Raw genomic sequence first — 254092 nt, 5'->3', positions numbered from 1 at the left:
ATCTGCGGGTCAGCGCGCCCCAACAGCAGCTCCAAGCTGGAGGATCCCAGGATTTTCTGCGCATTTATTCATGGGCACATATTAACCTCACCATTCGAAGATCGGTGGTGATATTTGCAACGGCCGTAACATAGCGCACAGTGAAATATTACATTTTGAAATGCTTACCATAATATATTAATATGAATTTCATTGCTGTTGTTCCCATTGTTGCTCTATAATAGAAAACAGGAAAGTTAAAATTTTAAATTGTACCTGATGCACACCATTGCCGAAAAAGCAGTCCCCCGTTGAAGCCTTAAGAAGGTCAATGACAATTTGGACAGATTCGCCGCTTTCCCAACCGTGTGTTTCTCGGTGACGCGCCATTCATAAGAAGATAAGAACATAAGAACTAGGAGCAGGAGTAGGCCACCTGGCCCTTCGAGCTTGCTCCGCCATTCAATGAGATCATAGTTGATCTTTTGTGGACTCAGCTCCACTTTCCGGCCCGAACACCATAACCCTTAATCTCTTTATTCTTCAAAAAACTATCTATATTTATCTTAAAAATATTTAATGAAGGAGCCTCAACTGCTTCACTGGGCAAGGAATTCCATAGATTCACAACCCTTTGGGTGAAGAAGTTCCTCCTAAACTCAGTCCTAAATCTACTTCCCCTTATTTTGAGACTATGCCCCCTAGTTCTGCTTTCACCCACCAGTGGAAACAACCTGCCTGCATCTATCCTATCTATTCCCTTCATAATTTTATATGTTTCTGTAAGATCCCCCCACATGCTTCTAAATTCCAATGAGCACAGTCCCAGTCTACTCAACCTCTCTTTATAATCCAACCCCTTCAGCTCTGGGATTAACCTAGTGAATCTCCTCTGCACCCCCTCCAGCGCCAGTACGTCCTTTCTCAGGTAAGAAGACCAAAACTGAACACAATACTCCAGGTGTGGCCTCACTAACACCTTATCAATTGCAGCATTACCTCCCTAGTCTTAAACTCCATCCCTCTAGCAATGAAGGACACAATTCCTTTGCCTTCTTAATCAAATGTTGCACATGTAAACCAATGTTTTGCAACTCATACACTAGCACTCCCAGGTCTCTCTGCACAGCAGCATGTTTTAATATTTTATCATTTAAATAATAATCCCTTTTGCTGTTTTTCCTACCAAAATGGATAACATCACATTTGTCAACATTGTATTCCATCTGCCAGGTCCTAGCCCATTCACTTAACCTATCTAAACCCCTCTGCAGATTCCACTATCCTCTGCACTTTTTGCTTTACCACTCATCTTAGTGTCATCTGCAAACTTGGACACATTGCACTTGGTCCCCACTTCCAAATCATCTATGTAAATTGTGAACAATTGTGGGCCCAACACTGATCCCTGAGGGACATCACTAGCTACTGATTGCCAACCAAAGAAACACCCATTAATCCCCACGCTTTGCTTTCTATTAATTAACCCATCCTCTATCCATGCTATTACTTTACCCTTAATGCCATGCATCTTTATCTTATGCAGCAACCTTTTGTGCGGCACCTTGTCAAAGGCTTTCTGGAAATCCAGATATACCACATCCATTGGCTCCCCGTTATCTATCGCACTGGTAATGTCCTCAAAAAATTCCACTAAATTAGTTAGGCACGACCTGCCCTTTATGAACCCATGCTGCGTCTGCACAATGGGACAATTTCCATCCAGATGCCTCGCTATTTCTGATCATAGATCATAGAATTTACAATGCAGAAGGAGGCCATTCAGCCCAACGAGTCTGCACTGGTTCTTGGAAAGAGCACCCTACCCAAGGTCAACACCTCCACCCTATCCCCATAACCCAATAACCCCACCCAACACTAAGGGCAATTTTGGACACTAAGGGCAATTTATCATGGCTAATCCACCTAACCTGCACATAGACCCTAGCATCTTCCCTACTACGGAAGTTAAACTCACTGGCCTATAATTACCCGCTTTCTGCCTACCTCCTTTTTTAAACAGTGGTGTCACATTTGCTAATTTCCAATCCGCCGGGACCACCCCAGAGTCTAGTGAATTTTGGTAAATTATCACTAGTGCATTTGCAATTTCCCTAACCATCTCTTTTAGCACTCTGGGATGCATTCCATCAGGGCCAGGAGACTTGGCTACCTTTAGCCCCATTAGCTTGCCCATCACTACCTCCTTAGTGATAACAATCATCTCAAGGTCCTCACCTGTCAGAGCCTCAATTCTATCAGTCACTGGCATGTTATTTGTGTCTTCCACTGTGAAGACCAACCCAAAAAAACTGTTCAGTTCCTCAGCCATTTCCTTATCTCCCATTATTAAATCTCCATTCTCATCCTCTAAAGGACAAAATATTTACCATAAACTCTTTTTTGTTTGATATATTTGTAGAAACTTTTACTGTCTGTTTTTATATTCTGAGCAAGTTTACTCTCATACTCTATCTTACTCTTCTTTATAGCTTCTTTAGTAGCTTTCTGTTGCCCCCTAAAGATTTCCCAGTCCTCTAGTCTCCCACTAATCTTTGCCACTTTGTATGCTTTTTCCTTCAATTTGATACTCTCCCTTATTTCCTTACATATCCACGGTCGATTTTTCCTCTTTCTACCGTCCTTCATTTTTGTTGGTATAAACCTTTGCTGAGCACTGTGAAAAATCGCTTGGAATGTTCTCCACTGTTCCTCAACTGTTTCACCATAAAGTCTTAGCTCCCAGTCTACCTGAGCTACCTCTTCTCTCATCCCATTGTAATCACCTTTGTTTAAGCACAAAACACTAGTGTTTGATTTTACCTTCTCACCCTCCATCTGTATTTTAAATTCCACCATATTGTGATCGCTCCTTCCGAGAGGGTCCCTAACTATGAGGTCATTAATCAATCCTGTCTCATTACACAGGGCCAGATATAGGACCACTTGTTCGCTCGTAGGTTCCATTACATACTGTTCTAGGAAACTTTTGGGGATACATTCTATAAACTCCTCCTCAAGGCTGCCTTGACCGACCTGGTTAAACCAATCGACATGTAGATTAAAATCCCCCATGATAACTGCTGTACCATTTCTACATGCATCGTTATTTCTTTGTTTATTGCCTGCCCCATCACAATGTTACTATTCACTGGCAGCAGGATTCTCTCTTCCCGCCGTTTGCCAGTAGGATTTCCAGGGGAAACCCGGAGGCAAGGAAACACTGCCAATGGGAAGAGAGATTCCCAACAGCTGGAGAATTCGAGCCTTCAACTCAATTCTTCTTAAAGTCTCTCCCAGAAGAGAATTGATCCTTTTGGCTAAGATAAAAGCAAATTACTGTGGATACTGGAATCTGAAACAAAAACAGAAAAGACTGTACAATCTCAGCAGGTCTGACAGCCTCTGTGGGGAGGGAAACAGAGCTGGCGTTTCAAGTCTGGGTGACTGAATGACTTTGACAAAGAGACATCCAGACTCGAAACCCACCCTGACCTGCCAACCAAACCCTCTCCTCTGACATAAATCCCATCTGAGGTACGACCACACTCCTCCCAACCCGCTAACCCACAATTCCTCATCCCCAATGTCTGGACACCAAACAACCAATCACCAACCTCACAGAGCTAGTCCCCGACCTCTGCCCCACCCACCCCCTCAACCTGCAACCACCCCGGCAATTCCAAACATCTGATAACCCACCCTCCCACTCCCACTCTCCCCATCCTCTAACTCATCCCTGTCCCATGAATCTCCAATTTCCCCCATTCCCTGGATCTCCGACACCACACACCCCCCCCGGACCTCCGACCCCCTACAAACCCCACCACTACGGGGACCTCCAACTCCCCAGACTTCCAATCCTCCCACTCCTCGGAACTCCGATACCCCCCACCCCCCCGTAACTCTGACACCCCTCACTCCCGGGATCTCTGACTCCCAGATTTCTGATAACCCCCACTGCGCGGAGCTCCAACCCCCACACCTCCAATTTCCCCCAGCCCCTGGACCTCCAACTTCCTACTACACGGACCTCTGACTCTCCCATCCTCTGGCCCTTGACTCTCTCTGACCCCCTCCCCTCCTCCCCTTCAGAACCAGTCCCCACCGAGCCCAGCAGCTACCCCCCCCCCCCCCCCCCCCTCCAAACCCTTGAACACCAAGTGCCATCCAGCTGTCTGAGAATCTTACCTTCTACCGGGCCTGTCAATTTCACTGCTTGAAAGCAGCTAGTGCAGTAAAAAGAGGGCGTGGTCACCTTTAATTCTCCGGAGCAGGATTTGTGAGAAAGATGTAAATGAACAAATCTAGAGGGAAATTACACAGGGATACAATCATCTTCCTCAGGCAAATAAACAGCAAAAAGGTGGTAAAAGGAGAAGTAGGGCTGATTAGGGACCTAAAAGAGGATTTATACATGGAGGCAGGGGCACTGCTGAGGTATTGAATAAAAACTTTGCAACATCTTTACCAAGGCGATACAATGCAGGGCATGGAGATAGACAAGGAAATTCTTCTCTTAGAAGCGTTCAAAATTGATAAGGAGGAAGTGTTGGATAGGCAGTCGGTCCTGAAAGTTGACAAGGCTCCGGGACTGGATGAGATACATTGAAGGATATTGAAGGAAGTGAGAATGGAAATTGCAGGGACGCTGGCCATAATCTTTCAGCCTTCTGTCGACTCAGGGGAGGTGCCAGAGGACTGAAGAACTGCATATCTTACGCCCTTGTTCATATAAAATGTTATAAGGATAAATCCAGTAATTGCAGACTCGTCAGTTCAATATCAATGGTAGGGAAGCTTCCAGGAACTATTTTTGGAATACAATTACTAGTCACATGGAAAAATGTGGGCTGATAACGAAGAGCCAGCATAGATTTCTAAAGGGGAGATCTTGTTTATCTAAATTAAGTTTGAAGGGGTAACAGAAAGGGTCGATGGGGGTAATGGTGTTGATGTGGTGCACCTAGACGTTTAGAAAGCATTCGGTGTGAGGCCACACAACAGATTTGTGAGAAACGTTCTAACTCATTGAATAAAATTAAATGCTTATTGTCACGAGTAGGCTTCAATGAAGTTACTGTGAAAAGCCCCTAGTCGCCACATTCCGGCGCCTGTCCGGGGAGGCTGGTACGGGAATCGAACCATGCTGCTGGCCTGCTTGGTCTGCTTTAAAAGCCAGCGATTTAGCCCAGTGAGCTAAACCAGCCCCTGTAGCTGAACCAGCCCCTGTAGCTAAACCAGCCCCTGTAAAGAGGCAGTCGCAACATGTATACAAAATTGACTGAATAATAGGAAACAGGGAGTTTCAATGGATATTTTTCAGGCTGGAAGAGGTTTGGGACTTTTGCGTTTCCTAATGTTTATTAATGATCTAGATCTTGGTGTGTAGAAAGAATTTTCAAATTTTGCAGACAACATGAAACTTTGAAGCATTGTTAACTGTGAAGTAGACAGTGTAGAACTTCAAAAGGACATAGACAGGTTTGTGGAGTGGGCAGATACGTGGCAGATGATGTTCAATGTGGTGAAATGTGAGGTGATGCATATCGGTAGGAAGAACATGGAGAGATAATATAAAATAAGGGCTAAAATTCCAAAAGGGATGTAGAAGCAGAGGGATCAGGGTATGTCAGTGCAAAGATCATTGAAGGTGGCAGATCAGCGGCGGGATTCTCCGACCCCACGCAGGGTCGGAGAATCGGCGGGCAGCGGCGTTATTTCCGCTCCCGCAGGGTTTTTAAATCTCCCACCGGCCAAAAACCGGCGTTGTGCAAATCCCGCCGGCAGCCTCTGAAAACAGCTGGCGCCGGCAGGATTTCATTTTTTTTTTAGTGTCCACAAATCTCCGGCCCGGATGGGCCGAAGTCCCGCCGACGTGGCCATGGGTCACGTCGGCGCAAATCAAAGTTGCTTTAAAACGGCGTCAACCAGCCGTTCAGTGTCGGGGGGGTGGGTTGCAGCATCGGGGGGGGGGGGTGGGTTGCGGCATCGGGGGGGGGTGGGTTGCGGCATCGGGGGGTGGGTGGGTTGCGGCATCGGGGGGGGTGGGTTGCGGCATGGGGGGGTGGGTTGCGGCATCGGGGGGGGTGGGTTGCGGCATGGGGGGGTGGGTTGCGGCATCGGGGGGGGTGGGTTGCGGCATCGCGGGGGGGGTGGGTTGCGGCATCGGGGGGTGGGTTGCGGCATCCGGGGGGTTGCGGCATCGGGGGGTTGCGGCATGGGGGGGGCATCGGGGGAGTTGCGGCATCGGGGGGGGCATCGGGGGGGTGGGTTGCGGCATCGGGGGGTGGGTTGCGGCATTGGGGGGTGGGTTGCGGCATCCGGGGGGTTGCGGCATCCGGGGGGGGGGCATCGGGGTGGGTTGCGGCATCGGGGGATGGGTTGCGGCATCCTGGGGGGGTTGCGGGGGGGGGGTTTGGGGGCAGCGGCGTGCAGAGAGGGGGGGCTACGGATGCCCTGGGCCAACGCACCGTCGCCCCCCCCTCTGTACGCCGCTGCCCCCTACCCCAACCACCCCCCCCTCACCACCCCTACCTCCCTCCAACGCCCCTACCCCCCTCCCCACCACCCCTACCCCCCTCCCCACCACCCCTACCCCCCTCCCCACCACCCCTACCCCCCTCCAACGCCGCCCCCCCATCTCTCGCACCGCCGCAACCCCCCACCCTCAATGCCGCAACCCCCCCTCATCGCCGCAACCCCCCCCCTCTCAACGCCGGGTCCCCCCCCCTCAACGCCGGTACCCACACCCCGTCCCCCTCCCTCTGAAGGTCGGTACCCACACACTCCCCCCCTCTCTCCTCCTCCCCCCCCTCCTTCCTCCTCCCCCCCTCCTTCCTCCTCCCCCCTTCCTTCCTCCGTCCCCCCTCCTTCCTCCTCCCCCCCTTCCTTCCTCCTCCCCCCCTTCCTTCCTCCTCCCCCCCTCCTTCCTCCTCCCCCCTTCCTTCCTCTGTCCCCCCTCCTTCCTCCTCCCCCCTTCCTTCCTCCGTTAGTGGGGGTGGGGGGGGGGGGTGCGGCGATAGTGGGGGGTGGGGGGTGGGGGGGGGCGGCGTTGGAGGGGGGTAGGGGTGGTGAAGGGGGTAGGGGTGGTGAGGGGAGGGGGTTGGGGTAGGGGCAGCTGCGTGCAGAGGGGGGGCGACGGTGCGTTGGCCCCGGGCATCAGTCGCCCCCCTCCTCTGCATGCCGCTGCCCCTACCCCCAACCCCCTCCCCTCACCACCCCTACCCCCTTCACCACCCCTACCCCCCTCCAACGCCGCACCCCCCCCACCCCCCCCCACTAACGCCGCACCCCCCCCACCCCCACTAACGGAGGAAGGAAGGGGGGGAGGAGGAAGGAAGGGGGGGAGGAGGAAGGAGGGGGGACGGAGGAAGGAAGGGGGGGAGGAGGAAGGAGGGGGGGGAGGAGGAAGGAAGGGGGGAGGAGGAAGGAGGGGGGACGGAGGAAGGAAGGGGGGAGGAGGAAGGGGGGGAGGAGGAAGGAGAGGGGAGGAGGAAGGAGGGGGGAGGAGGAAGGAGGGGGGGAGGAGGAAGGAATGGGGGGAGGAAGGAAGGAAGGGGGGGAGGTGGAGAGAGAGGGGGGAGGAGGAGAGAGGGGGGGGTGTGGGTACCGGCCTTCAGAGGGAGGGGGACGGGGTGTGGGTACCGGCATTGAGGGGGGGGGGAGACCCGGCGTTGAGGGGGAGGGGACCCGGCGTTGAGGGGGGGCGACCCGGCGTTGAGGGGGGGGGGGGGGACCCGGCGTTGCGAGAGATGGGGGGCGGCGTTGGAGGGGGGTAGGTGTGGTGGGGAGGGAGGTAGGGGTGGTGAGGGGGGGGGTTGGGGTAGGGGGCAGCGGCGTACAGAGGGGGGGGCGACGGTGCGTTGGCCCCGAGCATCCGTCGCCCCCCCTCTCTGCACGCCGCTGCCCGCAACCCCCCCCCCCCATGCCGGAACCCCCCCCCCCCCAACGCCGGAACCCCCCCAACGCCGGAACCCCCCCCCAACGCCGGAACCCCCCACCCAACGCCGGAACCCCCCCCCCCCGTCAGTCTCTCTCCTCCTCCTCCTCCAAAAAACGCCGGGTCTCACCACTTCCGCAGCTGGTGAAACTGACGCGTATCGCGTCAGTCAGCTGCTGGCCCCTCCGGGAACGGAGAATAGCGGATTAAAAGAAGGCCCCGACGCCGGAGTCATGTGCACCGATTTTTCTCGCCGGAAATCGGCGTTACAACGGTCTGCGGAGAATCCCGCCCCAGGTAGAGAGAATAGTTAATAAAGCAGATACTATTCTGCGATTTATTAATCGGGACACAGAGCACAGGAGTAAGGAGGGTATGCTGAACTTATACAGGACACTAGTTAGACCCCAGCTGGAATATTGTGCACAGTTCTGGGCTCCCCACTCTCGGAAGGATGTGAACACATTGGAGAGAGTTCAGAAGGATGGTTCCAGTGATGAGAAACTTTAATTATGAGGATAGTTTGGAGAGGTTGGGACTGTTCTCCTTGGAGAGAAGAAGGCTAAGAGGAGATTTCATAGAGATTTTCAAAATCATAAGTGGGCTGAGCAGAGTAGATGGAGAGAAACTGTTCCTGCTCGGGAAAGGATCAAGAACGAGAGTGTTCAAATTAAAAGTGATTTGCAAAAGAAGTTAGTGTGATGTGAAAACATTTTATTTCACACAGCGAGTGATTGGGGTTTGGAATGCGTGGCCAGGATGTGTGGTGGAGGCAGATTCAATTGAGGCACTCGAGAGAGCATTACATGATCATCTGAAAAGAAACAATGTGCAGTGGGTACCGGGAAAATCCAGGGGAATGGGTCAAAGTCATGATGCCCGTTTGGAGAGCCGCTGCACACATGACGGCCCGAATGGCCTCCCTCTGCACTGTAATAAGTCTGTGGTTCTGTGACTGTGCTGGGGCCTGCGAGTGCGAGGACCCTTTCGATGCAGACCCGAAGCAGCTTTGGCCATCAGGCGTTTCAGCGCACCATTGAAAAGCAGGTCAGTGCCCATTAAATTCTTCTAATTCCTGTGGTCCATCTCCTTCCGACACTCGTTGGAAGCTATGAGAACAATGCTTCTATTTTCTCATAAATTACTGCAAGAGGCATTTCAAACCAACTCATAGGCTCCATTCTATTAATCATCTTGAGTTTCAGCCACCTCGAAGGAAGCAATGGTACACCTGAGACTCTAACACAACCTTCAGCCTCGACAGATTCATTCCACAAATGGGAAACAGGAGAGATCCCTGGTCAATCTTTATCATTTCCTATTTGTGGAAAGAATCTGTCCAGGACTAGAAGTTTTGCATTTAACTTGCTCTAAGTCCCACGTTCCTGCTGACCCCCTCAATAACCTTTCACCCCCTTGTTAGTCAGAAATCTGTTGAACATTGCCTTAAAATTATTGATTGACGCTATCTTCCCCATTGTCCGGGAAGAGAGAATTCACCACCCTCAGAAAAATAAATTCTCTCCTCTCCGTCTGCAATGGGAGACTCCTTGGGCGGGATTCTCCGACGCCCCGCCGGGTCGGAGAATCCCCTGGAGGTAGCGTGTATCCCGCCCCACCGCCTGCTGCCGTATTCTCCAGCGCCGGTCTACGTGCGGGGCCGGAGTTTACGCCGCGCTGGTCGGGGGCAGTTTGCAGCGGCCCCCCGGCATTTCTCCGGGGCCCGAAGAGCCGAGCGGCCGTGCGTTCCTGGCCAGTCCCACCAGAATAAAATGGACATGGTCCATCTTGGCGGGACCTGGCTTGGAGGATGTCTAGTGGGGTCCTTGGGGGGGACGGAGAGGGATCCGGCCCTGGGGGGGACCCCACGGTGGCCCAGCCCGTGGTCTGGGCCCACCGATCAGGCGGGTACTCTTTCCCTCCGTGCCGGCCTCTGTAAAGCTCCGCCATGGCCGGCGCGGAGAAGAACCCCCCCTGCGCATGCGCAGGAACACGCCAGTGGTTCTGCACGTACGCGGAACCACCGGCGTGTTCCTGCGCATGCAAGTTCTGCACATACGCGGAACAACGCCGGCAGTTTTGCGCGCGAGCCAACCCGCGCCGGTCCTTCGCCACCGGTTGGCGTGGCGCCAACCCCTCCGGCGCCGGCCTAGCCTCCGGAATTGCGGAGGATTCCATAACTTTTGGGCAGCCTGACGCCGGAGTTGTTCGCGCAGCTCTTATCGCCGGCGTCAGGCAGTCCCGCCAATTGCGGGAGAATCCCAGACCTTATTTTTAAATTTGTCCCCAATTCCAGTCTCTCCCACAGGGGGAAACATCTCGGTGGATTCCACCCTGTCAAACCCCTCAGGTCATACAGGTTTCCATAAAATCACCTCTCAATCTGTCAAACTCCACTGGATGAGAAGAAAATTAATTCAAAAAAATACAGGGGGATTACCTCATTACAGAAACTAGAATGAAGAGCTAGAGGGCGAGATTCTCCGCTCGCCCAGCCCCGTGTGTTTATCGGTGGATCACCGTTCACTGCCAGTGGGATTCTCCAGTCCCCCAGCCCCGTGTTTCTCTGTGAATCACCGTTCACTGCCGGCGGGATTCTCCGCTCTCCCAGCCCCGTGTTTCTCTGTGGATCACCGTTCACTGCCGGCGGAATTCTGCGCTCTCCCAGCCGTGCGTTACTCGGTGGATCACCATTCACTGCTGGCGGGATTCTCCGCACTCCCAGCCCCGTGTTTCTCTGTGGATCACCGTTCACTGCCGGTGGGATTATCTGCTCTCCCAGCCCCGTGTTTCTCGGTGGGGGCCGTTCACTGCCGGTGGGATTCTCTGCTCTCCCAGCCCCGTGTTTCTCGGTGGATCACCGTTCACTGCCGGCGGGATTCTCTGCTCTCCCAGCCCCGTGTTTCTCTGTGGATCACCGTTCACTGCCAGTGGGATTCTCTGCTCTCCCAGCCCCGTGTTTCTCGGTGGGGGCCGTTCACTGCCGGTGGGATTCTCTGCTCTCCCAGCCCCGTGTTTCTCGGTGGGGGCCGTTCACTGCAGGCGGGATTCTCCGCTCTCCCAGCCCCGTGTTTCTCGGTGGATTACCGTTCACTGCAGGCGGGATTCTCCGCTCTCCCAGCCCCGTGTTTCTCGGTGGGGGCCGTTCACTGCCGGCGGGATTCTCTGCTCTGCCAGCACCGTGTTTCTCGGTGGATCACCGTTCACTGCCGGCGGGATTCTCTGCTCTCCCAGCACGGTGTTTCTCGGTGGGGGCCGTTCACTGCCGGCGGGATGCTCCGCTCTCCCAACCGCATGTTACTTAGTCGCTCACCGTTCACTTGGGGTGGGATTCTTTGGACCCGCCGCTTATCAATGGGATTTCCCGTTAAAGCCACCCCACAATGCCGGGAAACCCGTGGGGGGGGGGGGTGGGGGGGTGTGCTGCCGGCAGGACCAGAGAATCCCAACAGCCGGAGAACCCGGACCCAAAACTCTGTCTATCCCACAGCCTCAGACGGATTCAAGGATGGGCACCCACAACCCCCTGAGGTAGAGAATTCCAAAGAATCACAACCGTTTGGGTCAGGAAATCTCCCTGCATTGCAATCCTCAAAGATCAACCCCTTTATCCTGAGATTGTGGTCACCCTGCCTCCCAATGTTTTAGATACTCCGACCAGTGGGAACAATCTGGGCAGCACGGTAGCATGGTGGTTAGCATAAATGCTTCACAGCTCCAGGGTCCCAGGTTCGATTCCCGGCTGGGTCACTGTCTGCGCGGAGTCTGCACGTCCTCCCCGTGTGTGCGTGGGTTTCCTCCGGGTGCTCCGGTTTCCTCCCACAGTCCAAAGATGTGCGGGTTAGGTGGATTGGCCATGCTAAATTGCCCGTAGTGTCTTGAAAAGTAAGGTGTGGGGGGGGGGGGGGGGTTGTTGAGTTACGGGTATAGGGTGGATGAGTGGGGTAGTCATGGCTCGGCACAGCATCGAGGGCCGAAGGGCCTGTTCTGTGCTGTACTGTTCTATCTATCTATTAATCTCTCAAGCATCCATGTTCTCAAACCCTGTCACAATGTTATATTTTTCAATGAGATCATCTCTCATTCTTCAAAACTCCAGACAATATACATCCAATTTACCCTCTGGTCATAGGACTGGACCAGTTTAGTGAACCTTTGCTGTACCACCTCCAATGCAAGTATAGCGACACAAAAAATAGGAGAAGGAAGAGGCCATCCGGCCCTTCGAGCTTGCTCCACCATTCATTATGATCATGACCGATCATCCAACTCAAAAGCCTGATCCCACCACCCACCCATTTTCTTTGATCCCCTTCGCCCCAAGTGCTATATTGTGCGCTGCACGGTGGCACACTGGTTTATATATTGGTGAGGTGGTGGCATAATGGTATTATCAGCAGTGGGCAGTGGTATGGGCAGTACAGTGGTTAGTACTGTGGCTTCAGAGAGCCAGGATCCCAGGTTTGATTCCTGGCTTGGGTCACTGTCTGTGCGGAGTCTGCACGTTCTCCCTGTGTCTGTGTGGGTTTCCTCCGGGTGCTCCGGTTTCCTCCCAAAAGTCCCGAAAGAGGTGCTGGTGGGTGAATTGGATTTTCTGAATTCCCCCTCAGTGTAGCCGAATAGACGCTGGAGTGTGGCAACGAGGGGATTTTCACAGTAACTTAATTGCAGTGTTAATGTAAGCCTACTTGTGACAATAAAGATAATAAAGTTATAACTTTCTTGAAAGCATGCAATGTTTTGGCCTCAACTACTTTCTGTGGTAAGAATTCCACAATCTATCCACTCTCTGGGTGACAATATTTCTCCTCATCCATGTCCTAAATGGTCTACACCACATCCCCAGACTGTGACCCCTGGTTCTGGACACCCCCACCATCGGGAACATCCTTCCTGCACCTAATCTGTCCAGTCCTGTTCGAATTTTTTAGGTTTCTATGAGATCCTCATCCTTCTGAACTCCAGCAAGAACAATCCTAACAGACCCAATCTCTCCTCCAGCCATCCCAGGAATCAGTCCGGTGAACCTTCTCTGCACTCGCTCCAGAGCAAGAACATCCTTCCTCAGATGAGGAGACTAGAAGTGCCCACAATATTCCAGAGCTCACCAGTACTTTCTACAATGGACAGGTTTCAACTTCATGCTGGGATCAGCCCCTGGAGTTTTTGGTCGATGTCAGTTCAAATTTCGATTGTCCGTGAATTGTGAATGAAATGGTGAAATTTACAGCGAAACCCCAACATTCCAACACTTCAATATCAAGACAGCTCAAAGATCAGCGAAATGAGTGAACCGAGGCGGCATCAGGAGCGAACATGGACCAAAATTCAATTAAAACCTGAATTGCCAACGGCGCTCAGTTTAACGTCAATTCTGCGGAAACTGAGACGGGGAGACTTTTGAAGTTAGCTCGGGGATCTTATGGAACGAGTTTCAAGAAACCAGTCTGGGTTTTTTTGAGCCTGGTCAGGTTTTGCCCAGATTCGCACAGAATTGGTTAATTCAGGGGGAGGATGAAGCGACTTGAAGAAGCGCCTGGGCGCGTTCCCCTGGTGAAGTCTGACAAGTGTTCCTGGAGCTCAAACATTCTCCACAAAGTGACAGAAAGAAATGTTGCCTTACCTTTGCAGGAATGAGATGCGGATTGTGCTGGGCGTCTGCTGCGGGCTATAGATATACCTGGGCTACTTCCTCCTTTGCACCTAACCGGGATTCCCCAGATCCTGGCGCATTATTCTTTGAATTCCTGCGTTGTGTCGGACCCCCAGTTTTGTGGGTAATCGGGTTGAGCGAGTTCCAGAGAAATGGGCCGAACGCCTGTTGCCAGTTTGAGGTGAGATCAGTTCCCACAGGGTAGACGCCTGTTTGAATCACCGCAACCGCCCCAGGAGTGAGAGCTCATGTCTTCATCAACTTGGATTCAGCATGATGGACATCACACTCTGAACAATCGCTTCAACCAACTGGTCCCCTTGGTATTAATCCCCTCTGCGGCTAGTCCCTTTTTTCATCGTCAACAGATCACCATTGGGACTGGACTGTCTCCTAAATCCCCCCTCTCACTAAACTGCACTTCACCGGGAATGAACACATGGAATAACCGGGACCATGAACCCGGCTGCTGCTTTGAAAGTTCATTCACCAGGTCACCTAGAGCTAAATTGGTGAACAGTTTAAATCTCCACCCTGCACCCAATCAGCCCCTGATAGTGAGGTTTCAATTGTACAGGGCGCTGGTGAGACAACAGCTAGAATATTGTGTCCAGTTTTGGTCTCCTTATTTGAGGAAGGATGTGGTGGCATTGGAAGCGGTTCAGAGGAGGCTCACTAATTGATTCCAGGGATGAAAAGGTTGACATTTGAGGAGAGATTGAACAATTTGAGCTTTTACTGGCTGGAGTTTAGAAGAATGAGAGGGGATCTGAGGTCTGTAAAATACTAAAAGGGATTGATAAAGTAAACGTACACCTGAGGCGGGATTCTCCAACCCCCCGTAGGGTCGGTGAATCGCCGGGGGGTTGGCGTGAATCCCGCACCCACCAGCTGCCGAATTCTCCGGCACCAGGGATTTGGCGGGGGTGGGAATCGTGCTCCGCCAGTCGGGGGCTGTTGGCAGCACCCCCCACCCCCCGCGATTCTCCGGCCCGCGATGGGCCGAGCAGCCGCCCATATTCGGCTAGTCCCGCCAGGGTAAATTGGTGTAGGGCCCTACTGGCGGGACCCAGCTCCAAGGGCGACCTCCAGGATCCTTGGGAAGGCACCGGGAGGTAGCCCCACGGTGGCCTGGCCTGCGATGGGGGCCCACCGATCCACGGGCGGGCCTGTGCCGTGGTGGCACTCTATTCTTCTGCAGCGGCCGCTGTGGGCCTCCGCGATGACCGCTGCGGAGACAAACCCACTGCGCATGCGCTGGGATGGCGCCAGCACATGCTGGCGTTCCTGCGCATGCACCAACTCGCGCGGGCCGGCGGAGGCCCTTTGGCACCGGTTGGCATGGCGCCAAGCCCCTTCCGCGCCGACTGGCGCAGCACAAAACACTCCAGCGCTGGCCTAGCCCCTGAAGGTGCGGCCCAATGCCGGAGTGGTTCCTGCTACTCCTTCACGCCGGAGTGGCCCGCTCCGCTGATTCGCGGAGAATCCCGCCCCAAATGTTGTGCTTGTACCATATTTCAATTAAACCTTGAATTGTCAACGACGCTCAGTTTATTGTCAATTTTGTGATAACAGAGACGGGGAAACCTTTGAAGTTAGCTCAGGGATCTTGTCAAATGAGCTTCAAGAAACCAGCCTGGGTTTTTGCACCTGGTCAGGTATTGCCCAGATTCGCACAGAATTGGTTAATTCAGGTAGAGTAAGAGGATGAAGCGACTTGAAGAATCGCTTGGGCGCGTTCCCCTGGTGAAGTCTGACAAGTGTTCCTGGAGCTCAAACATTCTCCAGAAAGTGACAGAAAGAAATGTTGCAGCATTGAGTTGGCCGCCAGGCTACTCCATGGGTCAGGGGTGTGAGCATGGTCAGCACCACCTCCTGCCCCTGCAGGACTCCTCCAACTGCACCTGCAGGTACTGGATGGTCGGCAACAGCCCCTCATGTAGTCCCTAGCTCTGCGACTGCATCTCCACTATCAATGGGACCACCATTCCAGAAGCCCAAAACCCATCTGACAGCAGCTAGTCCCTGGGGTCGGCCACCCTCCGACCGCCCGCCCCCTTGGGGGTTCCGACCTCCACCTGATGTACTGCACGTGTGTGGTGCACACCAGGTAGTGCCCCAGGAGTCTCTTCACTAAAGTGTCCAAATGAAGTCAGTGTCTCTGGGATGGTGGAAGGTGTTGGAGACAGCTGTGTCGGGAAGTCAGTGTCATCCTCGGACTGGTGCTCCAGGGTCCCTCGGGCTGCCGGTCTGTGTCCTCTTCCATGCTGCTCTCCACTTGGTTTTCGGGTTGTTGTTGGGGTCTGGGGGACACCAGAGAAGCCTGCCTCATCGCCAGGAGATCCTGCAAGACACAACGCATGATTGAATCATGGTTTAGAGTGGCGAATCGTGGTGGAGGGGTTGTGTGGTGGTGGTGGAAATGGGGGGGTGCGGGTGCTGGTGATAACATTCATGCCATGGGGAACCGTAACTCAGCGGTGTCTCACTTGCTCGCCTGATGACACGTCTGCCTCAGTGACTGCCCTCTCTCCGTGTCCACCCATCAGGTTTAGTGCCCACTGCTCTGCAATGGCCCCCAGCGGTTGTGGCCGCCTTCTCCTGGAGGGGTGGGGGGTGCTGGAGAGACAGAAAACACGCAATGTTAGGCAGTAAGGCGCATGCAGCACATGGGGAGAGTCGTTAGTGGCTTTCATGGCTCGGGCACCTGGCCATGGCGGCTGGTATGGGTGCTGGCAGGTGGTTCAGGGTGGGGTTCGATCGCCCTCCGGGTGGAGTGGGGGGGCTGGGTTACGGGTGTGTTAGACGGGCATTGGTGCCAACGGCACCATATTGCCTCCTCATCCTGGCTGCCCTGAGGAGGTCATGCAGTTTTTTATGGCACTGCTGGCTGGTTCTGGCAGTGTTGCTCATGGGCTTATGACCTCTGCCACCTGCGCCGGGCTAGTTGAACGGCGGCGGATGGCAACCTCCTTCCCACTCCAGGGTACAGGGTGGCCCATCTCTTCTCCAAGGCGGCGAACAGGATCTCGAGTTCAATGTCAGTGGACCGGGGTGCCGCTTTCCTTGCTGCCATCTTGATGGCTGGGATGGTGTGCGTGGGAGTGGGGTGCTTAAATGTGGCTGCAGCTTGTTAGCCCCTCGAGTGTCAATCCTGACCCTGGCAAATCGGACACCGTTTCTCATTGGAATCGATCGTGTTCCACATGGCGCTGGTGCCAGCCCATTAGCGATTGATGAATTGTCCTGGAGCAGAGTCAATTTTGCTGTCGTAGAGATGCACCGATTCTGACCCAGCGTCAACACTTAGTCTCGGAATTGGAGAATCCCTCCCATAATGATGGAATTTCTTAATTCCAAAGACAACAACCAAGCCTTCCTTCTCAATTTGTGCTACCACCGCCCACATCCACCAAGGTTCTTGAGCAAACACAATGGGGCATTTGGTGCAGTAACTCCATGCATGGGCCAGCACCGCCCCAATGCCATAAGGGGAAGCATCACACGTTACAATTAGGGGTCTCATCTGGTCATGGTGTGTCAAGAGTTGTTTTGAAGATAGGCGCCTCATTATGACCGTGAGTACCTGGTCCTGGGATGTTACCCGGCATCATTTTTGATTTTCCACAACAACATATGCAACGGTATCAATAGGGAGGCCAGGTGTGCGATAAACTTGCCATAATAATTAACGAGGCACAAAAAGGACCAGAGTTCAATGTCATTCTGTGGGGTGGAGCCCCCTTTATAGCTGGGACTTTATCCTTGACTGGGTGCAGCCCCTCACTATCCAAACAGTATCTTTCACTGCCTTGGCATGGAAAACACATTTACTTCACTTTAGTTGGATGTCCACATGGGCAAAACAGAAGAGTTCCTCCTGGAGATTTGCCATGCACTCCTGCTCTGTGGATCCAGTGATAAGAATGTCATCTAAATAGATGGTCACTTTTGGCAAGCGCTGTAAGGTGTTCGCCATAACCCTCTGAAATATCGTAGGGGACAACAAAAGTCCAAATGGAAGGCGGGTGTATTCAAACAATCCTTGATGTGTATTTATCGTGGCAAATAGAACATAGAACATAGAACATAGAACGATACAGCGCAGTACAGGCCCTTCGGCCCACGATGTTGCACCGACATGGGAAGTCAAAAACTAAAGGCCATCTAACCTACACTATGCCATTATCATCCATATGCTTATCCAATAAACTTTTAAATGCCCTCAATGTTGGCGAGTTCACTACTGTTGCAGGTAGGACATTCCACGGCCTCACCATTCTTTGCGTAAAAAACCTACCTCTGACCTCTGTCCTATATCTATTACCCCTCAATTTAAGGCTATGTCCCCTCGTGCTAGCCACCTCCATCCGCGGGAGAAGGCTCTCACTGTCCACCCTTACCCTATCTAACCCTCTGATCATTTTGTATGCCTCTATTAAGTCACCTCTTAACCTTCTCTCTAACGAAAACAACCTCAAGTCCATCAGCCTTTCCTCATAAGATTTTCCCTCCATACCAGGCAACATCCTGGTAAATCTCCTCTGCACCCGTTCCAAAGCTTCCACGTCCTTCCTATAATGAGGCGACCAGAACTGTACGCAATACTCTAAATGCAGCCGTACCAGAGTTTTGTACAGCTGCAACATGACCTCATGGCTCCAGAACTCAATCCCTCTACCAATAAAGGCCAACACACCATAGGCCTTCTTCACAACCCTATCAACCTGGGTGGCAACTTTCAGGGATCTATGTACATGGACACCGAGATCCCTCTGCTCATCCACACTGCCAAGAATTTTACCATTAGCTAAGTATTCCGCATTCCTGTTTTTCTTTCCAAAGTGAATCACCTCACACTTCTCTACATTGAACTCCATTTGCCACCTCTCAGCCCAGCTCTGCAGCTTATCTATGTCCCTCTGTAACCTGCAACATCCTTCCACACTGTCTACAACTCCACCGACTTTAGTGTCGTCTGCAAATTTACTCACCCAACCTTCTGTGCCCTCCTCTAGGTCATTTATAAAAATGACAAACAGCAATGACCCCAGAACAGATCCTTGTGGTACGCCACTCGTAACTGAACTCCATTCTGAACATTTGCCATCAACCACCACCCTCTGTCTTCTTTCAACTAGCCAATTTCTGATCCACATCTCTAAATCACCCTCAATCCCCAGCCTCCGTATTTTCTGCAATAGCCGACCATGGGGAACCTTATCAAACGCTTTACTGAAATCCATATACACCACATCAACTGCTCTACCCTCGTCTACCTGTTCAGTCACCTTCTCAAAGAACTCGATAAGGTTTGTGAGGCATGACCTACCCTTCACAAAACCATGCTGACTATCCCTAATCATATTATTTCTATCTAGATGATTATAAATCGTATCTCTTATAATCCTCTCCAAGACTTTACCCACAACAGACGTGAGGCTCACCGGCCTATAGTTACCGGGGTTATCTCTACTCCCCTTCTTGAACAAAGGGACCACATTTGCTACCCTCCAGTCATCTGACACTATTCCTGTAGCCAATGATGACATAAAAATCAAAGCCAAAGGCTGAGCAATCTCTTCCCTGGCTTCCCAGAGAATCCTAGGATAAATCCCATCAGGCCCCGGGGACTTATCTATTTTCACCTTGTCCAGAATTGCCAACACTTCTTCCCTACGCACCTCAATACCATCTATTCTAATAGCCTCTAATGTTCTAATAGTGTCTAATGTTTGAGACTCCGGGTCAAGCTCCACTTGTTGGTATGCATGGTTCAAATTGAGCTTTGTAAACGAACAGCCCATGGCCCATGGCCAGCCGAGCATATTGATCCTCGAGCTGGAGCAGTGAGTAGTGGTCCAATCAAGAATCACAGTTTACAGTAAACGTGAAACCCCTACACAGCCAAAAAGTTTAATCAGGGTTCATCCATATGCAGCCCATTCTATTAACTATACCGGGTGGATGGCTCCTAGACCTTGCAACCATTGCATTTCTGCATCCACATATGAAACCGGCTTCACTCAAAAGTACCAGGGCTGAGCAGTAGCATTGACAGAGATGTGGGGCGGGATTCTCCCCTACCCAGCGGGGCGGGCGATCCCGGTGCTGAGGAGAGGCGTGAACCACTCCGGCGCGGACCGCCCTGAAGGTGTGGAATCCTCAGCACTTTCTGGGGCTAGGTCGGCGCTGGCGGGGCTGGCGACGTGCCAACCGCCGCGGAAGGGACTTGGCGCCGCACCAACTCCACCAGCCGGCCCGAGTTGGCGCATGTGCGGGAGCGCCAGCGTGTGCTGGCGTCATCCCAGCACATGCACAGGGCAGTTCGTCTCCGCACTGGCAATGGCGGAGGCCCACAGCAGCCGGTGCAGAGCAAAAGAGTACCCCCATGGCACAGGCCCGCCCGTGGATCAGTGAGCCCCGACCACGGGCCAGGCCATCGTGAGCGCACCCCCACAGGGCCCGATTCCCCCACGCCCCCCCAAGGACCCCGGAGGCCGCCCGCAGAGCCAACTCCAACCGGTAAGTACCAGCTCTAATTTACACTGGCGGGACCGGCCTAAAACGGGCGGCCGCTTGGCCCATCACAGGCTGGAGAATCACCAGGGGAGGCCTCTGCTAGAGGCCGTCGACAGGCGCGGCACGATTCCTGGCCCCGCCAAAACCCTGGCGCAGACAGGCAGAGAGGGGTGTACAGAAACTACAAGGGTCTGTTGATTATGGTGTGCATAGCTAGGGTCACCCTTCCATTTGGATTCCATATCGGTCATGGGATGGTGCAGATCCGGCCAGAATTGCTCCGGAGGAGCGGCCCCAGATGCAGGTTCTTGGTAATTCATGCTGGTCATCTAAAACAGTGTTTTTTAAACTTTTTCTCCAGAGACTCATTTTTACCAACTGGTGGACCTTCAGGACCCACACCCAACCTTCAGGACCTACACTGCCAACCTTCAGGACCCACACTTCCAACCTTCAGGACCTACACTGCCAACCTTCAGGACCCACACTTCCAACCTTCAGGACCCACACTGCCAACCTTCAGGACCCACACTGCCAACCTTCAGGACCCACACTGCCAACCTTCAGGACCCACACTGCCAACCTTCAGGACCCACACTTCCAACCTTCAGGACCCACACTGCCAACCTTCAGGACCCACACTGCCAACCTTCAGAACCCACACCGCCGACCTTCGAGACCGACTCTGCCGACCATTAGGATCCACACCGCCGACCTTGGAGACCCACATGGCCGACCTTTGGGACCACACCGTCCACCTTCGGGACCCACACCGCCCACCTTGGGGGCCATCACTGCCGTCCTTGGGGATCCACACCGCTGACCTTCGAGACCACACCTTCGGGACTCACCTTATTGCATATTCTTCGTGCATTAATATATAAAGCTTTAGGCTTGCCATTTTGCCATTTTTAATCATCCTAACTTTTCTTTGTACTCTGGCCCTATTTGCCTCTCATGCCTGATCACCCTGTCTATCGTTATTGCATTTTACTCTTCTTTCTTTTATTATTGTCCTTGTTCCTCTTTGCCTTGTCACCCCGCTTAGTTTCCCATTCCACTGCCATTTTAGTGGGATGGTGGAAATATTGAACTCCCTCCCACGAACAGTCGTTAACACTGAGGGTGAACAGGAAATTCCCAAACTGAAACTGATAGCTTTTGTTTAGTAAGTGTTTTAAGGATTATAAAACAAGGGTGAGTAGATGAGGTTAAAATACAGACCAGTTAGGATCATAGACTCCCTTCAGTGCAGACGGAGGCCATTCGGTCCATCGGGTCTGCACCGGCCCTTGGATATAGCACCCTACTTATGCCCACACCTCCACCCTATCCCTTCATTAAACCTCATTAAATCTCATTAAATGTCAGAACAGACGTGAGGAAAAATAGTTTATTTCTGCTCCTACATACCAATGCTGAACCTCCTGGCCTCTGTTTCTTACTAGAGGTTAAACAGTTACGTATCAAACAAACACTGAACTTATGATTTGACACAACTTTATTCAATAAACTTCAAACAAATACATAATGTATTTAAATCATATGCTATACAAGTGATTACAATTTGTCTCAAAACTCACACTGTCCATGTGGAGTTTGCGCATTCTCTCTGTGTCTGTGTGGGTCTCACCCCCACAACCCAAAGATGTTGAGGGTTAGGTGGATTGGCCAAGCTAAATTGTCCTTTAATTTTGAAAAAAAGAATTGGGTACTCTAAATTTATATTAAAAAAAAAGAACTGGCCAAATTGTTTTTTTGTTGAAGGTCTCTTCTGTTCGCTGAGTCCTTCACTCAGGATGTTGTATGTGCAATGTTGGTCCTAGGTTATGCTAAAAGAAATTAGTCAAGAGCTGAATATTTATCCCTCCTGCGTGCATTTTCCATGGAAGGGGTTATGTCCACTCTCAGAGCATAGCATCCGAATCACCTCATTCTTCAAACTCCAGATCCATTCTTCAGAAATTGTTTTCCCAGTATTCAGGCATTGTGGTTACAGGTGTTGATTTGTGCCGTTCCAAGTTCCTGTTTTTGCACTTTGCAAACTTTTGATTAGACAGGTCATCTAAAGGTCCCTGGATATGCCTTATTTTAACCAAAAACGGGCAGCACGGTGGCGCAGTGGGTTAGCCCTGCTGCCTCATGGCGCCGAGGTCCCAGGTTCGATCCCGGCTCTGGGTCACTGTCTGTGTGGAGTTTGCACATTCTCTCCCCGTGTTTGCGTGGGTTTCGGCCCCACAACCCAAAGATGTGCAGGCTAGGTGGATTGGCCACGCTAAATTGGCCCTTAATTGGAAAAAATTAATTGGGTACTCTAAAAAAATTTTTTAAATTTGATCAAAAACCTCCCATGATGCCTGTAGGCGGCACGGTAGCATAGTGGTTAGCACTGTTGCTTCACAGCACCAGGGGCCCGGGTTCGATTCCCAGCTTGTGTCACTATCTGTGCAGAGTCTGCACGTTCTCCCCATGCCTGCGTGGGTTTCCTCCGGGTGCTCCGGTTTCCTCCCACAAGTCCCAAAAGACGTGCTTCTCAGGTGGAATGGACATTCTGGATTCTCCCTCAGTGTACCCGAACAGGCGCCGGAGAGTGGCAACTAAGGGATTTTCCCCGTAACTTCATTGCAGTGATAATGTAAGCCTACTTGTGACACTAATAAATATTATTATCATCCTCATTTCCAAGTTCGGAACCATGGGTAAAATTTTTATAATTAGTCATTCTGCATGAGAAAGGCCTTATTTAGACACATATTCACCCAATATGCCCTTATATTTCTGTTCTGACTAGCACCTGGCACTGAGATCACTAGTTTTGATATCTGACCTCTACTTTCTTCCTAACTTCCTATATTCTGATTTTGGTACCTCATCCCTTTTTTTTAACATATGTCATTTGTATCAATATGTGCCATGGCCACTGACTGTTCACCCTCCCCCTCCAGAATGTCCTGTAACTGCTCCGAGACATCCTTGACCCCAGCACAAGGGAGGCAACATACCATCCTGGAGTCTTGTTGCGGCCACAGAGATGCCTATCTAGTCCCCTTTCAATCGAATCCCCTATAACTACTGCATTCCCACACGTTTTACTCCTCCCCTCTGCAGAAGAACCAAATGTGGTGCAAAGAATTTGGCTGCTGCTGCTTTCCCCTGAGAAGTCATTCCCCTCAAAAGTGTCCAAAGCGATATATCTGTTTTTCAGGGAATGTCCACAGGAGATTCCTGCACTGCCTGCTGAGCTCTCTTGCTCTGCCTGGTGGTCACCTATTCTCTGCTTGCCTGTGGAGTCTTAGCATGCGGTGTGACCACCTCTTTATACAAGGTATCTATGACACTCTACAACTCATGGATGCTCCACAGTGTCCCCAGCTCCTGCTCCAGCTCCAAAACCTGAGTTTCCACGAGCTGTAGCTAGAGGCACTTCCTGCACACATGCCTGTCTCGGGCACTGGAAATGTTCCTGGCTTCCCACACGGAGCAAGTTGTAAAAATTTACCGACCTTACCTACTACTTACCAATCAGCTCTTTGCCAAGTGTCCTTTACTGCTGCAGCAACGCAAGACCACTCTGAATATTGAAAAAGCAAAAAGCACCTATTCCTACTCTGCACTGAATTCCCACTCTGTTTCAAATTCCCGACACCTACACTCACTCTGGCTGTGTCTCAGTTGGGTGGGGATCAGACTATTAAAATTAATGTCCTCATGAAGTTTTGTATTGAGATGGATAGAAATCTGGTTGGCCGGCAGGAAACAAAGAGTAGGAATTGATGGGTCTTTTTCAAATTGGCAGTAGTGACTGGTGGGGTACCGTAGGGAACCCAGCTATTCATAATACATTAATGATTTAGATTAGGGACAAATGTAATATCTCCAGATTCACACATGACACCAAGCAGGGTGGGAGGGTGAGCTGTCAGGAGGATGCAGAGATGCTTCAGTGTGATTTGGACAAGTTGAGTGAATGGGCAAATGAATGGTAGATGCAGTATAATTTGGATAAATACGTGGCTATCCACTTTGGTAGCAAAAAGGAGAAGGCAGAATATTATCTGAATGGCCATAAATTTGGAGAGGGGAATGTACAAGACCTGGGTGTTCTCGTACAGCAGTCACTGAAGGTAAGCATGCAGGTACAGCAGGTGGTAACGAAGGCAAATAGTATGATGCGAGAGGATTCGAGTACAAGAGCAGGGATATATTGCTGCAATTATGGAGGGCATTGGTGAGGCTACGCCTGAAATATTGTGTGTCGTTTTGGTCAATTTTCCTGAGAAAGGATGACCTTGCTCGAGAGGGTGTGCAGCGAAGGTTAAACAGACTGATTCCTGGGATGGTGGGACTAACAAATGAGGAGAGATTGAATCGGTTCGGATTGTTTTCATTGGAGGGACTTCCGGTGGCGGCCATGGAGTGAGTTTATGCACATTTGGTGGCTCCCGCTCAAGGTGGATTATTTTCAGTCCTTTGCCACCCGGATGGTGTGGTTTCTAAGGGGAAAATGTGTATGAGTGTCCAGGGAAGGTAGGACTGGTGTATGGATCAGCGGACGAGAAGTACTACGAGAAAGAGCGAGCAGCTGGAGCTGGACCTTTTTCGTGGTGAGACACAGGTGAAGATTGGGGAGGGCAAGGGAGGCAGCACTGCTCGCCTAGTGGTCGACGGAGAAGCTGGTAGAGTTTTTGAATAATAAATTCCAGCAGCAGAGGAAAGAGGCTTTGGAGGATTTGGCCAATGTGGTGGAGCCGCTTAGGGCGGAGATTGAGCATGTGGAGCAGAGGCAGGAGAGGCAGGGCCTGCCGATCTAGAAGGTGGAGGAGTCAGTTGGGGAGCATGAGGATCAGCTGACCTTGCTGGAGGCGGAGATGGGGATGGTGTTGAGCAGCCTGGAGAGGCTAAGCGAGAAATTGGAGGACCTCAAGATCCGTGCCAGGAAGCAAAATTTGAGGATTGCTGGGATGCCCAAAGGTATTGAGGGAGAGAAGACTGCCAAGTATGTGGTGAGCATGCTGGAGAGGTTGATGGGAGAGGGGGCCTTTGACTGCCGCTTGAGGTGGATAGGGCGCATAGGGCCCTGAGGAGGAGGCCATAGCTGGACGAACCGGCAAAGTGGTGAGGCTACATTGAATTTTGGACAAAGACAGAATTCTGAAGTGGGCGATGCAGACCAAGAAGGGAGGGAACTGCAGATTTACTAGAACCTGGCTGTGGAGCTGGCGAAGCGGAGGGCCGGGTACAACCGGATAAAGGCGGCCTCTGGGCTAGCTGGGCGGTGGGCTAATTAACGGGAGCGAGGTGGGGATTTGCCAGAAGGAAGGGGGGGGGATGGGTTTGCTTTTTTGTTTGGTGATGGGGGTGAGGGTCGTTGATATGGGTGTAGTTGGTGTGGCGCAATTGGGAAAGGAGAGTTGGCAGTGAGCATCCGAGGGCGGGCATGGAAGGGTGCGCAACACGAGCCGGGGGCTGGTTTGAAAAGGGGTATGGCTGATTGGCAGGGGAGAGGGGCAGAGAGCCCTATGACCAGGCTGGTCACATGGAATGTGAGAGGGCTGAATTTACCAGTTGAACGGTCACATGTGCATGCATCTGAGGTGACTGAAGGTGGACGTTGTGTCTTTACAGGAGACACATCTGAAGCTGGGGTATCAGACCGGGCTGAGGAACGGATGAGTGGGGCAGCATTTCCACTCAGGGCTGGACATGAAAATGAGGGGGTGATGGTGTTGGTCAATAAGAGGGTGGCCTTTGAGCTGGGGGGGGCATTGTCGCCGAACCGGAGGATTGGTATGTGATGGTCAGCAGGAGGTTGGAGGGGATGCCAGTGGTTCTGATGAATGTTTATGTCCCGAATTGGGATGACATGGACTTTGAGGCAGGTGTTAAGGAAGATCCTGGACCTCGACATGCATCAGCTGATGGTAGGGGGGGATTTCAATACGGTCCTGGACCCAAGTCTCGATCAGTCGAGTCCTAAGTCGTCGAGGGTGTTGGCGGTGGCGAAAGAGTTGAGGGGGCTCATGGAGCACATGGCGGAGGGAGGCCTGTGGAGTTTTGGGAGACCAAGGGCGAAGGAGTTTTTATACTTCTCCATTGTGTACTGGGTGTATTCCCGGATCGATTTCTTTGTGATGGATAAGGCACAGCTGGCGGGGTGGCCTACGTGGAGTACTCGCTGATTGTCCGCTGCATTGGGTGGATTGGTGGGTGGTTCAGGAGGAGGTCCAAGGCCATAGTGGAGGTTGGATGTGCGGCTGTTGGCAGATGAAGGGATGTGCTATCAGGTGAGGGCTGTCATTCGGGGCTATGTGGAGTTGGATGACAAGGGAGGTCACAGCCACTACGCTGGGAACCTGGGATCTTGGAGCTGTGAAGCAATTGTGCTAACCACTATGCTACCATGCTGTCATTCGGGGCTACGTGGAGTTGAATGACAAGGGAGGTCACAGCCACTACGCTGGGAACCTGGGATCCTGGAGCTGTGAAGCAATTGTGCTAACCACTATGCTACCATGCTATCATTCGGGGCTACGTGGAATTGAATGGCAGTTAAGGAAGCAAGCAGCGGGGCGTGAGTTTGGTAGGCTGAGGGACGAGAGGGGTAAGGTGGTGAAGAATTTGGAGGGGATGAATAGGGTATTTGAGGCTTTCTGTAGGAGGATGTATGAGTCAGAGCCCCCGCCGGGGATGTAGGGGATGTGGCAGTTCCTGGAAGGGTTGGACCTCCCCAAGGTGGAGGGGGAAAGGGTGCAGGGTCTCGGGGTCCTGATTGGACTGAGGGAGATGATGGATACATGGAAGTGATGTAGGCAAGGAAGGCCCCGGGCTTGGATAGGCTCCCAGTAGAGTTTTATAAAAGGTGCAGTGCTGAGCTGGGGCCATTGCTGGTGAGGACATACAAGGAGGCGAGAGAGAGAGGGGGAACTCCCCTGCACCACCCCCCCCCCCCCCACATTGTCATAGGCTTCCATCTCCCTGATTTTAAAGAAAGATAAGAACGCGGAGCAGTGTGGGTTGTACCACCCGATATTGCTGCTGAACGTTGATGTGAAGCTGTTGGTGAAGGTTCCAGCATCGTGGATTGAGGACTGGTTGCAGGGGGTGAGAGGGGAGAACCAGACGGGATTTCTGAAGAGAAGGGTGTAATTATGATGCCCTTGGAGAGGCAGGAGCTAGAGGTAGTGGTGGCGATGGACATGGAAAAGATTAATTATCAGGCTGAATGAGCATATTTGCTGGGGAAGTTTGTGTTTGTACAGGGGATTGTGGATTTGATCCGGCTGCTGCACAGGGCGCTGATGGTGAGTGTTTGAATCAACTGGATGTGTTTGTGATACTTTGTGCTTCACTGCGGCATGAGACACGGGTGCCCGCTCTCCCCGTTGCTTTTTGCCTTGGCGATAAAGCCATTGGCAATAGTGCTTAGAGCATCCAGGGATTGGCAGAGCAGGCCCGAAGGGCCGAATGACCTCCTCCTGCTCCTATTTTCTATGTTTCTACGTAACACTGCACTGTCACAGGGTCAGTACTGAGGGAGTGCTGCACTGTCAGAGAGACAATACTGAGGGAGTGCTGCACTGTCAGAGAGACAATACTGAGGGAAGTCTGCACTGTCAGAGGGTCAGTACTGAGGGAGTGCTGTATGTCAGAGGGTCAGTACTGAGGGAGTGCTGCACTGTCAGAGGGTCAGTACTGAGGGAAGTCTGCACTGTCATAGGGACAGTACTGAGGGAAGTCTGCACTGTCAGAGAGTCAGTACTGCGGGAAGTCTGCACTGTCACAGTGACAGTACTGAGGGAAGTCTGCACTGTCATAGGGACAGTACTGAGGGAGTGCTGCACTATCAGAGAGTCAGTACTGAGGGAAGTCTGCACTGTCAGAGGGTCAGTACTGAGGGAACACTGCAATGTCAGGGGGACAGTAATGAGGGAACACTGCACCGTCAGAGGGACAGTACTGAGGGAACACTGCAATGTCAGAGGGACAGTACTGAGTGAACACTGCAATGTCAGAGGGACAGTACTGAGGGAACACTGCAATGTCAGAGGGACAGTACTGAGGGAACACTGCAATGTCAGGGGGCAGTAATGAGGGAACACTGCACCGTCAGAGGGACAGTACTGAGGGAACACTGCAATGTCAGGGGGGCAGTACTGAGGCAGCGCTGCACTGTCAGAGGATGTGGGATCTCTTTGTCTATTTGTATACCTGTAACGCCATGCCATATGCCAAATATCAGAGATTCAAGACTGGCTTCTTGGATTAAAAGCAATTTGCAACTTTTATTTTGTCAGCTAGTAATGTCTATTGGTAAGCTTCAATTTTCAAGTACAAAATTTAGGACGTCCCAACTAGCCCTGTAGCAAGCTAATCAAAATGATTGTCTTTCGCAAATACAGATTGTTGAATTCAAAATGCAATAACAGCTCGTGATAATTTCTTCAATCAAGATATACAGTACAAAAACGACTATGCAGTTTAAAATAGAATAAAATAGTGGTCTTGCAAAGCAAGAAGATAGAATAGGTTTCAGAAGATAGATTGAATTGTTTCTAGAATGGCTTTCCCATACCGATACCTGAACTTTTAAGGAGATTACTATCTTTAAAGTTTCATCCTTTTACAGCTGTGATTGGTTTTAACTAATCTATAATTAATTTAATTTGGCTGAAGTGCCTGTCGGTTAAATTAAGAGATAAAAGATTTCTGTATTTTTCCACTCGAAGAAAACCTTCCCCATCAAAGATTCTTGCTATGGGGTGACTTGTTGTTACCATGGACACAGGACTGGATCTTAGCCCAGCTCTCTAACACAAAGAGTCTTTCTGCAAGTTTTTCCTTCCAAATTCTGGCATTTTGCTTATCTGATCAATTCACAAGCAGCCAGCCTTTTCTTACTGTTATGGTTAATATATGTTGATTTAAAATTTTAGTTAATATGATTTCTTTAAATAATTTTTTTCTTTTAACTCTTTTTACCTATAATAAAAGGTTGGTTTCTATCAGTCCCCCCTTTTGATTCTTCGAAATATTAATAAGATTAATCAAATAACAAATAGTAATTAAGGAAGAAATGCAATATGATAGAAATAAGCGCAAAGAGGAACTCATTCACATTGTCTTTAATGGTTCACTTGTTTGAGAACAGTTTTCAACAATGGAGCGGGCAAAGCTTTGCATTACAAACATTCTAGCATTATTCTTATTCAATAAAGAAATTATTATATAGTACAATAATAATTCATTAATAATTGAAGGTTGAATATGATTAAGTAATAATTGGTTAAGAATGCAATAATAATGCCGTACATAACAGTTCAACAGTAACAACCCAGTGCAATGTCATTGGCTGGTGGTGCGGTTGCATTACTATGAACCACTTGGATTGGTGGGGCATTATGGGTAGCCATATATTGGTCAACACATTTGATCAGCAAGATCATTACATAAATGATTTGTCCAATTATGCAACATAAGAGGAGTCCCTGAATAATGGACAATCCTGTGCCACCCAGCCATCCGGCGAGCCACCCCCAAAGAGTGTTGTCAGAGCGTGGGTCATGTTTCCTGACTTCTTCAAAAATATGTGTTGCCAAGCTTTTGACTTCTTCTGAATGATCTGGGATGTAGATGCAACACTCTGCACCAATCAGGGCGCAGGTTCCACCTTTTTCGGTTGGCAAATAGTCAAGTACCATCCGATTCTACCAAGCCACAGTTCGGGTAGCTAGCATTTTGGCATAAACGTTATCTGGGGCAGTAGCAGTATAATTAGCTACCTTTTCTATGATGGTTGTTATTTTATCCAATTAGTTGGCTACTTTTGCATCCCAATAAAAAGGAATAAGTTTGGCAAGGAATCTATCTCGTGCAGTGAGGGCATGCTTATTTCTTTGAGCTGGTAGTCTTCATAGAGAAGGAAGATGACGGATAGCAGGCATTACATATCCTAAATTACAAGACCCTGACCAAAGTTTTGGAAGCCTTTGTTGTGACAGATAAAATAAGTTCCATTATAAGAAGTAAAATGGGCAATTTCTTCTAAGTACCATCGGTCTGAAAATGTATTGTTACCTGTAGGTTCTGTAGGCTTATTAATAACGAGGAACCAATAACCAGTAACTCTCTCTACCAGGTATTGGGTGCATCTGTAAGCTCTACTTACATTAAAATAATGAGTACAGTTACTACATCTCATCTTCATCCCTTCATGATGATAGCTTGTTAAACATATTGATCCTTCCTGATTAATAGTAGCTGGGAGATTGATATGGGGAGGATTTTGGTTTATGTCAAAGTTACGTTGATACCATACTGAAAAAGTGTTCAATGAGTAACCAGCTGATTTCCATAATTGGATTCTTCTCTTTAAATTAATTTGATACCTGGTTCCCCAACATGTGTCTGCTCCTTTACGGCTCTTTGCAGAGAGGCTGGTGCTCTTAAAAATATACCATTCTGCTGTTTCTGAAGTGTTAAAAGGAATAGATAAGAAAGGGATAGGTTCTCCTGAGTAGATAGGAATTGCAATACATACCTAACATTTGGAGATGTTAACATTTTTAGTATATGCCCCAGACGTATGAAGAAACGTATCGTCATTTAACTTCTTGGCAAGGCCAATCATGTAACTGAAAATCAATATTGTGGCAAACATTTTTACGGATTCTAATACTTATGCGCGTGGTTCACATGCGAAGCATGAATCCAGGTTTTCTTTCCTTGTAGTTTCACGGCCGACTGAGTGGTTAGCAGGATTAGGTAGGGCCCTTCCCACTTGGCTCCTAATGGCTCCTTCTGAATCTTCTCCACGTAGATGTATTCTCCGGGTACCAAATGATGGCCTCCTTCCGGAGGGTCTCCCCAGGACGCCGAAACCTGTTGAGAAGCAGAACTGACAGCATTTGTTAAATTTTGACAATAACTAAGTGAAGCATTACTCATCAAATGACAATCTGCCTTTCTTCAGTCAATAGTTCCTGGCAAGGACATAGGTCTGCCAGTGATGACCTCAAATGGGCTTAGGTCTGTGGTTCTATTTGGGGTTGCTCTGATACTGCACAATACTAGTGGCAAGGCTTGAATCCAATTCATGCCTTCTTGGTGTATTTGGACAGTCGTTCTTTTAAAGTCCGGTTCATGCGTTCCACTTGTCCTGATGATTCTGGATGATAAAGGCAGCGTTTATTCCAATCAATGTTCAGTAACCTGCACACCTCCTGGCAAACAGCACCTGTAAAGTGGGTTCCATTGCCTGAGTTGATGCTAGCTGGTACACCCCATCTGGGAATATAGTCTTTGCATAGGACTTTGGTCGTATAGGTGGCTGTGGCCGTCCTGGCTGGAGCAGCCTCGACCCATCTAGAGAACCTATCCACTATTACAAGGATGTCAGTGTATTTTTGACATGCAGGAAGGGTGATGTAAGCGACCTGTATGTTCGGGAATGGTCCTGCAGGGGCAGGAGCTTTTAGCTGAGGCATTGATGTTATAGGTCCTAAAGTTCTTTTGACAGGTTACACAGCGGTTTGATACCAATTCTGCATGCTTTATTGAATCCTTTGCCACATCAATGTCTCTGGAATCGAGCCATCATTTGTTGAGGGGATAAATGTCCCCATGAATGGGGCCAGAAATGACATCAATGTCTGTGGTGCAACTGGTTTATCAGTCTGAACTTGTCTCCAAATATCATCATCATACAACTCGATACCTGAGTCCAACCATGACCATTTCTCTTCCTTTGTTCAGTCATGTTGCATTTCACGTAGATCTTGTAATAAATTGGTCACTCCCAATTTATAGATGTGTCTGGGTTCTGCTGAAGAATGCCACTGAGAGGCAGCTTCCTTTGCTGCTTGGTCTGTAAAGGCATTTCCTTGTGGTTTTCTTGAGTATTACACTTTAGAATAGATACTTATTTTGGCAAAGCCATGTCTTCTGCGATGTCTTGTACTTCCTTCCCATTTTCGGATCGGTAGCCCTGCTGTGGTGAGGAATCCTCTTTTTCTCCAAAAGTGGCCAAAATCATGGGCTACTCCAAAACCATATCTGGAGTCTGTATAGATGTTAGCTGTTTGATCTTTTGCCACATGACATGCTTCTGCTATTGCTCTCAATTCAGCCTGTTGAGCTGATGTTCCTGGGGACAAGCTTCCTTTTGCCATAACTTCGTACAGACTTGCGACTGCCCATCCACTTTTCTGGTACCTTTGTCAATAAAGGAGGAACCATCTGTAAATAGAAGCAAATCTGGATTTTGTAGTGGTTCTTCTACCAGACGTGCCTCCTCCATTTCCTCTGTTACTTCCACACAGTCGTGTCCTTCTTCTTCCCCCTTTTGCTCCTCGGGAAGCGGGAGCAATGATGATGGATTTACGGGACTTGCTCGGTGGAAGTAAAGATTAGATTCTTCCATTGGTTAGGTTCTTCAAGCTGTCCATCAGGTCCACCTGGCTGATGTAACTTGTGATACTTTGTTCATGGAGAGTAGAGAATGGACTGCATGGGGACATTTAATGGTCAACTGCTGTAGCTATCATGGCCCGACATGTGGCTTCCATGGCTCTGAGGCAGCTGCCATATGCTCGGGCCACGTTGTCCAGTTTGACGGAGTAGTATCCTCCTGGTCTTAGCTGGTCACCATGTTCTTGGGCTAGTACTGCTGTCATACACCCTTCTTTCTCATGAACAAACATGGTGAAAGGCTTTCCATTGTTTGGAATTCTGAGAGCAGGTGCTGAGCACAAAGCCCGTTTCAGGTTCAAGAATGATTCTTTCAGTTCCATTGTGAGGTCAACCATGTCTTTTGATTTTCGGTTGCCTTTTAAGAGATCATTCAATGGTTGAGCCATTTGAGTAAATGATTCAATCCAATTTCTGTTAAAGTTGCATAGTCCCAAAAAGGATCTCACCTCGTGGACAGTTTTAGGCTCTTTGATCGCAGCCGTTCTGTCCTGACTAAGTTCTCTTTTGCCTTTGGATATTTGCTAACCTAAGTAGACAACTTCATCTTGGGAAATATGTGCTTTGGTGAGGCAGGCTTTGTGTCCTTTGTAGCTAACGTGGTCTAAAAGGAAACATAAGTCTATTTCATGATCTTCCTCATTAATGGAGGCCACCAGAATATCATCTACATACTGGATAATGGTGGAGGGCATATCAGGCAATTCCCTCAGGTGGTCCAGTAGAGCCATGTGAAAAAAAGTAGGACTGTTGTGGAACCCTTGTGGTAGTCTAGTCCATGTGTACTGTTGTTGTCTGATGGTGGAGGCAAACCATGCTTATACTTCCTCAGCGAGTGGTACTGACCAAAAGCCATTGGCCATGTCTATAACTGAAAACCATTGAAGGTCTGGTCACAGATAGAACAGTAGAACAGTACAGCACAGAACAGGCTCTTCGGCCCTCAATGTTGTGCCAAGCCATGATCACCCTACTCAAACCCACATATCCACCCTATACCCATAACCCAACAAACCCCCCCTTAACCTTACTTTTATTAGGACACTACGGGCAATTTAGCATGGCCAATCCACCTAACCCGCACATCTTTGGACTGTGGGAGGAAACCGGAGCACCCGGAGGAAACCCACGCACACAGGGGGAGGACGTGCAGACTCCACACAGACAGTGACCCAGCCGGGAATCGAACCTGGGACCCTGGAGCTGTGAAGCATTTATGCTAACCACCATGCTACCCTGCTGCCCCATTAATGGTGTTAAGGCATTAAAGATGGTGGATGGATCGGCTACCAAAGGAGGTTTTCTGACAATGAATTGGTTGGCCCTTCTATAGTCAATAGTGAGGCGTCATGTGCCATTAGCCTTCTTGACAGGCCACACTGGACTGTTTGATGAACTATGAATTCGCACTAATACTCCTCTGTCTTCCAATTGCTTCACTATAGGTAGTATTTCATCAATTGAGGAGGGGTTAATAGGGTACTGTTTAGTACATGGTGGAGCCGATCCAGTGAAGGATGCTGGTTCCATATTTAATAGGCCACAGTCATTTTAATCCTTGGCCAAATTGGGTGTTGCTCCAGTTGGCTCTTTCTGAGGTGTCTGATGGACCAAGTGACTTTTCCATTATCAAAATTAAGAGAAGAATTTAATCGGGCTATTATATCCACGCCAGGAAGGGCCTACCCAGATGGAGGCTATTAGTTAATGTGGGCCAAATTCAAGCAAAATGGGTTCTGTACGTTGAAGGGTTAATGGATCACCTCCTGCTGCATAGGCTTCAATCAGCAACAAAAGCGGTTTTGAATGGTCCTAATGTACTCGTATCCCAATTCTCCTCTCTTGCCTGGAGGTCCATTCCGGAATGCTCCATCCAAACTGTTCTAAATCTTTCCTCATAGTCCTGCAGATCCTCCAAATTTTTTTGAACACAGGATGTTATTTTTCCCCAAACAGTTTTAGGTGGATTGAATCTCAGTAGCCATTTTTTAATTGACTGCCAGCCCCCTTCCAGATTTTGTAAATCGTCGCCAAGAGACAACCGAACCTCCGTCGAGAGTATTTAACTATCGTGGGAACTAACCATCACAGACAAAACCTGCGCACCATCTAACGGATGGAGACTGTAAATATTCTGTAAGCGCTGTAGCCGATCCCAGGTGGCCAAACCCCTCTTTTTAGGGTGCGTGAGTTCTTTGGAACATCTATCGATTTTTTTTTCTGGCGGATCATGAACCCAATGTCAGGCATAATAAGATCTAGTGGTTGCTACCTCATCTTCGGTTGTTTCTGTCGCTTCAGCCTTAACCCGTTTGGTGTGCAATGGGGTGACTTGTAATACTCTAGTTCTGCCACTAGGTGCGTCTTTTGCATCACTACCTTCGTCCGAGCTAACTGGTTTCCTTTGTTCAGTGCCTCGTGTAGTGATAACAATCTGTGAACCTGCTGGAGCTGCTCCGGGAGGCTTTTGAATCGGAATTAGCGGGGTGTTTTGGCCGACTACACTCGCATTGTAGGCGGCTGTGGGGACTAGCTGAGGGTTTAAAAAAGGATTTGTCGGCTTCTGAGCCGCTACTTTTCTGTCAGCACTTTGTAATGACCTTTCATGTTGTCCATTTCATTCTCTAGAGTGGATTGGATTGGATTTGTTTATTGTCACGTGTACCGAGGTACAGTGAAAAGTATTTTTCTGTGAGCAGCTCAACAGATCATTCAGTACATGGGAAGAAAAGGGAATTAAACAAGATTCAAGAAAATACATAATAGGGAAACACAAGATATAGGGCAACACAAGATATACAATGTAACTACATAAACATTGGCATCGGATGAAACATACAGGGTGTAGTGTTAATGAGGTCAGTCAATAAGAGGGTCATTTAGGAGTCTGGTGACAGTGGGGAAGAAGCTGTTTTTGAATCTATTCGTGCGTGTTCTCAGACTTCTGTATCTCCTGCCCGATGGAAGAAGTTGGAAAAGTGAGGAAGCCAGGTGGGAGGGATCCTTGATTATGCTGTCTGCTTTCCCCAGGCAGCGGAAGGTGTAGATGGAGTCCATGGATGGGAGGCAGGTTAAAGTGATGAACTGGGCAGTATTCACGACTCTCTGAAGTTCCTTGCGGTCCTGGGCTGAGCAGTTGCCATACCAGGCTGTGATGCAGCCCGATAGAATGCTTCCTATGGTGCATCTGTAAAAGGTGGTCAGGGTTAATGTTGACATGCTGAATTTCCTTAGTTTCCTGAGGAAATATAGGTGCCGTTGTGCTTTCTTGGTGATAACGTCAATGTGAGTGGACCGGGACAGATTTTTGGTGATGTGCACCCCTAGGAATTTGAAACTGCTCACCATCTCCACCTTGGCCCCGTTGACGCTGACAGGGGTGTGTACAGTACTTTGCTTCCTGAAGTTGATGACCAGCGGAAGGTGTAGATCATGGGTGGGCAAACTTTTCCGTGCAAGGGCCACATTCAGAAATTCACAATTTTAAAGGGCCGCATAGTATATTAAGTAAAATAATTAATATTTGAAATAGCAAAAATAAAAGGTCTTTAAAGAAAAAAAAGCACATTTATTTGAAAAACAAAGTAACTCAGTAAGTAACAGAAAAATGTCAATGAGAATGATGCATCTGACTGCAGTCATTTACCAGTTTGTTGAAATCAGGTGTCAAGTTGCTTGTGCTGATCCTTAACACTGACAGAAGCACAGCCTGGCCGAGTCAACGATGAAAACGTGCGTAGTGGGGTGGATGAGTGGGGCTGCCTTATTGGTCGGTTTAGTTGGGTGTGCGACCAATAGGAGTCCAGGTTACAAACAATAATAAGGCTTATTGTTTGTAACCTGGACTCCTATTGGTCGCACAACCAACTAAACCGACCAATGAGACAGCCCCACTCATCCACCCCACTACGCGCGTTTTTATGCGGCCCGCCAATGAGGTGCCCGGAATCATAACCGGCATTTTTGAAAAGCTGCCGGGGAAAAGCCGCTGAAGTAAATGCGCTTATTGAATAAGCGCATTTACTTCAGCGGCTTTTCCCCAGCGGTTTTTCAAAAATGCCGTTTATGATTCTGGGCAACTCATTGGCGGGCCGCATAAAAACCTTTGTCGGGCCGCATGCGGCCCGCGGGCCGTAGTTTGCCCACCCCTGGTGTAGATGGAGTCCATGGATGGGAGGCAGGTTAAAGTGATGAACTGGGCAGTATTCACGACTCTCTGAAGTTCCTTGCGGTCCTGGGCTGAGCAGTTGCCATACCAGGCTGTGATGCAGCCCGATAGAATGCTTCCTATGGTGCATCTGTAAAAGGTGGTCAGGGTTAATGTTGACATGCTGAATTTCCTTAGTTTCCTGAGGAAATATAAGTGCCGTTGTGCTTTCTTGGTGATAACGTCAATGTGAGTGGACCGGGACAGATTTTTGGTGATGTGCACCCCTAGGAATTTGAAACTGCTCACCATCTCCACCTTGGCCCCGTTGACGCTGACAGGGGTGTGTACAGTACTTTGCTTCCTGAAGTTGATGACCAGCTCTTTAGCTTTGCTGGCACTGAGTGAGAGATTGTTGTCTTTTCTTTAAGTAATTGGGTGTTATCCGTTTGTAGCCCAGTATTTTGGGAATTCAATTCATCATTTTGAGATATTAATTGCCACACTGTGGAGTCCGAGTCGGTATTTTTCCTTTGGAGCTCGCCAATTTGCAATAGTAATTGCTGAACTCTGCAGTTTGCGTCGGCTAATAGGGTTTTAGTTTGATCTAATTTTTTGAGCTTCGATTTTGTTCTCGCAATTGCCCAACGACTGCCTGGAGTTGATCTTTGGCAGATTTAAGTTCACAATCATGGTTTGTGTAGGCGATTGTCTCTTGTCGCTTACGGAGCTGTCCCATTAGTGCAAGAGACCATCTAACACTCCTCTTATTCATCAATCGAGTAGTTTTTTCCCCAAACTCTCTTTATGTCTTCAATGGACCCTTGGCCCTAAGGAATGTTGTATTTTGATTTAATTTTCATAATTGCATTCGATAATTCAAAATGCCGATTAATAGTGGATTTAAAATCCCCGAACATATCGTCAATAGACACGTCTGGTGGAGCTTGTACCCCTTAGAGGTTGTGGGAAGCTCTGCTGCACTGTCGGAGGGTCAGTACTGAGGGAATGCTGCCCTATCAGAGGGTCAGTACTGAGATAGTGCTGCACTGTCAGAGGGTCAGTACTGAGGGAGTGCTGCACTGTCAGAGGGTCAGTACTGAGGGAGTGCTGTACTGTCAGACGGTCAGTACTGAGGGAGTGCTGCACTGTCAGAGGGTCAGTACTGAGGAAGTGCTGCACTGTCAGAGGGTCAATACTGAGGGAGTGCAGTACTGTCAGACGGTCAGTACTGAGGGAGTGCCGCACTGTCAGCAGGTCAGTACTGAGGGAGAGCTGCACTGTCAGAGGGTCAGTACTGAGGTAGTGCTGCACTGTCAGAGGGTCAGTACTGAGGGAGTGCTGCACTGTCAGCAGGTCAGTACTGAGGGAGTGCTGCACTGTCAGGGTTAGCCATGAGGGAGTGCTGCACTGTCAGAGGGTCAGTACTGAGGGAGTGCTGCACTGTCAGAGGGTCAGTACTCAGGGAGTGCTGCACTGTCAGAGGGTCAGTACTGAGGGAGTGCTGCACTGTCAGAGGTTCAGTACTGAGGGAATGCTGCACTGTCAGAGGGTCAGTACTGAGGGAGTGCTGCACTGTCAGAGGGTCAATACTGAGGGAGTGCAGTACTGTCAGACGGTCAGTACTGAGGGAGTGCTGCACTGTCAGCAGGTCAGTACTGAGGGAGTGCTGCACTGTCAGAGGGTCAGTACTGAGGGAGTGCTGTTCTGTCAAAGAGTCAGTACTGAGGGAGTGCTGCACTGTCAGAGGGTCAGTACTGAGGGAGTGCTGCACTGTCAGAGGGTCAGTACTGAGGGAGTGCTTCACTGTTGGAGGGTCAGTACTGAGGGAATGCTGCCCTGTCAGAGGGTCAGTACTGAGAGAGTGCTCACTGTCGGAGGGTCAGTACTGAGGGAGTGCTGCACTGTCAGAGGGTCAGTACTGAGGAAGTGCTGCACTGTCAGAGGGTCAGTACTGAGGGAGTACTGCACTGCCAGAGGGTCAATACTGAGGGAGTGCTGTACTGTCAGACGGTCAGTACTGAGGGAGTGCTGCACTGTCAGAGGGTCAGTACTGAGGAAGTGCTGCACTGTCAGAGAGACAGTACTGAGGGAGTGCTGCACTGTCAGGATTAGCACTGAGGGAGTGCTGCACTGTCAGAGGGTCAGTACTGAGAGAGTGCTGCACTGTCCGAGGATCAGTACTGAGGGAGTGCTGCACTGTCAGAGGGTCAGCACTGAGCGAGTGCTGCACTGTCAGAGGGTCAATACTGAGGGAGTGCTGTACTGTCAGACGGTCAGTACTGAGGGAGTGCTGCACTGTCAGAGGGTCAGTACTGAGGGAGTGCTGCACTGTCAGAGGGTCAGTACTGAGAGAGTGCTGCACTGTCCGAGGATCAGTACTGAGGGAGTGCTGCTCTGTCAGAGGGTCAGTACTGAGGGAATGCTGCCCTATAAGAGGGTCAGTACTGAGAGAGTGCTGCACTGTAAGAGGGTCAGTACTGAGGAAGTGCTGCACTGTCAGAGGGTCAGTACTGAGGGAGTGCTGTTCTGTCAAAGAGTCAGTCCTGAGGGAGTGCTGCACTGTCAGAGGATCAGTACTGAGGGAGTGCTGCACTGTCAGAGGGTCAGCACTGAGGGAGTGCTGCACTGCCAGAGGGTCAGTGCTGAGGGAGTGCTGCACTGTCAGAGGGTCAGTACTGAGAGAGTGCTGCACTGTCAGAGGGTCAGTACTGAGGGAGTGCTGCAATGTCAGAGGGTCAGTACTGAGGAAGTGCTGCACTGTCAGAGGGTCAGTACTGAGGGAGTACTGTTCTGTCAAAGAGTCAGTACTGAGGGAGTGCTGCACTGTCAGCGGGTCAGTACTGAGGGAGTGCTGCACTGTCAGAGGGTCAGTACTGAGGGAATGCTGCCCTATCAGAGGGTCAGTACTGAGAGAGTGCTGCACTGTAAGAGGGTCAGTGCTGAGGAAGTGCTGCACTGTCAGAGGGTCAGTACAGAGGGAGTGCTGCAATGTCAGAGGGTCAGTACTGAGGAAGTGCTGCACTGTCAGAGGGTCAGTACTGAGAGAGTGCTGTTCTGTCAAAGAGTCAGTACTGAGGGAGTGCTGCACTGTCAGAGAGTCAGTACTGAGGGAGTGCTGCACTGTCAGAGGGTCAGTACTGAGAGAGTGCTGCACTGTCAGAGGGTCAGCACTGAGCGAGTGCTGCACTGTCAGAGGGTCAGTACTGAGGGAGTGCTGCACTGTCAGACGGTCAGTACTGAGGGAGTGCAGCACTGTCAGAGGGTCAGTACTGAGGGAATGCTGCCCTGTCAGAGGGTCAGTACTGAGAGAGTGCTGCACTGTCGGAGGGTCAGTCCTGAGGGAGTGCTGCACTGTCAGAGAGTCAGTACTGAGGAAGTGCTGCACTGTCAGAGGGTCAGTACTGAGGGAGTACTGCACTGTCAGAGGGTCAATACTGAGGGAGTGCTGTACTGTCAGACGGTCAGTACTGAGGGAGTGCTGCACTGTCAGAGGGTCAGTACTGAGGAAGTGCTGCACTGTCAGAAGGTCAGTACTGAGGGAGTGCCGCACTGTCAGGATTAGCACTGAGGGAGTGCTGCACTGTCAGAGGGTCAGTACTGAGAGAGTGCTGCACTGTTCGAGGATCAGTACTGAGGGAGTGATGCACTGTCAGAGGGTCAGTACTGAGGGAATGCTGCCCTATCAGAGGGTCAGTACTGAGAGAGTGCTGCACTGTAAGAGGGTCAGTACTGAGGAAGTGCTGCACTGTCAGAGGGTCAGTACTGAGGGAGTGCTGTTCTGTCAAAGAGTCAGTACTGAGGGAGTGCTGCACTGTCAGAGGGTCAGTACTGAGGGAGTGCTGCACTGTCAGAGGTTCAGTACTGAGGGAATGCTGCCCTATCAGAGGGTCAGTACTGAGAGAGTGCTGCACTGTCAGAGGGTCAGTGCTGAGAGAGTGCTGCACTGTCAGAGGGTCAGTACTGAGGGAGTGCTCCACTGTCGGAGGGTCAGTACTGAGGGAATGCTGCCCTGTCAGAGGGTCAGTACTGAGAGAGTGCTGCACTGTCGGAGGGTCAGTACTGAGGGAGTGCTGCACTGTCGGAGGGTCAGTACTGAGGGAATGCTGCCCTCTCAGAGGATCAGTACTGAGAGAGTGCTGCACTGTCAGAGGGTCAGTACTGAGGGAGTGCTGCACTGTCAGGCGGTCAGTACTGAGGGAGTGCAGCACTGTCAGAGGGTCAGTACTGAGGGAATGCTGCCCTGTCAGAGGGTCAGTACTGAGAGAGTGCTGCACTGTCGGAGGGTCAGTCCTGAGGGAGTGCTGCACTGTCAGAGAGTCAGTACTGAGGAAGTGCTGCACTGTCAGAGGGTCAGTACTGAGGGAGTACTGCACTGTCAGAGGGTCAATACTGAGGGAGTGCTGTACTGTCAGACGGTCAGTACTGAGGGAGTGCTGCACTGTCAGAGGGTCAGTACTGAGGAAGTGCTGCACTGTCAGAAGGTCAGTACTGAGGGAGTGCCGCACTGTCAGGATTAGCACTGAGGGAGTGCTGCACTGTCAGAGGGTCAGTACTGAGAGAGTGCTGCACTGTCAGAGGGTCAGTACTGAGGGAGTGCTGCACTGTCGGAGGGTCAGTACTGATGGAGTGCTGCACTGTCAGAGGGTCAGTACTGAGGGAATGCTGCCCTGTCAGAGGGTCAGTACTGAGGGAGTGCTGCACTGTCAGATGAGGAAACACGGCACTGTCAGAGGGACAGTACGAAGGGAGTTATACAGGTGGGAATTATTCAGTAAATAGCAGAACCCTTAGGAGTATTGAGAGGCAGAGAGGTTTGGGAATACAAGGCCAATGATAACTGAAAGTGGCAACGCAGGGGGAGAAAGTGGTCATGCTTGCCTTCATTGGTCAGGGCATTCAGTATAAAAATTGGTAAGTTATTCTGCAGCTGTACAGGACCTTGGTAAGGCCACATTTGATACAATTCTGGTCGCCACACCAGAAGGATATGAGGTTTTGGAGATGGTACAGAAGAGGTTTACCAGGATGTTGCTGGTCTGGGTGTTTTCGCTATGAGGAGAGGTTTGTTAAATTCGGATTGGTTTCATTGGAACTACGGAGGTTGAGGGGCGACCTGATAAAGGTTTACAAAATTATGAGTGGCATGGACAGAGTTGGCAGTCAGAATTTTATTTCCAGGATGGAAAAGTCAATTACTAGAGGACATAGGTTTATAGCACGAGGGACAAAGTTTCGAGGAGATGTGCGAGGCAGTTTTTTATACAGAGGGTGGTGACTGCCTGGAATGCGCTGTCGGGGGAAGTGGTGGAAGTAGATACGATAGCGGGGTTTAAGAGGCATCTTGACGAATATGTAAATAGGATGTGAATAGAGGGATACGGACCCTGGAAATGCAAAAGAGTTTAGTTAGACAGGCATCATGATCGGCGCAGGCTTGGAGGGCGAAAGGATCTCTTCCTGTGTTGAACTGTTGTTTGTTGTTAGTTGGCAAATTATTTTTGGGAACATTATCTCACTTTGCTTTCAGCGTTTCTCAGAAACATAACCTGGAATAGTAATTAATTGTGTCTCAAATTGTGTGAAACAGGATAGGTTGAGCCTTTAATTGCACAGAAGCTGTTCAAGTGCTCACACCCGACTACCGAGGAAACTGGGTGACCAAGTGTAGGAATCACAAAAGGTTCGTGTACAATTACACGCAGCAAATAGTGAAGTGAACAGAATATTATTGTTTATTGTGAGGGGAATTGATTCCAAAAATGGGGAGGTTCTGCTTCAATTATAAAGGGCGTTGGTGAGCCCACACCGGGGCTTTTGTGGACAGTATTGGTCTCCTTATTGAAGGAAAGATGTAACTGTGTCGGAAACAGTTCAGGGAATGTTTACCAGATTAACAGCAGGAATGGCCAGGCTGTCATATGAGGAAAGGGTGGAGAGGTTTAGGTTTGAATCCACGAGAGTTTTGAAGAGTAAAGACCCGACTTGATCGGAGACTTGACGTTCCTGAGGAGTATTGACAGGGTGGATGCAGAGGAATGTTTCCTCTGGCGGGAGAATCTGGAACTAGCGGTCACTGTTTAAAAATTAAGGGGGCACTCATTTCAGACAGAAATGAGGAGAACTTCTTTCTCTCTGCGGGTGGGGTGGCTCTGGAATTCACTTCCTCAAAAGGCAGGGCACGCAGAATCTTTAAATATTTTAAGGCAGAGTTCAATAGATTCTTGATTAATGGGGGGGGTAGCGAAAGGTCATCAGGGGTCAGCAGGAATGTGCCATTGAGGTTAAAATCAGATCAGCCAATGATCTTATTGAATGGGAGAGCATGTTGGAGGGGCCGAGTGGCCTATCCCTGTTCCTAATTCGTATGTTTGTATGTTAATTCTGGGAAAAAAAGTTTATTTCTTTGATCAAACTCAAACTGATGCAGAAACATAGACAATGATTTTTTTTGGCAGAAAATTCAAATTGAAATGTGGGATAATTCTCTCTCTGACTAGTGGATATTGGAAAAGCCGAATGCAGGGGGCCCGATCCAGAAATCAATAACAATCTGGGATTGGATACACTGACCAGCTCATTCTTATCCAACAATACCCTGCTTTCAGCTAATGGACAACCAGGGAGTTTATGTGGCATAGACACAGAACGTTCTTGATAAACTCAGCATCTCTGGCTGTTTCTGTGGGGAGGGAAACAGACGTAATATTTTGAGTCCATTGACCCTTCTAACTTTAGTATGACAGTGCAGATGGAGCACTGCAATGTCAGAGGGGCAGTACTGAGGGAGCACTGCACTGTCAGAGGGGCAGTGCTGAGGGAGCACTGCACTGTCAGAGGGGCAGTGCTGAGGGAGCACTGCACTGTCAGAGGGGCAGTGCTGAGGGAACACTGCACTGTTAGAGGGACAGTGCTGAGGGAACACTGCACTGTCAGAGGGGCAGTGCTGAGGGAGTACTGCACTGTCAGAGGGACAGTGATGAGCGAACACTGCACTATCAAAGGGACAGTACTGAGGAAACACTAAACCTCAAATGAACAGTGTTGAGGGAACACTGCAATGACACAAGGACAGTGTTGAGGGAACACTGCACTGTCGGAGGTTCAGTCCTTAGGAAACACTGTCATGTGTGAGGAGCTATACAAAGAGATGTGCTGATTACCAATTTTTGTGTAAATTGGTTTGGGTGTAAGGGTGAACAGAGGGGTTTCTTTGAATAATATGTTAGCAGTCCAACTAGGGAAGGGGCCGTATTGGATCTGGTATTGGGGAATAAGCCCGGCCAGGTGGTCAAAGTTTCAGGGGGAACATTTCGCAAACAGGAAGGCTCATGACGACAATATTGGGCAGGATCCGAAGAATGTACATTGCGGACGGCTGTTTGAGGGTAAATCAACATCTGGCATGTGGGAGTTGTTCAAACATCAGTTGATTAGAATTCAGCACCGGTATGTTCCTGTGAAGATGAAGGACAAAAATGGCAAGTTTCAGGAACTTTGGATTATGAGGGATATTGTGATTCGAGTCAAAAAGGAAGCAATCGTAAGGTCGAGAAGGCTGAGAACAGTTGGAGCCCTTGAAGAATTTAAAGAAAGTAGGAAGGAACTTAAGCAAGGAGTCAGGAGGGTTAAATGGGGTCATGAAAAGTCCTTGGCAAATAGGGGTAAGGAGAATCCTAAGGCATTTTATGCTTATATAAAGAGCAACAGCGTAGCCAGGAAAAGGTGTGACCCATTCAAGGACAGAGGGAGAATCTATGCGTGGAGCCAGAGGAAATGGGCAAGGTACTTAATGAGTACTTTGCATCAGTATTCACCCAAAATAAGGACTTGGTGAGCCCAGGGAGGGATATGTAGATATTCTGGGTCTTGTAGATATCAAATAGGAGGAGGGATTGGGCATCTTTAAAAGAGTTAAGGTAAATAAGTCTCTACGGCCTGATGGGATCTACCCCAGAGTACTGAGGGAGGCAAGGGAGGAAATGTCTGGAGCCTTGTATTGTCATTGGCTACAGGTGAGGTCCCAGAGGACTGGAGAATAGCCTATGTTGTTCCTTTGTTTAAGGAGGGTAGAAAGAATAATACAGGAAATTACAAGCCGGTGAGCCTTCTGTCAGTGGTCAGGAAATTATTGGAAAAGGTTCTTAGGGACAGAATTTACTCATGTTTGAAAACAAATGAACTTATTAGCGATATGCAGCATGGTTTTGTGAACAGAGGTCGTGTCTCACTGACTTGCTTGAGTTTTTTCAGGAAGTGACGAAGATGATTGATGAGGGTAGGACAGTGGATGCTGTCTACATGGACTTCAGTAAGGCCTTTGATAAGGCGCCTCATGGCAGATTGGTACAAAAGGTGAAGTCACACAGTATAAAAGGTGAGCTGGCAAGATGGATACAGAACTGGCTCGGTCATAGAAGACACAGGTAGTAGTGGAAGGGTACTTTTCAGAATGAAAGGCTGTGACTAGTGCTGTTTAGGGGCTGTTTAGCACAGGGCTAAATCGCTGGCTTTGAAAGCAGACCAAGGCAGGCCAGCAGCACGGTTCAATTCCCGTAACAGGCACCGGAATGTGGCGACTAGGGGCTTTTCACAGTAACTTCATTTGAAGCCTACTTGTGACAATAAGTGATTTTCATTTCATTTCACAGGGATCAGTGCTGCGAGTTTTGTTGTTTGTAGTATATATAAATTATTTGGAGGAAGATGTAGCTGGCCTGAAGTTTGGACGACAAAAATATTGGTGGAGTTGCGGAAAGCGAACAGGATTCTCAGAGGATTAGGATATAGATCGGTTGGAAACATGGGCGGAGAAATGGCAGATGGAGTTTTATCCGGACAAATGTGAAGGTCGAAATACAGGTGGGAATTATACAGTTAATGGCAGAATCTTTTGCAGTATTAGAGGCAGAGAGATCTGGTCGAAGAGGTCCACAGATCATTGAAAGTGGCAACACGGGTGGAAAAGGTGGTCAAGGAGGCATATTGTATGCTTGCCTTCATTGGTCAGGGCGTTGAGTATAAAGATTGGCAAGTTATATTGTAGCTGTACAGAACTTTGGTTAGGCCACATTTGGAATATTGCGTACAAATCTGGTCACCACACTACCAGAAGGATGTGGATGGCTTGTAGAGGGTGCCGAAAAGAGTAACCAGGATGTTGTCTGGTCTGGGGGGATTTTAACTCTGAGGAGAGGTTGGATAAACTTGGATTATTTTCACTGGAATGATGGAGGTTGAGGGGTGACCTGATCACAGAATTATGAGGGACATGGACAGAATGGATAATCAGATGCTTTTTCCCAGGTGGAAAAGTCAATTACTAGAGGACATAGGTTTAAGCTGCGAGAGGGAGGTTTAGAGCAGATGCGCGAGGGACATTTTTTACACAAAGGGTGGTGAGTGCCTGCAATGCGCTGCCGGGAGAGGTTGTGAAGGCAGATACGATAATGACGTTTAAGAGGCATCTTGACGAATACATGAACTGGATGGGATATGGACCCCTGAAGTGCAGAAGGGTTTAGTTGGGACAGGCATCATGATCGGCGGATGCTTGGAGGGGCCGAAGGGCCTGTTGCTGTCCTGTATTGTTCTTTGTTCTTTGGAACTTCATATTTGAAATAGTTGGCAAATTATTTTGGGGAACATTGTTTCACTTTGCTTTCAGCATTTCCCAGAAACATAACCTAGAATAGTCATTAATTGAGTCTCAATTCTGTGAAACAGGAATGTGTTCAGCCTTTAATTCCACAGAAGCCATTCAAATGCTCACACCCGACTGCAGAGGACTCCAGGTGACCCGGTGCAGGAATCACAAAAGGCCCGTGTACAATTACAACAGCAAATAGTGAAGTGAATAGAATGTCATTGTTTATTGTGAGGGGAATTGATTCCAGAAATAGGGAGGTTCTGCGTCAATTGTACAGCGTGTTACTGAGCCCACCGCGGGAGTATTGTGGACAGTATTGTTTCCTTATTTAAGGAAAGATGTAAATGTGTTAGAAACAGTTCAGAGAAGATTTAGAAGACTAATACCTAGAATGGGCGGTCTGCCTTATTGGGAAACTGTGGTGAAGTTTAGGTTTGTAGCCAATGGAGTTTCGAAGAGTAAAGAGGCGACTTGATCGGAGCCTTGTCAATCCTGAGGGGTATTGACAGGGTGGATGTGGAGAGAATGTTTACTCTGGTGGGAGAATCTGGAACTAGCGGTTACTGAAAATAAGGGGTCATCTATCTCATACAAAAATCAGGAGAAATTCATTCTCTCTGAGGATGGTGAGCCTCTGGAACTCTCTTCCGCAAAAGGCAGATCTTTGATCTTTAAGGCAGAGCTCGATAGATTCTTGAATGGGGGGGGGTGAAAGGTCATCAGCGATTGGTGGGAATGTGGAGTTGAGATTATAATCAGATAAACCAATTATTTTATGGAATGGCTGAGGAGGTTTGAGGGGTCGAGCGACCTACCCCATACGTTTGAATGTTCATTCTGGGAAAGAAAGTTTATTTATTCGATCAAACCCAAACTGATGCAGAAACAGAGACAATGATTTATTTTTTTGGCAGAAGATTCAAATTGAGAAGTGGGATAATTCTCTGTCTGACCAGTGGATATTGGAAGAGCCGAATGGAGGGGGCCCGATCCAGAAATTGGGGCCGGGATTCTCCCTTCCGGAGACTAAGTCCCCACGCGGCGGGAAAACCGGCGCCAACGACTCTGGCGTCAACGGGCCCCCAAGGTGACGAATTCTCACCTGTCTAGGGGGCTAGGTGGACAGCGGAGGGGTTGGTGCCGCTCCAGCCGGTGCCGAAGGGACTGCGTAGGTTCGCGCTTGCGCGGAACAGCCATCGTGATCTCACGCATCCGCAGGACAACCGGCGTGATTCCGCGCATGCGCAGACCGCCCGTCGTATTTTGGCGCATGTGCTGGGGTTCTCTTCTCCGCGTCGGCAATGGTGGCGCCTGATAGGTGCACGGCGCGGAAGGAAGAAGTGCCCCCAAGGATCAGGCCCGCCCAAAGATCAGTGGGCCCCGATAGCGGGCCTGGCCACCGTAGGGGCCACCCCTGGGGTCGGATCCGGCCGCGCCTCAATGAGGACCGCCAACGCTGACTCACCTGCCAGGTCCCGCTGTGTGGGACCATACGTAACCCACTGGCCAAAAATGGACAGCCACTCGGCCCTTTGGGGCCCAGAGAAATGCCGGGGGGGGGGGGCGCTGCCAATGGCCCCCGACCGGCGTGGCAGGAATCCTGCCCCGACCCGATAAACGGCGCTGGAGAATACAGCAGCTGGCGGCAGGGTGGGATTAGCACCACCCCCAGGGATTCTCCAACCCAGCAGGGGGTCGGAGAATCTCGCCCCGGATACCCTGACCAGCTCATTCTCACCCAACATTACCCTGCTTTCAGCTAATGGATAACCAGAATGTTCTGGATAAACACAGTAGCTCTGGCAGCTTCTGTGCGGAGGAAAACAGATTTAACGTTTTGAGTCAGTTGACTCTTCTAACCTCAGTACAACAGTACTGAGGGAGCACTGGACGTTAGTGGGACAGTTCTGAGGGAGTGCTGCACTGTCAGAGGGTCAGTACTGAGGGAGTGCTGCCCTGTCAGAGGGTCAGTGCTGAGGGAGCGCTGCACTGTCAAAGGGTCAGTACTGAGGGAGTGCTGCCCTGTCAGAGGGTCAGTGCTGAGGGAGCGCTGCACTGTCAAAGGGTCAGTACTGAGGGAGTGCTGCACTGTCAGAGGGTCAGTACTGAGGGAGTGCTGCCCTGTCAGAGGGTCAGTGCTGAGGGAGCGCTGCACTGTCAAAGGGTCAGTACTGAGGGGGTGCTGCACTGTCAGAGGGTCAGTACTGAGGGGGTGCTGCACTGTCAGAGGGTCAGTACTGAGGGAGTGCTGCACTGTCAGAGGGTCAGTACTGAGAGAGTGCTGCACTGTCAGAGGGTCAGCACTGACCGAGTGCTGCACTGTCAGAGGGTCAGTACTGAGGGAGTGCTGCACTGTCAGAGGGTCAGTACTGAGGGGGTGCTGCACTGTCAGAGGGTCAGTACTGAGGGGGTGCTGCACTGTCAGAGGGTCAGTACTGAGGGAGTGCTGCACTGTAAGAGGGTCAGTACTGAGGGTATACTGCACTGTCTGAGGGTCAGTGCTGAGGGAACACTGCACTGCCAGAGGGACAGTAGGAGGGAGTGCTGCACTGTCAGAGGTCAGTACTGAGGAATACTGCACTGGCACAGGGTTAGTAATGAAGGAGTGCTACATGCCAGATGGTCAGTACTGAGGGAGCGCGGAGGGTTAGTAGGGTGGGAGTGCGGCACTATCAGAGGGACAGTATTGAGGGATACTGAACTGTTGGAGGGACAGTACTGAGGGAGTGCTGCAGTGTCAGAGAGACAGTACTGAGAAAATATGCACTGTCAGAGGGTCAGTACTGAAGGAGCACTGCACTGTCGCTGGGACTGAACCAAGGAAACACTGCACTGTTGCAGGGTCAGTACTGAGGGAGCATTACACTGTCAGAGGAACAGTATCGGAAGCATAGTGGTTAGCACAGTTGCTTCACAGCTCCAGGGTCCCAGGCTTGGGTCACTGTTTGTGTGGAGTCTGCACGTTCTCCCCGTGTCTGTGTGGGTTTCCTTCAGGTGTTCCAGTTTCCTCGCTCAGTCCAAAGATGTGCAGGTTAGGTGGATTGGCTGTGCTAAATTGCCCTTAGTGTCCAAAATTGCCCTTAGTGTTGGGTGGGGTTACTGGGCTACGGAGAAAGGGTGGAGGTGTGGGCTTAAGTAGGGTGCTCTTGTAAAGGGCCGGTGCAGATTCGATGGGCCGAATGGCCTCCTTCTGCACTGTAAATTCTATGAAAGAGCACTGCACTGTCGAAGGGACAGTTGTGAGGAAACACTGCACTGTCAGAGGGACAGTACTGAGGGAACACTACACTGTCAGAGAGACAGTTTTGAAGGATTGCTGCACTCCTGGAGAGTCAGTAATGAGGGAATGCTGCACTGTCAGAGGGACAGTGCTGAGGGAGTGCTGCACTGTCGGAGAGTCAGTAATGAGGGAGTGCTGCACTGTCGGTGAGTCAGTAATGAGGGAATGCTGCACTGTCAGAGGGACAGTGCTGAGGGAGTGCTTCACTGTCGGAGAGTCAGTAATGAGGGAGAGCTGCACTGCCAGAGGGTCAGTACTGAGGGAGTGCTGCACTGCCAGAGGGTCAGTAATGAGGGAATGCTGCACTGTCAGAGGGTCAGTACTGAGGGAGTACTATACTGTTGGAGGGACAGAACTGAGGAAACACTGCACTGTCAGAGGGACAGTGCTGAGGGAGTGCTGCACTGTCGGAGAGTCAGTAATGAGGGAGAGCTGCACTGCCAGAGGGTCAGTACTGGGGGAGTGCTGCACTGCCAGTGGGTCAGTAATGAGGGAATGCTGCACTGTCAGAGGGTCAGTACTGAGGGAGTACTGTACTGTTGGAGGGACAGAACTGAGGAAACTGCACTGTCAGAGGGACAGTACGAAAGAAACACTACTGTTAGGGGGCAGAACTGAGGGAACAATTTGTTGGCAAATTATTTTGGGGAACAGTGTCTCACTTTGATTTCAGCATTTTTCATCAACATAACCTAGAATAGTAATTACTTGAATCTCAAATTGTGTGAAATAGGGATGCATTCAGCCTTTTATTCCACAGAAGCTGTTCAGGTAAGAACATAAGAACTAGGAGTAGGCCATCTGGCCCTTCGAGCCTGCTGCACCCATTCATTAGGATCATGGCTGATCTTTTGTAGACTCAGCTCCACTTTCCTGCCCGAACACCATAACCGTTTATTCTTTTATTCTTCAAAAAACTATCTATCTTTATCTTGAAAACATTTAATGAAGGAGCCTCAACTGCGTCCCTGGGCAGGGAATTCCATATATTCTCAACCCTTTGGGTGAAGATGTTCCTCCTAAGATCAGTCCTAAATCTACTTCCCCTTAGTTTGAGGCTATGCCCCCTAGTTCTGCTTTCACCCACCAGTCGAAACAACCTACCCGCATCTGTCCTATCTATTCCCATCATAATTTTATATGTGATGCACGATCAATTGTACAAAGACTAAGGTTGGATACAACTGTGGCTTTATTGCAGTAAGATGTGTGGCCTCCCACCACAGCTGGCAAAATGGGTGCTGAGTAGAGGACACACATATTTATACTCCTCCTACTGTGTGGAGCCAGCACGCAGGGACTACCGGTGAACCTGTTGTACAGGTCCTACCTTACATCACCTAATACAGGTGTAATAGTGGTTTTTCACAATATGTTTCCATAAGATCCCCCTGTTTCTTTCTTAATTCCAACAAGTACAGTCCCAGTCTGCTCAACCTCTCCTCGTAATCGAACCCCATCAGCTCTGGGATTAACCTAGTGAATCTCCTCTGCACATGCTCCAGCGCCAGTACGTCCTCTCTTAAGTAAGGAGACCAAAACTGAACACAATACTCCAGGTGTGGCCTCACTAATATCTTATACAGTTGCAGCATAACCTCCCTAGTCTTAAACTCCATCCCTCTAGCAATGAAGAACAAAACTTCATTCACCTTCTTAATCACCTGTTGCACATGTAAACCAGCTTTTTGCGACTCATGCACTAGGACACCCAGGTCCCTCTGCACAGCAGCTTCTTTTAATATTTAATCATTTAAATAATAATCCCTTTTGTTGTTATTCCTACCAAAATGGATAAGCTCACATTTGTCAACATTGCATTCTATCTGTCAGACCCTAGCCCATTCACTTAAACTATCCAAATCCCTCTGCAGACTTCCAGTATCCTCTGCACTTTTTGCTTTACCACTTATCTTAGTGTTGTCTGCAAACTTGGACACATTGCACTTGGTCCCCAACTCCAAATCATCTATGTAAATTTAATGCTCATCCGCGACTGCAGAGGAATCTGGGTGACCAGGTGCAGGAATCACAAAAGGCTTGTGTACAATTAAACACAGCAAATAGTGAAGCTAATTGTTATCACCCAACGGGAGGCCATGGCCTCACCTGAATATGATCTCCTCAGATGAGGGGGCGGAGCTACACCCTTAACCCAAGGTCCCCATGGGACAAAAATATCCCGGCTGAGTGTGGGCCAGCCCAGGGGACCGTTTGAGGAGTATAAGTTTTATTATAATAGGTAAAATAAATGTTGAGCTTTCTTACAGTATTGCTTCTGTGTGACTGCTCACCTGGAACTTTACATTAATAGAATCTTTTTGTTTATTGTGAGGGGAATTGATTCCAAAGGTAGGGAGATTCATATGTTCATTCTGGGAAACAAAGTTTCATTTCACCTTTGGAATTCAGCTCTTTTGTCCATGTTTGAACCAAGGCTGAGTGACCCTGGCGGAACCCAAACTGAGAGTCCGTGAGCAGCTTATTGTTGAGTAAGTGCCGTTTGATAGCACTGTTGATTACCCAGTCCATCACTTTACTGATTATGGAGAGACACAGATGGGGCGGTAATTGGTTGGGTTGGATTTATCAGGCTTTTTGTGTACAGCACATACCTGGGCAATTTTCCACATTGGCGTGGAGATGCCAGTATTGTGGCTGTACTGGAACAGCTTGGCTGAGGGTGGGTAAGTTCTGGAGCACAGGTCTCCAGTACAATTGCTGGAATATTGTCAGGGTCCATGGCCTTTTCAGTATCCAGTGCCTTCAGCCGTTTCTTGATGTCAGGTGGTGTGAATCAAATTATTTGAAGACTGTGATGCTGGGGACCTCCGGAGGATATCGAGATAGATCATCCACTTGGCACTTCTGGCTGAAGATTGTTGCGACTGCCTCAACCTTGTCTTTTGCGCATATGTGCTGGGCTCCCCCATCATTGAGGATGCGGATATTTATGGAGTCTCCTCCTCAAGTGAGTTGTTTAATAGTCCACCAACATTCACGACTGGATGTGGCAGGACTGCAGAGCTTTGATCTGATGGTTGTGAGATTGCTCAGCTCTGCCTATTACTTGCTGTTTCTGTTGTTTGGCACTCAAGTAGTCCTGTGTTGTAGCTTTCTCAGGTTGACACCTGATTTTTAGGTATGCTTGGTGCTGTTCCTGGCAAGTCCACCTGCACTCTTCATTGAACCAGGGCTTATCCCCCAGCTTGGTGGTAATCGCAGAGTGGCGCATATTCCTGGCCATGAGTTTGCAGGTTGTGGTTGAGTACAATTCCACTGCTGCTATTGGCCCACATCAACTTCATGGATATCCTGTCTTGAGTTGATAGATATCTATCCTGTCCAGCAGTGCAATGGGGTGTTCACAGGGACCCTGCAGTGATCACTCCTATCGATACTGTCATGGACAGATGCAGGCAGGTTAGTGAAGATGAGGTCAAGATGGTTGTCCCTCTTGTTGGTTCCCTGTCGGCCTCGATCAGTAGTCGTGGTACCGAGGCACTCTTTCTTTTTTTTAAAAAATATTTTATTGGAGGTATTTTCAAATATATACAGAACAGAAACGAGCAAATAAAAACAGTGAATCATACACAATTAACACTATTACCCCCGTACCATCTGCTCCACCCCTCTATTTACATCCAGCCCCCCAACCCAAACAAAACACAAATAATGCCCCACTGACATATTAATGTCTCTTAAAGAAGTCAATAAACAACCTGGAACTTGTAGAGAACCCCTCCTCCACCCCTCTAAGGGCAAACTTGAGTTGTTTAGGTGGAGGAACTCTTCCAAGTCGCTCATCCAGTACCGAGGCACTCTTGATAATGGACATTGAAGTCTCCCACCCAGAGTACATTCTGCACCTTTGTCACCCTCAGTGCTTCCTCCAAGTCATGTTCATCAACATGAGGACATTACAGGGTCGGTAGGGCTGCTGTTGCGGGTTTTGGTGCCTAGAATGATGGCGGGTGGTCTGTAAGAGCGCTTTCAGGACCTGTGTATTGAGTCAGCTTCCACGTGGGGTTATTCCCTGTGGCTCAACTCAGTACAGAGAGGAAAAAAACACAACAACAATCTGGACAAGGTGGCTGTTTAATGAGGCTTGTTACGTGTACACTGAGAACAGACTGGATATCTGCCAAGACCTGTACTGCCGAACAAAGACCAGAACACAGATACAATGTTCAAAAATCAATAGCCCATCCCAGTTGGACGCGATCCAATCCCTGAAGCTGCTAGGTTTAAACTTATCCAATAGAATTGCAAGCAGTGTTTAAACTTCACCCAATAGAATCGCAAGCAACCCATGATTAATCCTCATCCTGACAGCTATGTAAAATCTCAACAGCCCGTGTTGACTGTGAGAAACAGAACAACAGAACCAGCACCCTGGATTGTTTCACAAAGACAGGATGTCAGAAGTAATGACCTTTTGGTCAAGGTAGCTATCCTAAATCCCATTTGGTAACTTATTACTGCTATGTCCTAAAAATACATGTTTAACGGTTAATAATGATTACTCAGTCCTATAATTCATCTCAATCCTTAATAAAATAACTTATGTAAAACTACTCTTGTGGCATGTTAACTATTCAGATTTAAGAGCTATCATCACTGAAACCTCCCCCCACCCCCCCCCCATTCATGGTCCATCTGGCTTCATTCTTTTTTGTAGGCTTCATAGGACATGGCTGATTGACTCACGAGGCTGTGTCTGGGGTCACAGGTGAGTATGGCAATAGCTGGAGGCACAGTGATACAGTGGGTAGCACTGCTGCCTCACAGCGCCAGGGGCTCGAGTTCAATTCCAGCATTGGGTGACTGTCGGTGTGGAGTTTGCACATTCTCCCCATGTCTCCGTGAGTTTCCTCCGGGTGCTCCGGTTTCCTCCCACAGTCCAAAGATGTGCAGGTTTGATGGATTGCACACGCTAAATTGCCCCATAGTGTCCAAAGGTTAGGTGGGATTATGGGGATAGAACAGGGCAATGGGCCTAGGTAGAGTTCTCATTCGGAGGGTCGGTGCATTCTCAATGGGCCAAATGGCCTCCTCCTGCATTGTGGAGATTCTCTGATTCTATTCTGTGATCATCTGATTGAGTTGTGTGTATCAGAAGATTGATGTTGGCCTCTGTACATCGGGGAGATCTTCGCTGTCCCACCTTTTGGCCCTTCCCTTCAAAACAATGCCATGGTATTGTCAGCGCCCACCTTACAGGCCAAATGTGGTCTCAGTTTAAGATCTCATCCAAAAGATGGTGCCTATAACAGTGTACATTGGTGACTTCCGGTAACGACAGTGTGCTGAGCAGTCGCCGTCAGGTGGTCGCCTCCCGTGGACCCGAAAAATAGTCACTTTTCAACGAAAACTCACCAAAAAGACGCAGTAACTCATCCCCCAACCTTAGTAAGTCAGAGGAAGGAAGTAAGAGAGGGGGAGTGTAAGGAAAAAATGCACGGGAAAAGCCAAACTAGGAGGCCGAGCAGAGACTAGGAGTGAAAGGGGCCAGGAACAACCACACTTGGACGAGCCAACCAATGAACGAGGCGGCGGGGCACAAGTTTCACTGCAGCAAAGGGAGCAAGGCAGACCCGAACAAGTTCCTCCGCACAGGGGGGAGGGGGGCTGGAAGGCATCCTTCACCGGGGCACTGAGGGAGCACCAGCAGAAGATGAAGGCCGTGGTGGCTGAGACCCTGGCCCAAATACAGCTCACCCTGAGCAGAGCGGAGAAGAGACTGGAAGCCCAAGAGGTGACCATCAAGGACATGGAAAAGGTCGCAACCGACCAGATTGATCGGATCGTGGTGCTGGAGAAAGAGGGGCACAGGGTTGTCGCAACACAGGGCAGTCTGAGGGGTAAAGCAGAGGATCAGGAGAACTGCTCAAGAAGGCAAAACCTGAGGATTGTGGGCCTACCGGAGGGAATCGAAGGCATGGACCCCACGGTATATGTCGCCGAGATGCTGGACAACCTGCTGGGAAGAGAAACTTTCCCCAACCCACCAGAAATGGACAGGGCACACTGGATGCTGCGCCTGAAACCCAAAGCCGGAGAACAACTGAGGGCAGTACCAGCCAAACTGCATTGGGAAAGAATCCTGCGCTGGGCCAGGCAGTCCAAGAACTGTAGCTGGGAAGGACATAGAATAAGGATGTATCAGGATATTGGGGCTGACCTGGCCAGGAAACGGACAGAGTTCAACAGGGCAAAAGCAGCTCTATACAAGAATGGCGTATTCTTTTCTATGCTGTACCCAGCGAAGCTCTGGGTCACATACCAAGGCAAGGAACACTTTACAGTCCCTGCCGAGGCAGACAAGTTTGTCACGGAAAGCAGGCTGGAACAGCGACAGCAGGGGAAGCGATACGAGGCCCCGGCAAGGAACAATAGCATAGCGACGAGGCCGGGGGGGGGGGGGGGGGGGGGGGTGGGGAATACCTCTTTCCCCACCTCCCCCTCGCCAAACACACCCCGAGCGACATGCGGCAAGCCACCACCTTAGGGACCGCTTCACGTGGGAGACTGTGACCTCATTCGAGAGAACGAGCGCAGCAGTGAAGGGAAAACAAAGTGGCAATGAAAGGAGTGCAGGGTAAGATGGAGAAAGAACGGGTAGGAACTACAGAGTGGACGAGGGAGAAACAAGACATGAAGTCCCGGGAAGGGGGGTCACCACACTAGCGGGAAAGTTAGCGCTAGGAGTGTCCAACAGACAAGAGCGAGAGGGGCAATATGGCTACAAAGGGCCGCAACCAGAGCCTGGAGCAAACAAGCACTGCAAGTAACCACGCAGTACGGTCTCTGGGCGAAAGGAGACCCCGGAGTACAGGCGCCTACCCACGTGGCAGATGCACAGTTGGTGGCCATGTTGGGCACCCCCTCGACAAAGAGAAACTCTGGAGTGCAGGGGCAGATCCACATGGCGGGCGCACTGTTGGTGACCATGCTGGGTGCCCCCTGAACAAAGGGAAAGCCCGGAACACACGGGCCCAACCGCTTGGGGAGAGCAGTGACAGTGGCCATCTTGGACAGCCCCCTAAAAAAGGGAAACCGCGGAGTGTAGGGGCGTGTCCACCAGGTAAATATGGTTAATACCAATGGAGCAGGGGGATGAAAGCCTCTCACCTGGAATGTCAGGGGACTCAACGGCCTGTGAAAAGGTCCAGAGTCTTCACCCACCTAAGAAACATGAAAGCCGACATATTCTTCCTCCAGGAGACACACCTGAGAGAGTAGGACCGATTGCGGGTGAGAAAGGGTTGGGTAGGACAGACCTACCATTCCTGTTATGTGACAAGGGCCAGGGGGTGGCAATACTGATCAATAAGAGGACGATGTTTAAGGTGACGAGGGTGGTTATGGACCCAGGGGGACAGTACGTCATGGTTAGCGGGGCCCTAGACGGAGCATCGACAGTACTTGCTAACGTGTACGCTCCCAACTGGGATGACATGAAATTCATTAAAAAGACCATGACGGAAATCCCCGACATAGCGACACACCGACTGATCAGAGGGGGCCTTTAACTATGTACAGGACCCATAGACAGACGGCAGAATGGGTAAGGGGATGGATTAAGGAGCCAGAAGCCAAGTGAATGCCCGCTGAGATGGCCTTCTGCAGGGGGACCTCGTTCCGGGCCCTTGCCACGGTGGCACTCCCATCCCCACACAAAAAACACTCTCTAGCAGCCCAGTGGTGGTAGCCACCCTCCAGACCTGGAACCAATTACGGCAGCAATTCGGCCTGATCGAAATGTCTGCCATATGCAACAACCATAGGGTTGTGCCAGCGCTCACTGACGCCACCTTTAAAAGGTGGAGACAGGATGGGGGGACATTGACAGTCAGGGACCTATACACCGACGGCAGGGCCACATCATTGGACGACCTGATGGAGAGATTTCAACTAGCTACGGGCAATGAACTCCGATACCTGCAGCTTAAAAACCTCCTATGGAAGGAGACAAGGACGTACCCACGACCACTGCAACAGACACTACTAGAGGAATTACTGGACGCAAACATTCTAGGTAGAGGAAACTGTAGTGACATGTACGAACGACTGATAGAGAGGTCCGACACTGTACTGGACACGACGAGGAAGAAATGGGAGGAAGACCTGGGGCCTGAAATAGGGTGAGGACTCTGGAGCGAAGCACTGCACAGGGTCAACCCCATCTTCACGTGCACAAGACTCAACCTAACACAACTATAGGTAGTACATAGAGCCCACTTAACAAGAACCCGAATGAGTAGGTTCTTCCCGGAGGTGGAGGACAGATGTGAACGGTACCAAGGAGGCCCGGCCAACCATGCCCACATATTCTGGTCTTGCCCCAGACTTGCTGGGTACTGGACAGCCTTTTTTGAGGCGATGTCCAAAGAGGTGGGGATGAGGGTGGAGCCATGCCCGAAAGTGGCGGTCTTCGGGGTGTCCAACCAGCCAGATCTCTTCATGGGGAGGAGGGCGGACGTCCTTGCCTTTGTTTCCCTGATTGGTTGCTGTAGAATCCTGCTCGGTTGGTGGCCAGCAACACCACCTAAAGCTGCAGACTGGCTGTCCGACCTGCCGGAATTCCTCCAAATAGAGAAAATCAAATTTGCCATCCAGGGGTCGAATGATGGCTCCCTCAGACCAACGCAGAATCGGCGAGCAGAAACATATAGCCAAGTTCCGTACACATGAGTACGGCCTCAACCAGGACCTTGGCTTCATGTCACGTTGTACTCACCCCCCACCATCTGGCCTGGGCTTGCAAAATCCTACCAACTGTCCTGGCTTGAGACAATTCACACCTCTTTAACCTGTGATTATCCCTCTCTCCGGTTGCTCCGTCTGGACCTGTAGACTTAATTATCTGCAAAAACTCACATTCAAAGTATCGTCTTGCATCTTTGACTTTGTCTATATATATGTTTCTGGACCCCACCTCTTCATTTGGTGCTCCGAAAGCTAGTGATTCAAAACAAACCTGTTGGACTTTAACCTGGTGTTGTAAGACTTCTTACTGTGCTCACCTCAGTCCAACGCCGGCATCTCCACATCAGATCATGGGTGCCATTCACCCAACTGTTCCGGGACCTGTTTGTGGCCAACAAACAAACAAATTAATAATCAACTAGCCAAGAGCCAGGGGAAAGTAGCCAAGGCGTGAAAAAAGAGAGGGAAGGGGGGAAGACTCGGCGTGGGGGCAGGGTGCCAATGGGTGGGGCGGACAGTACAAGAGGGAGTAGCCAAACACAGCTGAAGAGAAAGGGAAGCCGCAGAGGGATCGGGGGAAGGGGGGACAGGAAAGAAGGAAGGACGGGGGCAAAGAATAATAGAGGGGAGCCAGAGTGGAGGAAAGACGAGGGAATACAAGCTGGAAGGAGAGCACGGGAAATAACTACAACCACAATGAGCACAGCAAGGCAACAGAGAATAAGAAAGTACAGGACGAAGTGTCATGTGGAAGTACCTTTAAGAAATGTGTGTTTTTTTTATAGAATAACTGTAGTGGGTGCACCTTTAAGAAATAGGTGTTTATTACTGCAGTGATGTCAGAGTGTGGATGGAGCTGGGCTGTCTGTCAGCTTTTAGTTTCACTTTGAGAAAAGCTTGGGTGTGTCTTTTGTTTGTGGTTTTGTTTCAGTGTTGGAGCTGCAGTCAGCCACAGAAGGTGTAATGTTGTTCTCTCTGCCATGTAAAGACTATCTCTTCCGCATTTGGTGAATTCAGAGTTATAACTGTTCTCAGTAGTGAATTTAAACCTGATGTGCTTCTGTTAAAAGTTCTTTTTTAAAGTCTTATGGATGTTAAAAGGAAAGTAAGGATTACTTAGTGTTGTATTCTTTGGGGGTTATATTTGAATTAATGGTTTCTAAGATGTTCACTGTATGTTTTAAAAAGTTTAACTTGAGTTCATAGAATAACCATATTAAATCAAATTCTCTTCGAGATCACCTCTTTCGTGAATTCTGCAGAGAAAATGGAGAAGATTGTCTTATTTCTGGCTAACACCCAGCTTGGAGAACAACTGCTTGCAGCTAAATGTGATGTATTTTACTTATCTGATATATTTGAAAAAATCAATTTACTTAATAAACAGCTCCAAGGAAAACATTCTGATCTCATATCCAGTAAAGGTGCTATTACTGCTTTTCTGAAAAAACTGCCGCTGTACAAAATTAATATCAGACGTCGTGCATTTGAACAGTTTCCTTGTTTGACCTCGATTAGCAGCGATTTGCACGATGATGACCTTGCATTGTATGCTGAATATTTGGAAAATTTGCATGAAAATATGCAAGCTCGGTTTAGTGACCTACTCATGATGGATATACCAACTTGGGTGGAAATTCCTTTTGAAGTTAATGCTGCCGATGTAGACATTTCTTTACAGGAGACCCTCATTGAATTACAAAGTGATGAAATATTGCACGCAAAATTCAAAGATGGGAAGCATAATATATGGAAAACAAATGACACTGCTAAAAAGTACCCACTACTCTGGGATAAAGCACAGCTCTACGTTATAGCTTTTCCATCATCTTACCAAAAGCTCGTAATAGACTCGACTTTGTGAAAAAGGGTGATCTTCAACTATCATTGATCGCGATGGAGCCGAATATAAAAAAACTCACTGAGCAGCATCAACCACAGGGATCTCATTGAATAAATCTGCATTTTTTTCTTAATTACTCACTTAGGCCTATCTTAAAATGGTTTATTATGAATTATTTACTAGTGTACATAATGCTCTATAGAATTTAATTGTTAAATGTGTTTATTTGCAATAAATTAGTTTTCCTTCAAAATAAAGCATAATCATTTACTATTTCTTTAATTACATAGAATTTACAGTGCAGAAGGAGGCCATTCGGCCCATCGAGTCTGCACCGGCTCTTGGAAAGAGCACCCTACCCCCTATCCAAGGTCAACACCTCCACCCTATCCCCATTACCCAGTAACCCCACCCAACACTAAGGGCAATTTTGGACACTAAGGGCAATTTATCATGGCCAATCCACCTAACCCGCACATCTTTGGACTGTGGGAGGAAACCGGAGCACCCGGAGGAAACCCACGCACACACGGGGAGGATGTGCAGACTCCGCACAGACAGTGACCCAAGCCGGAATCGAACCTGGGACCCTGGAGCTGTGAAGCGATTGTGCTATCCACAAGGCTACCGTGCTGCCCCAATATTAATATTTGATACAATTCCTTTACTTTTTTGTTAGTGAAAAATATATAGAAAAATATAAGAAGCTTTTTTTTCTGTGGAATGGCTATGGGAGTCCACAAAAAAAAATTAATAGGAAAAGGGGTCCATGGGTTAAAAAAGGTTGAGCACCACTGCTCTATGTGTACATCTGTAAATATACCTTGTATAAAAAACCCAATAAAAACATTTTTTTTTAAAGTGCACATGGGACCTGCTCTGGGTGTCAGCCTATTTACTGTGTTCAGGTTGTTGAGTGGGACCTGAATCCAGAAATCTCTGAATCAAGGTGGAGACTGCCACCCACGAACCAGGGCGGGGACAAGATCACTGCACATTGACCCTTTGACTTTCCCTGTTATCAGCGAGTTCAATCTTTACAGGTATAGCAGTCGCTGTCTTTCACTTCGCATACAATTCAAACCTTCTTGATATGTTTAGTCTCAGGTAACACCATGGTGTGTGAATGCCCCACGATAGTGATGTTTAAGGGGCGTCTTGACAAATACATGATTAGGATGGGAATAGAAGGATATGGACCCCGGAAGTGTAGGTGGTTTTAGGTTAGACGGGCAGCATGGTTGGCGGAGGCTTGGAGGACCAAATGGCCTGTTTCTGTGCTGTTTGTTTAACATTTGCTTTTGTTTAAATTAAACTACTCAACATAACTCTGTTTATTCAACACCAGAAACATTTCATATTCTAGGTCAACAGTTTTCAGGCAGTACTGATCACGAATGGGCCTCAATCATTCATTATTCTCAACTATGGAGACATTCAATGGACAACTGGGACAGAAAGTGGTGGTAACGCTCAGACGGTAATGTGGGGAAACACCGGCACAGGTAAATGCAAGTTAAAAGTCTAAAGGTGACTATTATTGATTGTGGTAACAACATATCTGGTTCACTAATGTCCTTTAGGGAAGGAAATCTGTCCTCACGTGGTCTGGCCTTCATGGGGCTCCAGATCACTCCTTGCAACTTACTCAGTTGAAGAACAATTAGCAATAGGCAGTAAAAAATATCGTACAAGGATATTAGAAGGTTCTTATGAGCATCCTAGCCTTGAGATGTGGGGTGGGATTCTCCAGTCTGCCAGCCAGGTGGAGTCATCACATTGAACCCTTGCAGTCCCTGAGGTATAGGTACGCCCACAGTGCTGTTCGGGAGGCAGTTCCAGAATTTTGACCCAGCGACAGTTAAGGAACGGCCGATATATTTCCTTGTCGGGATGGAGTGCGGCTTGGAGTAAAACTTCCACCATCACCAAAGGTTTATCAGGAGGGTATTAGCTATGAGGAGAGATTGAATAAACTGGGGTTGTTCTCCCTGGAGAACAGAGGCTGAGGGGCAACCTGATAAGAAGTTTATAAAATTATGAGGGGTATCGAGAGGGTGAACAGTTGGAGGCTTTTTTTCCAGGGTGGGAATGACAATTATAAAGGGGCACAAGTTCAAGGTGAGAGGGGATAGGTTCAGTGGAGATGAGCGGGGGAGGTTTTTTTAAACAGAGGGTGGTGGCGACCTGTAATGCACTGCCAAGTGAGGTGTTTGAGGCAGATACGTTAGTGACCTTTAAGACATATCTGATAGACACATGAACAGACGGGGTACAGAAGGATACAGGCGTTTGGTCCAGATAGGACACATGATCAGCGCAGGCTTGGAGGGCGGAAGGGCCTGTTCCTGTGCTGTATTGTTCTTTGTTATTCCTTGACCAATATTTAATGCATATTTTAAAAATTAGACTGATTATAGAATGGTTGGCAGTTGTCATGGTATCTCGTCAACTATAGGTGCAATCTGTCGGCAACAGAGGCACCAAATTTGAAAGTTGCTTTCAAATTCAATGACAACATGGAAATTTAACTATTTTTCAGTCACGTTTAATCATTATCCAGCTCCACAATTTTTCGGTGTCAATTTAAACCTTTAGATTGTGGCTATTCCGACTCCTCCCATGTCAAACAAACCGTGACTTCAATCACATTGTTCCATTCTGTTCAAGATGTTCCTCTCCGTGTGAGATTGGTAATGAATGCTTGTTCCATCCTCCACCATTCACTCTGGTCTGGTCTGCCCTCCGTCTCAGCCAAGGGAAACCCGCCTGCCATGTTGATAGAATTATTACAGATCCCGGCTCCAGTTTGTAATTTGTTGATGGCAATTGTTTTCTGATTACAGACTACAGACTGACGTGTAACGACAATAACAGTGAGATCTCGTTGTCGCGCTGCTTGTTGTTCAATGATGGCTGGCACACCCGTTATTTCCATCTCAATGACCCCAGTTGTATCGGACAAGTCACCAATGGAAGGCTGGTCTTTCACTTTGATTCAAGCAGCCGATTTTGTGGCTCCAACCTCAAGGTATCTTTGTGTGCAGCTGCTCAGAGTGAAAAGTGGAGACTTTGTAAAAACATTTTGTCTATTGCTCGCCTATCGGGAAAAGTGAAAAGAGCTGGAGTCACAGGCAGATGGAGAATGCACATCTGGAATGCTGTGAACACTTTTGGTCACATCTGGAATGCTGTGAACACTTTTGGTCACATCTGGAATGCTGTGAAGTTTTTACACATCGGGAATACTGTGAACAGTTTGGGTCCCATTATCTAAGGAAAGATATACTGACATTGGAGGCAATCCAGAGAAGGTTCACTAGGTTGATCCCAGGTATGGAGAAATCTTCTTATGAGGAGAGGTTGCGTAGGTTGGGCCTGTACTCATTGGAGTTTAGAAGAATGAGAGGTGACCTTATTGAGCCATATCATGTTCTTGGGGGCTTAACAGGATTGTTGCTGAGAGAGTGTCTCATCCCCTTGTGGGGGAAGTCCAGGACCAGAGGGTGTAATCTCAGAGTAATGGATCCCCCATTTAAGGTAGAGATGAAGAGGCATTTCTTCCAGATTAGGAGAAATTTCTTCACCCTGAGAGTGGTCGTCCTGTGGAATTCGTTACCACTGGAAGTAGTTGACTCTAAAACATTGTATATTTTCAAGAAGCAGTTAGATTTAGCTCTTGGGACGAAGGGGATCAAAGGATGTGGCAGGAAAGCGGGATTAGGCTATTGAGATGGATGATCATCCATAATAATCAATGGTGGAGAAGGCTCAAAGGGCCAAATGGCCTCCTCCCACTCCTATTTTCGATATTTCTATGCAGAGTTTGGGTCATTAATTATGTTCAAGGCTGTGATAGACTGATTTTTAATCAGTAAGGGCATCAAGAGTTGTGGAGATAAGGCGGGAAAGTTCAGTTGAGGATTATCACATCAAATCAGTCATGATCTTTTTGAATGATGGAGCACACTTGATGAGCCGAGTGGCATACTTCTGCTGCCACGTCTTATGCTGATGGGGTTACGGGGATGGGGTGGGGAAGTTTCAGTGAGGAGCTGATGGAAATTAGCATCAGTAGAGAAATGGTTTAGTGGAGATTATTGGGATTAAAGGCGGAGTAATCTCCAGGGTCTGATAATCATCATCCCAGACTACTTAAGGAAGTGGCCCTAGAAATAGTAGATCCACTGGTGGTCATTTTCCAAATTTCTTTGGACTCTGGAATGGTTCCTACAGATTAGAAGGTAGGTAATATAACCCCACTATTCAAAAAGCGGTGTAGAGAGAACACAGGGAACTATAGACCAGTGAGCCTAACGTCAGTAGTAGGGAAGTTGCTGGAGACCATTATCGAGGATTTCCTCACGCAAGATTTGGAAAGCAGTGCTATAATCAGACAAAGTTAGCATGGATTTACCAAAGGGAAACCATGTTTGACGAATCTACTGGAATTCTTTGAAGATCAAACAAGTAGAGTTGACCAGGGAGACCCGGTGGATATGGTTTCTTTAGACTTTCAGAAGGCTTTTGACAAGGTCTCACATAACAGGTTACCAAGGAAAGTTAAAATGTGTGGGATTGCGGGTAGTGTCTTGATGTGGATAGAAAGCTAGTTAGACGACAGGAAGCAAAAAGTTGGAAAAAACGGGTCCTTTTCCGCTTGGCAGGCAGTGACAAGTGGGACACTGCATGGATCTGTGCTAGGACCCCAACTGTTCACATTATATATTGATGATTTGATCAAGGGAACTAAATGTATTATCTCCAAATTTGCAGACGATACAAAGTTGGGTGGGTGGGTGGGTGAGCTGTGAGGAGGATGCAGGGATGCCCTACAGTGGGTAAATCTTTTAGAACTGAGATGAGGAGAAATGTCTTCACCCAGAGAGTGGTAAATCTGTGGAATTCAATATCACAAAAAGTAATTGAGGCCAAAATGTTGTGTAATTTCAAGAAGGAATAGGATATAGCTCTTGGGGCTAAAGATATCCAGGGATATGGGGGGAAGGCGGGATCAGGGTATTGAACTTGATAATCAGCCATAATCATAATGATGCCAGAATGGCCTCCTCCTGCTGATATTTTCAGTGTATGTTTCGAAATATGAATGGGGAGGGGTGGAGTGTCCAACAACAGACCATCAATGCTCTATCCACCCAATTTGCACCCCTTGTGAGCCGTATTTCCACAGCCTCCATGTTGTTCCAGGATGGGGCAGTTGTATTGTGCAGCTCACTGTCCTCTCTCTGACCTTGTGGGGTGTGTAATGAAAATGATGCCTTTCCTGGGCTCCCCTTCAGCTTCTTAAACCATCTGAAGAAAATGATGACCGCTGATGTTTTTCTGATGGTCGTTCACCCTGATTGATGAATGTTATTTTTAAAAATATTAAGGTAACCAATACCCACTTTAATCACTCAAATACTATTCTAGCGTTGATTATTGAAGATTATGGGATAGTCTCTCACAATCGGACCATTTCTTTGGAATTCTCATGCGCATTCCCTCTATGAATGTAACCTTTTTCGCCTCGGACAATGTCGTGCAAAGGTAAGGAATTTACCATCTTTAATCCACAAACAAATCACCTGAACATTGATAGGTACCCCATTATGTAAAAGCAGCATGAAATCAGTGGAGTTTCCGCCGTTGGGGTGGATATTATGGACTGGAGGCAGAATCCTATCTAACCAGATGGAGTTATCTTCAGCCAGCTCATGCTAGGCTTGAGCAGTGGAACCCATTACATGCTGCAGGAGTAATATCACTCCGCCAGGTATCAGCTGTAAATGGTGCTTTCCTCCTTGACAATAGAAAACATTAAATCAAATATTCAAGGCTGAGACAGTCAGGGAATTGAGGGTTATGGAGATAAGGCGGGAATGTGGGAGATGAGGATTATCAGACGGGATCGGTCATGATCGCATTAAATGGCGGAGCCGACTTTTGGCATATTGTTGATTCTAAACACCAGAGGATTAAAGAACATGTAAGTAGCACGTGTGAGCATGGCCTCCCTATATCCACGGATAAATTGATCAGGCGCATATTCATCACTTTGATCATTCTGATGCGAATCACTTTTCTGGCTGCACGAGTGATGACTGCATTGATTCACTAGAAACATCGCCCACTAGAAACACACTAAATAGCCATTACACAAAGTGCAATTATATTCACATTTCTCTACATAAGTCATGTTGCTCTCTGAGGTGCTCCAATACAGTCAAAGAAACATTACAGACAATTCAAAATGGTGCAAAGGTATTTAAGTTGTCTTCCCAGATCAAGTTGCACTTTGAGGTGCTTCAATACAATTGTAATATGTATGATATTCACCAGATACATTCAAGGCGAGTCCTCCTGCCCAAGGGTGATTGTACCGTTCCCCTCCCCTCAGTTCACTATGTCTGAAAGGGCTTAGACAGCGACTATCCCCCATTGTGCCTCTGTAGCGGCTGCCCGAAGCTTTAGTGCATCCCTCAGCACGTAGTCCTGGGCTTTGCAATGTGCCAGTCTACCACACTCTGCCGAGGACAATTCTTTGCGTTGGAAAACCAACACTTCAGTAACACCAAATAGCATCCTTCACCGAGTTGATGATCCTCCCAGCAACAGCTGATGTTTATCTCGGTGTGTGTCGCTGGGAACAGCCCGTAGAGCACAGAGTCCCGCGTCACAGAGCTGCTCGGGAGGAACATTAACAAAAATCAACTCCTCTCTCTCCAGACTTTCTTTGCAAAAGCACATTCCACAAGGAAGTGGACAATTATCTCCTCCCCACCACAGCAACCTTGAGGCAACATGCAGATGGGGTGAGACTTTGGGCGTGTAGAAAGTATCTCACGAGGAGGACTTTTCACACCACCAGTGAAGCTATGTCTTGCTGCTTGTTAAGTTCTGGTGAAAAACAGGAGTAATTTAAAAAATATATTATTCCATTCTTAAAGTTACAAAGCCAATGCGCAGAGACGGCAGGACAAATCCTTAATCCTTCTCATTGCTTACTCAAAAAATCAATTCAAATTCAAATTGAATCTAATTCATGGTCTTCACAATGGAGACATACAAGACCCAAGCTGACAAGAAAAGGAATTGCCCCTCATCTTGGGCTTAATCTGACCCTTGACCTCCAGGCAGAAGGCCAAATAACCTGAATGGAAGTAGTTTCTGTGCTGCATGAAGCAGGTGGATTTGGGGAACAGACTCACTGGTCATTAAAGGCAGCACCTTTCGTGTTGAGCTTACTATAAAAATGCTAATTATGTGGGAAACATTTTCAAAGGCCTTCTGAGAGTCAACAACAACCTCTCCCATGCTTCGTAAAATATCTAATCATGTTCATCAGACACGATTTTCCTTTCCCCAAATGTTTGGTAGCTTCAATTTATTAATCCACCGTCTCCCCCTCACCCACCATCCCCAAAACACAAACCACTCTGTCCCATTGTCTCCAGGAAGTGTTCCCACCATCATTTGGCTGGTAGTTGCCGGGATTTAACGCCCACTTTGTCGGAGATTCTTTCTGAACAGGAGCAGGATATTTTCTACCCACCAGCATTTCAGCAGAATTTCCATTTCCCAGGACTATGGGAAGATTAAGACCAGACCCTCCATCACGTCCCACCGTCAGTAACCAGACGACATCTTTACTTTGAGTTCTGGCAACCCCTGCACCACCTTTTTATTCCTTTTTATCTTTTGACACGTATCTGTGCCCTCTTTTATGGTGAGACTGGGAGTATGTTTTTCCGGCAAATCAATTTTCCCCAAAGGTAGTTAATTGGATGAAGAAAAAATGAAAGAAAGCCAGAATTTTCTGGGGGTTGCGATTCAAACTTCCCACTGGCAGTGCACCCCAGTGTCCCGGCAGCGTGGAATGTCTTCAATGGGAAATCCCATTGACACGCGGCAGGAATACAGAATCCCACCATCGAGAAATAGACGGCTGGGTGATCGGAAACTGACCTGGACCCAGCCATATAAATATTGTGTCTACCGGCGCAGGTAAGAGGGTTTAAACTGATAAGGCAGGGGGATGAGAACTGATGTAAGGATTCAGAATGGGGAGAATCAAGAACAAGAGAAAAAGACAGAATGGAAAATAAGAAAAGTGATCGGCAGAGAAATCAAGGGTCTGTTTGGGATAATAACACTGTAAAATGTAAAGGGAAAGGGTACATTAAAAAGACTAGCCTTAAAGTTTTGTACCTGAACGCATGGAGTATTCAAAATAAAATGGATGAATTAGTTGTGCAGATCGATGTAAAGGGATATGATTATGGTTGGGATTATGGAGACATGGCTTCAAGGTGACCAAGGATGGGAACTAAACATTGAGGGCTATTCAGATTTTAGAAAGTACAGATAGAAAGGAAAAGGTGGTGGAGTTGCATTGTTGATTAAATAAGATATTGATACAATATTGAGGAAAGATATTAGCACATATGATGTGGAATCTGTCTGGGTGGAGTTCAGAAACATCATGGGGCAAAAAACATAAAGAGGAGTGCTATACAGACCACCAAACTGCAGTGGTAATGTTGGGAATAGCATTAGACAGGAAATCAGAGATGCATGCGATAAAGGAACATCTGTGATTACGGGTGACTTTAATCTGCATATAGATTGGGTGTCTGAAATTAGTCACAGTACAATAGAGGAGAAATTTCTGGAGTGCATACTGGATGGTTTTCTGGACCAGTATGTTGAGGAACCAACAAGGGAACTGGCCATCTTGGACTGGGTGTTGTGCAATGAGAAAAGATTAGTTGGCAGTCTAATCTGAGAGAACCCTTGGGGATGAGTGACCATTATAAGATAGAATTTTTTATCAACGTGAAGAGTGAGGTAATTGATTCTGAGACCAAGGTCCTGAACCTCAATAAACGTAACTATGATGTTATGAGGCATGAGATGGCTATGACTGACTGGGAAACATTAGTGAAAGGAAGGACAGTGGACAGGCAATGGCAGGCATTCAAGGAATGAATAGGTGAACTCCAAAAGTTGTTTATTTCTATTTGGCACAAGATTAGAAAGGGAACTGTGGTCAAACCATGGCTTACAAGGGAAATTAGAGATAGTATTAGAATTATATAGAATTTACAGTGCAGAAGGAGGCCATTCAGCCCATCGAGTCTGCACCGGCTCTTGGAAAGAGCACCCTACCCAAGATCAACAACTCCACCCTATCCCCATAACCCAGTAACCCCACCCAACACTAAGGGCAATTTATCATGGCCAATCCACCTAACCTGCACATCTTTGGACTGTGGGAGGAAACTGGAGTATCCGGAGGAAACCCACGCACACGGGGAGGATGTGCAGACTCCGCACAGACAGTGACCCAAGCCGGAATCGAACCTGGGACCCTGGAGCTGTGAAGCGATTGTGCTATCCACAATGCTACCATGCTGCCCTTAATTCAAAGAAGAGGCATACAAATTAGCAAGAAAAAAAAATGAAAAAAAAGCAACAGATCTGAAGATTGGGAACTGTTTAAAATTCAGCAAAGGCTGAACAAGGGATTGATTGAGAAGGGGAAAAAACAATTTGAAAGTAAACTAGTAGGGAACATAAAAACTGACTGTACACATTTCCACAAGTATATAAAGAGAAAAAAATTGATAAAAACTAACGTAGGACACTTACAGTCAGAAATGGGGAATAAATAACGGGGAACAACGGGGCTTAGGAACGAAATTTGTACTTTACTTTTGTCTTCACAAAGAAAGACATGAATAATGTGCAGGAAGTTCAAGGAAGCACATGTTTTAGTGAGGATCTGAAGGAAATTAGGATTAGTAAAGAAATTATTTGGGGGAAATCAATGGGATTGAAGGCAGATAAATCTCCAGGGCCTGATAATCTTCATCCCAGAGTATTTAAGGAAGCAGCCTGAGAAATAGTGGATCCATTGGTGGTCATTTTCCAAAATTCTTTGAACTCTGGAATGGTTACTACCAATTGGAGAGTAGCGAATGTAACCCCGCTATTCAAAAAGGGAGACAGAGAGAAAAAAGGGAACTTTATACCAGTGAACCTAACATCAGTTGTAGACAAGTTGCTGGAGTCCATTATCAAGGATTTCATAGCACAGCATTTGGAAAGCAGTGGTGTAACCAGACAAGCAGGCTCAAAGGACCAAATGGCCTCCTTCTGCTTCTATTTCTTTCTATCTTTCTATGTCAGACTCCAGCAATCTTGCAGTGAGTAACTCACCTCCTGACTCCCAAAAGTCTGTCAAGGTAAAGTCAAGAGTGTGATGAAATACTCCCCACTTGCCTGCATGAGTGCAGCTCCAACAACATTCAAGAAGCTCAACACCTTCCAGGACAAAGCACCCACTTTGCCAAGACCCCATCCACCACCATAAACATTCATTCCCTCCACTACCTATGTCCATCTGTGTGTACCATCTAGAAACAACATTGCAGGAATTCACCAAGGCTTCTTACTTAGCATCTTCCCAACCCGTGACATTTACAACCTAGAAGGAAAAGGGCAGCAGATACCAGGACACACAACCACATGCACATTCCCCTCCACATTACTCAGCATCGTGACAAGGAAAAAGATCACTGTCACTGGATCAAAATCCTCTGATGTACCTAAACCACACAGACTAGAATGGTTCCTGATTGCAACTCACCAGCACCTTCAAGGGCAATTCAGGTTGGGAAATGAAAATGCTAACCTATTCAGCAACATCCAATGAACGAACAGAAAATAGCCCTTAATCCACCTTCTATACAAGGTGAACACAGACCTGTATACCATCTGCTATATAAAATGTGAACACGGGCCTGGACATAACCTTCTATACAAAGTGAATATAGACCTGTATACCACCTTCTATACGTGGTAAACACAGACCTGTATACCACTTTCTATACAAGGTGAACATATACCTATGTAACACCTTCCTTATCAGTTGAATCTAGACCTTGGAGGTGCGTGAAGGGTCGCTGCTTTGCCCATCTAACAATGCACAAAGACACGTCTATGCAAGACATGATGAAGGGCAAAGTGCCAAAGTTGTATTGGTGATGACTCAAATGGTGTCTTGGTTGAGGAATGTGCAATGACACTGGGAGGAGCTGAGAGCTGGCGACTTTAAGGAGATATGCAGAAATTTCAGCAAGATCGACTGTGGAATTCAGCAGTGTGACTGCAGGAAGGGGCCCTTCAACACCTGGAGAAGTGGCAATTAAAAATCGAAAAAAGTCCAGGTTTTCTCATCTTCTACCACGGGAAATTCTTTTATCAGCCGCCAAGCTTTGCGCAAGTCGAGAAGACACAGCCGGAGTGAGGCACATCCAGAGTGGGAATTGCAACTTGGTAATTTGGTGCAGTGAGGTAATTCGGTGCAGAGTGGGAGAAGGTGCTTTTTCTCTCCTGTTTTGTTCTCTCTCTTTCTTCTGGCCTGTAACTTTTAATCTGCAGGGAGAGAACCAGAGAGCATCTGAGACACTGGGTGAGTTCTCCCAGTGAGCCAAAGAAGACACAGCCAGAGTGAGGCACAACCAAGAGTGAGTTTGGGAATTCGAAGCTGGGTGGGGAGGAGGTGCTTTTTAACCCTGGTAAGTGACTGGTAAGTAGTTTTTCTTTTCATCGTCTTATTTATTTATTTTTATTTTGAAATTGTAGTTGTATAAGTTTACCTAAGGTGTAAGGCATGGCAGGAGATCCCAGACCCGTGTCATGCTCCTCGTGTGCGATGTGGGAGCTCAGGGACACGTCCACTGTCCCTGGCTCTTTCACGTGCAAGAAGTGTGTTCAGTTGCAGCACCTGTTAGACCGCTTGACGGCCCTGGAGCTGCGGATGAACTCACTTTGGAGCATCCGCGATGCTGAGGAGGTCGTGGATAGCACGTTTAGCAAGTTGGTCACACCGGAGATGAAAGTTACTGAGGGAGATAGAAAACGGGTGACCAAAAGACAGAGCAAGAGTAGGAAGGCAGTGCTGGTGTCCCCTGCGGTCATCTCCCTGCAAAACAGATATACCGCTTTGGATACTGTTGAGGGAGATGGCTCACCAGGGGAAGGCAGCAGCAGCCAGGTTCATGGCACCGTGGCTGGCTCTGCTGCGCAGCAGGGCAGGAAGAAAAATGGCAGGGCTATAGTGATAGGGGACTCGATCATAAGGGAAATAGACAGGCGGTTCTGTGGACGCAATCGAGACTCCAGGTTGGTATGTTGCCTCCCTGGTGCAAGGGTCAAGGATGTCTTGGAGCGGCTGCAGAACATTCTGGGGGGGGGGGGGGGGGGGTGCACATAGGCACCAACGATATAGGTAAAAAACGGGATGAGGTCCTACAAGCTGAATTCAGAGAGTTAGGAGTTAAACTAAAAAGTAGGACCTCAAAGGTAGTCATCTCAGGATTGCTACCAGTGCCACGAGCTAGTCAGAGTAGGAATGTCAGGATAGATAGGATGAATGCGTGGCTCGACAGATGGTGCAAGAGGGAGGGACTCAAATTCCGGGGCATTTGGACCGGTTCTGGGGGAGGTGGGACCAGTACAAACCGGACCGTCTGCACCTGGACAGGACTGGAACCGATGTCCTGGGGGAGTGTTTGCTAGAGCTGCTGGGGAGGGTTTAAACTAATGTGGCAGGGGGATGGGAACCGATGCAGGAAGTTGGAAGGTAGTAAAACAGGGACAGAAGCAAAAGGAAGTATGGGGGAAAGTGCACGGCAGGGAAGACATAGTCAAAAATCAAAAAGGGCGACAGTACAAGGTACAGTGACTGAGGGGAGCTCAGTGAATAGGCCCAGTAATACTAAAAGGAATAAAACTGGAGATGTTAAGATTCAAAACAGAGGTAAAAAAAAACAACATAAGTGTACTTTACCTGAATGCTTGTAGTATTCGGAATAAAATAAATGAGTTGATGGCGCAAATCATCGTGAATGACTATGATTTAGTGGCCATTATTGAAACATGGTTAAAGGATGGCCACAACTGGGAGTTAAATATCCGAGGGTATCAAACTATTCGGAAGGACAGAGTGGATGATAAGGGAAGTGGTGTAGCTCTGTTATTTAAGGATGACATCCGGGCAATAGTAAGGGATGATATCGGTGCTATGGAGGATAAGGTTGAATCCATTTGGGTGGAAATCAGGAATAGTAAGGCGAAAAAGTCACTGATAGGAGTAGTCTATCGGCCACCAAATAGTAACGTTATGGTGGGGCAGGCAATAAACAAAGAAATAACTGATGCATGTAGAAATGGTACAGCAGTTATCATGGGGGATTTTAATCTACATGTCGCTTGGTTTAACCAGGTCGGTCAAGGCAACCTTGAGGAGGAGTTTATAGAATGTATCCGCAAAAGTTTCCTAGAACAGTATGTAATGGAACCTACGAGGGAACAAGCGGTCCTAGATCTTGTCCTGTGTAATGAGACAGGATTGATTCATGATCTCACAGTTAGGGATCCTCTCGGAAGGAGCGATCACAATATGGTGGAATTTAAAATACAGATGGAGGGTGAGAAGGTAAAATCAAATACTAGTGTTTTGTGTTTAAACAAAGGAGATTACAATGGGATGAGAGAAGAACTAGCTAAGGTAGACTGGGAGCAAAGACTTTATGGTGGAACAGTTGAGGAACAGTGGAGAACCTTCCAAGCGATTTTTCACAGTGCTCAGCAAAGGTTTATACCAACAAAAAGGAAGGACGGTAGAAAGAGGGAAAATCGACCGTGGATATCTCAGGAAATAAGGGAGAGTATCAAATTGAAGGAAAAAGCATATCAAGTGGCAAAGATTGGTGGGAGACTAGAGGACTGAGAAATCTTTAGGGGGCAACAGAAAGCTACTAAAAAGCGATAAAGAAGAGTAAGATAGAGTATGAGAGTAAACTTGCTCAGAATATAAACACAGACAGTAAAAGTTTTTACAAATATATAAAACAAAAAAGAGTGGCAAAGGTAAATATTGGTCCTTTAGAGTATGAGAAGGGAGTTTTAATAATGGGAGATGAGGAAATGGCTGAGGAACTGAACAGGTTTTTTGGGTCGGTCTTCAAAGTGGAAGACACAAATAACATGCCAGTGACTGATAAAAATGAGGCTATGACAGGTGAGGACCTTGAGATGATTGTTATCACTAAGGAGGTAGTGATGGGCAAGCTAATGGAGCTAAAGGTAGACAAGTCTCCTGGCCCTGATGGAATGCATCCCAGAGTGCTAAAAGAGAAATTGCAGATGCACTAGTGATGATTTACCAAAATTCACTAGACTCTGGGGTGGTCCCGGTGGATTGGAAATTAGCAAACGTGACACCAGTTTAAAAAAGGAGGTAGGCAGAGAGCAGGAAATTATAGGCCAGTGAGCTTAACGTCGGTAGTAGGAAAGATGCTGGAATCTATCATCAAGGAAGAAATAGCGAGGCATCTGAATAGAAATTGTCCCATTGGGCAGACGCAGCATGGGTTCATAAATGGCAGGTCGTGCCTAACAAATTTAGTGGAATTTTTTGAGGGCATTACCAGTGCAGTAGATAACGGGGAGCCAATGGATGTAGTATATCTGGATTTCCAGAAAGCCTTTGACAAGGTGCCACACAAAAGGTTGCTGCATCAGATAAAGATGAATGGCATTAAGGGTAAAGTAGTAGCATGGATAGAGGATTGGTTAATTAATAGAAAGAAAAGAGTGGGGATTAATAGGTGCTTCTCTGGTTGGCAATCAGTAGCTAGTGGTGTCCCTCAGGGATCCGTGTTGGGCCCACAATTGTTCACAATTTACATAGATGATTTGGAGTTGGGGACCAAGGGCAATGTGTCCAAGTTTGCAGATGACACTAAGATGAGTGGTAAAGCAAAAAGTGCAGAGGATACTGGAAGTCTGCAGAGGGATTTGGATAGGTTAAGTGAATGGGCTAGGGTCTGGCAGATGGAATACAATGTTGACAAATGTGAGGTTATCCATTTTGGTAGGAATAACAGCAAAAGGGATTATTATTTAAACAATAAAATATTAAAGCATGCTGCTGTGCAGAGACACCTGGGTGTGCTCGTGCATGAGTCACAGAAAGTTGGTTTACAGGTGCAACAGGTGATTAAGAAGGCAAATGGAATTTTGTCCTTCATTGCTAGAGGGATGGAGTTTAAAACTAGGTAGGTTATGCTGCAATTGTATAAGGTGTTAGTGAGGCCACACCTGGAGTATTGTATTCAGTTTTGGTCTCCTTACTTGAGAAAGGACGTACTGGCACTGGAGGGTGTGCAGAGGAGATTCACGAGGTTAATCCCAGAGCTGAAGGGGTTGGATTACGAGGAGGGGTTGAGTAGTTTGGGACTATACTCGTTGGAATTTAGAAGGATGAGGGGGGATCTTATAGAAACATTTAAAATTATGCAGGGGATAGATAGGATAAATGCGAGCAGGTTGTTTCCACTGGCGGGTGAAAGCAGAACTAGGGGGCATAGCCTCAAAATAAGGGGAAGTAGATTTAGGACTGAGTTTAGGAGGAACTTCTTCACCCAAAGGGTTGTGAATCTATGGAATTCCTTGCTCAGTGAAGCAGTTGAGGCTCCTTCATTAAATGTTTTTAAGGTAAAGATAGATAGTTTTTGAAGAATAAAGGGATTAATAATTATGGTGTTCGGGCCGGAAAGTGGAGCTGAGTCCACAAAAGATCAGCCATGATCTCATTGAATGGCGGAGCGGGCTCGAGGAGCCAGATGGCTAACTCCTGCTCCTAGTTCTTATGTTCTTAAGCCACAGTTTCCATCAAATCAGCTGAAATTGGGTATCTTTTGGCGGGAAAGCGCCTCTGAGTCTTTCTGCTGTTTGGCCGGTTCCCCACTAGGGGCCGCTCACGTTTCAATCCGGCCACATTGTGTCACTGAGCTCCTCACTCGGTTCATCGTCGCTTAGAAACTCAAAACAGCAGAACTGCTGTCCCGCTGCCCCCTTCCGCTTCTCCTATCCCCTTCCCAGCCTCCTTCCGATGCCCCCTTCCGCTTCAGCACCCCCCCCCCCCATCCCCTTCCCACTTCCGCGGCCTGCCCTGCTCCCATTCCCCTCCCCTGCCCACAAAGCACCCACCCTCCCCTGCTCCCCCATCCCCTATGCCCCCCCGCATCCCTTACCCCCCCCGCATCCCTTACCCCCCCAATCCTGACCACCCCTCCCGCATCCCTGACCCCCCCCCCCCGCATCCCTGACCACCCCCCCGCATCCCTTACCCACCCCCCCGCATCCCTTACCCACCCCCCCCGCATCCCTTACCCCCCCGCATCCCTTACCCACCCCCCCCGCATCCCTTACCCACCCCCCCCGCATCCCTTACCCACCCCCCCCGCATCCCTTACCCACCCCCCCGCATCCCTTACCCACCCCCCCCCGCATCCCTTACCCACCCACCCCCGCATCCCTTACCCACCCCCCCCGCATCCCTTACCCACCCCCCGCATCCCTTACCCACCCCCCCCCCGCATCCCTTACCCCCCCCCCCCGCATCCCTTACCCCCCCCCCGCATCCCTTACCCCCCCCCGCATCCTTACCCCCCCCTCCGCATCCCTTACCCCCCCCCGCATCCCTTACCCCCCCCCCTCCGCATCCCTTACCCCCCCCTCCGCATCCCTTACACCCCCCCTCCGCATCCCTTACACCCCCCCCTCCGCATCCCTTACCCCCCCCGCATCCCTTACCCCCCCCCTCCGCATCCCTTACCCCCCCCCTCCGCATCCCTTACCCCCCCCTCCGCATCCCTTACCCCCCCCTCCGCATCCCTTACCCCCCCCCTCCGCATCCCTTACCCCCCCCTCCGCAACCCTTACCCCCCCCCCCTCCGCAAACCCTTACCCCCCTCCGCATCCCTTACCACCCCCCTCCGCATACCCTTACCCCCCCCTCCGCATCCGTACCCCCCCCCTCCGCATCCCTTACCCCCCCCCTCCGCATCCCTTACCCCCCCCTCCGCATCCCTTACCCCCCCCCTCCCGCATCCCTTACCCCCCCCCCCTCCGCATCCCTTACCCCCCCCCCCCCCCTCCGCATCCCTTACCCTCCGCATCCTTACCCCCCCCCTCCGCATCCCTTACCCCCCCCCTCCTAACCCCCCCCCCTCCGCAATCCTTACCCCCCCCCCTCCGCATCCCTTACCCCCCCCCCCTCCGCATTCCCTTACCCCCCCCCCCTCCGCATCCCTTTACCCCCCCCCCCTCCGCATCCCTTACCCCCCCCCTCCGCATCCTTACCCCCCCCTCCGCCTCCCTTACCCCCCCGCCTCCGTCTCTCCCTTACCCCCCCCTCCGCATCCCTTACCCCCCCCTCCGCATCCCTTACCCCCCCCCCTCCGCACCCCTTACCCCCCCCCTCCGCATCCCTTACCCCCCCCCCCTCCGCATCCCTTACCCCCCCCCCCTCCGCATCCCTTACCCCCCCCCCTCCGCATCCCTTACCCCCCCCCTCCGCATCCCTTACCCCCCCCCCTCCGCATCCCTTACCCCCCCCCCTCCGCATCCCTTACCCCCCCCCCCCTCCGCATCCCTTACCCCCCCCCTCCGCATCCCTTACCCCCCCGCATCCCTTACCCCCCACGTCCACCTCCCATTGCCCCCTCCTCCACCTCCCATTGCCCCCTCCTCCACCTCCCATTGCCCCCTCACTCTTCACCCTCCTCCACCTTCGAATGCGTTTGCATATCTGTGGTGGTAATGATAGCGCAGCCCCGGACGCAACTTCTCACAGGTTATCTGCCGCGGATCTTCGGATGATGAGAAGAACCTCCTGCTCTCTGCGGCAGCCAGGAATGCGGCCATCCTGGGAACGCCCATTGAGGGCAGGACATTTTGGGAACGCCCATTGAGGGCAGGACATTGTGGGTACGCCCATTGAGGGCAGGCCACCTTGAGAACGCCCGTTAAGGACGCGCGACCTTGGGGACGCCCATTGAGGGCAGGCCATTGTGGGAACGCCCATTGAGGGCAGGACATTGTGGGAATGCCCATTGAGGGCAGGCCACCTTGAGAACGCCCGTTAAGGGCGGGCGACCTTGGGGACGCCCATTGAGGGCAGGACATTGTGGGAACGCCCATTAAGGGCAGGCCACCTGAAAACGCCCGTTCAGAGCGGGCGACCTCGGGGACGCCCATTGAGGGCAGGCTGGCCTGTGAACGTCCACTGAGGGTAGGCGTTGACAAAACACATTTATATTGAAAACAATTTTAACAAGCGTTTTAATGCTGCGCAGAAGTCTTTTTAACATTTTCTATGAACTTTCTTTCAAACAGACATGACTATTATTAATTATTTTATAGTAATTTTATCTTTTATGATTAAAGGTGATTATTTATAAGTGAACATAGGTTTGGTTATCTGTTTAAACACTGAAATAATTTACATCTGCATTATATTATTAGAAAACTTTACGTGTGGCATGTTTAAAAATGTTCGTATGTTTAAAGTTAGATTATAGTCATAAGATTTTAAAATGCCTCAGGGCTTTTTGCTGTCATTCTTATAACATCTGATTTTTTTGGATTAGTGTTTATAGAATCACTGCAGTGCAGAAGAAAGTCATTCGGCCCATCAAGTCTGCACTGACACGCCAAAGGAGCACCTGTCCCAGGCCTGCACCCCCACCCTATCCCCATAACCTCAGCTACCATTGATACAAATGGGCACTTTAGCAAGGCTAATCCATCTAAACTGGACATTTTTGGACTATGAGAGGAAACCAAAGCACCCGGAGGAAACGATGGTGACACGGTGGCACCATGGTTAGCAGTGCTGCCTCACAGCATCAGGGACCCGGGTTCAATTTCAGCCTTGGGTGACTGTGTGGAGTTTGTGCATTGTCCCCCTGTCTGCGTGGGTTTCCTCTGGGTGCTTCAGTTTCCTCCCACAGTCCAAAGATGTGCAGGTTAGGTTGCAAAAAAGGTTTTGGATTGGGAGAGAATAGATTTTAGGAAAATAAGGCAGGATCTGGTCAAGGTAGACTGGAAAGAGTTACTTGTGGGGAAATCTACAGAAGATCGGTGGGAGGCATTCAAAAAGGAAATGGGGAGGATAGAGGCCCAACATGACCCCTCTAGGGTAATAGCAAGGAGTAACAAGCTCAGCGAACCATGGATGGCCAGAGATATTCGGGATACGACGAGAAGGAAAAGCGAGGCTTTTAACAAGTACAGTGGAGTGAATAAAGGGAGTACAGAAAGTGCAGGATGGAGCTTAAGAAATCAGTTAGGAGAGCAAAGAGGGAATATGAGAACGCTCTGGCTTGTAAAAGTAGGGAAAATCACAAGATATTCTATCTGTACATCAAAGGGAAGACGATAACCAGGGAAAGAGGAGGGCCCATTAGGGACCACCGGGGAAATCTGTGGGTGGAGCCAGAGGACATTGGTAGGGTGTTGAATGAATACTTCACATTTGACTTCACCCAATAGAATGAGGAGGTAGATATGGAACTCTGGGAGAGAGACTGTGAGGTTCTTGAGCAAATTGTCATCGGGAGTGACAAGGTATTGGAGGTGTTGGCAGGCTTAAAACTGGAAAAATCTCCAGGTCCGGATGAATTGTGTCCAATTGGGACCGCAGGAGGAGATTGCAGAGGTTCTGACCCAAATTTCTAATTTCTCTCTGGTCATGGGGACAGAGTGGTCAGCACTGTTGCTTCACAGCGCCATGGACCAGAGTTTGATTCCCGACTTGGGTCACTATCTGTGCGGAGTCTGCATGTTCTCCCCATGTCTGTGTGGGTTTCCTCTGGGTGCTCCGGTTTCCTCCCACAAGTCCCGAAAGACGTGCTTGTTAGGTGAATTGGACATTCTGAATTCTCTGTGTGTACCCGAACAGGCGCTGAAGTGTGGCGACTAGGGGATTTTCACAGTAACTTCATTGCAGTGTTGATGTAGGCCTACTTGTGACACTAATAAAGGTTATATTATATAAATGTGTCCCAGGATGCTGTGGGAGGCGAGGGAGGAAATTGCAGGAGTTCTTGCCCAAATTTCTAATTTCTCTCTGGCCACGGGGGAGGTACCAGAGCACTGGAGAACAGCTAATGGGGTCCCACTATTTAAGGAAGGTAGTGATAAGCCAGGAAACTACAGACTAGTGAGTCTCACGTCAGTGGTCGGGAAACTATTGGGTAAAATTCTGAGCGAGAGAATCTATCTCCACTTGGCGAGGCAGGGATTGACCAGGAACAGTCAGCATAGCTTTGGCTGAGGGAGATCATGTCTTACAAATTTGATTAAATTTTTTGAGCATGAGGGTGTTGCAGTTGATGTAGTTTCATGGATTTCAGCAAAGCCTTTAACAAGGTCCCACATGGGAGACTGATAAAGAAGGCAAAAGTACATGGGATACAGGGTAACTTGAAGAGGTGAATTCAAAATTGGCTTCGCTGTAGGCGACAGGGTGATGACAGACGGCTGCATTAGTGACTAAGCCAGTGTCCAGTGGTGCACCACAGGAATCTGTGCTGGTGCCCCTATTGTTCATCATTTATATAAACAACATAAATGCCTATGCGGCGGGGTAGAATCAGTAAGTTTGTGGATGACACAGTTGGGTGGTTAACAGTGAGGTTGAGTGTCTTGGGTTACAGGAAGATATAGACTGGATGGTCAAATGGGCAGAAGGTGGCAGACAGAGGGTGGAATTCTCCGCAAGGCCTGACGCCGTCGTGAAACCCGGAGAGGTTCACGACAGCTTCGGAAGCCGCTCCTTGCCCCCTATTCTCTCCCCCCCCCCCCTCCCCCGGGGGGCTAGGAGGGCCGTGCTGTAAATCTGGGCCGCGGGGCCTTGTCGCTGCCGTCAAGGCCCGGTGCCCCGAGAATGACGCGGCAGGCGTGCCTAATGACGTCAGCCGCGCATGCGCAGGTTGGCGGCTCCAACTCGCGCATGGCTGACGGCTCCAACCCGCGCATGCGCGGCTGACGTCACGACGGCTGACGGCTCAAACCCGCGCATGCGCGGTTGCTGTCTTCCCCTCCGCTGCCCCGCAAGACGTGGCGGCTTGATCTTGTGGGGCGGCGGAGGGGAAAGGGTGGGGGGGGGGCGTGGGAGAATCGCGGGGGGTGCCAGAGTGGCCCTCCCGCGATTCTCCCACCCGGCGTGGGAGCGGAGAATCACGCCCCGAATTTAACCCTGAAATGTGTCAGGTGATCACTTTGGAAGGAGTAATTTGACAAGGAAGCATTCAATAAATGACAAAGGGACCTTGGCGTGTTTGTCCATAGATCTCTGATGCAGAAGTGCAGGTTAACAGGATGGTGAAAAAGGCATATGGGATACTTGCCTTTATCAATCGAAGCATAGATTACAAAAGCAGGGAGGTCATGTTGGAGTTGTATAGTGCTCTGGTGAGGCCACAGCTGAAGTACTGTGTGCAATTCTGTTGCCAGATTATGTGATTGCAGTGGAAGGGGCGCAGAGGCGATTCAACAGGATGTTGCCTGTGATGCAATATTTAAGTTATGAAGAGAGGTTGGATAGACTTGGGTTGTTTTCGCTGGAGCAGAGAAGATTGAGGGATGATCTGATCGAGGTGTACAAAATAATGAAGGGCATGGAAGGATCAGTTACGAGGGAACATCGGTTCAAGATGTGGAGCAGGATATTTAGGGGGGATTTGAGGGAAAACCTATTTACCCAGAGAGTGGTGGCAGTCTAGAATGCACTGCCTGGGAGGATGGTAGAGGAGGGTTCCTCACATCCTTTAAAAAGTACCTGGATGTGCACTTGGCATGTCTTAACATTCAAGGCTATGGGCCAAGTGCTGGCAAATGGGATGATGTCGGCAAGTCAGGTATCTTTCATGCATCGGTGCAGATTGGGTAGGCTGAAGGGCCTCTTCTACACTGTATTATCCTGCGATAATGTGAGATGGATTGACCATGCTAAGTTGCCCTTTATTGTCGAGGGATGCACAGGATCGTTTCCGGGAATAGGGCGGGAAGTGGATTCAGGTAGGGTGCGCTTTCTGACGATCGGTGCAGACTTAATGGGCCGAATTACATCTTTCTGCACTGTAGGGATTCTATGGTTCTATTCGATGGTTCAAGAAAACCCATGCAGTCACGAGAATGTACAAACACCACAGCGTCACCCAAGGCCCGAATTGAACACGGGTCCCTGGTATTGTGAGGCAGCAGCGCTAAGTAGTGTGCCACCGTGTTACCCATGTTCAATATGTATCTGCCTTGTTTACTTCAATTATCTTATTAATTTATAATATCTCAATTAAATGTTGTGTACTGATGTTTCAATAAGACATTTGTAGAAGCTTGTAAAGTTTAATATAAAACATTCACAAATATAATTTTATAAATACAAAACTTTGAAATCAGCTAACATTTAACTTAATGTTTAACGTTATCAGCTGAACAATGACATAAACCTACCTCAACTTTGACATGGTAACCAATAAACCATACACTTAAACCCCCCCCCCCCCCTAGCCCACCCCTCTTAATGTTCAGTGACAATTCTTCAAAAGTGCATGATAAACAATGCCCATGAATTGTAGAATCCTTCCATCCTTCTCCTCAGCTCCAACTTCACCTTCTCGAGCGTTAAAAATTCCAACAGATCCCACCGCCACGCCGAGGCACAGGGTGGAGAAGCTGATCTCCACACCAACAAGACCCGCCTTCAGGAAATCAGCAAGGTGAAGGCTAAAACATCTGCCCCCCGCACCCGCCTCCAGCCCAGGTTGGTCCGTCATCCCGAATCTGGCCTCCAGGGGTCCTGGTTTGAATCTCGCATGTATCACCCCCGAGATGAACTTAAAGACCTTCCTCCAATACCCCTCCAGCTTCGGACAGGACCAAAACATGTCAACGTGGTTTGCGGGGCTCCTCCCACAGCGCTCACACACATCCTCCACCTCTCAAATACTCAGTTCATCTTCCTCCTCGTGAGGCACGCCCTATATACCACCTTCAACTGTATCAGCCCCAACCTCACGCACAAGATTGAGGCATTCACCCTCCGGAATACCTCACACCACAGCCCTTCCTCCATACCCTCCCCCAACTGCTCTTTCCACTTTGCTTTAATCCCCTCCAATGATACCTTGTCCTCCCCCAGAATCCTCCCTAGATCGGCAACACCCCCCTCTCCATTGCCGCCGCCATCAATATCTCCTCAGCAATGTGGAAGCCGGCGCTGTCAGAAGCTCTGAACCTCCTTCCTGGAGAAATCTTGGACCTGCAGATATCTAAATGCCTCTCCCTGCCCCAGCCCATATTGCTCCCCCAACTCCTCCAGCCTCGCAAAACGGCCCCATAGAAACAAATCCTTTAATACACTAACTCCCATCTCTGAAACACCCCATCCCACTTCGCTCGTTCAAACCTATAGTTCTCCCTAATCGGAATCTCTCTTGACCCCGCCCACAACTTGAAGTGCTGCCTCAACTGCCTCTAGATCTTCAACGTATTTACCCAGGGCCATCGGGAGCGGCCCTGTTGCCAACACCCTCAACCCCGAACCCCTGCACAAACGTTCATCCATTCTAAACCACTGGAAGTCTCCCCCCCCCCCCCCCAGATAAACGGGGTAATCATCTTCTCCACCTCCTTCAAAAACACCTTTGGTAAAAAGATTGTCAGGCACTGGAATATGAACAAATACAACGGCAACACATTCATTTTAATCACCTGCACCCGGCTCGCCAGCAACAGAGGAAAACCATCCCATCTTGCCAAGTCCACCTTCACCCTCCCCACAAAACTAGTAAGATTAGACCTACGGAGCCCACTCTAGTCCCCCTTGCTCGCTCAACCTCCAAAAGCAGCAGTTGCTTAAGTGCAGTGTCCTGGCACACATCCCCTCTGACACCATTTTGGGATGTCCTTTGGCAGTACATTCTTCGGGGTGGGATTGATTCACTGCAATACCTGTCAAAGAGACAGTTCACATTAGCTTACAGGAGGCCGATCCCACCTTTTCGAAACTCCTGCCAAGTGAGTGATTGAAGATTCGGCTCTAGGATCGGGCTCATCAACCACGCAAGGACTCACAGACCCCGCGACCAGTAACATGGAGTATCTTAAGTGAACAATCATATTCATTAACGAGTGATCGCCGCATTCTATCCATAATAGTTAATTTAATGGAATTAACATCCTCATGACAAACCAAAGTTTAAAAAAATCATTCTTTCAACTTCTGGGAATTCAAACTCACTTTATACAGTAAAGTATCCTTTTTCTAGAACTAATAGCCTCATGATAATCCAAAGTTTAAATAAAATAAAAATATGTCTTCCTTTCATTTTATTTGCATTTTAAACATATTTCTGAACAGTACACATGAATAATGTAAAATATTAACCTGACTCCCGATGTCCTCTGCCTCTGCTACACCAAAATGTTTCAGTGTCAATAAAAAAGTGTAAAAACTGTTAGTGCTGCAGCTGGATTTTTCATTCAGCTGCTCCAGTGCAGGACTTCACGGTGTCAGGATTTTAAACACCGCACGCTCCAAGGGCGGATGCCTGTACGTCTGCACATCCAGGTCGTCACGCCATGCATGTGCGGCACACCAGTGACTCAAGTTGCTGGCTGCAGAGGAACCTATGGGCCATTATGCCCACACATCAAGTTTAATTTTCCCCAGCCTTCCCATTACAGTCAGCTCCCTGCAGGGCGGGCTGGTCAGTTGGGCTGATCAGTGGCCAGTGCAATTAAAATTGGATAAGTGCGGGGTGATGCAGTTGGGCAAATAAACAAAGCAAGGGAATTCATGTTGAATGGAGGACCCTGGGAAGCACCGAGGATCAGAGGAACCTCGGTGTGCATGTACACTGGTCCCTTAAGGTGGCAGGGCACGTGGATGCAGTGGTTAAGAAGGCAGCTCAGCGGACTTCTGGTGGCGGCGATGCCTGAGTGAGCCGCACATTCGGTGGGCTCTCACTCCGGCGGGGCTTAGCAGCTGATTCCCCGCGATAGCGGGACCACGGGGGCGGCAAAAAGGCTGCCGTGAAAGAAGAGGAGAGCGGGCTGCAGCTGAAGGAATCGTGGGAGGTAGAGGAAGAAAGAGAGAGAGAGAGACGGAGGCAAGGAGGAAACTGACCTGAAGGGTAAGATGGCGGACCCACGGACCTTCCTTCCTCCAGGACAAGAAAAAAAAGTTTGGAGTCGCTGAAGCGGGACAGCTTGGACCCACTTCAGATGCCCAGAAGGTAAAATTTAAGGAGCTGGGCGAAGGAAGGCGGCAGTGAAGGTGCTGAGGAGCAGGCTGCGGCACATGGAACAGCGGGATTCCAGAAGGCAGAAGAAGAAGGAGAAAAAGGGACAGAGACAAGGACCTGAAGAAAATTACCTGGGACCTAAGATGGCGGACACACGGACCCCGGACTCAGCAATCCAGCAGGCGCTGGATAACATGCTCCAGGTAATGAAATCCAGTTTTGAAGCGCTGAAGCGGGGCAGCTTGGACCCAATCCAGAAAGCAGTGGATCAGCTGAACCAGAGGCTGGATGCCCAGGATGTTAAAGTTAAGGAGCTGGGAGAGGCGGTGGAGGAGCAGGCGGATGCGCAAACGGTTGCAGCGCTAGAAGTTGACGGCCTGAAAGAGCGGCAGAGAAGACTGCTGGACAGAGTGGAGGAGCTGGAGAATAGAGTCCGCAGGAACAATCTGAGGATGGTCGGCCTCCCGGAGGGGGCTGAGGGAGCTGATGCTGCAGCGTTTGTAGCAGACCTGCTGAAGCAGCTGATGGGGGCCGAAGCCTTTCCGCGACCGCCGGAGCTGGAGGGGGCACACAGAGTGCAGGCCGGGCGGACCCCCCCCGCCCGATGGTGATTAGGTTCCACAGGTTCGTGGACAAGGAGCGGGTGCTGCAGTGGGCAAAGAGTGCCAGGAGCAGCACGTGGAACAACAATGTTCTCCGCATTTATCAGGACCTAAGCCAGGAGGTGGCTCGGCGGCGAGCAGCCTTTAAGAATGTCAAGGAGGTGCTGTTCAAGAAGCACGTGAAGTTTGGTCTGCTGTTCCCGGCTCGGCTATGGGTCACGCACCAGGGTCAACACCACTACTTCTCCGAGCCCGAAGAAACGATGGATTTTGTGAGGAACCTGGGGCTGGTCCCAAAAGGAAGCCCCAAGGACGCGAATTAGGGCCCGAGGATTTCTGTGGGAGGAACGCCGAATGTGCCTGGACTGCTGCTCAACAGTTTGCTGGGCCAAAGGGGCCAAGCGGAACATTTGGGACTCTTTCCTTTGTTCATGGACATTGGTTTGGGGGGTTAACCCCCCCCACTTTCCTCCCCCCTTTTTTTGTTGTTGTTTTTTGTGGTCTCTCTTGTTTCTTATGGGGGGAGGGGGGGGGGGGGTTTAGGTATATATTTTTGTGCTTTTTCTCTTTTTTTCTGTGTTTTTTTTTCCTGTTTGGGCTGGTTTGTGCTTTTTGTGCAGCTCGCGGAAGACACTGGAGCCGGCTTGCCCCAGTGGGTGGGAGAGGGGGATAGGGCACCGGGGAGTGGGGAGGAGGACGGGGAAACAATGGGAATGAGACAGGAAGGCGCCGGAGTGTTGAGTCACTGGGCTAGCAGATTGGCTAGTCAAGGGAGTCAGATGGGCGGGGAAGTTACAGCCAGTAGATGGCAGGGGTGGGGGTATCGGGGGATGGGGTTAGGGGAGGGGGGGGGTTGTTCTGCTGACGGGAGAGGGACTTGAAATAGGCACTGGAAAGGAGGTCGAGGGTGGAGGCAGCCAAAGGGCGGGCCAGAAATGGCGCGACGCACGGGCCAGGGGCCGGCCTGAGAAAGGCTATGGCTGACCGGCAGGGTGGGGTGGGTGGGATGTGCCCCCCGACCAGGCTGATCACCTGGAACGTCAAGGGACTGAATGGGCCGGTTAAGAGGGCGCGGGTGTTTGCGCACTTGCGGGCCCTGAGGGCGGACATAATTATGTTGCAGGAGACACATCTGAAAGTGTCGGACCAGACCAGGCTAAGGAAGGGCTGGATTAGCCAGGTCTTCCACTCGGACTTGGACTCGAAGTCCAGAGGGGTGGCAATCATGATCAACAAGCGCGTGCAATTTGAGGCAGAGGGCATATCCGCAGACAGGGGGGGCAGATACCTGATGGTACGGGGCAGACTGGAGGGGAGAAGAGTGGTGCTGGTGAATATATATGCCCCGAACTGGGATGACGTGGACTTCATTAAAAGAGTGCTGGGGAAGATCCCGGACCTGGATTCTCGCAGGCTAATAATGGGAGGGGACTTTAACATGGTCCTTGACCTGACTTTGGATCGGTCGTGTCCCAGAACGGGTAGACTCTCAGCAATGGCAAGGGAGCTGAAAGGGTTTATGGAGCAAATGGGGGCAGTGGACCCCTGGAGAGATAGATAGCCAACAGGAAGGGGCTACTCGTTTTACTCGCACGTCCAGAAAGTATATTCCAGGATAGATTTCTTTGTACTAAGCAGGGACTGTATGGGGGAGGTAAAGAACACGGAATACTCAGCAATTACCATTTCAGACCATGGCCCGCATTGGGTGGACCTGCAGTTTGGGGGAGCGAGCTATCAACGCCCGCAATGGAGGCTAGATGTGGGACTGCTGTCGGAGGAGGGGATCTGCGAGAGGCTTCGGAAATGTATAAAAAATTACCTGCAGGTGAATGACACGGGGGAGGTCTCAGCGGCGACCCTGTGGGAGGCGCTAAAGGCAGCAGTGCGGGGGGAGCTGATTTCAATTGGGGCCCACAGAGCCAAGGCAGACCGGGCAGAGATGGATAGATTGGTCAGGGAAATGGGTCGGATAGATGAAGAGTACGCGGAGTCCCCGGGGGAGGTTTTACTCAGGGAGAGGCAGAGACTACAGGCGGAACTGGGGGCACTATCCACGAGCAGGGCCGTGGAACAGCTTAGGAAGGCGAGGGGAGTGGTGTACGAGCATGGGGAAAAGGCTAGCAGACTGTTAGCGCAGCAACTCAGGAGGAGGGAGGCGGCCAGGGAAATAGGAAATAGGAGTGAGGGACGAGGGGGGGCGCAAAGTGGAGGACCCAGCAGAATTGAATAGGGTATTCCGGGACTTCTATCGTAAGCTGTATACTTCGGAGCCGCCGGAAGAACCGGATGGGATGAAAAGGTTTCTGGACGGGTTAACATTCCCAACAGTAGGTGGGGGGGGGCGAGTGGAAGAGCTGGGGGCCCCGATTAGAGTGGAGGAGGTATTGGGGGGCCTTAAGGCCATGCAGTCGGGGAAGTCCCCGGGGCCGGATGGATACCCAGTAGAGTTTTATAGGAAGTTCTCTGAGCTGGTGGGCCCGGTCTTGGCGAGGGTTTTCAATGAGACAAGGGACAGAGGGATCCTGCCGCCGACAATGTCACAAGCCACCATATCTCTGATATTGAAGCGGGGTAAAGACCCGGAGGCGTGCGGGTCCTACAGGCCAATCTCCCTGATTAATGTAGACGCCAAGCTCCTGGCAAAGGTACTGGCGGGTAGAATGGAGGACTGTGTACCGGAGGTGATTGGGGAGGATCAAACGGGGTTCATGAAAGGTAGGCAGCTGGCGGCCAATCTGAGGAGATTACTCAATGTGATAATGATGCCCCCGGCGGGTAGGGAGGTGGAGGTAGTGGTGGCAATGGACGCCGAGAAGGCCTTTGACCGGGTGGAATGGGACTATCTATGGGAGGTGCTTGGACGGTTTGGGTTCGGGGAGGGATTGGTGGATTGGATCAAATTATTATATCAGGCCCTGAGGGCCAGCGTCAGGACCAACAGAGAAGTGTCGGAGTACTTTAGGTTGTATCGAGGGACCAGACAGGGCTGCCCGCTCTCCCTGCTGCTGTTTGCGCTGGCCATAGAGCCGCTGGCGATTGCGCTGAGAACCGCAGAGGGTTGGAAGGGGATGGTGAGGGTCGGGGTTGAACACAGGGTTTCTCTTTATGCAGACGACCTGCTCCTGTACGTGTCGGACCCAGTGGCCGGGATGGGAACTATACTGGGAATGCTGAGGAAGTTCGGCCAGTTCTCAGGATACAAATTAAATACGGTCAAGAGTGAAATGTTTGTGGTCCAGGCAAGGGGCCAGGAGAACCGATTGAGAGGGCTACCGTTTAGGCTGGTTGAGGAAAATTTCCGGTATTTGGGAATCCAGGTGGCACGAGACTGGGGCAGGCTGCATAAGTTAAATTTGGCCAGGGAGCAAATGAAGGGAGAGTATCGGAGATGGGATGCACTCCCGCTGTCGCTGGCAAGGAGGGTGCAGACTGTAAAGATGACAATCCTCCCTCGATTTTTGTTTATTTTTCAGTGCCTCCCGATCTTTATCCCACAGTCCTTCTTCAAAAGAGTTAACGGGCTGATCATGAGCTTTGTCTGGGCGGGAAAATCCCCGCGGGTGAAGAAGGCAATGTTGGAGAGGAACCGCAGCGAGGGAGGGCTGGCTTTGCCGAGTCTGATCAATTATTACTGGGCGGCCAACATCGCTATGATAAGGAAGTGGATGGTGGGTGCGGGGTCTATTTGGGAGCGGGTGGAGGCGGCTTCGTGCAGGGGCTCCAGATTGGAAGCCCTTCGTCACGGCTCCTCTACCGCTGCCGCCGGCCAAGTACACCACCAGCCCGGTAGTGGTGGCGACCCTGCGGATATGGGGCCAGTGGAGGAGGCATGTGGGGGAGATGGGGGCGTCTGTCTGGGCGCCAATCTGCGGCAACCATCGGTTTGCCCCCGGCAGTATGGATGGGGGGTTCCGAGTATGGCGGCGAGCAGGGGCGGGAAGGGTGGGTGATATGTTCCTGGAAGGGAGCTTCGCGAGTTTGAGGAGCTTGGAGGAGAAATTTGGGCTGGTAAGGGGAAATTATTTTAGATACCTACAGTTGCGGGACTTTGTTCGTAGGCAGGTCCCATCTTTCCCACGCCTCCCGCCAATGGGGATCCTCGACAGAATAGTCTCTAGGAGGGAAGAAGGGGAGGGCAGAGTCTCGGGTCTATATAAGGTGCTCATGAGGGAGGAAGGGTCCCAGACAGAGGAACTGAAACTTAAATGGGAGGAGGAGCTAGGCGGGGAAATGGAGGATGGGCTGTGGGCAGAGGCCCTGAGTAGGGTAAATTCGACCGCGACATGTGCTAGGCTCGGGCTGATCCAATTTAAGGCCGTTCACCGGGCCCATATGACGGTGGCTCGGATGAGCAAATTTTTCGGGATAAGAGGACAAATGCGCGAGGTGCGCGGGAGGACCAGCGAACCATGTTCACATGTTTTGGGCATGCCCTAAGCTGAGGGGGTACTGGGAGGGATTTGCGGGGGTCATGTCCCAGGTGCTAAAAACAAGGGTGGTGATGAGTCCAGGGGTGGCAATTTTTGGGGTTTCGGAAGACCCGGGCGTCCAGGGGGAGAAAGAGGCCGATGTTTTGGCCTTTGCTTCCCTGATAGCCCGGCGACGAATATTATTGGCGTGGAGGGACTCAAAGCCCCCGAAGACTGAGTGGTGGCTTGCGGACATGTCGAGTTTCCTGGGGATGGAAAAAATTAAGTTCGCCTTGAGGGGATCTGTGCAGGGGTTCACCCAGAGGTGGCAACCATTTATTGACTTCTTTGCGGGAGAGTGAGCATTTGAAGGGGGGTGGGGGGGAGGTGGGAGGGGAGGGGGGGTAGAGTAGAGTAGGAGGGAAAATATGGCAGGTCGTACCGGTGGGAGGGGAGCGGGCTTGTGCAATATGTTACGATGGAAGTATTGAAAGTACGTGGATGTTTGCACATTTTTGCCTTTTTTGCTTTCTTTCTGATGATGTCTGTTACTGTTTATAAAGCCAAAAACTACCTCAATAAAATTGTTTATTAAAAAAAAAGAAGGCAGCACAGCAAAGGCCCTTTGGCCTATTGCATCTGTGCCAGTCAAAAACAACAACCTAACCATAGTGTGCAGGCAGTGGAAGGGTGCAGGGGGAGCGCAAGAGGCAGGGGAAGTAGAAGGGAGGAGGGGTCAGGGGAAGCGGAAGGGGGTAGGGCAGCAGAAAGGGGCACGTGCAGCGGGAGGGGGCAGGGAAAGCGGAAGGGGGCATGGGACAGCAGAACAGCAGTTCTGCTGTTTTGAGTTTCTTTTTTAAAAAAATAATTTTTATTGTAATTTTTGAAAAATGTATAACAACCGAACAATAATAATAACAATAATAAACACCCCCCCCCCCCCCCCCCCCCCCGGACGCATAACAATGCATATAACGAACCCCCCCCCCCCCCCCAACCCCCCAAACCCGATGAACAACAAAATAAATTTAAAATAAATTAAATTAACATAAACAATACCCCCCTGAACCCCCCCCCCCTTTATCCCCCTCCCCCCAGGTTGATGCTGCTGCTGACCTAGTTCCCTATTGTTGAGCCAGAAAGTCGAGGAAAGGCTGCCACCGCCTAAAGAACCCTTGTACCGACCCCCTCAGCTGTTTTGAGTTTCTGAGCGACAATGAACCAAGTGAGGAGCACAGCGCCACAATGCGGCCAGATTGAAACGTGAGCGGCCCCTAGTGGGGACCCAGCCAAACAGCAGAAAGATTCAGAGGCCCTTTCTCGCCAAAATATACCCAATTTCAGCTGTTTTGTTGGAAACTGTGGCGTGGCGGCTGGTCAAAGAATTTCGGCTGGTAGCAGATGAGAAAACCTGAACCTTTTCCCACCAGACACAACAAATGTCGGCCCGATGAACCCTCCCGTTTCCCATTATAGATTTTTTGTAGTGTGAACAGTATTTGTACTCTGCAGATTCATTACCCCCCATCTGGTTCTTTCTATAAAACTCTCCAATCCAAGACAAGGAGCCTCACAAGCCTGTGAAGGTCAGTCATGACCAATGTCCAATGTGCCACCCCAGCTCAGTCACCCTCCTCCGCAGGGACATGGGTTTCTAGACCCCTGCAGACAAGGATCTGGGTTAATACCGCCCGAGCTCATGTCACTTCCATTCTTCCAATTAACTGGATAGAAAAGGCTGATTTCAGCCGCAACCTATCCCCACCGCAAGACGAAACAGAAAGTGGTTAACCTACTGAAATTTGAGGGGGGTGGAGGGGTGAATGAGTCGCCAGTAAGTTGAAATCTCCCCCCCCCCCCCCCCAGTTCTATCTCAGATGAGACTTTCAGCTGAACATTTCTTACTCGGCTCAAATAAAGTGAAAGACAGCCAGCTCATCTTCACCCACACCCTGACATCACTGCAGCTATTTGTTAAACACCCATTTCTTAAAGGTACACCCACGACAGCTATTTGATAAACACCCATTTCTTAAAGGTACTCTCACATGACAGTATGGAAAATTATGTACAGGTCCTTGTTCACCTTATACAGAAGGTATACAGGTCTATATTCCCTTTGTATAGAAGATTATATGCAGGTCTGTGTTCACCTTGTATAGAAGGTGGAATAGGGATTATTTTATGTTTATCCATTGGGATTGGATGTTGCTGGTGAGGTTCGCATTTTCAGTTCCCAACCCGAATTGCCCTTGAGAAGGTGCTGGTGAGTTGCAATCAGGAACCATTTCAGTATGTGTGGTGTAGGTACATCAATGGTGCTGGAAGGGAAGGAGGATTTTGATCCAGTGACAGTGATATTTTTCCTCATCACGATGCTGAGTAATTTGATGGGGAACTTGCAGGTCATCTTGTTCCCAGGCATCTGCTGCCCTTTTCCTTCTTGGTGGTAAATGTCGCGGTTTAGGAAGCTGCTAAATAAGAAACATTTGTGAATTCCTGAAAGTTTCTTCAAGGTGGTACAGACAGCTGCCACTGGGCATCAGTGGTGGAGGGAGTAAATGTTCAGAGTGGTGAATGGGGTGTTGACAACGTGGGTGTGTTGTCCTGGATGGTTTTGAGCTTCTTGAGTGTTGTTGGAGCTGCACTCATTCATGCAAGTGGGGAGTATTTCATCACACTCTTGACTTGTGCCTTGCAGATGGGCTTTAGGGAGTCAGGAGGTGAGTTACTCTCCACAGGATTCCTAGCCTCTGTCCTGCTCTTGTAGCCACAGTGTTTATATGGCTAGTCCGGTTCAGTTTCTGGTCAACGGTAACCCCCAGGATGGTGATAGTGGGGGATTCAGCGATGGGAATGCAATTGAATGTCATGGGAGATGATTTGATTCTCTCTTGTTGGAGATGATCATTGCCTGCTACTTATATGGCGCAAATGTTATTTTCCACTTATCATCCCAGCCTGAATATTGCCCAGGTCTTGCTGCATTTGGACATGGACTGTTTCAGTATCTCAGGAGTTACGAATGTTGCTGATGATTGGGCAGCCATCAGTGAACATCCCATTGCTGCCCTTATGATGGAAGGGGGGTCATTGATGAAGCAACTGAAGAGTTTGGGCCAAGGACACTACCCTGAGGATCTCCTCCACTGATGTCCTGGGACTGAGTTGATTGACTTCCAGCCACCATAACAATCTTCCTTTGTGCCCGATATGAATTCAACTCGTGGAGAGTTTTTCCCCTAATTCCCATTGACTCCAGTTTTTCTCGGCTCCTTGATGTTATACTCGATCAAATCCTACCTTGATGTTAAGGGAAATCATGTTCACCTCACCTCTGGAGTTCAGCTCTTTTGCCCAAGTTTGAATCAAGACTGTACTGAGGTCAGGAGCTGAGTGACCCTGCTGGAACTCAAACTGAGCGTCAGCGAGAAGTTTATTGCTGAGTAAGCGCCGCTTGATAGCACTATTGATTACCTCTTCCATCGCTTTGCTGATGACTTTAGTTACATTAATCATATCCTTCAACATCCCTTTTCCCCGCAACTTTGCATCTTAATTTCTGATGCTCTTAGCATTCCTGTAAAAGGTTCTTCACTTTTTGGGCGGGATTCTCCGATCACTTAGCTGGGTATTAGTGCGCGCCATTCACTGGTGCCGGGACACCGGGGTGCACTGCCAGTGGGAAGTGTGAATCACAACCCCCAGAGAATTCCAGCCTTTTTTTCATTATTTCATCATCCAATTAACTAGCTTTGGAAAAATTGATCCGCTGGAAAAATACTCCCAGGCCCACCATGAAAGATGGTGCAGTTAAGCATCAAAAGATAAAAAGGAATAAAAAGGTGACTCAGGGTTTGCCAGAGCTCAAAGTAAAGATGTTGTCTGGTCATCACTGGAGGTTGCTGAGGGTCGTACACGATGGAGGGTCTGGTCATAATTTTCCCATAGTCCTTAAAAATATAACTTCTGCCAAAATGCTGCTGGGTAGAAAATATCCCGCTCCTGTTCAGAAAAAATCCCACCAGTGTGGGGGTTAAACCCCAGGAAATGATGGTGGGAACACTTCCTGGAGACAATGGTATCAGAATGATTTGTGTTTTGGGGATGGTGGGTGAGGGGAGAAGGCGGATTAAAAAATTGAAGCCACGAAGCATTTGGGAAAAGGAAAATCTTGTCTGATGAACATGATTGGACACTTTACAAAGCATGGGAGAGGTTGTTGTTGACTTTCAGAAGGCCTTTGAAAACATTTCCCATATAATTAGCATTTATATAATCAGCTCAACACTAAAGGGGTTGCCTTTAATGACCAGTGAGTCTATTTCACAAATCCACCTGCTTCACGCAGCACAGAAACTACTTCCATTCAGGTTACTCGGCCTTCTGCCTGAGGTCAAGGGTCAGATCAAGCCCAAGATGAGGGGCAATGCCTTTTCTTGTCAGCTTGGATCTTGTATGTCTCCCTTGTGAAGACCATGAATTGGATTCAATTTGAATTAGTTTTTGGAGCAAGCAATAAGAAGGGAACGGTTGGCCTGTCCGCCTTTGTAACTTTAAGAATTGAATAACTTTTTTTAAAATTCCAGTTTTTCACCAGAACTTTCAATCAAGCAGCAAGACCTAGTTTGGCTGGTGCTGAGAAAGTCCCACACGCCCAGAGTCTCACCCCATCTGCATGTTGCCTCAAGGTGGCCGTGGTGGGGAGGAGACAATTGTTCACTTCCTCATGGAATGTGCTTTTGCAAAGAAAGTCTGGAGAGAGAGGAGTTGCTTTTTGTTGAGGTTCATCCCGAGCAGCTCCCTGACGCGGGACTCTTTGCTCAACGGGCTGTTCCCAGAGACACACACCGAGATAAACATCAGCTGTTGCTGGAGAATCATCAACTCTGTGAAGGACGCTGTTTGGTGTTTCCGAAGTGTTGGTCTTCCAGCGCAAAGAATTGTCCTCGCGTGAGTGTGGTAGAATGGCACATTCCAAAGCCCAGGACTACGTGCTGAGGGACGCACTAAAGCTTATGGCGGCTGCCACAGAGACGCAATGGGGGAAAGTAGCTGTCTAAGCCCTTTCAGACATAGTGAACTGAGGGAACGGGAACTGTACAGAACCCCTTTGAGCCAACGGCTCGGCCCAAGACCATAAGAAATGACAGAGAGTTGTGAACACAGTCCAGTCCATCACGTGAACCTGCCTCCCATCCTTTGACTCTGTTTACACCTCCCTGCTGCCATGGGAAAGCGGGCAGCATAATCAAAGAACCCCCCACCCCCCCGGCCCACCTTGGTAATTCACTCTTCTAGCTTCTTCCATCGGGCAGGAGATAGAAAAGTCTGAGAATACGCACCAACAGATTCAAAAGCAGCTTCTTCCCCACTATTACCAGACTCCTGAATGACTCTCTTACGGACTGAAGTGATCGCTTCACACATCTCTCCTGAGTGGTACTACACTCCGCATGCTTCACCCGTTGCCTGTCCTTATGTATTTACATTGTGTATTTGTGTGTGTCCTCTGTTTTCTTTCATGTGTGGAATGATCTGTCTGGACTTTACACAGAACAATACTTTCAATGTATCTCGGTACATGTGGCAAAACAAATTTAAACAAATGAAACTCGGACCTGCGTTAAATGTATGCAGTGAATATCACACATATTACAATTGTATTGAAGAACCTCAAGAGTGCAAATTGATCTGAATAGACAACTTAAATACCTTTGCACTATTTGTAATGACCATTTTGAATTGTCTGTAATATTTCTTTGATTGTATCGAAGCACCTCAGAGAGCTTATACAGAGAAATGTGAATATAATTGCACTTTGTGTAATGGCCATTTTGAAATGTTTGTAATGCTCTTTCAGATATTTGTCGATTAAGGTATATGTTTAACAACAAAAAAAATTACTCCGGTATTTATCACCAAAATGGAAACAAAATCACAGTGACATACATTGATTTTCATTCATTACTTTTATTCCCATCCCATCAATATCACCTTATATTTCTGTTGCCGAGAAACTTTGACTCTGTTGTCATGGGAGTGTCCCTTCAAGAAATGTTATTGGCTTCTCACATGACTTCAGTGATGTTATTGCATGGATGGAGCTGGGCTGTGGCTGTGGGAGTTAGTTTCACTTTCTCTTTGGGTTTGAACTGGTTTTGTTCTGTACAGGTTGAAAGAAGGTTTTTTTCTCTACCTGCATTTTAAATCTGGTTCCAGACTGCTTGATAACCTGAAAATAAATAACTGTTTTCTGGAAGAAATTCATGCCTGCTGTCTTGGAAAGTAAACAGGAGCATCCACACCAGGTCTTGGGTGCTGTGTGCTGGGCCACACCTTTGAAAAGGGGGTACTGGTTTATGGGATCTTGTTATTAAATTGGAACAGCTAAAGGGGGAATTTATTAAGGGTTATACACAAAGTACTGTAGCTGTGTGGGGTATCTATGTTGTTAGTTGATAAAAATGCTTACTGTGTGTGTTTATAAAAATGTTAACTAAATTCTTGAATAAACTTTGTTTTTGATTAAAAGTGCTTAAGGCCTCTGTTGAATAACACCTGAAAGGCAGACCTTTGTCCTCATCGCAACAAAAATCAATAAACAGTTGTAGGTCAGGTGGACTCCATGATATACTTTGGAGTTTTCTAAACCCTGGCCCATAACACTGTCCTAGTTTTATGTTGAATATGATGGGTTTGAAAATCAATCATTTCCAGTGAATAATATTGAAAATAAGTTGAAATGTCTGTAATCTGTTTTAATTCATAAAACAAAGACACCAACAATTCTCTGGTTGAATTATATTTATTGAGGAGAATAATTATTCAAGAGGAAATCACAATAAAGTTTACATCATATTTGAAACCACAAGCCTTTTTAACGATTATATCAATATGAAAATAAAGGGGATTGTTGCATTAATGATTGTTGCAGTAGTTGATCATAACGACATGCAGTTTTGGTTTATTCGCAAAGAAGCCAATGGCATTGCAGCAATATTACTGCAGTAATAGGGCACTCAGGAAAAAGCAGACGATTGTAATTGTAGAGATTGAAATCTGTTGGCTGGAATCAGAAACCTCCGCTGCAGAGAAGAGGAAAATGAAATGTTAGGAGCTGCGCAGAGAGAAAGTCACCATAACGACAGATTATTAATTAACGGGAGAACACTTGAATCATCAGCATGGGAAAGTTATTCGGCCCCTTGGTTCTGGTCGGCAGTCGATGTGATTGTGGCTTCAGCATAATTTCCCCTCTGTACCCTCCTCACTTCCCTCCCATAAACATTGACTCCCTCGTGTCTCTAACCCGGTCTTGAATAAGTCAATGATCCAACATCCATTACTTTCATCTGGATACATACGAGTTTGTCCACTTGGGTAACAAAAACAAGAATCATAGAATCACTGCCGTTCTGGAGGAGGCCAGTTGGCCCATTGAGTCTGCATCAACCCTCTGAAAGAGCGCCCTACCTAGGCACCACTCTCCGTCGCCTCTGCAACCCCACCCAACCCACACATCTTTGAACACTAAGGGTCAATTCTATCATGGCTAATCCATCTAAGCTGCACATTTTTGGATTGTGGGAGGAAACGGGAGCACCCAGAGGAAACACACGCCGATATGGGGAGAAAGTGCAAACTCCATACAAACAGTCCCCCAAGGTTGGAATCGAACCCAGGTCCCTGTGCCACCTGTAAGGGCAGATTATCATAGTGGCTATAAATTAGAAGAGGGGAATGTGAACTGGGTGTCCTCATACACCAATCACTGAAGGTAAAGCATGCAGGTACAGCAGGAGGTAAAGAAGCGAACTGGTATTTTGGCCTTCATAGCGAGATGATTTGAGTACAGGAGCAGGGATGTCTATCTGCAATTATACAGAATAATGGAATAGTGTGTGAAATTCTGGTCTTCATATCTGAGGATGGATGTTCTTGCTATAGAGGGAGTGCAGCAAATGTTTACCAGATTGATTCCTGGGATGGCGGTACTGACGTACGGGGAGAGATTTAAATCGGTTAGGAATGTAGTCTCGGTGCTAAAGGGATCAAGCGTTATGGAAAGTGGGAGTGGATACTGAATTTACATGCTCAGCTATGATCATATTGAATGGTGGTGCAGGCTCGAAGGGCCGAATGGCCTACTCCTTGACCATCTGAGGATACGGGGTAGACCATTTAGGACAGAGATGAGGAGAAATTTCATCACCCAGAGCGTGTTGAGCTATTTGAGGAATTCGCTAGCACAGGAAGTGCTCGAGGCCAAAACATTGTATATTTTCAAGAAACAGTTAGATATAGCACTTGGGGCAAAGGGGACTAAAGGATATGGGTAGAGAGTGGGATTAGGCTCTTGATTTGGATGTTCAGCCATGATCATAATGAATGGCGTAGCAGGCTCAAAGGGCCGAATGGCCTGCTCCTGCTCCTATTGTCTATGTCTCTATGCTCTGTGTGGAAGGGAAATTCCACAGACGAACCTTCTTCAGAGTGAAAAGTAAATCTCCTCATCTCTGTATTAACTGTGCGGCCCCTATTTTTAAACCCTTTCCTTGAGTTCTCGATTCCCCCACAAGAGGAAATATCTTATGAGCATCTACTCTGTCAAAGCTCCTTCAGGGTCCTACATGTTTCAACAAGATCAACTCTCATTCAACTAAACTCCATTGGATACAGTCCCAGACTGTCCAACCTTTCCTCACAAGATAACACTCTCATCCCAGGATCCAACTGTGTGCACCTTCTCTGAACATAAACAGCACACATTGCAAACCCTTCAACCCTGTCAAATTTGAATTTCTGATGTTTTTGTTGCAAATGTGCGATTGGTCAAGGGCAACATTGCTCAGGTGAAACTGGATTCTTGGTTTTCGGATCTCCAGCATATATACAAAATAGTATGTTTTTTATTAGTTCAAACAATGTGGGTGGCATGGGCTAGGACAATGTTTATTTTTTAATTTAGAGTACCCAATTATTTTTTCCAATTAAGGGGCAATTTAGCATGGCCAATCCACCTATCCTGCACATCTTTGGGTTGTGGGGGAGATACCCACGCAGACACGGGGAGAATATGCAAACTCCACACGGACAGTGGCCCAGGGCCGGGATTCGAACCCGGGTCCTCAGCGCTGTAGGCAGCAATGCTAACCACTGTGCCACCGGGCTAGGACAATGTTAATTGACCATCCCTAATTGCCCTTCAGAATGTAGTGATGAGCTGCCTTCTTGAACCGCTGCAATCCTGTGTGGTGTAGATACACCCACAGTGCTGTTAGCGAGGGTGTTCTAGGATTTTGACCCAGCGACAGTGAAGGAACGGCCGATATATTTCCAAGTCGGAATGGTGAGTGACTTGGAGGGGAACCTCTAGATGGTGGTGTTCCCAGGTATCTGCTGCATTAGATCTTCCAGGTGGTAGTTGCAGTGAGTTTGGAAGGTGCTGCCTAAGAAGCCTTGGTGAGTTGCTGCAGTGCACCTGTTGGTGGTACACACGGCTGCTACTGTGTGTGGGTGGTGGAGGGAGTGAATATTTAGGGAAGGGGTGCCAATCAAGCATGGTTGCTTTGTCCCGATGGTGTCGAGCTGCTTGATTGCTTTGGAGCTGCAATCACCTATGTAAATGGAGAATATTCCATCTTACTCCTGACATGTGCCTTTTAGATTGTGGACAGGCTTTGGGGAGTCAGAAGGTGAGTTACTCACTGCAGGATTCCCAGCCTCTGACCTGCTCTGGTAGCCACACTATTTATATGGGTGGGCCCAGTTCAGTTTTTGGTCAATGGTCAACGTCAGGATGTTGATATTGGGAGATTTAGTGATGGTAATGCCACTGAATTTCAAGGGGTGATGGTTAGATCACTCATGTTGGAGATGATCATTGTCTAATACTTGTGTGGGGTGAATGTCACTTGCCACTTGTCAGCCCAGTTCTGAACATTGTCCAGGTCATAGAGGTTTACAGCATGAAAATAGGCCCTTTAGCCCAACATGTCCATGCCACCCAGTTTTTACCACTAAGCTAGTCCTAATTGCCTGCATTTGGCCCCTATTCCTCATTCTCCATCTTTCCCATATAACTGTCTAAATGCTTTATAAAAGACAAAATTGTACCCGCCTCTATGACTGCCTCTGGCAGCTCATTCCGGACACTTGCCCCTCTGAACCCTTTTATATCTCTCCCCCTTCACCATAAACCTATGCCCTCTAGTTTTAGACTCCCCTACCTTTGGGAAAAGCTGTCGACTATCTCCCTCATCTATACCCCTCATTATTTTATAGGCCTCTATAAGATCACCCCCAAGCCTCCTACGCTACAGGGAAAAAAGTCCCAGTCTATCCAGCCTCTCCTTATAAATCAAACCATCAAGTCCTGGTAGCATCCCAGTAAATCTTTTCTGTATCTTACTAGTTTAATAATATAATTTCTGTAATAGGGTGACCAGACCTGGACACAATAGTCCAATAGTGGCCTCACTATTGTCTTGTACATCTTCAGCAATACATCCTAACTCCTGTATTCAATGTTCTGACCAATAAAAACTTCTTCACCACCCTGTCCACCTGTGACTCCACTTTCAAGGAGCTATGAACCTGTACTCTTAGATCTCTTTGTTCTAAAACTCACTCCAACACCCTACCATTAACTGAGTAAGTCTTGCCCTGATTCGATCTACTAAAATGTATTACCTCATATTTATCTAAATTAAACTCCATCTGTCATTCATCGGCCCACTGGCCCAATTGATCAAGATCCCGTTGCAATCCTAGATAACCTTCTTCACTGTCTACTATGCCACCATCTTGGTGTCATCTGCAAACGTACTAACTACACCGCCTAAATTCTCATCCAAGTCATTAATATAAATAACAAGTAACAGTGGAGACAGCACTGATCCCCGAGGCATACAGCTGGTCATAGGCCTCCAGTTTGAAAAACAACCCTCTACAACCGCCCTTTGGCTTCCGTCATCAAGCCAATTTTGTATCCAATTGGCTACCTCGCCCTGGATCCTGTGAGATTTAACCTTATACATCAACCTACCATGTGGTACCTTGTCAAAGGCCTTGCTAAAGTCCATATAGACAATGTCAACTGCACTGCCCCCATCTATCTCTTTGGTTAATCCTTCAAAAAACTCAATCAAATTCATGAGACATGATTTTCCATTCACAAAACCATGCTGACTGTCCCAAATCTGTTTTTGCCTCCTTAAATGACTGTAGGTCCTATCTCTCCAAACACCTTCTAACAACTTACCCACCACAGACGTTAGGCTCACTGGTCTGTGGTTCCCAGGCTTTTCCCTGCAGCCTTTCTTAAACAAAAGCACAACATTTGCTACCCTCCAATCTTCAGGCACCTCACTGTGGCTGTCGACGATTCAAATATCTCTGCTAGGGGATCGCAATTTCCTTCCAAGCCTCGCACAACATCCTGGGATGCATTTCATCAGGTCCCGGGGATTTATCCACCTTGATGCGCTTTAAGACTTCCAGCACCTCCTTCTCTGTAATATTTACATTCCACAAGACGTCACTATTTATTTCCCCAAGTTCCCTGACAGTAAATACTGATGAGAAATATTTATTTAGGATCTCGCCCATCTCTTGTGGATCCACAAATAAATTACCTTGTAGACCCTTAAGAGGCCCTACTCCCTCGTTATTTTTTGCCCTTTATGTATTTGTAGAAGCTCTTTGGACTCTCCTTTGCCTCATCTGCCAAAGCAATCTCATGTAAACTTTTTGCCCTCCCGATTTCTCTCTTAACTCAACAACGACAACCTCTATACTCTTCAATGGATCCACTTGATCCCAGCTGCCTATGCATGTCATATGCCTCCTTCTTTTTGACCAGGGCCTCAATATCCCAATCACCAAGAGTTCCCTACTTCTACCAGTGTTGCCCTTCACTCTAAAAGGAATGTGCTTACCCTGAACCCTGATTGACACACTTTTGAAAGTCGTCCCTTTGCCTGCCAACAGACTCCCCCAATCAAGTTCCTGTCTAATACAGTACCATCAAAATTGGCCTTGCCCCAATTTAGAATTTTAACTTTTGGGCCAGACCTATCATTCTCCATAGCTATCTTAAAACTAATGGAATTGTGGTCACTGGTCCCAAAGTGATCCCTCACTAACACTTCTGTCACCTGTCCTTCCTTATTTCCCAGAGGACATCAAGTTTTGCGCCCTCTCTAGTCAGGCCATCCACATACTGAATGAGAAATTCCTCCTGAATACACAACAAATTTCTCACCATCCAGGCCCTAATTCTATGGCTTCCCAGACAATGTTGAGAAAGTTCAAGTCACCAACTATTATCGCCCTATTTTTCTTGCAGCTATCTGTAATCTCCTTACATATTTGCTCCTCAATGTTCCGCTGACTATTTGGGGGCCTGTAGTACAATCCTATCAAAGTGATCACTCCCTTTTTATTTTTCAATTCTACCCTTTTCAGGTCTTGCTATGCAGCTGACTGGAGCTGACCAAGTTAACGTATTTGTGAGCAAACTCATTATTTCAGGGCAAGGCGTCCTGGACAAATTGGCGATTGTTGAATGACAGGTAAATATTTTCCATCCATGTTTCAGCCTCATGCAGCATCACGTTTAAACTGGTTACTCACCTGAATTACCTGTATCAACGACAGCGTGATCTGCCTGGAAGGGACCACCAGTAAGGACACTTGTTTGGCTTCTGGGCTGAGCATACCTTGCTGCGGGACAGCTCTGGATTCAAGACAAAAGGTTCATTTTAATAGCAATTCGACCTGACCTCCAACAACTTAATGCTGAAATGCAACGTTTCAAGATGCACTTTTATGAAATGGAATGATTTTTTTTGTAAAATATAAAATTCTCTGAAATGAAAGGATTTGCTCCTCGTGGAAGGCACCCTCAGTGTCCGAGTTCTGCACCTAGCATTGGACTCTTACGAAAATTTATGTGTGGGGTATTTGGAATAGGGGCTAACATTTGCCAAAATCATCTCAGCTGAAATCTTTAACTCTGGAAAATTCAGGGCTGCATGTTTTAAATCTCTAGTCGAAGATTAGGCATTCACTGCACCGGCATCCTCAAACACTCATCCTCTGCTGTCCTCTAGTCTTCGTTTGCAGATGAGAACTCTCCAAGCCTCCCATAATCTTAGTTGGCATGGAGGGGACAGGTTGTGGCAGACTGATCCATGCTCCAGTCTGGTGAAGGAGATAGACCACTAACTGAGTGGGCGCACTGGGATGAACTAGCGGCACCTAGTGGGGGATCGATTGTAGAACACAAGGTGGCATCTCTTTGAACTAACTGAGGTTTGTGTCTCAAGAAATTGTTCCAAAATATGGAGTTGGAAGGGTCATATGGTGACTTGTCATCCTGCGGATCAACAGAACATAGAACATAGAACAGTACAGCACAGAACAGGCCCTTCGGCCCTCAATGTTGTGCCGAGCCATGATCACCCTACTCAAACCCACATATCCACCCTATACCCGTAACCCAACAACCCCCCCCCCCTTAACCTTACTTTTTTTATTAGGACACTACGGGCAATTTAGCATGGCCAATCCACCTAACCCGCACATCTTTGGACTGTGGGAGGAAACCGGAGCACCCGGAGGAAACCCACGCAAACAGGGGGAGGACGTGCAGACTCCACACAGACAGTGACCCAGCCGGGAATCGAACCTGGGACCCTGGAGCTGTGAAGCATTTATGCTAACCACCATGCTACCCTGCTGCCCCAACAATTAATAAATTATTCCCCGGGGAGGAAAATGGAGCTGAACTTACCGCTGAGCATCGAGTGGTTTGGAAATTGCAGAGTTGTATTTGGCAATGCACGTAGAGCTGGTTCACATCGCCAACAAATTTAAACACAGCGAATGAGAAACGACCAATAGGGGAGACGCCACTTTCTGCTATTTGCACCTCGCTTAAAGTATTCGGGCACCTGTGATAAATAACACGTTAAAAATAACTAATGCAATGTGTTATGAAATATTGTACACTGAAAATGATTTGATTCTGGATAAGGAATCTTAGGGCACAGATATAGAACATAGAACAGTACAGCACAGAACAGGCCCTTCGGCCCTCAATGTTGTGCCGAGCCATGATCACCCGACTCAAACCCACGTATCCACCCTATACCCGTAACCCAACAACCCCCCCTTAACCTTACTTTTTCTAGGACACTACGGGCAATTTAGCATGGCCAATCCACCTAACCCGCACATCTTTGGACTGTGGGAGGAAACCGGAGCACCCGGAGGAAACCCACGCACACAGGGGGAGGACGTGCAGACTCCACACAGACAGTGACCCAGCCGGGAATCGAACCTGGGACCCTGGAGCTGTGAAGCATTTATGCTAACCACCATGCTACCCTGCACACTCCTCCACACAGCCGCCTCATCGGATCTTCTATTCAGCCCACCGAGTCTGTGCTGTGTTTCTCAAAGTGAAGACCACTGGATGGAAATTCCGTAGCATCTTCCCAATATTCTTCATTAGCTAATCAGTTATATCATCATGGAAACCCACAATGCAAAAGGTGCCCATTCAGCCCATCAAGTCTGCCCTGGCCACCTGAAACAGAACCCCACAAGGCCCACTCACCCCACCCTCTCCCCTTACCCCACCTAACCTTTTGGAGACTAAGGGGCAATTTAACATGGCCAATCCACCTAACCTGCACATCTTTGGGCTGTGGGAGGAAACCGAAGCACCCGGAGGAAACCCACGCACACATGGGGAGAATGTCTGTGTCACCCAAGGCCGGAATTGAACTCGGATTCCTGGCGCTGTGAGGCAGCCGTGCTGACCACTGTCCAGGGGAAACAAATAACTGGTTTCATCTCCCCATCAAGTAGATCCAGTTCATTAAGATATTGGTGGAAAAAGAAGATTTACGAATTGAGTAAAACAGAGATGTAAAAAAAATAAGATTTGGATAAAATTAAATGAAGGATGGAGTTCATCTGTGTGAAGGGGCTTTTGTTAATCGAATTAGTTTAGCAGCAAGTGTTTAACTAAGTGACTGGGGGGTGAACAATGGCGAATAGAAATAGGTATTAGAACTGTAGAAGAGGTGACTTCAAAGTGGAGAGTGAAGAATAGAATTCACATTTCTCTGCCAAAAACCTGGTCCAAGGTGTATTGAGATAGAAGAACAACAAAGGAGCGAAATAATATATCCATAGCAGAGTTAACTGGAGACAGTGGGAGATAATAAGACAGAGAGAGAGAGAAGAATAGGTAGCCAACAGGATTCTCCCAAGAAACTACAGAACTCCAGTCTAAAAAATGTTAGTTTTTACATGCCTCAGAGATCAACTATGCTGAATGAATCATAGAATCAGGCCATTTGGCCCATCAAGTCAGCAATGACCCTCAGAAAGAGCACCCTACCTAGGCCCAATCCCCACCCTATCCCCGTAACCCCACCTAGGGGCAATTTAGCATAGCCAATCCACTTAACCTGTACATCTTTGGACTGTGGGAGGAAACGGGAGCACCCGGAGGAAACCAAGGCAGACACGTGAAGAATGTGCAAACTCCACATAGACAGTCACTTGAGGTTCAAATTGAACCCGGGTCTCTAGTGCTGTGAGGCAGCAGGAAGAAAGAATCTTCCAATGCTAAAGATAACACATCAGTGGTAACGATCGGCCGGTGTTAACTCACAAAAGTTATAGGGCGTGGATGTTGTTTTGGGATGAGGGACATTTCAGGAAGGCAGATGAATGGGAATGGAGTTAATCTCACCAGATAGTGTGTGTGTGTGTGTGTGTGTGTGTGTGTGTGTGTCGTCATTATCACAGTTAAATTGTCTTGTACGATTCTTTCTTTTGAGTTAATAAATATTATTTTATGATTGATCACAACAAGACTGGACTATTCCTCACTCGTTTGCATATCTTTTCTCAGTGTGCCGAAATGAAAATACAGACCACTAAGAACCAATGTCCAAATGGCCCTCCTGGGTCATCAACGGGTTCTTAACAGGTTACCCAGACAGGGCAACAACAAAGTCGGTTAGTAGCCTGTCCACTTGAGAGTTTCCTATCCACCACAAAGTGAAAAACGGGCATCTCCTGGATTAGAGAACAGGAAGTGTGCAAGATCCATCCTTTAATTCAAAAACAACAGAGACATTTTGCATATTCCCTCATGATTTTAATGTACCGGCAGGTCACAGAGCAGGGTGAACCGGAGTCAAGGCTGGAAAGTGAAATGGGGGATTTGAAAGGGTCAGAGTAGAGGGAGTTAGAGAAATAATTCCAGTAAATACAGTATTGATAAAATGGTGCATACTCACTGATTGCTTATCAGGCTCCATCTTCTTTGTGAGGAAGGGTTGCTCACTGGAGTTGTCCAACAGCTATCCAATGTTAACACAAATTGATCGGGGTCTATTCCGGAGGCACGGATTCCAATGTAAACTCTATCGTCTACACTGAGTGTCACTGGAGTCCGAGTGAAGGTCTCTTGGTACTGTGGGTCACGGTACATTATCATCACCACTTCATATGTCCCTGCACCTTCTGGCAATACCACGTTTACAACACTGTTGAATGAAGTAAAACACATCAGCTTTCCAAAAACCCACTAAAATATTCCCAGAATGTACTTTGAACAACACACAATATTGAATGTGGCCTGTTAAATATACCATTAACTCTTGGAACTTTCGAAGACGGATTTTATGTTGTACTGATCTGGAATAATCCAGCAATCACAATGCTTTCCATAGAATCCCTACAGATCAGACGGAAGCCATTCAGCCCATCGAGTCTGCACCAACCCTCTGAAAGAGCACCCTACCAGAGCTCACTCCCCTTACCTGTTGCCAGAACCAAACCCAACCTTTGGACATCAAGGGAAAATTTAGCGTGGTCAATCCACGTAGCCTGCACATCTTTGGACTGTGGGAGGATGCTGGAGCACCCGGAGGAAACCCATGTGGACATGGGGGAACGTGCAAACTTCACACAGGCTGGAATTGAACCCAAGTCCCTGTGCTGTGAGGCCGCAGTATTAACCACTCAGCCACTGTGCTTTGTTTTGCTTGCAGCTAAGACATCTGCAATAAGTATTCCATAAGACATTGAAGCAGAAGTAGGCCATTCGGCCCAGCAAGTATGCTCTGTCATTCAATTAAATCATGAATACCATAATCCTATATCTGACCCTTGAAACTCACAACAAACCCAATTTGCTTTGATGTTCCCAACCGTTCGGTCGAAGTCAGATCAAGTTGGAACAGCAGACTTCAAAAGAGTAGCAATGTTTAGAAGGGCGGACCAGAGGATAATGGAGGAAGAGACAGGAGAAACATTCAATTGTGGGCGATGTTTCTAGCAAATCAATGCAGTCGTCACTCGTGCAGATAGAAAAGCGATTTGCATCAAAAGAATCAAAGTGTTGAACATGTGCCTGATCAATTTACCCAGCGATATAGGGAGGCCGTGCTCACACGTGCAACACACATGTTCTTTAATCCTCAGGTAGTCAGAATCAACAGTTTGCCAAAAGTCGGCTCCACTATTTAATGAGATCATGACCGATCCCTTCTGATCATCCTCAACTCCCACTTTCCCGCCTTATCCCCATAACCCTCGTTTACCTGACTGATTAAAAATCTGTCTATCTCAGCCTTGAACATTTGATTGTCAAGGAGGAAAGCATCATTTACAGCTGATACCTGGCGGAGTGATATTACTCCTGCAGCATGTAATGAGTGCCGGCTGCTCAAGCCTAGCATGAGCTGCCTGAAGACAAGCTCACCTGGTTAGATGGGATTCTGCCTCCAGTCCATAATATCCACCCCAATGGGGGAAACTCCACTGATTTCATGCTGCTCTTACATAATGGGGTACCTATCAATGTTCAGGTGATTTGTTTGTGGATTAAAGATGGTAAATTCCTTACCTTTGCACCACATTGTCCGAGGCGAAAAAGGATACATTCATAGTCAGAGGGAATGCGCATGAGAATTCCAAAGAGATGGTCCGATTGCGAGAGACAATCCCATGATCTTCAATAATCGACGCTCGAATAGTGTTTGAGCGATTAAAGTGGGTATTGTTTACCTAAATATTAAAAAAAATAACATTCATCAATCAGGGTGAACAACCATCGGAAAAACATCAGCTGTCATCAATTCCCTCAGTTGGTTTAAGAAGCTGAAGGAGAGTAGTTTCCCCCCCCCCACCGCCCAGTAAAGGCTTCATTTTCATTACACCCCACACAAGGTCAGATAGAGGACAGTGAGCTGGACAATATAACTGCCCCATCCTGGAGCAACATGGAGGCTGTGGAAATTCAGCTTGCATGGAGCTCAAATTGGGAGGACAGAGCATTGATGGTCTGTTGTTAGACTCTCCACCCCTTCCCAATCCACACCTCCATCCCTGTTACCACATCAGCATAAGACGTGGGAGCAGATAGGCCACTCGGTCCATCGAGTCTGCTCCGCCATCCAATGACTGATCTGATATCTTTAATCTGAAAGTTGCCACCCAGGTTGAGAGGGTTGTTAAGAAGGCGTACGGTGTGTTAGCTTTTATTGGTAGAGGAATTGAGTTTCGGAGCCATGAGGTCATGTTGCAGTTGTGCAAAACTCTGGTGCGGCCGCATTTGGAGTATTGTGTGCAGTTCTGGTCGCCACATTATAGGAAGGATGTGGAAGCATTGGAAAGGGTACAGAGGAGATTTACAAGAATGTTGCCTGGTATGGAGGGAAGATCATATGAGGAAAGGCTGAAGGACATGAGGCTGTTTTCGTTAGAGAGAAGAAGGTTAAGAGGTGACTTAATTGAGGCATACAAGATGAACAGAGGATTAGATAGGGTGGACAGTGAGAGCCTTTTTCCTCGGATGGTGATGTCCAGCACGAGGGGACATAGCTTTGAATTGATAGATATAGGACAGATGTCAGAGGTAGGTTCTTTACTCAGAGAGTAGTAAGGGCGTGGAATGCCCTGCCTGCAACAGTAGTGGACTCGCCAACACTAAACGCATTCAAATGGTCATTGGATAGGCATATGGACGATAAGGGAATAGTGTAGAGGGACTTTAGAGGGGTTTCACAGGACGGCGCAACATCGTGGGCCGAAGGGCCTGTACTGTGCTGTAATGTTCTATGTTCTATGTTCTATGATGTGATAATCCTCAACTGCACTTTCCCGCCTTGTCCCCATAACCCTTGGTTCCCTCACTGATTAAACATCTGTCTATCTTACCCTTGAACATACATAATGACCCAGCCTCTACAGCTCTCTGCGGTAAAGAATTCTGCAGATTCACTACCCTCCAAGGGAAGAAATCCCTCCTGGTCTCGGTCTTAAATGGGCAAGCCCCTTACTCTGAGATTATGTCCACTGGTCCTAGACTCTCCCACAAGGGAAAGCAACCTCACAGCATCAACCCTGTCAAGCTCCCGAGAATCCTGTCTGTCTCAGTTAACTCACCTCTCACTCTTCTAAACTCCAATAAGTCCAGGCCCAACCTTCTCAACCTCCCCCCATAAGAAAATTTCTCCATACCTAGGACTAACCCAGTGAACCTCCTCTGGACTGCCTCCAATGTCAGTATATCTTTCCTTAGATGAGGAGACCAAAATTGTTCATGGTATTCCAGATGTGACCAAAGATGTTCGCAGTATTCTAGATGTGACCCAAACTGTTCACAGTATTCCAGATGTACATTCTCCATCTGCCTGTGACTCCAGCGCCCTGTTCCCACCCAACAGGAACTCATTGGTTCATTTCGGGTGATGCTTTCTCAGTGAAATTGCAGCATCATTAAAAGATGACAAACTCGTGTTTGGGTTATACTCTCTGACTGAAAGACTTTCAACGTGAATATTCTCTGCAAGTCAATCCCGAAAAGGTTCAGAAAAACATTCCTTTGCATCTTGTATGACTGGTGAAATAAATTTATGAATTGAGAAGGAAGTGACACAAGGGCAGCCTGCGCTTTGATTCTGGAGTTTTGAAAGACAAGTTTCACTTTTCCTGATATGCGAGTAACAGACAAAATGTTTTTACAAAGTCTCCACTTTTCACTCTGAGCAGCTGCACACATAGATACCTTGAGGTTGGAGCCACAAAATCGCCTGCTTGAATCAAAGTGAAAGACCAGCCTTCCATTGGTGACTTGTCCGATACAACTGGGGTCATTGAGATGGAAATAACGGGTGTGCCAGCCATCATTGAACAACAAGCAGCGCGACAACGAGATCTCACTGTTATTGCCGTTACACGTCAGTCTGTAGTCTGTAATCAGAAAACAATTGCCATCAACAAATTACAAACTGGAGCCGGGATCTGTATTAATTCTATCCACATGGTAGGCGGGTTTCCCTTGGCTGAGACGGAGGGCAGACCAGACCAGAGTGAATGGTGGAGGATGGAACAAGCATTCATTACCGATCTCACACGGAGAGGAACATCTTGAACAGAATGGAACAATGTGATTGAAGTCACGGTTTGTTTGACATGGGAGGAGGCAGAAAAACTAAACTAAATTGGCGCAGAAAAATCGTGGCGATGGATAGTGATTAAACGTGACTGAAAAATAGGTAAATTTCCATGTTGTCATTGAATTTTGTTGCCGACAGATTGTACCTATGGGTGACGAGATACCATGGCAACTGCTAAACATTCTATAATCAGTCTAATTTTTAAAATATGCATTAAATATTGGACAAGGGATGGTGGAAATTTTACCCCAAGCCGCACTCCATCCCAACAAGGAAATATATCGGCCGTTTCTTCACTGTCACTGGGCCAAAATCCTGGAACTGCCTCCCTAACAGCACTGTGGGTGTACCTATACCTCAGGGACTGCAGCGGTTCAATGTGAAGGCTCAGCCCGCGGCGCTCCCATCCCGTAAACAAAAAAAACGAGGTTTAATGCAGAGTTTGATATGTTGTTAAATGATCTGTGCCAGGCTTTCTGTTATTGTATTAACCCTGGGACATGGGAAAGTTTACCCATTTATTGCATAAAAACTTCCTGTAGGAATAAAAGTGAGAGCGGTTTACAGGCCGTGTTTGTTGCAATAGTCTTACCGTAGTTATTATCCTGTGTGGCACCACTTACACCGTCACAAAAACATCCAAAAACCCCTCTTTTTTCTCCGCACCACTCATGCCCCAGACACAACTGCTCCTCACATGGGTGCTGTGAAGCTGGAATAAAGAACAGACTATATTGTTACACAGTCCATTCACTCGCCAGTGCCCTCATTCAAACAGATCTGGCAAGAGGGCTCTCGCCATTGGCCAAACACAAATTTTAATTGGAATTGTGCAATTAATATTAACCCTGACGTTGTGCCTCCTGCTGCAGGTTGAGAGCTATAATTGCTGACAAATGGACAATGGATGATGGAAGTTCAGAAACCAAGGAGGGGGAAAGGATAGTGTTCAGCAGGTGATGTGTATTGGCCGACAACTGTCGACCCTTAACTCAGCCCATCTGGACCCCCGAGCTCACCTCTGAGAGACAAGGCTCCAGCCGTAGTGCCAGCACTTTGGTAAGTAACTTAACGTACGCATTAAGAGTGAAATAGGTCGGTATGACGGGCACTCTGTCGGGTTTTTGTTCTTTCTTGAGAATCGAGGAGATTGAGGCCTGAGCAAGAGTAGAGGGCAACAAAGCCCAAGATAAGGAATATTAAATATATCCAGAAATAGGATACCAACTGTTCGGCAAATGTTTCATAAAATTTAATGTTAAAGTGATCCATGTCTGCGGCTTTACCTGTCTGCATCAACACAATGCATTTCATCATTTCCTCTATGCCCAATGGGGAATCCAACTCTTCGCTCCCCTTGCCAGGTGGGATGGATAAGTTATCCATAAATTCATTCATATGGGTGGCATGACGGCACAGTGGCTAGCACTGCTGCCTCACAGAGCCAGTGACCCGACTTCAATTCCAGGCTTGGCTGACTGTGCGGAGTTTGTATGTTTTTCCCGTGACTGCGTGAACGTGTGGTGGGGTTATGAGCACATGCCGGGGGGTACGCCAAGGTCGGGTGCTCTTACAGAGAGTCGGTATAGACCTGATGGGCTGAATGGCCTGCTTCTACACTTTAAGGAGTTCTATGGTTTTTTGAACATTAAGTAGCAAATGTATCCTTACGACAGTTTCGACTGGCCTGCCAGGAGGGAATCGACACCCCTTGAACATTGCAAGCCTTTTCATAAGCTTTGATGGCTCCACACAGCATCAGGTTGTTTGTTCCGTATAGACACAGATCATACACACAAGCTGTGTAATAATTCATGGGATCCAGGTGCAGGTGACAAACAGCAAATGGTCCAGTCTGATTGAGGATTATTGAACAGAGCGATTGGAACTGGGCAGTCTGGGGACAATTGACTTCCACATTCCTATTGTCATCTTCACATCTACAAAGAGAAATCCAATAAACAAGATGACAGTAAACAAAATGTCGCAGCATTTATCAAACTCTCATTCAGACACAAACTTTTGCTTACTCTTTCTCGGAAATGTAACATTTACAAACAGTTAGTAACACTGAGTATCTCCAGCACCATCAACAAGGACAATACCTGAACACAGTGTTCATCATTCACACAGTGTCTGCGAATCACTGTGAAGATTAGACGGACAATTTAGAGGCAGTTTTACTCTGTATCTAATTCTGTGCTCTACCTGTCCTGGGAGTGTTGGATGGAGACAGTGGAGAGGGAGCTTTACTCTGTATTTAACCCCGTGCTGTACCTGTCCTGGGAGTGTTTGATGGAGTCAGTGAAGAGGGAGCTAACTATACTTTGTATCTAGCCCCGTGCTACACTTGTCTTGGGGGTGTTTGATGGGGTCAGTGTAGAGGGATCTTTACTCTGTATCTGACCTGTGCTGTACCTGTCCAGGGAGTGTTTGATGGGGACAGTGTAGAGGGTTACTCTGTATCTAACCCCGTGCTGTACCTGTCCTGGGAGTGTTTGATGGAGTCAGTGTAGAGGGATCTTTACTCTGTATCTAACCCTATGCTGTACCTGTCCAGGGAGTGTTTGATGGGGACAGTGTAGAGGGAGCTTTACTCTGTATCTAACCCTGTGCTGTACCTATCCAGGGAGTGTTTGATGGGGACAGTGTAGATGGTTACTCTGTATCTAACCCCGTGCTATGCCTGTTTTGGGAGTGTTTGATGGGGACAGTGTAGAGGGACTATACTCTGTATCTTTACCCCGTGTTGTATCTGTCCTGGGAATGTTTGACGAAGACAAGATGGCTTGGTTTATTATGGGGGCCGCTCATTATGAGGTAAGAATGCAATTAGGTTTGTTGCTCTTCTAACTGAATATTTCAGCCAAAGTCCTCACCTCGGGTTTTGGTGACATGTTGTCCAACGGCAATGGAAGTCCTGCCCTTTTTTTTTACTCATTTACGGGATGTGGATGCCGCTGGCTGGGCCAGCATTTGTTGCCCATCCCTAATTGCCTCTTGAGTAGATACTGGTGAGCTGCCTACTTGACCTTTTTCTTCATTTCTTAAGTACATTTAGAGTATCCAATTATTAGTTTTTCCAATGAAGGGCCAATTTAGTGTGGCCAATTCAACTAGCCTGCACATCTTTTGGTTGTGGGGCTGAGACCGATGCAAACACGGAGAGAATGTGCAAACTCCACATAGGATCAAACCCGGGTCCTCAGCGCATGAGGCAGCAGTGCTAACCACTGCACCACCATGCCGCCCCTAGGAGGTGAGTTACTCGCCGCAGGATTCCCATCCTCTGACCTGCTCTTGTAGCTATAGTATTTATATGGCCGATCCAGAGGAGTTTCTGGTTAATGCTGATCCCCAGGATGTTGACAGTGGGGCATTCAGTATTGGTAATGTCATTAAATGTCAAGGGGCGATGTTCATGACCTTACACTTGTGTGATGCAAATGTTACCACTTGACAGCCCAAGCTTGGATATTGTCCAGATCTTTCTGCATTTGGACATGGACTGCTTCAGTGTCTGAGGAGTCGTGGATGGTGCTGAACAATCATCAGCAAACATCCACACTTCTTACCTTATGACTGAAGGAAGGTCATTGATGAAGAAGCTGAAGATGGTTGGACCTAGAACACTCTCCTGAGGATCTCCTGCAGTGACGTCTTGGAACTGAGATGATTGACCTCCATTCACCATAACCACCCTCCCTTGTGCCAGTTATGCCTCCAACCAGTGAAGAGTTATGCCCTCATTCCTATTAACTCCAGTTTTACTCAAGCTCCTTGATTCCATACTCGGTTAAATGCTGCCTTGATATCAAAGGCGGGTTCTCTCACCTCACCTCTGGAGTTCAGCACTTTTGTCCATGTTTGAACCAAGGCTGTAATGTGGTCAGGAGCTGAGTGACCCTGGCAGAACCCAAACTCAGCACCCATCAGCAAGTTATCACTGAGTAAGTGCTGCTTGATAGTACTGTTAATGACTCCTTCCCTTACTCTACTGATGATGGAGAGTAGACTGATGGGTTTGAGTTGGCTGGGTTGGATTTGTCCTGTTTCCCATGTACAGGACACATTTGGGCAATTTTCCACATTGCCGGGGAGATGCCAGTGTTGTAGCTGAACTGGAACAGCTTGGCTAGGGGTGCATAAGTCTTCAATACTATTGCCGAATTTTCAGGGCTCATAGCCTTTGCAGTACCCAGGGCCTTCAGTCATTTCTTGATATCACATGAGTGAATTGAATTGGCAACCTGACGGACGATAAGGGGACAATGTTGGGGACCTCCGGAGGAGACCGAGATCATCCACTCAGCACTTCTGACTGAAGATTGTTGCAAATGCCTCAGCCTTGTGTCTTGCACTGGCATCTTGTGCTGGATTCCTCCATCATTGAGGATGGGCATATTTGGGGGGCTTCCTCCACTATTATTTACGACTGGATCTGGCAGGACTGCAGAGCTTAGATCTGATCTGATGGCTGTGGGAATGTTTAGCCCAAATGACTCTTCAAGTCAATGGGTAGGTCACAGCCTCCGGTGTGTGTGCTCAAACATCCCCTGATCTCTGAGAATTGTGTATCTACTGACGCACGCCAAACCCTTACCTCAAATCACTTCTCTCTGTTTTCCAAGAATTTCCAAATTCATTGTCGCTCCTCGCTCTTTGACCCGTGGGCAGGACCTTGTCGTCCGTCAGGTTGCCATTAAAATTGCCACACATCCCACACAATCTGTTGGCGTACTCTGGCCCGACTCTCACCAGCACAATGCTCCGTCCATCGTAATGCACCTCGACATTGTTCACTGCATCGACCACAATAAAACCATCCACGTGGGAGATTGTGGCCAAAGAGGGGATATTGTGGGGGGTCAAAACAGTTGTTCCATTGATCTGAAAATACAAAAGTAAGGCCAGCCTCGGTTGACTTGTGTTTTTCTTAAAATTGCAAACAGACAATTCAAAGAGGCCATTCACCTCCTGACCAAACTGCAGCTAATCCCACGGCAGCAGAGAAAATGTTTCTGCAGCAAATTATAGTTAGTGGAGGATAGTTATGAAGAAATAATGGGCGGGATTCTCCGGACTGCTAGCTGCATTTCCCTGCGCCATGCGCCCCCACCAGCACCGGGATTCTCCGTTCCTGCAGCCGGCCAATGGGGTTTCCCATTGTGGCCACCCCACGCCGTTGGCAAACCCGCGAGCATTGCCAGCGGATCAGAGGATCCTGCCGATGGAGAATTCCGCTGAATGTATCTTGACAGCTCTGACCCCCACACGTTTCCAACATTATTCTGACCTTGGAGGGAGCACCGTGTATGCACAATAGCCTCTTATACCCGGGGATTTCGAAGGTTAACGTGGGGGGGGGGGTTTGATTGAAACATTCAAGATATTAAGGGGAAACAGATAGGGGGTGATAGTCAGAAACAATTTACACTTGTTGGCAGGAGTCCCGGACCGGGCTGACTCTAAAATTGAGAGGCACCCCTTTTAGGAGTGAAATAGGAAACAATTATACACACAGGCAGGGGAATGATTGGAGTACTCAACAACTGATCAATTGTTAATTTTAAATCTCAGATTGAGAGATTTCTGTTTTGCAAAGGTTCACAGTGAATGGTAAGCAGACACAAGGGGGCTGAATGGGCCTCCTCCTGTTCCTGTGGAACAGGATCGAGGGGCTGAATGGGCCTCCTCCTGTTCCTGTGTAACAGGTTCATCGGCTGAATGGGCCTCCTCCTGTTCCTGTGTAACAGGATTGAGGGGCTGAATGGGCCTCCTCCTATTCCTGTGTAACATGCCAGAGGGAACTGAGTGGGGCTCCTCCTGTTCCTGTCTAACAGGCCCTAGGGGAGCTGAATGGACCTCCACCTGTTCCTGTGCAACAGACTGAAAGGGACCGATTGGGTCTCCTCCTGTTCTTGTTCAACAGGCTGTCGGGGGGCTGAATGGACCTTTCCTGGCCCTGTGTAACAGACTCGAGGGGGCTAAATGGACCTCCACCTGTTCCTGTGCAACAGACTCAAAGGGACCGATTGGGTCTCCTCCTGTTCTTGTGCAACAGGCTGTCGGGGGGCTGAATGGACCTTTCCTGTTCCTGTGTAACAGACTTAAGGGGGCTGAATGGACCTCCACCTGTTCCTGTGTAACACACTCAAAGGGAGTGAATGGGTCTCCTCCTGTTCTTATGTGACAAGCTCGAGGGGGGCTTAATTGGCCTCCATCTGTTCCTGTTTAATTCTTCCGATTCAGATTCTGATTCAATCTCCATTTGAAAGCCTTGATTAAATCTGCCTCCTCTTCCCCTGATCCTAACCACTCGCTGTGTGAAAATGTTTCTCCTCGTGTCACCGTTGCTTCGGTCACCAATCAGCTTCAATCTGTGTCCTCTCTGGTTCTCGATCCCTCCACCAATGGAACAGGATTCCCTCCCTTCTCTGTCCCTGACCCCCATCGTGACGTTGAGCACCTCGATCAAATTTCCTCTTGACCTTCGGACAATAGAATTTCTGTGGTGCAGAGAAGATCATTTGGCCCATTGATATTGCACCATCAGAAATGCCACCGCACCATAACTCCATAACCCACCTAACCTGCACATCTTTGGACTGTGGAAGGAAACTGGAGCACCCGCACGAAACTCACTCAGACACGAGGACAACGTGCAACCTTGACAGACAATCACCCAAGGTCGGAATTGAACCCGGGTCACTGGCGCTATGAGGTAGCAGTGCTAACCACTGTACCACCATCTGGCCTCCAATTTGAATATCTCAGATCCATTTCCCGAGAATGAATATAAATCGCTGTATCAATGAATAGCTACCGTAGCCGGAACAAAACTCACCAGTACACCTCTCCCGTTCTCTATGGTGATGTGAACACCCAGGAGGTAGACATGTACACGGGACACAAAGGACACCAGGTTGTTGCGGCGGTGCTGGTTCTCCGCAGTCACTCGGAACCAGGAAACTGATGAAGGGTTACAAACTTTGGCAATGTCATAGTCACATGTTCCCTGGAAATGAGCCAATGCACCGTCAAAGGTCAGATAGTGCGGGTTGCCAGTAACGGTGCAACTTGGGAAGGAGCTGAAGCAGCCTCGCTGGCCCTTCCTGGTGGTACATTCCTCAGTCCGACCGCAGCCAGCAGGGACACATCTGACGTCGCCCCTCCCAAAACACTGGCATCTGGATCTGCAGTTGTCTGTCAACACTGCCTCTCCTACCTGCAAAGGAAATCCAGCTCTCGGTTAATGTCAGCGGCATTTCTTCAATCTATTAAATATTCTCCAGTTTCGCATCATTCACTGACTCCCCTGCCCCCCACCCCTCAGCTCCTCGCCGTCACCAGCAGCGGCGCCACCTTGCGGTCAGCTGTGAACCTACCTTCAGGTACACACCATTGTGGAAACATCCGCACTGGTTGGGGGAGACACAGTTGTCTCCGCTCCTCAGGTAGCCATTGTTACAGAAACAGCCCTCAGAACATCTCAGATCACAGGATGACGAGACAGAGACATTGACACAATTCCCATGACATGGATTCCCACAAACCTCAAAATGACTGTTTTCAGGGCAGCGGACACCTGGAGAAAAAGACAGGAAGAGAAAAGCATGGACATAAGATTATAGGAGCAGAAGGAGGCCATTCCGCCTAACGTGTCCTCGCCCCCAAAGGAGCATCAAAGATTACGCCATTTCCCTACCGTTTCCCCGTACCCCTGCACATTGTTTCAGTTCAAATAAACATTTAATGCTCACTTGAGTGCCCATATTGAACCTCTCTCCACCACACTTACAGGCAGAATATTCCAGACACCAACCACTCACTGTGTGAAAATATTTATTCTCGCATCACATTTGCTTCTTTTGCAATTCACTTTCATTGGTTCCCTCTCGTTCTTGATTCTTTTATGAGCAGGAACAGTTTCTCCCCATTGACTCTGACCAGCCCCGTGACGATTTTGTAAATCTCGATCATATCTTCTCTCAGTCTCCTTCTCTCCAAGGAGAATAGTCCCAACTCTCCAATCTATCCTCATTACTGAAGATTCTCATCCGTGGAACCATTCTTGTAAACCTCCTCTGAACTCTCTTGAATGTGTTCACATCCTTTCTTAAGTACGGAGCCCAGAACTGTGCACAATATTCCAGCTGGGGTCTAACTGGTGTCTTTTATAGGTTCAGTATAACCTCCTTGCTCCTGTACTCTCAGACCCTATTAATAAATCCCAGAATACTATCTGCTTTATTAACTGCTCTCTCCACCTTTCCTGCTACCATCAATAATCTCTGCACAGATACACCCAGGTCCCTCTGCTCCTGCTCCATTTAAGGATGTTACAGGCTGAATAGTGTTACCCGGACATTGAACAGAAACTTGTGACAATGATTAGGTTGATCTCTCCAAACACATTTTCTCACCACAGCCTGTTACATTTCTCCAATCTTCGATCGAGACACCTCTTCTCTGACACTCGGCTGCGTAAGATTCAATGGCCTGACAGAGTGTCTCGTGCATTCCGGCCAATGCGCACAGATCAAAGACACAGTTTTCAGAGTACGTTGTTGGGCTCAGCACCGAGTGACATTGGCGGAAAGGCCCACGGGTGTCAGTCAAAACCCCGCAGGAACTTTTTGAGGTGTAGACACGGCGATCAGCTTCGGTGCACAAGGGGCTGGGCAAGCCGGGATCATCCGTGCACGAAGCTCCAGAGGTTGCTGTTTTCCAGCTGTTCCCAAATGCCGAGGCTGTAGGCAAGGCGGTGTCATTGGGGGAGAGGAAATCGTCAGCCCTGTCACCGTTGAAGTTTCCGCACAGTCCACACAGAGAGCCGGAGTAGATGCTGGGAACCGACACCACGGCGTAATGGTTCCAGTCATAGGAGACACGGAGGCCAAAATCTGTCTGCAGTAACGCAGCTGATCCGCTTTGGGAAAGGGTAATTTTCCCAGATTCTAACCTCACTGGCAAATTAAAGGCCTCACCATTTACCTGTGAACATGGAGACACAATGAGAAACTGAGTCAGATGTGGAAATATATGATCAACTAATTAATCCCCTGCAGTGAAATGTCTGTGTAAATCATCCTGAAATCTGCCATTAGTCTGGTCAGACTTTCAGAGAAATCAATCTCTCTGAACTACACTGCCTCGATTTTGTACATACAAACTGGACAAACTGGGTGCAGCACTCTCCTCCCAGTGGTCTAGGGAGCAGCTGGTGAACTTTCTCTCCTGCAAGTTCTAGCAGCAAAGGATGGAGGTCTCAGAGACCTCAGAGGAGCTGCTGAGGGCGATGCTGATGAGCAGTCAAAAAAGGCTGAGGGAGAAGCTAGAATATCTCGATAACTGCTCCAGGAGACAAAATCACCGGATTGTGGAGATCCCTGAGGGTATTGAAGGAGTGCAGGGCACCAAGTATGTGGTGAACATGTTGGAGAAGCTGATAGGGAGGGGGTCTTTGACTGTCCTCTTGAGGTGGACTGAGCGCACAGGGCGCTGAGGTGGAGGCTGCAAGCGGGGGAACCGCCAAAGGCGATGGTGGTGTGGCTGCATCATTTTCTTGATAAGAAGATTGTGAGGTGGGCGAGGCAGACAAAGAAATGCACCTGGGAGGAGAATGAGTTGCCTATTCATCAAGACCTGGAATCGGAGTTGGCCAAACGGAGAGCCGGTTGCAACCAAATCAAGGCTGCTGCCTACAAGAAAGGGATAAAGTTTGGGGTTTTGTACCCGACTTGTCTGTGGGTTACGGACCAGAACCAAGAGTTGTATTTTGATTGGCCGGAGGAGGCGAAGGGCTTTATGAGAGACTATGGACTGGTAGAAGTGTAAAGGCATTGAACTTTGGAGTTGTGCTGTGTATAGAATATGGGCAGACAGGGAGGGTGGATTGGTGAAGGTTACAGTGAGGGGCGTGGCGAGGGGGGAGTGTGCATAGAGAAGAACATAGAACACTACAGCACAGAACAGGCCCTTCGGCCCTCGATGTTGTGCCGAGCCATGATCACTCTACTCAAACCCACGTATCTACCCTATACCCGTAACCCAACAACCCCCCACCCCCAATCTTACTTTTTAGGACACTACGGGCAATTTAGCATGGCCAATCCACCTAACCCGCACATCTTTGGACTGTGGGAGGAACCGGAGCACCCGGAGGAAACCCACGCACACACGGGGAGGACGTGCGGACTCCGCACAGACAGTGACCCAGCCGGGAATCGAACCTGGGACCCTGGAGCTGTGAAGCATTTATGCTAACCACCATGCTACCGTGCTGCCCTTGGGTTTGGTTTTGGTTTTGGTCTTGCGTGCCTTTGGTTTTTTTCTTGTACTGTTGTTGTTTGGGGTGATGGGTGTTGAAGTTGGATTGGGGGAGATAAGGGATAGCCAGAGGCCCCAGCCTGGCCACCATGCTAGCTAGTTGGGCTAGTTAACAGGAATGAAGAGGGGAGGCATTGTCAGGAGAACGGAGTGGGGGAGAGGGGAATGGGTTGGTTGTTTGTTTGTTTATGGGGAGGGGGTGAGGTGGGGTGGGGGGGATTGGACGTGGGTGTGGTTGGTGTGGCGCAGTTGGTGAGGGGGGGACGACGGTGGATATCTTGGGATGGGCACAGAAGAGTGCAAGACGTGTGCCGGAGGAGCTGGCTGAAGAAGAGTGATGGCTGACCGGTATGGAAGGGAGACGGGGAGCCCCCGACCCAGTTGATGACATGGAATGTGCGGGGTTGAATGGGCCGGTTAAACAGTCGCGTGTTTTCGCACACTTGAGGAGTTTGAAGGCGGATATTGTGTTTCTTCAGCAGACACACCTGAAGCTGGGAAATCAGATGAGGCTGAGGAAGAGATGGGTGGGGCACATGTTCCACTCGGGGTTGGACATGAAAACCAGGAGTGTGACGGTGCTGATCAACAAGAAACTGGCCTTTGAAGTTCGCAGTATTGTAGCTGACCATGGGGGAAGATGCGTGATGGTTAGTGGAAAGCTGGAGGAGTTGACGGTGGTTCTGCTGAATGTTTATGCCCCAAATTAGGACGATGTGGATCTCTTGAGGCGGGTATTAGCAAAGATTCAGTACTGGAACACGCACCAGCTGATAATGGGGGGCGGTTTTAACACGGTCTTTGAAGGTTTCAGCTGTGGTGAAAGAGTTGACGGGATTCATGGACCGTATGGGGGGGGCAGACCCGTGGCAGTTTGGGAGGCCTGGGGGCAAAGGAGTTCTCGTGGTTTTCACATGTGCACCGGGTGTACTCCCAGATTGACATTTTTGCAATGCATGAGGCGCTATTGGCTCGGGAGGACGATTTGGAGTATTCAACAACCGTTATCTCCGACCATGCACAGCACTGGGTGGATTTGTGGGACAAATGAGGCAGATGAGGGGGTGTGAGAGGGCGAGAGGGTAAGGGCAGCCATCCAAAGCTATGTGTAGCTGAACAACACGGGACCGGACCAGACAGGGGTTGTGTAGGGGAGGCAGCTGTCAACGAATGTGCACAGGTTGCCCAATGTTACTGTGATGCTCTCAAAGGGCAGGAGGTAGAAGTGGTGGTGGCAATCGATGAGAAGAAGGGTTTTGATTGGGTGGAGTTGGCGTTTTTGTTGGAGCTGCTGGTCCAGTTCAGGTTTTCCCAGAGTTTTGTGAATTGGATTCGGCTGCTGAACAGGGCGCCGATGACATGTCCAGAAGAACAGGATGAGTTTGGGAAACTTTGGTTTGAATCGAGGGACAAGGCAGAGGTGCCCTATCTCCCCACTACTTTTTGCTCTGGCAATAATTTTGCCCAGTTTTGGTCCCCTTATTTGAGGAAAGATGCAGTGGGAATTCAGAAGAGGTTCACTTGGTTGATTCCGGGGGTTTGTCGTATGAAGGGTGATTGAACACTTTAGGCCGATTCTCTCGAGGTTTAGAAGAATGAGGGGAGATCAAATTGAGGTGTACAAGGTGATGAAAGGTGTGGATAAAATAGATGTGGAGTGAGTGCTTCCTCTTTGGGGGATTCTAGAATGAGAGGTCATTGTCTTTGGATAAGAGGTAGCAAATTTAAAACAGATGAGGAGAAACTACTTCTCCAAAGGATTGTGAATCTGTGGAATTCACTATTCCAGTGGATGCTGGGACAGTGAGTAAACTAAAGAGGAGTTCCACAGATTTTTAATTGGTAATGCGTTGAAGCATTATGGAGAATGGGCAGGATGGTGGAGTTAAGCCAAAGAGAAAATGCTGGAAAATCTCAGTGTCATGCCACGTACTGTCGGATAACACAGGCTGCAACTGGATGCAGCTTTAACCAAAAGATACTCCAGACCTTGAAGTTAGTTCAGTCTGATTTATTTAGCACAGTTCTCTGAGTTCGACTCTCTGCTAACTTAAATGTGGTTACTTTGCCTGACTGAACCAGACTAGCTATCAGCCGCGTGCTGGAGGTGTGATACTGTAAATACATCCTGACTCACTCTGTAGATGTTCATCAGTGGAAAGAGGTGGAGTGTGAGCGCCTCGTGCATTTTGTAGTGAGATACCACCCCTGAGTGTCCTGCCTGCTCATTGGTCATGTCCTGTTCTCTGAGTTCATTAGCTGCAGCTGCCTGTCTGTGCCTGTCTGTATATCATTATCTGCATATCATGACACTCAGCAGGTCTGGCAGCATCTGCAGGGAGGGAAAAGAACTAAAGTTTCAAGTCCAGATGACCCTTTGTCAAAGCTGGTTAGAGTTAAGGACATGATAAGATCAGCCATGATCAAATGGTGGAGTGGACTTAATGGGCCAAATGGTCTAATTCTGCTCCTGTACCTCATGAAATTATGTTGGCAATGGCGCTCAGGGCGTCGAGGAGTTGGAGAGGGATTGAGTGTGGTGGGGTCAAGCCAGAGTTTCATTGTATGCAGATGATTTTCTGCTGCATATCTCCGACCCAGGGAGTTTCAATAGGATTATGGAGATCCTGAGGGATTTTGGCCGTTTCTCTGGATATAAATTGAACACGGGGAAAAGCGAGGTGACACGGAGGCCGAGCTCTGTCTGCAGTAACGCCGCTGATCCGCCTAGGGAAAGGGTAATTTTCCCAGATGCTAATCTCACTTGTAAAGTAAAGGCCTCACCATTTACCTGTTAACATGGAGACACAATGAGAAACTGAGTCAGATATGGAAATATAAGATCAATTAATTAATCCCCTGCAGTGAAATGTCTGTGCAAATCATCCTGAAATCTACCATTAGTCTGGTCAGACTTTCAGAGAAATCAGCCTCTCCAAACCTACGCTGCCTTTATTTTATACACAGAGAAACTGTACATAGAAACATAGAGTATATACACAGGAAGAGGCTGTTTGATACATCAAGCCTTCTTTGCTGTTCATTATGTTCATGGTGGGTCATCTAACTCAATAATTTATGCCCGCTTTCTACCCATATACTTGATCTCTTTCGTCCCAAGTGCTCTATCCAACTGCTACTTGAAAAATACAATGTTATGGCTTCAATTACTTCCTTTGGTGACAAATTGAGGGCAGCACGGTAGCACAGTGGTTAGCATGGCTGCTTCACAGAGCCAGGGCCCCAGGTTCAATTCCTGGCTTGGGTCACTGTGCGGAGTGTGAACGTTCTCCCCGTTGCTGCGTGGGTTTCCTCCGGGTGCTCCGGTTTCCTCCCACTGTCCAAAGATGTGCATGTTAGGTGGATTGGACATGCTAAATTGCCCTTAGTGTCCAAAAAAGGTTAGACTGGGTTACGGGGATGGGGTGGAGGTGTGGGGCTTAAATGGGGAGTTTTTTCCAAGGGCCGGTGCAGACTCAATGGGTTGAATGACCTCCTTCTGCACTGTAATTCTACGAACTTCCACAGGCCCCCACTCTCTGGGTGAAGCAATTTCTCCTAATCTCAATCCCATATGTTCTACCCCTTATCTTAAAATGGTAATCACTCGTTCTGGACTCCCCTACCATCGGGAACTTCTTGTTGTATCTACCCTAGTCCTCTTAGAACTTTAGAAATTTCTATGAAAGCCCCAATTGTATCTGTCATGAAGGTCACCCAGTGATTTCCTTTCAAATAACCATCATCATGGGTACATCGAACATCGGGAAAGTCTCCATTGGGTTCTCTATGCCAAACCTACGAGCTCTCATTTCCTTACAACCACTTTGTGTATGACCTTATTAGAAGTCTTCAGAAACTACAACTGACAAGCATTCACTATTAATATTATCCATACAGCTAGTTATATACATAAAAATCTCAATTCAAACATGAATCCATGTTCACTCTATCCGATCGTACCATTATGTTCAAAGTGTTCATTTATCACATCCTGTGTTGTAGGTTCTGGGGTAGAGTCATGCCTGCTATTGAGGTCTGGCTAACAGGTCTGTAGTTCCACATTTCATTGTTCTCATAAATATTGGGATACATTGGGTTTCTCTTCATTTGTGATACAGGGGTCACTGACTGGGTCTGTGCTCAACACCCATCACTAATTACATTGGAATTTACTGATATACTGGACCATTTCAGAGGGCTCAGCCCCCATTAGAACACGGTATGGGGAAATTCCATCTGAAGAGAGTTGCAGGGCCCATGCCCTGCACGGGGCAAATGTTTAACAGCCCGAGGCCCACACCTTGCTCAAGTGCCGCTCTCTATGACTCTAATCCAGCAGCCAGAGCTGCTCATGTTGTAGTCAGGATTCAGGCTTCAGCTCAGCACTATCAAACTCACAAACCCAGAGAGTGGCAGCACTGTGCAACCCCTGAACTAGGAGCCTTTCACTCAGGTATGGAGGTCCCCGAGGACATTTATTTCAACCTGCATATTGCCCAACCAGATCTTTCTCTACCAGCTCAGTGTTATTGTCTAAAACTCAGGATTTAGCAATGTTGCTTCTATTTACCTGAACTCTGCCAGTTTGACCTCTCGACACCTGGATCTGGTATCCATACACCTGGATCTCAACTAGACGTGTCCAGGACACGGCACTGGAGCCTCGGTGATCGTTCTCCACCTCAATGTTGAACACGGTGAGATTCCCAGGTGCTCCACAGTACTTACTGAAGGTGTATTTACAAGTTCCTTGGAAATCAAATGCTCTCCTGTCAAAAGTGAAATAATGGGGGTCACTGGAGGCCGAGCAGGTGCCACGTTCTTTGGGATAGCAGCCACGCACTCCATCCACTAGGCGGCAGTCTTCATGGACACTGCACCTGAAATCTTCACAATTCATGCCAATGGTGGCGTTCCAGCAGATACATTTCCTACCGCAGCTTTCCGTTAGGATGACACTCTCACCTTTGCTGTAATAATGACCTTGGAATGAGCAGCCACACTGACGCAGAGCCACACACCGACCCGCGCTCAGGAAGTAGCCATCAACACACTGACAGCTCTCTGTACAAGGCTGGCTACAACGTAAATGTGTAGTTGCATCGGCACAACTGGCAGGACAAGCGGAGCTACAGCTGTTATAGTGACTGTGCGGCGGGCAGGAGATTTCTAAAACACAGAAACACACGGGGTTACAGTAAAGAACAGTAACAGGCAAACGGTGTCACTTCTCTCATTCCTCTCCCCATAATATCTTTGAAAGCAGCAGTCACCCGCTCACCATGTCCCTGAGATTGACCTTCAATCACCGTCTCACTCAATCCTTTAGACTAATGTTTATGAGGCGAGTTTAATGATCATTATTACACAGGTTTGGTTCAATGAGTATTCAGCTGATTATCAGTTCATTGTATGTGAACAAATTATATCAAAACAGAGACTGGACTGAGCAGATTGCTAAAAACCCAGAATGGTTTGAGTCCAGTCCAATTGGTCATTATTGCAAAATGTTGGCTTGAGTGCGAACGATTGACTCCCAATTGTTCCAATCTGCGGATTTAAATCCGATCATATCAATATCTCCATTTGATTCATGAATCACAGAATCAGAGAATTCTGGCGGTGCGGACGTAGACCATTCGGCTCATTGTGTCTACACTGACTCTCCAGACCAGCATCCTGACATGGTGCCGTTCCCGTGCCTTTTCCCCGTATCTCTCTACTTTGTGTCGATTCAAATAATCATCTAATGACCTCTGTAATGCCTCTATACAACCAACCTCACCCACACTTGGAGGCCGAACATTTCGGACCCCAACCTGTGAAAAAGGTTATTCTCACATCACATTTGTTGATTTTACAAATCAGTTAAAATCTATTCCCTCTAGATCTTGATCCTTTTACGAGCAGGAACAGTTTCTCCCTGTCTACTCTGTCCAGCCCCCTCATGATTTTGAACACCTTTATCAAATCTCCTTTTCTCATCCTCCTTTTCTCCAAGGAGAACACACCGAACCTCTTCTATCTATCTTCATAACTGAAGTTTCTCATCCCTGGAACCATTCTTAAAAACCACCGCTGAACTCTCTCCAATGTCTTCACGTCCTTCCTTCTGTGCGGAGCCCAGAACTGTGCACAATATTCCGATGAGGTCTAATTGGTGTCTTTTATAGGTTCAGTATAACCTCCTTGCTCCTGTACTCTGTGTCCCTATTAATACATCCCAGAATACTATCTGCTTCATCAACTGCTCTCTCCACCTTTCCTGCTACCATCAATAATCTCTGCACAGATACACCCAGGTCCCTCTGCTCCTGCTCCATTTAAGAATGTTACAGGCTGAATAGTCCACTGAATAGTGGACATTGAACAGAAACTTGCGACACTGATTGGGTTGATCTCTCCAAACATATTTTCTCACCACAGCCTGTTGCATTTCTCCAATCTTCGATTGAGACACCTCTTCTCTGACACTCGGCTGCGTAAGATTCAATGGCCTGACAGAGTGTCTCGTGCATTCCGGCCAATGCGCACAGATCAAAGACACAGTTTTCAGAGTACGTTGTTGGGCTCAGCACCGGGTGACATTGGCGGAAAGGCCCACGGGTGTCGGTCAAAACCCCGCAGGAACTTTCTGAGGTGTAGACACGGCGATCAGCGTCGGTGCACAAGGGGCTGGGCAAGCCGGGATCATCCGTGCACGAAGCTCCAGAGGTTGCTGTTTTCCAGCTGTTCCCAAACGCCGAGGCTGTAGGCAACGCGGTGTCATTGGGGGAGAGGAAATCGTCAGCCCTGTCACCGTTGAAGTTTCCGCACAGTCCACACAGAGAGCCGGAGTAGATGCCGGGAACCGACACCACGGCGTAATGGTTCCAGTCATAGGAGACACGGAGGTCAAAATCTGTCTGCAGTAACGCTCCTGATCCGCTTTGGGAAAGGGTAATTTTCCCAGATTCTAGTCTGACTGGTAAATTAACGGCTTCACCATTTATCTGTTAACATGGAGACACAAAAAGAAACTGAGTCAGCTGTGGAAATATATCATCAACCAATTAATTCCCTGCAGAGAAATGTCTGTGTCAACCATCCTGAAAGCTACCATTGGCCTGGTCCTACTTTCGACAAATCAATCTCTCCAAACCTACACTGCCTCGATTTTATACACAGAGAAACTGTACATAGAAACATCGAGTATATACACAGTATTAGGTTGTTTGATCCTTCAAGCCTTCGTCACTATTCATTATGTTCATGGCGGGTCATCTAACTCAATAGCTTATGTCAGCTTTCTACCCATATACTTGATCTGTTGCGCCCAAGTGCTCTGCTTCTTGAAATATACTATGTTTTGGCTTCAACTACTTCCTTTGGTGACAAAGTCCACAGGCCCCCACTCTCTGGATGAAGCAATTTCTCCCAATCTCAGTCCCCTATGTTCCAACCCATATCCTAAAATGGTGATCCCTCGTTCTTGACTCCCCCACAATCGGAAACATCTTGTTGCATCTAGCCACATCCTCTTAGAACTTTAGAAATTTCTATGAAAACCCCGATTGTATCTGTCATGAAGGTCACCCAGTGATTTCCATTCAAATAACCATCATCATGGGTACATCGAACGTCGGGAAAGTCTCCATTCAGTTCTCTATGCCAAACTCACGTGCTCTCATTTCCTTACTATCACTTTGTGTGTGGCCTTTTTGGACTTATGGGACAAATGTTTAACACCCTGAGGCCCACACCTTGTTCATGTGCCACGCTCCATGACTCTACCCCACCAGCCAGACCTGATCATGTTGTAGTCAGGATTCAGGCTTCAACTCAGCACCATCAAACTCACAAACACAGAGAGTGGCAGCACTGTGCAACCCCTGAACTAGGAGCCTCTCACTCAGGTGAGGAGGTCCCCGAGGACATTTATTTCAACCTGCATTTCGACCAACCAGAACTTAGTTCACCAGTTCATTGTTATTGCCTAATACTCAGGATTTAGCAATGTTGCTTCTATTTACCTGAACTCTGCCAGTTTGACCTCTCGACACCTGGATCTGGTATCCATACACCTGGATCTCAACTAGACGTGTCCAGGACACGGCACTGGAGCCTCGGTGATCGTTTTCCACCTCAATGTTGAACATGGTGAGATTCCCAGGTGCTCCACAGTACTTACTGAAGGTGTATTTACAAGTTCCTTGGAAATCAAATGCTCTCCTGTCAAAAGTGAAATAATGGGGGTCACTGGAGGCCGAGCAGGTGCCACGTTCTTTGGGATAGCAGCCACGCACTCCGTCCACTAGGCGGCAGTCTTCATGGACACTGCACCTGAAATCTTCACAATTCATGCCAATGGTGGCGTTCCAGCAGATACATTTCCTACCGCAGCTTTCCGTTAGGATGACACTCTCACCTTTGCTGTAATAATGACCTTGGAATGAGCAGCCACACTGACGCAGAGCCACACACCGATCCGCGCTCAGGATGTAGCCATCATCACACTGACAGCTCTCTGTACAAGGCTGGCTACAACGTAAATGTGCCGTTGTATCGGCACAACTGGCAGGACAAGCGGAGCTACAGCTGTTATAGTGACTGTGCGGCGGGCAGGAGATTTCTAAAACACAGAAACACGCGGGGTTAGAGTAAAGTACAGTAACAGGCAAACGGTGTCACTTCTCTCATTCCTCTCCCCATAATATCTTTGAAAGCAGCAGTCACCCGCTCACCATGTCCCTGAGATTGACCTTCAATCACCGTCTCACTCAATCCTTTAGACTAATGTTTATGAGGCGAGTTTAATGATCATTATTACACAGGTTTGGTTCAATGAGTATTCAGCTGATTATCAGTTCATTGTATGTGAACAAATTATATCAAAACAGAGACTGGACTGAGCAGATTGCTAAAAACCCAGAATGGTTTGAGTCCAGTCCAATTGGTCATTATTGCAAAATGTTGGCTTGTGTGCGAACGATTGACTCCCAATTGTTCCAATCTGCGGATTTAAATCTGATCATATCAATATCTGCATTTAATTCATCAATCACAGAATCAGAGAATTCTGGCGGTGCGGACGTAGACCATTTGGCCCATTGTGTCTACACTGACTCTCCAGACCAGTATCCTGACATGGTACCGTTCCCGTGCCTTTTCCCCGTATCTCTCTACTTTTTGTCAATTCAAATAATCATCTAATGACCTCTGTAATGCCTCTATACCACCCCCCTCACCCACACTTGGAGGCCGAACATTTCAGACCCCAACCTGTGAAAAAGGTTATTCTCACATCACATTTGTTGATTTTACAAATCAGTCAAAATCTATTCCCTCTAGATCTTGATCCTTTTACGAGCAGGAACAGTTTCTCCCTGTCTTCTCTGTCCAGCCCCCTCATGATTTTGAACATCTTTATCAAATCTCCTTTTCTCAGCCTCCTTTTCTCCAAGGAGAACACACCGAATCTCTTCTATCTATCTTCATAACTGAAGTTTCTCATCCCTGGAACCATTCTTAAAAACCACCTCTGAACTCTCTCCAATGTCTTCACATCCTTCCTTCTGTGCGGAGCCCAGAACTGTGCACAATATTCCGATGAGGTCTAATTGGTGTCTTTTATAGGTTCAGTATAACCTCCTTGCTCCTGTACTCTGTGTCCCTATTAATACATCCCAGAATACTATCTGCTTCATCAACTGCTCTCTCCACCTTTCCTGCTACCATCAATAATCTCTGCACAGATACACCCAGGTCCCTCTGCTCCTGCTCCATTTCAGGATGTTTCAGGCTGAATAGTGTTACCCGGACATTGAACAAGAAACTTGCGACACTGATTGGGTTGATCTCTCCAAACATATTTTCTCACCACAGCCTGTTGCATTTCTCCAATCTTCGATTGAGACACCTCTTCTCTGACACTCGGCTGCGTAAGATTCAATGGCCTGACAGAGTGTCTCGTGCATTCCGGCCAATGCGCACAGATCAAAGACACAGTTTTCAGAGTACGTTGTTGGGCTCAGCACCGAGTGACATTGGCGGAAAGGCCCACGGGTGTCGGTCAAAACCCCGCAGGAACTTTCTGAGGTGTAGACACGGCGATCAGCGTCGGTGCACAAGGGGCTGGGCAAGCCGGGATCATCCGTGCACGAAGCTCCAGAGGTTGCTGTTTTCCAGCTGTTCCCAAATGCCGAGGCTGTAGGCAACCCGGTGTCATTGGGGGAGAGGAAATCGTCAGCCCTGTCACCGTTGAAGTTTCCGCACAGTCCACACAGAGAGCCGGAGTAGATGCCGGGAACCGACACCACGGCGTAATGGTTCCAGTCATAGGAGACACGGAGGCCAAAATCTGTCTGCAGTAACGCAGCTGATCCGCTTTGGGAAAGGGTAATTTTCCCAGATTCTAGTCTGACTGGTAAATTAACGGCTTCACCATTTATCTGTTAACATGGAGACACAAAAAGAAACTGAGTCAGCTGTGGAAATATATCATCAACCAATTAATTCCCTGCAGAGAAATGTCGGTGTCAACCATCCTGAAAGCTACCATTGGCCTGGTCCTACTTTCGACAAATCAATCTCTCCAAACCTACACTGCCTCGATTTTATACACAGAGAAACTGTACATAGAAACATCGAGTATATACACAGTATTAGGTTGTTTGATCCTTCAAGCCTTCGTCACTATTCATTATGTTCATGGCGGGTCATCTAACTCAATAGCTTATGTCAGCTTTCTACCCATATACTTGATCTGTTGCGCCCAAGTGCTCTGCTTCTTGAAATATACTGTGTTTTGGCTTCAACTACTTCCTTTGGTGACAAAGTCCACAGGCCCCCACTCTCTGGATGAAGCAATTTCTCCCAATCTCAGTCCCCTATGTTCCAACCCATATCCTAAAATGGTGATCCCTCGTTCTTGACTCCCCCACAATCGGAAACATCTTGTTGCATCTAGCCACATCCTCTTAGAACTTTAGAAATTTCTATGAAAACTCCGATTGTATCTGTCATGAAGGTCACCCAGTGATTTCCATTCAAATAACCATCATCATGCGTACATCGAACGTCGGGAAAGTCTCCATTAAGTTCTCTATGCCAAACTCACGTGCTCTCATTTCCTTACTATCACATTGTGTGTGACCTTTTTGGAAGTCTTCAGAAAAGACAACTAACCCGCATTCACTATTAATATTATCTACGCAGCTTGTTATATACTCAAAAATCTAAATTCAATCACAAATCCATGTTCACTCTATGCAATTGTACCATTAGGTTCAAAGTGTCCATTTGTCACATTCTTTGTTGTAGGTTCTGGGGTAGAGTCATGCCTGCTATTGAGGTCAGTCTAACAGGTCTGAAGTTCAACATTTTCTTGTTTTCATAAATATTGGGATACATTGGGTTCCTCTTCATTTGTCACATGGGGGTCACTGACTGCTCATCACCCATCACTAATTACATTGGAATTCACTGATATGCTGGACCATTTCAGAGGGATCAGCCCCCATTAGAGCATGGTACGGGCAACATCCATCTGAAGAGAGTTGCAGGGCTTATGGGACAAATGTTTAACAGCCCGAGGCCCACACCTTGCTCATTTGCCGCTCTCCATGACTCTACCCCTGCAGCCAGACCTGATCATGTTGTAGTCAGGATTCAGGCTTCAGCTCAGCACCATCAAATTCACAAACCCAGAGAGTAACAGCACTGTGCAACCCCTGAACTAGGAGCCTCTCAGTCAGGTGAGGAGGTCCCCAGGACATTTATTTCAACCTGCATATCGTCCAACCAGAACCTAGTTCACCAGTTCATTGTTATTGCCTAATACTCAGGATTTAGCAATGTTGCTTCTATTTACCTGAACTCTGCCAGTTTGACCTCTCGACACCTGGATCTGGTATCCATACACCTGGATCTCAACTAGACGTGTCCAGGACACGGCACTGGAGCCTCGGTGATCATTCTCCACCTCAATGTTGAACATGGTGCGATTCCCAGGTGCTCCACAGTACTTACTGAAGGTGTATTTACAAGTTCCTTGGAAATCAAATGCTCTCCTGTCAAAAGTGAAATAATGGGGGTCACCGGAGGCCGAGCAGGTGCCACGTTCTTTGGGATAGCAGCCACGCACTCCGTCCACTAGGCGGCAGTCTTCATGGACACTGCACCTGAAATCTTCACAATTCATGCCAATGGTGGCGTTCCAGCAGGTACATTTCCTACCGCAGCTTTCCGTTAGGATGACACTCTCACCTTTGCTGTAATAATGACCTTGGAATGAGCAGCCACACTGACTCAGAGCCACACACCGATCCGCGCTCAGGATGTAGCCATCATCACACTGACAGCTCTCTGTACAAGGCTGGCTACAACGTAAATGTGCCGTTGTATCGGCGCAACTGGCAGGACAAGCGGAGCTACAGCTGTTATAGTGACTGTGCGGCGGGCAGGAGATTTCTAAAACACAGAAACACACGGGGTTAGAGTAAAGTACAGTAACAGGCAAACGGTGTCACTTCCCTCAGCCCTCTCCCCATAATATCTTTGAAAGCAGCAGTCACCCGCTCACCATGTCCCTAAGATTGACCTTCAATCACCGTCTCACTCAATCCTTTAGACTAATGTTTATGAGGCGGGTTTAATGATCATTATTACACAGGTTTGGTTCAATGAGTATTCAGCTGATTATCAGTTCATTGTATGTGAACAAATTATATCAAAACAGACTGGACTGAGCAGATTGCTAAAAACCCAGAATGGTTCGAGTCCAGTCCAATTGGTCATTATTGCAAAATGTTGGCTTGAGTGCGAACGATTGACTCCCAATTGTTCCAATCTGCGGATTTAAATCCGATCATATCAATATCTGCATTTAATTCATCAATCACAGAATCAGAGAATTCTGGCGGTGCGGACGTAGACCATTTGGCCCATTGTGTCTACACTGACTCTCCAGACCAGTATCCTGACATGGTACCGTTCCCGTGCCTTTTCCCCGTATCTCTCTACTTTTTGTCAATTCAAATAATCATCTAATTACCTCTATAATGCCTCTATACCAGCCCCCTCACCCACACTTGGAGGCCGAACATTTCCGACCCCAACCTGTGAAAAAGGTTATTCTCACATCACATTTGTTGATTTTACAAATCAGTCAAAATCTATTCCCTCTAGATCTTGATCCTTTTACGAGCAGGAACAGTTTCTCCCTGTCTTCTCTGTCCAGCCCCCTCATGATTTTGAACATCTTTATCAAATCTCCTTTTCTTAGCCTCCTTTTCTCCAAGGAGAACACACCGAACCTCTTCTATCTATCTTCATGACTGAAATTTCTCATCCCGGGAACCATTCTTAAACACCACCTCTGAACTCTCTCCAATGTCTTCACATCCTTCGTTCTGTGTGGAGCCCAGAACTGTGCACAATATTCCGATGAGGTTTAATTGGTGTCTTTTATAGGTTCAGTATAACCTCCTGGCTCCTGTACTCTGTGTCCCTATTAATACATCCCAGAATACTATCTGCTTCATCAACTGCTCTCTCCACCTTTCCTGCTACCATCAATAATCTCTGCACAGATACACACAGGTCTATCTGCTCCTGCTCCATTTAAGGATGTTTCAGGCTGAATAGTGTTACCCGGACATTGAACAGAAACTTGCGACACTGATTGGGTTGATCTCTCCAAACATATTTTCTCACCACAGCCTGTTGCATTTCTCCAATCTTCGATTGAGACACCTCTTCTCTGACACTCGGCTGCGTAAGATTCAATGGCCTGACAGAGTGTCTCGTGCATTCCGGCCAATGCGCACAGATCAAAGACACAGTTTTCAGAGTACGTTGTTGGGCTCAGCACCGAGTGACATTGGCGGAAAGGCCCACGGGTGTCGGTCAAAACCCCGCAGGAACTTTCTGAGGTGTAGACACGGCGATCAGCGTCGGTGCACAAGGGGCTGGGCAAGCCGGGATCATCCGTGCACGAAGCTCCAGAGGTTGCTGTTTTCCAGCTGTTCCCAAACGCCGAGGCTGTAGGCAACGCGGTGTCATTGGGGGAGAGGAAATCGTCAGCCCTGTCACCGTTGAAGTTTCCGCACAGTCCACACAGAGAGCCGGAGTAGATGCCGGGAACCGACACCACGGCGTAATGGTTCCAGTCATAGGAGACACGGAGGCCAAAATCTGTCTGCAGTAACGCCGCTGATCCGCTTTGGGAAAGGGTAATTTTCCCAGATTCTAGTCTGACTGGTAAATTAATGGCTTCACCATTTATCTGTTAACGTGGAGACACAAAGAGAAACTGAGTCAACTGTGGAAATATATGATCAACGAATTAATTCCCTGCAGAGAAATGTCTGTGTCAACCATCCTGAAAGCTACCATTAGCCTTGTCATACTTTCGAGCAATCAATCTCTCCAAACCTACACTGCCTCGATTTCATACACAGAGAAACTGTACATAGAAACATCGAGCATATACACAGTATTAGGCTGTTTGATCCTTCAAGCCTTCTTCGCTATTCATTATGTTCATGGCGGGTCATCTAACTCAATAGCTTATGTCAGCTTTCTACCCATATACTTGATCTGTTTTATCCCAAGTACTCTATATAACTGCTTCTTGAAATATACTATGTTTTGGCTTCAACTACTTCCTTTGGTGACAAAGTCCACAGGCCCCCACTCTCTGGATGAAGCAATTTCTCCCAATCTCAGTCCCCTATGTTCCAACCCATATCCTAAAATGGTGATCCCTCGTTCTTGACTCCCCCACAATCGGAAACATCTTGTTGCATCTAGCCACATCCTCTTAGAACTTTAGAAATTTCTATGAAAACCCCGATTGTATCTGTCATGAAGGTCACCCAGTGATTTCCATTCAAATAACCATCATCATGGGTACATCGAACGTCGGGAAAGTCTCCATTCAGTTCTCTATGCCAAACTCACGTGCTCTCATTTCCTTACTATCACTTTGTGTGTGACCTTTTTGGACTTATGGGACAAATGTTTAACACCCCGAGGCCCACACCTTGTTCATGTGCCACGCTCCATGACTCTACCCCACCAGCCAGACCTGATCATGTTGTAGTCAGGATTCAGGCTTCAACTCAGCACCATCAAACTCACAAACACAGAGAGTGGCAGCACTGTGCAACCCCTGAACTAGGAGCCTCTCACTCAGGTGAGGAGGTCCCCGAGGACATTTATTTCAACCTGCATTTCGACCAACCAGAACTTAGTTCACCAGTTCATTGTTATTGCCTAATACTCAGGATTTAGCAATGTTGCTTCTATTTACCTGAACTCTGCCAGTTTGACCTCTCGACACCTGGATCTGGTATCCATACACCTGGATCTCAACTAGACGTGTCCAGGACACGGCACTGGAGCCTCGGTGATCATTCTCCACCTCAATGTTGAACATGGTGCGATTCCCAGGTGCTCCACAGTACTTACTGAAGGTGTATTTACAAGTTCCTTGGAAATCAAATGCTCTCCAGTCAAAAGTGAAATAATGGGGGTCACCGGAGGCCGAGCAGGTGCCACGTTCTTTGGGATAGCAGCCACGCACTCCGTCCACTAGGCGGCAGTCTTCATGGACACTGCACCTGAAATCTTCACAATTCATGCCAATGGTGGCGTTCCAGCAGGTACATTTCCTACCGCAGCTTTCCGTTAGGATGACACTCTCACCTTTGCTGTAATAATGACCTTGGAATGAGCAGCCACACTGACTCAGAGCCACACACCGATCCGCGCTCAGGATGTAGCCATCATCACACTGACAGCTCTCTGTACAAGGCTGGCTACAACGTAAATGTGCCGTTGTATCGGCGCAACTGGCAGGACAAGCGGAGCTACAGCTGTTATAGTGACTGTGCGGCGGGCAGGAGATTTCTAAAACACAGAAACACACGGGGTTACAGTAAAGTACAGTGACAGGCAAACAGTGTCACTTCCCTCAGTCCTCTCCCCATAATATCTTTGAAAGCAGCAGTCACCCGCTCACCATGTCCCTAAGATTGACCTTCAATCACCGTCTCACTCAATCCTTTAGACTAATGTTTATGAGGCGAGTTTAATGATCATTATTACACAGGTTTGGTTCAATGAGTATTCAGCTGATTATCAGTTCATTGTATGTGAACAAATTATATCAAAACAGACTGGACTGAGCAGATTGCTAAAAACCCAGAATGGTTCGAGTCCAGTCCAATTGGTCATTATTGCAAAATGTTGGCTTGAGTGCGAACGATTGACTCCCAATTGTTCCAATCTGCGGATTTAAATCCGATCATATCAATATCTGCATTTAATTCATGAATCACAGAATCAGAGAATTCTGGCGGTGCGGACGTAGACCATTTGGCCCATTGTGTCTACACTGACTCTCCAGACCAGTATCCTGACATGGTACCGTTCCCGTGCCTTTTCCCCGTATCTCTCTACTTTTTGTCAATTCAAATAATCATCTAATTACCTCTGTAATGCCTCTATACCAGCCCCCTCACCCACACTTGGAGGCCGAACATTTCAGACCCCAACCTGTGAAAAAGGTTATTCTCACATCACATTTGTTGATTTTACAAATCAGTCAAAATCTATTCCCTCTAGATCTTAAGGGCCTCACGGTAGCATGGTGGTTAGCATCAATGCTTCACAGCTCCAGGGTCCCAGGTTCGATTCCCGGCTGGGTCACTGTCTGTGTGGAGTCTGCACGTCCTCCCCGTGTGTGCGTGGGTTTTCTCCGGGTGCTCCGGTTTCCTCCCACAGTCCAAAGATGTGCGGGTTAGGTGGATTGGCCATGCTAAAAATTGCCCGTAGTGTAAGGTTAATGGGGGGATTGTTGGGTTACGGGTATACGGGTTACGTGGGTTTAAGTAGGGTGATCATTGCTCGGCACAACATCGAGGGCCGAAGGGCCTGTTCTGTGCTGTACTGTTCTAAAATCTTGATCCTTTTACGAGCAGGAACAGTTTCTCCCTGTCTTCTCTGTCCAGCCCCCTCATGATTTTGAACATCTTTATCAAATCTCCTTTTCTTAGCCTCCTTTTCTCCAAGGAGAACACACCGAACCTCTTCTATCTATCTTCATGACTGAAATTTCTCATCCCGGGAACCATTCTTAAACACCACCTCTGAACTCTCTCCAATGTCTTCACATCCTTCGTTCTGTGTGGAGCCCAGAACTGTGCACAATATTCCGATGAGGTCTAATTGGTGTCTTTTATAGGTTCAGTATAACCTCCTTGCTCCTGTACTCTGTGTCCCTATTAATACATCCCAGAATACTATCTGCTTCATCAACTGCTCTCTCCACCTTTCCTGCTACCATCAATAATCTCTGCACAGATACACACAGGTCTATCTGCTCCTGCTCCATTTAAGGATGTTACAGGCTGAATAGTGTTACCCGGACATTGAACAGAAACTTGCGACACTGATTGGGTTGATCTCTCCAAACATATTTTCTCACCACAGCCTGTTGCATTTCTCCAATCTTCGATTGAGACACCTCTTCTCTGACACTCGGCTGCGTAAGATTCAATGGCCTGACAGAGTGTCTCGTGCATTCCGGCCAATGCGCACAGATCAAAGACACAGTTTTCAGAGTACGTTGTTGGGCTCAGCACCGAGTGACATTGGCGGAAAGGCCCACGGGTGTCGGTCAAAACCCCGCAGGAACTTTCTGAGGTGTAGACACGGCGATCAGCGTCGGTGCACAAGGGGCTGGGCAAGCCGGGATCATCCGTGCACGAAGCTCCAGAGGTTGCTGTTTTCCAGCTGTTCCCAAACGCCGAGGCTGTAGGCAACGCGGTGTCATTGGGGGAGAGGAAATCGTCAGCCCTGTCACCGTTGAAGTTTCCGCACAGTCCACACAGAGAGCCGGAGTAGATGCCGGGAACCGACACCACGGCGTAATGGTTCCAGTCATAGGAGACACGGAGGCCAAAATCTGTCTGCAGTAACGCCGCTGATCCGCTTTGGGAAAGGGTAATTTTCCCAGATTCTAGTCTGACTGGTAAATTAACGGCTTCACCATTTATCTGTGAACATGGAGACACAAAGAGAAACTGAGTCAACTGTGGAAATATATGATCAACGAATTAATTCCCTGCAGAGAAATGTCTGTGTCAACCATCCTGAAAGCTACCATTAGCCTTGTTATACTTTCGAGCAATCAATCTCTCCAAACCTACACTGCCTCGATTTCATACACAGAGAAACTGTACAGAGAAACATCGAGCATATACACAGTATTAGGCTGTTTGATCCTTCAAGCCTTCTTCGCTATTCATTATGTTCATGGCGGGTCATCTAACTCAATAGCTTATGTCAGCTTTCTACCCATATACTTGATCTGTTTTATCCCAAGTACTCTATATAACTGCTTCTTGAAATATACTATGTTTTGGCTTCAACTACTTCCTTTGGTGACAAAGTCCACAGGCCCCCACTCTCTGGATGAAGCAATTTCTCCCAATCTCAGTCCCCTATGTTCCAACCCATATCCTAAAATGGTGATCCCTCGTTCTTGACTCCCCCACAATCGGAAACATCTTGTTGCATCTAGCCACATCCTCTTAGAACTTTAGAAATTTCTATGAAAATCCCGATTGTATCTGTCATGAAGGTCACCCAGTGATTTCCATTCAAATAACCATCATCATGGGTACATCGAACGTCGGGAAAGTCTCCATTCAGTTCTCTATGCCAAACTCACGTGCTCTCATTTCCTTACTATCACTTTGTGTGTGACCTTTTTGGACTTATGGGACAAATGTTTAACACCCCGAGGCCCACACCTTGTTCATGTGCCACGCTCCATGACTCTACCCCACCAGCCAGACCTGATCATGTTGTAGTCAGGATTCAGGCTTCAACTCAGCACCATCAAACTCACAAACACAGAGAGTAACAGCACTGTGCAACCCCTGAACTAGGAGCCTCTCACTCAGGTGAGGAGGTCCCCGAGGACATTTATTTCAACCTGCATTTCGACCAACCAGAACTTAGTTCACCAGTTCATTGTTATTGCCTAATACTCAGGATTTACAGATGTTGCTTCTATTTACCTGAACTCTGCCAGTTTGACCTCTCGACACCTGGATCTGGTATCCGTACACCTGGATCTCAACTAGACGTGTCCAGGACACGGCACTGGAGCCTCGGTGATCATTCTCCACCTCAATGTTGAACATGGTGCGATTCCCAGGTGCTCCACAGTACTTACTGAAGGTGTATTTACAAGTTCCTTGGAAATCAAATGCTCTCCTGTCAAAAGTGAAATAATGGGGGTCACCGGAGGCCGAGCAGGTGCCACGTTCTTTGGGATAGCAGCCACGCACTCCGTCCACTAGGCGGCAGTCTTCATGGACACTGCACCTGAAATCTTCACAATTCATGCCAATGGTGGCGTTCCAGCAGGTACATTTCCTACCGCAGCTTTCCGTTAGGATGACACTCTCACCTTTGCTGTAATAATGACCTTGGAATGAGCAGCCACACTGACTCAGAGCCACACACCGATCCGCGCTCAGGATGTAGCCATCATCACACTGACAGCTCTCTGTACAAGGCTGGCTACAACGTAAATGTGCCGTTGTATCGGCGCAACTGGCAGGACAAGCGGAGCTACAGCTGTTATAGTGACTGTGCGGCGGGCAGGAGATTTCTAAAACACAGAAACACACGGGGTTAGAGTAAAGTACAGTAACAGGCAAACGGTGTCACTTCCCTCAGCCCTCTCCCCATAATATCTTTGAAAGCAGCAGTCACCCGCTCACCATGTCCCTAAGATTGACCTTCAATCACCGTCTCACTCAATCCTTTAGACTAATGTTTATGAGGCGAGTTTAATGATCATTATTACACAGGTTTGGTTCAATGAGTATTCAGCTGATTATCAGTTCATTGTATGTGAACAAATTATATCAAAACAGACTGGACTGAGCAGATTGCTAAAAACCCAGAATGGTTCGAGTCCAGTCCAATTGGTCATTATTGCAAAATGTTGGCTTGAGTGCGAACGATTGACTCCCAATTGTTCCAATCTGCAGATTTAAATCCGATCATATCAATATCTGCATTTAATTCATGAATCACAGAATCAGAGAATTCTGGCGGTGCGGACGTAGACCATTTGGCCCATTGTGTCTACACTGACTCTCCAGACCAGTATCCTGACATGGTACCGTTCCCGTGCCTTTTCCCCGTATCTCTCTACTTTTTGTCAATTCAAATAATCATCTAATTACCTCTGTAATGCCTCTATACCAGCCCCCTCACCCACACTTGGAGGCCGAACATTTCAGACCCCAACCTGTGAAAAAGGTTATTCTCACATCACATTTGTTGATTTTACAAATCAGTCAAAATCTATTCCCTCTAGATCTTGATCCTTTTACGAGCAGGAACAGTTTCTCCCTGTCTTCTCTGTCCAGCCCCCTCATGATTTTGAACATCTTTATCAAATCTCCTTTTCTTAGCCTCCTTTTCTCCAAGGAGAACACACCGAACCTCTTCTATCTATCTTCATGACTGAAATTTCTCATCCCGGGAACCATTCTTAAACACCACCTCTGAACTCTCTCCAATGTCTTCACATCCTTCGTTCTGTGTGGAGCCCAGAACTGTGCACAATATTCCGATGAGGTCTAATTGGTGTCTTTTATAGGTTCAGTATAACCTCCTTGCTCCTGTACTCTGTGTCCCTATTAATACATCCCAGAATACTATCTGCTTCATCAACTGCTCTCTCCACCTTTCCTGCTACCATCAATAATCTCTGCACAGATACACACAGGTCTATCTGCTCCTGCTCCATTTAAGGATGTTTCAGGCTGAATAGTGTTACCCGGACATTGAACAGAAACTTGCGACACTGATTGGGTTGATCTCTCCAAACATATTTTCTCACCACAGCCTGTTGCATTTCTCCAATCTTCGATTGAGACACCTCTTCTCTGACACTCGGCTGCGTAAGATTCAATGGCCTGACAGAGTGTCTCGTGCATTCCGGCCAATGCGCACAGATCAAAGACACAGTTTTCAGAGTACGTTGTTGGGCTCAGCACCGAGTGACATTGGCGGAAAGGCCCACGGGTGTCGGTCAAAACCCCGCAGGAACTTTCTGAGGTGTAGACACGGCGATCAGCGTCGGTGCACAAGGGGCTGGGCAAGCCGGGATCATCCGTGCACGAAGCTCCAGAGGTTGCTGTTTTCCAGCTGTTCCCAAACGCCGAGGCTGTAGGCAACGCGGTGTCATTGGGGGAGAGGAAATCGTCAGCCCTGTCACCGTTGAAGTTTCCGCACAGTCCACACAGAGAGCCGGAGTAGATGCCGGGAACCGACACCACGGCGTAATGGTTCCAGTCATAGGAGACACGGAGGCCAAAATCTGTCTGCAGTAACGCCGCTGATCCGCTTTGGGAAAGGGTAATTTTCCCAGATTCTAGTCTGACTGGTAAATTAACGGCTTCACCATTTATCTGTTAACGTGGAGACACAAAGAGAAACTGAGTCAACTGTGGAAATATATGATCAACGAATTAATTCCCTGCAGAGAAATGTCTGTGTCAACCATCCTGAAAGCTACCATTAGCCTTGTCATACTTTCGAGCAATCAATCTCTCCAAATCTACACTGCCTCGATTTCATACACAGAGAAACTGTACAGAGAAACATCGAGCATATACACAGTATTAGGCTGTTTGATCCTTCAAGCCTTCTTCGCTATTCATTATGTTCATGGCGGGTCATCTAACTCAATAGCTTATGTCAGCTTTCTACCCATATACTTGATCTGTTTTATCCCAAGTACTCTATATAACTGCTTCTTGAAATATACTATGTTTTGGCTTCAACTACTTCCTTTGGTGACAAAGTCCACAGGCCCCCACTCTCTGGATGAAGCAATTTCTCCCAATCTCAGTCCCCTATGTTCCAACCCATATCCTAAAATGGTGATCCCTCGTTCTTGACTCCCCCACAATCGGAAACATCTTGTTGCATCTAGCCACATCCTCTTAGAACTTTAGAAATTTCTATGAAAACCCCGATTGTATCTGTCATGAAGGTCACCCAGTGATTTCCATTCAAATAACCATCATCATGGGTACATCGAACGTCGGAAAAGTCTCCATTCAGTTCTCTATGCCAAACTCACGTGCTCTCATTTCCTTACTATCACTTTGTGTGTGACCTTTTTGGACTTATGGGACAAATGTTTAACACCCCGAGGCCCACACCTTGTTCATGTGCCACGCTCCATGACTCTACCCCACCAGCCAGACCTGATCATGTTGTAGTCAGGATTCAGGCTTCAACTCAGCACCATCAAACTCACAAACACAGAGAGTGGCAGCACTGTGCAACCCCTGAACTAGGAGCCTCTCACTCAGGTGAGGAGGTCCCCGAGGACATTTATTTCAACCTGCATTTCGACCAACCAGAACTTAGTTCACCAGTTCATTGTTATTGCCTAATACTCAGGATTTAGCAATGTTGCTTCTATTTACCTGAACTCTGCCAGTTTGACCTCTCGACACCTGGATCTGGTATCCATACACCTGGATCTCAACTAGACGTGTCCAGGACACGGCACTGGAGCCTCGGTGATCATTCTCCACCTCAATGTTGAACATTGTGAGATTCCCAGGTGCTCCGCAGTACTTACTGAAGGTGTATTTACAAGTTCCTTGGAAATCAAATGCTCTCCTGTCAAAAGTGAAATAATGGGGGTCACCGGAGGCCGAGCAGGTGCCACGTTCTTTGGGATAGCAGCCACGCACTCCGTCCACTAGGCGGCAGTCTTCATGGACACTGCACCTGAAATCTTCACAATTCATGCCAATGGTGGCGTTCCAGCAGGTACATTTCCTACTGCAGCTTTCTGTTAGGATGACACTCTCACCTTTGCTGTAATAATGACCTTGGAATGAGCAGCCACACTGGCTCAGAGCCACACACTGACCCGCACTCATGATATAGCCATCATCGCACTTGCAGCTTTCTACACAAGTTTGGCCACAAAATAGTGGGGCTGTTGTATCAGCACAACTGGCGGGACAAGCGGAGCTACAGCTGTCAAAGTGACTGTGCGACGGGCAGGAGATTTCTGAAACACACAAAGATAGGAGTGACTGTACCTGGCAACAGAGTTTCCAATGGAATAAGACCCACTCGAGGTAATCAAAATGAAAATCGTGCCTACATTAAAACCTTGCCGACCGCTATTGCCTTACTTACTCATCTAGATTGAACAATAATTCACCCATAATCTGTTTGTCTTTGGACCAATCCTTATTAAACTCGTGAGCTTTCTAGATCAATGCCCCTGTGTTGGAAGGTATCCCAATCACACAGCATACACACATCAGACACAGGCCATTCAGCCTATCTTCTCACTACTTGTGTCCATGCTCCACACGAGCTTACTCCCTCCGGAGGGATCTGTGTTTGGACCTCAATTATTCATTAAAGACTTGGATTATGGCATAGAATGTCATAAATCCAAATTTTCGAATGATGCAAAGTTAGGAACATTGTAGACAGTCGAGGTGATTGCATAAAATTGAAAGGAGATATTGACGCACAAGGTGAATGGGCAAAATTATGGCAGATGGAATTCAATGTAACCAAGTGTGAGGTTATCTATTTTGGACCAAGAAAGAATATAGCAGGGTGCTTTCTAAATAGGAAGAGGTTAGGTACAGTGTATGTCCAAAGAGACATGTGGATCCAGGTGCATAGTTCTTTAAATTGCCAGGAACATGTAAAGAAAATAATCAACAAGGCTATTGGAAAGCAGGCTTTATATCTAGAGGACTGGAATATAAAGAGGCCACAATCAGCCATGATCTTATCAAATGGCAGAGCAGGCTCGGGGCGGGGGGAGGGGGGTAGAATGGCCGACTCCTGTCCCTGATTCGCTTGTTCTTCAATGTGATTATATTGCCTTGCTAATCTGCCTCACTATCTCCAGTTGCTGCACTGCCAATTCCTCTGTCTCACTACTCCATTTACACCTTCAATCTCCCAATCAGTTTGTGCCACCTCGCACTGATCAATATTGAAGTCCTTCTGCCAATTACAAGCCCATCCCGCCAGCTCCCATTTGCCAATTACAAGCCCATCCCGCCAGCTCCCATTTTCCAATTCCAAGCCCATTCTGTCGGCTCCCATTTCCCAATTCCAAGCCCATTCTGCCGGCTCCCATTTGCCAATTACAAGCCCATCCCGCCAGCTCCCATTTGCCAATTCCAAGCCCATCCCGCAGGCATCCATTTGCCAATTCCTGACCCATTCCGCTGGCTCCCATTTGCCAATTACAAGCCCATTCTGCCGACTCCCATTTGCCAATTACAAGCCCATTCTGCCGACTCCCATTTGCCAATTACAAACCCGTTCTGCCGTCTCCAATTTGCCAATTCCAAGCCCATTCTGCCGGCTCCCATTTGCCAATTCCAGACCCATTCTGCCGGCTCCCATTAGCCAATTACAAGCCCATTTCGCCTGCTCCCATTTGCCAATTACAAGCCCATCCCGCCGGCTCCCATTTGCCAATTACAAGCCCATTCTGCCGGCTCCCATTTCCCAATTCCAGACCCATTCTGCCGGCTCCCATTTGCCAATTTCAAGCCCATTTCGCCTGCTCCCATTTGCCAATTACAAGCCCATTGCACCAGCTCTTCCTGTATTTTGTCCCAAACCCTGTTTGTGTGAAGTACCTTCCCAGCCCACCCACCCTCCAACACAGAAAATTTTAAATTGACTTGAAATCCAGCGAGTGAGTTGGACAATAAGAGAAAGAAAGATAAAGACAGGTAAATAGTGCTATTGGTCTCAGAGAATGGCCGGAATTCTCTGTCCATTGGCACTCTCTTTACCCGCTAGCAGAACAAACCCCCCCCCCCATGTTTTTTTTGGCAGTATTGGGGGGAGGCGGGGTTCAATGGGAAATTCCATTGACAAGCGGTGAGAAGAGAGATTCCTGCCACCAGTGAACACACGGCTGAGTGAGGGTCTGAAGAATTCCACCCAATATTGTAACCAACAAATATTGAAAGTTGCAACAATAACTTGTCATATGAGAGTATCTTTAAGAAATGAGTGTTTAAGCAATGTACCTTTAAGAAATGAAGCAGCTCATATTACTGAAGTGATGTCAGAGGGGGGAGCTGAGCTGAGCTCACTTCTGCTTTTAGTTTCAGTTTGACAGAGCAGCTGAAACGTTCCTGGCTGGTTTTCTGTGAGCTGCATGAAGAAAATGAGCTTGGGTGTGTCTGTGTTTGCAGTATGCTGGATCTGTGGTGATCTCTGCCATGAAAGACTATATCTGAATCATTTGGGTGATTTAAACTCATAATAGTAATGTCTTTAACCTGATGTGTTTCTATTTAAAGGTTTTAAGTGTCTTGGATGTTTAATGGAACAACTGAAGGATTATTTAGTGTTGCATTATTTTCTGTTTTGTGTTTAAAAACCCACGTGTCCATAATTGTAATACCACACCTGGAGACCAAGCCGTGTGCTGGAAAAGCAACAATACATTAAAGGGGGAGGTTGGTTGAATACCATGATACATTTTGAGGTTCTGAAAACACCGTTCCCATAACAAACTGTAACACACATCAGTTATGGTGACATACCACATAATCCTGATCTCCTCCATGCTATTGGGGGAACTCCTTGGACCCTACATCTTGCTGAATAGGTACTTAATGCCTGGCATAGGCTCAATGTAGATCCTTCATTGGCACAGAGGTCATATGCACAACTCTGGATGAAGTCTTGCGGCGGGAGGGCGCTGCGGCAGGTATTGAAGGGGCCGTCTGCCTTGTCCATGAGGCCACAGTAGCCCTCACCGCCATACAGCGTCGCCTGCTCTCGTGTACAGAGGCGGCATTCATTGCCGCACTCGTCTACACACAATAGGTCATTGTCAAAAACCTTCCAACTCTTCCCAAACTCAACATCCGAACTGACAATTGTTCCATTGGGCAGCTGAAATTCATCCGATGATTCGCCATTCATATTCCCACACAGTCCGCAAGTGGCATTTTGGTAATTGGCAGGGAGCGAGATGGTGACGAGATGTGATCCATCAAAACTGAGATCCAGACCGAAATCTGTCCTGGCGATGACTGTAAACCCGCTGGCGTAGATGTGGATCTGGCCACCCCCGATAACAATTGGGAGAGAGAATCGAGTTCCATTCAGCTGCAAGTGAAGACAAGATGCAAGAATATAATCTTCATCAATTAGAACAAAGTCACTGACAATAAAAACAAAATTATTTAGAAATTGCACGGTGAATAGCCAGTGGAAGAAAAGTCAACTGGAATTCCAAAAAGGGGGGAATTAGATTATGATTGAAAGGGGGAGGGAAATACAGGACCATGGGGGGAGCGTAAGAAAGTTGAGGTTCCTTGGATAAATATTTCAAAGAGCCAGCAGGCACGATGGGCCAAACGGTCTCCCACTGTGTCGGATCATTCTGGGGTTTGAGTAATTTATTGCCAATGGTGCCAATCAAAACTCGGATTCAGGGGCGGAATTGTCTGTCCCCCCCGCAGGGTCGGAGAATCGCCAGGGGCCGGCGTAAATCACGCCCCCGCCGTTGCCGACACTACAGGGTGTGTTTAATTTTGTTTTGAGAGTTGGATAGCTGCAGTGACAGCAAGAAGGTGTATTAATCTCTCTCTCTGCAATCTGAAGACTGTCTCCAGATCCTTTGGTGATTTAAAAAGTATACCTTTTGTTTCTGTAGAGAAGTTAAACCTGATATCTTTCTGTAAAAAGGTTTTTTTTGTCTTATGAATGTTGCAAGGAAAGATTAAGAGTTACTTAGATAGTACTGTGTTCTTTGGTGGATTTATTGGTGTTGATAGATGTTTACTGCGGGTTTATAAAGTGTTAACTGGTTTCATAAATAAACATTGTTTTAATTTAAAAGTACAGTAGATCTCTATTTCACTACACCTGTAAGGTAGGCCCATGTGCTCCCCATAACCACAATCTATTAAACGTTCTGGGTCAGGTGAACTCCATGATATACTCTGGGGTTCTCTCAACTCTGGCCCATAACAATTGCTGAAACAAGACATAAGCCAGCAAATATTTTATTCTTGTACTTATTAGGACAGTTTTCACAAAGGTATCACCCCAACCCTAACCCTAAACCCGAACCCTAATTCCAAACCCTCATCCCAAACCCTTTACCCTCAACCCTTTACCCCAAAACCTTAACGGCTATACTTAAATCATAACCCCTGAACCCCAACCCCTGAGCCCCAACCCCTGAATCTCAACCCTTAAGCCCCAACCCCTGAATCCCAACCCCTGAACCCCTCAACCCCAACCGCTGAACCCCAACTCCTGAGCCTCAACTCCAAACCGGCAAACAACAATTTATACTGCATGGGAATTTAGAAGGATGCAGGCGGATCTTATAGAAACACAAAGTTATGAAGGGAATGGATAGGATAGATGCGGGTTTTTTCCACTGGCGGATGTGTAGTGATTCTATATGTGCAGGTACACAAGGGGTGAATGTGTAATCAGTAGCACCACATGATCACTAGAGGGCCGGACCAACAGGGGTATAAAAGGTAACCACATTGGGTCTCTCTCTCTCTTGGGTGCACTGTGACCAGGGCAATAGCAGACTAGTTCAGATGGCCAGTGGAGTTACGTATAGTTACCGTAGTTAGATCTTGTTAACCTTATCACTAGTATCAAAATTAAAGTAAAGAACTTGTGCAATTATTGTTATAGTTACTCAATAAACCTTTTGTTACTACTAGGCGTGTTCGAGTCTTCTGCATCGAGATTCAAAAGACTTCATCACTAACCAAGATTTGAGTAGCACGTTACCTACCACACAGGTAACAAAACATGGTACCAGGTGTTTTGGGTTTAACAAAACTAGTTAGATTAGGTTGGACAAAAAGAGAAGAAAATTCAGACTGGATATTCGACTGTGGAAGACTTTGCAGAAAATGGATCCTCGACGACTAACTATAGGACCTCTAGGACAGCTGGAAACAACCGGTAATTTAAGTTATGACTGGAGAAGATTTGAACAGATATTCCAAATATTTATCGCACCTAATGATTTAAGCACTGTCTCTGACACAACAAAAATAGCATTACTACTCTCATTAGGAGGGCATGAAGCTTTAGAAATCTGTAATTGCTTTAATTACTTAGAAGGTGAAGACAACACCAAATTAGAAGTAACACTCAAAGATGTGATGAACACTGTAAGAGTCAGTCTGGTGAGATGCTGGAAAGATTTAACTCTTGTAATAAATGCCAGAGAAACGGAGGGCCCATCACTGATTTTATTACAAATCTCAAGTTTATACCACAAGGCTGTGATTATGCTGATTTCAGAGACATTATGATAATGGATCAATTAATTTATGGACTATCTGACAAAAATTTGAAGGAAGAACTTTCACAAGATAGGTATAAGAACATAAGAACTAGGAGCAGGAGTAGGCCATCTGGCCCCTCGAGCCTGCTCCGCCATTCAATGAGATCATGGCTGATCTTTTGTGGACTCAGCTCCACTTTCCGACCCGAACACCATAACCCTTAATCCCTTTATTCTTCAAAAAACTATCTGTCTATCTGAAAAACATTGAATGAAGGAGCCTGAACTGCTTCACTGGGCAAGGAATTCCATAGATTCACAATCCTTTGGGTGAAGAAGTTCCTCCTAAACTCAGTCCTATCTAACTCTAGAAACTGCTACACAAAAAGCTTATGAACAAAAACAAAATCAATACTGTGAGTCTTTACAAACACAGAATCAGGATCGAGACAACAAAATCGGTAAAAATGGCGCGAATACTCACCACGAGGCAGAGGCAGGTGGCGGGATTCTCCCATGCTGCGCCGTATGGTAGAATCGCCGTTCGTGCTATTTTTTCCCATGGCGCCGATCCGACGCCGTTCCGCAATTCTCCCAGACGGCGATAGCGGCTTCATCGAGGTCTGGCCCGCGCCTGCAGAGAATCGCCCGAGGTACAAAGTATGGCGATTCTCCGGGCCGCCCGCTATTCAGCGGCCAGAATGGGCCGAAGTCCCGATGGCGTGAACCCAGGTCACGCCGTCACCGTTCAACCCTGATAGGTAGGAGTTGGCGTCCACGGCCGGTGCTGAGGGGCGTTGGGAGTGTTCTCGGAGAAGGATGCCACGATGCTCGGGGGGGGGGAGGAGCAGGGGCTGGAGGAAGGAGTGGGGAACAGAGCAGGGGGTGGGGAAAGGAGGAGGGGGTGGAGGAAGGAGGAGGGGGTGGAGGAATGAAGGGGGAACGGAGCAGGGGGTGGGGAAAGGAGGAGGGGGTGGAGGAAGGAGCAGGGGGTGGAGGAAGGAGGAGGGGGTGGAGAAAGGAGGATGGTGGTGAAGGACTGAGGGGTGGGGAAAGGAGAAAGGGGTGGGGAAAGGAGCAGGGGTGGAGGAATGAGGAGGGGGTAGAGGATGGAGGTGGGGGTAGAGGAAGGAGGAGGGGGTGGAGGAAGTAGGAGGGGGAGGAGGAATGAAGGGGGAACGTAGCAGGTGGGGAAAGGAGGAGGGGGTGGAGGAAGGAGCAGGGGGTGGAGGAAGGGGGAGGGGGTGGAGAAAGGAGGATGGTGGCGAAGGACTGAGGTGGTGGGGAAAGGAGGGGGTGGAGGAAGGAGCGGGGGTGGAGGAAGGAGCGGGGGTGGAGGAAGGAGGAGGGGGTGGAGAAAGGAGGATGGTGGTGAAGGACTGAGGGGGTGGGGAAAGGAGAAAGGGGCGGGGAAAGGAGAAAGGGGCAGGGGTGGAGGATGGATGAGGGGGTGGAGGAAGGAGCGGGGGTGGAGGAAGGAGGAGGGGGTGGGGAAAGGAGCAGGGGGTGGAGGATGGAGGAGGGGGTGGAGGAGTGGTTTGAGGAATGAGGAGGGGGTGGAGGAATGAGGAGAGGGTGGGGGAAATGATGCCGCCATGCTGTGGGGGCAAGGTTACCCGCGGGAGCGACATGCCAGCAGGCCTGCCATGGCAGGACGGTGGCGCCGCAATGAGGAGGGATGGAGTGAAGTGGGTGGTGGACGGATACTGTGGGCAGGGCAAAGGTTGCATGCGTGTCTGCAGCGGAACAAGGCAGCCGGGGCAGCCCTGTATCCCATGGGCCCTGGCTGTCGAGGTGTCAGAACGCCATCATTAAACATGTTGTTGTCTCTCCTTCCCAACCCCGCCCCCCCCCCCCCCCCCCCCCCCCTTCATGTAGTTCATCGTGTTTGCACACCAGCCAGCTATGTTTGCCGCCGTGGCGGGTGCGGCTGCCCTGCAGATAGCCATTCGGCACCGCCAACCAATGCGACTCAGAGCAGCTGCTGGAGCGGCGGCTGCAGCTGAGGGGCTGGCTGCAGAGGGCCCAGTGCCAGCCGCTCAGGCTGCAGGCCCTCCCGCCTGACAGGTGCATGAGTAGGCGGAGGGTAACAATGACCACCACATCGTCGGGCATGCGGAGGACCAGGATTCGGATCCAGATGGGGTGCAGGGGGAGGAGCAGGAGCAGGTGGTGGTGCCAGGGCCTCGAATGTACTGGGACTGCTTGTCATTCCAGGACCTTCCGGATACGGCATGCAGGAGGAGACTCCAATTGAGTCGCGAGACTGTGGCACTTGTATGCCACCTCATGGCGCACATGGCACCACGTGGAACGAGGGGAGGACATGTTACTCCGGTGACCGTCAAGGTCATGGTTGCCCTCAATTTCTTCGCCATGGGGTCCTTCCAGGCGCCGAGCGGGGACCTGTCTAGAATCTCGCAGGCATCGGTGCACCGGTGCATCCGGGCTGTCTCCGATGCCCTGTATGACATCGCCGACAGATACGTAAATTTTACGGAGGACCACGCACACCAGGCTGACCGGGCAGCGAGATTCGCCTCCATGGCTGGGATGCCGATGGTCCAGGGGTGATTGATGGGGTGCACGTCGGTATGCGTCCACCCTCGGATAACAGGGCCGTTTTCCTGAACAGGAAGGGGAACTACTCGATGAACATTCAGGTGGTCTGCGACCATCGCATGAAGATAATGCAAGTGTGCGCCCTATACCTTGGCAACGTGCATGATGCTCTCAAACTGGCTCATTTTATCATCCCCGCTATTTTCGAGGGACCCCCCCCCCCCCCCCCCCCCCCCCTATTTTAGAGGGGACACCCCCCGCTGAGGGGCTGGTTTCTGGGACACAGGGGTTACCCGTTGCGGTCGTGGCTGATGACGCCTACATGGAGGCCACAGACCAAATCGGAGACCCACTATAATGAGGCCCATGCAGTGACCAGAGGTGTTGTGGAGAGGTGCTTTGGCCTCCTGAAGATGAGGTTTCAGTGCCTGGACCGCAGGGTCGGGCACATAGTTGTGGTCTGCTGCATCTTGCACAACATTGCCCAGCAGAGGGGCGAGGTCCTGGAGTAGGATGTACAGGGTGAGCCCGATGAGGGTGACGCCTCTGCACATGAGGAGGAAGTGGATGGGGAGGGGGGTGGCACAGACATGAGCTGGGGGCGGGATATGGCCGGGAGGCTGCATGACGACACCGGCTAGGAGAACGAGCACCCAAGGCATTTCAATAACTAGGGGGAGGGCATCGCTAAGCAAGGCACTTGCACTATGGACCACGCACAACCGCACCACCCAGCACCCCCCACTTCCTGCACCATCGCATAACCCTACCGCCCACACCACCACTTTCACACCACCTTACACCTGCAGCAGATTAAATGAAATGAAAATCGCTTATTGTCACGAGTAGACTTCAATTAAGTTACTGTGAAAAGCCCCTAGTCGCCACATTCTGGTGCCTGTTCGGGGAGGCTGGTACGGGAATTGAACCGTGTTGCTGGCCTGCCTTGGTCTTCTTTCAAAGCCAGCGATTTAGCCCAGTGTGCACGGGTGTGATCAGTGCCATGTTGAATGATGGCAACCCGCTGAGCGATGAGCTGTGAGCTCTGGATTGCTAGACGATGTCTGACTCATGGCCATATCTGAACCCTCCACCTCGGTGGTCCCTGTAAGTGTCACGAACAATCCACCACATGGCCATGTGGGGCAGCTGGCGTTGGTGTGCTGAGGGCGACGGGGTGTGTGTGTGTGGGGGGGGGGGGGGGGGGGGGAGGAGGAAAACAAACACCCGGCCTCACCGTTGTACAGAACTTCGACCCCCAGCGTCACTCGGTCCCCCTCACGACCCCTCAGGCACCGGACAGAGCACAGAGGCATCTAGGTTTGGTGTAACAGTGACTTTAATCGTGACATTCACATACAAGTGCCCTAGCCTCTGCAATTAAGCTGTGCCCTGCACCCGTGCCAACTTACTACATGTGTAACTTCTTGGCCTTACAGGCCCTACCATTACGTCTTGGTGTTTCCCCAGACGGTACAGCAGGAGTGGAGGCGGACTGCTGAGACTCCTGCCCTGCGATGTTGGTCCCTGTTGGTGTTGATGTTGGTCGACGCGCATTTCCTGGGGCGACCCAGCTTGGATGGGCCTGGCTGCTTGGCGGGCGTGCTGGTTGGGGTGGTGCCACTCTGCTCTGTCCGCTGGCAACCAGATGCAACAGGGACGGAACGGGGCGAGTCCGAGTGTTCCGGGACCTTCCTTGCTGGAGTAATCGGCAGGGGCACCAGAACCCCCTCCTCCCTCGGGGAGCCCGGTGGCCCCCGGGCATCACTATGGGACGGTGGTGCGCGCAGAGACATGCGCCGTGGCACCACCGACACCTGGTGCTGCCAGTCCTGGAGGCATGCTGTGGAATCGACTAGGGTCTGAACGTTCCCAGCGATGGTGCTCAGGGAGTGCGCAATTCCTGTCAGGGACTGTGCAACCTGCTGCTGGGATTCTGCTACGCCATCCAGCATGTGGGCAAGGCTGCCGATGCCATGGCCTGCTGAGACTGGGCCAGACCCCGGAGCACGGTGGCAATGACCAGTTGGCTCTGGCGCATGGCTGCCTGTGAGAGGGCAGCCCTGTGCTGGGCCACGGACGATGTGTGCAGATCAAGCCCCACACCTTGCAGAACCTGACCCATGGCCAAAACCGTTGGCCCCATTGCCTCCACCGCGAACGCCACCCGTGTGGTGTCAGCCTGGGTGGCAGCCATGACAGGCACCAGTCCCTGCTCCTGGATACGGATGGACTCCTCCAATTGCGTCTGCAGATGCTGGAAGACGGTCATCATCCACTCCCTGGGTTTCCAAATGCGTCTATGGGTGGGTCTAGTAAGTCCAGGAACCCAGGAACTGTCTGGGCGGCAGCTGGGTGCTGGGCCTGGGCTGCCCTCCGACTGTCCAGACCCTCAGCTGCTCCTACCTCCACCTGCTGTACCGGTTCGGCTGTGTAGTGCGCACCAGTCAGTGACCCCGAAGCCTCACAACTTATGTGCCCAACCGAGTGAATGTATCTGCGATGGTGGATGTTGTGGGTGACAGCAGTGCTGCAAACTCGCGCTCCTCATCTGTCCCCAGGTCTGGGGTCTCCTGTGTCGATCCTTGGACCGACGCAACTAGTCCGCAGCCCACGTTAGGTGCCATGTCCGGTGTGTCCGTCAACTGTCTAGCCGTCCTCTGTGGGTCACTGTCCAGATTTGCTGTCCTCTCTCCGTCCCTGTCTTGGCTCGCAGCCCTCTCCTCGTCCGACTCTCGTGTCGTGTCTGTCTGTCCTCTGTGCGTCCCCTCCAGTGCCCCGGCCTCAGAGGAGGTCTCTCCTGTCAGTCTTCCTACCCCCCTCTGCCGTGCATCCGTGGGGGCGGATGAGCTTGCAGCTGAATGGCGGGGGCTTGTCCGTGACGTCCCTGGATGATTGGCTCCTGGCCCTGGGGAAGACAATTGTTAGACACGCGGTGTCGGGTGTGAGGGGATGGAGTGTCGGGGGGGTTAGGGGGTGGAGGGGTAAGTGTCATGGGATGGGTTGAAAGGGGGGGCTTGGGGGCAGTGGTAGGGGGTGCAGTGTTGGGGGGGGGGCGGGGGGAGGTGACAGGCTATGGGGTTGTAGCCAGGCAGGGGAGTCTCACTTGGTCCTGCGCCTCCGACCTGGCATGGCGCTACCTCCCGAGTGGCGGCTCCCCCAGCGAGGTCCAGAGTCCGCTGCTCATGGACGGTGACAGAGTGCAGCACAGGTGATTCCCCTCCGGTTCTTGAATGCTTACGTTGGTTGTGAGCAGTCCTGTCCTGCGGAGGGGGGTGCGGAAGCAACAGAGTTAGGCGGTCAGCATCAAGACGCGCAGATGTTATCAACATTATGACTGGGAGGGGGACACTGGGCACCACGCCATGGCAGCTCTCAAGGGGGGTGTGTTGCCCATGTGGGTCGGGTACAACATGGTATCCACAATCATCCCCCCCACCTCCTGCATGGACAGGCGGGGGGCCCGCGAGTCATGGTGGGCGGGGTATTGGGGGTGGGATTGGCCCGGGGAAACCCTCAGGGTACTTACCCTAGCAGCCCTCGTGAGGTCGTGGAGCTTCTTTTGGCACTGGTCTCCAGACCGGGGGGGGGGGGGGGGGGGGGTGCCCCACAGCATTAACAGCAGTGCCCACCTCACACCAGCCGCGTCTCACAGTGCTGTATGGTTGCCGGTGCCCACGTCTTGGGCACAAGATGGCCCTGCGCTCTTGTACAGCGTCCAGCAACGTCTCGAGATCACTGTCCCGGAACCTGGGCGCGGCACAGCGGGGCTCAGCCATCTCGATCATTCGGGTCCTGTGTGTGGATCACGCACTTTAAATGACATGGCGTGGCGGCAGCCGGGCGTCGGTGCGATGACGCCACTGCACTGGCGCCATGCCCACCACGTTTCTCGCGGCCCCGCTGATGGCCCCTTTTCGGGGCCTGAATCGATCGTGCCTGCGGCCGTTTCACACTGTCGTGAAACGCGACGGTGTTCACGACGGCGCGGACACTCTGCCTCATTTCTGGAGAATCCCGCCCAGGATCTCACTCGACGCAACAGTAGTTTTTGATTGGCAGCCATCTGAGAGAGAGCGTTCCAGCCAATACGCACATACACACTTCTCAAAAGGAAGGAAAACGGCAAAATATGCTCGAGAAGCCGCGCATGCGCAGTTGCGAAAAGAGCGCACAATAAAGGAAACTCGAACTGCGCATGTGTAAGCGATTCCGAGCATCATGACATCAGAGGACCCGGACCACGCCCACTTAAAAGGGAAATGCACCAAAATGAACAAAAAGAAATGTAAAGCTGCAAAACCCAATTTTCTTACCTCAAAAGACAGAACAATGCCCGAATTTACACCAGCAGTTGAAAATAACTTTCGCAACACCCTGGAACAAGCAGTCTGCACCACCCAAAGTGAAGAGCACAATGACAAATCCAAAACCAAAGAAGATCATTTATTCATTGAATATGAAGAGAACGATAGCAACTCCGAAACAAAAAGAGATGATTTGTCTACCGAAAAATACACACAATACTACTCAGACATGGCAGAGTCATTCGGATATGTTGATCACAGCATCGGCAACACGGTTACAAAGCTCAACACGACTCTACTCATGGTAGATGATTCCAATACCATGATGCCATGGCAGATCATCGATACATTGGATGACAGCAATACCCAAGAAGACAACACCACACAGAGAGCACAGATAGCCTCTACAGCGAGAACACTGCATGACTCCACAGAGAAAGCGATAACAGACTCCACAGAGAGAGCAATGACAGACTCCACAGAGAGAGCGATGAAATTCTCCACAGAGAGGGTGATGAAGGACTCTGCAGAGAGAGTGATGAAAGACTCCACAAAGAGAGCGATGAAAGACTCCACAGAGAGAGCAATGACAGACTCCACAAAGAGAGCGATGAAAGACTCCACAGAGAGAGCGATGAAAGACTCCACAGAGAGAGCGACACAAGCCTCCACAAAGAGAGCGATGCAAGCCTCCACAGACAGCTCGGTAACAGACTCAAAAATGGAAGCAAGCAAACACTCCATACCGAACGCCATGCATGAACAAGACTATGAAAGTCTACCAAGCTTACGTGAACAACAAAAAGACTAAGACAGACAACCCACTTATTTGAGCCCCCAGAACCCAGCTCATTTACCCAACAAGAAGACATCTACCTAGCTTATTTGAGCCACCAGAAGAAGACTATGAAAGTCTACCCAGCTCATTTAACCAACAAGAAGACACTGAATGGCTACCCACTGTATGTGAGACAAGTGACGAAGAAATCACAATTCCCATACAGGATGTGGAGGATCACAGCGAGGCTGACAGATCTCAGCTCGTCTGCACAGAAGCACTCAACAATCAGAGGAGGGCTACTCATGAAGCAGAACTAGGGGGCAAAGCCTCAAAATAAGAGGAAGTAGATTTAGGAATGAGTTTAGGAAGAACTTCCTCACCCAAAGAGTTGTAAATTTATGGAATTCCTTGCCCAGTGAAGGAGTTAAGGCTTCTTTATTAAATGTTTTCAAGATAAAGATAGATAGTTTTTTGAAGAATAAAGGGTTATGGTGTTCAGGCGGGAAAGTGGAACTGAGTCCACAAAAGATCAGCCGTGATCTCATTGAATGACGGAGTAGGCTTGAAGTGCCAAATGGCCTACTCCTGCTCCTAGTTCTTATGTTCTTATGGGATGAGTGTGCCAGTTGGTTCGCAAGTGGACCCTGATTTTTGGAAGTGTTACCATGGTGAATGCAGCATGAAACATTTAACTGCCCATCTTCTCTAAATTGAAACCAGGCAGATCGATTCTGGCTCTTACCCTGTGAATGTTGTGTCTGTTATATATTAGAAAGTGGCAGAAAACTAATCTGTATTAAAGAATCAGAGAGAGATGCTCCGTTTCCATTCACTTACCAGGACATGATCAGTGGCTCCTTTGGTCATTGTAATTTCAGACCCATAGACTAAGAGACGAACAAGTCTGACCCAGGACACCGCTCTGCTTCCACGGTTTTCATTCTTTGCCTCTATCCTGTAAAAATGTAGCCTGCCTTCAGTACTGCACAACTGAGACAGGATGTAGGTGCATGTGCCTTGAAAATGGAACAGTTTTCCATCAAAGGTGTGGTAATGTGGATCGCCGAAAATAGTGCAGGTCTTTATGGACACGGGCTTGCAGGCGTAAAAGGCAGATAAGGAGAGGCAGGTTTCATGACGGGCACACGGTTCAGGTTGGCATTCCAGAGAGTTATTACTGACACATTTACATTTGGTTTCACAGGTGTTGTTTGTCCAAAACGTGTCATCTTGCCGAATCAATCTCCCTGTAAGAATAAACATTCAGAGTGATAAGGATAAACTGTAAACAATCTTCCTGGCTTATTCCTGAAGGCCATGGGCCAAGTGTTGGTAAATGGGATTAGTATAGAATAGTATTTGATGGTCAGCATAGACATGGTGGGCCGAAGGGCCTGTTTCTCTGCTGTATGACTCTATGAATGCATTGATATTTAATCACTCCCCCACAATAACTGCATGTTTGTATTGGTTAGTGGGATGTGGGTGTTATTGACCAAGGACAGAATTTACTTGCCATTGCTAGTCAACCGAGTGGCTTGCTGGGCTAGTTCAGACCACTGAAGGGTCTAGCGCACTGCTGTGTGGGTCTGGAGACACATGGAGACCAGGCAACGCAGAGATATTTCCTTACCCAAAGGACATTATTCCCAGCACTTCGAAATGAGCTGAACTCAGACATTCTATTACTGTTGGAGGTCCTGGTCAATCAGCTGACAATTCTGTCTAATGTTGTACTTCAATCAGTACCTTACAATAATTACCGTTGTAGATGCAGCCTCCTACCACACTGAACGTGTCTGTTCTGAAGACCCAGCGGCCCGGTTCTTGCACGTTGCTTGTGGACTCGATGTCAACTATTTCTGGTGTTTGCGATCCTGGAATGCTGAAATAATGTGTGGAGCCTCCGCTGTTAAAACCAGCCTGAAATGGCAAAACAATAACAGCATTTCATAAAATTGTTTGTTATATATAAAAGTCAGGTGCTCGGTTGCAACTGTACTTACCCGCAGTGCCAGCACTATCTATCATGTTATCGTCTACTGTGACGGCAATTGATTACATAGAAACCACATCAAAACAGAGAAACTTGGAGCAGGAGGAGGCCATTCAGCCCTTTGTGCCTGATGTACCATTCATTATGATCATGGTTGATCCTCAATATTCCCACTTTCTCTCCATACCCTCTGATGCCATTATTCTTTCTTGAATACATTCAGTGACATGACCTCGAGAGCCTCTCTGGTCGAGAATTCCAGAGGTTCACTACCCTTTGAGCGGTGACATTTTTTCCTCACCTAAATGGTCTATTCCATATCCCATATCCTGGGACTGTCTCTGCTGGTTCTAGATTCCCCAACCAGGGAAAACATCCTCCTTGTACCTCGTCTGCCCAGGCCTGTTAGAGTTTTATATTTTTCAATCAGATCTGCTCACATTCTTCTAAAGTCCAGCCATTACAGGCCCAGTTGAACCAATCTCTCCTCATAGGACAGTCCTGCCTATTCCGGTATCAGCCCAGTGAACTTGCAATGCACTCCCTCTATGGCAAGTAAATCCTTTCCTAGGTGGGGAGACCAAAACTGCACACAATACTCCAGGTGTGGTTTCACCAAGGCCCTGTATAACTGCAGTAAGACATCTCAATTTCTGAACTCAAATCCTCTGACAATGAAGGCCAACATACCATTTGTCTTTCTGATTGCTTGCTGCAGCTGCCTCTCCATTTTTATTGACTGGTGTACACCTGGATCCCCCTGTACAGCCACACTTCTCAATATATCATCATTTAGATAGCACTCTTCGTTTCTATTTTTCACACCAACGTGTATATCACAAAAGTAGGGAAGTAATGCTTAAATTGTGCAAGGCATTGGTGAGACACCCATCTGGATTGTGAGACCCCCATCTGGATTGTTGTGTGCAGTATTGGTCTATTTATTCAAATAAAGCGTTCAGGGAACATAAAGAACAAAGAAAACTAAGACAGTTCAGGGAATGTTTACTGAATTAACACCTGGAATGTACTCAAATAAAAGCAAAATACCGTGGATGCTGGAAATTTGAAATAAACACAGAATATACTCGTCCTGCAGCATCTGTGAAGAGAGAAACACAGAGTTAATGTTTCAAGTCCGTATGATGCTTCTAGAGAACTGATCATCTGGACTCAAAACATTAATTCTGTGTTTCTCTCTCCATAGACGCTGCTGGACCTAGTGCTTTTATAAGACCATAAGATACAGGAGCAGAATTAGGCCATTCAGCTCCGCCATTCAATCAAGGCTGACATGTTTCTCATCCCCATTCTCGTGCCTTCTCGCCATATCCCCTGATCTCCTTATTAATCAATAACCTATCTATTCCTGTCTTAAAGACACTCAGTAACTTTGCCTCCACAGCCTTCTAGGGAATGAGTTCCACAGATTCACCACTCTCTAGCTAAAGAAATTCCTCCTCATCTCTGTTTTAAAGGATCGTCCCTTCAGTCTGAGGTTGTGCCCTCGGGTTCTAGTCCCTCCTCCTGGTGGAAATATCTTCTCCACATTCACTCTATCTAGGCCTCTCAGTATTCTGTAAATTTCAATGAGATTCCAATTCATACTTATGAACTCCATCAAGTACATACAGAATCCTGAACCACCCCTCTTATGACAAGCCCTTCATTCTTCTGAACCTCCTCTGGGCCCTCTCCATGGACAGCACTTCATTCCTTAGCTACGGTCCCCAAAACTACTGACAATATTCCAAACGGGGTGTGACCAGAGTCTTATACAGTCTCAGCAGTATATCTCTCCTCTTGTATTCTCACCCTCTCGACATCAATGCTAACATTGCATTTGCCTTCCTAATTGGCAAAGGAACCTGGACGATAACCTGAAGAGAATCTTGAACTAGGACTCGTAAGTCTCTTTGGGCTTCAGATTTCTGAAGCATTTCCCTATTTAGAAAATTGTCTATGTCTGTTCTTCCTACCAAAGTGCATAATCTCACACTTTTCCGCATTGTATTCCATCTACCACTCTTTTCCCCCTCCCCAGCCTGTCCAAATCCTTCTACAGTCTCTCCATCAGTACACAAAGAACAAAGAAAAGTACAGCACAAGAACAGGCCCTTCGGCCCTCCAAGCCCGTGCCGACCATGCTGCTCGACTAAAGTACAATCTTCTACACTTCCTGGGTCCGTATCCCTCTATTCCTATCCTATTCATGTATTTGTCAAGATGCCCCTTAAATGTCACTATCGTCCCTGCTTCCACCACCTCCTCTGGCAGCGAGTTCCAGGCACCCACTACCTTCTGTGTAAAAAAACTTGCCTGGTACATCTGCTCTAAACCTTGCCCCTCACACCTTAAACCAGTGCCCCCTAGCAATTGACCCCTCTACCTTGGGGAAAAGCCTCTGACTATCCACTCTGTATGCCCCTCATAATTTTGTAGACCTCTATCAGGTCGCCCCTCAAACTCCGTCGTTCCAGTGAGAACAAACCGAGTTTATTCAACCGCTCCTCATAGCTAATGCCCTCCATACCAGGCAACATCCTGGTAAATCTCTTCTGCACCCTCTCTAACGCCTCCACATCCTTCTGGTATTGTGGCGACCAGAATGGAACACTATACTCCAAGTGTGGTCTAACTAAGGTTCTATACTGCTGCAACATGACTTGCCAATTCTTATACTTAATGCCCCGGCCAGTGAAGGAAAGCATGCCATATGCCTTCTTGACTACCTTCTCCATCAGTGTTGCCCCTTTCAGTGACCTGTGGACCTGTACACCTAGATCTCTCTGACTTTCAATACTGTTGAGGGTTCTACCATTCACTGTATATTCCCTACCTGCATTAGACCTTCCAAAATGCATTACCTCACATTTGTCCGGATAAAACTCCATCTGACATCTCTCCGCCCAAGTCTCCAAACAATCTAAATCCTGCTGTATCCTCTGACAGTCCTCATCGCTATCCGCAATTCCACCAACCTTTGTGTCGTCTTACTAATCAGCCGGTAATTAAACCTGGGTCACTGGCATTGTGTAGTAACTGTGCTAACCACAGGAGAGGAGACAGACAGATGTTGAATGTTTGAATCAGGGTGGAGGGTGAACAGCCAGCTGTCGTGGTGCACATAGGCATGAACGATACAGGTAAAAACGTGACGAGGTCCTACAAGCTGAATTCAGGGAGTTAGGAGTTAAACTAAAAAGTAGGACCTCAAAGGTAGTAATTTCAGGATTATCTCAGGATTGCTACCTGTGCCACAAGCGAGGCAGAGTAGGAATCTCAGGATAGATAGGATGAATGTGTGGCTCGAGAGATGGTGCAAGAGGGATGGGAACCAATGGAGGAAATCGGAAGGTAGTAAAACAGGGACAGAAACAAAAGGCAGTAAGGGGTAAAGTGTAAGGCAGGGGAGCCATAGTCAAAAATCTAAAGGGGCAACAGTACAAGGTACAGTGACTGAGGGAAGCTCAGTGAATAGGCCCAGTAATACTAAAAGGAATAAAACGGGAAGTAAAAACATAAGTGGTAAGCGACGCGGCAGGTTGTTACATGAAGATGTGGGTTCAACGACAAGGAAAATTGGGAGAAAAGTTAAGAGGAAATATAACTTAGGAGAGGTTACTGATCGAGGTGTTATCGAGATTCAAAACGGGGGTATAAATGCCAAGATAAGTGCACTTTACCTGAATGCTCGTAGTATTCTGAATAAGGTAAATGAGGTGATGGCGCAAATCATCGTGAATGACTATGATTTAGTGGCCATTACTGAAACATGGTTAAAGGATGGTCACGACTGGAGTTAAATATCCAAGGGTATCAAACTATTCGGAAGGACAGAGTGGATGGTAAGGGAGGTGGTGTAGCTCTGTTATTTAAGGATGACATCCGGGCAATAGTAAGGGATGACATCGGTGCTGTGGAGGATAAGGTTGAATCCATTTGGGTGGAAACCAGGAATAGTAAGGTGAAAAAGTTATTGATAGGAGTAGTCTATAGGCCACCAAATAGTAACATTATGGTGGGGCAGGCAATAAACAAAGAAATAACTGATGCATGTAGAAATGGTACAGCAGTTATCATGGGGGATTTTAATCTACATGTCAATTGGTTTAATCAGGTCGGTCAAGGCAGCCTTGAGGAGGAGTTTATAGAATGCATCCGCGATAGTTTCCTAGATCTAGTATGTAATGGAACCTACAAGGGAACAAGCGGCCTTAGATCTGGTCCTGTGTAATGAGACAGGATTGATTAATGATCTCATAGTTAGGGGTCCTCTCGGAAGGAGCGATCACAATATGGTGACATTTAAAATACAGATGAAGGGTGAGAAGGTGAAATCAAACACTAGTGTTTTGTGCTTAAACGAAGGAGATTACAATGGGATGAGAGAAGAGCTAGCTAAGGTAGGCTGGGAGCAAAGACTTTATGGGGAAACAGTTGAGGAACAGTGGAGAACTTCCAAGTGATTTTTCACAGTGCTCAGCAAAGGTTTATACCAACAAAAAGGAAGGACGGTAGAAAGAGGGAAAATCGACCGTGGATACCTAAGGAAATAAGGGAGAGTATCAAGTTGAAGGAAAAAGCATACAAAGTGGCAAAGATTAATGGGAGACTAGAGGACTGGGAAATCTTTAGAGGGCAACAGAAAGCTACTAAAAAAGCTATAAAAAGAGTAAGATAGATTATGTGAGTAAACTTTCTCAGAATATAAAAACAGATAGTAAAAGTTTCGACAAATATATAAAACAAAAACGAGTGGCTAAGGTAAATATTGGTCCTTTAGAGGATGAGAAGGGAGATTTAATAATGGGAGTAGAGGAAATGGCTGAGGAACTGAACAGGTTTTTTGGGTCGGTCTTCACAGTGGAAGACACAAATAACATGCCAGTGACTGATAGAAATGAGGCTATGACAGGTGAGGACCTTGAAATGATTGTTATCACTAAGGAGGTAGTGATGGGGAAGCTAATGGGGCGAAAGGTGGATAAGTCTCCTGGCCCTGATGGAATGCACCCCAGAGTGCTAAAAGAGATGGCTATGGAAATTGAAAATGCACTAGTGATAATTTACCAAAATTCACTAGACTCTGGGGTGGTGCCGGTGGATTGGAACTTAGCAAACGTGACACCACTGTTTAAAAAAGGAGGTAGGCAGAGAGCGGGTAATTATAGGCCAGTTAGCTTAACTTCGGTAGTAGGGAAGATGCTGGAATCTATCATCAAAGAAGAAATAGCGAGGCATCTGGATTGAAATTGTCCCATTGGGCAAATGCAGCACGGGTTCATAAAGGGCACGTCATGCCTAACTAGTGGAATTCTTTGAGGACAATACCAGAGCGGTAGATAACGGGGAGCCAATGGATGTGGTATATCTGGATTTCCAGAAAGCCTTTGACAAGGTGCCACACAGAAGGTTTCTGCATAAGATAAAGATGCATGGCATTAAGGGTAAAGTAGTAGCATGGATAAAGGATTGGTTAATTAATAAGCAAAGAGTGGGGATTAATGGGTGTTTCTCTGGTTGGCAATCAGTAGCTAGTGGTGTCCCTCAGGGATCAGTGTTGAGCCCACAATTGTTCACAATTTACATAGATGATTTGGAGTTGGGGACCAAGGGCAATGTGTCCAAGTTTGCAGACGACACTAAGATGAGTGGTAAAGCAAAAAGTGCAGAGGATACCGGAAGTCTGCAGAGGGATTTGGATAGGTTAAGTGAATGGGCTAGGGTCTGGCAGATGGAATACAATGTTGACAAATGTGAGGTTATCCATTTTGGCAGGAATAACAACAAAAAGGATTATTATTTAAATTATAAAATATTAAAACATGCTGCTGTGCAGAGAGACCTGGGTGTGCTCGTGCATGAGTCGCAAAAAGTTGGTTTACAGGTGCAACAGGTGATTAAGAAAACAAATGGAATTTTATCCTTCATTGCTAGAGGGATGGATTTTAAGACTAGGGAGGTTATGTTGCAATTATATAAGGTGTTAGTGAGGCCACACCTGGAGTATTGTGTTCAGTTTTGGTCTCCTTACCTGGAGGGTATGCACAGGAGATTCACTAGGTTAATCCCAGAAGGGGTTGGATTATGAGGAGAGGTTGAGTAGACTGGGACTGTACTCGTTGGAATTTAGAAGGATGAGGGGGGACCTTATAGAAACATATACAATTATGAAGGGAATAGATAGGATAGATGCGGGCAGGTTGTTTCCACTGGCGGGTGAAAGCAGAACTAGGGGGCATAGCCTCAAAATAAGGGTAAGTAGATTTAGGACTGAGTTTAGGAGAAACTTCTTCACCCAAAGGGTTGTGAATCTATGGAATTCCTTGCCCAGTGAAGCAGTTGAGGCTCCTTCATTAAATGTTTTTAAGATAGAAATAGATAGTTTTTTGAAGAATAAAGGGATTAAGGGTTATGGTGTTCGGGCCGGAAAGTGGAGCTGAGTCCACAAAAGATCAGCCATGATCTCATTGAATGGCGGAGCAGGCTCGAGGGGCCAGATGGCCTACTCCTGCTCCTAGTTCTTCTGTTCTTATGAATCGCACTATTGCAATTGTGAACAAAATCCTGAATATCTGCTCGAGCGAAGAGACTTTTTCAATTCTCTGGTGAACAAAAAATGATTATAATAATTTGGGTAGATAAATTGACACAGGCAGACAGACTGACTCCAGGCACAGATGCAGCCAAATTACAGGCTGAGAGACAGACATACTACAGACAAAAACGGACAAACTACAGGCAGAGGAACAACAGCCAAACTATAGACAGACAAACAACAGACAACAGCCGAACTCCTGGTGGTAGATGACAGACAATGATATACAGTCAACAGGCAAATGACCGAGATCAGATGAAAGACGCAGGCAGACAAGCATTTCGACGAATGGTGGATGGATACAAAACACCAACAGTCAATGAACAATCGAGCGGAGACAAATGACACAGACAAACTGACGGCTGCTTCAATTGTTCAACCTCGAAAATGTCACATCACTGAGGATATTCAGCTGGGAAAGGTTTACTGAGCATCAGGGTGAGGAAGCTGCTCAGAAGAACTTTCCAATAACCTTGTGCCATCTTTTTTATTGCCTATCACTAATTGTTCTTGAACTGAGTGACTTGCACGGGGTGATCTGTCGGCCAGACCAGGTAAGGACGGCAGATTTCCTTCCCCAAATAAACCAGATGTGTTGATCCCACAGTCCACATTGCTACCACATTAGACTTTTAACTCCAGATTTTTATTGAATACTCAGAGAAATTTCAATTTCATCATCTGCCATGGTGGGATTCGACCACGGGTCCCCAAATCATTATCCTGAGTCTCTGCTATACTAGTCCAGTGATAATACTCCTACACCACTATCTCCCCGCAGATGGAAAATGATCACAGATTAGTTAAGGCCAAGGAGTGTTCAAGATACATTGCAGTGAATAGCTGTGAGATTCTTGTCACTTAGAGGATTATCGGTCAGTAATAACTGGTAAAACACGTATCAATGGAGGAGTTGGAATCCAATTGGCTGCCATGGGCATAGTAGGTTGTGCTGGAGACACTGGCTTCAGTCTTCCCAATATTTAACTGGGATATGTTCGCAAATCCAGAACAGGGTTTTGCAAAAGCATTCTGGCAGGTCAGAGGCAGTGGGGTTGGCATGAGTTGGCGCAGGGTGTGGGTGAGGATTAGTGATGGATGGTGTGAGGGCCCTTCCTGTTGATTCCCTTATTATCTTTTCTTTATTTTTGTCATTATCATGTTGATATATGGATGCTAAATGGACATGTATCTTTAAGTTGAGCAGGAGAAATTAGGAACTTGAAAGTTACAAAACAGTACACTGTACTGGCTTTGGACAGAAAATTTCTGGCTTTTTGGCACCCAATAGATCAGTGAGGCTTAATTCGATTGGTTGGCTGGTGGCAATGATTTGGACAAAAGGCTATATTCTGCCCGGTAACAGGTGGCGATTAGGTCCTGCCAGAGTGGGGTGATTTTCAGAGACCCAGGGGAAACATGGTTGGATACCTGTACTCTTGGAGAAAAGGATCTGCTCTCTATCTCTCTCTCTCCCCTTCATCTTTTCTCTAGAAAGGCTGCTGTGTTTCTGAAACTGCAGAGACCTAAATTAATCTACAGTGAAAACCATGGCTGGAAACAGAAATCTTGAACTGAAAGACTTGATGGAAAGTGTGCTGGAAACAACAAACTGAAACAAAGACACTTATCTTTTTACCTTACTTATTATTTTCCATCCCTCTTCTCCCCTATGTGTGTGTGTGAGTAGAGAGAATGGGATGAGTTAAAGAGGGGGCTTAGGAATTGGACAATACTTAACCTATTGTATTTGCTGCATGTTTAATTATAGTTTCTGTTATTTATAAACTTAATTGTGTTTACATTTACACATCTGGTGACTGTAGTTATTGGGCAGCAAAGAGCCAAAGGCTTCGGGTGTTTTTCTAAGGATTAATTATTAATTTTAATTGTGTTGTGACTGGGTCAAGTGGAGCTGGAATTGACGGCACATTAGCCCAATGTCACAGTATATGTGGAAGGGAATGATATCAGGGAACAGAATGCAAATACAGGAGAGAAGTTGTCAAAAATTAAACCTTTGGGGATTTCAATGGTAATGCATTGAGAGGATGAGGAGCCATGACTGTGCTATTTACTGACCTGACGGGTGTGGCTGAATCTCATAAGGAAATGACTTTGATCGAACACAACATATTTTGGGTTGTAGAATGGTAAAAGGTCAGATTCCATCAGTTTCTCATTCACCCAGATTCGAATTTTTCAAAAGTTCAGGTCACTGAAGATTTAAGATTAAATGTCAGGAGCAAGAGATTTAGATGGGATTTGAGGAAAAGGTTTTGCTCCCAGGGGGAGGTGGGGAATCGGGAAATCACTGCCTGAAAGGATGGTAGCGGTGAGAACCCTCACAATGCTTAGGAAGCATTTAGATGAGCACTTAAACGCCACAGCATACAAGGCTAAGAACCAAGTGCCGGAAAATGGGATTAGAATAGATTGGTGCTCGATGGTCGGCACAATACGATGGGCTGAAGGGCCTTTTCCTGTGGTGTAAAACTCTATGGCTTTACGAAAAGCACAAAATGAAAAATTTAAATTTGCATTTACCTGTGCTGGCGTTCCCCCAAGTCCCGTCCGAGAGTTACCACCACTTGCCGTCCCAGTTGTCCATTGAATGTCTCCATAGTTGAGAATAATGAACGAATGAGGCCCATTCGTGATCAGTACTGCCTGAAAACTGTTAACCTAGAATATGAAATGTTTCTGGTATTGAATAAACAGTTACGTTGAGTATTTCAATTTAAACTAAATGTGAGGCACTCACACACATGGTGTTACCTGAGACTAAACATATCAAGAAGGTTTGAATTATATGAGCACAGTAAGAAGTCTTACAACACCAGGTTAAAGTCCAACAGGTTTGTTTCAAACACGAGCTTTCGGAGCACTCAGGTGAATTCATCTGAGGAAGGAGCAGTGCTCCAAAAGCTCGTGTTTGAAACAAACCTGTTGGACTTTAACCTGGTGTTGTAAGACTTCTTACTATGCTCACCCCAGTCCAACACCGGCATCTCCACATCATGAATTATATGAGAAGCGAAAGACAGCGACTGCTATGCCTGCAAAGATTGAACTCACTGATAACAGGGTGGATGCACAGTGGATGCAGACGATACCATGGCATCATTTTGAAGGGAAAAGGCCAGAAGGTGAGACGGAAAAGATCTCCCTGATGTCTGGAAGCCAACATTAATCTTCTGATGCACACAGCTCAATCAGATAGTCACAGAACAGAATAATAGAATCTCCACGGTGCAGAAGGAGGCCACTCAGTCCATTGAGAATGCACCGACCCTCTGAATGAGAACTCTACCTCGGCCCTGTGCCCCGTCCTATCCCCGAAACCCCATCTAACCTTTGGACACTACAGGGCAATCCATCCAAGCAGCAATTCTTATGACTGTGGGAGGAAACTTGATCACCTGCTGGAAAATCATACAGACTTAGGGAAAACATGCAAACTCAACACAGACAGTTACCCAAGTCCGGAATTGAACCCGGGTCCCTGATGCTGTGAAGCAGCAGTACTAACCACTGGGCCACCGTGCATGATCTGGGTCATCATGGCATTCTTATTGAGGGATTCTGCTGTGCAAAATTTGGCTGCCGCATCTCCTACATCGCAACGGGCCGGCAGGTAGCACAGTCCAATTCAGTCCATCTGTCGAAGTATTATAAGGCTGACACAGGAGCTCTTTGATCAAACTTTATTGACATGTGCACATGGGGAGCAAAACCAGTGTGATGCACTGCCTTACTCTAAATTATCTTAGTAAGCAGAAACATTTATAGCTTGATTTAACCAGTAAAATTAACAGATACATTTTAAGCCTTTAATTGATTGTCACATACGCCAATAATCTCAGTTAAACTTTCATTTTAGACCAATGAAAGGACAGTAATTCTAACTAATAGAAAGCGATAGAAAACAGGGCAGTTGGACCAATGAAAGATTAGCTCTTTCCATCCCCCCCTCTCACCTCCTCATCTTCTCTTTGACCTGAAAACAATGATAGTTTACAGAAAAAGGCATTCCTGTTATGATTAGTCTCATCTCCCTGTCTCCACAGACTTGCGTCATTAGTAAGAATCAGCTATTTGCTTGGATTGCAGTTTAGCCTATGACCTCTGCACAGGAGGTGCATAATCATTACCCTTGCACAGGCTGTTATATTAATGGATTCCACACATCAATATTGCAAAATCCTTCCCACCAGTATCCTTTCCATCAATATCTCAATATCCTCTCCATCACAGCTCAATATTCTTTCGATCAATATCTCAACATCATCTCCATCAATACTTCAAAATCTTTCCCATTAAAAGCTCAATATCCTCCCCATCAATATCTCAATACCCTCTCCATCGATATGTACTATCCTTTCCATCAATATTTAATATCCTCTCGATCCATACCTCGATAACTTTCCCATCAATACCTCAATATTCTTCCCATTAATATTTCAGTGTCCTTCCCATCACCATACCAGGATTTTGGCCATCTACATCTCAACATCCTTCCCACCAGTATGGTTTCCATCACTATCTTAATTTCCTCCCCATCAATATCATAATATTCTTTCCAACTACTTCTCAACATCCTTCCAATCTGTATCCTTCCCATCAAGATCTCAATATCCTGTCCATCAATATCTCAACATGCTTCCAAGCAACATCCTTCCCATCAATATCTCAATATTGTTCTATCAATATCTCAATATCATTTCCATCAATATCTCAATATCCTTTCCTTGAATAGCTCAGTATCCTTTCCATCAACATTTCAATATACTTCCAATCAACATATCCAAATTATGTCCATCTATAATCTCAACATCCTTCTGTTCTGTATCCTTACCATGAGTATCTCAAAATCCAATCCCAACAATATCTCTATAGCCTCCCCAGCAATATCTCAATATCCTATGCAATAATCTCATATCCTCCCCAAATAGATCTCAATATCCTCCGCAACAAGATCTCAATATCCTCCATAGCAAGATATCAATATCTTCCCCAACAAGATCTCAATATCCTCTCCATCGATATCTTACTTTCCATCAATTTCATAATATCCTTTCTATCAATGTCTCAATATCCTTCCTATTAACATATCCAAACTTTGATCAGTCTATATCTCAACATCATTCCCATCGGTATCATTTCTATCACTATCTCGATATCCTCTCCATCAATATTGCATTATCCTTCCCATCAATTTCTCAATATCCTTCCTATCAATATCTCAATATCCTTTCCATCAATATTTAATATCCTCTCTATCCATATCTCAATATCTTTCCCATCAATACCTCAATATCCTTCCCATCAATATATCAATATCCTTCCCATCAATATCTCAATATCCTTTCCATCAATATTTAATATCGTATCTATCCATATCTCAATATCTTTCCCATCAATACCTCAATATTCTTCCCATCAATATATCAATACCCTTCCCATCAATATCTCAATATCCTCTCCATCAATATCTTAATATCCTCTTCATAAATATCCCATTATCTTTTCCACCAATATCTCAATATGCTTCCCATCAGTATCTAAATATTCTCTCCATCAATGTCTCAATATTCTTCACATTAATATCTCAATATCCTCGCCATAAATATCTCAATATCCTTTCCATCAATATCTCAATATGCTCTCCATAAATATCTCAATATCCTTTCCATCAATACCTTAATATTCTTCCCATCAATATAATTGATTTCCTTCCCATCAATATATCCAAATTTTGGTCAATCTATATCTCAACATCCTCTCCATCAGTATCCTTTCTATCATTATTTCAATGACCTCGCCATCAATATTGCGTTATCTTTCCCATCAATATTTCAACATCCTTCCCATCAATATCTCAATATCCTTCTCATCAGTATCTCAATATCCTCTCCATCAATATCTCAATATCCTCTCCATCAATATATCAATATCCTCCCCATCAATATCTCAATATCCTTCCCATTAATATCTCAATAATCTTCCCATCAATATCTCAATATCTTTCCAATCAGTGTCTCAATATCCTCTCAATAAATATTTCAATATCCTGCCTATCAATATCTCAATACCCTCTCCATCAATATCTCAATATCCTTTCCATCAATATTTCAATATTCTTCCCATCAATATTTCAGTATCCTTCTCAAAAATATTTAAATATCCTCTCCATCAGCATATCCAAATTCAGTCCATCAATATCTCAATATTTTTCCAATCAGTGTCTCAATATCCTCTCAATAAATATTTCAATATCCTGCCCATAAATATCTCAATATCCTCTCCATAAATATCTCAATATCCTCTCCATCAATATCTCAATATCCTTTCCATCAATACCTTAATATTCTTCCCATCAATATAATCAATTTCCTTCCCATCAATATATCCAAATTTTGGTCAATCTATATCTCAACATCCTCTCCATCAGTATCCTTTCTATCATTATTTCAATGTCTTCGCCATCAATATCGCATTATCCTCTCCATAAATATCACAATATCCTTCCCATCAGTATCTCAATATCCTCTCTATCAATATCTCAATATCCTTCCCATCAATATCACAATATCCTTCCCATCAATATCCCAATATCCAATCTATAAATATCTCAATATCCTCTCCATTAATGTTGCATTATCTTTCCCATCAATATCTCAATATCCTTCCCACCAATACCTCAATATCCTTCTCATCAGTATCTCAATATCCTCTCCATCAATATCGCAATATTCTGTCCATCAATATTTCAAAATCTTTCCCATCAATATCTTAATATCCTTTCATCAGTATCTCAATATCCTTTCCATCAATATTTAATATCCTCTTTATCCATATTTCAATATCCTTCCCATCAATATTTCAATATCCTTCCCATCAACATATCCAAATTTTGTCCATCTGTATCTCAACAACCTTCCCATCAGTATCATTTCCATCACAAATTCAATATCCACATAATCAATATATCTCAATATCCTTTCCATCAATATCTCAATATCCCTTCCATCAATATCTCAATATCCTTTCCATCAATATCTCGATATTCCTTTCATCAATATCTCAACATTCTTCCTATCAATATCTCAACATCTTTCCCATCAATATCCTTCCAACAATATCTCAATACCCTTTCCATTAATACCTCAACATACCTTAATATCCTCTCCATTCATATCTTGATACCTTTCCCATCGATACCTTAAAATCCTTTCCATCAACATCTCAATATCCTTCACATCAACATATCCAAATTCTGTTCATCTATATCTCAACAACCTTCACATCAGTATCCTTCACATCAGTATCCTTCACATCAGTATCCTTCTCATCAGTATCCTTCTCATCAGTATCCTTCTCATCAGTATCCTTCTCATCAGTATCCTTCTCATCAGTATCCTTCTCATCAGTATCCTTCTCATCAGTAACCTTCTCATCAGTATCCTTCTCATCAGTAACCTCATCAGTATCCTTCACATCAGTATCCTTCACATCAGTATCCTTCTCATCAGTAACCTTCTTATCAGTAACCTTCTCATCAGTATCCTTCACATCAGTATCCTTCTCATCAGTAACCTTCTCATCGGTATCCTTCTCATCAGTATCCTTCACATCAGTATTCTTCTCACCAGTATCCTTCTCATCAGTATCCTTCTCATCAGTAACCTTCTCATCAGTAACCTTCTCATCAGTAACCTTCTCATCAGTATCCTTCTCATCAGTATCCTTCTCAACAGTAACCTTCTCATCAGTATCCTTCTCATCAGTAACCTTCTCATCAGTATCCTTCTCATCAGTAACCTTCTCATCAGTATCCTTCTCATCAGTATCCTTCTCACCAGTAACCTTCACATCAGTATCCTTCACATCAGTATCCTTCTCATCAGTAACCTTCTCATCAGTATCTTAAAATCCTGTCCATCAATATCTCAACATTGTTCCAATCAACATCCTTCCCACCAAAGAAGAACAAAGAACAAAGAAAAGTACAGCACAGAAACAGGCCCTTCGGCCCTCCAAGCCTGCACCGACCATGCTGGCCGTCTAAACTAAAATCTTCTACAATTCCGGAGTCCGTATCCCTCTATTCCCATCCTATGTATGTATTTGTCAAGACGCCCCTTAAACGCCACTGTCGTCCCTGCTTCCACCACCCACTCCGGCAGCGAGTTCCAGACACCCACTACCCTCTGCGTAAAATACTTGCCTCGTACATCTCCCCTAAACCTTGCCCCTTGTGCCTTAAAACTATGCTCCCTAGTAATTGACCCCTCTACCCTGGGAAAAAGCCTTTGACTATCCACTCTGTCTATGCCCCTCATTTTGTATACCACTGTCAAGTCGCCCCTCAACCTCCGACATTCCAGTGAGAACAAACTGAGTTTATTCAACCTCTGCTCATTGCTAATGTCCTCCATACCAAGGCACCATCCTGGTAAATCTCTTCTACACCCTCTCTAAAGTCTTCACATCCTTCTGGTAGTGTGGCGACCAGAATTGAACACTATGCTCCAAGTGTGGCCTAACTAAGGTTCTATACAGCTGCAACATGACTTGCCAATTCTTATACTCAGTGCCCCGGCCAATGAAGGCAAGCATGCCGTATGGGTCCTTGACTACCTTCCCCACCTGTGTTGCCACTTTCAGTGGCCTGTGGACCTGCACACCTAGATCTCTCTGACGTCAATACTCTTGAGGGTTCTACCATTCACTGTATATTCCCTACCAATATTAGACCTTCCAAAATGCATGACCTCACATTTGTCCGGATTAAACTTCATCTGCCATCTCTCCGCCCAAGTCTCCAAATGATCTAAATCCTGCTGTATCCTCTGACAGTCCTCATTGCCATCTGCAGTTTCACCAACCTGTGTGTCGTCTGCAAACTTACTAATCAGACCAGTTACATTTTCCTCCAAATCATTTATATATACTAAGAACAGCAAAGGTCCCAGCACTGATCCTTGCATAAGTATCTCAATGTCCTTCAAACAATATTTCAATACACTTTCTATCAATATCTTAATATTCTCCCTATAAATACCTCAATATCCTATGCATCAATACCTCAATTTCCTTTCCATCAGTGTCACAGAACCCATGGAATGTACAGTTCAGAAGGAGGCCATTCGGCCCATCGAGTCTGCACCGACTCTTGGTAAGAGCACCCTTCTTAAGCCAACACCTCCACCCCATAACCCAGTAACCCCACCTAACTTTTTTTTTGGACACTAAGGGCAATTTAGCATGGCCAATCCACCTAACCTGCACATCTTTGGACTGTGGGAGGAAACCCAAGCAGACACGGGTGGAAAGTGCAGACTCCGCACAGACAATGACACAAGCCGGGAGTCAAACCTGGGATCCTGGAGCTGTGAAGCAACAGTGCTAACCACTATGCTACCATGCCGCCACCAGGGATATCTGATGGAAAGGATATCTCAATATCTTTTCATCAATATTTCTATGGACTCCCCAACAATATCTCAAAATCCTCTCCGTCAAGATCTCAATATCGCTCCCATCAATATCTCAATACTCTCTCCATCAATGTCTCAATATTTTGTCCATCAATATCTCAATATCCTGTCCATCAATATCTAATATTCGGCCCATCAATATCTCAACATCCTATCCATCATTATCTCAATATCCTTTCCATCAGCATCTCAAGATCCTTTCCATCAGTATCTCAATTTCCTTTCCGTCAATATCTTAATATCCTCTCCATCCATAGTCATGGGCGAAATTCTCCCAGAGGCCCAACGCCATCGTGAAACCTGGAGAGGTTCACAACGGCGTCGGAAGCCTCTCCCAGACCCTTATTCTCCCCTTCCTGGGGGGATAGGAGGGCCGTACCAGGAAACCTGACGCTCCAAAAATGACACGGCTGACGCGCCTAATGACGTCAGCCGCGCATGCGCAGGTTGGACGGCGCCAACCTGTCCATGCGCAGTTGCCATCTTCCCCTCAGCTGCCCCGCAAGACGTGGAGGCTTGATCTTGCGGGGCGGCGGAGGGGAAATAGTGCGTCCGATTGAGACGCCGGCCCGACGATCAGTGGGCACCGATCGCGGGCCTGTCCCCTCCCGAGCACAGTCGTGGTGCTCACAGCCCTGTACTCCCCCCACAAGCCCCAAACAGGCATATCTCACCGTTTTCACGACGGCAGCGACCAAGTGTGGTTGCCGCCGTCGTGAAACGGTCGTGGACGGCAGGCCACTCGGCCCATCGGGGTCAGAGAAGAGCGGACCTCCCGCGATTCTCCCACCCATCGTGAGGAACGGAGAATTCCGCCCGATATCTTGCCCATTAAGACCTCAATATCCTTTCCATCAATACCTCAATGTCCTTTCCATCAACATATCCATATTCTCCATCAATATCCCCACATTCTTCCCATCAGTATGCTTTTTATCAATATCTGAATATTCTCTCCATCAATATCTCAATACCCTTTCCATCGATATCACAGTATTCTTTTCGTCAATTTCTAAAATGGTAGTTAATAAAGCTATCAGTATCTTAGGTTTTATGAATAGGGGTATTCAGTGAAAGTGCAGGGAGTTCATGCTGAACTTGTATAAGATAATAGTTAGGCCTCATCGGGAGACTGTGCCCAGTTCTGCGCACCATACCTGAGGAAGGAGGTAAAGACATTGGAGACAGAGGAGATTCAGAAGAATGATTCCTGGGTAAATAACTGTGGCTGAGGATAGATTGGAGAAGTTGGGTCTGTTTTCCTTGGAGAAAAGAAAGCTGAGAAGAGATTTGATAGAGACGTTCAAGATCCTGAGGTCTTTGGACAAGGTAAAGAGTGACAAACTGTTCCCACTCAAGTGAGCATCAAAAACTAGAGTGCACCAATTCAAAATATTGACAAAGAGTAAAAGTCATATGAAGAATATCTTTACACCCATAGCAATTGGAGTTTAGAAAAAACTTCCTGAGAGGGTGGCGGAGACAGGTTCGATTGTGGCATTCAAAAGGGAATTGCTATCTGAAAAGAATGTGCCAGGTTACTGGGATAAGGCAGGGGAGTAGGACCAGGTAGAATGCTCTTTCAGAGAGCCAGTGTAGACTTGATGGGCCGAACAGTCTACTTCTGCATTGTGCAGATTCTGTTGTTATGTGGTCTCAATATAATTTCCATTAAGATATCAAAATCTTTTCCGTCACTAAGATCAGCTACGTATAAGCGAGGTATTCCCGGTGAATGAGCTGGCACAGCGGGCTAATTTAGCGGGGGGGATGCTATTTACGGTAGCGAGGCATAGGTTTAGGTATTTGGGGATTCAGGTAGCGAGGGAATGGACAGGGCTCCATAAGTGGAACCTAACAAAGCTGGTGGAGGAGGCCAGGGAGGATCTTAAGAGGTGGGATACACTGCACTTTACGTTGGCGGGGAGGGTCCAAGTGGTGAAAATGAATATTCTGCCGAGGTTCTTGTTTATCTTTCAGGCTCTCCTGATCTTTATACCAAAGGCCTTTTTTTCGGAAAGTGGACACAATCATCTCTGACTTTGCATGGGCGGAGAAAGTGCCGAGGGTGGGGAGGACCCTGCCACAGAGGCAGCAGAGGCAGAAGGGGGGGTTGCCAAACTTGCTTCATTATTATTGGGCGGCGAATGTGGACAAGGTGCGGCGGTGGTGGGAAGGAGAAGGGGTAGAATGGGTTAGGATGGAGGAGGAATCTTGTAAGGGGTCTAGTTTGAGGGCTACAGTGACAGCAGCATTGCCATTGGCCCGAGTAGGTATTCAGGGAGCCCAGTGGTGCAGTCCAAGGTGAAGATATGGAATCAGCTGAGGAGGCATTTTAGGGTGGAAGGGATGTCGGTGCTAACGCCGCTGTGCGAGAATCATGGGTTTGAGCCGGGGGGGATGGATAGTGTATACAGGAGGGGGAGGGAAGTGGGGCTGGTCAAGGTGAGGGATTTGTATTTGGAGGACGGGTTTGCCAGTCTGGAAGAGCTAAGGGAGAGGGTAGAGCTGCCGAGGGGTAGTGAGTTCAGGTATCTACAGGTGAGGGACTTTGCACAGGAGGGGTTACCTAGATTGCCGGTATACAGCCTGCTGGAGCGACTGCTGCTTCCGGATGTGGAAGGGGAGGGAAGAATTTAGGATATATATAAGTGGCTGGGGGAGCAGGGAGGCGAGCGGGTGGTGAAGATCAAGGAGAAATGGGAAGCGGAGTTGGGTATGGAGATCAATTGGGGCGTATGGAGTGAGGCACTGCAAAAGGTAAACAGGACCTCCTCTTGTGCAGGATGAGCCTGATACAGTTTAAGGTGGTGCACAGGATGCATATGACTCGGGCGAGAATGAATCCCCAAACGGGCATCTGGCGCCCGTTTCATGACGGCAGCGAGCAGGTGTGTTTGCTGCCATGTTGAAACGGGCGTGAAGGCCTGGCCGCTCGGCCCATCGGCCTCGGAGAATCGGCGCTCGCCGTAAAAAACAGCGAGCGGCGATTCGTGGCGTGGGTCGGGCGTGAAAAATGTCGGGAGGCCCTCCCGCAATTCTCCCACCTGGCGTGGGGGGCGGAGAATCGCGCCCATTGTATGAGTTAAGGGGCTCAACAGGGGAGTTTGTGAAAAGGTGGGGGATGTTTGTGACCGTGTTTGAGCAGCTGTGCGTCGCAGGTGGGTGGGGGGTGTGGGTGACGGGGAGGGGGGTTGATAAAGGAGAAAAATCTGTACAAACTGTACAGTTGATTGTTGGGAAGAATGTCTCCCGGGGTGTTTATTTGCTGTAACCTACTGTGATATAAGTTTGAATAAAATGCGTTGAAAAAAAAGATCAGTTACATACAAGTAGAATGTCGATTTGATGCAGTCAGATATTGAACCGCTGATAAAATATCATTAATCCCAACGACATATATTACTGTTAATTTCGTAACATCTAACCTAGGATTCCAAAGTCTCAATTTTTGTCTGGGCCAACCATTTTCACTGGTCGTTGTGTGAAAGAGCCAAATTAGGGAGTGTGTTTTTTTTCTGTTGTCAATGGGCAGTCATTGAGAATAATGGGGCCTGGAGCATTCATAAACAGAGAATGCTTCCAGTCTTTGGAGTATGACTCGATTTCAACTAAAAACAGAAAATGCTGGAAAAACGGAGCCGCGGGATTCATTGTTCCCACCGGCAGTGCACCCACACCCGTGGGTTTACGGGCGGCATGGTGTGACTTCAACGGGAAATTCCATTGACAAGTGGTGGGAAGAAGGAATCCCGATGCCAGCGAATGGCGTGCCGCTGAAAAATACGGGGCTGGGGGACTGGAGAATCCTGCCCGGCAGGTCTGGCAGCATCTGTGGAGAGAGAAACAGTTAACATTTCAGTCAGTGTGACACCTCTGCAGAACCCTGGCCTCACGAATACAGGGAAACACTTAATTGAGATCTCCAATCAGGTTCAGTGTCACAATGTGCTGGATTTCGGTGCCTAAAAGTTATTGACAGTAGAATTCTTACCTTTGATGTTTGAGATCCATAGAATGCAACCCTGTCCCAAGTGGCTACAAAGATCCACTGTGCTTGAAAATGGAGTTCAGGTGCATACTTATTGATGTCAGCAGTAGCTCTCTGTAATAGACTCGCATCCCTGCTTTGTTGGTAAGAGACGTTTCCTGCAATTCTATTGTCCACATCAGCCCAGAATGGAGCAATGAAGGCGCGGCCATCCGAGAGAGGAAACGTGTTGGGTGTAAACTGTGAGACAGCTGTCCCGAATGAGACAACGCCGTTGTTGTTCACCTAGGGACGGAGAGAGAGAATTAACAGCTGAACGATATATTAAACCACCTCAACGTCAGAACCTGCCAAGTGGATATTTCTTATAATTAGTCTGTGCCAAACCAATCACCGCTTGTTACAGAAACTGGACAAGTGCCATTTGAATGGAACATTTCCGTCATGGTGGCCAATCCACAATGCCAGATTTTAGTGCTGTTGGCGAAGGGGGGTGGGGGGGGGGGGGGGGGGGGGGGGGGGGGGGGGGGGTTGGGGTGGGGGGGTGGGGGGGGGTTAGGGTGGGGGGGGTGGGGGGGGGATAAAGGGAAAATGGGACAAAGCAAAGCAGGAGACTGGAGAGAAGTCTCCTCTTTTAAGGGGGACGGGGTGCTGAGGAAACTATTGATCACTAAAATAGTGTAAACCCGAGTCTCAAGATTTCTTTGACAGATTGAATCGAATTGAACTAGGATCATTCTATCTATTGGAGTTTGAAATGTTCCTGAATTACACAATTTGATTCATCCTGATGTTCAGGTTGTCTCGTTAATTGTAGGTGAATTATTTCCCCAGTCCCATTTTTCGCTCCGTTTCATTTTTTTTAATAAGCATTTTATTGGGGTATTTTTGGTATTATGTTTGGTACAACAAAATAAATATATAATGAATCGAAAAAACATAGTGCAAAAGACGTCTCCCTCCCTTACAGGTCCCACCTTTATTAACCCCCTACTCTAAACTAAACTAACCCCCCCCCCACTTCTGCTGACGATTATTTTTCAGCAAAGAAGTCGACGAACGGTTGCCACCTCCGGGTGAACCCAAACAGTGACCCTCTCAAGGCGAACTTGAGTTTCTCCAAACAGAGAAAGCTAGCCATGTCCAATAGCCAGGTCTCCGACTTCGGGGGCTTTGAGTCCCTCCAAGCTAATAGTATCCGTTTCCGGGCTACCAGGGAAGCAAAGGCCAGAACGTCTGCCTCTTTCTCCTCCTGGATTCCCGGGTCTTCCGACACCCTGGAAATCGCCACTTCTGGACTTGGCGCCACCCTTGTTTTTAACACCGTGGACATGACATCCGCAAACCCCTGCCAAAATCCCTTAAGCTTCGGAAACGCCCAAAACATGTGGACATGGTTTGCTGGTCTTCCTGGACACTTTGCACACTTGTCTTCCACCCCAAAGAATCTGCTCTTCCGGGCCACTGTCATGTGACCCCGGTGAACGACCTTGAATTGTATCAGGCTGAGCCTGGCACATGTTGTGAACGCGTTGACTCTACTCAACGCGTCCGCCCACAAACCATCCTCTATCTCTCCTCCCAGCTCCTCCTCCCAATTGTGCTTCAGCTCCTCGGTCTGCATCGCCTCTGACCCCATAAGTTCCTTATAAATATCGGAGACGCTCCCCTCTCCCACCCACCCTCTGGAAACTATCCTGTCCTGAATCCCCCTTGGTGGTAGGAGAGGGAAGGTTGACACCTGTCTACATAGGAAGTCCCGCACCTGCAGGTACCTGAATTTGTTTCCCCTCGCCAACCCAAACTTCTCCTCCAGCGCCCTCATACTTGGAAATCTCCCCTCTCTAAACATATCCCCCATCTTCTCAATCCCTGCTCTCTGCCATACCCGGAACACCCCATCCATACCTCCGGGGCAAACCGGTGATTATTACAGATTGGGGACCAGACCGATGCTCCATCTGCTCCCACATGGCTTCTCCATTGCCCCCAGACTCTCAGGGCCACTACCACCATGGAGCTGGTGGAGTACTGTGCCGGCGGGAATGGCAGAGACGCAGTTACCAACGCCCCCAGACTGGTGCCCTTGCATGAAGCTGCCTCCATACGCTCCCATGCTGACCCTCCCCCCACCACTCACTTCCTGATCATGGCTATATTCGCTGCCCAGTAATAGTTACTAAAATTTGGCAGCGCCAGCCCGCCCTCTCCCTGACTCTGCTCAAGCATTACCTTCCTTACTCGTGGGGTCTTGCCCGCCCAAACAAAGCCAGTGATCACTTTGTTGACCTGTTTAAAAAAGGACCGCGGAACAAAAATGGGGAGACACTGAAATACAAACAGAAATCTCGGGAGGACCATCACCTTCACCGTCTGCACTCTCCCAGCTAGTAACAACGGAAGCGCATCCCATCTCCGAAAATCGTCCTTCATTTGGTCTACTAGTCGGGCCAGATTTAATTAATGCAGCCGGTCCCATTCCTGCACTACCTGGATGCCTAGATACCTAAAGCTTCCCCCAACTAATCTAAACAGTACTTCCCCCAATTGCCTCTCCTGTCCCCTCGCCTGGACCGCAAACATCTCACTTTTCCCCATATTTAGCTTATAGCCCAAAAACCGGCCAAATTCCCCTAGAATCCTCATGATTTCTTCCATCCCCTCTATTGGGGTCCGATACATACAGAAGCAGGTCTTCTGCATAAAGCGAGATTCTATGCTCAAACCCCCGCCCCCGGACCAGCCCCTTCCAGCTCTCAGAGCAATTGCCAATGACTCGTGCAAACAACAGTGGGGAGAGGGGGTACCCCTGTCTCGCTCCCGGTCCAGTTCAAAGTAGTCCAATATTGTCCTATTCGTCCATTCGCTTGCCACAGGGGCCTGATACAGCAACCTGACCCAGTCAATAAAGCCCCGCCCAAATCCGGACCGTCCCAGTACCTCCCACAGATATTCCAATTCTACCCGATCAAAAGCCTTCTCTGCGTCAATTGCGACCACCACCTCCACCTCCCTATCTTCCAGGGGCATCATGATCACGTTTACTAGCCTTTTTACGTTGGCCACCAACTGCCTACCCTTAACAAGCCCCACCTGGTCCTCCCCAATAACATCTGGACACAATCCTGACCAGCAGTTTGGCGTCCACATTCAACAAGGATATCGGCCTGTCGGACCCACATAGCTCCGGTTTCTTGTCCCGCTTCAGGATCAGCGAAACCGTGGACTGTGACATCGCCGGGGGCAGCACCCCTCTCTCCCTTACCTCATTGAACATCCTCATCAACACCGGCCCCAATATTCCAGATAACTTTTTATAGAACTCCACTGGGTACCTGTCTGGCCCCGGGGCTTTATCCGACTGCATGGCCTTCAGACCCTCCCCTATCTCTTCCAACCCGATCAGGGCCGCCAGCCCTGCTACCAGCTCCCCGTCCACTTTTGGGAAATTCAGCCCCCCTAGGAAGTGCCTCATCCCCTCCGGCCCCGTTGGAGGTTCCGACCCATACAGCCTACTGTAGAAATCCCTAAACTCCTTATTCACCCCTGCTGAATCTCCTACCAGGTTCCCATCTCCGTCATTTACTTTCCTGATCTCCCTAGCTGCCTCCCTCTTTCTAAGCTGCTATGCAAGCATTCTGCTAGCCTTCTCTCCATGCTCATAGATCGCCCCCCTCGCCTTACGCTGCTGCTCCACCGCTCGCCCTGTGGTTAACAAGCCGAACTCCGCCCGTAGCCTCCGCCGTTCCCTTAAAAGCCCTGCCTCTGGGGTCACTGCATACCTCCTATCGATCTGTAGTATCTCCTTTACCAGTCGGTCCATCTCTGCCCTGTCCAACTTCTCCCTATGGGCCCGTATTGAGATCAACTCCCCTCTGACCACCGCCTTCAGTGCTTCCCAGACCACCGCTGCCGAAATTTCCCCCGTGTCGTTGACCTGCAGGTAGTTCTGAATACATTTCCTCAGCCGCTCGCACACCCCTTCGTCAGCTAAAAGTCCCACATCTAACCTCCAGTGCGGGCGCTGGTTACTGTCTTTACTAACCTGCAGGTCAACCCAGTGCGGGGCATGGTCTGAGATTGTGATCGCCGAGTACCCCGTGTCCACCACCCCTGTCAGTAAAGCCCTGCTCAGAATAAAGAAATCAATCCGGGAGTACACTTTGTGCACGTGTGAGTAGAAGGAGAATTCCTTCACCCTCGGCTGCCTAAATCTCCATGGATCCACCCCCCCCCCCCCTCCCCAATCTGCTCCATGGACCCTTTTAGTTCCTTTGCCATTGCTGGCACCCTGCCTGTTTTAGAGCCTGACCGGTCTAAGCCAGGGTCAATAATTGTGTTGAAGTCCCCTCTCATGACCAACTCATGCAAGTCCAGATCCAGTATCTACCCCAGCATCCTCTTTATGAACTCCACATCATCCCAATTTGGCACATACATATTTACTAATACCACCTGCACTCCCTCCAGTTTCCCACTGACCATAATGTAACAACCTCCCACATCCGAGACTATTCTATCCACCTCAAACATCACCCGCTTATTGATCAGGATCGGACACCTCTAGTCTTTGAATCCAGTCCCGAGTGAAAGACCTGACTGACCCAGCCTTTCCTCAATCTAATCTGGTCAGTTACTCAAAGGTGCGTCTCCTGCAACAATGCCACGTCCGCCTTCAGTCCCCTCAGATGCACGAACACGCGTGCCCTCTTAACCGGCCCATTTAGCCATCAAACATTCCAGGTGATCAGCCTATTTGGGGGGCTCATTGCTCCCCCCCCCTTTGCCGATCAGCCATCCCCTTTTTTGGGCCAGTCTTCAGCCCGTCCTCCGTGCTGCCATTGGCCCGCCCCCAGGCAGCCTCCGCCCCCAACCTCTTCTCTGTCCCTTAACACAAGTCCCTCCCTTGTCAGCAGAACATTTCCCCCCCTCCCGCAAATAACAACACTCTGTAACCCAACCCCTTTAATAAACCTAACATATGCACGCCCCACTATGCTTCCGTGAGCTAGCCCGCCCAGCTAGCTTGGTAGCCCCCATGGCGCCGAAAGGTCTCTGACCTATTGTTCCCCCCCCCCCCCACTCATACATACATACTCCAATAACCCAACCTCAACACATTTGCCCGACCAGAAAAACAGGGGAAAAAAGCACTAACAAAGATCGAGCAAAAGATCCAAAATCTAAACAAGCCCACCTCCTCCCCCAACAGTGCAAATGTAAACCTTAACTCACTTAGCTCTGCCACTGATCCCAAATCAATACAGAAGGCATTACAGACAGCTTTCACAAAACAAAAAATCTGAAACTTTTTTTTAAAAAAAGAACTTGAAAGTTGCAGCAAAGTTCAAAAGTTCTCAGTCCACCGCCAGTCCTTTCCTTTTCGCGAAGTCCAGCGCGTCCTCAGGCGACTCAAAATAAAAGTGCTGTTCCTCGTACGTGACCCAGAGATGGGTCGGATACAACAGTCTGAACTTCACCTTTTTCTTAAAAAAGGATCGACTTGATCTGGTTGAAGCCTGCTCTTCTCCTGGCCACCTCCGCACTCAGGTCTTGGTAGACCCGCAGGATACTGTTGTCCCAATTACAGCTCCATGTCTGTGTGGCCCATTGTAGAATGCGCTCCTGATCCAAGTACCTGTGGAATCTCACCACCATTGCTCTCGGGGGGCCTCCCATTCACGGCTTCCTCGCTAATGCTCTGTGTGCTCTGTCCACTTCCAACGGTTGGGAGAATGCCCTATCGCCCAGCAGCTTCTCAAATATGTCTGCGATGTATGCTTCAACGACCGCTCCCTCAGACCCCTCCGGGAGCCCGGTTCTCAAGTTCTGCCGGCGGGACCTATTCTCTAGGTCCTCCACCTTCTCCAGAAGCTTCTTCTTCTGGTCTCTCAGCATCCCCACCTCCAACTCCACCGCAGTTTGATGTTGCTTCTGCTCAGCCAGCACCTTCTCTACCTTCTGGATCGCCCGATCATTGGCATCCAATCTAACCTCCAACCGCTCAATTGACTCTTTTATTGGGTCCAAGCAGTCCTGTTTCTGTTTAGCGAAGCCTTCCTGAATAACTTGCATCACCTGCTCCTTTGACGGCTGGTCGACAAGCCAGAGGTCTGGTCCTCTGCCATGCTGTCTCCTGCTGCAGCTTCAGCCCAAGCCTTCCCTGTCTGTCTGTTTCTGCCTTTACGAGCAATTCTATTCCTCCCCCCCATGCACCAATGTGGAAATTCAGTACACAATTGCCTCGGTCATCAGTTTTTCAACTCAAGTCCGGTAGAAAATCGGAGGATTTATGCGCGACTTACTCCTTCATAGCCGCCACCAGAAGTTCCGCTCAGTTTAATTTACATGAAATTCCGCTCCGGGTACCCTGGGCGGGATTCTCCGATAATGGGACTAAGTGTTGACGCCATCGTAAACGCCGGAGCGTTTTACGACAGCATCACCTGGCTGCTAGGAGCAGCGATCTTGCACTGCACAGGGTGGCAGCATGGCACTGGAGCACCTCACGCAGCTCGAGATGACGATATGGGCACCAGCACGGGCGGCGCCGGTTGTGCGCATGCGCGCCACTGCCGGTGCGGGTCCGTGCATGCGTGTGGGTTGTGTCTCCACGCCACCCCCCGGGCAACATTGCGGAGCCGTACAGCGACCCGGCGCAGAGGAACATAGCCCCACCCCATCCCGAATTAGCCCGCCCGCCAATCGGTAGCCCCGATCGTGGGCCTGGCCACTGTGGAGACCCCCCCCCAGAGTTGGATCCCCCCCTCCCCTCCCCCCACAATGACAGCCCCCGCAGCCAGAACACCGCAGTCCCGCCAGGTAGGACCACACGCGAATTACGCCGGCGGGACTCGGCCAAACTCAGCGGGCATTTCGCCCATTACATGCGGTAAATCGTCGCGTGGGAACCCCGTTGAGCGGCCCCCGACCGGCGGCGCGGCCACCGACTCTCCGCTCACCGGAGCAGCGTCGCGGGATACTTCCCCCCCCCCCCCCCCCCCCCCCCGGCGATGCTCGAACCCGGCACGGGATCAGAGAATCCCACCCCCTATCTAAGTGGGCTGCATAATCAAAGACAGCTCCCTCCCGGATTATTCTCTCTTCCAACCTCTTCCATTGGGCAAAACACTGAGAACACACACTAATTGTATAAAAAACAACTGTTACCAGACTCCTGAATGACCCTCTTATAGGCTGACCTGGTCTCTCTATGCATCTTCTCTACTGTTGCGGCACTACACTCCTTATGCTTCACCTGATGTCTATGTCTCCGTATTTACATTGTGTATTTATGGTATGTCCTATGTGTTTTTCGTGCATGGAATGATGTGCCTGGACTGTACGCAGAACAAGATTTTCACTGTACCTTGGTACAATAAATCTAAATCTAAACCAAACCACTCAGTTGATATTGGTGGAGAATGTGACAGTAATAAACACTAATCTGTGAATCGCTCCATCCTTTAAAGTAGGCAGACATTCACCCATTGGATCCCTACAGTGCAGAAGGAGGCTATTCAGGCATCAAGTCTGCAGGACCTACTGAAAGAGCACCCGAGCTGGGCGATCTACCTTCCCGAATCCTCGTAACCCTACATAACCTTTTGGACACAAAGGGCCAATTGATCAGGCCAATCCTCAAATAGTATCTCCTCAAACACCACACCTCTCAAAAAGCACCTCCCAAATCCACCCCCAACACGAACCCCATAAACACCGACCAAACACCAATCCCCCCGAAAACCTCCTCTACAGACCACCCCAAAACAATGCCACACAACCCTCCAGACAAACCCCCAAACACACTTCAAATAATACATCCAGCAATGACCCCATAAACACCAATCAAACAATGCTCACTCAAACACCATGCCTCTGAAAAGCCACCTGCCAACACTCCCCCAAGTGTCATGTGAGAGTACCTTAAGGAAATGGATGTTTAAGCAATGTACCTTTAAGAAATGCAGCAGCTCATATTACTGAAGTGATATCAGAGGGTAGGGGTAGCTGAGTTGAGCTCACTTCTGCTTTTAGTTTCAGTTTGAGAGAGCAGCTGGAAAGTGCCTGGCTGGTTTGCTGTGAGCTGCATGAAGAAAAAGAGCTTGGGTGTGTCTGTGTTTGCAGTAAGCTGGATCTGCTGTGCTCTCGGCCAGGAAAGACTATCTCTGAATCATTTGGGTGGTTTAAACTCATAATAGCAATGTCTTTAACCTGATATGTTTCTGTTTAAAGGTGTTAAGTCTTTTGGAGGTTTGAAGGAACATTTTGAGGGATTATTTAGTGTTGTATTATTTTTGGGGTTATCTTTGAAGTAAGGGGTGTTAAGGGATCCAATGTTAATTTAAAAAGGTAAGTTGAATTCATGGAATAAACATTTTTTTATGTTTAAAAACCCACGTGTCCATAATTGTAATACCAAACCTGGAGACCAAGCCGTGTGCTTCAAAAGCAACAATACATTAAAGGGAGAGGTTGGTTGAACTCCATGATACATTTTGGGGTTCTGAAAACGCCGCTCCCATAACAATTGGGGGCTCATCCGGGATAAAAGTCTATCTATTGGATTGGCTTTTGTGAACTTAAAGACAGTGAAGGATTGTTGCTTTTCCGGTGTGGTATTTGAGTTTAAGTGGGGAGAGTGTTGTGAACAATGGCTCTTTCAGAGGCGCAAATGTTTTTGGGGGTGGAGAATGTCACACGCAGTACCTTACGGACAGAGATGAAAAGCAAACTGTTAGATTTGGCAAAAAACATTGCAGTTAACATTACCTGACAAAATGCGAAAAGATGAGGTAATTATGGCGGTGGTTAAGCATTTAAAGTTGCCTGAGACAGAGTCTGACTCATTGGAAATGGCAAAAATTCAGTTGCAAATTAAACAAATGGAACATGAGAAAGAATTAAAGCGGCTTGAATACGAAAGAGAGAGAGAGAGGGGAAAAAGAAAGGGAGAGAGAGAGGAAAAATAAAAGGAGAGAGAAGAAAGGAGAAAAGAAAGAATAGCCCTCGCAGAACAAAAAGAAAAAGAAAGGGAGATACAGATCAGGGAAAAAGATAACGAGAGGGAGTTTGAACTTCAGAAAATGGCCATGAAACATTAAAGTCAATTAAAATTGGCAGACATAAAGGGAAACGTATAGTTGGATGACAGTGATGACGATAGTGAGTAAGAGCATCATAGTCGAAGGCTTGGTGGGAATCTATTTAAATATGTCTAAGCATTGCCAAAGTTTGACGAGAATGTCGTGGAAGCCTTTTTCATTTCATTTGAGAAGGTAGCTAAATAAATGAAATGGCCACAGGACATGTGGGTGTTACTGATTCAAACAAAGCTGGTAGGTAGAGTAGTGAAGTGTCTGCATCACTACCGGAGGAGGTATCTGGAACGTATGAGGAGGTGAAGAAATCCATCTGAAGTGCATATGAGCTAGTGCCTGAAGCTTACAGACAAAGGTTAGGAAATTTAAGGAAATAATTTGGTCAAACATACATGGAGTTTGAAAGGCTCAAACAGAGTAATTTTGATAGGTGGATAAGGGCTTTGAAAATAGACAGAACGTATGAAGCTCTCAGAGAAATTATACTTTTGGAGGAGTTTAAAAATTCAATTCCTGATGTCGTGAGAACTCATGTGGAAGAACAGAGGGTTAAAACTGTGAGATTAGCAGCAGAAATGGCAGATGATTATGAATTACTTCATAAATCAAAGATTGGTTTCCGACATCAGTTTCAGCCGGTGAGGGATAGAAACTGGGGACATGAGAAATACTCAAGTGGTAAAGGTAAAGGTGATCTGATGGGAGACAATAAAGAGAGTGTACCTCAGATTTAAAAAGAAATCCAGGAGGGTGGAAAAAAGATGAAAAGTTTCAAATGTTTTCACTGTAATAAACTAGGCCATGTAAAGTCACAGTGTTGGTGGTTGAAGAAAAGCACTGGGAAGGCTGATGTGGTAAAACAGGATAAAACAGTGGGATTTGTTGGAGTGGTAAAGGAAAGCCCAAGGGAAGTGAAGGAGGTGCAGACGATTGTACAGCCTGTTCAAGAAGTAATTGTTAAGAAGGTGCCTGATGTTTTTAAAGAATTTACTTGTGTGGGTAAAGTTTACTGATGTGTATCAGGGGGATCAGGTAAAGAAGTCACAATTTTAAGAGATACAGGGGCTAGTTAATCTTTAATGGTAAGAGATGAGGAATTATGTCGTTTGGGAAGAATGTTGCCAGAAAAGGTGGTGATATGTGGAATTCAGGGTGAGAGGAGTAGCATTCCATTATATAAGGTAAGGTTAGAAAGTCCAGTGAAGAGTGGTGAAGTGGTAGTAGGAGTAATTGAGAAACTATTTTGTCCAGGAATACAGTTTATCTTGGGTAATGATATAGCTGGATTGCAGGTGGGAGTGATGCCTACTGTGGTTGATAAGCCAGTGGAAAATCAGACAACTGAAGTGTTGAAGGACGAATATCCTGAGATTTTTTCGGATTGTGTAGTAACCCGGTCGCAAGGTCACAGATTAAGACAAGAGGAGAAATCAAAGCGTGAAGATGAAGTTGAAGTGCAATTATCAGAAACGATTTTTGATCAGATGGTTGAAAAAGAACAAGAACAGGTGGAGGATGAGGCGGATATTTTTAGTTCAGGAAAACTGGTGGAGTTGCAACAGAAAGATATAGAAATAAAACGGATGTATCAGAAAACACCCAATCCCCCAAACACCCAACCTCCCCAAACAACCAACACCCCAAAACACCCAACACCCCAAAACACCCACCCCCCAAACACCCAACACCCCCAACACCCCCCCAACACCCAGCCCCCAAACACCCAATCCCCCCAAACACCCACCCCCCAAACACCCAACACCCCCCCCCCAACACCCAGCCCCCAAACACCCAATCCCCCCAAACACCCACCCCCCCAAACACCCAACACCTCAAAACACCCAACACCCCAAACACCCAACCCCCCCCAAACACCCAACACCCCAAACACCCAACCTCCCCAAAACACATAACACCCCAAACACCCAACCCCCCAAAACACCCAACCCCCCCAAACACCCAACCTCCCCAAACAACCAACACCCCAAAACACCCAACACCCCAAACACCCACCCCCCCAAACACCCAACACCCCAAAACACCCAACAGCCCCCCCCCAACACCCAGCCCCCCAAACACCCAATCCCCCCAAACACCCAGCACCCCAAACACCCAACCCCACCAAATACCCAACCTCCCCCAAACACCCAAACCCCCCAACCCCCCAAACACCCAACACCCCAAACACCCAACCCCCCAAACACCCAACCTCCCCAAACAACCAACACCCCAAAACACCCAACACCCCAAACACCCACCCCCCAAACACCCAACACCCCAAAACACCCAACACCCCCCCAACACCCAGCCCCAAACACCCACTCCCCCCAAACACCCCCCCCCAAACACCCAACACCCCAAATACCCCAAACACCCAACCTCCCCCAAAGACCCACCCCCCCAAACACCCAACACCCCAAAACACCCAACACCCCCAACACCCAACCCCTCCAAACACCCAACACCCCAAACACCCAACCTCCCCAAAACACATAACACCCCAACCACCCACCCCCCAAAACACATAACACCCCAAACACCCAACACCCCAAAACACCCAACACCCCCCCAACACCCAGACCCCCAAACACCCAACACCCAAACCCCAAACAACCAACCCCCAAACACCCAACCCCCCAACCTCCCCAAACAACCAACCTCCCAAACACCCAACACCCCAAACACCCAACACCCCAAACACCCAACCTCCCCCAAACACCCAACCCCCCAAACACCCAACCCCACAAACACCAATCCTCCCCCAACACCCAACCTCCCAAACACCCAACCCCCCAAACACCTAACCCCCCAAACACACATCACCCCAAACACACATCACCCCAAACACCCAACCCCCCCAAACACCCAAAACCCCAAACAACCAACCCCCCCCAAACACCCAACACCCCAAACATCCAACCCCCCAATACCCAACTTCCCCAAACACCCAACCTCCCAAAAAACCAACACCCCAAACACCCAACCTCCCCCAAACACCCAACCCCCCAAACACCCAACCCCCCAAACACCCACCCCCCAAACACCCACCCCCCCAAACACCCAACCCCCCAAACACACATCACCCCAAACACACATCACCCCAAACAATCAACCCCCCAAACACCCACACCCCAAACATCCAACCCCCCACACCCAACCTCCCCAAACACCCAACCTCCCAAACACCCAACACCCCAAACACCGACACCCCCAAACACCCAACCTCCCAAACACCCAACATCCCCAAACACCCAACCTCCCCAAACACCCAACCCCCCAAACATACATCGCCCCAAACACACATCACCCCAAACAATCAACCCCCCAAACCCCAAACATCCAACCCCCCACACCCAACCCCTCCAAACACCCAACACCCCAAACACCCAACCTCCCCAAAACACATAACACCCCAAACACCCACCCCCCCAAACACCCAACACCCCCAAACACCCACACCCCCCAACACCCAGACCCCCAAACACCCAACACCCAAACACCCAACCCCCCAAACACCCAACCCCCAAACACCCAACCCCCAACCTCCCCAAACAACCAACCTCCCAAACACCCAACACCCCAAATACTCAACACCCCAAACACCCAACCTCCCCAAACACCCAACCCCCCAAACACCAATCCTCCCCCAAACACCCAACCTCCCAAACACCCAACCCCCCAAACACCCAACCCCCCAAACACACATCACCCCAAACACACATCACCCCAAACACACATCACCCCAAACACCCAACCCCCCCAAACACCCAACACCCCAAACAACCAACCCCCCCCCAAACACCCAACACCCCAAACATCCAACCCCCCAACCCCCAACCTCCCCAAACACCCAACCTCCCAAACACCCAACACCCAAACACCCAACCTCCCCAAACACCCAACCCCCCAAACACCCAACCCCCCAAACACCCACCCCCCAAACACCCAACCCCCCCAAACACCCAACCCCCCAAACACACATCACCCCAAACACACATCACCCCAAACAATCAACCCCCCAAACACCCAACACCCCAAACATCCAACCCCCCACACCCAACCTCCCCAAACACCCAACCTCCCAAACACCCAACACCCCAAACACCCGACACCCCCAAACACCCAACCTCCCAAACACCCAACATCCCCAAACACCCAACCTCCCCTAACACCCAACCCCCCAAACACCCAACCTCCCAAGCACCCAACCTCCCAAACACCCAACCTCCCCCAAACACCAAACCTCCCCCAAACACCCAACCTTCCAAACACCCAACCTCCCAAACACCCAAACACCCGACACTCCCAAACACCCAACACCCCCCAAACACCCAATCTCCCCAAACATCAACAACCCCCCAAACATCTAACCTCCCCCAAACACTGCCAAACATCAAAAGCCCCAAACACCAAACTCAAACACCAACCCCAAACACAAACCTCCCTGTATATCCTCAAGCAGTAATGCCCCCAAACAGCAACCTCTAATCGCCCACTCAAAACAACCCTCCAAACACACACCCAGACAACGCTCCAAACAACCCCTTCAAGACAACACTCCAAATAATCCCCCACACACCCACCAAATGCCACCCCAGAACACCTCCACAAATACCACCTCCAAATATCCCCCAAATACCGCCTCACAAAATCCACAAACCAAATACCCCTCAAACACTGCCCCAAACCCCCACAAAAATGCTCCATATTATCAGCCCCCCAGACACACCCACAAAACACCCCCCAGGCATCACCTCCCCAAACACCATCTTTCCCAAACACTCCCTAAACTCCATCCTCCTGAAACACCAACATCCCAAAACATCAACCCCTTCAAATGTCTCCCAAACACCAACCCTCCCCCAACACTAACCCTCCAAAACACCCCACCAAACAACCCGCCAAACACTCCCCTCAAGCACCTGGCAACAACACCCCCAAACAACCTATTATACACCACACCCCCAACTCTAACCCAATCACCCGCAAACACCAACCATCCTAAACACACCCTCAAATACCACTCCCCAAACAACGCCCCTGAACTTCACCCAAAACGCCAACTCTACTAAACAACCACTAAACAAAAATCAACCACATCCAAAAACCAATCACATCTACAGTAACTCACACAACACCAAACCCCGGAAACACCAACTACAAACACCACCCAAAAAAGCCCTTAAATACCATCCTCCCAAACATCCCCCTAAACTCCAACCCTCCAAACACAAACCTCAAACAGCCCACCGACCCAAATACCCGCTAAACACCACCCCAACACCTCCTCAAGAACTCCTTAAACAACAGCCCTCCACACTCTGTCCCAAAACACCTCCCATACCTCCCAAACACACCCAACAAACCCCCCCCCCAAAACACCAACCCCTCCAAACACCCACAAACACCATCCCTCAAACACTTCCACCCCACACACCATACACTCAAATACCCCCCCCCCCCAAAAAACACACCCCAAAAACATCCTCCTAAAACACCTCACAAACATCCCCCTGAACATCTACCCGCCCCCAAACACTCCCCTATACACTGTAATGTTCTTGTTGGATGGCCTTATTTCTTGCAAGAACACTTGTAGTTAAAACTATCAATGATTTATTAACTTTAACTTGGGGTAAACTAAATACAAGAGAACTGATGAAAAAAATTAAAATCATGCACAAGCAGCCTCTCTGTTTGACTTCCTCCAGCCAGTCTGAGGGTCAGCTGACTTTAACACTCACTTATATACTCATGAGTCGCCAAGTGGTCAGTCAGTGAATTACAACACAACCATGATATCACTATGATGTGGAGATGTCGGCGTTGGACTGGGGTGGTCACAGTAAGAAGTCTTACAACACCAGGTTAAAGTCCAAAAGGTGTATTTGGAATCACTAGCTTTCGGAGCGTAGTTCCTTCATCAGGTCAGTGATATCACTACACACACTACCCCGTAAACAACCACCCAAACACTCTCCAAAACACTCCCCCAAACACCTACCCCCTAAACACCAACCTCCCAAACACCAATGCCCCAAAATGTTATCCCCAAACACCCTCCGCTCACAACCCCAAACACCCCTCACAAACACCTCAAAAACAGCCCCCCAAATGACCCCCTCAAACACTACCCCCCAAACACCACCCCCAAACACTATCCCCCAAACACCAACCCTGACCCAAACACCAACGCCCAAAAACTTTCATCCCCCAAACACCAACTCCTCCAACACCTCCCCAAATACCAACTATACCAAACCCCAACCCACCCAAACACAAAATGCCCCAAGCACCTATAACCACTCCAAACACCAACCCTCCCAAATACCAAGCCCCACAAACAACGCCCCAAATACTAACCCCCACAAACACCAATCTCCCAAACACCAGTTCCTCAAACACCAACCCATGCGAATGCCCCAAACACCAACTCCTGAAACACCTCCCAACAACCCCCCAACACGATCCCAAACAACCCACTTAAACACCCACTCAGAGAACCCCCAAACAACATCCCCAATTAACCCCCAAATACCACACACCCAAAACATCACCCCCCAAATACCACACATCCAAACACCCCAAACATCACCCCCCCAAAAAAATACCACCCCCAAACACTATGTCCCTCAAAAACCACTCCTCAAACCTCCGCCAAATAAAACACCCAAACACCACCCCCTCAAACGCCACTCCCCAAACGCCCGCCAAATAAAATACCCAAACACCATCCCGTCCAAAAACCACCCCCAAACAGCCTCTTCAAGACCGTCCCCAAACCCCCCCAACACCATCTCCCAAACACCATTCGCCAAATAGCCTCTTCAGCACCATCACCAAACCCCACCAAACACTACCCCACAAACACCCCACCAAAACACCGCACGCTTAAATATCCCCCCAGAGACCATCCCACCCAAATACCCTCTTATTCAGCAACCCAATATACTCCCAAAACACCCCCAAACACCAAACCTCAAAACACCCCAAACACAATTCCCACAAACACCAACCCCCAAACACCAGCTCCTCAAACACCAACGCACATGAACCCCCTCCCAACACCAACACCCCAAACACAATCCCCTCATCAATCAACACCCCCAAACACCACCTCCGAAAACGACCCCAAACACCACCGCTGAATACCTCCCCATACACTACCTCCCTCACAGCAGCCCAAATATCAAGCCGCCAAAACATCAACTCTCCAAATACCACCCATAAACACCAAACCTCCCCAAAGACCAAACTGCACAAACCCCCAAACCTAAAACCAATCGCCCCCAAACACAAAAGCCCCAAACACCAACCGCCCAAATACCTCCCACTCACCATCCCAAAACCACGCCACACAGCCCTCCAGACAAACCTGCTAAAGACCCCCCAAATACCACCCCCATACATCCCCAAACACTACTCCCTCAAACACCATGGGCGCAGTTCTCCCAACGGGAGACGAAGTGCCGACGCCGGAGTGAAAACCGGATTGTTTCACTCCGGCATTGGAGGCCGCTCCTTGCCCCCTATTCTCCCACCCCCAGGGGGCTAGGAGCAGCGCTGCGTCAGTTTCGCGCGCCTGGTCCTTGGTGCAGTGTCAAAGTGGCGCCGCATAAATGACGCAGCCGGCGGCGCTTAAATGACGTCACCCGCGCATGCGCAGGTTTGCCAGCGTCAACCTGCGCATGGGTGGTGACGTCCTCCCCGCGAGCGCCCCGCAAGACACGTCGGAGTGGAAGACAGGTGGAGGAAATAGAGTGTGTCTTTTAGAGACGCTGGCCCGCCGATCGGTGGGCACCGATCATGGGCCAGACCCCTACTGAGCACCCCCCTGGTGCTCGATTCTCCCTCCCCCCCCCCCCCCCCCCCCACAGGCCGCACACCCAGTGTTTGCACGCTGTTCACGCCGGCAGGTGTGGATGGCGCCGGCGTGAACCGGTCGGATTGGGCAGGCCGCTCGGCCCATCCGGGCCGGAGAATCACCACTCGACCGTTAGAAAAGGCGAGCGGCGATTCTCCGAGCGCCCTGCCGTAAAACTCGGCACGCCGTTTTGGGGGGAGTGGGAGAATCACGTGCGGGTGCCAGGGCGGCGTGGCGGGAATCGTCCGGGACTCCCGCGATTCTCCCACCCAGCGTGGCGTTCGGAGAATCGCCCCCCATGCCCCTCAAAAACCACCTCCCAAACACTCCCCAAAAAACCATACACCACTCCAAAACCACATCCCACAACCCGCAGGCACCAGCCCAAATAAAAAATCCCAAACACCAACCACCCCAAACACCAACCACACCAACATCAGACGCCCCCAACAATGGCCCAAACAACAAACTTACCAAACACCAACTTCCAAATATCAACATCCCCAAACACCCCTCAAGCACCAATATCCCCAAACTTCAAGTCCCCAATCACCCACTCCAAACAACCACCCTAGCACTACCCCAAACAGCCCCTCAAACACCCCCCAATAACAAACCCCCAAACAACAACTTCCCAACACTTCCCAACTACCACCCCCCAAAAATCATGCAAACATCATCTTCAAACCATCCCCCAAACATCAAACACCCAAATATTCCCCAACCATCACCACAAACCTCCCCAAACATTCCCCTAACATCAGGCCCCCACAGACACCCCCCAAACACTATCCTCCCAAATCACGCCCCAAACACTCCCCCAAACATCCCCCCAAACAACAACCCCTTCAAAATATGCCCCAAACACCAACCTCCAAACACACCACAAACCCCTCCCCAAATACAAACCACCCCAAATCCCCCTCATACACCACCTTCTAAAATCCACCCAAACACCTAGCCCAAACACCAACCTACCCAAAACACCTCACCAATCACCACCCCTCGCCCAAACACCACCCCCTGAATACCTCCCTACACACAACCTCCTAAACACCCATCCAAACATCAACCATCCCCGAACACCAACCTCCCCCACAAACAACCTCCCAGACACCAACCCCCCAAAAGACCAACCCCCATAAACACCAACCATCCAAATTCCCTATATACCACAAATACCAACCCCCAAACAACAAAGACCACAAACACCAACCCTCCCAAACAACAAAGACCCCAAACACCAACCCCCCCAAACAACAAAGACCCCAAACACCAACCCCCAAACAACAAAGACGCCAAACACCAACACAGAAACAACAAAGACCCCCCAAACACCAACCCCCCAAACAATAAAGACCCCAAACACCAACACCAAAACAACAAAGACACCAAACACCAACCCCAAAACACCAGCTCCTCAAACACCAACCAACCAAACACCCCAAACACCAACCCCCCAAACACCACCCTCTCAAAACATTCCGCAAACACCCCCAAACATCACCTCCTCATACACAATGCCCCTAAAACACTACCTTTCAAACGCTCCCCAAACCCAACAACACCAACCCCCTAACGTCCAACCCCCAAACACCAAACTCCCCAATACCAACCCTTGCTCCCAACATCAACGCTCCCAACTCCAACTGGCCAAAACACCAAACTCTAAACACCAATCCCCAAATACCTCTCAAACACCTCTGCCCCCAAACTTCAACTCTCCAATCACCCACTCTATACAACTCCCCAAGCATCACCCCAAATAGCCCCCAAAGACCACCCACCCAAATACCCCCTAAACACCACCCCAAACCTCCTGAACATCAACCTCCCAGACACAGTCCCCAAACACCCCCCAACCACCATCCTCTCAAAACATTCCCCAAACACCCCTCTCCAATACTATCCCTCGAACAACCCACCCACACACTACCCCAGACACCAGCCCCCAAACACCACCCACCCAAATAACCTCCAAAGACCATCCCAAACACCCCCAAAATCTCCACAAACATTAGGCCCGCATGCACCCCCAAACAGCCCCCCAAACAACATCCTCCCAAAACACCGCACAAAAGCCCCTAAATCCCCCTCAAACACTACACCCCAAACACCACCCCTCCCAAACACCTATCCTTCCAAACACCAACCCCCTCAAACACATCAAAACCCAAACACTCCCCCATACATCACCCGATAAAGACCCGCTCAAACACCCGCCAAACACTCCCACAAACACCTATCCCCTAAATAATCACCCCGCTCACACGCCAAATCACTCTCCACAAACATCCTGCGAACATCCCTCCCAACTGCACCATCCCAACTTCAGCCCAAAACACCCCAAACATCAACCACCCCAACATCACTTCAAATGCCAACCCCCAAAACACCAACTCCTCAAACACCACCCCCAAACACCAATCCCCCAAAACACCAACTCTACAAACACCAGCCCGCTAAACACGCCCCCAAACACCAACCCCTCAAGACCAAACCCCAAACACCAACCTCCCAAAACCAACCGCCCCAGAACAGAACCCCTCCAAACTAACCATCCTTCAAACATCAACCCCCTCAATAACCAACCCTCCCAAACACCAATCCCAAACTCCAGTACCCCCAAATAACACATCCACATACCTCCCAAAACAAACCCGCAAACACCCCAAATGAACATTCACCCAAAAAAACACCCCAAACAACACCCGACCAAATACAATGCCCCTCAAAAATCAACCCCCAAACAAACCCTCCCTCAAACCCCCCCAAAACATCCCCACCAACCTCCCCCAAACACCACACTACACACCACCACCTCCCAGCATCACCCCCCAACTCCATCCGAAATACCTTCCCCCAAACATCAAGCATCCCAAACACCACCCCCCCAAACACCACCCCCCCCAAACACCACCCCCCCAAACACCACCCCAACATCCCACCAAATACCCCCCAAGCACCACCCCCCAAGCATAACCCGCTAACTCCATCCCTAACACAATGCCCCTCAATCACCCCACAAACATCACCCCCTCCAAACACCACACCCCATAACAACAACACTCCAAACACTAACACTCCAAAAAACAACCACAGCAACACCAAGACCACAAACACCCCACAAAATACCAACCCCCCAATACCAAACCCCCAAATATCAACCCCCCAAATAACAATGCCCCAACAATCAACCCCCCAAACATTAACCCCCTAAACACCAACTCCCCCAAACATCAACCCAGCAACTCCAGATCAAACATCAACCCCCCGAGCACCAACCCACCCAAACACCAACCCACCCAAACATTAACTCCCCAAACACCAGCCCCCTCAAACATCAACCCCCCAACTCCACCCCAAACATCAACCCCCAAACACTAACGCTCCCAAACACCAGTTTCCTGAACATTAACCCCCAACATTAAGCCCCCAACACCAACCCACCCAAATATCAGCCTCCCCAAACATCAACCCCCCAACTCCACCCCAAACATTAACCCCCAAGCATCAACCCCCCCCAACTCCACCCCAAACATCAACACCCAAACACTAACCATCCCAAACACCAGCCTCCCGAGATATGAATTCCCCCAACACCAACCCCTCAAACATCAACCCCCAACTCCACCCCAAACACCAACCCTCCCAGGCATCATCCCTCCCAAACACCAGCCTCCCAGACACCGACCCTCCCAGACACCGACCCAGACACCAGCCTCCCCAAACATCAATGGCCCAAACACCAACCCCCCAAATATCAACCTCCCCAAACATCACCCCCCCAAATATCAACCTCCCCAAACATCAACCCCCCAAATATCAACCTCCCCAAACATCAACCCCCCCAAATATCAACCTCCCCAAACATCAATCCCCCCCAATATCAACCACCCAAACATCAAACCCCCAAATATCAACCTCCCCAAACATCAACCCCCCCCAAAATATGAACCTCCCCAAACATCAAACCCCCCCATATTCCAGCTGAAACACCAATCCCAAAACACCACCTGTCCAAGCACTCCCCCAAACACCACCTGTCCAAACACCCCAAAACACCACCTGTCCAAGCACCCCCCCAAACACCACCTGTCCAAACACTTCCCAAACACCACCTGTCCAAACACCCCCCAAACACCACCTGTCCAAGCACCCCTGCCAAACACCACCTGTCCAAACACCCCCCCCCCAAACACCACCTGTCCAAACACTCCCCAAACACCATCTCCCCAATCATCACCCCCCAACTCCATTCCAAACACCATTCCCCCCAAACACCCCTCAAACAACACACCTATACCCCCCCAAACACCACCCCACCAGACATTCCCAATCCCCCCCACCAACACCACCCCGATAGTAGCCAAGGAGGAGTCCGGAGGAGAAGTTCAAATGGTTTATTTTCAAGCCTTGGTTTAGGAGATGTATAACAAGCAGCAATCCTAGTCTAATCCAGGACTATTCTGGAAGACCGACCCGTGCCTGGGCTAGGTTTATGCTGTGGAATTAACGAGCGCACTGAAGGGCCTTCACCCCTCACTGGGGAGCTCGTACTCCACAAGGTTCATGGGGAGATTAATCGGGTAGTCTTCATGGGTCTCGTGGGGGTAAGAACACCCCAAACACCCCTGTCCCCAAACACCGACCCCCCTGAAACACCAAACTCCCCAAAACATCCCCCTCCTCCCCGGTCTCCACAAGTATATGAATCATACGTACATATAAGGAGCTGTAAGATGATGAGAAGAAGAGGAAACTGGTTGAAATGGCGATTTGTGGGGATCCACCGTCATCCACCTTGGGGTTGGTGACATCTCCGTTTGCAGTTCCAAATGGATAGAAGTGATCATCTGTAACACCGGAAAGATATGTCTGTCGATATTTCCTTCAATCTTATGCAACGAAGAGTCCAAACTGAGTTGGTCGAGAAACAAAACTCACTTTATTTTACTCTTAGCTATGATATACAGCTCCAGTAGTTCCCTATTGGGTCTTCTCTATAGCGGTGCCTAAACTGGCTAGTTTTATATGTGGTACAACGATATATTGTTTAGAGGCCCCCCACCCCTTAACTGGGAGATCGTATCCTGCAATGACTACGGGGAAGTTAACTTAGGTCACTTGTGGGATATAACAAATCTAAATATAATTGTGGGTGGAGGCAGTGTGAAATATTTGATCAATAAAAGCAGAGAGTGGGCAGAGTTAGTGCTCGTCTTCATTCTGAGACTAGCGGCGTTCACAAATCTCTCTCTGACTCGCTTTGTCTCATTCTCTCTCTGTCTCATTGGCACTCTGCTTTGCTCTGTGTCTCTCTCTCTCCCTGTCTCTCTCTCTCAGTCTTTCTCTCTCTCTGTCTTTCTCTCTCTCTGTCTTTCCCTGTCTCACTCTCTGTCTTTCTCTCCCTCGCATTCTATTTGAACACACACAATTGTATCAATCTCTTACCCCTCTGTCTCTACTCATCTCCTCTCTCTCATTTTCATTTTTATTGTCTGTTCCCTTCACCTCTCTTTCTCTCTCTACTTCTTTTTAATTTTATTCTTCTTTCTCCGTCTTTCCTACCATCTCGAAACATCGATTTCTATTGATTCCTCTCTTGTCCCTTTTCTCACTACTAACCCCAACTCTCTATCCCTACCTTTCGGTCTCTCTTTATCTCTCTCACTTTATCTCTTTTTCTCCTTCTCTGACTCAGACTCTCTGGGCGAGATTCTCCGCACTCCCGACGGTGCGGAGAATAGCGTGGCTCGTAAAATTTTATTCTCCCCCCCCCACGCCCAACTCCCGACACGAATCGCTGCCGCCGCTTTTTTACGGCCGGTAGCGATTCACAGCTGATAGATGGGCCGAGTTCCCAGCCCTTTACGGCTGTTTTTACGAACGGCAAACACACCTGGTCTGGCCGTTCGTAAAAACGGCCGTAAACACTCGCATTTTATAACCATGGCACCGATTGGCACGGCAGTACCACGGCCGTGCCAAGGGTGCCATGGGCCTGCGATCGGTGGGCACCGATCGCGGGCAGCGGGCCCGATGCCCGCGCACTATTTGTCCTTCCGCCGTCCCGCAGTATCCATTCGCGGGGCGGCTGAGGGGCATCCCGGCCCGCGCATGCGCGGGTTTCGCGCAAATACGCGATGACGTCATCCGCGCATGCGCGGGTTGGAGTCTTCCAATCCGCGCATGCGCGGCTGACGTCATATGACGCGTCAGCCGGCGCTAACTCGGGCAAGCGGGCTTAACGAAATTCGTTAAGCCCGTGATGCTGGAGCTTACGGCGTCGGGCTGCTAGCCCCGACCGGGGACCAGAATCGGTTCCCGGTCGGGAAGGGGGGGGCTGGCGTCAAACCCGCCCGGATTTGACGCCAGCCTTACGATTTCTCCCCATATGGGAGAATCTCGCCCTCTCTCTCTGTGTCTGTCTCTCTCTTCACCTTTCTCCGTCTGTTTCTATACCTCGCTGTCTCTCTCTTTCTCTGTCCCTCTGTGTCTCTCTCTCTGTCCCTGTCTCTCTGTGTGCTTTCTGACTCTCTGTGTCTCTGTCTGTGTGTATCTCTGTTACTCTGTCTCTCAGTCTCCCTCTCTCTCTTTCTCTGTTTCTCACTGTCTCTCTCTCTCTGTGTCTCTGTCTCTCTCTCTGTAACTCCCTCTCTCTGTCTCTCCCTTTCTCTGCCCCTTTCTCTCTGGGCGTAATTTTCCGGCCTCATTATGTCGTTATGCTCTCAATTAAGAGAGGTATGCCGCCATGGAGGGGGGCGGGGGGGGGGGGAACCACTCGATCATGTGTACCCTTTCCTGTGGCAACACTAGCCCCTGCCTGTCTGCCCCACTGATCACCTATAACACCCACAAACTGCTGAGGCCTCTGGCCGTGTGGCGAAAGGCTATTGCTAATAGGGAATTGGCAATCATGGTTCAGTGAGCACTTCACACAACCCAAGTGGATTTCCATGGGTGAACGGACCATGTAGCATGTGGCAGTAATTACCCAGCATCCCAATCAGACCGCGATGCCTGGACACTACCTGATCACTGTGGGAGGCAACACCACAGACGCAGCAGCCAACATCCAAAAACCCAGGGGATGGGACACAGCTCCACGGACATGTCCACGGCTAGAGGGTGGGTGAGTTCAAAGAGGAGGGGACCTGCGCTCGGTCCAGGTGCAGTTATGTGTGTGTGTCTGGGGTACAGAGTCCGGGGTCCGTTGAGGAGGGCCCGCTGAGCCTGGAGTGCGTGGGCAGGGCACTCCGGGTATGGGGGAGGGGGAGGGGGGAGGAGAGGGAGATCAATGGGAGAATGGAGGGTCCCGGGGTGGGAGCCACAGCTTTTTGTCAGCCGAACACCCTCTCCCAATTCTTTACAGATAATGAGCGCTATGGTCAGTATTTTGGACTCTGCTGAACAAGCCCTCGTGGTGCTGCTGATAGGCTGGGTGGCCAGACACAGGAGATGGCAGCAGCAGCGTCTGCAGAGCCTCAAGGCGGCGGCCCACATGAAGGGGCGGGACCCTGAGGACCCAGCTGCCCATCAGGCCAGGGTGAGAACCAGAGGGGGAGACCCACGGTGGCCCAGGGTATACAGGTGTCGTTGGTCCTTATATCAAATGACGGACAGCGCAGGCTGCAGGAGACAGTATGGCACCTGTGCCATGGCCTTGCAGACGTAGCACCACGTGGAGGAGGAGGACACCCGCTCTCTGTGGCCATCAAGGTCACCGCGGCCCTGAACTTTTACACCTCGGGATCATTCCAGGGCTCGAGCGGGGACCTGTGTGGCATCTCACAGGCCACAGTCCACAGTTACATCCAACAGGTCACAGATGCCCTCTTTGCCCGTGCTGAGAACTATATCAACTTTGACATGGACCAAGCCCAACAAGATGTCCGGGCAGCCGAATTGTCCGCATTCACCGGAATGCCCCAAACATCCCCAGCCTCTCGAGGACCAACCCAGGATGGCCGGTTGGCTCTTGGGGGATAAGGGGTACCTGGTGAGGACCTGGCTAATGATGCCAGTAGAGCGGTTGGAGACCAAAGCAGAGACCCAATACAATGAGGCCCATGCAGCCAGCCAGGCTGTCATTGAGCGGTGCATCGGACTCCTCAAGATGTGGTTCCGATGTCTCGACTGCACCGTGGTGAGCTGCTGTACACTGCATGGTGGACACAGACCATTTTGTGGTGGTCTGCAGTCTCTTCCAACCTGACACAGCAACGGAGCGACGTGCTGGAGGTTGGGGATGAGGAACATGTGTCCACCTCAAAGGAGGACGAGGATTATGAGACGGCGCCGGACCGGCAGGAGCTGGAGGACAAGCAGCAGCGGTGAGTGTCCAACAAGCCCGGAGAGCCAGGAAGGCACTCATACTCTTCTGCTTCAATTGGGACGTGGCCTGGTCCATCATCGCGAACTTCCTCCCCGACCCACCACACCTGCCCCATTTCCAGCCCTCCCAGGGTCTGTGTCACATCATTCCAGGATTCTGGGGCTGTGTCAGCATTGTCAGCAGGTCACTGTCAAGGGAGTGGTGATGATAATCCGCAGAGCTGAGCACGGTGCTCCTGAATCTATGCCATAGTCTGACCCCTGCCTGTCTGCTGAGTGCTGACTCACATCCATCACCTGCCCACACAGTGTGCTGGGGGACTCGGGGAGGGCGGGGAGGGCGGGGGGGGGGGGGGGGGGGGGGGATACATGAAGTGGTGAGCCAAGGGTTTGGAGTTTGGCCCGCATTGCGGACGAAAGTGACAACATACTGTTTGTGGTGAAGGGTTTTTAATGTGTCATGGGTATTCAACAATGCCCTACTCTCCCAATGGTGCTGTCCCAATATTCCCATCACCACCTCGAACCTCCCCCCAACGCCTACCTACCCCCAGCCGCCCTCCCCCTCCCTCCCAGGATGCCTTCAGTGATCCTCAATGTGCTTAGCCTTCCTTGCTCTACCACTATGCCTCGGTGTCTCCCCAGGATGCACATTGGAGGTGGAGGCAGCCAGCTGCTTATCACATCCCTTAGCCTTCGATGTCACTGGCGGGCATCATTTGGGGTCTTTTGGGCTGGAGGGCCCAGAGCACCTGGCGGTGGCATATGCACAGCTGTGCCACCCTGCCCCATTTGCTGACTTTGAGACACGGCTTCATCAGAGGGCTGGAACTTGGAGGAGCTTACGGCCACCATCCCCACCTCATGGAACAGGTCCAGGTTGGCACCCAGCACCTTCGCCACCCACTTGCTGCCCATAGTGCCAGGAGTTCGCCTCGGGATGGAGATACAACTGGTTTGAGCCCCGGCTGCCCCTACATCATCTGGCTCTGCCGGCCTTGGTGGCTCCCTGATAGGGGCTGGTTTAGCACACTAGGCTAAATCGCTGGCTTTTAAAGCAGACTAAGGCAGACCAGCAGCACGGTTCAATTCCCGTACCAGCCTCCCCGAAGAGGCGCCGGAATGTGGCGACTCGGGGCTTTTCACAGTAACTTCATTGAAGCCTACTTGTGACAATAAGCGATTTTCAATTTTTTCATTCATGTTAGCACCATGGTGTCGGCGCCCTTGGTGATGCTCCTCAGTGATCGGGCAATGCTCTGTAGTGTCTCAGCAATACACACCTGTGACTGGGAAAGCTCCGCAGCGCCTCAGCCATTCCCATCTCAGAGCGAGGCATGTCCTGCAGCATCTCATCAAGGTCAGCCTAGTACTCACATCCCTCAGCAAATCCTACAGTCTACCAAGGCTGTCAGCCATGGCCTTCACTAACTGCGCCATGCCTTGGACACCTTCAATCATGCTGCCAATGGCATGCACTCGGCGCTCCACTGTGGTCGCCACCCTAGCAGTGTTGGCCTCCAGTGCCACACATTGCAGGCGACATCTCTTGTGCCTGTAGCCTCTGAGACGCCTCCAATCAGTTATGGACCTGCTGGAGTGTTGCTGGCATCTCTCTCTGAATGTCCCGGTTGCTCCCTAACCTCTCCATCAGCTCCGGGATAGAATGTTGCATAGGCTCAGCATCTGCCTGGGACCCAGCTGGGTCCTGGGATCCAGCGGATCTCCGACTGCTGTCTCACCTGGATGTTATTTCTTCCACCTGATGTACATCAGCAACTGTATGGTTCTCACCACACAGAATGTGCCCAGAAGCCAGCCCGGGTCACTGTCTGTGTGGAGTTTACACATTCTCCCCGTTTCTGCGTGGGTTTCATCTCCACAACCCAAAGATGTGCAGATTAGGTGGATTGGCCACGGTAAGTTGCCCATTAATTTCAAAAAGTATATATATTTTTTTAAAAGGTGGACCAATTAACATTGAATCGTGTTGTTGGCCTCACCAGGCCAAGCGCCGGGAAGCTCTTGGCAGTTCCCGCTCACTACCACACTTAGACATCTTTATGGAGAATCGCACTCCCTGTCTCCTTCTATCTATCTACCTATCTATCTATCTATCTATCTATCTATCTATCTATCTATCTATCTATCTATCTATCTATCTATCTATCTATCTATCTATCTATTTATCTATCTATCTATCTATCTATTTCCCTCACATCGATCTCCCTTTCTACCTCTCCCTCTCTATCTCTCTCTATCTGCCTCTATTTGTCTCTATCTATCTCTCTCTATCCATTTCACTCTATCTCTTTCTATCTGTCTCTCTCTATCTATCTGTTTCTCCCTCTCTATCTCCCTCCATCTCTCTCGATCTGTCTCTCTCTCTATCCGTCTCTCTCTATCTGTCCCACTCGCTCTAAATCTTTCTGTCACTCTCTATCTGTCTCTCCCTCTCTATCTCTCTCCATCTGTCTCTCTATCCGTCTCTTTCAATCTGTCTCACTCTCTCTATCTCTTTCTATCTGTCTCTCTCTATCTGTCTCTCCCTCTCTATCCCCTTCCTGTTTCTTCCGCTCCCTCCTCCCAAATGAGACTGCTTTTAAGTCACTCAAAGCCAATTCACTTAAACTGATTTCAGATCGAATCCTGTAGCATTTCCTTTAAAAAAGTTCAATATAAAAGCCTCTTACCAGTACCGTGTGTCAACATTGCCACTTCAGAAAGGAAAGCTGTGGAAAAGTCGGAAATATATCAAACAGATGTAATTACTTTATGAGGGACATAGAGTCAGAGTCCTTGCGTTTACAGCACAGAAAGAAGCCCTTTGGCCCATCGTTTCTGTGCCGGCCATCAAGTACCCTGATGACCTCATCCTATTTTTCAACACTTGTGTCCCGCTGATAAAATAGTTCCGCCCAATTTTCCTCTGCATTGAAGGTGGTGGGCCGGGATTCTCCATTGCGAGTCTGCCCCGTGACCGCTGCTGATGAGGACGGAGAATTTGGTGCTCAACTAAATCCCCCATTCGCTGTAGCGTGACCAGAGAATCCCACTACCTTGAACGGACAGGGGATCTCGTTCTTGGTCTGATGATGTTGGATCACGGAATGAGCTGAGCGTCAGTGAGTTCTGCACCAAACTCCGGGATAAATGCGACAGCTCAAAGTGGGTAGATCGGAAAATGAATTGGAAATAAATCCACTTTGGGTCATTGAAGCAGCAACCAACCCGCTCTCAAATATTAACCGTGTTCGACAGTTTTGCGATCTTCATCCAAGAATGGAGACATGGAGAACAGGAGGGGTAAGGGGGGGATATCTGCGGGTCAGCGCGCCCCAACAGCAGCTCCAAGCTGGAGGATCGCAGAAACAAAAAGAGAAAATGCTAGGAAATCTCAGCAAGACTCAGCATCTGTACGGAGAGAGAATAGCTAACATTTCGAGTCCAATGACCCTTTGTCAAAGCTAACAGACAGAGAGAGTGGGAAATATTTACACTGTTGAGTGAGAATGAAAGATGAGTCATAACCACAAGAACACAGGGAAACAGATTGCTAATGGCCACAGAAACCAAGGGGAAAGAGTGTTAATGGCAGTCCCCAGTGAGAACAAAAGATGTGAAAGGTCAAGCAGCAGAGAAACTAACATCAGAGGATGAACTGTAGATGTGGGGGGAGGGGAATGGGTAAGAAAAGAGGAGAAAGGGTAAGGAAAGGTTGATAAGATGGTGGGGGTTAATATATATGAAGAAAGACAAGAAAGAGAGAAATGGTAAAACACAGTTAAAATGAAATGGGATGAAAATAAATGGGCCAATGTGGGGTAGAGCTAATCATCTGAAGTTGTTGAATTCGATGTTGAGACCGGAAGGCTGTAGCGTGCCTAACCGGAAGATGAGATGTTGTTCCTCCAGTTTGCGTTGAGCTTCACTGGAACATTGTAGCAGGCCAAGGACAGACATGTGGGCATGGGAGCAGGGTCTGATGAGCAACGGGAAGGTCAGGGACCTGAATGCGCACAGACCAAAGATGCTCAGCAAAGTGATCACCCAGTCTGCATTTGATCTGCCCGATATAGAGACCACATTGGGAGCAGCGAATGCAATAGACCAAATTGGAAGAGATGCAAGTGAAACGCTGCTTAACCTGGAATGAGTGCTTTGAGCCTGGGATGTTAAGCATGGAAGAGGTAAAAGGGCAGATGTTACACCTTCTGTGATTGCATGGGAAGGTGCCATGGGTGATGGGAGAGATACTGGGTATGGTGGAGGAGTGGACTAGATTATCTTGGAGCGAACGGTTTCTGCGGAATGCTGACAGAGGGAGTGAATGGAAGATGTGTTTGGTGGTGGCATCACGTTGGAGTGGGTGAAAATGGCGGAGGATTTTGCTTTGCATACGGAGGTTGGTGGGATGAAATGTGAGAACGAGGAGACTCTATCCTTGTTGTGGGAGGGAGGGGAGGGGCGAGGGTAATGGTGTGGGAGATGGACCGCACACTGTTGAGGGCCCCACTGTGGAGGATCCCAGGATATTCTGTGCATTTATTCATGGGGAAACATTAACCTCACCTTTCGAAGATCGGTGGCGATATTTGCAATGGCCGTAACATATATAGTGAAATATTACATTTTTAAATGCTCACCATAATATATTAATATGAATTTCAATACTGTTGCTCCCATTATTGCGCTATAACAGAAAACAGGAAAATTAAAATATCAAATTGTGCCGAACGCATATCATTCCCCCCAAAAAAACACAGTCCCCCGTCAAAGAAGGTCAATAACAATTTGGACAGATTCTCCGCTTCCCCAGCCGTGTGTTTCTCAGTGACGCGCCGTTCGCTGGAAGCAGGATTCTCTCTTCCCACCGTTTGTCGATGGGATTTCCATGGGGAACCCGCAGGCGAGGGTGCGCTGCCAACGGGAAGAGAGATTCCCAACGGTCAGAGAACCCGAGCCCTCATCTCCCTTATTCTTAAAGTCTTTCCCAGAAGCGGAATCCTCCTTTTGGCTAAGATAAAAGCAATTTACTGCAGATGCTGGAATCTGAAACAAAAACAGAAAAGACTGTATAATCTCAGCAGGTCTGACAGCCTCTGTGGAGAGGGAAACGGAGCTGGCGTTTCGAGTCTGGATGACTGGATGACTTTGACAAAGAGACATCAAGACTCAAAACATTAGTTCCCTTCTCTCTCACTCCACAGATGCTCAGACCTGCTGAGATTGTCCAGTATTTTCTGTTTTTATGTCACCCTTTCTGCATCCACCCTATCGAGTCTTCTCAAATCTTCTACCTTTAAATAGGAGCATTGCCAATTCTCATTCTAAAATGCAGAAATCTGGGGAAATGTCAGGCTGTCAATAAACTCCCACTGCCCAGGTTTGCCATCTTCTTGGTCATGTTGTGTTTCAATCGGTTTGTGCATCAATAATAATTGTTGCAGTTTCCGCCCATCCCAGACCTCTCTCTCAGCAAGGGGCGGTCTCGCAAAGAGGCAAAGTGCTGTCCAGGTTTAATCATCTAAACTTCCCACTTTAGGGATTTCAAGCCCTCACCCTAATGTCCCCATGGTTAAAATGAATAATGTCTAACTTCCAGGATCCACAACGTCTGATTTGTGGGCCACTCCCAGAGGTACGCTGGAGATACCCTTTTGCAACTCCGCAGAGCTGCCTTTTCCCAGAGTGAGAACTTCCTCTGAACAATTGTCCTGGGCAGTGAATAATTCGATAAAGTGATCAAACATCACAAACTTTGGATGGTTCCACCACGGTTAACAGTTATTCCCAAAAAGTTAGAAGAATTCAAATCTCCACCAACTTCTGAGTGACAATTGTTCCCATCCGAGGTCTGAACAGCCCCACCCACCACCAATCCACTGGTCGACAATGCCTCACCCCCACCGTCTGGACATGCAATCACCAGCCCTCCCAGAGCCAGTCCCCCACCACTGCCCCCCCCCCACCCCGAACCTGCAACACCCCGGTAATCCAAACATCCAATACCCCACCGCCAGACCCCCACTCTCCTCATCTTCTGACTCACCCCCACCTCCCAACCTCTGACTCCCCCCGCCACCCAAACCTCCGACCTCACACTCCCGGACCTCTGAATCTCCCAACTCTTCTGACCTCTGATTCACGCCCCCCCCCCCCCCCAACACTCCTCGACTTTCAATACCCCACTCCCCGGACCTCTGACCCATACCCTAGACCAACCCTCCGAACCTCCCCCCCACTCCCCGAAACTCTGACATTCCTCACTCCCCAGGCCTCTGACCCCCGACCATCCCACTCCCAGGACATGGGACCGCCCATTCCCAGGACACTCAACCCCCCCATTCCCTGGACCCCCAAACCCTCCACTTCCCAGACCCTTGACCTCCCCACTCCCCCGACTGCTGACACCCCACTCACCAGACACCTGACTCCTCAACTTCCCAGACTCCCAAACCCCCCACTCCCTGGGCCCACATCCCCCCACTCCCAGTCTCGACCCCCCCCCGACACCCCCACTGCTCGGACCCCGCAGCCGCTCCACTCCCCAGATCCCAAACCCACCCACTCCTCGGATCCCTCACCCACTCCTGGGATCTCTGGTGCACACTACCTGGACCTCACTCCTCAACCTCCGGCCCTTTACTCCCTCTGACTGCACCCCACCCCCAACACCCTTCCCCTTCAGAAACGGTCCCCTTCGAGCCCAGCAGCCTCCTGTAACTCTCGACCATCCAAGTTCCATCCAGCTATCTCAGACACGTACCTTTTACCGGGCCAGTTAATTTCACTGCTTTATAGCAGCTGGTGCAGTAAAGAGAGGGCGTGATCACCTTTAATTCTCCAGAGCTGGATTTGTGAGAAAGATGTAAATGAACAAATCTAGAAGGAAATTACAGAGGGATACAATCATTGTAGAGTAGTTTCAATTGAGGCCTTTAATTGCCTGAATGTAAACTGGGACTGTATCCTGTAAACTGTATATTGTAAAGGGCAGACAGGGTAAAACCTGTGAAATTGTGTCCAGCAACGTTTTCTACTGAAGTTTGTGTCCAATCCAACGTTGCACCTGGTTCTTAGACACGAGGTGGGCCAAAGAGACGAAGTGTCAGTGAGGAACATTTAGGAGGCAGCGATCATTGTGTCATAAGGTTGAGGATGATGGTGGAAAAGGAAAGAATTCAGGGTAAAAATAATTAACTTGGAGAGAGCCGACTTCATTGGGGCAAGACGGAGCTGGACTGGTTCGACTGGAACGAAAGGTTGGCAGGAAAAACTGTAGCTGAACAATGGACTACCTTCAAAACAGAAATGGTCCAGACAATCACCAAAAAAGAAAATGCTGGTAAGTCTCAGCAGGTGGCAGCATCTGTAGGGAGAGAAAAGAGCTAACGTTTTGAGTCCGATGACTCTTTGTTAAAGGTGGACACAGTCACTGTACATTCCTGTAAAAGGGAAAGTTAGGGCAAACAAATCCAGAGCCCCCTGGATGAAAAATTAGATAGAAATTAAGATAAGGAGTAAAAAGTGTGTTAATGACAGGTGTCAGGTAAAAAATACAGCTGAAAACCTGGCGGAATACAGAAGGTTCAGAGGGGAGGTGAAATAGGACATTTTAGAAGTGAAGAGGGATTAAGAGAAAAGATTGACGACAACATAAAGAGGAATCCCAAAGTCTTCCTCAGGCTAATAAACAGCAAAAAGGTGGTAAAAGGAGGAGTAGGGCTGATTAGGGACCTAAAAGAGGATTTATACATGGAGGCAGGGGCACTGCTGAGGTATTGAATGAAAATTTTGCAACATCTTTACCAAGGCGATACAATGCAGGACATGGAGATAGACAAGGAAACTCTACCCCGAGAAGGATTCAAAATTGATAAGGAGGAAGTGTTGAATAGACTGTCGGGCCTGAAAGTTAACAAGGCTCCGGGACTGGATGAGATACATCGAAGAATATTGAAGGAAGTGGGAATGGAAATTGTAGGGACGCTGGCCATGATCTTTCAGTGTCAGAGGACTGAAGAACTGCATATGTTACGCCCTTGTTGAAAAACAAAGGTTATAAGGATAAATCCGGAAATTACAGACTCGTCAGTTCAATATCAATGGTAGGGAAGACTCCAGGAACTATTTTTAGGAATATAATTAGCAGTCACATGGTAAAATGTGGGCTGATCAGGAAGAGCCAGCATAGATTTCTAAAGCGGAAATCGTGTTTATCTAAATAAAGTTTGAAGAGGTAACAGAAAGAGACAATGGGGGTAATGGTGTTGATGTGGTATACACAGACTTTTAGAAAGCACTCGGCGTGATGCCGCACAACAAATTTGTGAGAAAAGTTACAGCTCTTTGAATAAAAGAGACAGTAGCAACATGGATACAAAATTGGCTGAATAATAGCAAACAGGGAGGAATAGTCAATGGACAACTTCAGAGAGTCGTAAACTCAGCCCAGTCCATCACACGAACCTGCCTCCCATCCATTGACTCCATCTACACCTCCCGCTGCCTGGGGAAAATGGGCAGTATATTCAAAGACCTCTCCCACCCAACTTACTCACTCTTCCAACTTCTTCCATCGGGCAGGAGTTACAAAAGTCTGAGAACACACACAAACAGACTCAAAAACAGCTTCTTCCCTGCTGTTACCAGACTCCTAAATGACCCTCTTATAGATTGACCTCATTAACACTACACCCCTGTATACTTCACCCAATGCCAGTGTTTATGTAGTTACATTGCACCTTGTGTTGCCCTATTGTGTATTTTCTTTTATTTCCTTTTCTTTTCATGTACTTAATGATCTTTTGAGTTGCTCACAGAAAAATACTTTTCACTGTACCTCGGTACGTGACAATAAACAAAAAATCCAATCCGATATTTTTCAGGGTGGAAGAAGGTTTGGGACCATTGCTTTTCCTGATGTATATTAATGATGGAGATCTTGGTGTGCGGGGGTCATTTTCAATTTTTGCAGGCAACGTAAAACTTTGAAGCATTGTAAACTGTGAAGAGGACAGTGTAGAACTTCTAAAGGACATTGACAGGTTGGTGGACTGGGCCGATAGGTGGCAGGTGAAGTTCAATGTGGTGAAATGTGAGGTGTTGCATGTTGGTAGGAAGAACATGGAGAGACAATATAAAAAAGGGCTAAAATTCCAAAAGGGGGAGCAGGAGCAGAGGCACCTGGGTGTACATGTCCTTAGATCATTGAAGGTGGCAGGACAGGCGGAGAGGAGAGCCAGTGCATACACGATAGCCCGAATGGCCTCCCTCTGCACAGTAGCAAGTCTGTGATTCTGTGGCTGCGCTGGGGCCGGCAAGGATCCTTTCTATGCAGACCCTAAGCAGCTTTGGCCATCAGGCGTTTCAGCGCACTTTTGAAGAGCAGGTAAGTGCCCATTAAATTCTTCTAGTTCCTGTGGTCCATCTCTTTCCGATGCTCATTGAAAGCTATGAGAACAATGCTTCTATTTTCTCATAAATTACTGCAAGAGGCATTTCAAACCAACTCATAGGCTCCATTCTATTAATCGTCTTGATTTTCAGCCACCTCAAAGGAAGCAATGGTACACCTGAGACTCTAACACAACCTTCAGCCTCGACAGATTCATTCCACAAATGGGAAATGATAGAGAATGACCAGGGATCTCTCCCAAACAGGACCAGATGCTCTGCATTTAACTTGCTTAAAACTAAAAATGTAAAGATGAGTTTGTACTGAACACAGTTGAAAGCCATCTCAGCAGAGGTTGTCCAACCCATGAATGACCTCATGAAAAGCTGGCTAAACTGTCTCAGTGAGATATTGGAGATTCAATTAAAAATCTCACTGAAAATATCATTTTTGAATTCATCAAATGGAATATTTGCTGAGTTGTGTCTTCCATTTTGTTATTCAAAGCAAACCATACCTGAGGACTTGCGAATCAGGAGACGGTCACGAGGTGCCTCAAATCTGCTAACCCTGTTCGATAAGATCACGGCTAATCTAATTGCAATCTCAGCCCCACATTCCTGCTGACTCCCTCAATAACCTTCCTTCCCCCCCCCCCCCCCCCCCAACCTTTCACCCCCTTGTTAGTCAGAAATCTGATGACTCCTGCCTTCAAATTATTATGTGGAGATGCCGGCATTGGACTGGGGTGAACACAGTAAGAGGCCTGGGCCTGGGATTAGAGAACCCCAAAGTGTATCATGGAGTTCATCTGACCCACAACTTTTACTAGATTGTGGTATGGGGCGCACAAGGCCCACTCTACAGGCGTAGTACAGCAGAAATGGAAAAGTATTTTTTAAAGCGAAACAATGTTTATTCTATGAACTCAAGTTAACCTTTTTTTTAATAAACAATTTTATTGAGGTAGTTTTTGGCTTTATAAACAGTTACAGACATCATCAGAAAGAAAGCAAAAATGGCAAAAATGTGCAAACATCCATGTACTTTCAATACTTCCATCGTAACATATTGCACAAGCCCGCTCCTCTCCCACCGGTACTACCCGCCATATTTTACTTCCTACTCTACTCTACCCCCCCCTCTCCCCCCCCCCCCCCCCCCCCCCCACGCCCTGCTGACGCTCACTCTCCCGCAAAGAAGTCAATAAATGGTTGCCACCTCCGGGCGAACCCCTGCACAGATCCCCTCAAGGCGAACTTAATTTTTTCCATCCCCAGGAAACTCGACATGTCCGCAAGCCACCACTCAGTCTTCGGGGGCTTTGAGTCCATCCACGCCAATAATATTCATCGCCGGGCTATCAGGGAAGCAAAGGCCAAAACATCGGCCTCTTTCTCCCCCTGGACCCCCGGGTCTTCCGAAACCCCAAAAATTGCCACCCCTGGACTCATCACCACCCTTGTTTTTAGCACCTGGGACATGACCCCCGCAAATCCCTCCCAGTACCCCCTCAGCTCAGGGCATGCCCAAAACATGTGCACATGGTTCGCTGGTCCTCCCGCGCACCTAGCGCATTTGTCCTCTATCCCGAAAAATTTGCTCATCCGAGCCACCGTCATATGGGCCCGGTGAACGACCTTAAATTGGATCAGCCCGAGCCTAGCACATGTCGCGGTCGAGTTTACCCTACTCACGGCCTCTGCCCACAGCCCATCCTCCATTTCCCTGCCTATCTCCTCCTCCCATTTAAGTTTCAGTTCCTCTGCCTGGGACCCTTCCTCCCTCATGAGCACCTTATATATACCCGAGACTCTACCCTCCCCTTCTTCCCTCCTAGAGACTATTCTGTCGAGGATCCCCATTGGCGGGAGGCGTGGGAAAGATGGGACCTGTCTACGAACAAAGTCCCGCAACTGTAGGTATCTAAAATCATTTCCCTTTACCAACCCAAATTTCTCCTCCAAGCTCCTCAAACTTGCGAAGCTCCCTTCCAGGAACATATCACCCACCCTTCCCGCCCCCGCTCGCCGCCATACTCGGAACCCCCCATCCATACTGCCGGGGGCAAACCGATGGTTGTCGCAGATTGGCGCCCAGACAGACGCTCCCATCTCCCCACATGCCTCCTCCACTGGCCCCATATCCGCAGGGTCGCCACCACTACCGGGCTGGTGGTGTACTTGGCCGGCGGCAGCGGTAGAGGAGCCGTGACCAGGGCTTCCAAGCTGGAGCCCCTGCACGAAGCCGCCTCCACCCGCTCCCAAATAGACCCCGTACCCACCATCCACTTCCTTATCATAGCGATGTTGGCCCCCCAGTAATAATTGATCAGACTCGGCAAAGCCAGCCCTCCCTCGCTGCGGTTCCTCTCCAACATCGCCTTCTTCACCCACGGGGATTTTCCCGCCCAGACAAAGCTCATGATCAGCCCGTTAACTCTTTTGAAGAAGGACTGTGGGATAAAGATCGGGAGGCACTGAAAAATAAACAAAAATCGAGGGAGGATTGTCATCTTTACAGTCTGCACCCTCCCTGCCAGCGACAGCGGGAGTGCATCCCATCTCCGATACTCTCCCTTCATTTGCTCCACCACCCTGGCCAAATTTAACTTATGCAGCCTGCCCCAGCCCCGTGCCACCTGGATACCCAAATACCGGAAATTTTCCTCAACCAGCCTAAACGGTAGCCCTCTCAATCTGTTCGCCTGGCCCCTTGCCTGGACCGCGAACATTTCACTCTTGACCGTATTTAATTTGTATCCTGAGAACTGGCCGAACTTCCTCAGCATTCCCAGTATAGTTCCCATCCCGGCCACTGGGTCCGACACGTACAGGAGCAGGTCGTCTGCGTAAAGAGAGACCCTATGTTCAACCCCGCCCCTCACCATCCCCTTCCATCCCTCTGCGGCTCTCAGCGCAATCGCCAGCGGCTCTATGGCCAGCGCAAACAGCAGCGGGGAGAGCAGGCAGCCCTGTCTGGTCCCTCGGTACAACCTAAAGTACTCCGACACTTCTCTGTTGGTCGTGACGCTGGCCCTCGTGGCCTGATATAATAATTTGATCCAATCCACCAATCCCTCCCCGAACCCAAACCGTCCGAGCACCTCCCATAGATAGTCCCACTCCACCCGGTCAAAGGCCTTCTCGGCGTCCATTGCCACCACTACCTCCACCTCCCTACCCGCCGGGGGCATCATTATCACATTGAGTAATCTCCTCAGGTTGGCCGCCAGCTGCCTGCCTTTCACGAACCCTGTTTGATCCTCCCCAATCACCTCCGGTACACAGTCCACCATTCTACCCGCCAGTACCTTTGCCAGGAGCTTGGCGTCTACATTAGTCAGGGAGATTGGCCTGTAGGACCGGCACGCCTCCGGGTCTTTACCCCGCTTCAATATCAGAGATATGGTGGCTTGTGACATTGTCCCTTGCCTCATTGAAAACCCTCGCCAAGACCGGGCCCACCAGCTCAGAGAACTTCCTGTAAAACTCTACTGGGTATCCATCCGGCCGCGGGGACTTCCCCGACTGCATGGCCTTAAGGTCCCCCAATACCTCCTCTACTCTAATCGGGGCCCCCAGCTCTTCCACTCGCCCCCACCTACTGTTGGGAATGTTAACCCGTCCAGAAACCTTTTCATCCCCTCCGGTTCTTCCGGCGGCTCCGAAGTATACAGCATACGATAGAAGTCCCGGAATACCTTATTCAATTCTGCCGGGTCCTCCACTTTGCGCCCCCCCTCGTCCCTCACTCCTATTTCCTATTTCCCTGGCTGCCTCCCTGCTCCTGAGTTGCTGCGCTAACAGTCTGCTAGCCTTTTCCCCATGCTCGTACACCACTCCCCTCGCCTTCCTAAGCTGTTCCACGGCCCTGCTCGTGGATAGTGCCCCCAGTTCCGCCTGTAGTCTCTGCCTCTCCCTGAGTAAAACCTCCCCCGGGGACTCCGCATGCTCTTCATCTATCCGACCCATTTCCCTGACCAATCTATCCATCTCTGCCCAGTCTGCCTTGGCTCTGTGGGCCCCAATTGAAATCAGCTCCCCCCGCACTACTGCCTTTAGCGCCTCCCACAGGGTCGCCGCTGAGACCTCCCCCGTGTCATTCACCTGCAGGTAATTTTTTATACATTTCCGAAGCCTCTCGCAGATCCCCTCCTCCGACAGCAGTCCCACATCTAGCCTCCATTGCGGGCTGCTCCTGGCGCTCTTTGCCCACTGCAGCACCCGCTCCTTGTCCACAAACCTGTGGAACCTAATCACCATCGGGTGGGGGGGGGGGGGGGGGGGGGGGGGGCCGCCCGGCCGCCCCTGCCTTGCCTGCACTCTGTGTGCCCCCTCCAGCTCCGGCGGTCGCGGAAAGGCTTCGGCCCCCATCAGCTGCTTCAGCAGGTCTGCTACAAACGCTGCAGCATCAGCTCCCTCAGCCCCCTCCGGGAGGCCGACCATCCTCAGATTGTTCCTGCGGACTCTATTCTCCAGCCCCTCCACTCTGTCCAGCAGTCTTCTCTGCCGCTCTTTAACATCCTGCGCGTCCAGCCTCTGGTTCAGATGATCCACCGCTTTCTGGATTGGGTCCAAGCTGTCCCGCTTCAGCGCTTCAAAACTGGACTTCATTACCTGGAGCATGTTATCCAGCGCCTGCTGGATTGCTGAGTCCGGGGTCCGTGTGTCCGCCATCTTAGGTCCCAGGTAACTTTCTTCAGGTCCTTGTCTCTGCCCCTTTTTCTCCTTCTTCTTCTTCTGCCTTCTGGACTCCCACTGTTCCATGTGCTGCAGCCCGCTCCTCCGCACCTTCGCTGCCGCCTTCCTTCGCCCAGCTCCTTAAATTTTACCTTCTGGGCATCTGAAGTGGGTCCAAGCTGTCCCGCTTCAGCGACTCCAAACTTTTTTTTTTTCCTTGTCCTGGAGGAAGGAAGGTCCGTGGGTCCGCCATCTTACACTTCAGGTCAGTTTCCTCTGCTCCTTGCCTCCGTCTCTCTCTCTCTCTCTTTCTTCCCCTACCTGCTGGCCTCCCACGATTCCATCAGCTGCAGCCCGCTCTCCTGTTCTTTCACGGCAGCCTTTTTGCCGCCCCCGTGGTCCCGCTATCGCGGGGAATCAGCCCCAAAGCCCCGCCGGAGTGAGAGCCCACCGAATGTGCGGCTCACTCAGGCATCGCCGCCACCAGAAGTCCCAAGTTAACCTTTTTAAAACATTCAGTGAACACCTTAGCAACCATTATTTCAAATACTACCCCCAAAGAATACAACACTAAGTAATCCTTTAAGCTTTCCTTTTAACATCCATACGACTTAAAACACTTTTTACCAGAAACATATCAAGTTCAAGTCACTACTGTTATTAGTTTTAAATTACTAGGATCGATTTACAGTCTTTAGATTACAGAGAGACTGTAATGGACCTTCTGGCTGTGACTGCAGCTATCCAGTTCTGGAAACAAAACAAAAATTGGGCAGCACGGTAGCATTGTGGATAGCACAATCGCTTCACAGCTCCAGAGTCCCAGGTTCGATTCCGGCTTGGGTCACTGTCTGTGCAGAGTCTACACATCCTCCCCGTGTGTGCGTGGGTTTCCTCCGGGTGCTCCGGTTTCCTCCCACAGTCCAAAGATGTGCAGGTTAGGTGGATTGGCCATGATAAATTGTCCTTAGTGTCCAAAATTGCCCTTAGTGTTGGGTGGGGTTACTGGGTTATGGGGATAGGGTGGAGGTGTTAACCTTGGGTAGGGTGCTCTTTCCAGGAGCTGGTGCAGACTCGATGGGCCGAATGGCCTCCTTCTGCACTGTAAATTCTATGTAAAACACACCCTACAGCCTGCTCAAAAACAAAACTAAAATGCTGACAGACAGCCCAGCTCCACCCACTCTCTGACATCACTGCAGTAGTAAACACCCATTTCTTAAAGGTACTCTCACTACAGATATTTATATACACCCATTTATAAACACTCATTTCTTAAAGGTACTGTCACATGACACTTCCCCCCAAGGAAAAAAAATTAACCATCAACTTCAAGATGGTTTCATTTTCCACCTTTTCACTATCCTTTAAGAAATGCACACAGTAAATAAACTTTTTTGTTTCAAAAAGCACCACACGCAAACAGGTATAATAATATAGTCCATTTTTTTCTATTCTTCTTCCTCCAACTGAAATCTTTCTCGATTGACAGTCTCTTTGAACCAGAAGGTCTCTGCACGATCCTTCCATTTCTCTATGCCTCGGCATGTCTCTTTAAAGTCAGATACTTTAGTTCAATCTGATCACAGAGTCCCTTGTAATTCTCCAACACAGGAGCATTGGTTATCACAGCTTTCAGGCAGTCAAATGCCTGTTGACACTCCGCTGTCCACTGGAACTTGTTACGCTTCTTCAGCAATGCAGTGGAGCAACCACGCTACAAACATTTTACACAAATGTTTGATCAAATCCACTCATGCCAAGAACTTGCATTATTTCCCTTTGTCTTGAGGGTATCGGAAACTCCTCAGTAACTGTTGGTTTCACATCCCGTGTGACCATTCGACCCTGTCCGATTGTATGGCCAAGGAAAGTGACTTGGGCTTTTCCAAATTCACTTTTGGCTAGGTTTACCACCAAACCCGCCTCCTGAAGTCGATCGGATAACTCCATCAGATGTTTTAAATGTTCTTTCCATTTCTGGCTGAAAGTTACCAGATCGTCGATGTATACCGCACAATTGGGTAATCCTGAAACAAATTTGTTAGTTAACCGTTGAAATGTGGCTAGGGCGTTTTCCATGCAAAATGACATAACTTTGAATTGGTATATACCATCTGGAGTCACAAAAGTTGAAATCTCCTTCACCCTTTCGGATAAAGGTACCTGCCAGTAACTTTTAAGTAAATCCAGTTTGGAAATAAAAGCTGATTGTCCCACTTTCTCATTGCAATTCTCCAAACGTTGGATAGGATAAGAGTCCGTTCTTGTAACTGCATTAACCTTTCTATAGTCCACACATAACCGTTGGGTACCGTCTGGTTTAGGTACCATCACTATGGGTGAGCTCCATTGGCTGCAACCCACTTCAATTATGCCATTTGTAAGCATACTCTCAATCTCTTTGTTAACCTGTGCCAATTTTAAAGGATTAAGACTATATGGTTGTTGTTTGATTGGAACAGCATTTCCCACATCTACATCATGTATAGCCATTTTAGTACTTCCCAATTTATCTCCACAAACTTGCCCATGTGATATCAATAACTCTTTCAGGTCAGTTCATTTTTCCTCTGGAGGGTAACTCAACAGTTTATCCCAATTCTTAAGAACATCCTCGTTTTCCAATTTAATGTGAGGTATGTCAAATTCACAGTCATCTGGATTTGGTTCATCCCTTTGAGTTAGAATCGTTAAAACCTCCTCCTTTTCCTCTCCTTCCCTTTTAAAGTACCTTTTAAGAATATTCACATGACACACTTGGTGAGTCTTCCTTCTATCTGGTGTTTTGAACCACATAGTTCACCTCACTTAATGTCCTTTCAATCTGATAAGCTCCACAAAACCTGGCTTTTAAAGGCTCACCTACCACTTGTAACAACACTAAAACTTTATCTCCACTGGCAAAACTACGAACTTTGGATTTCTTGTCCGCTACCCATTTAATCACATTTTGTGCAACTTTCAAATGTTGTCCAGCCAATTCACCTGCTCTATTTAATTGTTCCCTAAAATTTGACACATAATCCAATAATGTAATTTCCGATTTCTCACCCAGCGATTTTTCCTTAGTCAATTTAAGTGGTCCTCTTACCTCATGACCAAAAATTTGTTCAAAAGGACTAAATTTGGTTGACACATTAAGAGCATTCCTAATTGCAAACAGTATGAATGGAATTCCTTTATCCCAATCCTCTGGATAATCGTGACAATACGCCCTCAACATTGTCTTTAATGTCTGATGCCACCTTTCTAACGCTCCCTGCGATTCTGGATAGTACGCAGTTGATTTAAATAGTTTTATTCCTCAGCTACCCATAACTTCTTTGAATAAGTTTGAAGTAAAATTTGATCCTTGATCCGATTGAATTTCTGTTGGTAGTCCATATCTAGTAAAGAATTCAAGTAACTCATCCACAATCCTTTTAGCTATAATATTACGAACTGGAATGGCCTCTGGAAACCTAGTAGACACATCCATTACAGTCAAAAGATATTGATTCCCACTTTTTGTTTTAGGAAGCGGTCCTACACAATCAATTAGGACCCTTGTAAAAGGTTCCTCAAATGCTGGAATGGGTATTAAGGGCGCTGGTTTTATTAGTGCTTGATGTTTCCCTATCACTTGGCATGTGTGACATGATTGACAAATTTTAACTATATCTTTATGTAGTCCAGGCCAATAAAAATGTTTCTGGATTTTAGCTTGAATTTTCCTGATTCCCAAATGACCTCCCACTGGTACCTCATGTGCAACTCACAACACCTCCTTTCTATACCCTACCGGCAATACTACTTGATGAAATTTTCCCCACTTTTCATCCGCCTGCATATGTACAGGTCTCCATTTTATCATCAGGACATCACTTTTACGGTAATAACACTCTGGTATACATGCAGATTCCTCTTCCGTGTATGCTTTCTGATACATCCGTTTTATTTCTATATCTTTCTGTTGCAACTCCACCAGTTTTCCTGAACTAAAAATATCCGCCTCATCCTCCACCTGTTCTTGTTCTTTTTCAACCATCTGATCAAAAATCGTTTCTGATAATTGCACTTCAACTTCATCTTCACTCTTTGATTTCTCCTCTTGTCTTAACCTGTGACTTTGTGACCTTGTCACCACACAATCCGGAAAAATCCCAGGATATTTGCCCTTCAACACTTCAGCTGTCTGATTTTTCCACTGGCTTATCATCCACAGTAGGCATCACTCCCACCTGCAATCCAGCTATATCATTACCCAATATAAACTGTATTCCTGGACAAGATAGTTTCTCTATTACTCCCACTACCACTTCACCACTCTTCACTGGACTTTCCAACCTTAACTTATATAATGGAACACTACTCCTCTCACCCTAAATTCCACATATTATCACCTTTTCTGGCAACATTCTTCCCAAACTACATAACTCCTCATCTCTTGCCATTAAAGATTGACTAGCTCCCGTATCTCTTAAAATTGTGACTTCTTTACCTACTCCTCCTGATACACATGAGTAAACTTCACCCACTCAAGTAAATTCTTTAAAGCGATCTGGCACCTTCTTATCAATCACCTCTTCATCTGGCTGTACAATCTTTTGCACCTCCTTCGCTTCACTTGGGCTTTTTTTTACCACTTTAACAAACCCCACTGTCTTATCTTGTTTTACCACATCAGCCTTCCCAGTGCTTTTCTTCAACCACCAACACTGTGACTTTACATGGCCTAGTTTATTACAGTGAAAACATTTGAAACTTTTCATTTCTTTTCCACCCACCTGGATTTCTTTTTTAATCTGAGGTACACGATCCTTATTATCCCCCATCAGATCACCTTTACCTTTACCACTTGAGTATTTCCTATGTCCCTAGTTTCTATCCCTCACAGGCTGAAACTGATGTCGGAAACCAAGCTTTCATTTATGAACTAATTCATAATCATCTGCCATTTCTGCTGCTAATCTCACAGTTTTAACCCTCTGTTCTCCCACATGAGTTCTCACTACATCAGGAATTGTATTTTTAAACTCCTCCAAAAGTATAATTTCTCTGAGAGCTACATACGTTTGGTCTATTTTCAAAGTCCTTATCCACCTATCAAAATTACTCTGTTTGAGCCTTTCAAACTCCATGTTTGACCAAATTATTTCCTTAAATTTCTAAACATTTGTCTGTAGGCTTCAGGCACTAGTTCATATGCACCTAAGATGGGATTTTTTCACCTCCTCATACGTCCCAGATACCTCCTCCGGCAGTGATGCAAACACTTCATTAGCTCTACCTACCAGCTTTGTTTGAATCAGTAATACCCACATGTCCTGTGGCCATTTCATTTTACCACCTTCTCAAATGAAATGAAAATGGCTTCTATCTCCTTCTCGTCAAATCTTGGCAATGCTTGGACATATTTAAATAGATCCCCACCAAGCCTTCGACTATGACACTCTTTCCCACTCTCCTCATCACTATCATCCAGCTGTACATTTCCCTTTATGTCTGCCAATTTTAACTGACTGTCATGTTTCATGGCCATTTTCCGAAGTTCAAACTCTCTCTCTTTATCTTTTTCCCTGATCTGTATCTCCCTTTCTCTTTATTTTTGTTCTGCGAGGGCTATTCTTTCTTTTCTCCTTTCTTTTCTCTCCTATTCTTTTTCTTTTCTCTCTCTTTCTTTTTCCGCTCTATCTCTTTCTCTTTCTTATTTCGCTTTCTGTCTCTTTCTTTTTCCTATCTTTTGTATTGAAGCTGCTTTAATTCTTTCTCATGTTCCATTTGTTTAATTTGTAAGTGAAGGTTTTCCATTTCCAATGAGTCAAACTGTATCTCAGGCAACTTTAAATGCTTAGCCACCGCCATAATTACCTCATCTTTTTGCATTTTGTCAGGTAATGTTAACTGCAATATGTTTGCCAAATCTAAAGGTCTGCTTTTAGTCTCTATCCGTAAGGTACTGCGTGTAACGGTCTCCACCCCCCAAAAAAGTCTGAGCCTCTGAAAGAGCCATTGTCCACAACACACTCCCCACTTAAACTAAAATACCACACCTGAAAAGCAACCACAATATGCTCATCCCTCGCTGTCTTTAAGTTCACTAAGCCAATCCATTAGATAGACTTTTATCCCCCTCGAGCCCCCAGTTTGTTATGGGCCAGGATTTAGAGAACCACAAAGTGTATCATGGAGTTCACCTGACCCACAACTTTTACAAGATTGTGGTATGGGGAGCACACGGCCCACTCTACACCATGGTACAGCAGAAATGGAAAAGTATTTTTTAAAGCGAAACAATGTTTATTCTGTGAACTCAAGTTAATCTTTTTAAAACATACAGTGAACATCTTAGCAACCATCAATTCAAATACAACCCCGGTGTGCTAAACCAGCCCCAGTTGGTCGGATTTTGCATGCCCAGGCCTGATGGTGGAGGGGTGAATGTAATGCAACATGAATCCAAGGTCCCAGTTGAGGCCATGCTCATGTGTGCAGACCTTGGCCATACGTTTCTGCTCAGTGATTCTGCGTTGTGCGTTCTGAAGGCCGCCTTGGAGAAGGCTTACCCGAAGATCAGAGGCATCCTACCAACTGTCCTGGCTTGAGACAATTCACACCTCTTTAACCTGTGATTACCCCTCTCTCCAGTTGCTCCGTCTGGGCATGGAGGCTTAATTACCTGCAAAGACTCGCATTCAAAGTATCCTTTGCATCTTTAACTTTGTCGATGTATATGTTTCTGGAACCCATTCATCTGAGGAAGTAGCAGTGCTCCAAAAGCTAGTGGTTTGAAACAAACCTGTTCAACTTTAACCTGGTTTTGTTAAAATTATTAATTGGCGCTGCCTGCACCACTATCCGGGGAAGAGAATTCACCACCCTCAGAAAAATTAATTCTCTCATCTCCGCCTGCAATGGGAAACTCCTTGGATTCCCTGTTGGCTGACGTCAAAATCGGGAAACACGATTGGGCAGAGAATAGGTTCCGATGCCAAAATCGCAGCGGGCGCCTATTTGACGCCAAATCATAATTCTCTGTCACCTCAACAGCAGCGTCAATGCGTTCCGGCCGCATGTACCATAAACACCATTTGCATATCATCAGTGGGCCCGACCTGGTATTTTCCGGGGCCTCCGTGATTCTCCTTCTCCGATGGGCCAAGTTCCCGATGGCTCGGTTTAACAATTGTGAAATCGCTTCGTGGCTGATAAGGAAGAGAGAGGAGGTAGGACACAGAAAGGAGCGAGTGTGGGCTGCCGATCGGACACTAGCCGGGTTCGCTGTGGTAGTGGGGTTCGGCCAGGGCCAGGGAAGGGGGGGGTGATGGGGGAACTGGTCAAGTGGCTAGGGTGACCCCCCCCCCCCCCCCACGGGATTAGGACGGTGTTCAGTCACAGACCGTCATTACCATGGTCTGCAAGGCAGCCATATTGCTGTGCACCCACTGACCACCAACCTTGCCCCCTGGTTCTGCAGAGTGACATTGGCCTTATGGGTGCCCCAAAACCCCCTTTCCACCCGGCCGCAAACCCACCGTCGACACCACCCAGGGCAATGCCCACAGTAGACCCTATGGAGGTGTGGGGCAGGAGTCACGGAGTATACATCTGGCAAGGGTAGTGCCAGCCAATGGTACCCCTGGCATCAGGGACAGGTGCCAAGGCCAGAGGCCCCACAATGCTGGGCATCGACGGGACCAGGGGAGGGGGAGGTGCATTGGGGGCAGATTTTGCAGTGCCACCCTGGGCCACCGTGTAGTCCCGTGAACCTGGTTGGGTACGCGGATATGCACCATGCTAACATGTTGGCCCCTGCAGACAATGGATAGAGCAATTGAATCAGCAATGGTGGCCTTCCTGCTGGTTGCTGCAGCCCAGGGCAATGCCCTGCAGCTGTACGAGCTGGAGCTGCTCAAAGAGGAGGAAGCTGCAGCAGCAAAGCGTGCAGTAGCGAAGTGTGCCACCGAGGAACAGGTGGCAGCCACCCAGGATGGAGAGCCAACCGAGGAGGAGGAGGTGCGAAGGAGGCACATCATGAAGCCTCATGTGTACTGACAGCGCCTGTCATTCGAGGACCTGCCAGACCATGTTGTTGGAGACTCCGGCTGAGCAGAGAGACATTGCGACATATCTGCCAGATGATGGCACAACTGGCACCACAGGGGGTATGGGGAGGACACTCGCTCCTGGTAGCTGTCAAGGTGACAGTTGACCTGATTTTTTACGTGACAGGGTCCTTCCAATCGCCGAGTGGGGACCTGTCCAGGATTTCACATACCTTGGTGCACAGTTGCATACATGCCCTCACAGGGGCGCTATCTGCCCAAATGGCTCAATAATAATAATAATCTTGATTGTCACAAGAAGGCTTACATTAACACTGCAATAAAGTTACTGTGAAAAGCACCTAGTTGCCACATTCCGGCACCTGTTCGGGTACACTGAGGGGGAATTCAGAATGTCCAAATTACCTAACAGCATGTCTTTCGGGACTTATGCGAGGAAACGGGAGCACCCGGAGGAAACCCACGCAGACAGAACGGGGAGAACGTGCAGACTCCGCACAGACAGTGACCCAAGCCAGGAATTGAACCTGGGACCCTGGCGCTGCGAAGCTACAGTGCTAACCACTGTGCGACCATTCTAATATATCCATTTCAATGTGGACCGAGCCCAGCAGGATGCCCGGGCAGCAGGGTGCACTGCCATTGACGGGATGCCCAGGTCCAGGCGGTGATCAATGGGATGCACATTCCCCATGAGCACCTGCAGATGACAGGTCCCTGGAAGGAGTTTCCCTCCATATCCTTTGATCCTATTCGTCCCAAATGCGAGATCTAACTGTTTCTTGAAAACATACAAGGCGGCTTCTCCTCGCCGCAAGTCGTGTTTTGCTGTGCAGCGCGCTCTCTCCTGCACCTGGAGCCTCTGTTCTGATAGCCGTCCAATGGGATTTCCCATTGTGGCCACCCCACGCCGTCGGGAAACCCGGGGGCATGGTGGGGTAGCGGAGGATCCCACCCATAGAGAATTCTGCCACAATGTTTCGATCAACTACTTTCTGTGGTAAGAATTCCACAATCTCTCCACTCTCTGGGTGAAGAAATTTCTTCTCATCCATGTCCAAAATGGTCTACACCAGTGCTTCTCAAAGTGTGGTACGCGTACCGGTGCCGGTACGCAAGCCGTCGTCTGCCGGTACGTGGAGTACTCCCAGAAAAGAAACACTTTCACACTTGATACAGCGCAAAGGTGAGTGCTGAGCTGGGGCGGGGGGGGGGGGGGGGCGGGTTCCAAGGTTCCGTCCTCGTGCTGAGCGGGGGTGGGGTTGCGTCCTTGGGCCATGCTGGGGGGGGGGGGTTGCGTCCTTGGGCCATGCTGGGGGGGGGGGGGTTGCGTCCTCGGGCCGTGCTGGGGGGGGGTTGCGTCCTCGGGCCGTTCTGAGGGGGGGTTGCATCCTCGGGCCGTGCTGAGGAGGGGGGGGTTCCGTCCTCGGGCCGTGCTGAGGGGGGGGTTGCGTCCTCGAGCCGTCCTGAGGGGGGGGGGGTTGCGTCCTCAGGCCGTGCTGGGGGGGGGTTGCGTCCTCGGGCCGTGCTGAGTGGGGAGGGGGTTCCAAGGTTCCGTCCTCGGGCCGTGCTGAGCGGGGGGGGGGGGGGGTCTACAAAATCAATATAAAATAAAAATATATGTCAACTTACTTTTATTATATATCCATTATATTTGCAATAATATAATATAATGTAATATAATTGCCCCTGCAATAAGATATATCTCAAAAATAATTCTGGGGGTTCACATTCCCCCCCCCCCCCCCAACCCCCAGCTGGATTGGCTTGTTTCGCTCACCGGTCCCTGGCACATTGAAAAAAAAACTGACGGTACCTCACATCAGATAGTTTGAGAAGCACTGGTCTACACCAAATCCCCAGACTGTGACCCCTGGTTCTGGACACCCCCATCATCGGGAACATCCTTCCTGCATCTACCCTGTCCAGTCCTGTTCGAATTTTCTATGTTTCTATGAGATCCTCATCCTTCTGAACTCCAGCGAGAACAATCCTAACAGACACAATCTCTCCTCTAGCCATCCCAGGAATCAGTCCGGTGAACCTTCTCTGCACTCGCTCCAGAGCAAGATCATCGGGCGCGATTCTCCCAAACAGGGAGAAATCGTAAGGCTGGCGTCAAAAACGGGCGGGTTTGATGCCAGCCTCCCCCTCCCCGACCGGGAACCGATTCTGGTCCCCGGTTGGGGCTAGCATGCCGTGGCCGTGAACTCCGGCATTGCGGGCTTAACGAATTTCGTTAAGCCCGCTTGCCAGAGTTTGCGACGGCTGACGCGTTGCATGACGTCAGCCGCGCATGCGCGGATTGGAAGACTCCAACCCGCGCATGCGCAGATGACGTCCTCACGCATTTGCGCGAAACCCGCACGTGCGCGGGCCGGGATGCCCCTCAGCCGCCCCGCGAATTGATACAGCGGGGCGGTGGAAGGACAAAGAGTGCGCGGGAATCGGACCCGCTGCCCACGATCGGTGCCCATCGATCGTGGGCCCATGGCACCCTTGGCACGGCCGTGGTACTGCCGTGCCAATCGGTGCCATGGTTGCCAAGATTGGGACTTTACGGCCGTTTTTACGAACGGCCAGACCAGGTGTGTTTGCCGTTCGTAAAAACGGCCGTAAAGGGCTTGGAATTCGGCCCATCGGCCAGCTGAGAATCGCTGCTCGCCGTAAAAAAAACGGCGGCAGCGATTCGTGTCGGGAGTCGGGCGTGGGGGGGGGGGGAGAATAGCGGGAGGGCGTCGGACTAGCGTGGCCGTAAAAATTTACGACCCCCGCTATTCTCTGCACCGTCGTGAGTGCGGAGAATTGCGCCCATCCTTCCTCAGATGAGGAGACTAGAAGTGCCCACAATATTCCAGAGCTCACCAGTACTTTCTACAATGGACAGGTTTCAACTTCATGCTGGGATCAGCCCCTGGAGTTTTTGGTCGATGTCAGTTCAAATTTCGATTGTCCGTGAATTGTGAATGAAATGGTGAAATTTACAGCGAAACCCCAACATTCCAACACTTCAATATCAAGACAGCTCAAAGATCAGCGAAATGAGTGAACCGAGGCGGCATCAGGAGCGAACATGGACCAAAATTCAATTAAAACCTGAATTGATTAAACTGAGACGGGGAGACTTTTGAAGTTAGCTCGGGGATCTTATGGAACGAGTTTCAAGAAACCAGCCTGGGTGTTTTTGAGCCTGGTCAGGTTTTGCCCAGATTAACACAGAATTGGTTAATTCAGGGGGAGGATGAAGCGACTTGAAGAAGCGCCTGGGCGCGTTCCCCTGGTGAAGTCTGACAAGTGTTCCTGGAGCTCAAACATTCTCCACAAAGTGACAGAAAGAAATGTTGCCTTACCTTTGCAGGAATGAGATGCGGATTGTGCTGGGCGTCTGCTGCGGGCTATAGATATACCTGGGCTACTTCCTCCTTTGCACCTGACCGGGATTCCCCAGATCCTGGCGCATCATTCTTTGAATTCCTGCGTCGTGTCGGACCCCCAGTTTTGTGGGTAATCGGGTTGAGCGAGTTCCAGAGAAATGGGCCGAACGCCTGTTGCCAGTTTGAGGTGAGATCAGTTCCCACAGGGTGGGCGCCTGTTTGAATCACCGTAACCGCCCCAGGAGTGAGAGCTCATGTGTTTATCAACTTGGATTCAGCATGATGGACATCACACTCTGAACAATCGCTTCAACCAACTGGTCCCCTTGGTATTAATCCCCTCTGCGGCTAGTCCCTTTTTTCATCGTCAACAGATCACCATTGGGACTGGACTGTCTCCCAAATCCCCCATTTCACTAAACTGCACTTCACCGGGAATGGACACATGGAATAACCGGGACCATTAACCCGGCTGCTGCTTTGAAAGCTCATTCACCAGGTCACCTAGAGCTAAATTGGTGAGTAGCTTAAATCTCCACCCTGCACCCAATCAGCCCCTGATTGTTTTCCAAAGTCTCTGGCAGAGTTTGGGGCTCCCAGCGGGGAGGGGGGTGCTGGTGGAAGTGGAGGGGAGGGGGGGGGGGCGTGTTGGTGGCAGTGGAGAGGCCAATATTTGACCTTGGCCCGCGGGCTTATTCCGCTCGGATGTCGCCAGCACCGCTCACAATGGGGTTGTGTTTCTGCCTCTGACCTGCTCCCTCTGTGATCATCCTTAATCTCCTTTGTCGCTTCATTCCCGACAGTGACAGAACTGGGTCCCTGTGACAAGTGGCACGGTGTCCAGGTGTGGCATGTGGACAATGGGCCATTGACATTCCCTCCACAGCAGTGGCTCCCTTCAATGTGAGCACAGTCACAGCCGCTACATAAACCGCAGGACAGTTCCCTCTGCAACAGGCGGCTCGTCTCTCGCCTGACAGGTACATTAGGCAAAAGGTAAGGGTGGATTTCAACCTTGAGCTCATGTGACTGAACCCCCAGATAGACTGAAGGCACTTCTAACCCCCCCGCCCTCTCTTAATGGTCAATAAGGCAAAAGGAATTCACCCTTCAGGCATTCGAATCTTTGGTGCCTTTTACCAAGATGATGACGGAATTAAATCCACTTTTTCCCTCTATCCCTGATTTCCTCAGCATCCAAACATCTACTGATCTCTGCCCCGTATCCACTGAGGAAATTGAGCATCACAGAATCATTCAGTGCAGAAGAGACCCTTTGGCCCACCTGCACCAGCGCATGAAAAACTCCTGACCTGCCCACCTAATCCTATTTGCCAGCACTTGACCCACAGCCTTGCATGTTATGACGTGCCAAGTGCTCATCCAGGTACTTTTTTTTAACAAATATTTTATTCAGGCATTTACAGTTTTATAACAACAAAACATAACACCAGGGGATGATTTAGCACACTGGGTCATTTAGGAGTCTGGTGACAGTGGAGAAGAAGCTGTTTTTGAGTCTGTTCGTCCGTGTTCTCAGACTTCTGAATCTCCTGCCCGATGGAAGAAGTTGGAAAAGTGAGTAAGCCGGGTGGGAGGGATCCTTGATTATGCTGCCTGCTTTCCCCCTGCAGCGGGAGGTGTAGATGGAATCAATGGATGGGAGGCAGGTTCGTGTGATGGACTGGGCGGTATTCACGACTCTCTGAAGTTCCTTGCGGTCCTGGGCCGAGCAGTTGCCATACCAGGCTGTGATGCAGCCCGAGAGGATGCTCTCTATAGTGCATCTGTAAAATTCTCCGCACCCGCGAAAAATCGCGAAACTGTCGTAAAAAACGGGCGCGTTTTCCGACGGTCGGGAAGGGTCCATTTCCCGACGTATTCACTTCCGGGAAATGGGCTAGTAACGCGGCCGCGTCAATCACGTGCGCGATGACGACGGAACGCGACGACGACACGATCACGCCCACGTGACGCCGCCCGACGCCGTAAAAAGGCGCGGGCGAGCACAGAATCTCCTCGGCCATGATGTCGGAGTCCAGGAGAGCTGCACCTCGTTTTGTGGAGGCCGATGTCGAGACTCTGCTCGATGCTGTCGAGCAGAGGAGGGGCATCCTTCGCCCGCGGAGAGGCATCGCCAACCTGCCAGCGCGGTACGCCAGGCCTGGCGTGAGGTGGCCGCTGCCGTCAGTGCTGTGGGGCAGAACCCTCGCTCTGCAGAGCAGTGCCGGAAAAAGCTACACAATCTCACCAGGGCTGCCAGGGTAAGTGCCAAGAAGGTGCCCCCTGGTCACAACCATCCCTCCCCCCCCCCCCCCTTTACCTAATCACCCACCTCCCCCCCTGGCACAGGGGGTGGAAGGGGATTGGGCCAGAGTTATTTGAGGATGGTTCACAAAGTTGTCACAGACCCAGCGCTCTGGCCCCGTGGAGAGATGCAATCGTCTTGTGACAACTTGACCCCCAAACTGTGCCAGTATCTGAACGGACTGCTGATACCTGCCGTATTGTAATGATCTACCTATGTACCCTCCCCCAACAGGCCAAGTCCGCTCACAACAACCGTGAGCGGCACAAGACTGGAGCGGGTTCGCCCAACCTGCACCCCCTCACCACCTTTGAGCAGAGGGCACTGGACCTTGTTGGGGGGTCTGCCACCCGGGATGTCGCGCTATGCGAGGTTGGCGGATCTGCAGCAAGTGAGACAACCCTCCTTGACAAACACCCACCCCTCCCCCATCCTCTGTCCCTTCACACACACTGCCCACTGGGATACCTCCCCCATCCTAAGTCCCTTCACACACCCTGCCCACTTGGACACCTCCCCCATCCTCTGTCCCTTCACACACCCTGCCCACTGGGATACGTCCCCCATCCTCTGTCCCTTCACACGCTGCCCACTGGGACCGTCCAGCGCCCGGCCGAGCAAATCTAAATAACCCGTCTCATTCTCTTCCCTAGGACGTGATGCCGAACGACCAGGGCCGTCTGGCTGCAGACAGACACAACCTGTGTGTGCACGACGCCATCCAGCACATGTGTCAGGCGGTTGATGCTCTCGGCGACTGACTGCTGCGACTGGCCAATGACCTGGTGAGACTGGGCCAAGGCCTGCAGGGCGCCGGCAATGTCGTTTTGCCTCTGGCACATTGCTGCCTGTGAGAGGGCAACCCTGTCCAGGGCCGAGGATGACGCGTGCATATTAACCCCAACGCCTTGCATAACCTGACCCATTGCCTCCACCGCGGATGCCACCCGTGCGGTGTCGGACTGGGTCTCTGCCATGAGCGGCACCACTCCCTGCTCGTGGACGCGGTTCGACTCCTCTAACAGCGTCTGCAGAGTCTGGAAGGAAGCCCTCATCCCGTCGTTGTTTCCCTGGGTTTCTTGAGGCATCGGCTGTGCGGGTGGGCTGAGAAACTCCAGGAACTCCGAAAACGTCTGGGAGCCAGCTGCATCCTGGGCCTGGTCTGGCCTCCGCGAGTCCGGGCCCTCGGTTGCTCCGACCTCCACATGCTGTGATGTGCAAACCAGACTGTGACCCAGGAGACTCATCACTAAATAGGCCCGCCGGGGTGAGTGTCTCTGGGATGATGGATGTTGTGGGAGATAGCAGTGCCGCAAGCCCGATGTTTTCGCAATTTAGCCCCTCCTCAATGGTGTGGGGCCGCTCAGAGTCCGGAGGGTTATCCCTGGCCATTTCCGGGGGTTGTGTTCTCGCCACCCTCTGGGCGTCCTGATCCGCAGATTGGGTTGGGGAGGATGGGGCTCCCCGCTGATCGGGCACCCTCTGTCGTGCGGCCCCGGGTGAGGTGGCGAGCAGGGAGTGGTGCCGCTCATGGCAGAGACCCAGTCCGACACCGCACGGGTGGCATCCGCGGTGGAGGCAATGGGTCAGGTTATGCAAGGCGTTGGGGTTAATATGCACGCGTCATCCTCGGCCCTGGACAGGGTTGCCCTCTCACAGGCAGCAATGTGCCAGAGGCAAAACGACATTGCCGGCGCCCTGCAGGCCTTGGCCCAGTCTCACCAGGTCATTGGCCAGTCGCAGCAGTCAGTCGCCGAGAGCATCAACCGCCTGACACATGTGCTGGATGGCGTCGTGCACACACAGGTTGAGATCACACAGTCCCTGGCGGGAATGTCTAACTCCCTGGACTCCGTCCCTGCAAACCTTCGGATCCTGGTGGATACTGTTGCAGGCCTCCAGGACTGGCAGCGGCAGGTGTCGGTGGTGCGACGGGGCACCTCCCCACTCGCACCTCTGTCCCAAAGTGAGGCCCGGGGGCCACCGGGTTCCCCGAGGGAGGAGGAGGTTTCGGGGCCCGTCCCATTAAGTCCATCACGGGACGTCCCGGAATTCTCGGCCTCCCCCCGTTCCATCCCTGGTGCATCGGGTGGGCAGCAGGCAGAGCAGGGTGGCACAATGTCACCCGAGATGCCCGCAGAGCAGCCTGGCCCATCAAGGCCGGGTCGCCCCAGGAAACGCTTGGCCAAGGAGAAACGAGTCGAGGGGGGCGATTCGCAGCAATCCTCCTCCACTCCTGCTGTATCATCTGGGGAGTCACTTAGACGTAGTGGTAGGGCCCGTAAGGCAAGTAAGATAGACACTGAGTAAGTTGGCACGGGTGAAGGGCACAGTTTAGTTGTAGGGGCTAGGGCACCTGTAAATAATTGTTAACATTAAACGCACTGTTCCACCTTACTTGTAATACCGCGTGATTGTTCCACAGCCACAGGATTTGTGATGGTGACCGAGTGTCGCTGGGGTTGACGAGTGGTGAAACTTCGGTGCCGGATGTGCAGTCCCTGCCCCTCCCCCCTTCCAACCCCTCCCACAGCTAGCCCACGCGGGCACGTGATGGAGTGTCAGTGACGATCTCAGCGGCCACCAAGGTGGATGGTTCAGCTATTGCCATGGGTCAGACTCTCTCTAACGATTCTGAGCTCACAGCTCATCGCAGAGCGGGCTGTCATCATCCCACATGGCACTGATCACACCCGCTGACACAGCCATCAATATTGTGCCATACCGTCTGGACCCAGTGGTAAGGGTGATGTCGAAGTGGAGCAGGGTACACTGAGAGGGGGTGGGGGGGGGGTTGTGGTGGTGGAAGTTGTGTGTTGACCCTCTGCATGACTAGCGATGCAGGTGGTGGTTTGGTGTTCAGCGGGGACGTCACATGCGGCGCGTGAACCGTGCTGCCACCAAAGCGTCGCGTGCCCGCCGTCCTCGCCGGGTCTGTCGTGCCGCCTCCTGGACATCACCAGCACCTGGGTTGTGTCTGCGTGCTGCGCCCGCCACTCCACCAGCCTCCTCCTCCTCCCTCTCCTCCTCCTTCTCCTCCTCCTCCTCTGTGCTGGCACCACTGCCACTGGCTTCTCCCTCCGCCTCCTGCAGCAGGTCATCTCCCCTCTGCATCGCGATGTTGTGCAGCGCACAACAGACCACTACAATGCGAGCGACCCTGTCGGCCTGGTACTGCAGGGCCCCTCCGGAGCGGTCCAGGCACCTGAATCTCATCTTCAGGAGGCCAAGGCAGCGCTCCACCACACCCCTGGTTGCTGCATGGGCCTCGTTGTATCGTGTTTCCGCATTGGTCTGAGGCCTCCGTATAGGCGTCATCAGCCAAGACCTCAGCGGATAACCCCTGTCGCCTAGCAACCAGCCCCTCAGCCGGGGGGGACGTCCCTCAAACATCGCAGGGATGAACGACTGCGCCAGTATGTAGGAGTCATGCACACTCCCTGGGAACCTTGCAGAGACGTTCATGATCCTCATGTGGGGGTCGCATACCACCTGGATATTCATGGAGTATGTCCCCCTTCTGTTTGTGAACACATCCCTGCCCCCTGCAGGCGGGCGCATGGGGACGTGAACACAATCGATTGCCCCCTGCACCCTCGGTATCCCGGCCACGCTGGCAAATCCACAAGCTCGTGAGTCTTGACTTGCTTGGTCCTCGGGAAAGGTGATGTAGCGGTCCGCGATGGCATAGAGGGCGTCGGTCACATCCCGGATACACCTGTGGACCGATGACTGGGAGATCCCGGAGACATCCCCGCTCAGAGACTGGAAGGAGCCGGTAGCATAGAAGTTAAGAGCGACCGACACCTTGATGGCAACCGGGATCGCGTGTCCTCCCCCCGTTCCACGTGGGCCGAGGTGCGACAGGAGTCCGCAGATATGTATCACCATCTGCCTACTCAGCCGGAGTCTCCTCCTGCAGATGATGCCCGTCATTGTTGGGAAAGAGACCCGGACACGGTACACCCTCGGCTTTGGTCGTCGCCTCTGGCGCCGTGGCTGCACCCTCACTCTCTCCTCTTCCTCTTCCTCCTCATCCTCCTCCTCCCCATGCTGCTCGACGACTGGCAACTCCTCGGCCCTTCCCTCTGCTGCTGCAGCTGGCCCTGCATCCACTGCGGGTTGTGGCTGTGGATGCTGCTGCATCGCCAAATGCAGTACAGCAGCCCCAACCACTGCTCAGAACATAGCCGTTCTGTTCCCATACATTGTGCTAACCTACAGAAGGGTGGTGGGGGGCAGAGAAACGGGACATGTTAGACGGAGGTTAGTCGACAACTCGGCAGCCGCCTGCCATGGGATACCTGTGTGTCCCGGTGGCCTGGTCACGCTGCTGACACGCGACAGCCTAACCCCTGGTCACTTTCTGCATCCAACGGCCAGTAAACTACGTCCTCCTCACGGGTGCGTCAGTGGCCTGTGGCCGTAAGCCACAGGGCAACCAGCGGCCGTGTCCTCGTGACCGGCACGCCATGGCATGGTGGCAGACATTTTGTTACGGGGTTGGACGGCTCACTCGCTCACTCTCTACCTTACCCCCCCCCACTCCCACTCCCACTCCCCCCCTCCATCTCCCCCACCCCCCTCCATCTCCCCCACTGCCCCCCCATCTCCCCCGCTCCCCCCCGTCTCCCCCACTCCCCCCCCACTCCCCCCTCCCCCCCACTGACCCCCCGTCCCCCCCCACTCCCCCCCCGTCCCCCCCCCCACTCCCCCCCCGTCCCCCCCCACTCCCCCCCCGTCCCCCCCACTGCCCCCCCGTCTCCCCCACTGCCCCCTCCGTCTCCCCCACTGCCCCCTCCGTCCCCCCCCCCACTCCCCCCCGTCCCCCCCACTTCCCCCCCGTCTCCCCCACTGCCCCCTCCGTCTCCCCCACTGCCCCCTCCGTCCCCCCCCACTCCCCCCCATCCCCCCCACTGCCCCCCCGTCTCCCCCACTGCCCCCTCCGTCTCCCCCACTGCCCCCTCCGTCCCCCCCCACTCCCCCCCGTCCCCCCCCACTCCCCCGTCCCCCCGTCCCCACTCCCCCCCATCCCCCCACTGCCCCACCGTCTCCCCCACTGCCCCCTCCGTCTCCCCCACTGCCCCCTCCGTCTCCCCCACTGCCCCCTCCGTCCCCCCCCACTCCCCCCCCCCGTCCCCGTCCCCCACTCCCCCCCCGTCCCCCCCACTGCCCCCCCCGTCTCCCCCACTGCCCCCTCCGTCTCCCCCACTGACCCCGCTCTGGACCCCCCTTCCCGTTCTCAGGGATGCCTTCTCCGTTGTGGCCAGACTCGAGCGGTGCGCTGAGCGGTGCGCTGAGCGGTGCGCTCACCTCCTCCAAGCTGTCGTCAGCCAGCCCGACTGGTTGACGAACTTAAATAGCAGGTGTGTTTCACGCCGTGCAAACAGGGCGCGATGATGTCGGGACTTCGGCCCATCCGGGCCGGTGAATAGCGGGGGGGGGCTATTAGTGGCGAATCTGGTCGTGTCGGGGGCGGGAAGGAGGCGTTTGTCGGGAATGGCGACTCCGAGGTTTTGCGGGGTTCGGAGAATAGCGGGAGGGCGTCGGAACAGCGTCGCCGTAAAAATTTGCGACGCCCGCTATTCTCCAAACCGTCGTGAGTCCGGAGAATCGCGCCCATAGACTCTGAGGCAGTGTCTGATCAATTACAGAGTCGGTGAGGCAGTAAGCGCAAATTCCCGCACCTGCCAGTACTTAAACTCACTCCCCCTCGCTGACTCAAACTTCTCCCGCAGCCCAGCGAATTTCCCCTCCGGGAACATATCCCCGACCTGTTTCCCTCCACCGCCTATACGGAGCGCCAATGCCTCCCACCTCTGCCTTTGTAACAGGTCCTCTTTACTCTCAGACCTTCCCTGCCTACACAAAATGCGAAATCAGCACCTCCTTCCGGAAAAGGACCTTTGTAAAGAAAATCAGGAGGGACTAAAAGACGAACAGGAACCTTGGCAGCATATTCATCTTTACCAACAGCACCCTCCCTGCCAATGTCAAGTGCAAAATATCCCACCTTTTAAAGTCCCCCTTAACCTCTTCCACTAACCCTGTCACGTTCTACCTATATATTGTGGCCCACTCATGCGTGACCTGCATCCCCAGATACCTAAACTGATCCCTTGCCACCATAAATGATAGCACCCCCAAATTAAACCCCCCCACTGCTGCATTCACCGGGAACACCTCACTCTTCCCTACATTCAACCTATAGTCGAAAAATGCCCTGAATCTCTCCAACAAGCCGACAAGTGCATTCTCTGAAACTGGCCAAGCAAGTGGACACAGTTGTTAAGAAGGCTGCTAGCATTCTTGGATTTATAAATAGAGGCATAGATGCTATACCTCCACAAATAATTGGGCAGACTACATTTGGAGTACTGTGTTCAGTTCTGGGCATTGTTATGACACCCTGGGCCAGCGCGTGGGCAGTTCCAGCCTCCCTCGTCCCGGGTTCGCAACATAAGTGAATTAACAAGTAATTCTTGTTAACTTATCAAGATTTTGGCCCGAGACTGCTGCAATGAGATGCAGACACCAGCGCCGGGATTCTCCCTTTTGGGGACTGTGTCCCCACGCCCGTCGGAAAACAGCTCTGGCTGCCGACGGGGTCGTGCTGTCCTGACCGCGTGGCCGCGCATGCGCACGGTGGCCGCAAACGGGTCCCCACATGCGTGTGGCAGCCCACCTCAGCGCGGGCGCCGCCGACATGGTGGACCTACACAGCGGGCCTGCACGTGGTAAGATAGGTCCACCCGAGATCGCGTTGGCCTGCCGATCGGTGGCCCCCAATCATGGGCCATGCCACCGCTGAGAGTCCCCCCGGAGTCAGATTCCCCCCGTCCCCCACCAGGACCACCACCGCGACCATGGGTCCGAGCTCCCGCCGGGTGGTACCAGATGTAAACTACGCCGGTGGGAGTACGGCTGGTCACCCATGGAGAATCACCGCGTGGGCCTGTTCCAACGGCCCCGACAGGTGCCGCGTCGGCCGCGCGCGACTGGCGGGTCCACAGAGGATCGCGGAAGCACCACCGCACCGGATTTCCGGCGGGAACGGCTATTCTCTCTCCCCCCCCCCCCCCCCCCCCCCCCCCCCGCAGCGGGCACAATTATGGTCGGAGGGTCGGAGAATCCTGCCCCAGATTTTTAAGTAAAACCTTTAACAAACCATTTCTTAATAACAAGAGGAAAAGAAGAATATATGAAATAACAACAGAACAATGATCTAACAATCTACCTAATCCCAAAACCCAGCCTTCACCCAGACCCACACAAGATAGACACACACTGTGTCTATCTTTACAACTGTATCTTAACAGCACCTTGTTTATGGAAGATGTTAATGCCCTGGGGGAAGTGTGGAGGATATTTACGAGAATGATACCAGGAATGAGGAATTTTAGTTGCAAGGAAAGATTGGATAAATTAGGCTTGTTCTCCTTGCAGCAGAGAAGATTAAGACATGACCTTATTGAGGTGTTCGAAATGCTGGACAAGTTTGACAGGGTAAAGAAGGATATTCCGTTTCCACTAGTTGGTATGTCAGTGACTCGGTGTCACAATTTGAAGATGGTCAGCAAGTGAGCTAGGACTGAGATGAGGAGAAACCTCTTTACTCAGAGAGTTATTTGGCTTTGGAGTGCACTGTCTGGGAGAGTGGTGGTGGTTGATTCCATAGGAGGTTTCAAAAGAGAGCTGGATACATATTTGAAAGTGATTAATTCAGAGGGATACGGAGATTGGGCTGAGGAATAGGACTAGCTCGGTTACTCTTTTGGGAGCCGTGCAGTGGGCCGAATGGCCTCCTTCTGTGCTGTAAATAACAAACTAACAAACAAATAATTCTGCCCATACTTTCCAACAGGTCCAACACAAACAATGACAAGTCGTCTGCAAACGTTGATATCCGATGCTCCCTACCACCAACACCCCCCTCCCCTCACAATCCTTCGCCACTCAGCTGACGCACAAAGAGCCATCACCATGGGCTCTATAGTCATTGCAAACAATAATGGCAACATGAAACACTCCTGCTTCATCCCCCTCTGCAACCCAAGCACCCAAATACCCGAACTCCTCTCGTTTGTTCGAACACTAGCCACTGGCATACAACAATCACACCCAAGCCACAAATTCTGGTCCAAACCCAAACTTCCCAAAACTTCAAACCAATACCTCCACTCTACCTGGTCGAATGCCTTCTCCGTGTCCATGGACACAATCACCTCTGGCTCTTGTCCCCCTGAAGGAGTCATAATTACATTCAGCAACCTCCTAATGTCACTGGAGAGCTGCCTCCCCCTCACAAAACCTGTTGGGTCCTCAGAAACCACCTCCAGGACACATCCCCTCCAACCTACACTCCAATACCTTCGCCAGGACTTGCAAATCCGTGTTTAGCAACAAAATGGGCCTGTAGGACCCACACACCAGTGGGTTGTTCCCCTTTTTCAGGATGAACAAAATTGACGCCTGCGCTAACGTAGCTGACAACTTCCCCTTTTCCATCATCTCACTGAACATAGCCACCAGGTGAGGGGCCAACGCCTACGGCATCCTACTAAAACACTCCATCGCCTCCCTTAACTTTAATGGCTTCTCCAATCCCTGCCTTTTCCCCTCCTCCAACTCTGGGAACTCCAACACATCCAGAAACCGCCCCATATTCTCCGCCTCCCCCACCAGCTCGGCCCTACATAACCCATCGTAGAAAGCCTTAAATACATAATTTATCCTTTCCGGGTCCGACACCAGTTCCCCCTTGTCTGCCTTCCCCTGCACAATTTCCCTGGACACTGCCTGACGCCTCATCTGGTGGGCCAACATACGACTTGTTTTCTCCCCATTCTCAAACTGTATCCCCCTCGCCCTCCACAGCTGCCTCACCATCTTGCCCGTTGTCAACCAACGAAATTGCCCCTGCAACCTCTTCCTTTCGGCCAACAACTTCTTCATGGGGGCTGCCGAGTATCTGCTCCACATAGTTCGTAATTGCCACTCCACAAAACTCCTTATCAACCAAAAGTCCCGAATCCAACACCACCTCTGCAGCTGTTCCGAACAAAACCTCACATCTAACCAGTGAGCCCCATGGTCTGAGATCACAATCCCTGCATATTCCACCCCTCTCATCCCTTTCAGCACCACCTGGCCCACCACTAAAAAAAATCAGTCCTAGAATACATCTTATGCACGTGCGAGAAGAAGGACTACTCCCTTCATCCCGGGTTCCCAACCTCCATGGATCCACCATCCTATCCATTCCATGAATCCTCTCAGCTCTTTCGCCATCCTTGACCTTCCCATCGTCTTTGGGCTCGACCTGTCCAGCCTCCGCTCCATTACACAATTAAAACCCCCATGATCAAGTGGTGAGAATCCAGGTCCAGAATCGCTTGCAATAACCTCTTTAGAAACAGATATAATCTGAATTAGATGCATACACGTTTACCAACACCACCGGCGTGCCCTCTAACACCCCACTCACTATCATGTACCTCCCCCAACCCAGTCACGCATCTCCCTAACCCCCAAAAACCCTGTTCTCTTGCTCAATAAAATGGCCACCTCCCCCTTGACCTCGGGTTGAACCCCAAGTGAAACACTTGTCCCACCCATCCCTTCCTCAGCCTCATAAACATAATAAGAACATAAGAACTAGGAGCAGGAGTAGGCCATCTGGCCCCTCAAGCCTGCCCCGCCATTCAATGAGATCATGGCTGATCTTTTGTGGACTCAGCTCCACTTTCCGGCCCGAACACCATAACCCTTAATCCCTTTTTTCTTCAACAAACTATCTATCTTTACCTTAAAAACATTTAATGAAGGAGCCTCAACTGCTTAACTGGGCAAGGAATTCCATAGATTCACAACCCTTTGGGTGAAGAAGTTCCTCCTAAACTCAGTCCTAAATCTACTTCCCCCTATTTTGAGGCTATGCCCCCTAGTTCTGCTTTCACCTGCCAGTGGAAACAACCTTTCACCTGGAGATGTGACTCCTGCAAGAAAATCACCTTCGCCCTCAAGCTCTTCAGGTATGCAAACACCCGGCACTCTTGACCGACCCATTCAGCCCGTGGACATTCCATGTCACAATTCTCACCAGAGGTTAATGACTCCACCCACTCTAGTGTCTGCCATCACCAGCTTTAGGCTCCGCCTCGCCCATTCCCACTCTGAACCAGACCCATCCAACATAGCCTCTGCCTCGCCCATGACCACATTCATCCACCATACCTGCCATGTCGCATCCCCCCTACCCCAACCACACTCCTCCCCACCTTCCCCTCTCCCCCCCACACAGGCTCACCATCGCAGCCTTACCCCCCCCACTCCATTCCCGTTCACTAGCATTGCTCGCGTGACGACTCCTGCCCAAAGGCGCCTTCCAACACTCCCCCTTCCTCCCCTACACAACTCCAGAAAGCCCCAACAATACAACCCTTACCAAAACAAAATGGCAAGAAACACAGACTTCCCGAAAAAAGGAGAAGTGGGAGAACAATTGTCCCCCTTACAAATGTTCAACTTTTTAACTCCCCCCCCCCCCCACATCGTAAACAAGAACAGTAACAAAAACCCAACTTTTGCGGATGGAGCTCCTGCCTCCCAAGTCACCAGTCAGCTCTCCCCCAGCTCACGATCCCTGATAAAGACATTCACCTCCTCCACCGTCACAAAGTGACCTTCATAGGTTAACCAAAGTCTGGCTGGGTACAACACCCCAAATCAAATCTTGTCGCCGGCACAGCCCTTGGCCTTGTTGAACCCTGTTCACATCCTGGCCAACTCTGTTCCAATGTCCTGATCAATCCAAACTCGATTTCTCTCCCATTCACAGACCCGTTTTGCCTTGACACACCTCAGAATCTTCTCCTTGTCCAGAACCTGTGAATCCGCACAATCGGCGGCTTTCCCGCTCTCGGCTTCTGCCTCAAGGACGCATGGTCCACCTCTGCGGCCTTGTCCAACACCTTCTCCTCTTCCAGCCTGGCCAACATCCTTTAGACATAGTTTGTGGTGCTGGTTCCCTCCACTCCCTCTGGCTGACCCACAATCCGCTGATTTTGTCACCTTAACCAATTCTCCTGGTCCTCCACCTTCATCCGCAGGGACTTGCACAGATCCCCCAGGATCGTCACCTCTGCCTCCAAAGACACAATGCGTCACTCTGGTCAGACACCACCTTCTCCACCTCCTGGATCATTGCCCCCTGTGACTCGAGGCACTTTTTCATCCACTCCAGGGTTCCACGAAGAGGTGCCACTACCCCCTCAATCGCCGTTGACCAGTCGCTCTGCATCTCCTTCCTTTGCTGCCGAAACTCCTCTTTCATGAAGCTCATCAATTGCTCCATCTGCAGCTTTCCCGCCGACAATGCCCCTTCTCCCTCCGCCACCTTTGTAATTGGGACAGCACCACGAGTCTCCTCCAACTTCTTCACTGTTTGCAGCTGGGTCTGATAGCCCACAAATATGCCTGTCCAGGGAAGAGCTTTTTCCCCAACACTCTCCACTCCACTTTTCCACCAAATCTACCCAAAACACTTGTGAAAAGGACCAAAACCAGCACCTTCAGGCAGCAGCTGCCCTATGTGCGACCACGCACTCCATCGCCACCGATGGAAGTCCTTTTTACCACTTTTAACCATCTTAACTTTTCTTTGCACTGTGGCCCGATTTGCCTCTCACCCTTGATACTGTTTTTGCATTTTACTCTCCTTTCTTTTATTACTGTCCTTATTTCTCTTTCCCTTGTCACCCTGTTTAGATTCCCATCCCCCTGCCATTGTAGATCCCTCCCACAAACTACTGTTAAAGCTGGGAAATGTCCAAACTGAAGCTGATAGTTTTTGTTCAGTAAGTGTTTTAAGGATTATAAAACAAGGGTGGAGTTAAAATGCAGACCAGTCACGATCTCATTAAATGTCAGAACAAACATGAGGAAGAATAGTTTATTTATGTTCCTCCATTCCAATCTTCCTAATCCTGGGCTGAACCGATTTTCATATTCTCGCCCAGTCTGAACATGTTAGCTGTCAAAGTTATCGAATCGAACCGTGCTGCTGGCCTGCTTGGTCTGCTGTAAAAGCCAGCGATTTAGCCTGGTGAGCTAAATCAGCCCCTGGAGGGGATCTGGAGGGAATGGAAATGCTGTGTCAGAGTGACAGGATTGTAGCTCTGGAAACCGAGGTGAGAAGGTTGGTGATGGCCAGGGGAGCCTATGAGGGAAAGTGGAGGACCAGGAATACAGGTCCAGGCAGCAGAACGTTAGAATAGTGGGTCTGCCAGAGGGGATAGAGGATAGGGACCCAACGAGCTACATCGCCCAAATGCTGGGCAAGCTAGTGGGGAGGGAGGACTTTCCAAGTCCCCCAGAAATGGACAGGGCACACAGGTCGCTTTGACCCAGGCCCAAAGCTGGGGAGCAGCCCAGAGCGATTATCGTGAAGCTGCACACATTCCAGGACCGAGAAAAAATCTGAAGGTGAGCCCGTCAGACAAAATCGTGCTCGTGGGAAGGGAATAAGGTAAGGGTGTAGGACATTGGGGCGGATCTGGCAAAAACGAGAGCCGCGTTCAGCAGAGCAAAATCAGCGCTCCACAAAAGTGGGGTACGATTTGGAATGTTATACCCGGCCAGACTCTGGGTAACGTTCAAATGCAAGGAAATGTATTTTAACACCCCAGCGGAGGTTGATTAATTCATTAAATCAAACAAATTGGGGGAAGAACAATCGCTACAATGATGAAAGCTGCAGGGGCAGAAAAAAGGATCGAGAGCGGAGGACAGACCGCAAACGGAAATAATAATACCATGAGCTTTATGCACTTATTTTTGTTTTACGCGGGACTGTGCTGCCTTGTTTTTGGGCTTGTCGCTTCTCTCAATGTGATGAGGGAGAGGAGCAGAGCAAGGGGAGCGAGAGTGTGAAAAGCAGACAGGAGGGCAAGATAAGGGGTGGAAGGAGGAGGATAAAGCAGGGCCTGAGCTAAGGAAGCACTGGGAGGGGAGCCACCGTATTAGCAAGGAGGGCCAACACTGGAGGGCAGAAAGAAAGGAGGGCCGTGGCGCACCTCTCAGGGGACAGGGACTGCCTGGCACAAAGGGGGGGGGCAGAAGTGGGGAAAGAACATGGGGGGGATAGAGGGACAGGCGCTGGGGGGTGGCAGAGGGGTTGGGGGAACGCAGGACAAAAAAAAGCAAAGGGAAGATTGAGGTAGAGAAACAAAATGGACGCAGGCCTCGGCAGGCACAGAGCAGTGTGAAGAACCAAGATGGCGCTGCAAACAACCACTCGGGAGGGCATCAGGGCGAAGAGAGTCCCTGGAGTGCAGGGGCTCATCCATGTGTCGTACACATAGTTGGTGTACATGTTGGGTGCCCCCTGGACAAAAGGAAACCCCGAAGCGCTGGGGCCCGACCTCATGGTGAGAGAGGCGACCGTGGACATTTTGGACGGCCCTCTAACAAAGGGAAACCCCGGAGGGCAGGGGCCCGTCCAGCAGGTAAGTATGGGTGATCCCACAGGACCAGAGGGTCTGAAACCCCCCACCAGGGTTATTACCTGGAATGTAAGGTGACTCAACGGCCCAGTGAAAATATCCAGAGATTTCGCCCACCTAAGAAGCCTAAAAGCCGACATAATCTACTTACAAGAGACGTACCTGAGGGAGAAGGGCCGACTGCTGGTAAGGAAGGGCTGGGTGGGGCAGACATACCACTCATGTTTTGGGAGAAGGGCAAGGGGAGTAGCAATACTAATTAACAAGAGGACTAGTTTTACGGAAACCAAGACAGTTACGGTCGCAGGGGGACGGTACGTTATGGTCAGCGGTGTCCGGAAGGGGAACCGCTGGTTACTGGTAAATGTGTACGCTCCCAACTGGGATGACACAAAATTCATAAAGAACACGTTGGCGGAAATCCCCGACATTGACACACACCGACTGATTATCGGGGGGGCAACTTCAATTGCGTGCAGGACCGACTGACTGACAGATCAAACCCCAGAGCAGGGAAAAAGACTGGCATGGCTAGGGAGCTAGGGGCCTTCATGGAACAGATAGGGGTGATGAACCCATGGAGGTCCTAAACTGACACTGCAAAGAAGGAAGATCGAAGAGGACTTGGCTTTACGAAACCTACTATAGGGGCTGGTTTAGCTCACTGAGCTAAATCGTTGGCTTTTAAAGCAGACCAAGCAGGCCAGCAGTACGGTTCGATTCCCGTACCACCCTCCCCGGACAGGCGCCGGAATGTGGCGACTAGGGGCTTTTCACAGTAACTTCATTGAAGCCTACTCGTGACAATAAGCGATTTTCATTTTCATTTTTCATACTACCACTGGGCAGCAATGGCAGAAAGAGTGAGGGGATGGGTACAAGAACCCGGCACAGACTTGGTACAAATGGAGGAGGCCTCCTGTAAAGGAACGACCCTCCGGGCCCTGGCTACAGCAGCACTCCCATCCCCCTCAACAAGATGCACAGTGAGCCCAGTGGTAGTGGCCACAGTGAGAACATGGGCCCAACTGAGATAACACTTCAGGCTAACTAAAATGTCCCCCATGGCCCCCATCTGCGTCAATCACAAATTCCCCCCAGCCAATCTAGGTACCACCTTCAAAAGATGGAGGCAGGATGGGGGCACACTGACGGTCGGGGACTTTTACATTGGGCACAGACTGGTGACACTGGACGAATTGTTGAGGAAGTGGAAACTAACAAAAGGACAGGAAATGAGACACCTCCAAATAAAACGCTTCCTATAGAAAGGACAGTAGGGTCCCCCGAGCCCCAGAAACCACACTACTAGAGGACCTGATAGGCACAGGCAGCAAGGAGGGAGAACTATGTGGGAAAATATACGGGCAGTTACTGGACAGAGCTCGAACACCATTGGATGCCGGAAGGAAGGTGGGAAGACCGCAAAAGAGTTGAAGAGGAGGGAGGGGGTAAACCCCTCCCCCCCCCCCCCTCCCTGAACATAAAAGCAAAGCACAGCTGAACAGCTGAAGCCAATGGGGAGGACGGGGGGGGGAAGGGACAGGGGAGTACGCACGGGAGGGGAGGGATCAAGTGGGGGTTCGGGAAGGGATCGCGACCAAAGACCAATCCAGAGGTCGGCGAAATGTATACAGGGTCAATTAAAGGAAGGACGAGATAAACTTTTCTGTACAATAAAGTTAATTAACGCGGATAAGAAAAATGTGAAGTATATATACAATTGTTTATAAATATGAGAAGTGCCAATGAAAAGATTTTTTTTTAAAGTACTGGTGGAGCACTGCATAATCAGCATGTCTGTACTGAGGGAACTCTGCACTGTCAGAATGACAGTACTGATGAACATTGCACTGTCAGAGGGACAGTAGTGATGGAACACTGCAGTATCAGCCTATCTGCACTGTGGGAACACTGCACTTTCAGAGGGTCAGTACTGAGTGAACATTGCATTATCAGTGTGCCTGTACTGAAGTAACACTGCACTGTCAGAGGGTCAGTACTGAGTGAACACTGCATTATCAGTGTGCCTGTACTGAGGTAACACTGCACTGTTAGAGGGTCAGTACTGAGTGAACACTGCACTCTCAGTGTGCCTGTACTGAGGTGACACTGCACTGTCAGAGGGTCAGTACTGAGTGAACATTGCATTATCAGTGTGCCTGTACTGAAGTAACACTGCACTGTCAGAGGGTCAGTACTGAGTGAACACTGCATTATCAGTGTGCCTGTACTGAGGTAACACTGCGCTGTCAGAGGGTCAGTACTGAGTGAACACTGCATTATCAGTGTGCCTGTACTGAGGTAACACTGCACTGTTAGAGGGTCAGTACTGAGTGAACACTGCATTATCAGTGTGCCTGTACTGAGGTAACACTGCACTGTCAGAGGGTCAGTACTGAGTGAACACTGCATTATCAGTGTGCCTGTACTGAGGTAACACTGCACTGTCAGAGGGTCAGTACTGAGTGAACACTGCACTCTCAGTGTGCCTGTACTGAGGTGACACTGCACTGTCAGAGGGTCAGTACTGAGTGAACACTGCATTATCAGTGTGCCTGTACTGAGGTAACACTGCACTGTCAGAGGGTCAGTACTGAGTGAACACTGCATTATCAGTGTGCCTGTACTGAGGTAACACTGCACTGTCAGAGGGTCAGTACTGAGTGAACACTGCACTATCAGTGTGCCTGTACTGAGGTGACACTGCACTGTCAGAGGGTCAGTACTGAGTGAACACTGCACTATCAGTGTGCCTGTACTGAGGTGACACTGCACTGTCAAAGAGTCAGTACTGAGGTAACACTGCACTGTCAGTGTGTCAGTATTGAGGGAACTCTGCACTGTCAAAGAGCCAGTTCTGAGCGACCACTGCATAGTTAGACAGACAGTACTGAGGGAACACTGCACAGTTAGACGGACAATACTGAGGGAACACTGCACTGTCAGGGGAACAATACTGCGGGAACACTGCACTGTCATGCGCCAGTACTGATAGAACACTGCACTGTGAGAAGGCAGTACTGATAGAGCACTGCACTACAGGCGTGGCTGTACTGAGGGAACTCTACACTGTCAGCGTGCCAGCACTGAGGGGACACTGCACTCTCAGAGGGACAGTACTGAGGAAACACTGCACTATCAGCATGTCAGTACTGAGGGAACACTGCAGTGTCAGAGGGCCAGTACTGATGGAACTCAACACTGTCGGAAGGTCCGTACAGAGGGAGTGCTGAACTGTTGGAAGGTCCGTATTGATGGAACTCTGCACCGTCGAAGGGTCAGTACTGAGGGAGCGCTGCACTGTCAGAGTGTTCAGTACTGAGGGAGTGCTGCACTGTCAGGGGGTCTGTATTGAGGGAGTGCTGCACTGTCAGAGGGTTCAGTACTGAGGGAGTGCTGCACTGCCAGAGGGTCTGTATTGAGGGAGTGTAGCACTGTCAGAAGGTTCAGTACTGAGGGAGTGCTGCACTGTCAGAGGGTCTGTATTGAGGGAGTGCTGCACTGTCAGAGGGTTCAGTTCTGAGGGAATACTGCACTGTCAGAGGGTCAGTACTGAGGTAATGCTGCACTGTCACAGGAGGGGGAAAGTTTAAGGGAGATGTGCGTGGAATGTTTTTTACGCAGAGGGTGTTGGGTGCCTGGAACGCTTTGCCAGTGGAGGTGGTAGAGGTGGGCACGACAGCATCGTTTAAGATGCATCCAGACAGATATATGAACGGGCGGGGAACAGAGGGAAGTAGATCCTTGGAAAATAGGCGACAGGTTTAGATAAAGGATCTGGATCGGCGCAGGCTGGGAGGGCCGAAGGGTCTGTTCCTATGCTGTAATTTTCTTTGTTCTTTGTTCTTTGTACATTACTGAGGGGGCACAGCCCTGTCAGATAGTCAGTAGTGAAAAAGTGCTGCACTGTCGGAGGGACATTACTGGGGGAGCAGTAATCTGTTAGAGCGTCAGTACTGAAAGAATGCCGCTCTGTCAGAGACCCAGTGCTGAGGGAGTGCTGCATTCTCAGAGTGTCATTACTGAACTTTCAGAGGGACGGTAGTGAGAAAGTGCTGCACTGTCAGAGGGATATTACTGAGAGAGCACTGCACTATCACAGGGCCAGTACGGAGGGAGCACTGAACTGTCAGAGTGTCAGTAATGAGGGAACATTGCGCTGACAGATGGTCCGAACTGATGGAACGCTGCATTGTCAGCGTGTCAGTACTTTGGGGACACTGCATTGTCAGCGTGTCATTACTGAGGGAACACTGCACTGTCGGGGGAAAGAACTGAGGGAGCACTGCATTGCCAACCTGTCAGTACTGAGGGGAAACTGCACTATCAGCCTGTCAGTACTTTGGGAACATTGCATTGTCAGCGTGTCGGTACTGAGGGACCGCTGCACTGTCAGAGGGGAAGTACTGAGGGAACACTGTATTGTCAGCGTGTCAATACTGAGTGTGGCAGTCGGTATTAGGGGTATTACAGTACCTAGGTTGGATGCTGTAAGATCATTGTTGTTGGAGGTACCTGACACTGTAAGATCATTGGTGAAGCTTGCCTGCAGGTTCCGCCCAGTAAGGCGGAGTATCAGAGTCTGTGTTTCCCTAGCTGCTGCATTCTGTACCTGCGCTGCTGGGGGAAACAGCTAGTTCAATAAAGCCTTCAGTTGTCCTACAATCTCGCTTCAGGAGTTGTTGATCGTGCATCAATTTATTGGACTAGATTTGAAGAATGGAGCTCCGCATCAAGCCGGAGTGTCTGCAACTTAGCCCCACGCGGCAAACTCAGCGGCGACCTTTAAACACTGGCTGGTGTGTTTCAACGGATACATCAGGACGGCCACAACTGCACCCATGGAGGACCAGAGACTGCAAGTTCGCCACTCAAGGGTGAGCCTAGAAATCTACACGCTCATCGAAGACGCGGACAGTTTCGAGGCCGCGATGACACTGTTGAAAGGACACTATATCCGCCCAGTAAGTCAGGTTTACGCCCGACATCTTCGACCTACCAGACCACAAGTTCCGGGGGAATCGCTAGACGAATTCTACCGCGCACTGCTGGTACTAGGTAGGAACTGTGACTGTCTGCAAGTTTCAGCCAACGACCACACTGAACGTTTAATCCGGGACGGCTTCGTTGCAGGTATGCTGTCCTGGCGGTATGCCAGGCCTGGGCGGTCGCCGCTGTCTCCAGGGGCGATCCGGGGCAGCTGCCAATACTCTCATCCCAGGCTCATTGGTGAAGCCTGCCTGCTGGTGCCGCCATCTTACCCACCCCTGGCCATGTGCGACCCATGGGCGCCGTCATCTTGACTGGAGTCACAAGACCCCGTTTCGGATGACCGCACACCGCCCGAGGAATCCCACCAGCTTCTGCCACGACTCGCCTTGGTGACTCTGGACCAGTCTCGGCCCCGAACTCTTTCGACCGCTACGATGACGGTACTCATCAACGGACACAAGACATCCTGCCTGATCGACTCCGGGAGCACAGAGAGCTTGATACACCCCAACATGGTAAGGCGCAGCTCCCTCCCTGTACAGCCAGTTAACCAGAGAATCTCCCTGGCCTCCGGGACTCACTCTGTAGAGATCAAGGGATACTGCATAGCGAATCTCACAGTCCAGGGAAGAGAATTTAAGAATTTCTGACTCTGCGTCCTCCCTCACCTCTGCGCTGCCACACTCCTGGGATTGGACTTTCAATGTGACCTCCAGTGCTTAACCTTTAAATTCGGCAGCCCTATGCCCCCCTCACTGTCTGAAGTCTCGCGACCCTCAAGGCCGACCCGCCTTTCCTTTTTGCAAATCTCACCCCTGATACCCATCGCCACCAGGAGCAGACGGTACAGTGCCCAGGACAGGACCTTCATCAGGTCAGAGGTCCAGCGGTTACTGAAGGAAGGTATTATCGAGGCTAGCCACAGCCCCATGGAGAGCTCAAGTAGTGGTTGTAAAGACAGGGGAGAAGCACAGGATTGTCATCGATTATAGTCATACCATCAACAGGTATACGCAGCTCGACACGTACCCTCTCTCCCGCATATCTGATTTGGTCAACCAGATTGCACAATACACGGTGGACCTCAAATCTGCCTACCACCAGCTCCCCATTTGCCCGGACACTGTACACTGCATTCGAAGCAGATGGGCGGCTCTACCACTTCCTAAGGGTTCCCTATGGTGTCACAAATGGGGTCTCAGTCTTCCAAAGGGAGATGAACCGAATGGTTGACCGGTACGGTTTGTCGCCACGTTTCCGTACCTCGAAAATGTCACCATCTGCGGCCGCGACCAGCAGGACCACGACACCAACCTCGGCAAATTTCTCCATACCGCCAATCTCCTTAACATGACCTATAACAAGGAGAAATGTGTATTCAGCACCGATCGTCTAGCCATCCTCGGCTACGTAGTGCACGATGGTATCATAGGCTCCAACCCCGAACCCCCTCATGGAGTTCCCCCTTCCACACTACTCCAAGCCCTGAAACGTTGCCTGGGGTTTTTTCATATTACGCACAGTGGGCCCCCAATTACACGGACAAGGCCCGCCCATTAATCCAATCCACGGTTATCTCCCCTGTCGGCAGAGGCCCGCCAGGCCTTTAGTCATATAAAGGCAGACATCACAAAGGCCACGAAGCATGCAATCAATGAAACCCTTCCCTTCCAAGTCGAGAGTGACGCATCCGACATAGCTCTGGCGGCCGCACTCAACCAAGCGGGCAGGCTCGTGGCCTTCTTCTCACGCACCCTCCATGCCTCCAAAATCCGCCATTCCTCCGTTGAAAAGGAGGCCCAAGCCATTGTAGAAGCTGTGCAGCATTGGAGGCATTATCTGGCCGGCAGGAGATTCACACTCCTCACTGACCAACGGTTGGTAGCTTTCATGTTTGATAATGCACAGCGGGGCACTGGTGGGATTCCTCGGGCGGTGTGCGGTCATCCGAAACGGGGTCTTGTGACTCCAGTCAAGATGACGGCGCCCATGGGTCGCACATGGCCAGGGGTGGGTAAGATGGCGGCACCAGCAGGCAGGCTTCACCAATGATCTTACAGTATCAGGTACCTCCAACACCAATGATCCTACAGCATCAGGTACCTCCAACCTAGGTACCGTAAAACCCCTAATGCCAACTACCACATTCACCCCCCTGTTAAAAAAAAACGTTTGGCGGGTGTGGTGGTCTCGCGTTATACAGTGGTGGAGGTTATGGCGGTACCCGTTGGTGGTACAGTGTTTTGCCTTTTACATGTCACACGTGTCAAAAACGATAAAATCTTACGGTGGAGGATTAAGCTCTCCACCTACAACTATGGGCAGCACGGTAGCAATGGGCAGCACGGTAGCATGGTGGTTAGCATAAATGCTTCACAGCTCCAGGGTCCCAAGTTCGGTTCCCGGCTGGGTCACTGCCTGTGCGGAGTCTGCACGTCCTCCCCGTGTGTGCGTGGGTTTCCTCCAGGTGCTCCGGTTTCCTCCCACAGTCCAAAGATGTGCGGGTTAGGTGGATTCGCAATGCTAAATTGCTCGTAGTGTCCTAAAAGTAAGGTGGGGGGGGGGGGTTGTTGGGTAACGGGTATAGGGTGGATACGTGGGCTTGAGTAGGGTGATCATTGCTCGGCACAGCAGCGAGGGCCGAAGGGCCTGTTCTGTGCTGTACTGTTCTATGTTCTGTGTTCTAACTACGAGATCTTGTATCATCCCTGGAAGCTAAACAAGCCTCCTGATGCCCTATCCCGCGGCACATGTGCCAACACACAAGTGGTCCGACTCCGAACCCTCCACAATGACCTCTGCCACACGAGGGTCACTCGTTTCTTCCATTTTATCAAAACCCGCAACCTGCCCTACTCCATCGAGGAGGTCAGGACCGTCACCAGGAACTGCCAAATCAGCGTGGAGTGCAAGCCGCACTTCTACCGGCCAGAGAAAGCGCATCTGGTAAAGGCTTCCCACCCCTTTGAACGCCTCAGCATGGACTTCAAAGGGCCCCTTCCCTCCACCGAGCACAACACGTACTTCCTGAACGTGATTGACGAGTACTCCCGGTTCCAGTTCGTCATTCCCTGTCCCGACATAACCGCTGACACTATCAAAGCCCTCCACAGCATCGTTTCCTTGTTTGGTTTCCTCGCCTACG

The 254092-nt window shown here is 49.1% G+C and overlaps 1 protein-coding gene and 1 long non-coding RNA gene across 2 annotated transcripts; both read right to left on the bottom strand.

Moving 5' to 3' along the window:
* Nucleotides 1–97170: 97170 nt before the first annotated feature.
* Nucleotides 97171–205553, bottom strand: LOC119974235 (IgGFc-binding protein-like). The gene is made up of 30 exons (XM_038813003.1): nucleotides 205436–205553; nucleotides 201024–201154; nucleotides 179337–179618; nucleotides 168387–168524; nucleotides 159006–159165; nucleotides 158080–158489; nucleotides 146861–147431; nucleotides 143729–144327; nucleotides 142129–142699; nucleotides 140285–140883; nucleotides 138685–139255; nucleotides 136507–137105; nucleotides 134907–135477; nucleotides 133063–133661; nucleotides 131071–131641; nucleotides 129224–129822; nucleotides 127633–128203; nucleotides 125782–126380; nucleotides 119303–119873; nucleotides 118265–118464; nucleotides 117724–118104; nucleotides 115480–115766; nucleotides 112548–112816; nucleotides 111469–111588; nucleotides 110486–110670; nucleotides 108323–108483; nucleotides 106710–106958; nucleotides 104180–104339; nucleotides 103018–103120; nucleotides 97171–97466 (listed from the first exon to the last, which is right to left on the bottom strand). The coding sequence occupies exons 1-30, from the start codon at nucleotides 205551–205553 to the stop codon at nucleotides 97381–97383; spliced, it is 11031 nt and encodes a 3676-aa protein (XP_038668931.1). The 3' UTR covers nucleotides 97171–97380.
* A 1780-nt stretch (nucleotides 205554–207333) lies between these two features.
* Nucleotides 207334–230143, bottom strand: LOC119974171. Its single transcript, XR_005462470.1, has 4 exons — nucleotides 230116–230143; nucleotides 211405–211520; nucleotides 209282–209328; nucleotides 207334–207367 (listed from the first exon to the last, which is right to left on the bottom strand). It is a non-coding gene; the product is annotated as an uncharacterized LOC119974171 (long non-coding RNA).
* Nucleotides 230144–254092: the final 23949 nt, after the last annotated feature.

This window comes from Scyliorhinus canicula, chromosome 12, assembly GCF_902713615.1.
Source record: "Scyliorhinus canicula chromosome 12, sScyCan1.1, whole genome shotgun sequence".
NCBI lineage: Eukaryota > Metazoa > Chordata > Chondrichthyes > Carcharhiniformes > Scyliorhinidae > Scyliorhinus > Scyliorhinus canicula.
This window is presented reverse-complemented; position numbering and strand designations above follow the sequence as displayed.

What these genes read in the sequence shown, in the direction of transcription:
- LOC119974235 (XM_038813003.1), bottom strand. Translation starts at nt 205,553, where the DNA reads ATGGGCAGCAAGTGGGTGGCGAAGGTGCTGGGTGCCAACCTGGACCTG. An exon ending in AGAACGGGAGAGGTGTACTG is followed by an intron (nt 115,767 to 117,723) that starts GTGAGTTTTGTT and finishes TTGTATTTTCAG; the next exon opens with ATCAATGGAACAACTGTTTT. An exon ending in CACACAGGATAATAACTACG is followed by an intron (nt 110,671 to 111,468) that starts GTAAGACTATTG and finishes TTCTGATTACAG; the next exon opens with ACTACAGACTGACGTGTAAC.